At 41.8% G+C, this 255,695-nt stretch overlaps 6 protein-coding genes, 1 long non-coding RNA gene, 3 other non-coding genes and 2 pseudogenes across 17 annotated transcripts; 8 read left to right on the forward strand and 4 right to left on the reverse strand.

The window, feature by feature from the left end:
* Positions 1-9,147: 9,147 nt before the first annotated feature.
* Positions 9,148-17,615, forward strand: C10H9orf24 (chromosome 10 C9orf24 homolog). Of its 3 annotated transcripts, none has more exons than XM_045562952.1 (6): positions 9,148-9,716; positions 11,846-11,955; positions 12,894-12,969; positions 13,185-13,414; positions 14,562-14,648; positions 17,541-17,615. In XM_045562952.1, exons 1-5 carry the CDS (start codon positions 9,323-9,325, stop codon positions 14,646-14,648), a joined length of 897 nt encoding a protein of 298 aa, XP_045418908.1. In that variant the 5' UTR covers positions 9,148-9,322; the 3' UTR covers positions 17,541-17,615. The 3 variants fall into 3 exon arrangements, with proteins under 3 accessions (XP_045418908.1, XP_045418906.1, XP_045418907.1); XM_045562950.1 differs by lacking the exon at positions 17,541-17,615 and adding an exon at positions 15,140-15,317 and having other exon boundaries at positions 13,185-13,419; XM_045562951.1 differs by lacking the exon at positions 17,541-17,615 and adding an exon at positions 15,140-15,317.
* MYORG (myogenesis regulating glycosidase (putative)) lies at positions 16,797-23,847 on the forward strand. Of its 2 annotated transcripts, none has more exons than XM_045562947.1 (2): positions 16,797-16,896; positions 20,085-23,847. In XM_045562947.1, the coding sequence occupies exon 2, from the start codon at positions 20,158-20,160 to the stop codon at positions 22,306-22,308; it is 2,151 nt and encodes a 716-aa protein (XP_045418903.1). In that variant the 5' UTR covers positions 16,797-16,896; positions 20,085-20,157; the 3' UTR covers positions 22,309-23,847. The 2 variants fall into 2 exon arrangements, with proteins under 2 accessions (XP_045418903.1, XP_045418904.1); XM_045562948.1 differs by lacking the exon at positions 16,797-16,896 and adding an exon at positions 16,946-17,041.
* An 8,968-nt stretch (positions 23,848-32,815) lies between these two features.
* Positions 32,816-44,687, reverse strand: NUDT2 (nudix hydrolase 2). Of its 3 annotated transcripts, none has more exons than XM_045562957.1 (3): positions 44,581-44,687; positions 36,013-36,153; positions 32,816-33,414 (listed from the first exon to the last, which is right to left on the reverse strand). In XM_045562957.1, exons 2-3 carry the CDS (start codon positions 36,137-36,139, stop codon positions 33,098-33,100), a joined length of 444 nt encoding a protein of 147 aa, XP_045418913.1. In that variant the 5' UTR covers positions 36,140-36,153; positions 44,581-44,687; the 3' UTR covers positions 32,816-33,097. The 3 variants fall into 3 exon arrangements, with proteins under 3 accessions (XP_045418913.1, XP_045418915.1, XP_045418914.1); XM_045562959.1 differs by having other exon boundaries at positions 36,013-36,146; positions 44,581-44,675; XM_045562958.1 differs by lacking the exon at positions 44,581-44,687 and adding an exon at positions 44,383-44,534.
* Positions 44,688-44,915: 228 nt separating this feature from the next.
* KIF24 (kinesin family member 24) lies at positions 44,916-117,420 on the forward strand. The gene is made up of 13 exons (XM_045562963.1): positions 44,916-45,079; positions 68,248-68,892; positions 74,243-74,432; positions 80,539-80,636; positions 84,340-84,555; positions 90,647-90,734; positions 99,077-99,198; positions 100,031-100,136; positions 106,967-107,038; positions 109,918-110,027; positions 111,471-113,687; positions 114,312-114,405; positions 114,957-117,420. Exons 2-13 carry the CDS (start codon positions 68,273-68,275, stop codon positions 115,095-115,097), a joined length of 4,074 nt encoding a protein of 1,357 aa, XP_045418919.1. The 5' UTR covers positions 44,916-45,079; positions 68,248-68,272; the 3' UTR covers positions 115,098-117,420.
* On the reverse strand, positions 70,069-70,132 carry LOC123646763. The gene has a single exon (XR_006738017.1). It is a non-coding gene; the product is annotated as a U7 small nuclear RNA (small nuclear RNA).
* On the forward strand, positions 85,860-87,555 carry LOC123646325 (annotated as a pseudogene).
* UBAP1 (ubiquitin associated protein 1) lies at positions 116,901-172,084 on the reverse strand. 3 transcript variants are annotated; one of them, XM_045562960.1, is made up of 7 exons: positions 171,867-171,950; positions 142,377-142,417; positions 134,140-134,264; positions 126,799-127,722; positions 119,435-119,617; positions 118,636-118,737; positions 116,901-118,048 (listed from the first exon to the last, which is right to left on the reverse strand). In XM_045562960.1, exons 2-7 carry the CDS (start codon positions 142,408-142,410, stop codon positions 117,908-117,910), a joined length of 1,509 nt encoding a protein of 502 aa, XP_045418916.1. In that variant the 5' UTR covers positions 142,411-142,417; positions 171,867-171,950; the 3' UTR covers positions 116,901-117,907. The 3 variants fall into 3 exon arrangements, with proteins under 3 accessions (XP_045418916.1, XP_045418918.1, XP_045418917.1); XM_045562962.1 differs by lacking the exon at positions 134,140-134,264 and having other exon boundaries at positions 171,867-172,084; XM_045562961.1 differs by lacking the exon at positions 119,435-119,617.
* LOC123645677 lies at positions 144,402-145,990 on the forward strand (annotated as a pseudogene).
* A 101-nt stretch (positions 172,085-172,185) lies between the features above and the next one.
* LOC123646205 lies at positions 172,186-186,834 on the forward strand. The gene is made up of 4 exons (XR_006737821.1): positions 172,186-172,274; positions 181,510-181,571; positions 184,570-184,695; positions 186,647-186,834. It is a non-coding gene; the product is annotated as an uncharacterized LOC123646205 (long non-coding RNA).
* Positions 186,835-197,926: 11,092 nt separating this feature from the next.
* On the forward strand, positions 197,927-198,028 carry LOC123646811. The gene has a single exon (XR_006738059.1). It is a non-coding gene; the product is annotated as a small nucleolar RNA U13 (small nucleolar RNA).
* A 6,669-nt stretch (positions 198,029-204,697) lies between these two features.
* On the forward strand, positions 204,698-241,089 carry DCAF12 (DDB1 and CUL4 associated factor 12). The gene is made up of 9 exons (XM_045562964.1): positions 204,698-205,122; positions 206,217-206,471; positions 227,993-228,199; positions 229,158-229,218; positions 232,801-232,994; positions 233,929-233,994; positions 235,993-236,155; positions 238,315-238,493; positions 238,971-241,089. The coding sequence occupies exons 1-9, from the start codon at positions 205,045-205,047 to the stop codon at positions 239,127-239,129; spliced, it is 1,362 nt and encodes a 453-aa protein (XP_045418920.1). The 5' UTR covers positions 204,698-205,044; the 3' UTR covers positions 239,130-241,089.
* On the reverse strand, positions 231,670-231,774 carry LOC123646743. Its single transcript, XR_006738002.1, has one exon. It is a non-coding gene; the product is annotated as a U6 spliceosomal RNA (small nuclear RNA).
* Positions 241,090-255,695: the final 14,606 nt, after the last annotated feature.

The raw sequence follows: 255,695 nt of genomic DNA on the forward strand, positions 1-255,695 counted from the left end.
GCGTGGTGGCTCGCCCTGTAATCCTAGCACTCTGGGAGGCCGAGGTGGGAGGATTGCTTGAGCCCAGGGGTTCTTCAGACCAGCAAGAGTGAGACCCTATCTCTACTAAAAATAGAAAAAATTATCCAGGTGTGGTGGCGTACACCTGTAGTCCGAGCTACTCTGGAGGCTGAGGCAGGAGGATCACTTGAGCCCAGGAGTTCAATGTTGCAGTGACCTATGATGATGCCACTGCACTCTAGCCAGGGCAAGAGAGTGAAACTCTGTCTCAAATAAATAAATAAATAAATAAATAAATTGAGGTGCTGATAAGAGAGCCCAAAAAGGGAAAGGAGTCCTGGAACACAAAGGGCAGGTCTACTGAGTGATCTAGGAGGAGGAGGCTTCTAGCAAAGAGAGTGGTGAGAAAAGGCAGGCTGTGAGCAGGGACCCACCGGCATCTGAAACTGCTAGAGCAGAAAGAGGGGTTAGCCCTGTGCTAAGAGAGGAATCTGCAGACCAAGAAGAGCCTCTCAGGCTATGTCGAGAAGCAGGGACATAAGGCTCCAGGTTTTTGAACCTGGGAGTGTCACAGTTGACTAGTGAGTTAGGCCACTCTGGTCACAGTGTCAGAGAAGGGGTTAGGGCTGAGGGCAGGAAGGCCAGTGAGGGGTGAAAGATGAAGGAGGAATATGAGGGTGGGAGATTAGGAGAGACTATGGCAGTGAAAAAAGGTATTTGTTGACTAGGAGGGAATTTTTTAAATACTATATTTTGTCTAACTACAAAATAAACTTGTGCTCAATCCAGAAAATAAAGGTAATTCAGAGAAGCACAAAGGAAAAAGGTCCATAATCCCACTACCCAAAATAACCAGTTATTATTATTATATACCCTTTTAGGAAGCAAATATTAGTTTTTATAAAAATTACGTTACATTGTACTAATATTTGAATCTTGCTTTTTTCACATAGCCATGTAACAGGTACATTTTTCTGTGTCAAAAATATTCTACAATATAATTTTAATGACTTTACAGTATTCTATTTTATGAATATACCATAATGTATGTAAGGGATCTTGTGTTATTGGAAATTTAGGTTATTTATAAAATTTTGCTAGCATATTCATTCTTGCATATATATTTTTTATCTTATAGTTTCTTATTTATATATTTTAGATGTATATCTTATCTTTGTACACTAAACACATCTCCAGCTATTCCCCTAGGATAAATTCCTAGACATGACATTATTGAGAGAAAGAATATGCACATTTTTAAAACCTTTGATATATACCCCAAATTACTGTAATAAGGGTTGTAATAATTTATCCTCCCACAAGCAAAATATAAGAGTACCTACCTGCTTTTCCACAGTCAACAGGAGGGAATTTTAAGAAGTCCATCAACAGACCTTGGTCATCAGCTAGATATAAAGAGGGGAGAGATTAGGATGACTCCTGGGGTTTTGGCTCTGGCAACTGGAGGAATGGTAGTGCTACCAACTGAGATTTGGAGTAGCAGATTAGAGATTTAGAGTTCATTTTGGGACAAAAATATTTGAGGATAAATATAGGCAAGTAGTTGAATATACTTATCTGAAGCAAAGGAAAGAGGTCTGGGCTATAGATATAGATTTAAAGTCATCATGATGTAAGTGGTAGCTGAAGTCACAGGAGTGGAAGAGATTGCCAAAGAAGAAGAAGAAAATGGTCACAGACAGAACTTTGGAGAACATCAATATTTAAGAGTAGGTAAAGGAAGAAGAGCCATAAGAGGAGACAGAGAATTACAGCCAGAGAGATAGAAAGAAAATTAAAGAGAAACCAATAAAGACAGTATTATAAAAGGTCAGTGTTAAATATTGGCAACACAGAAAGGGATCTCTTGGATGTAGTAACTCTTGGTAACCTGGCCGGGCAGCTTCAATGAATGAAGAAAAGTGAAAGTCAGACAGTAGTGGGATTTAGAATGAAGGAAAGGCTTCTGCCAGTATGGTGGTCTGGAAACTCTGAAGGGCCCTCTCTCTTAAAAACAACTAAATCCTGCATAAAAATTAATTTTTATTTTGTTTTGGACTCTCAAGGGGGTGAGTGGTGTGCTTAAGACAGGACTTCCCCAAGGACAAATGCCAATATCAGCACTACAAGCAGGAGTTTAAGCCTTAAGCTAGAGAGGAACTGAATCTGTAAATTCCACACTGAACCAGAAGGTTTCGTATCTCTGGCTCCCTGCCCCTCCCCAACACACATACACACACACACACACACACACACACACACACACACAGACGCATGCATATCATCTTCGATGGTGGAAAACATCCTCAGTGTAGGTTTCCAGGTATCCTTCAGAGTAAGGCCAATTAAACATGGGCTCACAATAAGAGATATAAAAAACCAAAGCACCACATTACAGAATCAGCAGAAATAACAAACAGCAGACTTAAACCACCAAGGATTTCAGATATTGGAATTAACAGTTAAAGAATACAGAAAAATGAGGAAATTTTTTAAAAATGTGAAATCATCTAAATAAGCAAGCAGTAAGAGATTATTTTTTAAATGAGCAGACAAATGTTAAAAAGGCCAGGCATGGTGGCTCAAACCTATAATCCTAGTACTCCAGGAGGCCGAGGTGGGAAGATGACTTGAGCTCAGGCAGTCGAGACCAGCCTGAGCAAGAGTGAGACCCTCATCTCTACAAAATATACAAAAAAAAAAATTAGCCAGGTGTGGTGGCGAACGCCCGTAGTCCCAGCTACTCCAGAGGCTGAGGCAGGAGGATCGCTTGAGCCCAGGAGTTTGAGGTTGCTGTGAGCTAGGCTGATGCCACTGCGGCACTCTAGCTGGGGCGACAGAGTGAGACTCTGTCTCCGGGGGGGGGGGGGGGGCGGGGAGTAAAAAAGAACTGAGTAGAAATTTTAGAAATGAAAAATATATTTGTTAAAACCAAAAATTCAGCGGATGAATTAAAAAGCAGATTAGACACAGCTGAAGAGTTCCAATGAAATAAAAGAGAGACTAAAAAACATTTCCCAGGGACAAAGAGAAGAAAAATATGAAAGAAACATTAAACAATATTAAAGACAGAATGAGAAGATCTCGCACACATCTAATCAGAGTCCCAGAAGAAAATAGTGTACAGGAGAATAGGCATTAGCTGAAGAGGAAAGGCTCAGAATTTTTCAGAACTAACAAAAGAAATGAATCCACAGATACAGAAAGAATAGAAGAAATTCCATGGTTAGATACCTCACAGAAAAACTGCAGCACACTAGCTTAAGAGATGACCTTAAAAGCAGGCAGAGAAAAAATATTTTTGAAATAGCATCCTTTCAAGAACAACAGAAAGATAAAGACATTTACAGGCAAAAAAATTTAAATGTTTACTGTCATCAGATCTATAATAAAGGAACTTCTAAAGGATATTTATTCTTTGAGGAGAACGAAAATGATTATAGAAGGAAAGTCTGAGATGCAAGAAGGAATGGTAAAAAACTGATAAACATGAGATAAATTTAAGCAAACGTTATCTATAGAAAATAATTATTAATATAATTGTTTTTAATTTATAATATTTAAAGAAAGAACTAAAATATTAGAAATAATATCATGTAAGTGGGAACAGGACAGAGTTAAGGTGTTCCAAGATTCTCATATTGTTGTAAAGAGGGTATCAGATGTTGCAGTTTTGTACTGTCAACCAGCTGGAACTATGCTTCCCAAAATTTCCTTCCCTATGTGGTTCCCAATTGGCCACAACAGAAATTTGCATGAGATTTGGAAGTCACAAATGAAAGAATAACCATTTTTACCCTATGAAGGTTGATGTAGGGTACCAGGCACTGTGGTGGTTTGTACACAATGTCTCTGATTTAATAGTTCACCTAACTGACATAGGGCAGCATCTGGCCCTAACTCCTTCAGCTCCTGCTGGAGCTTCTCCTTCATTTTCCCTGGGTCCTGGGCCAGGTGTGTGTGCAGCTCCATGGCAAAGAGCACCAGCTTCTCCAGAGGGCCATCCATATCATCACTGTTGGAGGCAATGAGATAGATGCACGTTCTAGTTTGTCCCCTTCATGGGTTCCAGTTTGTCCTTGCTCTTCCCCACTTCATGTCCAACTCTCTTTCCTGACTTCAGGCTCAACAATAGATGCAAAGACAACAATCTTGCAGAGTTCTTAACCAGTTCCCACAACTGTGTAAAGTCTAATCCCTAAAGTAAATCACTTATGCTATATCACTAATAGTGGTTGTGCTTCTCTGATCCAAGTTTGACTGATACAGATACAATAATGAAAAGCTGAGTAAGCTAGTAAATAACAGACAAAAGAGACTTGCAGATTAAACACAAACACACTCACACACACACTTTTTAGATGGATCGCTACAAAAATAAAGTTTCAATTCACCAGGAAGATATTATAATTTTGAACTTGTGTTTACCCAATAGATTTACTGGAAGGAGAAATTGACAAAATCCATCATATTAGAATTTAACACACCACAATTACTGCTAGGTTAAGCAGACCAAAAACAAAAAAGCAAAGATCTCAAACACTTGAGAACATAATTAATATGCTTGATTTATTGAACATAAATAGAACCTTGAATCTAACAACTACAGATTTAAGCACATAAGGAACACTATAAAAATTGACAAGTACTAGGTCATAAAACAGAATTTGATGATTTATATCATACAAAACAACTGTCTTTAACCTCAATGCAATTAAATTACAGATCAACACCAAAAGATAAGCAAAATCCTTGTAAGTTGTAAAACAAAATACAACAAAACCACCATTCTAAATAATGAGCCAAATTAGAAATTGAAACAGAAATGGAAAAATACTCAGAACTGAAAAGATTGCATATCAAAACTTGTGGGGTACAATAAAAGTTATAGAGAAAAGCCAGTAGGCCTAAATGCTTGTTTAAGAAAAAAATGTGAAACATTAATGAGCCAAGCATAAACTTAACAAGATAAGAAGGGAAAACAGAATAAATGAGAAATAGAGAAGAATGGAGATAATGAAAATAAGAGTAAACATTAAACTAAATAGCAAAGATTCAACAAGATCAACAGTCAAAAGTTGGTTCTTTGATAAGATTCATAAAATAGATAAATCTCTAGCGAGTTAAAGAAAGACAAGGCACGGACAAATAAAAGAAGGGTCTAAGCATGGATAGAAGTAATAAGGAAATATTCTGAACAACTTCAGGCTAATAAAATTGAAAACAAATGGACAAATACTAGAAAAATAAACTTGCCAAACCAGTTCAAGCATAATTAGAAAAATCCAAATGCTCCTAAAACAAAGAAATTAAATCAATAATTTAAAATCTCCCTACAAAGAGAACAGCCAGCCTAGATAATTAAACTGTTATGTTCCTTCAAATGTTCAAGGAACAGTTTATGTCAATTTTGTACCAACTTTTCCGGAGAACAGGAGCAAAGAGGATGATTCCCAGCTCATTCTATGAAGCCACTGTAACTCTGATGCAAAACTAATCAAGAACAGTGTAAGAAAAGAAAATTATACAGGCCAATTCACTAATAAATACAAAAGCAAAAATTCTAAATAAAATATTAGAAAATTATATCCAGCAGTGTATAAAAAATAATTCATGATGGTTACGTTATATTTATTCCATAAATGCAAAGATGATTTAACATTAGAAAAATATTAATGAATGTTATTCATCACATTAACAAATTCAAGGAGAAAACCACAAGAGCATTTCAAAACATGCAGAAATAAAATGGTCATGAGAGATCCTACTGAAAATTCTTTTTTGTTTTGTTTTGTTTTTTATGATCTTTTGTGAATCCGGATTAATAAAAATCCTTGAATTGTACACTTAAAACAGAGTGAATTTTATGGTATGTAAATTATACCTCAATAAAGACATTTGAAAAAAGGTGCAGAAATACCCAGTTGCTAAGGCTGGGTACAGTGGCTCATGCCTGTAATCCTAGCACTTTGGGAGTCCTAGGTGGGAGGACTACTTGAGGACAGGAGTTGGAGACCAGCCTCAGCAAAAATAAGACCCTGTCTCTATAAAACAATAGGAAAAAAAAGTTAGCTGGGCATGGTGGTGCACATCTGCAGTCCCTGCTACTCTGGAGGCTGAGGCAGGAGGATCACTTGAGCCAGGAATTCAAGGCTGCAGTGTGCTATGATGATACCACTGCACTCTAGCCTGGGAAACAGAGTAAGACCCTGTCTCAAAATAAATAAATAAATAAAATAAAATAATTTGTTAAAAAAGAAAAGAAATAGCAATTGCTAAAATTCACTGCCCATTCATAATTCAAAAAGAAAAACTTAGCAAACATAAATAGAAGGAAATTTTCTTAACCTGATAAAGAATGTATATCTAAAGTATACAGCCAACATCATTCTTATTAGTTAAATGCTGGAATCATTTTTTTTAATGGTATCAAGGCAAGAATGTTCGCTACCACTATTTCTATGCAACAATGTACTGGAGGTCTAGCCAGGACACCAAGAAAAGAAAAAGTAAAAAGGTACAAGGGGGCTGAGCACAGCTGCCCATGCCTGTAATCCTAGCACTCTGGGAGGATGAGGTGGGAGGATCGCTTGAAGCCAGGAGTTCAAAACCAGCCTGAACGAGAGTGAGATCCTGTCTCTACAAAAAATAGAAAAATTAGCCAGGCATCGTGGCATGCACCAGTAGTCCTAGCTACTCAGGAGGCTGAGGCAGGAGGATCGCTTGAGCCCAGGAGTTGGAGGTTGCAGTGAACTACAATGACACCACTGCACTCTACCCAGGTAACAGAGCAAGACTCTGTCTCAAAAAAAAAAAAAGTCAATCACATTTCTTTATGCAGACAACAAATATTTAGGAAGTATAATTTTTCAAATATACATCATTTATTCTAACAACAAAAACAAAAGTAAATAGAAATGTAATGATGTGTGAAAAACTATATGAATAATATTTATAAATAATATTATAAAACTTTATTGAATACTTTTTAAAAATACTTAAATGGAAACCTACAACATGCTTATGGATAGAAAGAGTTACTATCATAAAGATTCAATGCAATTCTGATTAAAATCCCAACAGGATTTTTTTAAAGAAGTTGACAAGATGTTTCTAAAATTTATAGTGAAGAGCAAAGGCCCAAGAAATAGCTAAAGCATACCTGAAGAAGAAAAGGACTTGCCCAAACTCCTAACAGATTAAATAGGGAAAGTAAAACTGTTTAACTTTTAGAAGAAAATACAGAACATTATTTCCATTATCTGAGAGTATAGATGGATTTCTTAAACAAGTCACAAAAAGCACTGACCATACAAGCATAGATTGATAAATTTAACTATGTTAAAATTAAAATTAAATTTGTTCATCAAAAGACATAATAAAGAAAAGTAAAGACACAGCCACAAACTGAGAAAAGATATTTGCAATATGTGAAGGATTAGTATATAAAGAACTATAATTCTCTGGGTTAAAATTGAACATGTGTGTTTTGACTCTCTCCTGAAATCCATCTAAAACTACAGTAAATGGATACTTAAGACATGAATTCACAAAGATGGTGAGAAAGAAGGGACAATGGCAACAAAATTTTGGAAGTTGGAAAGTATAATAGATGAAACTGACTTACCAGAGATGAGAAAGCTGAATCTAAAGCCAGCAACAGGAAACCCAATACATAATTCAACTTAAAACTGCAGAATTTCCAAAAGGCCCAGGAATTGATAATCCTAGGCTTCTCTGGAACTGAAGATGGAACAGGACTAAGGCTAAAATAAGGATTAATTTGAAAGCTATTTAAGAAGTAGTTAAACCCACTAATCTCCTCTTCTATTCCATGCCCTAGTGTGACTTCCCACTTCCGTCTCTGCAAGTCAGAAGTCTAATTTTTTGGTGAGGATCTCAGGGTTAGAGATACCAGTCAAGGGCAGGGTACCATATTGGACACCTGTGACCCTCCATATATTGAATACTAAAACCTCCAGTAGCTCTCTACAGCACCAGGTTCTCAGAAGACTGGCAGCTAGGTCATTACCCTCCGGCCAAAGAATTAAAGGAATCTTTTCTGAAGAAGCTGATAAGCCCAAGAGGAAAAACCTACTAATATTAGAGTTTCTGAAAAATAGTCCAACTAGATCATTCTTGACAAAGCCCACCCACAGCTGAAAGTCTCCAATAAGCTCAAACAAAGAAAGCAGACATCTGAGGAAAGCCTCTAACAGAAAAATCGATGATGTCTATGAGTTCTTCTAAATGACTGTTTTTGTATTTGTGAGTGTGTATTTCTGAGTGTTGGTGTGTAAGTGGGTATGTCTGAGTGTACATGCATGCATGTACATCTGTGTGTGCATCTCTGAGTATATCTGGGTGCATGGGTGGGGTATCTGTAAAGCTCAGGGAAGTGCTGAGTCATGGTATCCCTGTACTCACATCCCCCCTATTTTGCCCTCCACCCACATGGGAGTGTGACTGTGCAGGACTGGCCCACAGAACAAAGTCAGCTGGCCATAGATGATCCCAGAACCCCCTGAGCAGAGGGGTTTTTGGGGTGGTTGGAGCCTTGGGAGCAGCAAGGTCTCAGCGCTGGCCAAGAGAAGCCTCTCTTCTTAAGATCATAGGGGCAAGTGTGGGTGATAGTGTCACCATTCCAGCATCTCACTGCCCATTATGAGGAAACTCTTTCAGATGTCTGACTTTGCTGGAGTCCCACCTCTGTAAGCCAGCTGCCTTTTCAGACAGGCTGTTTGCATAGACCCATAGGCCTACAACTAATTTGGCATTCTGCCCTCAGTTGAAGAGAAGGAGGCACCAAAGGTAGGCTTGATTTGGGCTTCCACAGAGCCAACTGAACAAATAATGATGGGATTAGATGAGGTGAACCCCCAAAAACAGAAGGGCCAGGGCCTGGACAAAGAACAGGAAAAAGGTCAAGGTCGGATGAGTAACGGGCTAAAGTAAGGGTCAGGGTCAAAGGCATCATTGGTGTCAGGGTCAGAGCCAAGCAGAACCAGGGTCAGGTGGAAGTCAGGGAATTAAATTTCAAAATAGGTGTCCTCTAGCCCCATCCTTTAACTCCTTCAAGGTGCCAGATTGCCAGAGAGTCTTCTCTGTCCAAGACACCCACATAAGGCAGCCAGCTCCCAGGGCAGCCAGTTTTTCCTAAGGCTCCAGTTTGTGCCATGGGCCTGTTGCTCTGTTGGAGGAGACCCAGTCCCTGCTCCCAGGCAGCACACAGCCTAGAAGAAAGAGGGCAGGGACACACAGCTCTGGCCTTCATGAGCTCCCAGTCAGGAAACAGCAGAAATGAGAAAGCCAGAAAACTACTATGACTGAGGGCAAGAACCTGGATCCAAGGCCAGCCTTGGATGGGAAAACAAAGGAGAAAAGGGCAATTCAAACAAGAGAACTGTGCAGAGGGACCAAGGCTGGCATGGGAATCCCTTTGGCATTGGGAGGGAGGTTGGGAGACCTACCTGGGCTGACCGTCTCAAGAGAGGTTGGATCAAGATCAAGCAAGACTCCAGGCCTGGGGTTGCCAAGCGCCCAGACAATTCTTCTCTCTCCCCTTGCCCAGGGTCTGACTCAGACGATGCAGCGCCATGTGGATCCTGAAGCCTTGCAGAGGATGGTCAAATGTGCCACACAGGACTATACCTACAAGGGTTCCATTCCAGGCCACCCCTACTTCCCTGAGAAGTACTGGCTCTCTCAAGAGGAAGGTAGGGCCTCTCCTCTCACCAAACTCCCAATGACACCCAACCTGGATCCTGACCTCCATCTTGATCCTATGTCAACCTTGTCTCCACCCACGATCTAGACTTTTTCCCTAACCAGCCCCCACTCCAGCCTCCAACCTGACTCCCAACCACCAGATCTGACCCTAGCCCTGGAGGAGATGACCCAGACCCTGCTTTTTGGGGTTCCCTGTCTGTGGAAAAATAATTGAAAGAGCCATGGGTCTCATCCTTAGAGAGATGGAGAGAGAGAGAGAGAATATTAACCTCCCCCAAACAAATCCCTTCCAAGTGTATCCTGGATACCATATCCTCCCATCTGCTCACACCCTGTTCCATGAGCTGTCTCCGTCTCCCCTGCATCCCACTGCCCCACCACACCTCTTTCCCTCAACTTGGAATCTTTTCTAGTTTCTTGCTGACTAAAAATTCTCTCTTGTTCCTCTCCTTCATGGCCCAGATTCTCAGAAACATAGTCTATACTCACTGTCTCTACTTCCTCATCCCTTCTTATACCTTCACAGAAATTATCTTTCTCGTTTGGTTAGGTATTCATGATCTGTCTCCTTGTATATTCCAAAGGAGCAGAGAATCTGGTCTCATTCACAGCTGTGCCCCCTCCATTGAGTATACACCAGGCTTCATAAGTATTTTTTGAATGAATTGATAATTCCCAATTGAAGCTGAGAGTCTGCATCTCCTACATTAAATGCTCCAATTGCCCTTGTGTGGTTCTAATCACCAAATCCATGAGACTCTTTCATCTTTACCCTGTGAGACCTACCCTGTGCATTTCACTCTTCTGACCACTCTCCACTTCTTGAAACTACATCCTTCCTCAGCTTCTCTCATGCCTCACTTTCCTGGGTCTCTTGTGCACCCTCTGTGTACACATGAGCCCCCTCAGGATGCTGTCCTGAGCCCTCTTCTCTCCTTGTTCCTACCCCGAGGCCATTTTATTCAACACTTGATTGTAATTACTGACAGCTTCAAATCTTGGTTTCCAGACTTGACGTCTCACCGGAATCCCACCCTCCTTTTTCTGATTATGGTCATCTCTACCTGGACATCCCCAAACACCTCAATCTCAGTATGTCCAATCCACCAACCCAGAACTCCAAATCCCAACACTCTATCCCTTCCCCTCACACACCTGTTCTTCCTCTAGAGCTTCTTTCATACTGTCTCTCACATGTTTTCTTTCAGACTGTTGGGGGAGTGGGTCATGGAGGGCCTTGCAGGACTGGCTTAGGTGACTGAGGGTGGCAGACTTTGAAGAGTTTTAGGTAGGAAAGTGTCTTGGTCAAATTTTCATTTGTGAAAAAGTATCCCAGCTTCTAAGTCAAGGTTGGATTATAGGATTTCAATGATGACGCAAGGAGACCAGTAGGCTAATCATAACAGGCATTGTTCTTTTTTTATGTGCCAGGCATTGTTCTAAAGGTTTTACATTTATTAACTCATTTAAACCTCACAATAACCTTTTGAGATAAATAGTACTATTACCCTCATGTTAAAGTTGGGGAAACTGAGACACAGCAAAATTAATTAACTTGGTCAAGGTCACACACAGATAATAATTGACAGAACTGAAATTTGAACCTAGGTGGTCTATCTGTAGAGATAGATATCTATGAACCGCGACATTATATTGTCTCCTGGTTAAGGCATTGCAGAGACATGGGAGTGAGATCACGGGGGACTGGAAGACGGGACAGATGCAAGTGATTTTGAGGAAGCAGAATAGGTGAACCTTGGAGCCTAGAGTGGAAGATGAGAGAGAGAGAGAGAGAGAGAGAGAGAGAGAGAGAGAGAGGAATTGGAAGGAGGCCCATTTCCAGGTTGGCTGATTCAGAGAGGGTAGTGCCAGGATGAAGAGTGATCAGCACAGTGGATCCAAAACCCACTCAGAAGGTTGCCTTAGGTGCGAAATGGGCTGCATCTCAGTGCCTAAGACAAGCGTGGAGCCCAGCTGGGCCTGGGGACTGGCCTGCAGGAGGTCAGTGAGGGTCAGCTTTGTGCTGGGGATCAAAGGAGAAACATCTAGCAGGTCCCAGATCTTAGGGTGGAATAAGGACTAATACTATTTGATGTCTGCACCCCTGGTCAAACAGACAAATGCAGTCCAAACTACCTGTGCAGTGACCGGTACACATGGAGGACTGGACCGTACAACAGCAACTGCTGGAACAAGTATCCCACCTACCTTCCCCGGCTGCCTAAGGTATCTAATGTGCCCACCTCTCAAACCACAGCAACTAATATTTCACCATTAGTTTCTCATCCCTTTCCCACCAACAATGTTCCAGGGCTCTTTGCATTTGTGAAACTAGGGTTTGTATTTCTTAGCTGCAAAGGGAGCTCAGGAGTGGGGTTGTGCTGGGCCCCTAGCTCTCGGTCTCTGGGGACTGGATTCCCTGGGTCCCAATATCTGACTGGGCTCTGTGGGGATATGTCTGGTGTGTACTCCTTGACATGATGCCTTCCTGAAGCTTGCCAACTGGTCCCTCCCCATGTGGTCCTGTGACACTGGGGCCACCCAAGGAGTCAGTGATAAGCTGAGCGTCCCTGCTCCACCTTCCCCACCTTTATGATGTGAGCCAGGACAATGGGAGGGAGAGCGAGGCTCCCCAACAGCAGTGCAGATGTAGCAAGGCTTCCAAGGAGAGAGGTGAGAGCCCAGCCCCAGCCCCAGCAGGAGGGAATGTGAGGATCCGAGGCCAGAGCAGGGGTTCTTAACCGAAGGCTGATGGCCGACCTAGGTTGGTTTGACCAAACCCTTTTGAATTAGAACTTCCTCAAGAATTAGAATTTTTCAAAATTTCACAAGTTCTTCACGTGATTCTGATGGGCAAGCCATAGTGAAAACCCCCTATTAGAGAGACACCCAGACACATCTAGACAAAGAGGGGTAAAATCAAAGGCAAACTCCAAGGCAGCGCTGTCAGACCCCTCTAGCCCTCCCTACCCCACCTCCACCCCTGTAGGCAGAGGAAAACGGGTTGCCCAGCGACAACCCCAAACACTCAGAGCCTTCCCTGGAGAGTAGGGGAGCTGTCGAGGGTGGGGGGCCTGGTGGCAGGTCAGGGTGTTCTGAGAAGATCCCCAAAAGGGAACAACTCTTCCGGTCAGAGCTTGACGTCACCTGTGTGCCACTTCTAGGAGGCTGGGATGGAGACGGCAGTTCGAGGAATGCCCTTGGAGTGCCCTCCTAAGCCGGAGCGGCTCAATGCCTACGGTAAAGGGTGATGGATGAGGAGGAACCGGTAGAGAGAGGGTAGGGGGAGGCCAGAAGGAGGGCAGGATGGGGACCTGAGGGACAAGGAGGAGACTGAGGGTCCTAGAGAGGGTGCAACCCTGTCTCTGTTTTTGTCTCCGCCTCTGTCTATGACCGTTTCTCTTCCCATCCGTGTGATTCTTTGGGTCTCCTGGACTCGGGACCGGCGAGCGCAGAGCGCGAAGTGGTGGTGAACATGCTGAACTCACTGTCACGGAACCAGCCGCGGCCGCAGATCACGCCCCGATGCGGGTGCGTGGACCCGCTGCCCGGCCGCCTGCCCTTCCAAGGTTATGAAAGCGCCTGCTCCGGCCGCCACTACTGTCTGCGCGGGATGGACCACTGCGTCACCGGAGCGCCCTGCAGCGATCGCCGCCTGCGGCCTCTGTGCGGGGACCAGCCGACTGTAAGGTTCGCAGGGCTCCGCCCCGGCCCAGCCCCAGCCCCAGAGTCCTGCCCTACGTGGCCGCGGGCGCTCCCTGCCGCCCCACTTCTAACCCAGCTCCGCCTCTCTGCCAGCCCCTGGCCAGCCCCGGCCCGGTTCTGCTCGCCTACAGGGTCCCGCTGTGTCCTCCCCTCTGGCCCCAAGGCCTGAGCGAACTAAGGCGGGACAACCAGCAAAGTTACTCCAAGTCCCCAACCCTGTCCCTTCCGAACTGGGCTCAAGGTCATTCTGACCCCAGTATGTGCTCTGGAGGTCCTCCCGGAGAGTTTCTGAGGAAAAAAGGCTCAACCTCTTCCGCTGGCCTTGCCCGCTACCCGGACACTTGGGACGCAGGTTCTAGCCTGCGGAGTGCCTCGTGTTCTCAGAAAAACGTCCTGTTTTCCTTGGGCCCCGGATCACCGTCAGTAGTGAGTAGGGTCATTGCTGGGGGCTAAGTGAGGAAGAAAATGGTGACCGCTTTACCAGAACAGCGCCGGCGTCCTCGGAGCCCCGAACCTCCGGGGGTAGACGCTCTCGCGTGTTACTGCTAAGGAAACTGAGGCCCGAGTGCACAGGTGGCGCCCAGACTGCAGCGCAGCATTCGTCCTGCACCGGGCAGCAGACGGGGCAGACCTCGCCCGGGAGAAGTCCCAGGTCTGCGGCCGTCTGGAGAGCTGTGCAGACGAGATCCATGATTCGCCGCCCCTCCCCAGGCCAGGAGTCGGATCCATTGCTCGAGACTTGGTCCTACCCCTCACAAGGGCTTGGGAGACGGGAAAGTGTTTGAGCCTCTCGAAGGCTCAGAAACATCGCCTCGTCCCTAGTGCTGGGGAGATTGCTGTCCAATGGCGGGCATGCGGGGGCTCCAGGTCCTCAACGACCGAACGGAGCCCGGTCCTCCCAAGAGTCCAACGCTCTTCCCTGGGCGGCAGAAGCGAGGCCTTTGGGAAGGGAGACTCCCGGGGCGCTTCCCGGAGGCGGTGCTGCTATGGGGTCTTGAAGGGCAAGGAAGGAGGGGAGAATCTCCAAGCCTGGAGACTGACACCTGAAGCGCGGCCCAGAAGCTTGGCCGGGATCTGGGGATACGATCAAAGGCCCAACCCCTCACTGCCCACGCTTCCTACTCCAGGGTTGTATCGCCCTACGAGCACAGGCCCGGAATGCGATGTGCTGTTACAACTCACCCGCCGTCGTACTACCCATGTCCGAACCTTAGGTAAGTCTGGCACGCACACATTCACTTGCGTAAGCCCCTGGAGTTTGTTGCCTTGGCATGGCGGGGCCGGAAGGAGGATGGCGCTAATTGGGGTGGGAACTGTACGCTGCTGTGCACTGAGAGAGTGATGCCACCAGGGGGAGCCAGTGCGATGGGGGAGTCAAAGCTGGCAGGGAAAGGGAGCAGACCTCATGAGAGGGCAAGGAGGAGGGTATCGAAGGGTTACAGGTTGGCAATGGGCTTTAGGGTGGGCTTAGAGTCAAGGCCGTTGGGTTCAGGGCTTTGAAGCAAAGGATAAGAAGTCAGTGTTAGAGAGTGGGCATAGGGTATCAGAAATTTAACACAAGAACCTGAGGCCAGGAGGTCAGTGCTGGAACCCAGGGTCGGTGTCAGCGGCAAAATGTTGGGATAAAGTTAGCATTGCGAATTGGAGTCAGATGCTCACTTAGACGTGTGAGGGTCCAAAAGGTCTGACCCATCTCTCCCTGCAGATGGGACACAAGTCACTTCAAGAAATCTGGTGGTCCCCAGAGAAACAACTATGTCGTCCATCCTGAGTTTGTGTCCGAGACCTACCCCGGCTACTGTTGCTGGTAGAACTTGAGCTAATAGAGCCTGGGCTGGCCGGGCCAAGGGGGCGAAGCAATAAATAAACTCTTCACCCCCAAAGGCTGCCTCCTGTGTCCTCACTCAGCAGGATCTCAAAGTGAGGGGCCACTCAGGCCTCTGCCAAGCCACCTCAACTGAGATGCAGTTTCTCAAACTCACCCTCCCCACCCTCATCATCTCAGTACTGAGGGCCCTCCTGACACATAACAGCCGCCCTATATCCTGCTAGTGTTCTTCTCCCCGTCATCTCAGAGCCTGAGCTAATGGGTCCACCTAGCCATGCAGGGAAGACCTAATTCCCACCCTACAAAGACCCTCCAGCTATCATTTCCCCAGTATGCCCCCAAACTTAGATGCCCTCCTATATATCAGAGGACCCAGAATCCTCTCTTCTACAGTCAAAGCCCTGTCCCTACACCCAGAGCTCTTGATCTCTGCTCCTAGAAACTCCATCACAGCCCCCCAAAAGCCTCTCTGCGCACACACATCCTTACCCTTCCCCATCCAAGTTCAATGGGCCCAAAACATAATTTTGGAGGGTCTCCTAACCAAAAAATTGCAAATTGCAAAACTAAGCCCTGTTTTTCTGCCCCTCAGGGAGCAAGGGGTTTCTGCCCCTCTAGAATCTTTGGGTTCTTCAGTATTTTCCTTTCTCCATCAAAGATATGAAACCTCAAAGTCTTGCAAACCACACACACACACACACACCCTGCCCCGAAAGGGTATGGTAGCGCACGCCCACTTTCCCGAAGAATGGGCTTTTCTAACTAAAGGCTGTCACTAGGAGGAGGGGCTGAACCCTATAAATAACTAGGCTGGGGTGCGGGGGAAGGGGGGCGTTGCAAAATACTGAGCAGAAACCGGTCTTCTCAGTCCCTGACCTCAGACACTGCTGGTTTGGGCCGGTGGGAACCAACAGCTTGGGCCTCCTGGCTGGTTGGAACTACAAGCTCCTTCCATGGGGCCCTTGAGTGGAACCACCCTGCACTGGGCGCTGATATCGTCCTGGAATTCCACTACCCCTTTTCCATATGGGAAAAGTGAGGGCTCGTGAGAGCGTTATATCGATACAGCCTCCACCTGCCCAACCTGGAGGGGAAGGAATCCCAAAAGCCAGCCCTGCTCCTTTACCCTGCGGCTCTCTCCCTCTCGTACACATCCCAAACCTAGCCTGGGGATCTAAGAACCCCAACGTTCGGCAGGGGTTCCTTCCTCCAGAACTACATTTCCCAGCAGGCCGGGGGCCGAGTCCGGCCTGCTTGTAAGGTATGGCCCGCAGGGGCGGGCCTGCAGGTGGAAAGCGGGGCCAGAAGGCACCAAGCTGAACGTGAGCCTGAGATGCCAGGGCTGGGAGGGCACAGAGCAGCGGGAGGACGCGGCTAAGGGGCGGAGCCTCAGTTATGCGTGGTAGTGTGGGAGGAGGGGTCTGGCGCCAGGGGCGCGGCGGGACTGGGAGGCCGGAGGCGCGACTGGACGGCTGGGCGTGGCCAAGTAGCCTGAGGGCGGGGCCCGAGGAGGGGCTCCGCTGCGCCCCGCCAGGCAGCGCCCCGCGCGGCGCCGTGGCAGCTCAAGTCCGACTCGAGCGGAGGGAATCTGCTGGGGGTTCCTTCACCCCGACTTCTGCCGGGCCGTCACTGCCGTGAGTGAGCCCAGCGGGAGGACCTGGGGGTAGGGGGCTGCTGAGGGAGCAAGATTCCTGAAGTTTCGCTCCCACCAATGAGCGGGTGGAGCGAGCCTGGACACCTGGGCCCTTCCTCCCGGCCGCGGTTCCCAGCGGGAGACGGGTACTTTGACCTCAGTCTGCCCCTTCGGACGGTGTAGCTCGGGCGAGGTGCTACGGGTGGGTGTGGAGTATTCCAGGTTATGTAGGCGCAGTCACCCGATCCCCGCAGATCAGGTTGCCAGGCAGGGGAGGGAGATGAGGCGGATCAAGTTGCCTTTGACATTTCCATCCCCCTGGGAATTGTGTCCAACTAAGGACTACTGCTTGGAATGGCCTCCCCTCAGTTGAGCTGGGCGGGGCCCTCCCCTCAGACCAGACTAGGGGTTGGCAGCCAGGGCTGAGGCTGAGTGGGGAGTGGGGAAAGGCTCCGCAGAGGCAGAGCCCAAGGAGGCACGGCCCGCAGACCCCACCTGCGGTCCTTAGCCTGTGGCTGGCCAGATGGCGGAGGCGGCAGATTACAGGGGTCTCTAGCGCCACTGCTAACACTGGAACCCCAGAGTTCCTCCCCCACAACCCTGGTACCAGATGCCACTAAAATTGCCCCCTTTCCCACCCCGAAGAGGCCTTCCTGGTCTGCCTGGAGCAAGCCGCAGCACGAGCCCTTGGAAAGACAGGCCTCGCCACACCCACGTCCATCTGATGGAAGCCTCTCAGCCACACAGCTTCTTTCCGCTGAATTCAGGCAGCCAGGTCAGACCATTACCTCCCATCTCTCAAAACTCATGCTGTGGAGGGTTGAGCTAGGATTTTAGATCCAGACAACCTTGCTGCCTGGCTGACTTCAGACAAGTCCCTTTTTCTGTTTGGGCCACTGTTTTCTCATCTGTCAAATGGGCACTGTTGCTATGTTTGCTGCTCCACATTGTTAGAGTTGCATGCTGTGGTGGCATTTGGGAGACCATAATGGTGCCTGAATGGAATTGGTGCCCAGGCCTGTGGGCTCCTGTCCTTTGTCAAAGAACCTCAAAATCCTAAAAAGTTAATATTCTCAGAAACTAAGTGTTGGAAAGGGCTTTTTTAAATCTACCTTGGTGATCTCTTCATGCCTCCTATCATAAGATAGGCTGACACAATGAAAGTTTTGAGGATGAGGGAGTCTCTGTCCTATTGAGATATGGACCCTCTCCCCTTATTCACTTGGTGCCCAGAATGGGGCTTTGGTTGTCTTGAATGAGTGAATATAAATGTACAGCAAGTTTGGCCTGAGCCACCAGAGGTCTTCTTTGGGTTCTGCTCAGCTTGAGGGCATCAGCTAAATCCACCGCCTGTATTTTCCAGAATAGTTTTTCTAACTTGTACCTACAGGAAGGGGGAGGAAAGCTAAGTTGTTATGGGCTGAGAGGAAGGGAATAAGAGTCTGTTCCATAACACCTGGGACTGACAAGCTTAGGCAGGTGGGGGAGGGATCTCTGAGAATGAGGCTCTGAGCTGGCACCTTAAGGGAGCAGCTATGGGTCAGGGTGCTATGTATTGATATCTAGGATCAAACTTATGATCTGTGCCTGGCATTTTTCATAGTCTCTGAATGCGGAATGTGAAGAACCTAAGTAGTTCCAACATCTCCTTGGAAGTCACTGGGGACTTAGAGACAGACACTGGCATCTGGGAGCAGACTAATTACTGTTTGCCAGTCTCCCTCTCTTCTCTCCCCAGCTGGAGCAGTTGGACAGCTGGCTGGCTGGCAGTGTATATGCCTGTGTGTGCACCTGGCTCATGCTATTTCTTTACTGGACTCTGCCCTGAAGGGTGGGATAAGAAGGGTCAGTAGCCTTGAGCAGCAGATTGCAACACGAGTCTATGTTTCCCTGCAGTCATATCTGTATATTTAGCATACAGTATGTGAGTTTATGTGTGTAGTGGTGAGTGTCTGATCCCTGGAGAGCTGGTAGGGGGAGAAGGGGCGCTGGCCCAAGCTGGGTGGGTAAAATCTCCTGAAGCAAGTGGCCCGAGGGATTTAGATTGGGGAGGAAATGAGCTTGGCAGTCACAGGATAGGCCTGGCTGGAAATGGAATCAGAATGGTAGCTGAGACCACGTCATGCCTCGAGCCTCAACTGCAAAGCAGTTTCATCGTGAGGGTCATGAACAGCTCTCAAAGCTAGGGATAGACATGGTTTGATAAGTACTTTAGAGATATCACTATGGTTTCTGTGAGTAGAAAGCACTGAAGGGAAAGAAGTTGGGGGCAAAGAGGCCTATTGGGGGAATTGTTGCAATAATACCAGAGAGACGTGATAGTGCCCAAACTAGGGCAGGGGCAGCAGGACAGTGGGTCAGTGGTAGAGACAGAACTAGAAGGTAGCTGGCCCAAAGATGTGCTGCTGGGAGCAGAGCAGGAAGGTGGGCAGGGCAATGAACTTGGTGATGGATGGCAGAGAACAGGGTGGAGTCTGAGAGCAAAGAGAGGCAGATCTGAGAAGTGACCAGCCCCCATGTTAGTCTCCTGACTCCAGCCCTAATGTCTAAACCCGACTTTTCTCCCTCCAAACCAGGCCCTGGGACAGAGTCTGGCTTTGGGTGTCTTCTTTCATGTCCAGATTTCATCTGGCTTCTGACTCAAGATAAGATCACATACCTGAGACATTCCCTCTTCCTCCCTGTTTTCTCTCTCTCTGGGGACAGGGAAGCTAACCTACTGCCATGTTAAAAGTCTCAAGGGGCTGACTGGACCATCCCCACCTCTCTCACTGTGGCCAACCATACCTCTAGGAGACCAGGCCATCTCTAGTTTCCTCCCCTTCTCGTCAGCCTGAACTGCTCCCATGTGTGATCCAGAGAGGGCTGACTTAATCTGTGATCCAGGACAGCCTCTTGATCCTCTCTGGGTTTGTTTCTCCACCAGGAAAATGGGGATGCATACCATCTCCCATTCACATGCCCCTCTTCATTCATAGAGTCCTAATTCTGTCAAGCATTGGTGCCCAAGAGGAAAGGTGGGTAAGACACAGACAGACTGTCTTTGTAAGAGTCTCATCTTGCCACTCATCAAGTCCTTAAGTTCCAGTATACACCTTCCCAAAGTATGCACCTCCTCTATCTTGCTGAAGCAAAGGGAAATACCATGGAATGAGAAAGCTTAGTTCCATCTCTCTCTCCCCCTTTTAGACTTGGGCAGGCCAGGCCCAGATGAGCTTGGTCAGGTGGCCCCACTGCCCGCTCCTTTCTTAGCTGGGGACTAATGCCCCAGAACCCTCAGGAGAAGAGCCAGGCCAGCCCCCGCCGCCGCCGCCCTGGTTGCCACGCAGACCAAAAGAGCCCCGAGGACATCGCAGTCACAGCTATGTACACGTTCCTGCCCGACAACTTCTCGCCGACTAAGCCCAAGCCGTCCAAAGAGCTGAAGCCACTGCTGGGCTCAGCGGTGCTGGGGCTGCTGCTGGTGCTGGCAGCGGTGGTGGCCTGGTGCTACTACAGCGCCTCCCTACGCAAGGCGGAACGCCTTCGCACCGAGCTGCTGGACCTCAACCGCGGCGGCTTCTCCATCCGCAACCAGAAGGGCGAGCAGGTCTTCCGCATGGCCTTCCGCTCCGGCGCGCTGGACCTCGACTCCTGCAGCCGAGAGGGCGCGCTGCTTGGCTGCTCACGCACGGCCGACGGGCGCCCGCTGCACTTCTTCATCCAGACCGTGCGGCCCAAGGACACAGTCATGTGCTACCGCGTGCGCTGGGAGGAGGCGGCGCCCGGGCGGGCCGTGGAGCACGCCATGTTCCTCGGCGACGCGGCAGCGCACTGGTATGGCGGTGCCGAGATGAGGACGCAACACTGGCCCATCCGACTGGACGGCCAGCTGGAGCCGCAGCCATTCGTCACCAGCGACGTCTACTCCTCCAACGCCGCCTTCGGAGGCATTCTCGAGCGCTACTGGCTGTCTTCACGTGCGGCCGCCATCAAAGTCAACGACTCGGTGCCCTTCCACCTGGGCTGGAACAACACGGAGCGCTCGCTGCGGCTGCAGGCGCGCTACCACAACACGCCCTACAAGCCGCCCGCCGGCCTCACAGCGGCGGCGCCGGAGCTAAGCTACCGTGTGTGCGTGGGCTCAGACGTCACCTCCATCCACAAGTACATGGTTCGGCGCTACTTCAACAAGCCCTCTAGGGTGCCAGCGCCGGAGGCCTTCCGAGACCCCATTTGGTCCACGTGGGCGCTGTACGGGCGCGCTGTGGACCAAGACAAGGTGCTGCGTTTTGCCCAAGAGATCCGCCAGCACCGGTTCAACAGCAGCCACCTGGAAATTGACGACATGTACACGCCCGCCTATGGCGACTTTGACTTCGACGAGGCCAAGTTCCCCAATGCCAGTGTTATGTTCCACCGCCTGCGCGACGCCGGCTTCCGCGTCACACTCTGGGTGCACCCCTTCGTGAACTACAACTCGTCGCGCTTCGGCGAGGGCGTGGAGCGCGAGCTGTTCGTGCGGGAGCCCACCGGCCGGCTGCCCGCGCTGGTGCGCTGGTGGAACGGCATCGGTGCGGTGCTCGACTTCACGCGCCCGGAGGCCCGCGACTGGTTCCAGGGACACTTGCGGCGGCTGCGCTCTCGCTACGCCGTGGCCTCCTTCAAGTTCGACGCGGGTGAGGTTAGCTACCTGCCGCGGGACTTCAGCACCTACAGGCCGCTGCCCGACCCCAGCGTATGGAGCCGGCGCTACACTGAGATGGCGCTGCCCTTCTTCTCGCTGGCCGAGGTCCGAGTGGGGTACCAGTCACAAAACATCTCGTGCTTCTTCCGCCTGGTGGACCGCGACTCGGTGTGGGGCTACGACCTGGGGCTGCGCTCGCTCATCCCTGCGGTGCTCACCGTCAGCATGCTGGGCTACCCGTTCATCCTACCCGATATGGTGGGCGGCAACGCGGTGCCCGAGCGCACGGCGGGCGGCAGCGATGTGCCCGAGCGCGAGCTCTACATTCGCTGGCTGGAGGTGGCCGCCTTCATGCCAGCCATGCAGTTCTCCATCCCGCCCTGGCGATACGACGCGGAAGTGGTGTCTATTGCCCACAAGTTCGCCGCACTGCGGGCCTTGCTTGTGGCGCCGCTATTGCTTGAGCTGGCCGGTGAGGTCACTGACACGGGCGACCCCATCGTACGCCCCCTTTGGTGGATCGCGCCCGGCGACGAGACAGCTCACCGCATCGATTCGCAGTTCCTTATTGGGGACACGCTGCTGGTAGCGCCGGTGCTGGAACCCGGCAAGCAGGAGCGCGACGTCTACCTGCCGGCGGGCAAGTGGCGCAGCTACAAGGGCGAGCTTTTCGACAAGACGCCCGTGCTGCTTACCGATTACCCAGTCGACCTGGACGAGGTCGCCTACTTTGTCTGGGCGTCCTGACCCTGCCCAGTACTTGGGAACCGCATAGCCCTAACCCCAGCCTTTATGCAGACCTTTAATGCTCCATCACACCTGCATTGTGTACCCCCAGGAAGTCCACACCTCTGCACTATCCATTAAGTGGGTGCTGACTTAAATGTGCTGGAGCCAGCTGATGTGGGTGGGGTCTGGGGAGGGGGCACTGAAGCAACCTCCAGCTCCAACACACAATCCTAACTGTCCCCTTTCCCCTCCACACTCACTCCAGTCTGGAGAAACCTCGTCCCTGGGATGGAGGCCAGAGAGCTCAGAAGAAAAGGGTCAGCTCTCTTCCTGTTGTTACACATGGTCAGGTTTTAAAAGCACAAAATGAAACCTTTCGCTCTATCTTGGCCTTTGTGGCCATATTTGTCCTTCTGAAGTGGGGGCTTGATCTTCTTTAAGGTCCCAAAATAGCCCCCACCACACTTAGAAAGTGTACATTCTTGATGTTGAAAATCAGGCCCTGAGTTCCCAACACTGGTTTGAACTGTGGCTGATTTGATCCCACTCCAGCTAAGGAGAAGGGATAGAGGTGTTTGGCCAACTGAGGAGGCAAGAGGTCCCCTCCCAAGGAACAGGAGGACTTGGCTCAGCACAGAGCCAGCATCAGTGTCCCCTATTTGTGAAGAAACTCCTAACACTACGCTAACCCATCTGTGTACATACATGGGCTCAGCCCTGGGCCAGATGTACCTGTTGGGTACAGACTTGCAGGGCCATGCAGGCCAGACTTGGTGCCTTTGCTTAAGAACCCTTGTGTGTGTGTGTATGTGTGTGTGTGTGTGTGTGTGTGTGTGAGAGAGAGAGAGAGAGAGGAGAGAGACAGAGAGAGAGAGGCATACATACACCCAGGTCCCTGACCTACAGAATGAACACAACATCCCTGAGACTGGATAAACCTAGAGGAAGGAGCATGGGGCAAATTTGAGGCTCTGATTGTTGAGCTGGCCTCCTCCCAGGTGGTTTCCCTGGGACTCTGCTAGGAAATAAATAGCCCTTTCTGGATTCCTCAACTGCCTTACTCCCTGCACATGTGGCAGGGTGTGTCCTAGAAGGGAGTGATGTTCTTATTCAGGTGGTGTGTGCTTCTGAACACAAGCTACATGCACACACTGACATCTGCCAATACACAGACAGGGTAAGGTCTTTCATCTCAGCCATTTGCACTTTCTAAGAAGAGCAACCTCAGCCAGAGTGAGTTTTTCCTGACTTTGCAGTTGAGTCTGTAGAAGAATGGCTTGTCAGAGGTGGGAGGTGGGAAACAGGGTGGAGCTCAGCTTCCCTCAACAGCTCTGCCAGCAGAACCAGTGACCCACCTCCTAGAGAATGTATCCCTTTGCCTACCCCTCTACCCGCTTTATTTTCTCACTATGGAAAATGACTGATGAAAGCCTTGGGGCCCTCACAGATGCGCATCTCGAATGTTGATTCTATCACTTGTCTACCAGCTGTGTGACCTTGAACAAGCTGCTTAGCCTAGATGAGCCTTGGTTTCCTCCTATGTAAAATGGTGATAATAATGCCTACCTCCCAGGTTGTTGTGAGAATTATAAGCACAGATATATGTAAAGTGCCTGGCACTAAGTAGGTGCTCAATAAAAGGTAGCTATTATTATTTCTTGTTCTCTGGCTTAAAAACGATTATTCTTCCAAACTCCAGTTCCCAGCCCAAATGGCTTCCTCTGAGCCCACCTGTGACACCCTTCCCCCAGCCCTCTGCACACAGTAACCAGTTGAGCTCTGACTTTGTAACCCAAAAGACACTGTAGTCCAGGAGAAAGGCAAAAGGAGAGATACATGAAGTTAGGATGTCAGGAGGCAGGATTTCTGGGTTTCCAGGAGATGGAGAGTGAATGTAGTTAGTTTCTCTCCTTTTTGTCAAGAATGGCTACTGTCTACCAATTGATACTCACTGATGAACATCTCCAGGCCCTGGCACCCAGCCACGTATTGTGGAATAAGTGTGGAACACTCAGGTTGGGCCCTGGAAAGTTCTCCAAATGGCTGGAGAGCATGACTCCCACTTTGAATGGCCCACCAGCTTTCTATGCAACCTGTAACCAGCTTATCTAACCTTAGTTTCATCTTCTTTATTTATTTAGAGGCAATGCTCCCTCTGTTGCCCAGGCTGGAGTACAGTGACCTGATCATAGCTCACCTTGAACTCCTGGGCTCAATCAGTCCTCCTGCCTCAGCCTCCTGAGTAGCTGAGACTATAGGTGTGTGCCACCATGCCCAGTTAATTTTTAAATTTATTGTAGAGATGGGGTTTCACTCTTGCTCAGGCTGGTCTTGAACTCCTGGCCTCAAGAGATCCTCCTGCCTCGTCCTCCTGAAGTGCTGGGATTATAGGCATGAGCCACCACACCCAGCCTCTTCATCTTTAAAATGGAATTTCTAGGCTGGTCCAAGTGCAGTAGTGTTTACAACTAATTGATCACAACCCATTACATATTCCTTTGTTCCTTCTCCACTCCCACTGTTCCACTGAACTAGCCTTAAAATAACAATAATTATAAAGTAAAATAAATAAAATAAGATGGAATTTCTAAGCCCAGCATGGTGGCACATGCCTATAGTTTCAGCTACTCAGGAGGCTAAGGTGGGAGAATTACTTTGAGCCCAGGAGTTGAGACCAGCCTGGGCAACATAGCAAGACCCTGTCTCAAAAAACAAAAAAAAAAAAAAGGAATTTCTGAGTCATTGAGATGTGTCTGTAAAGCACTTATGTAAAAATTGGCAAAGAGTAAGTGCTCAGTGAATGGTAACTGCTATTCTTATTATAAACATAAGGAACAAAGAGAAAAAAGCTCTGGCTAGAACTTGTGCTGTCCAATATGGTAGCCACCAGCCACATATGGCTTCTTAAATATTAAAATTAATTAAAATTAAAATTGCCGATATTCCTAGCTACTTGGAAGGCTGAGGTGGGAGGATGGCTTGAGTCCAGGAGTTAAAGACCAGCCTGAACAACATAGGGAGACCCTGTCTCAAAAACAAAGATGGAAAAAATTAAAACTAAAAATTCTGGCTGGATGCGGTGGCTCATGCCTATAATCCTAGCACTTTGGGAGGCCAGGGAAGGAGGATTTCTTGAGCTCAGGATTTTGAGACCAGCCTGAACAAGAGTGAGACCCCATCTCTACTAAAAATAGAAAAAAAAATTAGCTGGGCAACTAAAAATAGAAAAAAATATCTGGGTGTGGTGGTACACACCTGTAGTCCCAGCTACTCAGGAGGCTGAGGCAGGAGGATCACCAGAGCCCAGGAGTTTGAGGTTGCCGTGAGCTAGGCTGATGCCACAGCACTCTAGCCCAGGCAACAGAGCGAGACTGTCTCAAAAAAAAAAAAAGAAAATTAGTCTTTAGGCACACTAGCTAGCCACATTTCAAATGTTCAAAAGCCTTATGTGACTAGTGACTAACATATTGAACAGTGCAGATTATAGAACATTTCATAGTTGTGGAAAGTTCTATTGGACAGCCCTGGACCAAGCAGTGTGTGCTGAGATGGCATTAGGAGGAAGGAAATAATCTGTGAGGGTGCCCTGAAGGAGGAGGAGTACCCTTTAGAAGGGCACTGAAGGCAGACAGGGGTGTTTTACAGCCTGGTTGTGGAGGAAACACAGTACGCACACCCTTTCTGGCCAAATTCCAGCAAACTGGCCCTTGGCTTGGGATCTGGTTTCTAGTCTGGCTCTGCCACTGACACCATTAATTACAAAAGCACAGATGAACAAACTGAAGCTCTGAAAGAGGAGGACATTGGTCTGAGGTCACACAGAAAATTAGTAACCAAGGCTAGACTGAGCCTTGGTGTCCTATTTCCAGAGGCCTAGAATCTCAGACCCAGCATTCACCCACTCTTCAGTGGCATGGCCCAGGCCCAGCATGTATATCTCCAATGATGGGAGCTGGCTGAAATGTGTCTCTGAAGCTTCCACCAACAGACCTCATTCTAGGCCCATTGTATCTTTCCTTCCCCCATTGACACTAAAAAAGAGGGGTTCAAGAAATTGGAAGGGGGCGCTGAAATGTCAGGACCCATAAGGAAATATTGGGTCTTGGAGATAGGGAGAGGGAAGGTTACCTCTATCCCTATTCCCCAGTGTGCCAGAGCCCCCGGGCCCTTCCAGCATTGTCCAGTCCCCTATCCTCACCAGGACCTCTTGTGCATTCCAAGTTTTTCACTTTCTGTCTATGCACATGTGGATCTGGGGGGCCTGACCCTCCTCCATGGAGCTTCCAGCAGCCTCGTCATGACCAGAATTCCTCATTGGTCTCTCCTGTACCCCTGAACTGGTAGGAGAGGTGATGCACAGGAATGAGGAACTCCCTTCTCCAGGGATAATGGAGAGGGACTGAGTAGCCACTGCAGGAAGCCTAGGACTGGGGCCCAGGCTCCCATTCTGTGACCCTGTGTGCCTAAGAGTCTGCCTCAGTTTCCCTTCCAATGAATAGAGCCCTAGCCAAGCCTTCTCTCTGAGTCCAAGATGTGGATTTATGGGAGGGTTTTTGCTGTTATTCCCCAGATCTGGATTAGGTGTTTCTGACCCTGGATCTGGCTCCAGAGGAAGCCTTCTTCTGCTGCTTTCCCTCACCAGGCGCTCTGGTCCCTTCTCCCCTCCCTGAGTCCAAGACCAATGTTGACCTTTCCATCCCTTGGCCATTACCCCACAGCAGACCTTATCCATTCCAGTCTGCGCCACTGCAGTGGCCTCCTAACTCTTCCCTCTCTCGGACCTGTCATTCAATCCACACAGCAGACAAGGAAATCTTTCTGAAATTTAATCGTGTCATTTAGAAAAACTCCAAGCTCTGGTATTCAAGGCCTCTGAGATCTGGATCCTTCTCACACTTCCGTCTTAGCTCTGTAAGGGAGACACACACACACATACACAAGCATATTTTGAAAAGCATTTGAAGAAATACTACCTTCTGTTCTGCGAACAGCTGCACAACCATCCCTGCCAGCAGAGGTCTGCCCAGACTCAGACTTGAAGAAAAGTGCAGCGGCAACTGGGTGGGTTCTTTTCCTGCCATTGTTCTATTCAATGGGGCTTCTGCTGACACCCTACCCTTTCCAGTACATACCCCAGCTCCCAAGGAACAGCCAGCTTTTTAGCCTGAGGCTAGTCATTTACTTCATCATGCCCAAGGATTTTCCAGCAGCTTGAGGGGAGAGAATACTTGGCCTTATGTGGCAAGCCCTGAGTTTGGCTCAGGGCGGGATTAGGGGAGGTATGGGAAAAGACAGAAGAGGAGGCCCAGTTCCTGGGAGCTGTCAGTCTGGAGAACAGGAAGAGATTGTGCCTGTATCCTTGCGCTGTTTTTCTCTCCCGGGGGGTGGGTGGGGGGCCTTCCCCTCCCCAGGGAGTCTAGTTGAGAACTTCCTATTACACAATCCTGAGCAGGATGAGGGGCGGGAGGGGATGGGAAGCAGAGCTGGAGGGTATTGGGGGAAAGACAGAGAGCAGGTCTTGCTCGGTACCTGTAGCGCAGCCACAAGAGGGCAGCAGCGGCAGCGCTGGAGCCACCCTCCCCCCCTCCTCTAGAAAGAAAGCACAGGTTGGGCCAGAGAGGTCGGTCTCTACTGCCCAAAATGAGGCCTCACCTGGTGTCCCAGATCTGCATAGGAATTTCAATTGAAATTCTACCATTATAACGTCATTCCTTTAGTTCTTCAATTCAGCAAACAAGTGCCTTCTGTAGAGGTGTAAGTCAATGTTTTTGAAGGTCAAGAGGGTATTTTGGCTTTCTAGTGCCTCTATTAAATGCCCCTAGGAGGGGGAAACTTAAGACCACCCTGGGGGTGATGAGTTCATTAGATGCTTCTTCACCTCGGGTGGTAGAGGTGGTAGTGGGGAAAACAGCGGGAGCTCCAGGTGGAGCCTCTTTGATGGGAGTGGGGAAATAGGATGAGTGGTTATTAGGGAGAGCTTCCAGGAGGAGATGCTCTGGAGCTTGGAGGGCCCCAGATTAAAAGGGAAATTAAAGTCTCAGCCCCATATCTCTGTTTCTTCATAGTTTAAAACACATCCAAAAACAAGGAGGTAAACCACCCACTTCACTGCCTCCCACGATACTTACCCAGTTGCCTTCCCTATCACCCAGCCAGTATGATATGTGAATTATATCTCAACAAGGCTGTTATAATAATAAAAATGGAATGAAGTAGTGATATGTGCTACAACACGGGTGAATTTGAAAACATTATGCTAAGTGAAAAAAATCTAGACACAAAAGGCCATATATTATATGATTGCATTTATATGAAATGTCTAGGCTTAGACAGGAAAGTAGGCAGTGATAGGTAGGAACTAAAGGCTTTAGGAGTGGAAGGAATTGAGAATGATTGCTAATTGGCATGGAGATTTCTTTTTGGGGTGATGAGAATCTTCTAGAATTAGATAGTGGTGGTAATGATTGCACAACCTTGTAAATAAAGAACCATTACTCTTTAAAAGAGTAAATTTTGTGATATATAAGTCATATCTCAATTTTTTTAATTTTAAATACTAATTTTTTCATTTTTATCTTTTTTTCAACCTGCATTGCACAGGAATATATCTCAATTTCTTAAACTTTTTTTAGAGACAGAGATTACAGGTGTGACCCACTGTACCTGGACTGGCTTTTTTTTTTTTTTTTTTCAAAGCCTTCCAGAATAAACATAGAAACAGAATTCTAGTTCTAGCTGTAGTGCTTACTGGGTAACCTTTGTTACTTTTGATGATCTCATCCCAACAGTCAACATACTTGGCCCATTGTTTGTTTCTGCCTGGGGCTTGGAACAACCAGAAGAAGGAATACCTGTGACCTCAACGTCCTTTTCCAACTGGGAAGAGATATTACCTTTCCTTTGTCCCCTCCTTTCCTATCACTCAGTGCCTTCAAAGCATAATTCCTGTTAAAAATTACATCTGCTCATAAAGAGCTTTGCAAGCTTTTGAACATTTTCTGTTCATGCCAACCAGTTGTTTTTTGTTTTTTGTTTTTTTTTTCTGTAGAGGGACCAAAGCCTCATTTCAAACTATAACTTTTAATCGAATTTAAATAGAAATAAAACGTTTTAAAAGTCATCGTTTGTACAAAGGCAACACATTGTCACTACAGAAAACAGAAAATTCATGAAAGTAGAAAGGAGATAATATCGCCCCTTGTCTCCCCACCCAGTTCTTGCCTTTTTTCTATGCATAGTTTCATTGCCTAATTAATTACTCATTGTTTCTCAAAATTTTTTTTTTTTTTTTAGAGACAGGCTCTGTTGCCCAGGCTAGAGTGCAATGGCGCAATCATAGCTCACAGCAGCCTCCAACTCCTGGACCCAAGCAATTCTCCCCACTCAGCCTTCCCCAATTTTTCTATAAAAAGTTTCAAACATACAGAAAAATTAAAAGTCTAGTATAAGGAACACCCATATATCACCATCTTGAGTCAACAGTGATTAAAGTTTTGCTATATTTGCTTTATTTATGTGTGTGTGTGTGGCCCGGCTTATACCTGTAATCCCAGCACTTTGGGAGGCTGAGGCAGGAAGATCACTTGAGACCAAGAGTTCAAGATCAGCCTGAACAACATAGCAAGACCTCATCTCTACAAAAAATAAAATAAAATAAAATAAAATAACAATATATATATGTGTGCATTTTTTTCCCCTGAATCATTTCAAGGTAGGTTGCAGACGTTGTGAAACTTCATCCTAAATTCTTCAGCATGCATCTCCTAAAAAAAGGCCATTTTCCTATACAATCATTTTTCATACTTAAGAAAATTAATAATTCCCTAATATTATCTAATATCCAATCCATATTAAAATCACCCCAATTCTGATACATAACTGTTGAACAGTGCCGCACAACAGTTCTTCACATTGTAACTCTCTGATTCTCACCAGAGAAACTAGGCCATTTGAAAAAATATTCAACAAAGTAGAGAAGAACAATTCCCCTTCTGTCTTTGGGAATAAACAACATGGCTGACCCTGGGTAGGGGTGATGGGAGAAATGTGAAGAAGACAGTTTCAGGAGGAGAGTGTTTATGTTCCTCCCACTTTCCAACCAGGTGTACTAGTTCCACTGCAAGTGGGGATTAGGTTAAGAAGGAAGCACAACTTCATTCTCTTCCTTTAATGGCAACCAATTTCAGACAGCTATGTTGGCCTTAGCCCTCTGGCCTGACATTTGTTCTGGGAGTCATCATTGTCACCCTCAGCATCTACTCAAGTAGGCAAATGTGTGACAAGGACCAACATGGTTGGCTGCTCCATCCTCTACCTCACCCGAGCTGGTCACCCCTGGGGTCAGATCCCTGATTCCACTGGTGGCCAGGTAGCCCCTCACTTGGCATTTTGCTTTTGTTCTTACTTGAATTGAAAAAAAAATTTTGTTTTTTGTTTTGAGACAGAGTCCCACTCTGTCACCCTGGCTAGAGTGCCATGGCGTCAGCCTAGCTCACAGCAACCTCAAACTCCTGGGCTCAAGTGATCCTTCTGCCTCAGCCTCCCGAGTAGCTGGGACTACAGGCATGCGCCACCATGCCCAGCTAATTTTTTCTAGATATTTTTAGTTGTCCAGCTAATTTATTCCTATTTTTAGTAGAGACAGGGTCTCGCTCTTGCTCAGGCTGGTCTCAAACTCCTGACCTCGGGCAATCTACCTGCCTCGGCCTCCCAGAGTGCTAGCATTACAGGCATGAGCCACCACGCCCGGCCAGTAGCTATATTTTAATGGAACATTCTGTAAGACCTAGATGAATTACTCCAAAGTTACATAAGATTTTCTAGGCCAGGCGTGGTGGCTCACACCTGTAATCCTAGCACTCTGGGAGGCCAAGGCAGAAGGATTACTTGCACTCTGGAGTGTGACACCCGGTCTCTACTAAACATAGAAAAATTATCCAGGTGTTGTGGCGCATGCCTGTAGTCCCAGCTACTCAGGAGGCTGAGGCAGGAGGATCGCTTGAGCCCAGGAGTTTGAGGTTGCAGTGAGATACGACAGTGCCACTGCACTCTACCCATGGTGACAGAGTGAGACTCTGTCTCAAAAAAAAAAAAAGGAGATTCTAAAGCAGTCTTCCCTCTGGCACCCCATCCTCAAAGCACCCAACATATAGACTACTACAAAGGCCAGCTATCTTTTTAAGCCTCAATTTCCCCAGCAATAAAAATGAGCAGCAAAATCAGGTTATTTTTAAAGTCTCTTCTAACTTTGATGTATGAGGTTTTAGAGTTTTGAGATTCCACAGCCTCCCATTCTGAGAGCACAGAGCTGGCCAGCCCTTGTTAGAAGGCAGCTCGTCTGTGGTTTGGCACCACTGCCCAGCAGGCATTTATTAAATCAATGGGATGTGGTCCCTGCTGGCCTGGAAAGAGAACATTAAGCTCCAAAAACTTCCTGCAGCAGGCCTCCTTTGGAGAGTGCTGCTCAGAGGGGTGAGGAACAAAACCATTCAGGTCCCTGGCTGTGCTCCAAGATCCTGTTCACTAGTACTTTTGCCCTGTCTGCACGGAGAACCAGTGACTAAAAACATCTGGAAGCCTGCTTAAGACCTGGGCAACTTCTCTCGCCTTCCTTTGGGGGTGGCTGTTCTTGACCCTGGTAATCCAGGTTGACCTTTGCCAATGCCCCTTCCCTTCCAATCTTCTGCATTTCATTGGGCAACACCCTCTGATAAAATCCATATGAACCCAGCTGCTAACAGCTCCTGGAAGAGCTGTGGGATCTAACACTTGCCCCTGCATTCCTTGAGCCCTAGTAGCAAGGGAAAACAGGGCTGAGACCCAACTTTTGCACCTCTGGGTCTTATGGTGGAGTTGTGGAGAAAGGGAGTAGGTGGGAAGAGAGAAACGTTAATGATGAGGTTTTGCTGAAGGTGGGAAGGCAGCTGCGGGCAAGGAACGCACAGGTATAGTGACATGGCTACGGGGTAGCCTAGCAGAGCCCTGTGGGCCTGGGCTTGCCTCATTCCCAGTGACCTTAGTCACGGTGTCAAGGCTCATCACTCTGGGAGGCAGGCCTGGGCTGAGGGGACGGAGTCCGTGTGTCACTGACCTGGTGGTCCAGCACTGCCTGTCCTTCCTCTCCCTGTTGTGACCTGGGGAGCCCAAAGTTCCTGGGGTCTCTCCTTAATTATTTAAGAAAATGTTTACTGAGCACCTACAACATATATGCCTAGTGCTGGGGAGAGATACATCAGTAAGTAGAACAGACCCAATTTCTGCATTCCAGTCCCATTCACTTGGAAATCCTGACTATGGGTCACAAAGTCTTGGGGACATTGGTAGGGTGGGATGAGAGTGCTTGGAGTTCCAGAGGTAGGAACCTTGGCAGTGCTGGGTCTCTCCCATTGTGACTCTTGATCCCTTGGCTTCTCCAAGCTATAGCATATGGACTCAGGATTTCCTCTGGTTAAAGTCAGAGCTCTAAATTCACTTTAGCTTTCTTCTCGCTACCAAGGGCAAGAGTCCAAGAAATAAGCACAACAGGTTAGAAGGACAGATAAGCTGCTTGAGGTTTATTTATAAAGTACGATACACTTATTGGGCTTGGCCTTTTTTATTTTTACTCCTCCTTTGCCTTCCTTTCCACCCAGCTGAGATTTTTGCTTGCTCTCATCTGAGAGTCCTGAGCTGATTTCACTAACCTATCTGCTCTTGGCTGTGGTGAGCCAAAGACCAGTACAACCTTCCCTGGACCTGAAGGTGGGTTCATCTCAGAAGGCCCTCAAGGATCCTACCAAAGCAACTGACTCTGCTGACTCCGGTCAGCTCAGGCCTCTGTGGAGCGGAGAAACTGGTGTCCTTCCTGGAGTGCTGCCTTCATCTCCTTGAACTGAGCCAACTGGCAGGCCTCGTCCAGCCCCAGCCAGCGGTAGGCTTGGTGCTCGTGGGAGAGGCGGATCTCCACGTCGTAGTCCTTCACCTCCGCCAACCAGTAAATGACTGTTTTAGGCTTCTCCCTGGCCACATAATTGAGTTCCCTTCTGAACCCCTCAATGATGGTCAGCTGGCCTGCTTCTATTCCCGCTTCCTCCTGCGTCTCCCTCAGGGCTGTTTCCAAGTCATTCTCTCCTGGTTCCGCATGGCCTGATTAGGAGAAAAGAGGAAGAGAAGGAGGACATTTTTAACAGGCCCGAAAGCTTGATTTTCCAGGCCAGATTGGGTCTTCAGTGAATTTTCTACATGTTCCTAGGCTAAAGGAAGCCTGAGGATTGGCAATATCCTAACATGCCTACGCAGAGGGTGCAAGGCAGGTAGTATCTGCTTCTTGGGGTCTGAGCAATCCCTCCTTCCCACCTCAACTTGCCTGCATCGAGTGAAACAGACCATGTGTTTGGCAAGCCAGGTTTAGAATACAACTCTTTGATGGTGAGAAAGATGACCTCCCTCAGACTTCTGCTTTCTTGTTCTTTGGAGCTCTCCTTATCCCACGTTTTCAGGGACCACTTTTCCCTTGGAGAACTAAAAGTGATTTTTCTAAGGAGGGGCTATCCCCTGTTAGCAGGTGGGGGCTAGCTAAAGAGGGAGTACTTCATCTACAATCCAGTGAGGACTTAACACTGTCTACGGTTGGACTCTGAAGTCCCAGGACCAAAAGACAGGCTCAAAACCCTGCACTGCTGCACTAGCAGCTGTTTCCAAGTAGCTATCAAGGCTTTTTCCAAATTGTTTTCATCCTTCTAACTGAGCAAGGCCAGATTTCAGTTTCATAGGGAAAGTCCTGATGGGAACTTACACTAAGGACAAGCTGAGAGCCAGTTCTAAGAAAATGTGTTGGCAAGACCTGAACCCAAGCAGACAGCTGCCAAGAAACTGTTGCAGAAGAATCTGAAGCTCTGCAGACTGGAGCAGCCCTCAGCTTTAACTCTAGGCCCTTCCCAAAAATTCTCAGCTTTCCCAGTGGGAACAAGAAGGACTGGGGAGGGTCTGGCAGCCTCTGTTTACTCATGGCTCCAGCAAGTTGCTGGGGATAGCCTCCTGGTCCAGGAGCTGATGGGGAGTAGGAACTTTTAGCTGTTCCTTCCTTGGTTTGGAGATGGGGCTATACCTTAGCTCTCCTCCTTCCCAAGGGCCCACAGTGCCCTGAGTGAGTCACTGCTACACAAAAAACAACCAGGAACTTAGCACTTAAAACCCATCCTAGCTCATGGCTTTTGGGGAATTTTCTCTGCACAGTACCTCCTACAGTGATATACACAAAGACAGATAGGTAGTGCATTGGGGGAGGACAGAAGGAGGGATGCTGGTGATGAGAGGTGACAGTGATTTAGGATGCCCTACCTCCCCTCAGAGGTGTATGGGAATCTCTGAGCACACCCCTCCCAAAGGCATCTATTCAATATTCTGCCCATCAATGTTAACAGGGTAACTTCTCTCCAAGCCCAAGCAAGAGAGGATTAGGAGAGGTCCTTTGACATCTTGTAATGAGACGAACCATAAAGTATGACTTAGGTGATCAGGAGACAAGTGTGAATATTCCTATTCATAGTATTTGTGACACTTTTGTCTCTTTTTTTCACCATTTCTCCCCAGTACAATTCAAATGTGCAAAATTTATTTCCTGTTCCCATTTCCTTGTTATCATTCAACCCTGAATCCTTGTCCACCTCTCTCCACCATACTCCCTTTTAAAGTCCTTGTTTCCTTCTGTCTGGGGGCTATTCACTCTGGGCTCCTCATTCTAGCAGGCGCCAGAGCCAACAATCTGTCCCTGCTCACTGAGACCATCTCAATGGCCTCAACCAAGGATGGTTCCTTTTTCCCATTTCTTCTTACACAGTCTGGCTTCTCTTTCAGAACCATCTGACTGAGGCTTTCTTCCTCTTAGAGGTCGGGTAAGGAATGCTGGTGGATGAAAACCAGCCAGCTTACAAACAAATCTTGGCCTGGTCTCAGGCCTCAGGCCACTAGTCTTCACTGTTCTGCCCCCTGGACACTTGGCTAACTCCACCTTGGGTGCTCAGTGATGGACCCAGGGCATAGGTAGCTGGTCAAGCCGCAATCCCAAAATCTCTGTAATCTTCACAGCCCCCTGGTCTGAGGAGGGTTCTCTCATCCCCTCTCTCATCCACTCCTGCCAGAGTTTGCAGATGAATCTATGATCAGGGAACTCACCTTTTCCATGCTCCAGCTCAAAACACAACCATGTTCAGAAACACTCCAGAAGTCATACTCTCTGTTTGTTTAGTTCAAAAGAAAAACCTAGCAATGGGGACACTGGACTAGGAGTCAAAGGAACTTAATCAAATGAAATCAGAGGTAGCTGGGGGCTGGAAGAAAACAGGATTTTCTATTCAGCCTCTTGCTTGACAAATGAAAAACTCAAAGCCCAGAGAGGTGGGCACATATCTCAATTGTGACTCGACTCCAAAGTCCCCAATTCCCAGCCCAGTGGCTTTTCTCCTATTCAGCCATTCACTCCAAAGGCTGGAGAGCTGGTGAATGATACTCACAAAAACACCAGGTGCTGCAGCTGCTCTGGAATTCAGTCACAGAATTCTATTTCCAGCTCTGCTCTGTCCTGGCCTGGAGACCTTGTATGTAGAAAGGATCATGGACTCCTACCCACCCCAACCCCTCCTATTGCACAGTCACTGGGAAACAAGCCTTGTGGAGGGGCTAGCAGGGTGGATTTCTGAGCAACACTTGGCAATTTCCCAAGAGCCAGCCCCTCTGGCCTCGCACCTTTGGGAGGAGTCCAGTGATGAATGCCATCTGATGCCTGCAGCAGAAGAAACTCAATTGCATTGTTATCCACCTTGGGAATGAGGCGTCTTCGGAAGATGATCAAGCCACACGCTCTCACAGCCATGGTCTATCTAAGGACTTAACAAAGAAGATGTGGGACATTGGGAAGTTACACAAAATAGGAAGATCCATATTGGAAGGTACCACTCTGGTGCTAGAGAGTAGCACAGACTAGCTAATGGTGATCTCATAACCCACAGAAAAATGCAACATGCCAAGGACCAATGAGGGAATCCACAATCAGAGACTGCCCTTTGTGTGTAACTGCGGGACCCTGGCAACTACCTTCAGGCCATGCGGCCTCTATCCCAACTCCTCCAGGTCTCCCTGTAAGACACAGGGCTGGTGTGTGTTTGTTATGAGACTGGAGATCCTCAGAAGCGAACACACTGAAACGAGAGGCGCTGGGAATGGGAGAGATATAGTAAAAGTATTATCATCAAACCTACAATCCCATTCCCCTTAGCCTACATTCTGAAGATTCAGAGGGGTTACCTAGGGAGGGTAGCTTGCCGTACAAAAAAAATATTTTGTTGGTTTTTTTCGAGTCTTTATTTTATCCATGTTTTTTAATATGTTGTACATTCACTGGGTCTAAATTCAAAGCACAAAAGGGCACACATAGTAGAAAGTCTATTTTCCTCCCCATCAGAGACAAACTATTAATAGCATAGTGATCAAAAGCGTGATTCTGGAGCCGGGGTTCAGGTTCTGGCTCTGACATTTATTGGCTATGTGACCTCCTATTCCTCATCTGTGAAATGGGATAATAATAGCTCCACCTCAGAGGGTTGCTGTGAAGATTAGATCGATTCATTTTTGTAAAAGTGTTTTAGAATAGTGCCTGACACACAATAAGCACTCAAAAAATTTCCACCTGTGTAGGAAAATGTCTAGAAAGATACACATCATTAATAGTGATTTCTGGAAGGTGAGATTATGGGGAGACTTTCATTTCTGATCCATATATTTCTGTATAGTTTGAAATTTTACAGAGAACATGTATTAATTTTATAATCAGCAATACAATAAAGATTTTTCTATTTCAGAACAAAAAGTCAACCACAACAAAAAAGACAAGGAAAGGAGAAAAATAAGAATATCTGTACACCTGAAAAGAAAATTCATCGTCTGAAGGGGGACACATAATCAAGATAATAAAAAATACTAGAGATCTTTTATGTGAGACCCTGCTAAAGAAAATTTGTGTCATTCATTCATTCAACAAATAATGAACACCTACTATGGTAGTAAGCACTGCTTTAGGCCTTTGCCCTCATGCAGCTAATATTCTAATGGGAGAGGCAGACTGTAATCAAATAGTTAAACAAATTAAAAAATAACTGCCAATAAGGTACCTGCTACAAGCGAAAAATGTGTAATGGGTAACCCCATCTTGTCTGAGGGATCAAGGAAGGCTTCCTGAAAGAAAGGATGTTTAAGCAGAGAAGCAAAGGATGATTCAAAGGTAAGTCAGCAGACGGAAGGAGAGGATAGTGTACTCCAGGTGGGAACAGCATGGGCAAAGGTCTTAAGGTGGGGCAGTAGAACTGAAAGAAAACCAGGTGTCTCAAATGTAGTGAAGGCCTGGGAAAGTTGACCAAGCAGAATAAGGCCTGAGCATGTCAGCAGGACCACAGAAGGAGCTGGTGCTCAGGGACAGCAGAGCTCATGCAGAGAGGGTTCCTGGAACGGGAGCTGCTGTCCTCCATGGCCCCTTTGTTGGTGTTCAATAAAGATGAGTTTGTGGCTGTCAAAGGCATACAAATCAGGCCCAAGCAGAAACCTGTTCCAGCACAATTCTCAGGACTGCCAACAGATGATAACGTTACTCTAGGGAATAGCAGTTTCTCATCAAAACCACACACCCAACACCAGGACCTTTCCATACCTTTCTAAACCTGTATCAAATGTTTTTAAAGATTGGAAATAAATCTCAAAGGGTGTTTTTTAAATAGCCTGTGTTCTCATATACTGTTGGTGGAAGAGTCAATTAGCCCCTTAGGAGGGCAGTTTGGTAGTAACTATCAAAATATAAAATGTATATTCCCTTAGATCCAGCAATTCCATTTCTAGGCACTCTCACATACAGGGAAAACACATGTTTAAGACGCATACATGAGGCCGGGCACGGTGGCTCACGCCTGTAATCCTAGCACTCTGGGTGGCCGAGGCGGGAGGATTGCTCGAGGTCAGGAGTTCAAGACCAGCCTGAGCAAGAGCGAGACCCTGTCTCTGCTAAAAATAGAAAGAAATAATCTGGACGGCTAAAAATATATAGAAAAAAATTAGCCGGCCATGGTGGCACATGCCTGTAGTCCCAGCTACTCGGGAGGCTGAGGCAGAAGGATTGCTTGAGCCCAGCAGTTTGAGGTTGCTGTGAGCTAGGCTGACACCATGGCACTCTAGCCTGGGCAACAGAGTGAGACTCTGTCTCAAAAAAAAAAAAAACAACAAAAAACAAGATGCATACATGAGGATGTTCACTACAACCTTGTTTACAATATCTAAAAGAAAAAGATCAGAAACAAATATCCATCAATATGGAAAAGAGTAAAAAAGTATATCTATATGATGGAATATCATGAAGTCATTAAAAAAAACAAGGCAGAACTAAATGTGTTGCTTGTAAGAAGAGATTTTCAGACATATTAAGTGAAAAAAGCATGGTTCAGAATAGTATGCATAATGCAATCCTGTTTGAGTTTAAAAATTCATATATAAAGTGGTAGCAGGCTTTTAATAAATGCTGTGTTCTATTTTCCCAGACTCCCTCCCTATTTATGTCAAGAACTTTCCCCATTCTGGAAGCCAGAAGAAAGCACTTTGTCACTGCAGAACTGATGAACAAAGATTTCAAATTACTGGTTCATGGTTCAGGCAGAAACATATAACTGATCCCATGCCCTTCCTATAAAGATGCTCAAAAAGTTATTATAAAGTTATAGATGTACAGTACCTTGTTCCTGCCTCAGGGCCCATGGAGTGAATGTTAGAACCCCTAGATATGCTCAGGCATCCAAGACTAGAGGGCACAGTGCCCTGCCTAGGACAGGAAGCCCCAAAGTGTTCCTCCACACCACTGCCACCACCAATACAGCACGGGAAAGCAAAGATGCCTGCATAGGGAGTCAAGAAAGACAGGCCTGAGATGGCCATGTCGAGCCACTAGGGAAAGGAAAGTGGACCAATATTTTCCTACACGGTAGTGGAGCAGGGGTGGAATCTTAGGGTAATGACAAAGGTGCATCCTAGCAAGAATGTATTTTAGTGGGTGCCAGTATATAGGGGTGACCACATCTAAGAGCCACATCAGCTAACAGTTCATCTCAATGGGACCAGAAGAGCTAGGATCAGATGCTCACTCTCCACCTATGTTCTATACCCTTAGAGAGGACAGTTCTTCTAGAAAGCCAGAACTCCTCATTGCCCTTTCAATTGCTTGGCTTGAGCCAGCTGTTCTCCAGAATTCCTCCCACCCACTCCACACATCCAACCTTCCACTCATGCTTTCAAAAGCAGCTCGGATGTCACTCCTCTGTGAAGCTTTCTAGCTTCTAATCACATCATCAAACAAACTTCTACTACAGGGTTAGATCAAAGAAGCAAAAAAGCGATGAGCAATAGAAAACTAAGGATTTATTATAAAGATTGGACCTTGTGCAACTATGGAAGTTGGTTAAGAAATCCACACACCTCTGTTGCCTCTGTATCTGACACTGGGCCCAAAGTCTCTATAGGTCAGTGAGGCCAACAGTTGGGAAGAAATACTGGATGTGAATGGAGGAGAGCCAGGACAAACTTCAACCTGTGGGAACAAATTGGAACCTAGGAAGACAACTGAAACTCATGAGGACAAACTGAAATCTGCAACTTCCTTTCACTGTCTCTAAGCTCAGTGACTCAAGTGACCTATGGGGAAAAGTGGAGCCCTTTGCCACAGAGCTGAATGCACACCTGGCCCAGGACTCAGAGGAGTTGAAGGAGGAGATTCAGCAGGAGCTCGGAGAGCTGCAGGCCTCGGAGCTATCCTTCACCAACAAGGTGAGCCAGCAGATCAGTGTCAAAAGTATACATACTGCCACAATGCCTGGTACCTTACTCTCTCCCTCACAGTGTACTGGCTGCTACTTCACTTCAGCTTTCCAAATCTCACACAAAATTTTCTTGTGGACAACCCTAACCTGGAACCGTATAGGAAGAGAATCCTGGGAATTCTGCTTAGCTACACTGATACAATACAAAGCCACCACAAGCACGTACGTATACCTACCGTAGCATGGTACATCTCTTTCAGTACCTCTGGCAGGGGACAGCCAGACTATAAGCTCTGTTTCCTTGGGACCCAGCACAGCAGCTCTCAACAGATGTTCATTGACTCAAAAGAACTCTTTCCCCACCTCCCACTCAAACAAATGTTTGAGTATGTTCTGGGGCCCTGGGAAATAGCCCAGTGTTTTCCTGAAGAGTGCCATTTACATAAAAGTGAATGGAGCTATTGTTGGGGGTTTTCTGTTTTTCTGGAGACCATGGAGCTGAAACTGTCCAGGGGTTTGAAAGTAGCCAGCTTTCACAGGAGGACTCCAAGAGGATTCAAACCTCAGGGGGTTAAAGAACACAGCATCCAATATGCAAATATGCCTGCAGCCAGGATTGCGGAGGTGAGAACTCCAGGCTGACAGCAGGCAATTCACACTTCAGAAAAGTGGCAGAGTGCCTGAGGTGGTTAGAAAAAACCTGAACAAAAAAACCCCTCAATGTCATCAGAAGGTTCCAGAAGCTAAGGAAAAGTACTCTTGGCTTTCTCTCTATATACAATTCTCTCACAGCCTAGGAGGCTTAGGACCTAGATGCCAAAAAAGAATTTACAAATAAATGGCTATGCTGATGTGTTCCAATGTTTTTGTTAAATTAATCATAGTGCTATAAAAAGCCCTCACAAATATACCTTTAGATATAAAAGGAGCTCCCAAAATTCTCCCTCTGACCTGTTCCCCAGTCTAAAATCCCTTTAGCAGAAAGTGTTTCAGGCTACCACATTATCAATTAAGTGACTATACTATGCCAGTTACACTGTGCAAGGTTTTTGATAACTACCATTTCTAATGCTCAAGACTCTTCAAGAGAAATATTATCTCCTGTTTATGAAGAAACTGAGATATTAAAAAGGGTTAAAATACCTGTCCAAGAGCATAGCTGGCCTGTAAATGGTGGGATTTGAATCTAAGTAAGTCTAACTCCAAAGTCTATATATTTTTTCCCTTTCACAGCTCTGCTCAACATGAAAGAATAGGGTTTAGGGTACCAATGGCCCTGAGAGAACACACACAAATGATTTATAAAATCTCCTCCAGTTTCAAAATTCCCAGTCTTTAATATATATTCATATGGAGGTTAAGATGTCTAGTTCAAATCCTTTCCACTGAACAGGTTTTAGTTGGGGGGAGAGGATGGTATATGCAAGTCCTGGTGCCCAAAGAAGACAATGGAGGGGTAAAGTGGAGTGTAAGACTCCTAAGGGTGCCTATCTAATAAGGTTTTCTGCTCTTTTCTGGGAAGCAGAAAACCACATGTTCAAAACCACACCCAGTAGCCTAGGGATTCCCATGCAACAAGTATTGGGAACACTCTCCATGCTAGCCTTGGAAAAGCACACAAGAACCTAACCTAGGGCCCGAGTGTCCAGAAAATTTGGCCAGGCCACTCCACCATGAGGAGGAAGGCCAACTCTTTGCCTGCCCACAAGCAATTCTATGTGACTGCTCAGCTTTCCCTCACCTCCTGAATCATAATTGTCTTTTCTCCAATTCGCCAGTTTCCTTCTTCCATTTTGGAGCAGAGAGAAACATGGCGCCCATCCACAAGTAAAGCTCTCTCTTGTAACGACAACCAAAAGAGGAAAAGAAAAAAGAAAGGAATGAAAAAGGAAAAAGCTCCTAATTACCATGAATAAATTGAGACAAAGAAAATATTCCCTTAACTGCACCTTTCCCTGGACATCTGCCACTCCACTCTTCTCACAGAGACCAAGCTGCTGAGTCATTTTGCTATCTTTGCTATTTGGCTGAGGGAAGAAACAGATTTCACCTGTAATGGCATGAATATTGGCTTTTAGGATGAGGCCAAAGTCAGACAAGGTTGGGACAAAAATCATTCTTAGTGAAGGGGATTTTTTAAGTGGTCTGTTAGTGCCATCTGCTGTACAATTCTGGAAAGCAAACTTGGGGAATTCTAATATCAGAGTCCGAACAGATTCCTTTACTAATCTAATGTCTGTTGAGTGTGTCCTATGCAACAGGCAGTGTGAAAGGACTGAAAGGTAGATACGAAGCTGAATATTACAAAGCCCCTACTTTCTAGAGGTTCACAGCCTAGTGAAAATGGAAGACATTCAAATAGACAAGTTACAGTGTATTTTGTGCATCACAAGGGTATATGTAAGATGGAAAGGTAGCAAAAAAGGATCTTTAGGTTAAAGGGGTACCCCACAGATTTTGAAGGATGGCAGAATAAAGGTGGAGGCAAAGGGAAGGGGGTGGGCAAAGACTCTCAAGCACAAAATGACATTTCATTGGTAAACAGCTTAGTTTTATATTCTGTAAGCAATGAGGCCTTTGACTGGCTTTAGGCAGGGCGGATAACTTGGTCAGACTGACACTTTACAAAGACATTCTGGCAGTATGCAGGGTAAACGAATTATAAGGAAAGATTGGAGGCAAAGAGACCAACCAGTCACAAGCCTATTACAACAGTCTAGTTGTCAAATGATAGATTAAGGCAGAGGCTGTGAGAAAGGAAAGGAGGGGATGAATTTGAGAGATATCTCAAAGTAAAATTGATAATATTGATGTTTCATTGTCTAAGGGAAAGAGAGAGATATTTCATAGTCCAAAGGAAAGAGAGGTATATGGTTTGCGCACAGTGTGAAGGAGGAGGTAGAATGTAAGTTAATCGCTTCTGTTTGGGACAGAAGTTAAATTTGAAGTGCTACAGACTACCCACAAGGTAAATGAACAGATGGGTCTAAAGTTCAAGGATCATCTCCTCCCATCTCTTCATTTCCCACAGTGGAAATTTTCTATTAGAGAAAGATTTTGCTCCCACTTTATGTACTTCTGCAGCCCACTTCCCTCCAATTTGGGTAAGTCTACCTGTCTAACCTCTCTGGTATTCCAAGTATTTCCATCCTCTTTCAGTCAGAAATAGCACAACACAACATAGAAAAGCATGGCTGGCTTTGCAGTCAGAAAGACCTAGCTACTGAATTTAATAGTTGTTACTTAAAGCAAGATACTTAACTTCCTCATTTGTAAAATGAAGTTTGTACCTACTTTTCATGGTTGTTGTGGAGTTTAAAATAAATGATGTAAACAGAGGGTCTGCATAGGAGCTAAATTGGGTACTCAGTTACAGTAAGTACACTAGCCTACTGACTAATGTATTTGTTTGTTTTTTTAGACAGAGTCTCACTCTATCACCCAGGCTGGAGTGCAGTGACATAATCATAGCTCACTGTAACCGCAAACTCCTGGGCACTAGCAATCCTCCTGCCTCAGCCTCCCAAGGAGCTGGGATTACAGGCATGTACCACCATGCCTGATTAATTTTCTTTTTTATTTTTTGTAGTGATGGGGTCTGGCTGTGTTGCCTAGGCTGGTCTGGAACTCCTGGCCTTAAGCCATCCTCCCTCCCCAGTCTCCTAAAGTGCTAGGATTACAGACACGACCCACTGCACCTGCTAGCTCATTCTTATTATGAGGATAATAGCTACCATTTTTTGGGAAGTTACTACTTGCCAGGCATTGTGCCTACTGCTTTACCTTCATTATTTCACTTAATCTTCACAACAACCTCCTGAGGCACTACTGCCATTTTTCAGAAGAGGAAAAAGGAAACCATGGTTCAGAAATGTGTCTGGGCAGTGATTCAAACGAAGGTCTGCCTGACTCCCAATATCATTGCTCTTAACCTCGACTCTACACTAGCGTTTTACATTTGCTAATTTGATTGCATTCATTTTACTTTAAGCTGTCACATCCTTATTGCCGTTTTTTTAAGTGGTAGGACTCTCGCGTGACTCTCTTTACTTCTGCTACGATATTACCCACTCAACAGTGAAGCAATTAGAAAACAGAATCTCTTGGGTAAGCAGGTGGGGTTTAACGAGTAACAACAAAGTGAAATTGAGGCCCAGGGAGGGGAAGGTATGGCGCCCGGGCCGCTCGGCCCTAAACCCGGGCCTCGCCCGCCTCTGGGATTCTGACGACCCACCCCATTACCACTAGCATCGGGGCACGCAAGGCTCACAGGGTCACTGAACCCTCCCTTCTTCCGGTGCTGACAGGAAAACTGAGGTCCTACGAGAGGATGGGGCCTAGCCGGCCCACACCTCATTGCCAGGCGCGTCCACCTTTGACCCTGCAGTTAGTTAGCTGCAGACTGCCATCGCTCCAGCCTCGATTTTTCTACAGAGAATTAAATCCAGCGGCCTTTTAGGCTACTCACCGGTAGCGGAGGGAGGCAGGAGGCGGTCCTTGAACGAAGACTGGAAGTACGCCGACCAATCGGGTGAGCTCGGTTTCGCTGTGAGCAACCAACAGAATTGGGCAATAGGATCCTCGACCCGCCTCAAAGGTGCCGTTCTCTCACTGAGAACGTCGCGAGATCTTAACTCAAGAGGCACGATTGGTTGAAGGACGGAAATTGAGAGTTACGCCCACTGTTTCCTCGGATCTCTGATTGGTCTTCTAGGGACGAAGGCGGCGAACGTCAACCAGTTCCCTGCATGCCCATTGGTGAGCGGTGCGGGACGGCCGACGCGCGGGCTGCAGCGCGGGCGTTCGAACCGGTGCTTGGCGGCGTTGCCATGGAGATGTGGCCTGGCCGTCGCTTGGGGCTTGCGGGTTGACAGGACGCTCAGGTTGCTGGCCTTGGGGCTCTCTCCCGACGGCGCCGTCTTCTCCTCAGACAAGGCTGACCGAGGAGGAGTTTGGAAGCTCCCGAGGTGAGAAAGGGCGGGGGCAACAGAGGCAGGGCAGGCTTGGTAGGTAGTTTGGCGCCAGCCCGCGTGAGAGTGTGCGCGTGACGCCCGCCCAGTGCGAGGGGACGGGCGGTTGTGAGGGAACCGGGAGGTGGCCGCTGCCGGTTCTTCCGAATGTTCACCTACTCTCCTAACTTTCACCCCCATAACTTTGCGTTTTCTTCAGCAATTATCTCATGAATTCTTTTCTGAGCCCCCGAGTACTCTTGCCTTTGACCCCATAACCCTGACTGGAACCTCTCTTAGAGCGCTTTCATTCGGTCTTGGGTTGTTTGTGTACTTCTGGGAATCCCATTCTCCCTTATCCCATATAATTCTGAAGACTTTGAGGTAAAGCAAACTTCTTTCACAATGTCTTACGCATAATACATTTTCAGGAAATATTTGTTGAGTTGAACTTAATTCACCGCCAATAGATTGGATTCCCCTTTATGCCCTCCCCAGTTATCGCTCCCATTCAGAGATGATTTTTAATATTGGGGGGGGGCACCCTAATCTCGTATGTCAAAAGGACTTGAAAGTTTACGGTTGGCCTTTCTACCTTTTGTGAGACGTTAAACTTTTCTGGATTGGTTGCTACAACTCTTCCCGAATTATGGTTTATAGCCTTGGTCTCCCAATGCTTTTATTAGGCTCTTATTATTCTTTCCTTAAAAACAAACCATTCTGTTGCTATATGCCAAGATAGTTTATTTCCTTTTAGTTTCTTAGTGACCTGCAACTATTATCACATTTTAAATGTGCTTTGAAAAATGTTTTAAAACATTTTTCTCCTTTGTATTTGTATTCATCTATAAGTAGGGAGGTATTGTAGTCTCTCCACTTCAGTTCATATTGCAGCTGCTCAGATAACCTCCCATCCATCCATGAGATGTCCATCATAGAATTGCATTATCAAGACTTGTTTTGTTGTTAACTTATAGACTATATATTTACAGTCTCATTGTTGATGATTCTTCCTCATATCAAATTTATAGCTCAGTAGTGACTTTAATAAAAGGAGTGAAAAAAAATCAGATACACACCAGGCATGGTGGCTCATGGCTGTAATCTTAACACTTTGGGAGGCTGAGGTAGGAGGATCAGGAGTTTGAGACCAGCCTGAGCAACATAAGACCCTGTCTCTACAAAAAAATACAAAAATTAGCTGGGTGTGGTGGTGAGTGCTTACAGTCCAAGCTACTTCGGAGGCTGAGGCAGGAGTTTGAGGTTGCAGTGAGCTATGATGACACAACTGCACTCTAGCCCAGGGGACACAGTGAGACCTTGTCTCAAAAAAAAAAAAAAATCAGATACAGCAGCTATGTTCCTATTACTCTTTTTTTTTTTAAAGTAAAAGTTTGAAACACTACCTTATAGTTAAACTGCAGATCTCTGACATGTAGTGGACTAGGGATTTAGGGCTTGGCCTTGGCTCTGTCTCTCAAACTCATTCACTATTGATGGCTTTGCAAGTCATCTAGCCCCTTTAGACCTCACTTTTTCCATCTGGGAAATCAAAGCGTTGAATTAGATTATTAATAAAATTCCTGTGGCTCTACTATCAATTTAGTCAAGTTGTTGATGTCAGGTAGACATCGTGCTCTCAGCCTTCCAGAGACCATACAGAATTTTTTAGCAGCTGAAAGCAGTAGCTACCATTTATTGAGCATTTAGTGCAAAGCACTGTCTCAAAGACTTTATATAGTTATTACATTTTTCTTAGTATAGCACGTTAATGTGCTGCCCAGATAGCATTTTATTAAAAACTTTTGGTTTTATGTTAATGAAAATCTTTACTATTTATAACAAATAGTCCTTGGAGCAATGTAGGGTATGATCCTCTCATTTTCCAGTTTAGGAGAAAGAGCAATTTCTCTCTCTCTCTGCTATTTTTTTTTATTTATAAAGTGAGGCATTGAACTCTTCTCAGATTCCTTCCAGATCTAGTGTTCCATGATGATTGATCTATTAATACAGTTTCCCCATGCTGGCTTAGCAAACCTGTTCATAATTTGCACAGAGTAAATCCTCAACAAATTTTGTTAAATGAGTAATAGAGTTCTACTTCTTACACTTTGAGTGTTGTCATTGTATACTTCCTAGGTTACTGTCTCAAGGGTTTTGATGTTCATACCCTGTTGAACAAAAAAACTTTTCCAGCCCAGGTGCAGTGGCTCATGCCTGTAACCCCAGCATTTTGGGAAGCCAAGATGGGAGGATCACTTGAGGCCTGGAGTTCCAGACCAGCCTGAGCAACATATTGAGACCCTGTCTCTACAAAAAGAAAAATTAGCCAAGCATGGTGGCACTGACCTGTAGTCCCCACTACTCAGGAGACTGAGGCAGATCACTTGAGTCCAGGAGTTCAAGGCTGAAGTGAGCTATGATGACACCACTGCACTTCAGCATGGGCAACAGAGTGAGACTCTGTCTTAAAAAAAAAAAAAAAAAAGTTTCCATAGATATAAATTAATAATAATAGATACCATATACTATTGAGTGTTTATATATCAGACACTGAATTTAACACTTTATTTACATTATTTACATTATTCCTGTTAATCCTCATGAAAGGAAACATCTTTTCCAAGTCACTGTCATTTTTTTGTCAATTCAGTGCAGTAGCTTCCTAAATGATCTTCCTTCTCCCATTTTTCCCACCCCCTAAGTGAACTTTAAAGACATGTACCAGATCGTATCCTTTCCCTACTTAAAATCTTCCAGTGACCTCCTACTTTCCTTACAAATAAAATTCAGACACTTTTATATAGCCTAATAGAGCCTACATAATCTGACCCCTACCTTTCTGTCCTCATCTCTTACTGTTCTTCCTCTCACCTACTATGCTAGCCAAAATAGGCTTCTCCGTGATTGCTTGATCATGCCATGTTCATTTCCACCTTAGGGCTAATGTGCTCACTTAGAATGTTCTTCTCCTGATCTTTACGTGAATAATTCTTTCATGTTATTTTAAGTTTCACCTCAAATATTCCCTTCTGAATGAGGCCTTCTCTGATCATCCAATGTAAAGTAGGCCTTTCACCCTGCTTTATTTTTTTCTTAGCACTTATCATCATCTGAAATTACCCTGATTATTTGATTAAAACCCCACTAAAATAATAGTGCCAAAAGGGCAATCACCCTGTGTGTTTTGTTCACTGCTATATCTCCAATGCATACAACACGGCCTAGCTCATAAAAGGCTCTCGAAAAAAAATTCTTGAAGGACTGGGTAAAAGTTCTTGTTGGAACTGTGATCATGGCTGTGTTCATAACAATTAATTTGAGTAGCAGAACCTTGCTTCATTTTCTTGCCCACATGCAGTGAGTCAGGGCACTACCAACTCTGCCAGAATTGTCCTGAGTAATCAGATTACCCTGATACAAAACTTTCTAGCACCCATGACTACAGGTGATAGCAAATGCTTTTGTACAGTTTTAAATATAGTGTAGGGATATTTATTCATTAAACAATTATTGAATGTTTATTGTATCCAGACACTGTTTTAGATACTGGGGATAAAAAGACTTGTAAGAAGCTGGTTTGAAGATAGTGAGTTATCTCAGTTGATTGTTCACAGTCCATTACAGATCAATTTCCTTGTGCTACTCTTTCCCCCTTCTCACTACTGCACTTGACTAGTCTTAAAAAACAAAACAAAACAAAAACCTATAAGACACATTCCTCGACCACAAGGAGATTATATTCTATTGGGGAAATAAACATATTCATAAATAATTATTATAGGATGTAATTGAAATGATAGAGATATGCAAAAGGTATGATGCAAACACAGAAGGGACATCTGACCACATCCGGATAAGACCTCGTTTGTGTTTTAATCAGTAAAATGTAGATAGGTATAAAGTGAGGTTTGATGAGAGTGGGAGGAGTCCACTTAAGGGCACAACATGAATAAATGCATAGAGAACTAAAATAGTCTAAGAAGTTGACTAAACTGGAGAGTGAGGAAGAGTGCTAGATTATAGAAGGCTTTGTGGGACATGCTAAGGAGCTTTGTCCTGTATGTAAGTGATAACATGACATTAAAGGATTTTATTTGTTTATTTTTTATTAATTTATTTATTTTTGAGATAGAGTCTCACTCTGTTGCCCTGAGTAGAGTGCCATGGCATCAGCCTACCTCAGAGCAACCTCAAACTCCTGGACTCAAGTGATCCTCCTGCCTCAGCCTCCCACGTAGCTGGGACTACAGGCATGCGCCACCATGCCTGGCTAATTTTTTCTATTTTTAGTAGAGACGGGGTCTTGCTCTTGCTCAGGCTGGTCTTGAACTAATCCTGGAGACATTTTGTTAGTGATCCCTGCATTTTTTTGCTGTGAGACATATCCATGAGATTGTCTGTTTTATTATGAGGTGAACGAAAATTACATTGGGATTCTGAAACTAACCCACTGAATAATATTGCACAATGTCCAGGCCAAAAAGACTCTCGTTGAGATTTCACCAGCAATGAGGAGCAGTACTGTGTCTGTTACAGTCTTTTAAGTTAGATAACTGATTATGTTGAGATTTGATTGGTTAAAACTAGTAATATAGAATCATGTAGCCAATATATGGATATCTAATCACTTTCTAAAACAAATTCATATCATTGTTTCAAATAAATTATGCCTCAGTTTCTTCATTTGTAAAAAGGGAGATGATGACAATTGCCATCTATTATAAAAAGTCTTGGAAGACTAATCAGGTAGTGCAATTAATTGCATATTAATAGTTTAGATGACAGTGAATGGAATTATTGTTTTAATTGTTCTGTGCTTTCTCACTGTCACTCCTTTAGAAATAATTACTGGTGCCATAATGGCAACAGTTCCCAAAGGGATGTAGCCCTGACTAAAAGAATCTATATCATCTTGATAATTTATAAAAACTGATTATAGTAGTTATTTTTCTGATTAAATACATGCAATATATTTTGTTGAAAGTATTTTATGACTGCAACATGGCAAAAATCTGCAAATGCCAAGTTCCTGCTGTTGGATTAGACAAAGATTTTAAAAATAAAGCATTGAATTTAAACCTAACATTGGTTACCACCTGTTCCTGGGAATTCTTTCAGAATTAAACCTCTATATTTGGAGAGAGTAATACTTGCACTGTTTTAAGATAACTGGGTTCAATGATTTTGTTATGTTTATTTTTAGGTGATTGCTCATGCTTTTCACCAAACTAAAAAACTTAGTAAACTCATTGGGGGGCGCTTGAAGGGAATTGCAGTCATCGCAAAGCATTAGCTACTTATCCATAAACGAACTTGAAACTATTTTTCTCAGTTACAAACAGAAACAATCTCTTAAACTAGTTTTTAAAAAAATATATGGGTATAAGTCACATGACTGGTATCTCCAAATCCACATATTGTTTTAAGAATCCCACTAAGTATCATATATTCTAATTCCTTTGCAGCTGTTGTTTTAAGCAGTTGTCTGGTATCATTTGTCTTCTGTTGAGATCAGTACTCTATAAATAGAATCATCCCTAGAATTTGAAATAACAAATTCTCTTGTAGGGGGAAAAGTGTATATTATATTGTTCATTTTTTAAACTCTCACTAATAATACCGGATTTCTTGTGTTCTTAGTGACCTTACGCCTAACATGGGGTACAGAAACATTTTCATGAAAATTGATTGAAAATGCTGCATTTTTATCACTTTCTAACGGTACAGTGGGCCCAGTGACTTGTTAGTAACCCCTTAAAAAGTGATCATTATTAGTAATTGTCTATAGCTAGATAGGTTGAGAGGAAGTGGCGAGTTACTACTAATGGGTACAGGGCTTCTTTTTGGAGTGAAGAAAATATTCTAAAAGTGATTGTGGTGATGGTTGCACAACTCTGAGAACATACAAAAAACCATTGAATTATATACTTCAAAGGGTCAATTGTATCTTTTGTGAATTGGATATAAAGCTGTTTTATATATATATATTTTTAAAGTGATCATTGGCACAGTTTAGTGGAACTCAAATGAAGAAATATGTCTTGGCAATCAGAAGATATTTTAGTCCTTGTATTTTCATACTACTTCTACATAATGAAATTAAAATTTCGTTTCCCCTTTGGACTTCATACGTAGACCAATTTGAAAGATATAGTTTAATGCCTGCAGACCCTCCTAGGTAGTCCCTCACTTCCAGAAACAGTACATTCATTTAAAACATATATAATTGAGCAAGTAGAGAGTGGAAGACAGTACGAAGTTTGAAAAGGCCACTAAGGTTTAGCCTGCCAAAACTGTGTGACCTTGGGTGAGTCACTTGCCCATCCAGAGCAGCATAAAGAAGTATGTACTGGGGCCAGGTACAGTGGTTCATGCCTGTAATCCTAGCACTCTGGGAGGCCAAGGTGGGAGGATCGTTTGAGGTTAGGAGTTCAAGACCATCCTGAGCAAGATTGAGACCCCAGCTCTACTAAAAATATTAATAGAAAAATTAGCTGGGTGCAGTGGCATGTGCCTGTAGTCCCAGCTACATGGGAGGCTGAGGCAGGAGGATCACTTGAGCCCAGGAGTTGGAGGTTGCAGTAAGCTATGATGATGCCACTGCACTCTAGCCAGGCTGACAGTCTCACTCTTTTCTTTTTTAAACATGGTAACTCTTCTGATCCCTCTGTCTTAAAAAAAAAAAAAGTATGTTTTGGATTAAATCATGAGTCTCAAGCTCAAATGCCCACAGGGCTAACCAATTAATGTAAGTGAATAAAGTTGGTTGATATAAAGGAACCAGGAGCAAGTGGGACTATGGGGTATATAATTGCTCCTCATTTTTAAAAAATTTTTTAATACTTCAATGCAAACATTTTAAAAACTATACTGCGGTCCCCAGTCCCTCGGGTGCAGCCCAGTATTGGTCTGTGGCCTGTTAGGAACCAAGCATCACTGCCTGACCTCCGCCCCCCTCACCCTCCCACCCTTGTCCTGGAACTTAGGAACCGGGCCCTGCAGCAGGAGGAGAGCAGTGGGCAAGTGAAGCTTCATCTGTATTTATAGCCACTCCCCATCGCTCACATCACCACCTGTGCTCCACCTTCCCCCCTCAAATCCATGGAAAAAATTATCTTCCATGAAACTGGTCACTGGTGCCAAAAAGGTTGGGGACCGCTGCTATATAAGATATGGAGAAAATCCTTTATGGGCCAAATATTATAAACTAGATCAGCTTTAGATAAGATGATCTCTATTTTCCTGGCTAGCTGTAGGATTCTTTTTTTTAATCTTACAAAAATATAGTATACACCAAAGAATATGTGTGAAACATATATGTAAATTTTAAAGCATAATACAAAATGAATAAATAACCAAGGCATAGCACACAATCTCCCTATATTCTCTTCCTGTTCCCTGTTTCCCTGTAAGCTATATTTGTCAGGTTTGATCTAGAACTAGTTCCATTTAAATTATGTTTACCGCAGTGGTCCCCAGCCTTTTTGGCACCAGGGACTAGTTTCATGGAAGACAATTTTCCATGGACCAAGGTGGGGTGGGGTGGGGTGGGGAGATGGTTTGGGGATGATTCAAGCACATTACATTTACTGTGCACTTTATTTCTACTATTATTACATCATAATATATAATGAAATAATTATACAACTCACCATAATGCAGAATCAGTGGAGCCCTGAGTCTTGTTTTCCTGCAACTAGAGGGTCCCATCTGGGGGTAATGGGAGACAGTGACTGATCTGACAGGAGGCAGAGCTCAGGTGGTGATGCCAGCGATGGGGAGCAGCTATAAATACAGATGAAGTTTGGCTCACCTGCCACTCACTTCCTGCTGTGCTGCCTGGTTCCTAACAGGCCACAGACCAGTACTTGTCTGCTGTCTGGGGATTGGGGACCACAGGTTTACTGTGTGGGTATATTTCTTTTTTTTTTTTTTTTTTTCTGAAACAGAGTCTCACTCTGTTGCCCGGGCTAGAGTGAGTGCCGTGACATCAGCCTAGCTCACAGCAACCTCAAACTCCTGGGCTTAAGCGATCCTACTGCCTCAGCCTCCCGAGTAGCTGGGACTACAGGCATGCGCCACCATGCCCGGCTAATTTTTTCTATATATATTTTTAGTTGGCCAGATAATTTCTTTCTATTTTTAGTAGAGACAGGGTCTCGCTCTTGCTCAGGCTGGTCTTGAATTCCTGACGTCGAGCGATCCACCCGCCTCAGCCTCCCAGAGTGCTAGGATTATAGGCGTGAGCCACTGCGCCCGGCCTATATTTCTTAATTGCCTTACAAAAGATCTGGTTATTTCTGGTATTTGTGAACTTTCAGCTAGGAATTGCCCAGTATATATAATTGGAAATTTTATTTTTGAATGAGAGGATTTTTTTAAACTTAGGAACATGAATTATTCCATAATAACTTTGGATATTTTTCTATTTGAAAGGCTGTGAGAGAGGTATAGTATATTATCCTTGTAGTGAAAATAAATTCATTTATTGCATATGCTTCCTCAATCTCTGAAGTAAAGGTATAAGTAATACAGGGTATGAATGGTTTAATCAAGGCTTTATTTTAGAAGTAAGAAAAATGACAGTAATGACTAAATTGCTACAGTCCATAATTTGGGCTTGTTATTTGTACATTAAAGAGTTTTTTCCAAATAGTTTGCACTCTGTTACTTCCTGCTAGCCATCAGCATGAGCCCTACTGCCTAAATATTATTTCATTTATTTATGTTTGGAAAATCCATAAATATTTTTGTTTGCAAAGAAAAAAAAAAAAAGGCTATGAACATATAAATGTTTTCAGGAAGAGCTACTGTAAAAGCTACCAAAGCCACATTTTACCTTCCTCTTCACAATATTTTTTGCAATAGAAATACATACACCTTTAAAAAGGAATCATTTACTTAACGATTATCAAAATAACAAAAGATTATTCGATACAATGGAATCTATGTACAAGTGAGTCAGGCTCTTTTTCCTTTTTTTAAACAGGCAGGTTTTTATTTAAAATACGTAAGGACAGTGTTCCTAAACATCTTAATAAAATGCTATTGGCCTTGGATTATGCCTTATTAAGTTTATGTTGAATTAGTTTTTAAAAACTACGGTCATTAAACCCACCTAGAACATGTTCATTATTCCCTTCTAATTTATCCAGCCAAAGCTCTTGGGATTTTCATTCTCTGCTAAAAATACATTCTAAAAGAGTCTAAAAATGTATTCTGCTTGTGCATTCTTGACAACTCTAACCACAGCTCAGATTTCTATAGAAAATGTCAATATATTTTCTCAGTTTTTCCCATGGTTAATTTTATTTTTGATGATCATAGAGTTGGATGTTTTAGGAGAACTTTCCTTTTAGATGCATCTAAAATTTAATGGTGCGAGATTTTTTTTTTAGTAATAAAAACGTTCTAAAATTGGATTGTGGTTGATGGTTGCACAACTCTGTGAATGTACTAAAAACTATTGAATTTGTATACTTTAAATTGGTAAGTTTTATAGTGTATGAATTATATCTCAATAAAGTTGTTAAAATTTAATGATATCTTAGAGAGATTTATTTACCCTTTATTACCTATTTCCTCTTTGATAATTGAAGTATTTGGGATATTACATGAATTTGAGAAACTAAAAATAACTTGAATGCCTTAGAACTTGGCCCATTTTTCCTCCGTTTTTCTGATTGACAAGGAGTATTATATAAATCTTAGATTTAGGTTTTTAATTCCTTATAGTGGCTAAAAATTTTTATAAGAAATATTGAGTTATCTTGATACGTATATTAAATAAAAGCAGGCAACAGTAGATTCTGATATTTAAGTTTTTGAAATTATAATACTTGCTTCTGGGTTCATGTTAGTAACTGAATTGTCACCCCCTAGAGAAAAAACTCTTTTAGCAAAAATATCCTATCTACCCCTGGGACTGCTTTGAACAATTTTTTATAAAGAATATATTTTCTGGTCATTAACTCAATATACATATATAGAGAGAGATAGAGAGTTGTATCACTAACTCTTTTTTCTCAGATTGACTTAAAAATTTTTGACCGATTTAAATTTTAAGAAATTTCTTCCCTTTTACTAGCAGATCTCATGTAAGTCAGTGAAAAGAGAGATATGAGATACAGTATAATCATTTTAACTTGTTTCCGAAGTTCTAAAATAAAAATCATGCAGTGGATTTTCCACAAAATGGAAAATCTCTTTAGTCTCCATATGTTAAATGTATAAAATAATGACACGTTATGATTTTATTTTATGTGAAATTCTAGAAAATACAAACTCATCTATAGTGACAGAATGCAGGTCAGTGATTGCTTGGGACCAGGATAGAGGAGTGGATTAATTGCCAAGGGGCATTAGGAACTTTTTGGGATGACTGATGGGACTGTCTTGATTGTATTTTGTTTTTGTATTTTATTACATGGGTATATAATTGTCAAAACTCATATAACTGTACACTTAAAACGGGTATAGTTTATTGTACATAAATTATATCTCAATAAAGTTGATTAAAGAAAATTAAGACTACACATACACAAGACTTATATTTTCATCAAATGTTTACTTTTTGACATGTGGCATCATCTAATATCTCCATAAAATATATGGTAATAAGACATTGATAGCATTTATTTATGCTAATGAAGGAGAAAAAAGTACTTGTAAAATTTTTATTGATGAAATAGTTTTAAGTTAGTAGAAGCCTACACACAGTATTAATATTTAAAAGTAGTGTATTTTGCAAATGTATTTACTTAAGTATCTCTAATCCCTTACTTTTTGATTCTGTACTATATATTCAGCTTTTCCTTAATGGAATAAGAGAGATATCTTTTAATGGTGTTAAAAATCTTTCATAAGGTACATTTATTTGTTTCTAATAAGTCAGGCAACAAACTCTTCCTACATGCCAGGAACAGTTATCCAGTGCTGAATAAGACAGCATGGCCCCATCCTTGTGAAATACTTTATAGTTCTCAAATTAGTTTTACATATGTTATTTCATCTTCACAGCATCCTCTGAGAGAAGAAATGAAACTCAGAAACTAAGTGACTTTGCCCAAAGTTACACAACTGAAAGACTGAGAGTTATTTGATTCCAAATTCAGTTTCAGCCAGTTCAAGTGGGTAGAGTTACATAGTTTAAGTAGATGTGTGGAGAGTTTGAGGGAGGATATTAAACAGTTGGATCTTATCCATATCCTGGAATGTGAATAAACTTCCATAATTGTGTATAAAATTGCATGTATTCATTCTCCTTCCAGTTAATTTTTTTCTACCACCAGGATAAGAAAGTTTGAATTTCTGCCAACTGAATTTCTTTCAAGACTCTATTTCTGATTATTACTCAACAGCTGAGACCTAGCAGTCTCTGGGCTTGTCACAAAAGAGAACTCTGCATATTTATGGCATTGAATGCCAGTGGGCTTTACATGTAAAAACCTGCCCATAACTCCCCCACCCTGCACTGGATTTCACTGACTTGCAGGGCATTTTCCTGGTGGTGGCATCTGTGAGAGACTGCATGCAGCAGCATAGTCTGCAGAGCAGGGAAGCTACTGGGCCTGTCAGGGAGCTAACAGTAGGGCTGCTTTTGCAGCTACTTTTAAAGGAGGCAGAATGGAGTGGTAGAAATAACATGGGATCAGACATAGGAAGACCTAAGTTCTAATCTTGAAACTGTTAATTGAGAACTGTGTTACCTTGGGCAACCCACTGATTCATTCTGGATCTTTCTCTTCCTCAGTAAAATGAAGGGGTGATACATGCATCAAAGATAAATTTCAAAATCATTATGCTAAATGAAAGTAGCCAGATACAATAGAGAACATATTACATAATTTCATTTACATAAAATTTAGGAAATGCAAATAATATATAATGACAGAAAGCATATCTGTGGTTGCCTAGGGCCAGGGCAGAGGGAAGGATGGAATGCAAAGAGGCATGAGGAATCCTTTGAGGGTACTGGAAATGTTCTGTATCTTAATTATTGTGGTGGTTTCGCAGGTGAATACAGCTTTAAAACTCATAGAATTCATCTGTAAAGTGGGAATAGTAAACAAACAAAAACTCATGGAATTATGATATATACATACTGTCATGCACACCCCTGCCCCCTCCCAGAAGGGGGATTCTGAGGCTGTTTCGGGGCTTAATAAGGAAGAACATTGAAATAGGTTTGAATTTTTTTTACCATGGGCACAGGAGGGAAGAAGGGCAACACTAATATGTATTTTCCTTCTTTTTTCTAGTATACCCATAAAATTATAGATGTTAAAGTATGAATGTCAAACACTGAACAAAATCACTAATCTTTAGCCTTGACCTCTAACTCTTCCTTTCCCCATTTGTCATTTTATCTGAATCTTCATGAACCAGTAGTGGTAGAGGGTATCTGAGAACAGGTAAATCTCCTAAAGAATTTGAAATATTTAAGTAAATAAAAATTTTTGTCCTATATTCCACTTAACCAGTGTTCTTCTACTTAGTGATTATTGTATTCTGTCATCCTTATGTTGAGTAACTCCTTTTACATCCTTATAGCCACTATGTAACAAATGTGTCAATGGTAAATTCTTAGCTCTAATGTATAAGTAGGAACACAAAAAATAAAATGGAAATGACTGGCTCATCCCCTAAGATTCTCATCCTGTATTTGTTCTTTTTTTTCTTTCATTTTCTTTTTCATCCTGTATTTTCTTAATAGTTGTAAATATCTCAAAATCCTTCTTATTAATAATAAATCCCTCCAGAAGCTACAACTAATTGGTTTGGAGTTGACACTGAAATTGAAAATTGACCTAGAGAGAATATCCAGTAATTCAGTAACCATTCTGGATTAGCTGCTTGTGGTTATATAGAGCTATTCTTGATCTCCAAAGGAAGAGTAGGGCTGGTGTGGTTGTGCTAATTCTTTCCCCTCTTTTCCTAATGCCCAGGCCCTCTCTGCTTAAGACTTGCTGGGAATACTTAACCTTTATCTGAATTTAGGATTATGGGTTGCTACTTTCAAAACAGAGCAATGTATTCCCTGGAGGAAAGCTGATTTTAGGTTTGGCCAGGAGATATATGAGATGAAGCTATCAAAGACTAAGGAAATTGTTTGAGACACATGGAATATATATATAAAAAAAAAACCCATGAGATAATAATGAATTTGAAAAAAGGGAAAAAAAGAAAAAAAAAAAACCTCTAAAAGAACTTATCAGACACCATCCAAAATAACTAGGGCACTAGTACTTACTCTCAGAATTAGAAATTAAAAGGAAAGAATTAAGCAGTTATACTTGTCTATATGTACAAACTTTACTTTGGGTAATCAAATAGCCCTAGTTGTTGACAGAAGTTTTTCACTACAGGAAACTTCCATAAAGAATGATAGGATCAGAAAATTAACATTTTGCAACTCCTAATGAAATAATTGAGGCAGATATCGATCATCAGTCGATGAAACTATTGATTAATTTGGTTGATGAGAGAACTTTACAATGAAGGGATTAGGTTGCAGTCCTAACAGACATTTTATACTGATATGATGCATTATAAAGCACATGCTAAAACCTATGAAGTACTTTTGCCAGAAATGTAGAATTAGATTCTAATATAGGGATAGATAGATTTAGCCAAAACAAAATAGGCTACCTAGTTGAATTTGAATTTCAGATAAACACTGAGTGTTTTTTTTTTTCTGTGTGTATTAGTATGTCACATACTTGGTTTCTGCAACAAGTTAATGGAAAGGAAAGACAGACAAATAGATGTGGGAATGCCTTATGAGAAAAAAAACCTAAGAAACATAACACAAGTCAATGGAAAAGAGAGAAAGAGTGATGAATGTGAGATTGCCTTGTAAGAAAAAAGACTTAAGGAATATAACCAAATATGTGGAACTTGTTTGGATTGTGATTTGAACAAAAAGATTTTTTTTTCTTTTTTTTGAGACAGAGTCTCACTCTGTTGCCTAGGCGAGTGCCGTGGCATCACCCTAGCTCACAGCAACCTCAAACTCCTGGGCTCAAGCGATCCTCCTGCCTCAGCCTCCCAAGTAGCAGGGACTACAGGCATAAAAAGATATTTTTGAAAAAAGATATTTTCACATATATATTTAAAAATAAATATATTTTAAAATATTTTTGAGATAATTGGGGAAATTAGATTATGAATGGAGTATAAGATATCAAAGATTTATTTGTAATTTTATTAGATATAATAATGGCATTATAGTTATATAAGAAAAATGTTTATTTTAAAAAATGAATTTAGGGATGAAATGACATATCTAGGATTTACTTTTTAAAATATTTTAGTAAAGGATAAAATAGATAGAAGGATAAAAAGGATAGAAGCAAGTATGGCAGATTTTGATGATTGAAAAATCTAGGAGTAGATAACATAGGGGGTTGGTACAATTTTATTTACTTTTGTAATGTTGAAATTTTTTATAATAAAAATATTTCTTTTTTTTTTTTTTTTGAGACAGTCTCGCTCTGTTGCCCGGGCTGGAGTGCCGTGGCGTCAGCCTAGCTCACAGCAACCTCAAACTCCTGAGCTTAAGCCATCCTACTGCCTCAGCCTCCCGAGAAGCTGGGACTACAGACATGTGCCACCATGCCTGGCTAATTTTTTCTATATATATTTTAGTTGGCCAGATAATTTCTTTCTATTTTTAGTAGAGACGGGGTCTCACTCTTGCTCAGGTTGGTCTCGAACTCCTGACCTCGAGCGATCCACCCGCCTCGGCCTTCCAGAGTGCTAGGATTACAGGCATGAGCCACCGCGCCCGGCATAAAAATATTTCTAACTGTTGTAGGTAGATCACTGCCAGTTTTGTACCAGGCACTTAGAAGTTGCTTTACAGAATCTGTTTGCAGCAAACCTGTAATCAATACACTTGTAGAATACTTTAACATATCTAATTTTACCTGCAGAAATTATTATTCCAGTTTTTTGTTTGTTTGTTTTTTTGTTTTTGAGACAGTCTCACTCTGTGGCCCTAAACAGAGAGCTGTGGCATCAGCAGCAACCTCAAACTCCTGGGCTCAAGCGATCCTCCTGCCTCAGCTTTCCAAGTAGCTGGGACTAAAGGCACGCGCCACCGTGCCGGGCTAATTTTTTCTATTTTTAGTTGCCCAGTTAATTTTTTCTATTTTTAGTAGAGATGAGGGTCTCGCTCTTGCTCAGGCTGGTCTCGAACTCCCGACCTCAAGCAATCCTCCTGCCTCAGCTTCCCAGAATGCTAGGATTACAGGCATGAGCCACTGCACTCAGCCTTATTCCAGTTTTAAACAAGCTGAGACTCATAGATGTTAAATAATTTGACCATGTATCACTTCTGGTTCTTAGCAGAGCCTGAATGAATCCTGGATTTTTTTGCCTCCTAATCTAGTAATCTTCTGCTGTACTAGTTACTACTAAACAAATATTTTGGTGATCTACTGACAGATATTTAAAATAAAAATCTTATTTAACCTCATAAAATAGAAAAAAAGGAACCATGTGGGTATTTTGCTCTCTGTTCCATCCCATCTCCCTCCCTACAAAATAAGAATGTGTATAGTGGCAGTGGTAGTTTTAAGGGTTTGTGTTTATTGGATGTCTATAATGTGTTACACTGATGCTTTAGTGTCAGTTCCACTGTCATGGATATTTAATTATAGCTAACCTATTTCTAAGAAGGAGGGAGAGGCGTCTTATCCTGTCTAGAGAGATCTAGTACAAAAACCCCGGGGTACAGGTAAAATAAAGTTCATTTCAGTGAATTTTGGCAATTTGAATTCAAACATACTTAAATAAATTTGTGGAAAGAGAAAAATTTTTTTTTTTTTTTTTTTTTTTTTTTTTTTTTTTTGAGACAGAGTGTCACTTTGTTGCCCGGGCTAGAGTGAGTGCCGTGGCATCAGCCTAGCTCACAGCAACCTCAAACTCCTGGGCTTAAGCGATCCTACTGCCTCAGCCTCCCTAGTAGCTGGGACTACAGGCATGAGCCACCATGCCCGGCTAATTTTTTTGTATATATATTTTTTAGTTGGCCAGATAATTTCTTTCTATTTTTAGTGGAGACGGGGTCTCACTCTTGCTCAGGCTGGTCTCGAACTCCTGACCTCGAGCGATCCACCCGCCTCGGCCTCCCAGAGCTAGGATTACAGGCGTGAGCCACCGCGCCCGGCCGAGAAAAATTTTTTTAATTTAGTTCCTCCCTCCTCTTCCTTCCCAAGGGAGATCTGTTGCTACAATTTATAATTGGAGTTACCTACATGGTTCATTATTTATGTATTTACCTGGTTAATAAACCAGCAGCCTTGGACTTGTTTGTTCTCCTTCCTATCTAATCAGGCTTCTAGATGTTGAAGAAAGTACTCTTAAAATGATCTTTTGCTTCCATGCTCTTCTAACCACTAAAAAATAAACCAAATAATACAATTTGGATAAAACATTAAGATTTTAAGAGTACAATAATCCCCCACTTATCCAAGGGAGATATGGTCTAAGACCTCCAGTGGATCAGGGGATGCCTGAAACCTTAGATAGTACTGAACCATATATAGGCTACATTTTTTTCTTAAGAACTTTAACCTTTTCCCTTAAAGGAAACACTTAATGTTTTTCTTTGGCATATCCAAATTGTCAGCATCACTACTCTTGTGCTTTGGGGCTGATACTAAGTAAAATAAGGGTTACTTGAACACAGCACTGTGATACCCCACAGTCAACCAAAACAGCTACTAAGTGGCTAATGAGTGGATAGTATATACAGGCTGTACAACCAGATGATTCATGTCCCTCCTGGGATGGAGCAGGACTATGTGATATTTCACCACACTACTTAGAACAGTACACAATTTAAAAGTTATGAAGTGTTTATTTCTGGAATTTTCCATTTAATACTTTGGACTGTGGTTGACTAGGGGTAACCAAAACCTCAGAAAGCAAAACTGTGGATAAGGGGGGACTACTGTAATTTACATTGAAATTGTCAATCTAAAATGAAAAGCACTCTGGAAGGCCAAGGCAGGAGGATTGCTTGCGGCCAAGAGTTCGAGACCTGAGCAACACAGTAAGACCCCCATTTCTACAAAAATAAATTTTTTTAATTAGCCAGGTACAATGGCATGCACCTATAGACCCAGCTACTTGGGAGCCTGAGGTTGGAGGTTTGCTTGAGCCCAGGAGTTGGAGGCTGCATTGAGTTATGATCACTCCACTATGCTCTGTCCTGAGCAACAGAGTGAGACCCTGTGTCAAAAAAAAAAAAAAAAGACAGTAAACAAACACTAACTTTATTTTAGGAGTCTACATTTTATCTCTCTCTCTTTTTTTTTTTTTTGTAGAGACAGGCTCTCACTATGACAGGTTGGTCTCGAACTCCTGGCCTCAAGCTATCCTCCTGCCTCCACTTCCCAAAATGCTGAGATTACAGGTGTGAGCCACTGCACCCAGCCTCCAACAGGGTTTCTTAAAATGGAATTCTGGTTTAACCAGATTAAATAAAATTTTTTATATAAAGTGTAAATTTTAGTTTAAACAGATCATTAAAGTAGTATGAATGTGAACTATCTGCTCAAATAATGGAATTAGGCTTGTTATATAAAATGTTTCTGTGAACCATATGAAGCATTCAAGGTGAAACTGGTAAAACACTGTGGGTATTAGGCTTGTTAATTTTGTAAGGACCCTGAGGATGTCTCCATTACTTTGGGTGATAGGACTTGCAGAGAGTTAGGAAACTCAGAGAAAATGGCTCCATGGCCATATAAGCAGGCTTCATGGAGTCTTTTAATCACTTGGTTGCCTTGGGTAAGTAAAAAAATAGAAATCATGACATTTCTAAATATTTTCTGAATATCTATTCTAAATATCTAAGCAGATTCTATTCATTTAAAATATTTGTTGCACACCTATCTAGCACAGTGGTTGGCTGAGTGAGATCATATTGCTTTTGTCTTTAAGAATCGACACTGCAGTACAAGGCAGAGCCACCTTACATTATCTCTGGAACAAGACTGGCAATAAATAAAAAAATATATGAGTCTGTAAACAGTAAATATCCTATCAATTTTATAACTGAAACACTACAGGAGTTTGTAGAGAAGTCATATTTCCCTCGGGCAATTAATCTATTCAACAAACATTTATGATAGTGTGGATTATTTTTTATGGCTATAACTAGCATATGAAAATGTTATGTTAAATTAAAAAATAAATTGCAATATAGTTATGAGTACAGTGTTTTATATAATGTGAGAAATACATTTTAAAAAAGGCCAAAATAGGAAGAAGTAGTTATATGAGGTCAATTTAGGGAGATTGGAGGGAGGAGGGTATATTTCTAATTGGAATTAGAAATATATTTTTAAAATAAGTAATATTGTCACATAGTTTCAAAATTAAAAAAAAAACTGTTTTAGGTCCTGCTCTGGTTGATGGAAACAGCAGTGAAATAGAAATTATAATAGGGAAGGTAATAATAACTACCAGCATTTATTGATGTACAATAGTATACTCCCCATAATTGCCCTCTACCACTCAGTTCCCCACCCCACCTCACCCAAGACCATTATTATTACTCGTGTAACCTGTCAAAGATATTTTATGCCTGGTAAACAAATATATAGATCCATTGTAGATCAATTCTCTCTTGCTCTTTAACAAATGGTACCTTTTCAAACTGTTCTGTACTTTGCTTTATTCACTTAACAATATATTGGAGAGGTTTTTTTTTTTCTTCAATAATATATTGGAAAATTTACCTTTTGTAATTGCTTCATAGTATTATTCCATTTAATGGACTGCCATAATTTATTTAACCTGTCTTTGTTCCATCATTCCATTCCTTTGCTATTACAAACAGTGCTGCAGTGAATATCTTTATACTTATATCATTTTGTACTTGTACACAATATCTATAGGATAAATTCCTAGAGGTGGAATTTCTGGGTCAGTGCATTTGCATTTGTAATTTTGATAGATATAGATCAATGGAGTACAATCATAATCACCCAGGGAGCTTTTTTAAAGTACTTATATCTGTTCCCCTCAAAAAATCTGGGTGTTTTTTGTTGTTATTATTTGTTTTTCTATGGATCTAGGGTGGGGCTTAGGTATCTATATTTTTTAAAGTGTCAAGTGATTCTGATGTTTATCCCAGAAGAAGAGGAGGGACTGGACATTGTAAAATGGAATGTGGTACAAAGAAGCATATTTAATTTTAAAACAAAAGAACATAGGCTAACTGTAGCGCTCAGAAGGGTGATATGGCTGCCAATTTATGTAGAAGCGTGTCAGTGACTGCTTTATCTTCATGTCCAAATTACTGCCATCTCTGGCATCTTTCCCTCCCATGATATTAGGGGATATCCAAGCGTTGCAGGATGAATATCTTAGTCTTGTAGGTACTGACTAAGAGATGCAGTAGAGGCCATGATTATCAGAGCTGGATTGGGAAATGTTTGGTAGGTCACCAAGGGTGTGTGAAATACAGGATCTTGCATAGCCTATGGAAATTGAGAAGACTGCATAGCACTTACAACCTGTTCCCGTGGGTTATGCTGAACTAAGTAGGGAATATAGCTGCTTAGAAATAGAACAAACCAAAACACTGAAGGCTTATTCTATTATCAGTTCTGTACTGGGTGACAAAGACAATAGAAGTACAGAAATAACAATAGCAGTAGTAATAACTACTAACACTTACTGGTTACTAAGTATGTACGAGTTTCAGAGATGTTAATAAGTAACTTGCCAAAGGTCACACACTTATCTACCTCATGGGATTGTTTGGAGGTTAACAAATAAAGTGCTTATAACAGTACCTGGTATCTAATAAATGCTCAATAAATATTAGATGCTGTTATTACTGAGGCACACAGGAAATATTAGTTATCCTCAGCTAGAGCACACCTCATAGAACAAAAATATAAGTAGTGTTTTTCCTGGGAAAGATAGATAATCCAGGTAGAAGTAATAGCAAAGAGATCGGTGGCCTGGTTTAGCTACTGCATAGATGTGCTTGGTGGTAAAATGGACTGAGAGATGAAAGGCTTCATGAAGGGGAAAGCTCTTTGGCTATCCTGAAAGGATGGGAATAACTCATTTTAGCAGGCAGAAGGTATTTGGGAACATTTCAAACGAAGGTACCAGCATTTAAAAAGTACAGAAGGCAATGAGATAACACTGCATAACTACTAGAATGTCCAAAATCCAAAACACTGACTGCACCAAGTGCTGACAAAGATGTGGAGCGAAAAGAATTCTCATTCATTGCTGGTGGGAATGCAAAATGGTACAGAAGATAGTTTGGTGGTTTCCTATAAAACTAAGCATACTCTTACTATACCATCTAACAATCATGCTCCTTGGCATTTACCCAAAGGAGCTGAAACTATGTCCAAACAAAAACCTGCTCGCAGATATTTATAGTAGCTCTAATAATAATTGCCCAAACTTGGAAGCAACCAAGATGTCCTTTAGTAGGTGAATGTATAAATAAAACTGTAGTATGTCCAAACGATGGAATGTTATTCAGCACTAAAAAGAAATGAGCTATCAAGGCATGAAAAGACATGGAGGAAACGTAAATGCATATTACTAAGTATAAAAAGCCAATCTGAGAGCCTACATACTGTATGATTTCAACCATGTGACATTCTGGAAAAGGCAAAACTATGGAGGCAATAAAAAGATCAGTGGTTACTATGGGGCAGAGGAAGGAAGGGTCGAATAAGTGAACACAGGATTTTTAGGGCAGCAAAACTGCTCTGTATGATACTCTAATGATATATACATGTCATTGTACATTTGTCCAAATTCATAGAATGCACAATGGTAAAAGTGAATCCTAATGTAAACCATGGACTTTGGGTGATGATTACATATCAATATAGATTCATCAATTGTACCAGTCTAGTGGGGGATGTTGATAATGAAGGAGGCTATACATGTATGGGTCATGGAGTATATGGGAAATCTCTGCACCTTCCACTCAATTTTGTTTTGAACCTAAAACTTCTCTAAAAAATAAAATCTAGGCCGGGCACTGTGGCTCACGCCTATAATCCTAGCATTCTGGGAGGCCAACGCAGGAGGATCGCTTGAGCTCAGGAGTTCAAGACTAGCCTGAACAATGGTGAGACCCTGTCTCTACTAAAAATAGAAAAAATTACCCAGGCATGGTGTTGTGGGCCTGTAGTCCCAGCTACTTGGGAGCCTGAGGTAGGAGGATTGCTTGAGCCCAGGAGTTTGAGGTTGCTGTGAGCTAGGCTTATGCCACACCACTCTAGCCCAGGTGACAGAGCAAGACTCTGTTTCAAAAAAATAAAATAAAATAAAATCTAACAAAAAAATAATTTTAAGCTGGGCCTGGTGCCACATGCTTATAGTCTTGGGAGACTGAGGTGGGAAGATCACTTGAGTCCAGGAGTTTGAGTCCAGCATCGGCAACATACTGAGACTCCGTCTCTAAAAATAATTAATTAATTAATTAAAATTTTAAGAGCTTGTTTAAAAAAATAAGAATTTTTTTAAAAGGCACAGAAGTATTGCTATAATTATCTGCTGCTATGTAGCAAACTATCCCAAAGCTTAGTGGCATAAAGGAGTTACCATTTTATTTGCTCACAGTTCTGTGAGTTAGATATTTGGGCTGGGCTTAGCTAAGTAATTGTTCTCCTGGTCTCTTCTGGGGTCACTCCTATGGCTCCAGTCATCTAGTGGTGCCACTGGAGCTGGATAGTCTTAGATGGCTTCTCTCACATGTCTGGTTTTGATGATGGCTATTGATTGGCTGGGCTTCTTCACATGGGAGCAGAAGAATTCCAAGAAAGCAGCAGAAACTGCAAGGGCTCTTGAGGCATAGGCATAGAAGTCACATAGCAAGCATCTCTTCTACCATGTTCTGTTGGCCAAAACAAGTCACAAGGCCAGCCTAGATGCAATGGGAAGACTCCACCTCTAGATGGAAGGACCTGCAAAGAATCTGTGGCCTTTTTTTTTCTTTTCTAATCTACACACATAGAAAAGGCCAGGATGAGTGTAGGATGTGTTACTCTGCCCCGTTAGATTAAGTAGTGGTATTTCCTCCAAAGTTAATTATTCAGGGTTCTTTGATTATCCTTATTATCTTGCCTTCAACTTTTTCTGTTTCTCATGGAGAAAAAACAAAATATAAATTAAAATAAAAACAGAAAAGTTTTACCAATAATTAATTGAATTTTTGAAAACTTTGAATTATAAAACCATTTTTAAAAAGAAAATGTAGTTTACTTATATTTTAATATTCTCATGAACTTGAACTTGATTATCAGTGATTTGGAGAACTCAGGGTCCTGACTTTAATAATGGACCAGGTTTATGTGTTATTACCACATCATTTGTTAGTATTTAATTAAGTATCTTGGTGTTAAAATTTTTTTAAGTATTTTAATATACAGCTATTTAAAATCTTTTTTTTTTTTGCTATGCTGATCATGAAACAATTAAAATCTTGACGATAGTATTAATTTCCTAGGTAAGTCATTTGATTCATATTCTCTACAGGTAGAGATCAATGACCTTTGGAATGATCTGAAATTCTGAATTGATGCTGAATTAATGATGTTTTTGCTAGTACTCAGTAGATACAAGTGCTGTCTCCTCTGAGTTATACTAGTTTATAATCCTCTGTGGTCTGCTATTTAATTCTGCTTTCCATTCTGAAAGTGTTCTTAGCCCCTGTTCATTAATCATGGGAAACAGTTGTGCGACATGCCTTGACATTAAGTTGAACATCTAAAATTAGTCCTACTACAATCAGTGGTTAGGAACAAGGTTTCAGTAGTTTGTGGCATGTGTGTTAAGTAGACATTGCAAGGTTGGAAGAAACTCCCTAGAAAAAAGTAAGTGACGTGACGTGTAATGTATGTGTTCGTGCGTGTACCTATGTGTATATATAATTGAAGACCTCTTTTTATTAAGCAGATAAACAAATTATATCTGTTGCTATAAGTTGTTCATGTGCTATACAAACCATCTTTGTTCATGCACTGTGCTGTTTAATCAGTCATTTCAGAAGAAAAATATATTTATTGAAAACTAGATATAAAACATTTTTCTGCATTTGTTTTGTGGTTTTCATTTTTTAAAGGAATAATTGTATTACGTGTACTCTGTTTTATGTGAATGACTTTTTTTTCTCTCTTCAGAGTTTATAGAAACCTATTCACAAAAATGGCATCCTGGTTATATGAATGTCTTTGTGAAGCTGAACTTGCACAGTATTATCCTCATTTTACTGCCCTTGGCCTTCAGAAAATAGATGAATTAGCCAAGGTTACGATGAAGGACTACTCCAAACTGGGAGTCCATGACATGAACGACCGCAAACGTCTCTTCCAACTTATCAAAATTATTAAGATTATGCAGAAAGAAGATAAAACAGTCAGTCCAGAGCATCATCTTCAGACAAGCAGCCTGTACATCAAGCCTCAGGAATTCAGATCTGGCCCTCGCAGACAGCTGCACTTTGATTCTCCTGTGGACAATAAAGACAGAACTGCCAACAACGATCGGTTTGAAATGTGCAGTTTATCAGATTTCTCTGCAAATGAACAGAAGTCCACTTACCTAAAAGTGCTGGAACACATGCTACCAGATGATTTCCAGTACCATACAAAAACACAAATTCTGAATGCCACAGCTGCTGGTTCCGATGTGCAAACAGAAACTAACACTTCATTCTTTTCATCAAATCACTTTTCCCCGGTATTAGGAGATTGTGATATTCCCATTATTCAAAGAGTCTCTCATGTTTCAGGTTATAACTATGGAATCCCTCATTCTTATATCAGGTAATAATTTATTTTTATCTTTTATTTTTTTGGAGGGAAGGTAGCCTTAAACAAAGGCAGGTCTCTCCTTCATGACCAGAGGAGAGCAACTACTGCTTATTTACAGTAAATGAATATATGATAGAAATGATAGTGAACAGCTTTTGCATCAATAATAGAAATACCTGGATGGGGGAAATTAGTGAGTAATTGGGCCTTCCCAGATGGGAGAAAGATGATATTGTTCATATATGTCAAATGGCTGCTACTTGCCAGGATCTGCTGTTATTCCTATAGCAGACCTATTTCTATTATTTATTATAGTGTAACATGATACATCTAGTGCATCAATGAAAGTAAAATAGTTAACTGGCCTTCTTCTACAATGGAAAAAAAATTACATAATCCACAGAATTTTTTAAGGCTATCAAATTCATTTAAACTAACCAGGGGGCCGGGCACGGTGGCTCACGCCTGTAATCCTAGCACTCTGGGAGGCCGAGGTGGGTGGATCGCTCGAGGTCAGGAGTTCGAGACCAGCCTGAGCAAGAGTGAGACCCCGTCTCTACCAAAAATAGAAAGAAATGATTTGGACAGCTAAAAATCTATATAGAAAAAATTAGCCAGGCATGGTGGCGCATGCCTGTAGTCCCAGCTACTCGGGAGGCTGAGGCAGTAGGATCAGCTTAAGCCCAGGAGTTTGAGGTTGCTGTGAGCTAGGCTGACGCCACGGCACTCACTCTAGCCCGGGCAACAAAGCGAGACTCTGTCTCAAAAAAAAAAAAAAAAACTAACCAGAAGACTTAAAGCTTAGTTAAGAGCATGTAGTTGAATTAAGTAGGTCTTTGGAGCAGTTAGTTCACCTGCATGCATTGAAATATGACCCTGATATTGAGTACTTTCTACAGTTCCAGCCCTGGAAAACAGATAATTTCTGTGATTACAAAAAATAAGACACTTCTGGTAGAAACTAGAGTTTGAGAGTCAGGGTCACAATAAGTTATTTTCACCTAGTGTTTCAAGTTAAAATTTGAAATAAAGTCCCTAATTACTTGAAATATCAAGTAATCAATCCCTAATACTAACAGTGATATAATACAAAATATATTCTTATAAAAAAACTATATTGCTTATTTAAAAGTTATATATGTGAGTTATGGGAAAATAAAATTCATTCTTTTTTTGGCAGTGGGGTTGGGGGGTGTCGTCCAGTGAGGACCAGAAAACCTGCTAGATAAATTCTAAAAGAGCTGTAACACTTAAAATTCATTCTTAAGCCCTATTTTCTTTTTTAAAATGCTGTTATTCATACTTTAAGATAAAGTATTTACATGTGGTCTTATATTGGCTAAGGTTTCAAAGGATCTTATAACCAGTTCTTTTACTCCAAAAAAATAGAAGACTCAGTTTTAAAGGTAAAAGTACCTTTAGTAATTTGAAATACGTAAGTGAATTTTATAATGTTTCTGAAAACATTTTTTTTGTTTGATCCAGCAGAGCACAGAGCATATAGTACTGTTTTTTTGTTTGTTTTTGTTTGTTTTTGAGAGAGTCTCTCTCTGTCACCCAGGCTAGAGGGCTATGGCATCAGCCTAGCTCATAGCAACCTCAAACTCCTGGGTTCAAGCAATCCTCCTGCCTCAGACTCCTGAGTAGCTGGGACTACAAGCATGTGCCCGGCTAATTTTTTCTGTTTTTAGTAGAGACAGGGTCTGGCTCTTGCTCAGGCTGGTCTCAGACTCCTGAGCTCAAGCAACTTTTCCTCCTCGGCCTTCCAGAGTGCTAGGATTACAGGTATGATCCACCACGCTCAGCCTTGTTTTCTTTTTTTAATTGTGAGAGGACTATATTGTTCCGTGACTATGAAAGTCAGGATTGATACTGTCCTATTGGTCAGTTCAGTGGTGAAAGAGCAGATGTTTTCTTGAATATTATAGTCTTTTATTGAACAACACATAAATTGGAATTATTTATAAATAAAAATACACTTTGCATTACTTAACACCATCAAGGATAGAATGGATATTTTAGTTTAAATATTGCCATTTCATTTATTTGGCAGTTTTTTTTTTTAAGAGACAGGGTCTCATTATGTTCCCCAGGCTGACCTCAAATTCCTTGGTTTATGTAATCCTCCTGCCTATGCCTCCCAACTTGCTGGGGCTACAGGCACGCACCACCGCACTTCACTTATTTAGCAAATATTAAGTACCATCTCCACTAAGCCCGATTCTAGATATAAACATAATTAGGATATCTGGAGGCTCTTAGACTCTTAGGGGGCAGGGTGAGTGGGATTATAGGTATAAACAACCATATGGTGAGTTAAGTGGTCTTATAGACATTTATACATGAGAAACCCAGAGTGAAGGTTATTCAATTGAGCTTTCTTACCGTTTATATTGTTATCTCACTCTTCCCATTTTTTGTTATATTAGAGAAATGAAGACAAGAAAGTACGTTTTCTCCATTAATCCAAAATATTGTCTTCTCACCCAAACCCCAAGTAGGAGTCAAGGTTTTGGAACCCTGAGAAACCCCTTTACCAACTTAAGGTTTGCTATAAGGGAATCATCTCATCCAAAGAGTATTCTCTTTGGCTATCTCAGATCAGGTTTTTGTTTTTCAGATATTCCAAAAGTTCAAAATACATTGCTGGCCTCAGAATTTTTTTTTTTTTTTTTTTTGAGACAGAGTCTCACTTTGTTGCCCGGGCTAGAGTGAGTGCCGTAGCGTCAGCCTAGCTCACAGCAATCTCAAACTCCTGGGCTCAAGCGATCCTCCTGCCTCAGCCTCCTGAGAAGCTGGGACTACAGACATGCGCCACCATGCCCGGCTAATTTTTTCTATATATACTTTTAGTTGGCCAGATAATTTATTTCTATTTTTAGTAGAGACGGGGTCTCGCTCAGGCTGGTCTCGAACTCCTGACCTCAAGCGATCCACCCACCTCGGCCTCCCAGAGTGCTAGGATTACAGGCGTGAGCCACCGCGCCCGGCCTGGCCTCAGAATTTTAATAAAAGTCTTAGGCATTTAAAGAACTGGTTGCCCTAACTTATTCAAGATCTTAAATAGATCTAACTCTTTCTTTTTTTTTTTCACATTTAAATGTCTTTATGATACAATTTTTTTCTACTTCAAAACGCTTATTTTTATTAAAGAACCACCTTGTTAGCCTGAATTATTATTTTTTTTTTTTGTCTTTCTGTGCCTGGTTCATTTCACTTAAAATAATGTCTTCCAGATCTATCAATGTTTCTGCAAATGATGAAATTTCCTTCTTTTCATGGCTAAATAATATTCCATTGTGTACATACACCACATCTTTTTTTATCCATTTGTCCCTTGATAAACACTTAAGCTGATTCCACATTTTAGCCATTGTGAATAATGCTGTAATAAACACTGAAGTGCAAATATCTTCTGGTTACATTGTATGTCTTTGCCTCACCCAAGCAAGGTTTAGAGGCATGCCCTTCCCCTCTACAATGCTCACCATGTCTGTGACCATTAGTTGTGAGTTTGCCCCCCTCCAATCCCCTAATCCCTGGAGAATATTACTACCGTGTGAGCACCATAGTGTTGATCAGTTAGCACCAATTTGACAGCAAGTATGTGTGTAGACTATTCCGCTGATCTAAGACAATACAGGGCCAGAGCGCATCTCCCCAGCATTGTTAACTCTATCTTTCTTAACTCTCTGCATGTCAGACAAATATAGTTTACTTCTTGTAGGGAATATTGGGTATTAAAACGAGAGCCTTTTAAGAAAAGAACATTCAAGGCCAGGCGAGGTGGTTCATGCCTATAATCGTAGCACTCTGGGAGGCCAAGGTGGGAGAATTGCTTGAGGTCAGGAGTTCACCTGCAGTTCCATGCAAAACTGATGCATTTTTAAAACTCTCCTGGCCAGGCGTAGTGGCTCACGCCTGTGATCCTAGCATTTTGGGAGGCTGAGACGAGGGGATCGCTTGAGCCCAGGGATTCAAGACCAGCCTAAGCAACATAGTGAGACCCTGTCTCTGCAAAAAATAGAAAATTTTAAAAGTCTCCTATTTGTTTTTTTAAAAAAAAAAACAAAAACAAAAACATTCTGGCCGGGTACGGTGGCTCACGCCTGTAATCCTAGCACTCTGGGAGGCCGAGGCGGGAGGATCACTCAAGGTCAGGAGTTCGAGACCAGCCTGAGCAAGAGTGAGACCCCGTCTCTACTAAAAAAATCGAAAGAAATTTATATGGACAACTAAAAAATATATACAGAAAAAATTAGCTGGGCATGGTGGCACATGCCTGTACTCCCAGCTACTTGGGAGGCTGAGGCAGGAGGATTGCTTGAGCCCAGGAGTTTGAGGTTGCTGGGAGCTAGGCTGATGCCATGGCACTTTAGCCTGGGCAACAGAGTAAGACTCTGTCTCAAAAAAAAAAAAAAAAAAAATTCTTTAAAAGTAGTACTTTATGCAATAAATTAGAAATGTATTTGCTATTTATTTACCAATTTAGATCCCAGCAAAAAATAATTTTCTAGCCAGTTTGAAGGGCTCAGGAAATCAGAATTGATACGAAACAATTATACAGTATAATATTCTGTATAAAGTCTATTATAAAAGGATTTTAGGGGCTATCAATCAAATTCTAAAGTGTAAAGGGTGGGCATGAACCCACGGCATTGATCCTGGTAAAATGCCTGTTTTCCAGAACCCTATTGTTACCTAGTTTTAGAGGAGTTTCTATGTAAGTAAGTGGCCAGTTCCTATATATATATATATATATATCATCATTAGGCTCAGCAAGTAAACCTGATAAATTTTGTATTTTTAACCCAAGGAATATTGCCTCAAATGTTGGGTGTTAAGGTAGAGTAGTTCAGTGAAGTCAGAGCCAATGGAGGAATATGTCTGAGTAGAAGGTTGAATTAGTGGTAAACAGGACCAGTCATAAAATTGTGTGCTGGGAAGGGCTGGGCATAGTGGCTCACACCTATAATCCCAGCACTTTGGGAGGCCAAGGCAGTAGATTGTTTGAGGCCATGAGTTCAAGACCAGCCTGGGCAGCATAGCGAGACCCCATCTCTAAAAAAATATTAGTGAGGCACATCTATAGTCCTAGCTACTCAGAAGGTCAAGCCAGAAAGATTGCTTGAGCCCAGGAGTTGGAGGTTGCAGTGAGCTGTGATTGTACCACTGCACTCCAGTCTGGGCAACAGAGCAGCGAGATCCTGTCCAAATAAAAACTTTCTCAATGTTGACACTTTAATATGTAACTTTAAAAAATACATTATGTCCAATATACAGCAAAATGTACTGATGATACTTTGACCTCTTAAGTAGTATTGTCCTATTATTAAAAATTAAAACCTATTTATAAACATAGACAGAATACCTTAGAGAAAGAGAATCCTTGGACTGAGATGGAGAAAATCAGAGTTTGTGTTCGAAAACGTCCTCTGGGCATGAGGGAGGTACGTCGTGGAGAAATTAATATTATTACTGTAGAAGACAAAGAAACCCTACTTGTGCATGAGAAGAAAGAAGCAGTTGACCTCACACAATATATTCTTCAGGTATGATGTTTTCCTTTTGTGTCTGGAAGTAATATTATTCAGTATGTCAATTCTTTGCTTTTTGTTTGAGTAGTAGCATTCAAGCTCTAAAATCCATTTTCTGATTTGGGTATTGACATTCATTCCTGATGGGACATTTTCTTAAATCACTGATACCCTGGGCCTTAATTTTTAAAAAATATGGTGCATTGGGGGATACACAACCATAATTCTTCTACTCTTGTGCAGTGGAGCTGCATCATACATTCACTTAACACGTTTTATGTGAATTTAATTATACATATTCAGCAAAAAGGGGGGAATGAAGGGATAAAAAGAATTAAATAATGAAATGGTTGCTAACAGGACCAGTGACTGAACATATGTCCCAGAGTGACTATGAGATGGTCATACAGTTGGTCTCCATTCTTGCTTGCATCTCACAGTGTGAACTTGTCACTCTGCTGAGTTTAATGATGAACAGTGTTTCTTTGAACAACAAGGCCCCAGATTGCCAGCCATCTGCTTATTTTGATTCTCAACAGTCTTGGGCTTATATTTAACTGGTGGAAATTAGGCCCTGAGCAGGCCACGTTGCACAGGGTAGATTGCATTGGGTAAATATAATAGAGGGATATGATTTCTAAGGGTTTAAATAAAATACTAGTGGCTCAGATATGTAAAGAATGTTCACTGCCTACTAGAATGACCATGAAGAGTCCAAGGAGAAAGGATTTGGTATTAAAAGGAACTTATTCCAAGCAGATAGGAACTCTTGCAATAATTCTTCTTTAGTCTTATAGGGAAGCAGCAAATTTCACAGATGAGAGAGAATCATAATTCAGGTATTGCTAAAATTGTAAAACAATGGTAAATAATCTAAAACAGGGGATAATCTATCAGATATTAAGACAGAAATTCAGAGTTTCTCTTACTCTCAATCTGCTTCCCAAAACATTCATATTATATTCATTCTCTCTCTCTCTCTCTCTCTCTCTCTGCCTCTCTGCCTCTCTCCCTCTCTCTCTCCCTTGCCCCGCTTCCTCCCTCCTTCCCCTTCTCCCCCTCTCTTCTGCTCTCCTTCTCTCCCTCTCCCCCTCTCCCCCCTCTAAAATTTAACCCAGTGATTGGTAGAGAGAAAAAAGTGGTAAGTATATACTGGTATGCTAGCAATTCACCTTAGCTGAGATCTTTACTGGAATAAATACTTTAATGCTATCTCCTGGCAGCTCTCCTGAAAAAAAATAAAATACTTTACCACTAAAGTCAAATTGTTAACACTTTCCCCCTCTTTCAAACTTACATTGTTCTTTCGTTTTTGGGTACCAAAATTGGGTTTCACAATGACATTCAGAGTTATCCACTGAGTCTTTCTATTGGTACTGAATTATTAATACTAGACCACTGTACAGCCAAACCAATCACTTTAACAGCCTTATTGATTGGTGATCAATGCGCAGTCTATTAAGTCTCAGTGGGAGGTGTTTATTTTGAAGATGATCTAAATGACCAATTAGTTGTAAAGCTATCCAGTTCCATGGCTACTTGTAGTCATAGTAATAGCCCTGTCCAATCACCATCTGCCCAAGACTTCCTTAATGATGCTTCTGTCACAGTAATTCCCTCACGGAGGCAATACTTTATCTTTTGTATTTTTCCATTATCCCAAAACACAATAACCTTACTTTTTTGTCATTACCATTTGTCAATACTTATTGAATACCCATAGTTTCCATGGCACTTTCTCTGCCATTTGAACTTTGGACCTTTGCTCTCATAGGTCAAAGTCCTTACCTGTCAATGCTATAATATAAAAATGTTGAGAAGACTCCCCTAGTCCTTTTTCCTTCCTAAAAGAGAAAGAAGAAAAGGGAAGTTCATAGCAAATTGGCTGCTAAATAAATATTGATCTTAGATTCTTTGGGTTTTATTCTTAAATGGATTCAGGGATTAAAACAATAGATTCATAGGTCTGTTTATTAAATATCCTATCTTTTAAAATCTTGTTACTTAGTGAATATGATCTATATATGTAGTATGCTATCCTACTTGACCATTAAATTTTATAATATCAACATAATGAGTGAAAAAACAAGGAAACAACTATTTGTTTCATTCCAATTTCTTAAATAAAGAAAAAATATATATAGAGAGAAAAAAAGATTGTACTGAAATACATGAAAAAGTTAACAGTGTCTGTTTCTGGGTAGCAAGATTCACAGATAATCTGATTTTCTTCTCTATTTCCTATTGTTTCTCTATTCTCTTTTTTTTTTTTTTTTTTTTTTTTTTTTTTGAGACAGAGTCTCACTTTCTTGCCCGGGCTAGAGTGAGTGCCGTGGCATCAGCCTAGCTCACAGCAACCTCAGACTCCTGGGCTTAAGCGATCCTACTGCCTCAGCCTCCCGAGTAGCTGGGACTACAGGCATGAGCCACCATGCCCGGCTAATTTTTTTTTTGTATATATATTTTTAGTTGGCCAGATAATTTCTTTCTATTTTTAGTAGAGACGGGGTCTCACTCTTGCTCAGGCTGGTCTCGAACTCCTGACCTCGAGCGATCCACCCGCCTCGGCCTCCCAGAGCTAGGATTACAGGCGTGAGCCACCGCGCCCGGCCTGTTTCTCTATTCTCTATATTTTGTTCTCTATTATAATTCTTAAAATATTCCATATTTAAAATTTTTTCTACAATCAGCTCTGTTACTTTTATATAAAAAAGTGAAAACTTTTTTTTTTTTTGAGATAAAGTCTCACTTGGTCACCTGGGCTAGAGTGCTGTGGTATCCGCCTAGCTCACAGCAACCTCAAACTCCTGGGCTCAAGTGATTGTCCTGCCTCAGCCTCCCAAGTAGCTGGGATTATAGGCGCACGCCACCATGCCCAGCTAATTTTTCCTATTTTTAGTAGAGACAGGGTCTCACTCTTACTCAGGCTGGTCTCAAACTCCTGACCTCAAGCAATCCTCCCTCCTAGGCCTCCCAGAGTGCCAGAGTCACAGGCTTGAGCCACCTCGCCTGACCAAAAGTAAAAACTTTTGAATAGTATAGATTCACCTATTTCAAAATCAAAAGGTACAAAAGGATATACAGTAAGAAGTAAACTTCTAATCCCATTTTCTCCTTGAAGGCAACTGGTGTTACCTATTCTAAGTGTATCTTTCTAAAGATAGTCTATAAATACACATTACTTTTATAATCTGAAAAAACTTATTTAAAAAATAAACTATAGAGCTCTGATCATATCAAGGCTAACATGAGGTTCAAAGTAGGTGTTACTCCAACTTCATTGATGATGTGATCAAATGAAAGTACATGTGATGAAAGGACTTTATGCATTGTATGTATGTTAACTATAATAATAACCTTGCATGTTTACACATCTTTCATGAAAGGTATTTATAAAAGTACTGAGAAAACTAACATCCAAATCCTATTGAAAGGAAAGATAATAATTCCTTTAATCAATAAATGCTTTCTGAAGTGTTTACTCAAGAGCTAAAGTTATTCATGAGCTTTTATGGAAGGAGAGGAAGAATTACCATATGCTCAGTAAACTAAAAGAAAACTAAAAAATCATATTCCCATGTTTCCTTCTTTTTTTTTTCTTATTTTCTTGAGAAATACCATATATATTCATATCTATAAGTATCTAGAGACAGAGTTTTTGCTTTTGATCTCATACTTAACTATAAAAACTTATGGTGATATTTGAGCAATGAATTAATTATCTCCTTACTTAGAGACCAATATGAGTTAGACATAAATAATGTTCATTAAAACCAGATTTTACAAATATATTTAACTCTTTATTATTGACCTTTTTAAGTTTAATCAAAACTGTAATGAACTCCTATGTATCTGTCACTCAGCTTCAATAGTTAACATTTTAGAATTCTTAAATTCTTATCATACTTTTCAAAGCAATAAAAGTTCACAGATCTCTTTATTATTCTGCACAAATTCATTATTGTCTTACCTGCTAACTTTTGGAGACTTTTTCTAACTTGTAAATTCACTTTTGTGGGCCCAATTCTCAGATGATGTAACAAATTTCCATTCTAATGTAATGTAATGGTACACAAAACGAACTTGGGGTAGAGTGACCTACAATACTAAATTGGCCCAAGTCCAGTTTTCTGCATCTGTCCATACAATTTTTCCTTCACTAGATATTTAGAGCAGGCCCAAAAGGTAGTCAAAGATAAGGCTTTATCTCTCATTCAATTTGTGTATGGACTGTCAAGCTACGGTCAGGCTTGAAATTATTAGGATTTCTTACTCAGAGGTAGTTGGGTTGCCAACGTGGTAAGCCTATAAATTATGGAAATAATTATGGCTGCTGAATTAATGTTTTCCAGACCCAATTCAATGGGATCTCCCATCTCTCCTTTTCCAAATTACCATGATTTTTCATTTGGAAGTAATTTTGGACCTCTTTCCCTCCCCAGCTTCCCACATCCAGTCAGTTGCCAAATTTCTTGTATGTCCATGTCTTTATTTACATTGTCATCCTCTAATTCAGACCCTTTTTATCTCACCACTGAATTATTTAATACTGGTGTCTCTGTTTCCAATACATTCATAGTGTGAAGCCAGATTAATCTTCCCATAACATGGCTGAGATCTTCCTTCTTGCTTGCAAATGTCTTTACTATCTCCACACTGTTTACTGAATGAAATATTAGCATTCTGCCCCGTCCATTAAGACTGGTGTCCTAAGACCCCCTACAACATAGTCCTAACTCATTATTTTAGCATGCTGTCTCGCTTGTATACTTACCAAGCTCCTATATTTCAACCACATTGAATCCTTGCTATTCCCTAAACATTAATTAATTAAACAGTTAATTCCTCATACTTTCCTGCTTTTTGAATCTTTGTTCATGCTTCCTCTGTGCCTGGAACACCTTCCCCTCCCTCCATCTCCACCTCTCAAATTCCTCTTCTTCCCCTATGGTCCATTCTCAGTACAGTCTTTTTCATTATCTGAGAGAATATGTTTTTCCTTTGAAGTCCACATGTACTTTATCTTTTAAAGTTCTTTTTCTTACAGTCATTAACATCTTTAGGGGGTATGGTAGGGTAATGTCTGTATCTCTGAGTCCCTTCAAGTGCCTACTGCAATACAGATGCTACCAGATGACCAATAAATGATTATGGAATGAAAAGTTAAGCTATGTAAGTTGGGCACAGTGGCACACACCTGTACTAGTCCCGACTACTCTGGAGGCTGGGGCAGGAGGATCACTTGAAGCCAGGGGTTCAAGGCTACAGTGCACTATGATTGTACCTGTGAATAGCCACTGCACTCCGGCCTGGCAGCATAGCAAGACCCAGTCTATTTAAAAAAAAAAAAAAAAAAGTTAAGCTATGTAACCTATGGAATTGAGATCTTCCCCTAGAATTCCTCCAAAATGTTAAAGGTGCTGACTGTAGCTGAGATATGAGGATACTCCCCATAGAATTCAGTTACTGTCCTAGACATAAGGAGGATGGGCTCACTCTTGTACGCATTGATTTACTTCTCTTAAGAGAGAACAAAAATTGTGTGCTTTAGTTTTTACATTGTAAGAACGTGTCTACAGAGATCTCAAGTAAAAGAAGGCCCTGTCATTTAATAAATGTTGATTGCTTATGTATTTCTAAGCGTATCATTGTCAGTTACTATTATTTAAAAATGTATTTGGGCCAGGTGCTGTGGCTCATGCCTGTAATCCTAGCACTCTGGGAAGCCGAGGCGGGAGGATCGCTTGAGGTCAGGAGTTTGAGACCAGCCTGAGCAAGAGCGAAACCCCATCTCTACTAAAAATAGAAAAAATTAACTGGGCAACTAAAAATAGAAAAAATTAGCCAGGCATAGTGGCACGTGCCTATAGTCCCAGATACTGGGGAGGCTGAGGCAGGAGGATCGCTTGAGCCCAGGAATTTGAGGTTGCTGTGAGCTAAGCTGATGCCACGGCACTCTATTCCAGGGCCACAGAGTGAGACTCTGTCTCAAAAGGAAAAAAAAAAAAAGAAGAAGAAAGAAAAGAAAAAATGTATTTAGGCCTTTATCATGTGTTAACTAGGATAGTGGTGAAGGAAATCCAGAATATGTGTCTTTCTACAAATCATATTTATTTTTCAGCATGTTTTTTATTTTGATGAAGTCTTTGGTGAGGCATGTACCAATCAGGATGTATACATGAAGACTACTCACCCACTCATTCAGCATATTTTCAATGGGTAAGATAATTATTTGCTTCTCTTGCTTTTTATTTTCTATTTTCCATAAATCATATTTTTAGTAAATATCACTTATGCTTTTTAGTTCTTTTGAATTAAATATGATTTTGTGTTTTGATCTAATGAATTTAAATTAGACTTCTGAAAACATATAGTGTCTCTATAGGATTCACCAAGCATTCAGAAGTTTGCAGCAAAATTTCTTTTTACACCAATGATATTGTTTCGTTGTGTTTAGTGGAAAAATATAAGCTGTCAACAATATAATTTCATCAAAGTCCTCAGAATAAAAATGGTTTAAGCGGTTGGAATTAGTCTGAACTTTAGGAATTATGTATTCTGGCTATAATTCAGTTTTTTGTTGGAATAGGACAAATAAGTGAGTATCATTTACCAACTTTTTGTAGATGTACTTTGAAATTATTATTCACACTTAACAAACATTAAATGGGACAGCAAAGATAGAAGGGGCCTGTGTTGTATACATATTTAAAATATAGGCATGTACAATTGAAAATGCCAAACAGCCTGCTAGCATTGCTGATTGCAGAGAATGTTGACTTTTTTCAAATAACTTTCATAACTTAAAAAATTAAGATGTAATTTACATACAGTAAGATGCACAGATCTTAAATATTCAGTTTGATGAGTTTTGATAGTTTTATATATATAAGTAACCAATACCTGGAACAAGATATAAAACATTTCCATCACCCCAGAAAGTTCTCGTGTCTCTTTTTAGTTAATCCCCCAGGTTTTATGTAACCACTGACCTACTTCTGTTAGTGTAGATTAGTTTTGCCCGTTCCAGAATGCCACAGAAATAGAATCATTGCAATATATATTCTTTTATGCTTTGCATAATGTTTGGTTTCTTTTGCTTAGCATAATTTTTTTATATTGGTACATGTTGTTACATATATCCATGGTTTTTCTTGCTGAGTAGTATTCCCTTCTATAAATATGCCACAATTTGTTTTAGTCATTCTCTTATTGATAGACATTTGGGTTGTTTCCAGTTTTGGACTGTTATGAGTAAAGCTACATGAACATTCTTGTATATGTCTTTTTATGGTCATGGTTTTCATTTACTTTGGGTGAAAACCTAGAAATGGAATTGCTGGGTCATAGGACAGGTGTATATTTATAAGAAAATGTCAAACAACTTTCCAAAGTGGTGTGCCATTTTATAATTCCAATAGCAATGTATGAGAATTGCAGTTCTGCAGCACCTGGTATTGTCAGGCTTTTTTATTTTAACCAATCTAATAAGTATCAAATCATATCTCATTGTGGTTTTAATTTGAATTTCCTTAATGCCTAATGATACTGAGCATCTTTTCATGGGCATATTGGCCATTAGAATATCTTTATTTGCCCTTTTTTGTGTGTGTTATCTTTTTATTGTTGTTTTATAAAGTTATTTAATTTTTGGGCCAGGTGCAGTGGCTCACATCTGTAATCCTAGCACTCTGGGAGGCCAAGGCAGGAGCATCATTTGAGCTCAGGAGTTTGAGAACAGCCTGAGCAAGAGCGAGACCCGTCTTTACTAAAAAAAAAAAAAAAAAAAATAGAAAAATTATCCGGGCATCGTGGTGCATGCCTGTAGTCCCAGCTACTCGGGAGGCTGAAGCAGGAGGATCACTTGAGCCCGGGAGTTTGAAGTTGCTGTGAGCTAGGCTGACGCCACGGCACTCTATTCAGGGCCACAGAGTGAGACTCTGTCTCAAAAAAAAAAAAAGAAAAGTTATTTAATTTTTTATGAGCAGGGTAAAAAATGAAATAGTTTTTGGATTCAATTGCTTGTGCACTAAATCTAGGGAGTGCTTTGTGAGAAAGAAAGTTTCTAAAGTAAGTTAGATTTTGAATAAAACTTTACTAATAGCAAATACAAAAGTTGCAAGTTAAGTTCATCCATTCTTTAAATTGTAATAAGGTTTTTCATGCCCATATTTTCTTCCTTTTTAGAAAAGCTCATCCCTAAAATGTTCAGAAGATAAAATAGATATTATTCTTTACTCTCACTCTGCTGAATCTTTTTTTTTTTTTTTCTCTTAAAGATAGGGTCTTGCCCTGTCACCCAGTTTGGAGTGCAGTGGCACCCTCACGCGATAATAGCTCACTGCAGTCTCAAACTCCTGGGCTCAAGCAGTCCTTCTGCCTCAGCCTCCCAAGTCACTAGGACTACAGATGTACAGCACCATGCCCAGCTAATTGTTTCTTATTTTTTTTAGTTAGAGACAGGGTGTCGCTGTGTTGCCCAGGCTGGTTCGAACCCTGGCCTGAAGTTATCCTCCCGCCTCAGCCTCCCCAGTCACTGGGACTACAGGCGTGAGCCACTATGCCCGGCTGAATCTTCTTTAGTGTGTTCCAGTTTTTCTCCTGTAATTCTTTTCCTATCTGTGCCCCTGTCAGTGTATTTATAGTACCCACACTGCTGGGAGCAAGGATTCGAAAGGCAAGGAGTAACTGGTCTCTGCTGTAAACAGCTTAAATCTGATTAGCTCCCATCTCTTGATTCTGACACTTCCATGGTTCCTTTGCTTTTGTCGTTTACTTTTTCTTTGTTTACTATCTGGCTTCAAGTCCCTTTCTGTGTACTCATCTCTCTGCCTACCCCCAGACTCCCCCTACCCTGTCCATGCATAGACTTTTTTCTTGCTACTTTTATCATCAACCCATGTGATTCGTGTCAAGATTCTGCAACAGCTACTTACTACCTAACATTATTCTCTACTTAGCAGTGCCTAGTTGAGTCCCACAATACTCCAGTAATCTTGGCCTCCAATTCCTTCTAAAACATACTGTGATTGGCAGGCTGGCCTCCCAACTCCCTTCTCCACCTCTTATTCTGCAGTTCTTCACACTTACACAGGATGTGTGCACACACTTGTACCTACATGAAAGAATAGTGATTCTCACTTAGAATCATAGGACATTGGGACTGGAAGGCGTCTTAGAATCCAAGTAACACATTAATTTACATATGAAAGTAAAAACTAAGGCCCATAGAAAAGTGAAGTGACTTGCCTAAAGTCATATAGTTAGTTAATGGCATGGCAGAGACCAGAATCCAGGTTTTTTTCCTTCCCTCAAGATCTGTTGTGTTTGCCGCCACCTCTACTGCTATAGCCTCTGCTCACACTATTCCTACTCCACAGTGGAGGCTTAGCCCAATTCCCTACTCCAATGGGTCCTTCATCAAATACTTTGCTTACATTGATTTCACCCTTGTCTAAACGTCCTTAGTCACTACCATCCTGTTTATCATGTGATCTATTATTTATTGTATTTATTTTTATTTATTATTTCTTTTACCTAATTTATCTCTGGTGATAAATTAAGACTAAATCATCTTTGGGATCCTCTAAAGCACCTAACATGGAGTAGGAACCCAGTAAATGCTTATTGGCCAAGTAGTTTCTTAAAAGTCCTTTTTTACTTATCTTTCAGAGTTGTCTTATGTAATCTTAGCAGTTCTGTAAAAAATTCATGTAAGAAAACTCATGCACTGGTTTGAGAATATTATTTCCTCTTCCCGTGTTTTATAGTGTAAAGCTCTCCTCTCCTTAAAGGATTGTATGTTTATAGCTGAATTTTGTCAAGGATTCTGTTTCTACCTGACTTTTTGTCATTACAAATTTATGTGTGGATTAGCACTTCTCTTAGTATGCATAAGTAATACAAATTATTCTTTCCCCAGAGGCAATGCCACTTGCTTTGCATATGGACAGACAGGTGCTGGAAAGACCTACACCATGATAGGAACGCATCAGAACCCAGGACTGTATGCTCTGGCTGCCAAAGATATCTTCAAGCAACTAGAAGTATCCCAGCCAAGAAGGCACCTCTTTGTCTGGATCAGCTTCTATGAAATCTACTGTGGGCAGCTTTATGACCTCCTAAATAGAAGAAAAAGGTACTAAATATGAGTGGAAAGCGTAGATCTGTTTATTGCTGTTTCCAGCCAGAGTCCCAAAGAATCACTGCATCATGCACTTTAATGAGAAGTGTACATTAAGTACACTTTTGTGAAACGAGAGTCTCCGACATTCAATACATATTTTTTAAATGGTCAGTTCAGCTACAGAAAAATGTAAATCAGCTTTCCATTAATATTTTTTAAAGTAATCAATATCCTAATGTCTATCGAAAGACTTTCTCTTTTATTTTGGTCTATGCATAAAGTCATTTCAGGAAGTTAGGAAATCAACATGTACTTAAATCCCTTCCTATTCTTTTGACCTACTGGAAGAACTATAATGTTTCCCACTTTTCTCTTGTTTTTCCTTTTAATAATCTTAGAGTAAACTCAATGATAATTTTCTGAAAACAGTAAAAAGAAAATAAAATCTTTTTTCTTGGCCAGGCGCGGTGGCTCACGCCTGTAATCCTAGCACTCTGGGAGGCCGAGGCGGGCGGATCGTTTGAGCTCAGGAGTTCGAGACCAGCCTGAGCAAGAGCGAGACCCCGTCTCTACTAAAAAGTAGAAAGAAATTATCTGGCCAACTAAAAATATATATAGAAAAAATTAGCTGGCCATGGTGGCACATGCCTGTAGTCCCAGCTACCTGGGAGGCTGAGGCAGTAGGATCCCTTAAGCCCAGGAGTTTGAGGTTGCTGTGAGCTAGGCTGACGCCACGGCACTCACTCTAGCCCAGGCAACAAAGCGAGATTCTGTCTCAAAAGAAAAAAGAAAAAAATCTTTTTTCTTCACAGTAGACGTTTTCACTCTTATTAGGCTTAAACTATTGCCCTTACAACATAACATAGTAATTTAGAAATGTATTCAGTAACTCTGCTTTTAAACTTCCATTATATTTTTCTGGCATAAAATTTTGTTCAGGATGAAACAGATAACTTATGAAGTTATGAAGGGATAGACTAACTGGGAGAATAGGAAGGTGAGAAGCAGTAGAGGAGGTAGAAGTGTAAAAAGTTGTCATAACATTCACCAGAGCATGGGAGGCTGAGGCAGGAAGATCCCTTGAGCCCAGAAGTCAGAGGTTACAGTGAGCTACAGTGAAGCCACTGCACTCTAGCTCAGGCAACACAGCAAGACCTTGTCTCAAAAAAAAAAATTCACCAAACCTGAGACATGGGGAGGAGTGAGTTGAGGCTAAGCATAGTGAAAGGCTGGGGAATCCTAATTAACTTGAGACTGTCCCCTCAGCAAAAGTATCCAAGCCTTTATGGAGGTGTCCAAAAGGATGTACAAGTTCCATGTGCTCCAGACAAGTAATAGAATGTGGTGTGGAGGAGCAGCTCCAGTTCCACAGAGAGATCATGATAGGGTAAGCCCCCATCATAGAGGGGCACTAGGGTATTGAGTAGCATAACTGGAGAAGCGAGTGAGTAGACTTAGGCAGGCTACTCTCCTGTAGACTAGTCCAGCAAAAAATGGGCCTTCAGGTATGCCACAATTAAGAGAAGGCACAAGTGTTCAGGATTCATTTCTGACACAACAACTGTCAGATAAAGGAGGGTGCTACTCTGGGGATACTTGGGGGAAGAATTGCCTTTCTTTTTTTACGCCCTCTGTGTTGAAGTTGAAGCCTCGAGTTAGCTCAATCACAGCTTCTCATTAGGAGCCCTTTCTACCTTTATTAGGAGTCCTTTCCAGTCAGAATGCCCACAGGCTCCCCACATTGGGGAACCCAGGGCTGGGGCCCCCTGGATGATAGCAGCAGCTAGACAGACAGTGAGGAAGACAGTGAGAAGGCACTGGCAGCAGTGAGGGGGAAAGAGAAGATGGGGGGCCCAGCTGCAGAGGGTGTCTGGAGCCCAGACATTAAGCAGAGCTTCCCAGAGGCCCTGGCCATCTACTTGCCCTGCAGTCACTGGACAATCATCTTATCCAATGAAGGCAAGATGTGTGGTTGGAATGAACTGGTTGTCCACTATATCAAGTTGAGAATGGGGAAGACCCAAACTTGCAAACAGGTTTCTAGTCACATCCAGGTTTTGGCCCGAAGGAAATCAAGGGAAATCCAGTCCAAGCTAAAGGACCAAATTTCCAAGGAGACGACTTTCCAGACAATGGCTGGTCCCACCAGTCCTCAGGCCTCTGAGCTTTTCCAGTTTTGGTCTGAGGGCTCCAGACCCCCATGGAATGTTCCAGATGTGAAACCATTCTCACAGACCATTATTCTGGTTACTGACTCTCCCGTCTACTGACCTCCCAGGGTTTCAGCCTCCCCACAAGCCCTCTCACTCCTGCCTCCACCTGCCTATTGTCCCTAGCCTGGCAGGCTCATGTTGCAGCTGGTGGAGTTCTCAGCCTTTGTGAACTACCAGATGCAGTTGACTCTTTCCAGAGGCACCTGTTCATGCACCAGCCAGCACTGGCCCACCCCTGGAGTGCCCCCCTCAAGAGTGTGGACATCTGGCAGATCTACGACAAATTCCCTGAGAAAAAGGGTGGTCTGCAATAGCTATGTGATCATTGGTTACCTGCCATGCCTTATTCCTGGTCAAGTTCTGGTAGACCTAAACTGGGGCCCAAGTGGCAAGGAGGTGGGGGCCCATGGCAGCAACAGCAGCAGTGGCTTCTGTGGAATAAGCAGCCAGTACAACAGCCCGGAGCACATGACCCTCACCTGTTCCTCCAAGGTCTGCTTCTTTGGCAAGCAGTTGGTGGAGAAGGTGGAGACAGAGCGGGCCCAGCTGGAGGATGAGAGATTCACGTACTGCCTGCTGTGCTCACCCTATATGCAAGTACCTATTGAATTTCTTGTACAAGTTGTGGCAGCTGCCCAAGAGATACATGATGGACAGCATGCTTGAGAACTTCACCATCCTCTAGGTGGTAACACATAGAGACATCTAGGAACTGCTGCTCTGCACTGCCTATGTCTTCAAGATCTCCACCAGTGAGTGTAGAGCACAGCACCACATTTGCCACCTGGGCAGGGACTAACAGGAGACCCCCAAACTGGCTTGCCCTCAGAATATCCTCCTTCCAGCTCTCCTTCTGCTTCTTATTTGGGGAAGGGTCTGTGATGTAATGGGGTTGACCTCAGAGTCCTAAGCAACTGGAGCTGTGTCCCCTATTAGAGGAAACCCCAAAACTTTGTTGATGAGCTGAACAGGCTGAGACTGAGAAAAGGATGAACCTCGATATTGGGCCCTCACAGCAGGTATCTGAAAGATTAGATCACTCCAGAGCATCAGGGATTGGGGACAGGAGTGAGACAATCCCCAGGTACAGTGCTTACTTCTCTGCCTCTGACAGAACCCCCTCCCTTCCATGCTTCTGCATGTTTTGGACAGCCCTAGTTGCTCATTGGGTTGTCCCCCTTCCCGTTTTCCAGTCAAACATTTCTGACTCTCCCTACCACTCTCAATATATGATCTGTGATATCATAGATTGAAGATTAACCCTTTCTGTGTAGGAGCAGAGCCAGGTGGGCCCTGGAAATATAACAAGATATTTTAAAAAAGAATGCTCACTTCTTCCACCTTTGTTTATTTATTACTTTTTTAAAACTTTATTTTGGCCGGGCGCGGTGGCTCACGCCTGTAATCCTAGCACTCTGGGAGGCTGAGGCGGGTGGATCGCTCGAGGTCAGGAGTTCGAGACCAGCCTGAGCAAGAGCGAGACCCCATCTCTACTAAAAATAGAAACAAATTAGCTGGCCAACTAAAATCTATATAGAAAAAATTAGCCGGGCATGGTGGCGCATGCCTGTCGTCCCAGCTACTTGGGAGGCTGAGGCAGTAGGATGGCTTAAGCCCAGGAGTTTGAGGTTGCTGTGAGCTAGGCTGATGCCACGGCACTCACTCTAGCCAGGGCAATAAAGTGACACTCTGTCTCAAAAAAAAAAAAAAAACTTTATTTTTTAGAGATGGGGCTCTCCCTATGTCACCCAGGCTGGACTCGAACTTTTAGGTTCAGGTGATCGTCCCACCTCAGTCTCCCAAGTAGCTGGGACTGCAGGTATGTGCCACCACACTTCAGAATGCCTATTTCCTTTAAACAACAGGCCAGGTGCAGTAGCTCACAACTGTAGTCCCAGCTACTTAGGAGGCTGAAGCAGGAGATCACTTGAGCCCAGGAGTTCAAGGCTGCAATGAGCTATGATCGTGCCACTGAACTCCAGCCTGGATGACAGAGCAAGACCGGGTCTCTAATTGGCATAAGGATGAAAGCCACTGTTATGCTATGTGCATGTGTTTTATTTGTTTATTTGGGTGACGGGACAGTTAAGATACCCAGTTCTTTTTGAATGCAGTTCTTTAATGAAATACCCAGATTATTGCCCTATATGTTTGAATTCTTTAATTGTAGCCAGAGGGATGAGCATATACTAATTGCTGGGTTTGACACTTCTCTGAGGGTCACTAGGGAAGATTCATACTCTACAAGTATGTCGGGCTTTGGGTTTTCTGGGTTTTTTACTTAAATCTCTGGTTAGTTAGCCAATATGATCTCTTTTTTCCTTCCTTTCTTTCTAGGACTTCTGAACATTCTGGTCCACTGATGGCTGCCTTTCCATTTATGCTGTTATGCTTTATCCTGTTGTTTTTGTAATAAGATATATTTTCTGTAATAATAGTGGGCTTTGACAAGGGTGGACAGAAGTATATATATGCTCAGTCTACCTCTTAAACTGGAAAACAGAGCTTAGGGATCTTCAAATTAATTCCTAAAAATAGAGGATAAATTGTTTTTATACTCTTGCATAAAAAGTGATAGAAATATACTTCTCACAGGATTTAAAAATCTAGCAGTACATTTTGTCTGTCCATAAGGAACATTCCCTGAGCTCAGGTAATGGGGCCTGGGAAATATGTTCAAGAATAACACCAGAGCTCTGAAAGCTAGATTCTTTAGTTTTTTTATGTTTTTTGAAAGACAGGGTCTCACTATGTTGCCCAGGCTGGAGTTCAGTAGCTTATTCACAGGTGTGATCATGATGTACTATAGCCTTGAACTTCTGAGCTCAAGCAGTCCTCCCCACCTCAGCTTCCCTGGTAGCTAGAACTAGAGGCGCACGCCACTGTGTCTAGCAGCTAGATCCTTCTGTGATTCCAGAAGCCTAACTGTTCCAATAGAGTTGTTTTCTGAGAGATCATGGGCTTGGGTAAGGCTGTTTTCCTCCAATTCTTCTGTAAAAAGAAGTTTGGAAACTTGGGATTAAGCACAGACTGAGAAAAAAAATTTTTTGAGTAAATTTTTTTTTTTTTTTTGGCTATGAAGTAGAATTCTATTCTTAACCTTAATCAGTATCTTATTAAGGGAGAAAAGTAATCTTAGAGTGTTTGATAGATTCAATACATGCCCCTCAATAGATCTGGTTTAATGATGATGGTAGACCATAACCATTCATTACCTTACATGCAGGCCTGAGGCATTCACTTTATGTTGCAAATAAGAGAAAACCCCATTTATATTGGCTTAATTGTTTAGGGAAATCATTGGCTCAAACTGGAAAGCCTGGAGGACAGTCAAGCTTCAGGGTTGGTTTACTCCAGCAGCTCAGGGATGTAATAAGAACCCAGTTTCTTTGCATTTCTCTGTTTTTTACCTTCTGTGGTGTTGGCTTCATCCTGAAACTATCTCTCTTTGTAGATACAAATGTCTACCACTGCTTCCAGGGACACATGCTTTCGCTTCCAGAGAAAAAGGGACAGCACCTTACCACCAAGCACCTAACAACAGGAGACCAAGACTTTATTTTGATTGGACCAGTAGAGAACCCATGTCCACCCCTGAACCAATCACTGTAGCCAGGAACATACCATTTACTGATTGTCATAGGTCTGGGTTATGTGCTCATTCTTTTAATTGTCACCAAATCTGCTGATTTGTTTACAACAATCAGGGACCACCCCTGAATCCTGGGCCTGAGGTCAGGAGGTTAAGGTTGGGGAAAAGATGAACCTCCATCCCACTCAAATGGCAAAACTGCTACTTAATGGGGCAGTGGTAGAATGGTTTCTGGGGAGGGAAGAACAAAGTCTGTTATAGCAGCACCGCCATACCAACCTCATTCTTGCGTCTGCAGGCTCTTCCCAAGAGAAGACAGCAAGCACGTGGTACAGATAGTGGGACTGCAAGAACTTCAGGTGGATAGTGTGGAACTCCTCTTAGAGGTAATTAATTCTTCCTTCTTTATTTTACCCTACTGTAGCAGCCTAAGTATGGGAAAAGAATTCATTTTGCTTCCTAGCAAGTATAATGGACTCAGATTTAGGTAAAGGGCAATGACAAGCACCACTTCACATTTGTAAAATGTGAGGCCTCTCCTGAGAGGATAGCTTATTTCTCTACAGAGTTGATGTCACAATACCATTGTAGTGAGAGGTAGGATATTTGGGAGAACCCAGTGCATGAAAAGATACTCTTGGGCCAGTTTCAAAGGCTGCTAATATGTTTCTCTATGGCAGTGGGCTCTGGGAAAAGCTGCTAGAGACAAATATTCTTATTTTAAATAAAATTTTTAATAAGTAATGCTATCACATGGGTTCAAAATTCAAAAGCTACAAGGGAGGGACAGGGATGTAAATAAATAAATAAACAGGAAAAATAATTCAAAAGCTACAGTGAAAATACCACCTTCCAGTCTCTTTTCCTGAGGTAACTAATTTTACTAGTTTTCTGTATATCCTTCCAAAGAACTTTTAAAATATGCTTTTATTAATAACAAAAGCAATACTTGAGGCCGGGCATGGTGGCTCACGCCTGTTATCCTAGCACTCTGGGAGGCTGAGGCGGGAGGATCTCTCGAGGTCAGGAGTCAGAGACCAGCCTGAGCAAGAGTGAGACCTCGTCTCTACTGAAAAATAGAAAGAAATGATCTGAATAGCTAAAAATATATAGAAAAAATTAGCCGGGTATGGTGGCGCATGCCTGTAGTCCCAGCTATTCGGGAAGCTGAGGCAGTAGGATTGCTTGAGCCCAGGAGTTTGAGGTTGCTGTGAGCTAGCCTGACGCCACGGCACTCTAGCCCGGGCAACAGAGTGAGACTTTGTCTCAAAAAAAAAAAAAAGCAATACTTGCTAATTACTAAATCTAAACATTACAGAAATATATAAGAAGATAGAAAATAAGGCACCTCCTACTATGTACAATTTTCCCCTTCCTACTCTCCACTGAGATATTCACTGTCAACAGTTTTTAGAACATTTAATTTTTTCCCCCTGTTCTAAGCATTTATTAACATATATAAAAATATATTTCTGGTGAACCTTCCTTTGATGCAGTCAGTGGTCCTCGACTCTGGCTTTACATTAGATCGTTCAGAGAATTTTCTTCTTTACTTAATAAAATAGTTGAGCCTTTTTTATTGTGAAAAAGAGTACTATACCAAAAAAATGCATAAAACCTAAATGTATACAGTAAAAGAATCAAACATCCTTGTAATCAACTATTCAAATCAAGAAATATAACACTGTAACACTCCCCAAATCCCCTGTGTGACCTTCCAGTCATACCCCCATTATCCTGACTTTTAGGCTAATCACCTTCTTGTTCTTTCTCAGAGTTTTACCACCTATATATTCATCCCTAAACATTTAACTTAGTTTTCACCTGTTTTTGAACTTTGAATAGAACCCATACTGTGTGCTCTTTTTTTTGGAGACAAAGTCTCACTCTGTTCCTTGGGCTAGAGTGCCGTGGCGTCAGCCGAGCTCACAGCAACCTCAAACTCCTGGGCTCAAGCAATCCTACTACCTCAGCCACCCAAGTAGCTGGGACTACAGGCATGCGCCACCATGCCTGCTTAATTTTTTCTATATATTTTTAGTTGTCCAGCTAATTTCTTTCTATATTTTTTTTAGTAGAGATGGGGTCTCGCTCTTGCTCAGGCTGGTCTTGAACTCCTGAGCTCAACGATCCACCCGCCTCAGCCTCCCAGAGTGCTAGGATTACAGGCATGAGCCACTGCACCCAGCCTATATGTACTCTTTTGTCTCTTTTGTGTCTTGCTTCTTTTGCTCAATATGATGTGCTTTTTTTTTTTTTTTTTTTTTTTTGAGACAGGGTCTCACTCTGTTGCCCAGGCTGGAGTATATTGGCACAATCATAGCTCACTACAACCTGGGCTCAAGCATTCCTCCCACATCAGCCTCCCACATAGCTAGGAGTACAGGTGTGCACCACCATGCCCAGCTAATTTTTTAATATTTTTGTAGAAATGGGGTCTCTATATTGCCCAGGCTGGTCTCCAACTCCTGGTCTCAAGTGATCCTCCCACCTTGGCCTCTGAAAGTGCTGGAATTATAGGCATGAGCCACTGTGCCCAGTCAATAGCATACTTTTGAGTTCCATTTATGTTTTTATGTATGACTGTAGTTTTGTTCATTTTTATTTGCTGTACAGTATTTTCATTATAGGAACATACCACAGTTTATCCATTCTCCTGTTAATGGACATTGGGGTTGTTTCTATTTTGGAGCTATTCTGAATAATGCTGCTGTGAGTGTCCTTATCTTATACATGTATTTCAATATAAAGCACATGGGTTCTCTAGGATATATACCTAGTTGTGAAATGGTTGGGTCAGAGGACATGGATATTTTCAACTTCACTAAATGATGCCAATTGTTTTCCAAAGCAGTGTGCATTCATTCCCACAAGCAGTATATGAGCAATCCCATTGCTGTTCATCCTTGTCAACATTTTCTTTCTCTTTTTTTTTCCTTGGTCTGTCACCCAGGCTGGAGTTCAGTAGTGCAATCATAGCTCACTGCAGCTTCATTTGAAATGGGTTCAAGTGATCCTCCTGCCTCAGCCTCCCAAGTAGCTGGGACTAAAGGCACGTGCCACCATGCCCGGCTGCTTTTTTTTTTAAGAGACAGGGTCTTGCTATGTTGCCCAGGCTGGTCTCGAACTCTTGGCCTCAAGCAATCCACCCACCTCAGCCTCCCAAGTCACTGCGCCACCTTGCCCAGCTCATGTACAAAGGTTTTTGTGTGGACAAATGTTTTTGGTTTTCTTGAATGTGTATGCCTAGGAGTGGAATTGCTGGGTCATACTTTTTTGAGGAACATCCATACTGTTTTCCAAAGTGACTGCACCATTTTATATTCCCACCAGCAATATATGAGGATGGGTACTATATTAAAAGCTCCCCCAGGAGATTCTAAAGTACAGCCATCGTAGTCATTCTTCTAGTACATCCAATGAGCCTGGCTGCAGTAAATTAGGAGAGAAGACTGGGACAGGCTGGGTACTTACCAAGACTTACCTTTAGTGCAGCTTCTTAGTACACCCCTCCAGGGAGAAGTGCCTGAGCCTTCCACCAAGCTCAAGGGACTAGGGAAAGCAGTGAGATTTGGCATGGTAGAAATGCTTCCAACGAGTGCCAAAGTTAAAGCCCCTCTAGCTGATTCTGCTCTCGATCTTTCTTGCCTTCTTCTCACTATGTTCTAATAATAATTACAAATGTTTACCAAGCACTAACTATCTACCAAACATTTTACCAGAGGATTTTGCAAATATTATCCCATTTAATCATCACAAAATCATAATAAGGTAAATATTATAAGCTTCATTTCACAGATGAGAAAACTGAGGCTAAAATTAACTGACAACCAAGGATCACATAGCTAATGGCTGGCAGAGCAGAAATCCAGCTCATATTAACCTTACTCTGAAGTCCTTTTCACTATACTATACCACCTGTAATATATAGTTAGAGATCAATTTTTCTTAAGAAAATAAGAGAAAAGATACTCACTGAATGAATTAATGTGTTTATGACAATATATTCTGTGATCATTTGCTTAAAATTAAGTATTTAAAGAGCTGTGTTTGAACTTAAAATAACAACAACAAAAAAAAACCTTCAAATAACAGGATTTGTTTGAAATTTTGTTGTTGCTTTTTCAAAATTAAGAGTTGGGACTCTGCCGGGCATGGTGGCTCATGCCTATAATCCTAGCACTCTGGGAGGCTGAGGCGGGTGGATCGCCCAAGGTCAGGAGTTCGAGACCAGCCTGAGCAAGAGCAAGACCCCATCTCTACTAAAAGTAGAAAGAAATTATTTGGCCAACTAAAAATATATATGGAAAAAATTAGCTGGCCGTGGTGGCGCATGCCTGTAGTCCCAGCTACTTGGGAAGCTGAGGCAGTAGGATCACTTAAGCCCAGGAGTTTGAGGTTGCTGCGAGCTAGGCTGACACCACGGCACTCACTCTAGCCCAGGCAACAGAGCGAGACTCTGTCTCAAAAAAAAAAAAAAGAGTTGGGACTCCAGTGTATGAAATAGCATGGTGGCCCACCATTGGTGTGCGTCTTTTTCTAACAGTTTATTTTTCCTGGAACAAACACAGTAGGTAAATTTTCCTTAAGGGCTGAGACCTCATACTTGTGTGATTATCAGATTCCTGGGCCCTGGAATCCAAAACCTGAGGATAGGACCTGAGTGTGTCTATTTTAGGGGATCACCTAAGAGCCCTTTTCTAGTGATTGTAAAGACAGACACAGAACAGAAGTGTGTGGAATGTGTTAAAGGGGCTTCCCTGAAGCTGTGATCATTTTAAGCTATACAGAGCTCCCTCCACTGTGGAGTCCTAAGGAAATTGTTTCTCACATTCCTATTCCATGTTGTCCTCTTGCCCTTACTTCCTCCAGCCATTCCTTCATTTGGCCAGGAGTGTGGTCCTCGAGATTCCTTTGTCCCTGGAGATTAGACCAATTAAATGAGAAAGGAGCAAACACTAGAAGGAAGTCTTTTTTCCTTGCCTATGGACCATAACTGTGCTAATGGGCAGTCTGGTGTCAAATCAACTCCTCTATCCTAGAGGAGTTTACAACAGTGTTCTATCGTAAAGTATGGTTTCTAGAAAAAGCAGAAAGAAGTTTCTTATTAGTCAGTATATTATTGTATTATCACCATTGATATCCTCAGACTGCAATACATGTGGTATTCTACAAGCAGGAAGCCAGCTGAGATCAAGGTAGAAAGCTGATATAAATTATGAAGATCTGACAGTTACCCTCATAAAAATTCATTGACTCGAAACAACAGTACTTGCTAACTCGGGTGTCCCATTTTCACTGTCTCTCAGGTAACACTGTTGATACTTACTCAGGTATCACCCGTGTATCTGCTTAAGTGTCACCTTTGGTCATTACCCTCTCAGATCACCCTCAGGATCACTCATGCGTAGCTACTTGTCAGGCAGTTAATGAGCATTTTTCAGTTTTAGAGATTAACAGTTTCTTAAGTCTTTCCTATAGCCATTTTATGTAATTGTAGGTATCCATTCCCAGGACTTCTGATAAACCTTTTTCTTTTTTTTTTTTTTTTGATACAAGGTCTCATTCTGTTGCCCATGCTAGAGTGCAGTGGTATCATCATAGTTCACTGCAGCCTTGAAATCCTGGGCTCAAGCAATCCTCCTATCTCAGCCACCTGAGTAGCTGGAACTACAGGCACATGCCACCACACCCGGCTAAGTTTTTAATTTTTTGTAGAGATGAGGTCTTGCTATTGCCCAGGCTGGTCTTGAATTTGTAGGCTCAAGTAATCTCCCCATCTCGTCCTCCCAGAGTGCTGGGATTACAGGTGTGAGCCACCGCACCTGGCCTGATAAACTTTTTTCATGTTTTATCATTGCCTTGGTTATAATTGGTAACAGAGGCTCACACAACAAGGGCTTCTCCTAGATGGGCTTTAGTTGTATGTGGATGATAGAGACTTTATCTATACACAGTGCTATACTACTGAAGTGCTCACAGCCCTTAGATATTTGTTCAGGAAAGGTTAGTGATTAAAGCCTTATAACCAGATGGAGCTGGGTACCAGTACCATGTATCCTTGAGCATATCATTTATCTTTCTGAGCTTGAAACATGTAGATGATAATAGATGGTTGGATTGGATGATAGAAGGAAATGAGATAATATACATAAAATTCTCATCATGATTGGCTCAAAGTGTGATGTGTCACTTATTAAGTCCCTGAATGTTTACCAGGACCACAGAATTCACCAGTTGTCTTTACTTCTTATTTTATTTTATTTTATTTTATTTTATTTTATTTTATTTTATTTTATTTTTTGAGACAGAGTCTCACTCTGTTGCCCGGGCTAGAGTGCCGTGGCGTCAGCCTAGCTCACAGCAACCTCAAACTCCTGGGCTCAAGCAATCCTCCTGCCTCAGCCTCCCGAGTAGCTGAGACTACAGGCATGTACCACCATGCCCGGCTAATTTTTCTATATATATTTTTAGCTGTGCAAATCATTTCTTTCTATTTTTAGTAGAGACGGGGTCTTGCTCTTCTTGCTCAGGCTGGTCTCGAACTCCTGAACTCAAACCATCTGCCCACCTCAGCCTCCCAGAGTGCTAGGATTACAGGCGTGAGCCACCACACCCAGCCTTTTACTTCCTATTTTAGCAGGTTCCTATTTCACTATTTATATAACACGTTCTCTCTAAAGGATCTAGATTTATCTGGGTGCAGTGGCTCACACCTATAATCCTAGCACTTTGGGAGGCCGAGGCTAGGAGTTTGAGACCAGCCTGAGCAACACAGCAAGACCCTGTCTCTTCAAAATATAGAAAAATTAGCTGGGCATGGTGGTGTGCACCTGTAGTACTCACTACTCAGGAGGCTGAGGTGGGAGGATTGCTAGAGCCCAAGAATTTGAGGTTGCAGTGAGCTATGGTGACACCACTGCACTGTAGATCAGGTGACAGAGTAAGACAAATAAATAAATAAATAAATGAGGGAAGGAAGGAAGGAAGAAGGGAGGGAGGGAGGAAGGAAGGAAGGAAGGAAGGAAGGAAGGAAGGAGGAAGGGAGGAAGCAAGAAAGGAAGGAAGGATCGATCTAGATTTAGAAACTTGCCCAAAAGAGTTTAGTTAGGGAAGGAGGAGTTTGAGAAAAAGAAGGTAGTGAGAGGAAAAAGGGGGCCTGGTGATTTTTAAGGTGATTGCATTAATTTTGCCCAGGCTTACATTTCTCCTGAATAGACTGTTTCTCTCTTTTCTTTTATGTCCTTCCTTCCTTCACTCCATTTTTGGCTTATACTGGCGATCCCATGGTATCTCATGTTCATCAATAAAGCTGTATTTTTTCATAAAACTGACTGTTTTACATTTATGAAAAGAACTAATAATAGTTTACATTTTGGAAGTTTGCACAAAGATGTAAATTCTTTAGTGTTTTTTTTTTTTTTGAAGACAGAGTCTCACTCTATTGCCCGGGCTAGAGTGCCGTGGTGTCAGCTTAGCTCACAGCAACCTCAAACTCCTGGGCTCAAACAAATCAAACAATCCTACTGCCTCAGCCTCCGGAGTAGCTGGGACTACAGGCATGCGCCACCATGCCCAGCTAATTTTTTCTATATATTTTTAGTTGTCCAGCTAATTTCTTTTTATTTTTTTTAGTAGAGACAGGGCCCTTGCCCTTTCTCAGGCTGGTCTTGAACTCCTGAGCTCAAACGATCCGCCCACCTTGGCCTCCCAGAGTGCTAGGATTACAGGCGTGAAACTTTTGGATTCTTTACTTGGAAGGTGGCTATGTACAATATGATATAAATTAAAACTGTGATAGATTGATATAAAATGAGATAGGACTTCCTTACCCTTAGTGGAAACCACAAGGACTTTGGAGTCAGACATACTAGATGTGGAATTTGGCTCTTCCACACAATGGCTATTTGATTCTGAACAAATCAACCTCTGAGTTTATCCCTCAGCTGTAAACGGGGGATAATAATTGTATTCACCTTACATTAGGCTGTCGTGAGAATTCTATCAAATAATATTTTTAAAGTTCTTTGCCTTTTTGATTCTCAGTCATCAACACTCCTCCCTCTATCCAAAATCAGGGCAGCATGTTCATATATGGCTGTGTTTTCAGTGGTTAGAGGCCAATCCTGAGGGTTCACCCCCTCTCCCTGATCCCCTTGTGGCCAGAGGGACCACAGTTAGTCTTTACTCCCAGTTGGGGGTGGGGGAGGATTGGTCTCAAGTGAAATCATAGGCTCATGGTAATCACAATAACTCATCACTTCCATGTTCCTACACATCAGGCCTGGCCTCCTTTTTGACCTCACCCTGGTGGATGTGAACAGGTGGATGTGATTAGTCATTCCATGATGCACATTTCTGTCCTTTGCCTCAGTTACTAAGACAGATGGGTATTATGAGACCTTCCTTTGGAGCCAAATTATGCCGTAGGGATTTTTCGTTAGACTAAATCCATCAAAGACACTAAAAAGAGTATATGAGATCAAGAAGTAAATTAGCTCTTGAGCTATTGAATGTTCTCCTGCGAGATTAGTATTCTACATTGTTTTTCTGCCATTGGGTACTCCCTGTGTATGATTTAGTGTTTGGGCAGTTTTCCACCTGGACAGAAAAAACTGCAGTGCACTGACAAAACTATGTCTGGTCTCTCTTGCTCTTAGCCAACTCTTTGCAGCCAGAGGGCTTTGTTTTCTCCTTGGGGAAGTTATCCTATGGATTATATTTTCAGGTAATCTTAAAGGGAAGCAAGGAGCGCAGCACTGGAGCCACTGGAGTTAATGCCGACTCCTCCCGCTCCCATGCTATCATCCAAATTCAGATCAAAGATTCAGCCAAGAGGACATTTGGCAGGTGAGCTGGAAATATGCAGGCAATTGCATTGTCTGCCTTTCCTTATTGTGACTTTGAAATATGTGTTATCCACAACAGGACACCCTGCCACCATGGAGTTCTTCATTTTAGCAATACAGAGTAGAGTTGTTAGCCCTGAAATAAATCACTGTACTAAAGTACCATCGGTTGATTAACCACGAAGTAATGACCTATTGTTGGTCAACCCTAAGTTATTAAAAGGGACATTGATTGCTTCTAATGTGAAATATAGTTTCAGCAGAGAAACAGCAGGGAAGGCATCCCAGAAAGCTTATAGGCCAAAAAAAAGGGCCGGGGTGGGGGATTCATCCATTCTTCTTAAAAGAAGCCATAAGACAATTGGATACATTTATTGCTTCTCTGGTGCTATCTTAGCAAACTCTGCCACGCTGATGGATGAGCCTATCTCACCTCTGAGTAATGAGTCTTTTTTTCTTTCTTTTCTTTTTCTTTCTTTCTTTTTTTTTTTTTTGCTGGAAAGCAGCCCACAAAAGTTTCTATTTAATTATCTAAGTGGTCACCTAAGTGATTTGCATTGTGTTCATTTAGCCTTTTGGGAAATGACTCTTATTAATTTCAGTCATACTTTCTCACAAGTGATTAAAATCAACAGAAGTGCCTGAGTGAACAGTGCCAACAGCAGCTGACTGACAAATCAAAATCTTGTGATAGTTTTGGACAGCCAACAGTAATATTTTTTCTTTCCTGAGGATGGGCCAATGTTAGTTTCTTCTTGAGGTCACAAAATGCTGACGGATGTACAAATAAACAAAGCCTCAAAGAATTCATTTCTGCTGTGTCTTTTCTCTAGGATCTCTTTTATTGACTTGGCTGGCAGTGAAAGAGCAGCAGATGCCAGGGACTCCGACAGGCAGACAAAGATGGAAGGTGCAGAAATAAACCAGAGTCTTCTGGCTGTAAGTTCTTCAAAATCTTTAATCTAAAAATCCTTCTTGAGAGATTTTGCCCTTTACATGCAGCCAAAGTGGGTGAGGGTGGGGTGGAATCAGCAGAGCAGCCGGCATACTGTTATCTAGCAATGGAATTCCAGGGTTGGAGATAGAGGCTGCCCAATTAGCAATTCTGCCCAATTCTTGTCTTCTTTCCCTGCCGCCTTTTCCTCTGGTCAATCCCTGCCAGTTAGGAACAGGTGATTTCTGCAGTTGCTGAATGGTACCCTTTCAGCAACTACAGTAAGCAGAAAGTAAACTTTCTCCCTCTCTCCAAGTTCTAAAATTGTATTAATTTTTCAAACACACAAAAGTGGAAAAAATAGTAAATAATCTCCTATATACCTGTCACCCAGATTCAACAGTTAATTGACATGAAAAATTTAACCAACTCCTTCCTCCCCCGGTTGGATTATTTTAAAGAAAATTCTAGTCATCATGTCATTTCTTCCATAAGTATTTTCATTATATATCTCAAAGAGATAAGGGCTCTTATTTTTTAATGTAACCACAATACTGTATCATACTTAAATAATTATTATCTGTTATCCAATAGGAAGTATTACAATTTCTCCGATCGTCCTGTAAATGTCTTTTTACAGTTAACCTGTTCAAACCAAGATGCAAACAAGATCCTATGTCAGTTCTTAATCCCTTAATCCCTTTCATTTTTTTCTATATCAACGTATTTGTTGAAGAAAACTGGGTCACTTGTCCTGTAAGATTTCCCACACTTTGGACTTGGCTGACTGCACCCCAATGTTGATGTTTAACATGTTACTCTATCCTGTATATTTCCTGTAAAATGGTTAAAGATCTACATCTGTGCTGTTCAGTGTGGTAGCTATTAACCACGTGTGGGCCAGGCACAGTGGCTCACGCCTATAATCCTAGCACTCTGGGAGGCTGAGGCAGGAGGATTGCTTGAGCTCAGGAGTTTGAGACCAGCCTTAGCAAGAGCAAGACCCTGTCTCTACTAAAAAAAGAAAAAAATTAGCCAAACAACTGAAAATAGAAAAAATTAGCTGGGCATGGTGGCACGTGCCTGTAGGCTTAGCTACCCAGGAGGCTGAGGCAGGAGGATTGCTTGAGCCCAAGAGTTTGAGGTTGCTGTGAGCTAGGCTGACGCCACAGCACTCTAGCCCAGGCAAGAGAGTGAGACTCTGTCTCAAAAAACAAAAACAAAACAAAACAAAAAACCACATGTGTGGCTGTTGAGCCCTTAAAATGTGGCTGGTCTGAATTGAGATATGCTCTAAATATAAAATATACACTGGATTTTGAAGACTTACTACCCAAAAAAGCATGTGAAATATCTTATTAATATTTTTTCATATTTATTACATGTTGAAATAATATTTTGGATATATTGAGTTAAATAAAATGTATAATTAATGTTAATTTCAATTTCACCTGTTTTTATTTTTTTAAATGTAGCTATTAGAAATTTAAAATTACTTGTATGGTTTACATATGTGGCTCACACATTTCTATTGGGACAGCACTGAACTAGTGACTTGATCAGATTTAGGTTCTATTTTTTTTTTTTGGCAAAAATAATTCATAGGTAGTTCTTAGAGTTCCTATAGTAATATATCAGGAGGTATAGAATATCTAGATCTTACTTTTTGTGATTTTAAGATTGCTGTCAATCTAATTCCTCCATTATAAAGTTTCCCATCAGCATTTTTAACCTAATAATTTTAGCAGCCATTGATGAATCGCGTCTATATCTATTGTTTCATTAGGGGTTCCAAAATGTTGATGTTCTAATTATAATATTCTTTCTGTATGTGTTAGCTGGAAAGAACTTTCCCTCAACTATCTGGTTATCCTGAAATATAGTTTTAAGATAAATGCTTGATTCTTTAACTTTATTTACCAGTTTTCAGAATGAATTGGTGTCCTTGTTACCAAAAAATAACCCATGAATTTATTGTTGTTTATTTCTTTTTTTGTATTATTATAAGCCCATTGTAATCATTATTCTTTTTGCTGCTTAAATTGCACATCTTTGGCCAATGGGAGCCTTTGCAAGAATGTCTCTATGTCTTTTTGATACAACTTTACTAGTCCTTGATAGCTTCCTGGCTTTCTGGTATGACAAGATATTCCAGGCTCTTCTTGTACATTTCCTTCCCAGACCTTGAATAAGTCATTTCTTCAATGACCCTTGTTGTCTTTTAGAGGGAAATGGTATTTAGAGACCTCAGTCCATATGCTAGGGGTGCTTACTACTACTGGGTTAGTCCTTGCTTCTAGGCCTTTTTGATGGACAGAGCCAGGAAATAAGGTTTTATTTTTTGTTTTGAAAAAGAAAAATATGAGGGATTCATAGCAACAAATTAATTTAAAATTAAGATTTCAAGATTTTTATTTAACTTTTTAAAATTTATATTTGCCTCCCTTTTCTCTTATGCTAGAAATCTTAGTTCCTAGCATTAATGTAATTTATTTGCTCTACCTCAATGTATATATATTTTTAAATAATGCTAATATTATTTATAATATGATTAATTAATTCAGTTTTAGTTTTTGAGGTTTCTTTACAGTTAGTTTTCCTTTTACCATTAGGTTGTATCCTACAAAGAATGTATAGTCATAATATTGTGTTGTACAATCACTTGGAATAGTTCTTCTTTGTGTTTAATCCTACCAATTTCATAGTGGTAGGCTCATTTGTTTGATTTCAGTTTGGGTTTTAAGAATTGCTTTCTTTGGCAGATGTGGTGGCTCACGCCAGTAATCCTAGCACTCTGGGAGGCCGAGGCGGGTGGATTATTTGAACTCAGGAGTTCAAGACCAGCCTGAGCAAGAGCAAGACCCCGTCTCTACTAAAAAAATAGAAAGAAATTAGCTGGACAACTAAAAATATATAGAAAAAATTAGCCGGGCATGGTGGCACATGCCTATAGTCCCAGCTACTCAGGAGTCTGAGGCAGGGATTGCTTGAGCCCAGGAGTTTGAGGTTGCTGTGAGCTAGGCTGACACCATGGCACTCTACCCTGGGCAACAGAGTGAGACTCTGTCTCAAAAAATAAAAATAAATTTAAAAAAAAGAATTGCTTTCTTTATTTTGATTTAATTTTGTTTTATAATTTTGTTTTGTTAATTATTTGAAACATATACATGGTTTTAAAGTAAATATTGTAAAACAAGCCATATTTAGAGAAGTCTGGTTTTCAACCCTGTTACCTCCCTCACCTTGTATAACCATTTTTCTACCTATATATGTTTGCAGTTAAAAAAGCTAACATACTCTGAAAACTGTTTTGCACTTTGTTTTTTGTTTTTTGCTTTTTGTTTTTTTTGAGACAGAATTTCGCTGTGTTGCCTGGGCTAGAATAGAATGCAGTGGTGTCATCATAGCTCACTGCAACCTCAAACTCCTGGGCTCAAGTGATCATTCTCCTGCCTCAGCCTCCCAAGTAGCTGGTACTACAGGCGCATGCTACCACACCTGGCTAATTTTTCTGTTTTGTAGAAATGAGGTCTCGCTCTTGCTCAGGCTGGTCTGAAACTCCTGGCCTCAAACAATCCTACCATCTTGGCCTCCCAGAGTGCTAGGCTTAGCACTTTGCTTTTTTAACTTAAAGTATTCTAGAGATCACTCCATAGTTGTATATAGAGATCTTCCTCATTTCTTCTTACAGCTACATAGAGCTGCCTTGTGCCCCTCTTCATTATTTAGGTCCTTTTGATCAGAAAGGACCAGTTAGGTACATTCTTTCCAGGCCTCATGAGAGATAAATTGGGAGAATGAAAGAGGTGAGAGAGGGAACCAGCATCTTTTTTTTTTTTTAATTTGGGGATAATTTCAGATTTGCCAAAAAAGTTGCAAAAATCATACACAGCATTCCTGTATGCCCTTCACTCAGCTTCCCCTAGTGTTAACATCTTACATGACCATAGTACAATGATCTAAATCAATAAATTAACATTGGTATAACACTATTAACTAATCTACAGACCTTATTTGACTTTCATAAGTAGTCCTACTACTGTCCTTTTTTGGGTCCAGGATCCTATATACCATAGACTGAGTGGCTTAAACAACAAACATTTATTTCTTATAGTTCTGGAGACTGGGGATTCCAAGATCAGGGCAGCAGCAGATTCAGTGTCTGGTGACAGCCCAATTCCTCGTTCATAGACAGCTGTCTTCTCAGTGTCCCCACAAGGTGGAAAGGGGGGAGAAAGTTCTCTGGGTCTCTCTTATAAGGGCACTAATCCCATTCATGAGGATTCCACCCTCAAGAACTAATCACCTCCCAAAGGCCCCGCTCCTAATACCATCACATTGGGGATATGTGGATTAGGGTTTCAACATGAGAATTTGGGATGACACAAACATCCAACCCATAATAGTGCATGATGTCCGTATGTCTTATTACTAGTGATGTTAACCATAATCAGTTACGGTGGTGTGTGCAGGTTTCTCCACTGTAAAGTTACTGCTTTCCCCTTTGTAATTAATAAGCATCTTGTAGGGAGATACTTTGAAACTATGCTAATATCCTATTTTACATCACACTTTTGCTACCTAATTTTAACAATCGTTGATGATTCTTTTTTTTTTTTTTTTTTTTGAGACAGAGTCTCACTCTGTTGCCCAGGCTACAGTGAGTGCCATGGCGTCAGCCTAGCTCACAGCAACCTCAAACTCCTGGGCTTAAGCGATCCTACTGCCTCAGCCTCCCAAGTAACTGGGACTACAGGCATGCACCACCATGCCCAGCTAATTTTTTCTATATATATTTTTAGTTGGCTAGATAATTTCTTTGTATTTTTAGTAGAGACGGGGTCTTGCTCTTGCTCAGGCTGGTCTCGAACTCCTGAACTCAAACGATCCACCCGCCTCGGCCTCCCAGAGTGCTAGGATTACAGGCGTGAGCCACCGCGCCCAGCCCGTTGATGATTCTTATCTGCAGAAGTTAGTACTGTAGTATTTATCTCATGGGATTTTCTATTCCCATTCTTTCTTCATTAATTACTTGGAAATCTGCTGTGAGGAAGAGCTGCTCTTTCTCTCCCACTTGTTTATTAAATTATTGTTTAATAGATTAGTCAGTGAATATTTTTTATTCATTGGATTATAAGTGTTGCTCACATTGTACCAGATTTGATTGGGAACTCTTTCAAATTGGCTCCCATTTCCCTTTGATCTGCCCTTATCATTTGTTGAGCACCTTTTGGCACTGCTCATCTTATACTTTCCCTGCCATCAACCATTTCTCCAAAGAGCCCTTATAGGAACCAATATATTTTTAGCCTTTGCTATAAGCCTGTCAGTTTAGTTTTCCCAACAACTCTGAGGCAAGTTAAACAAGTTCTCTTATCCTCACTTTAGGATTCTTAGGCACATGTGAGTTAAGTGAATTGGTCAAGGGTCCATAGCCTCTAAGCAGAAATCTGTGATTCTGGTATTTTATATGATGGTCCAGAAATCAACTACGAAACCTGGAAAGAAGTACCTGTGAAGTCATACAACTCTCTGGGGCTTGACTATGTCTATCTCATATGAGCTATAGCATGTAAAGAGGCCTAGGAACAAACCTGTTAATAGAATAGGATCAAATGTCATGCTTTGTGAGATGTAAAAAGGTATGCCTTGGTTCTTTCCTGGGTGTTTCCCTTGGCTCTCCTTTAGTGTATAGTAAAGTCCGTTGACCATTGTATTCTGATTCAGCAGGGCTAAAAGGATCTAAGGGCTCATAGGGATTGGTGGCCACACTTGGATTTGAATATGTGAGGAGCAGGTATAACCCAAGGGGCAGGGTTCTCCTGGAGAATCTTCCCTGTGTTAAAGTTGAGGGATATTGTACTGATTTTTAATAAAGGTGGTAATTTCCTTATACCTTTTTATACCCTACAGCTTCTTGGATGGGGATGGGGAAGGCAGTTGTGGGCCTCTATAACTGCCTCTAAGAACAGCCATAGCAAACTCTCAAGGCTAATTACCAGTTCTTGGTGAACTAGAAGCACTGGCACTTCCAAGGGATTGCTTCCATCTTCTTCCCTCCTTTCCTTTTCATTTGGTTTTGGCCTCAGAAATAGAAAGTCTCTCCTCCCTTATCTTGCGCCCCTTACCCCCAGTGCTGTTTCTGATGGGTGTTTTACCCCTGGAGGTCCACATGTCCGGGTACTTGCTGTCCCTAGTGATGTCCAATGAGCACTTCTCACTGAGGAGATATGCCTAGGAGCAAGTAACATTCCTTTTCCTTTGGGCCGCAGACCCTGCTCTTTTAAAATGAAGGAGTAGACCTAGGTGATTTCTCAGTTCCATCCCAGCTCTGACTCTAGAATTTCTCCTACCCCATTCAGATAACTTATATCTGAATCTATATTTGAATCTACACCTAGAAGTGTGCATATGTGGGCAGGAAGAGGGGGAAGAGGGTATAGATATTTTCTCTACTTAAGTGCATTAATAGTTGGAAAGAGTGTGAGGAGACATAGGGAGCTAGTACACAGAATTACCGCCACATAAACTTGGATGCTAGGACTTGAGAGTAGGTCCCTGAGTTTGTCTGTCCCCTACTATCATCAACTCAGAGCTAATCCTAGGATCCTAGCCCTTTGTTGGGAGGCCTTAGCTATGCAGCACAGGATGGTGTTTCCCAGTCTATCGTGTTTTTCTTGTTGAACAGGAAACTCCAGGGCATTTTTACTTCCTTTTGGAAGATTACCTGAGTGTGGTTTATTTAAGAAAAATAAGCTTACTATGGATACAACATCTGATCTGTTATTCTCTCTTTGCATGTAATATTTGATGTGCTTATTCTCCCACTTTTCAGCTGAAGGAATGTATCCGAGCACTGGATCAGGAACACACCCATACTCCCTTCAGGCAAAGCAAATTAACTCAGGTAAAATTAAATGTGAGCCTTGAGTTTGTTCTGGTTCATTCATTTGTTCCTTCTTTCATTCATTTGTTCATTTAGTAGAGTATGCACTGTCAGCAAGACGCGATGCTAGGCATAGTGGGGGAAAGATGTAGGGGATGAGTCACATTCCTACTAGGAGCTCTCAGTCTACAAATTGATATCCCTAATTCGAAAATCCGAAATCTGAAATGCTCCAGAATCCAAAACTTTTTGAGTGCCAATATGATACTCAAAGGAAATGGTCACTGGAACATTTCAGATTTTGGATTTTTAGATTAGGGATGCACAACTGGAAGTAAAAGACAAATATTCCAGAATCCAAAATAATCAGAATCTGAACTACTTCTGTTCCCAAGCACTTCAGATAAGGGATACTCAACCTGTGCTAGGACTTGAGAGAGGCAGAGACTCAGGCAGAGATATCTGTATAGTACTAGGCAGCTGGGGTCCCATGGGCTGCACTCTTCTGGTCACCATTTTTCTGTTTATTTCCGGTGTACAGAAATCTTGATTTGTGACATCTCTGAGCCTTTCTTGGAAGAGGGCGACGTAGCTGTACTTGGTACTTTCCTGGCTCTTAGCTTTAGAATAGTGTTTCAACACAAAAAAATAATGGTTACAAGCAGTTAAAAAAAAGGAGATAGATTTTCTACATAGACTGATAGGAAAGATGACCGTGATCTATCGTGATGCAAGCTGTAGAATAATATAATAATGTAATTACCTGTGTGGTCCTAAAGCATTTTTTCTATTATATATTTAGCCCCACAGAGGAAAACATTTAAAGATACCAAAGAAACAGTTAGCATGGCTCTGTTTGGAGAGTAACAATGAACATAAAGATGGAACTGCAATTTTTCACATTTTTAAAAGAGCATGTGTGGTGTGACCACTTGTTTTTTTTTGTTGTTGTTGTTGTTTTGTTTTTTTTCTTTTTAATAGAAAGAGTTTCATTCTGTTGCCCAGGCTAGAGTACAGTGGCCTAATCATACCTCAATGCAACCTCAATCTCCTGGCTCAAGCCATCCTTCCACCTCAGCTTCCTGAGTAGCTCGGACTACAGGTGTGCACCACCATACCTGGCTAATTTTTCTATTTTTTGGTGAGACAAGGTCTCACTATGTTGCCCAGGCTAGTCTCAAACTCCCAGCCTCAAGTGATCCTCCCACTTTGGCCTCCCAAAGTGCTGGGATTACAGGTATGAGCCACCATACCCAGCCTGTTTTTATAGTTTAAAAAAATGTGCGATGAGGAAAAAAAAAATGCCACACAGAAAATTATGCAAATGTTAATTGTGATCATTCTGTGTGGTGGGACAAATAGGTACTTTTTTTCTCTTTCTCAGTCATGAAGATGTGCTTCTTTGTTAACAGAAAACACCAACAGATGTTAAGTCAGCATTCACAATGGCCACAGAAGGGTAGCATGGGGAGAGGTCTACCTAGGTATAAATAGCTGTGAAGGCAGTTATGGGTGCCCTGGTTCCTCTCTGCACTATGTCCTGGGTTCAGTAGAAGACAGATGTGGTAGAGGGAGGTCTAGGATAGGATCTTTATATGCTGCAGAATGAAGCCAGCCTAGCACATGGGAAGGGTTCTACTCTGTGCAGCTAGACTAGCAGGCCCATAGGACCTGGGGCAGAACCTATAAAAACAGCTTCTTACCAGTCACAATTGGTGATCTATGGCTTAGATTGTGTATTCTCAAATGTGATTTCAATCAGGGACCAAAGAAATGCTTCTTATAGGTGGTTAGTCCTGATTCTGACATTGGCTTTTTTTTAAATAATAAGCTCCCCATCCCCAGAAAATGTGTTCCTATTTAATTAAAGCATAATAATTCCAACTGTACGTACAAATACAAAGAAGAAGGTACGTCTTCAAAACAGTGTTGCATAAAAAAAAAGAAAAAGAAGATAAAAACCTTTAAATCCCAGCCCCTGGTGATAACTGCTATTACATTTCCAGTCATCTCTCTGCCCACATATACACACACAGATCCACTAATAGAGTTAAGGAATCATATACATCATTTTCACTCAAAGATTTCAGTTTTAGATATCTTTTCGTGTTCCTAAGTACAGATATAATCATTTTTAATGGTTGTATTGCATTCAATTTATAATTAGTTTGTTTCTTGTTTATAAATTAGTAACTATTAATAGATTGTTACTAAATTTTATTATTATAAAAAATGTAATATCGTGAGAATCTTTTTTTTTTTTGGTCAATTGAGCAATTATCTCCTTGCAATAAAGTCCTAGAAGTATAATTGCCAAGCCAATAATGTGCATATATTTTACCTTTCTTTTTTTTTGAGACAAAGTCTCATTACATGGCTGAGGCTGGTCTTGAACTCATGGGCTCAAGTGATCCTCCTGCCTCATCCTCTCTAGTAGTTGGAACTACAGGCACATGCCACTGCACCCAGCTTTTTTTACATTTTGACACATATTGCCAAACTGCCCTCTGAAAAGCTTGTATCAATTTGTGGTATGTGATACATGGCAGTGTAGAAGAGTGCCTATTTCCCTGGACCCTCACCACGCCAAGGTATCATCAGTCTTTTTTAGTCTTATTTGTAATACACATATATATATAAGGTTGTTTTTTTCTTTTAGACAAATCTCAATTAGTGGGATATATTAGGTTTTTTAATGGTTTGTTTGCTTTTTTTTTTTTTTTGCTTAGTGGTGAGATGGTGAGCTTTTTCTGTGTTTATTAGTCATTTGTATTTCTTTTTTTGTGAATTGCCTTCTTTGTGAACAGAGAGCTATGGCCCAGCATCTCGCACATAATAAGTAGCCACTATGCCCTTTGTTAGTCCATGTCATTCATTGACCCGCTTTCTGTTTTGAGTAGGTCCTGAAGGACTCTTTCATTGGCAATGCCAAAACCTGCATGATCGCCAATATCTCACCAAGTCACGTGGCCACTGAACACACTCTGAATACCTTGCGCTATGCTGACCGGTAAGTCGGCTCCCAGATGGCCGTTTGTGTGTGTTTGTGTGTATGCGCATATGCTTACAGGTCTCTCACACACAGAGATCTGACCTTGAGCTCTACAATGCTGTTCTTAGAGCAACTGGTCATTTGAAGAATGTGACCTGGTAGAACCTGTCATTTTGCAAGTGTGACAAGAGGAAGATGACACATTCCCTTGTTCAGGAGTTGACCCCATCAGTGGCTTTTAAATGGCTAGCAAAAAATCAAATATTAATGTAGGGTGGAAGCCTCAGTGAAGTTTTCTTCCTGCTGGTCTCAGCCCAAATTTTATGTAGGTCCAGAAGGGACCAACCCAAGACATTTTACAGCAGGATAAACTTAGGCCCAGAGAAGGGCAGGAACTTTCCAAAGGCTCATCTGCAGTTAGTGGCTCTCACATGTCTCTTACAGTGGGTGAGACATTTTTGATTGTCATGACTGGGGAGAAGTGCTACTGGCATCTGGTAGGTAGAGGCCAAGTATGCTGCTAAACATCCTACAGTGCATAAGACAGCCCCTACAATAAAGAACTATCTGGTGCAAAATGTCAATAGTGCTAAGGTTGAGAAATCCTGGAAATAGACAAGTCATTTTTCCTTAATGGAATTAGCACAAGCCTACTTATTTCTGGAAGTTTTGCTTCCTGAAGGGCCCAGCAGGTCTGAGGGAATTCATTTTGCCAGAGAAACCTGAAAGGGGGTGGTTTGCAGGTGAGTGGTAGACATGAACTCCTGAGTTGGCCCATCTTCAGGAAGCACAGTGTGGGCCCTGCATAAACAGTACAGTTCTGAGACTGGTTTCTCTAGCCTGTCCCTTGCATGGGACTGTGGTGATTTCCAAAACTCTCTTTTTATATTTTTGAGACAGAGTCTCACTCTGTTGCCTGGGCTAGAGTGCCATGGCATCAGCCTAGCTCACAGGAACTTCAAACTCCCGGGCTTAAACGATCCTACTGCCTCAGCCTCCCGAGTAGCTGGGACTACAGGCATGCACCACCATGCCTGGCTAATTTTTTCTATATATATTTTTGGTTGGCCAGATAATTTCTTTCTATTTTTAGTAAAGACGGGGTCTCGCTCTTGGTCAGGCTGGTCTCAAACTCCTGAGCTCAAGCGATCCTCCTGCCTCAGCCTCCCAGAGTGCTAGGATTACAGGCGTAAGCCACCATGCTCGGCCTCCAAAATTCTTCTGATCATGGAATGTTGGGTGCATACTTATATCCTCAAAGACACTGCTCTTTCTTATTCAGGTGCAGAGGGGTATCTCATGCTGAAATAGAATGTCCCCTTTTAATCTCTCCAGATAAAAAAAATAACTCCCAATCCTTCTAATACTTTTTCTTTGGTTTTTGTTTTCCCAGAAAGCTATAGAAAAGGAATTGCAGAACATGCCAAAATACACATTTAACATAAAAATGGTTATTTACAGGGTCAAGGAACTAAAGAAAGGCATAAAGTGTTGTGCTTCAGCTACCAGTCGAAATCGGACATCTGCAAGCTCCTCCCCAAAACGAATTCAGAGCTCTCCTGTGGCCCTGCCAGGGGACAAGTGTTCTCCCAAGAAAGTAAAGCTGGGGCTTCAGCAATCACTCACAGTGGCACCTGGCTCCACAAGAGGGAAGACCCATCCTCTGGCCAGCCACCCACCTAACATCCCTTTTGCTTCTATACCTAAAGTCCCTGGTAAAAGGGGTAGCTCCAGAGGGAGTTTTCCTCAAGAGTGGCTCATTCAGACTAGCCCTGTCAAAGGAACCATGAGGTTTGGACATTTGGCCAAAAAAAGGGCAGAAGAGTCAGCTCTCTTGTGCTCTGAGAAAAATCAAATTGGCAACAAAACTGCCCTTGGGTGGGGAAGCAGAGCTCCAGGCCCAGAAGAAGTGCATGGTAAGCTGCCCACCAAGTGCAAGAAAGTTCAGACTGTGCAGCCAGTACAGAAGCAGCTTGTGTCACGAATTGAGCTCTCCTTTGGCAACACCCACCACATAAAAGAGTATGGTCAGGACAGCAAAGAAGGCAGGCCTGCTGCTGGAACTTGGACAAACATCCCTCCACATCAGAAGGACAGGGAGGAACATTTACGTTTTTATCACCAGCAGTTCCAGCAGCCTCCTCTCCTCCAACAAAAGTTAAATTACCAACCACTGGAAAGGTTTTTATGCCAATACAGGACGCCAGAGGGTCAGCTTCAGAATGAGACTCCCCCTCTGTTCCACTCTTGTTCTGAGAGCCATGATGGAGCCCAGGTTGAGGACCTTGATGACAGTGATTTCAGTGAAGATTCTTTTTCACATGTCTCCAGTCAGAGGACCACAAAGCAGAGGAACACCCTGGAGAATAGCGAAGACTCATTCTTCCTTCATCAGAGGGGGGAGCAAGGTCCTGAGGAGCAGGCAGCAGAAAGGCGGGAGAGTCTGTTTTCTAGCCCCAGGACTGACGGTCATGAGAAAGGTCTAAGTGAAAGCTGGGTGTACTCCAAGGACCCCATAAGCCACATGAGAGCAGCACTCGATCATAGCAGCAGCCCAAGTAAGGTGCCCTTGGATTGGAGCAGAGAGGAGGACTCCACCTCCTCAGGGCATTCTCCCAAAGACAACCCAGCAGAGAAGCCTTACTGCTCACAGGTAGATTTTATACATGGCCAGAAAAGAGGTGGAGGCCCTGCCTTTGATCTCAGACAGGATGCATTCAGAAGTGAGGTTCCTGGGCAGACTGAGAAGAGCTTGCCATCCCCAGAGGAAGATGGTTTCACTTTCTCACTATCTCACGGTATAGTTCCTGGATCCCCTGACCAAAGAGACACAGTCACCACACCTTTGAGAGAAGTCAGTGAAGATAGCCCAATTCAAGTGACTAGAACAGTGAAAAACAGTAATGCTTTCCAAGGAGAAGACTCTAGAGGGCAATTAGGCATGTGCTCTGAATATGCTTCTGGACTGATGGCTCCCCTCACCGTGTCCCTCCTGGAGAACCCAGATGATGAGGGTTCTCCCTTGGAGCAGCTGGCCCAGGATAGAGCTATGCATAGTCCAGTGGCAGAGAGCATAGGGGGGCCAGTTTTGGGCCACACAGTGTCATCTGGTGATCAAGAGGCAGTCTTGTCAGTGTCTTCAGCAGCTGGGCACCTGTGGCTGTCCTCATCTCCCCCTGACAATAAGCCTGGGGGTGATCTTCCAGCTCTGTCTCCATCACCCATCCGTCAGCACCCACCTGACAAGCAACCCAACAGACAGGCTGACCTGGGAGAGGCCTGCCAGAGCAGAGAGACTGCCTTCTTCTCCCAGGAGCATGTGGGTGGTGAGCAGTATGATGCCGATGCCGAAGAGGTAGAGCTGGGCGGCTCCTGGGGTTTCCCAAGAAAGCCCTTCCCTACCATACATACTGGGGTGCCTCAGTCTGGACCTACACTCACTGCACAAACAGGAAGTAGTGACCAATCCTGGGCTCAGAGAAAACATCCTACAAGGTTTGGTTGGCAGGAGCTTGGTTTGTCCACAGACCCCATGAAGTTGGCCTGCTACAAAGATATCCCATGGCTCAAACGTAGGCCAGTCTCAAGGTGTAGAGGAAGGCCAGGCCCTCCCCTGGCCCACAGCTGTTCTCCCAAGACTGCAGGGACACTCCATCAGCCCACCCTGAAGCAAGCACAGTAAGTTGGACTAAGACTTGAGCCCCTTTCATACCTCCACTCCCACCCCAGTTTAATGTTTTGTCATAAATCAGGAGAAGGCCATACAGGGATACACAAGTGAGGAGCTTGCCTCTCCAGATGGACAATCTTGCTGCTCCATGGTCTCTACCTATCATTAGAGTCTGACAAAAGGCAGGTCCTCCAGCTTTTAACTCAAACCCTCTGCTTTGGTCCCTGGACCCTCCACAGGAAGTAGAAATGATAGCAGTCTAGGCAGTAGGCTCCACCTTGTACCAAGTATGCCAGTTGCAGTGGTCACAACCTTGATAGCCTTTCTGCAGGGAAGCTGTGGGAGCTCCTGTTGAAGAGAAGCAGCACCCAGCCCTGTCCCTCAGTAGCAAGGGACAGCTTAAGAAACCCCTGTCTATTATTCTGTATCTCATTGTTACTCCCCAATCCCTTGACTAGTCCTGAGGAAGAAGAAGTGAGTGGGGAGGTGGGTGGTGAGCTGGCCCTGGTCGAAGCCTTGACCACTTTGGGCAGAGGCAAATCCCAGCCTAGAAATGAGGTTCAGCTCCAGAAAGCTGCCCAGGAGAGGACAGGAGGCCAAAAGGATCACAGTGTCCCCTCTGGTATTCCAAGGCAGGTGGTCATCCAAGCACACCAGGAACAGCTGGATGAAATGGCCGAGCTAGGCTTCAAGGAGGAGACCCTGATGAGCCAGCTGGTTTCTAATGTAAGTAGCCTTGGCTAAACACTTGGGGGCTGTTGGGAATTAGCCTGCAGCTAGTTTGATGGTAATGTTTGTTTGCTATGGTTATGTGTGGGGTAAAGGTCTGTTGTCACATACTAACCATTACTGAGGCCTTGTGCCTTCCCTTGCCACTCCTCTGAGACAGCTTGAGTGGGTAGAGGTACAGGTGGGAGATGGTGCCATCTCTACTCCCCATTCCCAGGCTAAAATGTTTGAAGCCTCTAGTCCTAGCCACTCTGCCTTCCTAGTGGCATTTTGGGGCTCCTTCTGTGACTAACAGTGATCAGCCTGCAGACCAGAGTTATTTCTACCAAAACACCCTGCTGCTGCAAAAAATACCTCTACCTAGAGTGTCTCGAATGCAGAGAAGTAGGCCCTGACCCTGTGCCATAGCAACTATCCTACCCATTTTCCAGCTAGAGGAGTGGCCTAGGTTCTGAAATTTTCCTGCAAGAGGAGGGACTAGAAAAGCAGATCTGGCAGAGGGCCAGCAAGAGCAAACGCTCCGTTTGTCCTTTTGTTTCCTTTCTCAGGATTTTGAAGATTTTGTGACCCAGTTGGATGAGATCATGGTTCTGAAATCCAAGTGCATCCAGAATCTCAGGTGCCAGCTACAACTGTACCTTACCCACCGCAGGCTAGCTGCTGCCCCTGAGAGGACAGTGGTGTCTTAGAGTAAGATCCTGTATGGGATGGTGTGGGCAGTGCAGGAGCCTGTGCTGGGCTCTCAGGGGCTGGGGGAGGCCTCTGCCAGGTCCTACTTGCACATTACCAGAACCCACTCTCTGGTCCTGCCCGTGCTAGCCTGGCCCCAGCTTCTTTCCCTCAGGGCCACACTGAAGAACTTAATGCCCCTTCCTTTTCTTTGTGGCTGGAGAATTTGCTTTACTGACCCATTGTCCATGGGAACACATTTGGATCTAATGACCTTAAAGATGTTTCTAACTTTGGGGACCAGAGGATGGGGTCATCAGTGGTAACCTAAAAGTCAGAGGTCACAAGCTAGGAAAGACAATATGCTGAGCCCCAGTGGCTTTATCAGCTGAATTCTGTGCCTTTGTATTTTCAAAGACTAAAACACTGGCTAAAACCTAAAACATTGGTGCTAGTGGGGCAGGGATCAGGGTAAGCTGTGCCCTGATTTAGGGATATAGATTAGTTTTTTAAAATATAAAATGGATAAACCTTGACTTGATGGGTCTTTCACAGCAGCAGATGTGAGACAAGCTTTGGAGAGTTCCCCTCCTTTCCTGCAATCCAGTTTTCAGAGAGAAGGTGCCCATGTCACTGCATTATTCTTTTCCCATCTCTGATTTTTGCTGGGGCGATGAGCCTCTATACAATGCTCACTAGCCCTCATGCTTCTGTGGCAGTTCCTGGCTCCTGTCTGAGAGTCCTCACTTCCCCTATCCCTCCTAGAAGAGTTGAAAGTTAGAAGATCTCAGACAAGTCTGTCTCCTAGCCTTGCTATCATCTAGGACACCCTGGCCAGCCACTATTGCCTTCTTAAGGACCTATGTTCGACCCTTGGCACAGAGTACTATAGTCAACAGTCTGAGGCCTCCGAAACAGAATTCTCTCTCACACACACACACACACACACACACACACACACACACGCCCGCCTTCTTCTGAGTTGTTTGCTGGGTATCTAAAAAGATACAGGAAGCAGCCTCCAGATGCCAATCAATCACTTTCTGAGGCCACCATGGGTCAAACTGAGATTCTTATATCACAGCCTTGGCCCTAATGCCAATTACCCTGTGAACTTTAGCTTCCTTCAGGTAAAGGATAACTTTTTAAGGTTTAAAAAGAGAGAGCTTAAATGGCTCTCTTGAGACTAGCAACCTGGCCTGGCCACCCTTTGTCAGCCTCTGGCAGTGCCTAGTCTGACCACCAGAGGGCGGCCTCATTCCAGCTTGGTGCTTCTGGGCCCTAAGGCTCTGAAACCCCTCCTTATATGATCACCGAAAAAACTTAAGAGACCCACGCCAGCCATAAGCCCAAGTGAGACAGTGGTGTGGTATTAAGTCTAAGGACAAGAACCGTTAGGAATGAATCCAGTTCTATCAGATACAACAGTGCCACTGAGAGCTGGTGAAACACTTTAAATCCAGGGCTGCCTGTGGACAGAGCACATACACGTCAGCTGCTCAGAGGAAAAGGGACTTCTTCCTCACTTCCTGAGTGATTCCCCTGAAGGAAGGCCCAGCCTGTCCCACCTCCAGAATCAGTCTTGCAGGAAGGCATGTCCTTGGCCCAGAGACAGCTAGGTCAGGTTCAAACAGACAAAAACCAGGGCAGACTAGAGGGCCAGCTCGTGGGTCCTGCAGGCCTAGAGTGGGAAGAAAGTTCTGACACAGAAAATAGTTAGGTCCTGTTTCATGCCCAGCAAATCTAAGCAGGAAATCCCTTCACCACCCACCTACCCACCCCCCTTAGTAAAACAACCCTTGGCAATAAAGCACAGCAGGACATACCTTTTGGATTTTTATTATTAGTTCTCTCTGAAGAATCAAAATAGTTAGCAAATTATTTTAGATTCATCAAGACTGTATATCCTTTGTATTTAGATCTTTAATGTTGTACAACTTAATATAAAACAAACCAAAGAGACTGATTTCTATGACTAGGTGTTACTCATTGTGTCATCCTAAAGCAGTGGGCTGGAGGGAGAGGCTGTTCAAGGAGAACAGAGGTGGAGTTAGTGCTGGCCAACTAAATCATGGCCTGTTTTCTAACCCATTTCATGTGCTGGGAAGGGACCAATCAATGATTTCTTAAACTGACAACTGTTTCCTAGAGCAGGGGCTCTAAAACCCTGGGTAGCAGAGGGCTGTGGTCCAAACCAAGCTAAAAGAAACAGGCTGGGGCAGGGAAGCATGGTGAATGCCTGGCAGAAGAGGCAAACTCTGGGTCCCATGGTGAAAAGCACATTTCTTTGCACCTCAGAGACTTTGCAGAACCAGTGTAACACTAAGACTTTGTTAAAAGGGGGAAAAAATAAACAAAGCCCTGGAAGAATCTTTCACTTGCACTCAACTTGGACTAGAGTTCAGTCCACTAGTGTAGGGAGTTGGGGGAGAAGCATCTACCCCAAAGCAGCACTGAGCCTAGTCCTCCCACCTCCTCCTCCCCGACAACTCTTAGCCAGGTTTCAGCTGAGGACATGAAGACCCCGGAAAAACCACGGTATTTTCTCTGAAGGGCCAAGGTGGGAAGGACACTTCTCAAAATACAAATACATTTAATATGGAAGGAGCCAGGACTGTTCTGGAGGCATCTGCATGCCCAAATCTTCCCCCACTTTCTCCCCAGCTCAGGGCCTAGGCTCATAGAGACTGGCAAGCACAGTCTCCACACCTGACCTTCTAACCTCCAAAAGAAAATCCAGAAGTGTTCCCCTTCTCCTGCCCCACAGGTGAGCTCTGCAGGGCCTCCTGGGGGTGGTGTTTCCTTGGCAGGGCCTAGGCAGGGCCTGGTCTCAGCTAGCTCCTGCCCGAGCCATGAGGTCTTCCAAAGCGTTGTCCTGGTCATTGTTGTGTAATAGCAAAACTTCCTTAATGTCTTTCAGTTCAAAGCCCATTTCCTTAAATTTGCTCATTAACTGAAGAAACTCCATCATCTAAGGGATAGAAGAGAATACAGATTAAAGAAAAGGGTCCAGCCACACAGCACAGCTGACTGAAGAAGTATAGAGAAAGGTATTGGGGCAGTGGAGGGGTCTACATACTTCAACTGGAGCCCACTAGCAAGCAGAGGTGGGTTGTGGAGGAAGCCAAGGCAGACGGGTTTAATGCCACAGCTCATCATCTTTCAGGTGTCACACCCAGTCCAAACTCACCCTTGCTGACCTCTGTCTGGGTCCCACCACCCACATCCACACTCCCACCATGACAGGATACTAAACCCAGAAATGGCTGCTCTCCAGGGAGTAGGCTAGGCAAAGAGAACAGCAATCTCCCCAGTCGTCCAGAAGTTTGGCTTTTAGCCCAGGTCAATTTCCCCTTCCCTTCACTGGGATTCTAGATAGTCTTCACTCAACCTAAATATAGGCCTCAGCCTGTCTGGACACCAGAGATTCTGCCCTTCGACTGCTTCTGCCTGTAGTCACTGGCATGGAAAGGGGGTTGAGGAGCAGGGAAGAAAACCAGGACAGACTACTTTGTCCTTCCTTTCCAGAGGGTTTTCATGAAGCATCAAGATTCCCACCTTTTCTTCTGAACACTGGTGCATTTCCAGGGCCTCTTCCACTAAAAGAGGGTCGAAGCCCTTCTCACAAAGCTGTCCATGTGCAAAAAGATAGTCGAGAATCTAAGAAAAAAAACAAGAGGTTTAGCACCTATTGCCACTCTTCTCTGTGCTTCCCAAGAGTCTTACACATACTGGCTAGTGTGAAGTCTGCTCCCTGCCCCACTGGGCTATCAGATGCTGGATAGGTCTTGATTTTCTGCCTTGAACTGTATCCAACACAGTTAAGATCTCAGTGACTATTTGCTACGTAGACAGGCACACCCTTCTAAACATGAGTAGTCATTTTCCAAAGGAGTTGCTGCCACAGCTGACTCACATCTACCAGAATGTCAACTCCAAAGCCTGGGCAGGAAATTCCTCTAAGAAATAGCCCAAGTCAGAAAATATCCTCAAGGTGTAGGACTCGAGTACCCTATTTGGAACTCCCTGGACAGCTATGACATGATAAAAATTCCTGGAAGGAGGTATTTGACCATACCCCAAGTGTAGTTTTGCCCTCTGGAAGGGCAGAGAGAAGGGGTAAGAGCTCCAGTACTCCCAAGGCTTTGGCTCAGCCTAGGTCCCAATGCAGTACTGCTACTGAACCTGCTCGCTGCCCCAAAAAACAGCCTGAGTCCCCACAAACCCACGGGAAAGGAGGTTGGTGCTATGAGTCTGAGAGCCTCCAGAATAGAGGCAGGACACTACTCCAGCTCCAAAGGTCTGAGACTTCTCTCCTGGCTGACCACCTACTCCCCACTGCTGACCAACTGCTCACCTGCTCAATGTTCTCTCCTTTCTTCTTCATGGCTCTCAGGACACACTCATACGAGTAGCCCATGTTGACCACTGTCTCCACACACTGCCGCTCACTGGGGGACAGTATCTGTAGTTCAGAATAGGCCTGGGGACAGCTGGGCATGTTGGGCACTTGTGACATTGAGAAATTAGGAGGGGTGACCTGGTGACGGAGAAACAAGAGGATCAAGGCTAGAAGAAAGAAGACCAAGGCCCCAGAAGACATGTCACTTAAGTGGTCTGGTGCAGGGGCTTGCCATTTCTGACTCTAATCGTGTTCCCAAGTCAAGAAGTCTACTAAGAATAAAGGGCCAGGCTGCTGGTCAAACATCCTGAAAAGGAATGAAGAGGGGTAGGAGAATCTCAGCCAAGGGAGAGAAAAGCTCAGGATACCTGCAATTGTGACTGTCCTACTCTGCACTCATCCCACCTTGCAGAGTGAGAAAGCACCACAACAACCACATGCCCTTTTATGCCCAAATCCCCTGGGCTTGAGGTAGAGAAAGTAGTTAAGACTGCCCATGGGGCCGGGCACGGTGGCTCACGCCTGTAATCCTAGCACTCTGGGAGGCCGAGGCGGGTGGATGGCTTGAGGTCAGGAGTTCGAGACCAGCCTGAGCAACAGCGAGACCCTGTCTCTACTAAAAATAGAAAGAAATTATCTGGCCAACTAAAGTATATATAGAAAAAAATTAGCTGGGCATGGTTGCGCATGGCTGTAGTCCCAGCTACTCGGGAGGCTGAGGCAGTAGGATCACTTAAGCCCAGGAGTGTGAGGTTGCTGTGAGCTAGGCTGATGCCATGGCACTCACTCTAGCCTGGGCAACAAAGCGAGACTCTGTCTCAAAAAAAAAAAAAAAAAAAAAAGACTGCCCATGGGACTGATATCCAAGCTGGCTGAGATGATCTCTCTCCAGAGTTCCATTATCCCTTTCCAAGGTTGCTGTATCTCAAAGTCCTGAGGGATCATTCACTTCAAATACCCCTGGCTTTGGAGCTGACTCTGTCCCAAAGTCTCTATCCTTAGGCAGAGATTGCAAGTGCTGTTCCCATGCATGGACAGCTCAGGGCCCCAGGGTTTTGAGGGGATTCCACCTTTGCACCACACCATGTACTATGTTTCATTTCCTGCTAAAGCTGCCATCTATAGAGCCTGGACTGAAGGACTATCACCCATACCAGGCTGGGTCCCAAGGACTAGAATGTGGAGTCTAGGGCCCTATACTGGCTACAGGCAGCCTACTCCTTGCCACTGGACCTTACTAACCCTGACCTGATTGGTGTACACCCTCTCATGATTAACTCCTCCCACCACTTCTGATAATGAATCAGGCCCAAGGCAAGAAGGCAGATCACTCCCAGGCCAAAGGACCCATCTGCCATGGGAACAAGGTCACAAGCTCTTCTACAGCTTGACCCAACTCCCAAGAATCGGAAAATGTTTCAGAGAATATTTCCGTTTTTTATGGGGAGTGAGAGGCTATTAGGCAGTAGAGTGCTCTCTGTCCTAGAGGTCAGTCCAAAATTATATATACATAACCAGAGGTGGCTGGGGAAAGCCAGGAAAACCACAAGCCTTAAAGCCCACTCTGTGCATAGCCATCTCACCCATAACATGCTCTCAGCAGCCCAGTCACAGGGCTGTCATTAGGTTACAGGAGTCATTACAGGGTACAGGGATTGGATCACACCAATCAAACCACTTTGCAGGTCTAACACTGTGTCTTACTCTTTCTTCAAGGACAGGCTCTACCTGAGCATAATAACAGCCAAAGAGCAATGCCAGCTCTCACGTGACATGCCCCAGCAAGGAAGGAGTCAGGCCTATTCCTCACATTGGCTACCTTTCTCATAAAGCCTCCTGAATGCCTGGTGGGATGTGGGAAAACACTTCTAAAATATTACATGTTTAAAAATTCACTGAAATTGGCCAGGCAAAGTGGCTCATGCCTGTAATCCTAGCATTCTGGGAGGCCAAGGAGGAAGGATTGCTTGAGGCCAGGAGTTCAAGAGCAGCCTGAGCAAGACCCCATTTCTACAAAAGATAGAAAAAATTAGCTGGGCATGGTGGTGCATGCCTGTAGTCCACGCTACTCAGGAGGCTGAGGCAGGAGGATCACTTGAGCCCAGGAGTTTGAGGTTGCCACTGCACTCTAACCCCAGCAACACAGTGAGACTCTGTTTCCAAAAAAATAAAATAAAATAAAATTATATGTATTTTAAAAATACATGCAGTACTCTCACATGCCCTACTGGTGGAAATGTTATTTAGTATTCTTTAGGTACATTTGGCATATGTAAATCCTAAAAAATGTTCACAGATTCTTTGATCCAGTTGCCTACTTCTAGAGAACTATTCTAAGGAAATAAAAAAATGCAAACTAATATTTATATATATGAATATTCATCTCAACATCATTTCTAATAAATATAGAGACAATCTACTAAATATCCAACATAGGGTATTAGCTTAGTAAATAATAAACAGCCATATGACTGTTAGGTAGTCATTTAAAATGACATTTAGAAAGCATTTATATTAAGTGAAAAATATAGGATGTATATACTAATTGTGTATACTCTATAACTATTCTTTAAAAATATGCATGGGATTTTAAATGTTAGGATGGATAATACCTTCCTTGAACTAGGACAAACTAAATAAAGTGTCACCTTCAAATAAATGTTATGATTCAAACAGGCACTAAGCTAATCCAGCAGACCCCAAATGAACATTTAAAAGGATCCCTTATCAAAATTACAGTAGCATTTCATTTCTTGAGTCACTCACCAAAGCTATTCAATCCAGGGCACTATTGTCAAATATATATAATGCCAATGATAAATACAGATACAACTTTTTAAACATTATTACTGAATTCATGGTAGCCCTTTGTCACTAAGAATTTTTTTAATAAAAGTATAATAAAATTTAGTTCTTGGAGGTGGCAAGGGTTGACTCTGGCATAATAAGATTTTCATAGTCAATGAATAAAATGCTCTATACTTGTAACAAACAAAGAAAAGTAGAAACTAGAGAAAAATAAGAATTAAGATATTGTTCCAAATTAAATATTAGTGTTTGTGGGAAAGTAAGTTTGTGAGAAAGCACAAATATTAGCATTCAAGTGTCTATAGTGTCTGGGGTACACTCTTGGACTTCAGAAAGTAGCTAGCAGTCCTTTCTGTATCTATGCAGCCTTCAAGTCTTATCTCAATTGAGACAGCTCTTCGGCCAAGTCTTCCCATACACCTTCTTTTCACCCCACTGCTAATGCATGCACTCACAGCATGCACACTCCCACCCATGGTTCCACAAAGTTTCGATCACACTGCTGGCACACAGTACTTAATCATCATAGGTTATTGTGAGCTCCTAGGGATTAGTTACCATTTCACATGTATTTCTGAATCTACAGGGCCTGGCTTTGGGCTTGACACTTACTGGTCCTCATCCACAGTTGTGGAATAAATGAAAGTCCATTATAAGGAATTTCAAAGGAGTAATTTCATTTAACACAGTAAATTGACCAAATGTCTCTACTGTCTTTCCCTCCCAAAAGCCCACTAAAATGAAAATAAAACAGTTAAGGCTCTGGTGCACAGTGGCTCACATTTGTAATCCTAGCACTTTGGGAGGCCAAGGTGGGAGGATCACTTGAAGCCAGGAGTTCGAGACCAGCCTGAGCTACGTAGTGAGACCTCCATCTCTACAAAACAGTAATAATAATAATAATTAGCCAAGCATGGTGGTGTGCACATATAGTCCCAGCTACTTGGAAGGCTGAGGCAGGAGGATTACTTAAGCACAGAAGTTTGAGGCTGCAGTGAGATATAATGACACCATTTATAGCCTGGACAACAGAGTAAGACCCTGTCTCCAAAAACAAAGAAAATTAAAACTGTATTTACCTTCCACATCAAAGAAAGAACAGGGGCAGCAGTGGAGAATATATTTCAATGAAATTTTAGAATGTGGAAAGCTAATGAAGGGATGGTAACTGGCAGTCATGAAGTTATACACTAAGTAGGAAAGAGGAGAGTCAGTCTACTAGCCCCTCAGGAGCCCTAAGAGGGGCTCAGGCTTTGGAAGCACCACGTACTACTGAGACAAAGCAAAGGTACATAGTAATCAGAGCAGTAAAACTCTCAGGCAAAACTTTCCTTACCCGACTCCCACCCTCTGTAGGAGGCAGAAGGGTTAGTCTCTAGAAAATGTGACCCAGAGATCAAAAAAGACTAAGGACACCCGGCACAGTGCAGGGCAGAGTGAGGTGAAAGAACTTAAACAAGGATTGAATAAATATATACACCAGCCTTACCCAACCTTCCTTAGCCCTCAAACAGAATTCTCTGGAGAAACTAACTCCCAAGACCTTCACATGTTTACATTTTGTAGAGTTACCCTCAAAGCCAAATAACCTTCAACCTATAGTGAAGCTTAATGATCAGCAAGTACACCCCCAACACACAAACCTTTTGATTTTTTAGTGACCCACTCTTAAATGTGAATAGAAAGCCAAAGCCACCAACATGAAATACACTAAATCAAAAGAGGGAACAAAGCACTTCAAAATTTAAAATATGATAAAGTATAAATTTTATTTAAAAGGTTATAAGATGGTCAAGGATATATCCCAGAAAGTAAAATATAAACACGAAGAGATGGGAAATAGAAAAGGATATAAAAGTGGAGCATCAGTTAAGGAGATCGATCCAAAATCCAGCTCATAGGAATTCCAGAAAAAGAACAAAGAAAACAGAAAAATCTCAAAAATTTTTTCCCGTTTTCTAGGATTTTAAAACTGAGTTGAACCCCGGTTTGAAAGGATCCACAAGGGCCTAGCATAATGACCAAACAAGGCACATCACTGGTAAATTTCTAATCTCCAGAGATGAACAATAGATCCCATACTGACATTTGGCTCTGAATAAAAAAAATAAAAAAATAAAAAAAGAATAGATCCCCAAAGCTTCCAAAGGTGGAGGGAACAAATTGGAACTTAGAATGACACTGGAATGCTAGAAATCAGTGGAGCTTATAATTCAATAAAAAAGTTAAATAAAGGGGGGGGGGAGCGATGTCTTGAAAATTCTAAAGGAAAATGACCTTTTAATTAAGAAAACTAAATCCAGCCAAACTGTTATTCAAACTTCAGGGTAAAATTAAGATATTTTTAGAATGAAAGGACTTAAAACTGATGGGTTAATCAATATGTAAATTACCATTAGGTTTTTGATAGCTCCCTTGGACAGAATGAGAATGAGACTCTCTCTGAAGAAAAAAAAAGAGTAAGGAATATATCCATACCTGGAGAAACAGAACACAATGACAGAATTACCCTTACTCCTGAGCAAAGCAAGGCCCCTGAAGGGCTGAAAGGCAGTGGGAATATACACTGGCTACGCCAGGCAGTGGAGGCTGGACTCAGAATAAGGGCACATGATAAGATTACTCTCAAAATGATCCCATGGATTTCTCAACTTCTAAGATTAGTTTAAATAAATAGTAAAACACAGAATCAAAATCTGAAAAAATGAGACCCAAACACTGGGCCTAAAACAGTCAATAAAAATCAAATTCCAGGAATGCTTCCCTGTGAGTTCCTATATGAAGTGTGTATACAGCCCAGAGGACCACCACCACCACCCCTGCCTCGGTCACTAGCTATCCTGGACAGAAATGCTTCTCACTGGGAAAGGTTCTCATTATGGGCCTCAAAGACTCACACAAAGATAGAGGACCAAGATGGAAACCAGGATTTGCTCCCTGCGGATAGGATCATGACTTCCTTAGAAAAATAACAGAGCTTCAGCTCTGTTTATATCTGCCCATTGAAAGTAGCAAATTCTCAAGCCAGCAAAAAATAGGGCCCTTCCTATTCTGAGATGAATGGGCCAGAAAGAATCTCCAGAATCGGTTAGTCAAAGAACGACAAATGTTCTGGTTTGAGAAAGATGTCTGCTGTAAGTTTATTGGCTTTGGTCTCTAAATGGTTAAATTCAACCAAACCTTAAATGCGGGGTGAGGAGTGTTGGCTGAGGATCTCCTATCTTTTCCAGGGTGCTTTTTAATTTCTCTAAAGCACACAATGAATCACAAAGAGGAGTACAGTGCTGACCCAAGCCCAACAAATGACCAGGAAAAATTAAGAAGCCCGCTCCAAGGAGATAATACTGCTGTGCTGCACTCTATCACGTTTATCTAGGCCAAGGACCATGGAAGCTTACAAGAAGCTGTGAGCTCTCCAACAATGGAAATAGTCACACAATCTTTTAGCAAGAATGCTATTGCTGGGACCTTGCACTTGTAAAGCTGGGCAAGATTTCATCTTTTACCAGCTAATAACAGCAGACTTGTATGGTCTCTGATAGATATCCCACCAATACAATTAGGCTCCTTTCTGGCTCTAAATAGTCTCTTGATGTACTTTGTCATTTAAAAGATATATAAGCTGGTGTAGCAAAAGGTTCTTGGACTTTTCTATGATTTCTATTCTAGAATGCAATGATGTGTTGTTCTGTGCTGCTGAAACAACCACATCAAGAGCTAAGCCTACACTCTGTAACAAATAAAAGAACCTTACTACAACATTTTTTGTATGACAAATCAGATTTTCTACAGCATACAAACTGCAATTTTTTTAACAATCCATCCTCTACATTAAACCTGAGTTCCCAAGTACTACTTTCTCTCCTCTCTTCCTTTGAAAAAAGCAGCACAATTCTAAACAGTGAAAAAACAACGACCACATGATTAAAACCTGCAGATTTAAAAACAACAAATCTCCACCTTATGCTTCAAGATCCAATACAAATTATCTCCCAGTTACTAAGGCACCAGCCAGTATGAAGAAATGTAACCCTACCTTAGCCAAACTATAATAAAAAAGAACCATACTTCAGGGCAGAATAAGATGGGGACAGGGAAGCTGGGAAGAGGATATAATAAGGAGCACCAAGCAAGCTAAAAAGAAAATGAAGAAAGGTAATAGAAAAAAGTAAAAAGGTACAAAGAAAGCCATTAATAAAACAAACACAAGACATGGCAGCACAGAAAAAAATAAGCAAAACACCAGGAAACACCATCCACATGACATGTATCATATCTTTGCAAAGGAAAAGACCAAAAAAGATGCAGGAATAAGCAAACATTAACCAGGATTGGTTCAAAACTCATAATCCTTGTCCTCAGGACAAGCAGAATTACATATACTTACATAACCATCAATCTGCCATGCCCCATCTTGCCCTAAACCTTGAAAAGAATGTGAGGGAGGCAACTGCTAGGTAGAATTTAGAAATCTTTGGAACTCTAATTTAGGGGGGATTTAGAAGACTTACTGTGGGACCTGTATTTGGAGGTGATGATTCTTCTGTGCACATAGACAAAACAGAGAGGGAAGGCATCTGGGAGGATGTCAGGGTTGGCATCTCTGTGCCACTGTCCAAGTTCAGAGCTGAAAGCCCAAGAGTATGATGCCCATTGAGCTCACTGGCACTGCTTTGGGTGGAAGGCTTTAGGGAATTCTGGAACGTGCCATTGCGGAGGCAGGATGTGCTATGGAAAGTGCTTGCCAGCTTGGCTGTCTTCTGATTGCTGTCATCAGAGTCAAGTTTGGGGAAGGACAGGGATTTGATATTGCTTACTGCAGGGATAGGGGGAAGGGACACTTTGGAAGACAGCGACATCTTTTCACAGTTGCCCAACTGTGGTAAGGTTATAAAGCCATTGGGTTTATGAAGAGGCTTGAAATCTAGGGTCACCCGCTCCAAGGATGCCAGGACCTCCTCATCCTGTAACACAGACCCAGAGCCTCCTCTGGGCAAGTTATTGTCCAATAACTGAGCCATAATGGGTCCAGTGGTTCCTACCAGAATGTTTCTCAGCTCTTCCTTCTCGTCAATAGTTTTTAACTCCAGATTATCAAATGGGTCTTCTTCACACTCAAAGTCAGCAGGATTGAAATCTGCCTTTGTGTGGGGTGGGCTGAGAACTTTCTGTTTCATGGCACTACTGCTGACCCGAGTTGGGGTGAGGATGCTGTTGTGCTGTAAGCTGGCAAGGATGGGGTTAATCGGAGGCGGCATTGTGGCTGTACTGTGAGTCTTGGAAAAGCTCATTTTGCTATCACCCTCTGGGCCACTCTTAGAATTCACTTTAGCTTCTGCTTCCTCAGCCTTGCGCTCTGTTTCCCGCTGGGCTTCTTGGATTGTCTTAATATCTTCAGCCCACTCGATGGTCTTCTTTTCCAAGGAGAAGTCATACTGGAAAGACATAGCAGAGAAAGGAGGTGTGAACCCAGGTGGCTACCCTTCCCTCACCCAATTCACTGCTTCCTCACTCTTGTACAAGAGGAGAACTGGGCAAAGCATATGGGAATGATCCCTACTCAGGGAGAGTGAGGTTTCCAATGTCCTTGTGAGATTTAACCAAACTGTGCTTCCAGATTACTTCTAAAACTTAACTAGAAAGAGCTCCCACCATCTCTAATCCTACGTACCAGGCCAAATGTACCTACCAGTTCCCTTGCTGCTCTCCCCTCATGCCATTTCCCTTCCTAGAATTCTTCACTGGTGGCTCAGTCAGAGTTCAGCCACCACTTCTCTGAAGCTTTCTTGATGGCCTATTCCCTCTTCTAAACTCCTACAACATTCGTCTCTGTCAGTCATCTGATACTGAGCACATGTAATCACATGTAGCTTTCATCTTTAACACTACCCACCAATATCAGAAGCCTCTTGTAGGCAGCTAACCCTCTTTGGGTCTCTTACTATCTAGTACACTGTCCTAAACAGATCCCAAGTTCAGTAATAACAGACCTTTATACTTAAGAAACACAATATGAGAGTGTTGTGAGAGCCTAGATTTGAACCCAGGTAGTTTGACTACAGAAGTTATGCTCTTAAACCACTATCTATTAGATTACAATAAATAGGTTGTACTGAAAATGCAGGAAAACTTCATAAGAAATCTAGACACATTCAGATTAAAATTTTACAGAGCAAATTGCACAAAAATTCACTTCATGGTTCCTTAAAATACCTTAAACTATAGCACAATTTATAAAAATTTCATTTGCACACTTAAATAAATCTATTGTATAAAGTGAAATTCACATAGGACAGGAAAAAACAAAATCTTTGGCTTTCACTCTAAAGCACCAGAGCTAAACAATGTGTGCATGTCCAAGGCTGAAGACACACTAAAGGTTTAAAAAAAGGGGGGGAGGGGAGAAAACAGAAAATAGGTCTAATATTCTGAGACAAGCATAAGCCTTTCAGCTTCAAACAACACAACAGAAGCCTAGAAATGCACATGTCAAGAAGTTAATTTAAATCCCTGAGCCAGCTGCTGTGCCCCAGCAAGACACATGGCAGATCACTGTGCTTCCCTTCTACCACTGAACAGTGAGAAAGACTGCTGCTTCTAACTGTGGAGGACATCCAATTTTGCAACTGGTTTCCCCCAATAAAAACTGAGGCTATAACCAACTTCCTACAGCCTATAAACACAGCTGTCTGAAGTTTTACTCAAAGGACAATTGGAAATTTCTTTCCTTTTCTAGCAAAGCTTTACTGAGCTTTTGTTTTTTAATTACCAAAGTAATGTAGAATACTTGGAACACAGAGAAAAACATACAGGGTGGGGGGAAAACCAGAAATATTAAAGTAAAAAAATAAGAATGTGGTTTAAGGGTACAATAATAAATATTAGCATCATTTAGCGTTTATGGAGTACCCAGGAACCAAAGTAAGTATTATAAAGATGTTATTTTATTTAATCCTTCTAACAACCTTAAAAGCTAATTGGCCCGGCCGGGCGTGGTGGCTCATGCCTATAATCGCAGCACAGTGGGAGGCTGAGGCAGGAGGACTGCTTAGAGCCCAGGAGTTAGAAGTTGCAGTGAGCTACAATGATGCCACTCTCCCTGCACTCTACCCAAGGCAACAGAGTAAGCCTCTGTCTCAACAAAAAGAAAAACAAGGCAACTGAACACCCCTCCTCACAACCCATCACCCCACCCCTTCAAAAAATAAAAAAATAAAATAATAATTTTTTTTAAAAAAAGCTAATTGGCCCTATTTTACAGATGAGGAAATGGAAGTTTAGAGAGTTTAAGAAATCTAAGATTACAAAACTACTACATGGCAATTCCAGCCCACGTATGAGTGATAACCAGAGGCTGTTTTAAACCATGACACTAAGAGCTACCCAACACCATTGTGGCTATCACCGCCACGTTCAATGGAAGCTTTCTGGATCCTAGATACAAGGGATAGGCATGTTTTACTGGCTTGCTATAAAGGAATTTTAGCTGAAAAATCGAGTTTGTATTGTCATGTAAGGGGCAAATATGACAGTTATATATAGGAAGCTTCAAGCCATCTGTCTAGGGCTCTAAGTCTAACTGTTCTCTGGGTAAAGAGGGGACCAGCAACAATACCACAGCCTAATACCCCATGGAGGCCCCAAGGTAGTCAAAGTTTAAGGGTGCTTTGCGTAATTAGAGAACGAAAATATTTCAAATGGCCCACACAGAAATTGACCCCATAGTCTGATCTTTTTGTTATCAGTGGGTGCTATAAGCACAAGTGAGACTGATCAAATAGGAAATTCCCAGCAAAGCCTAAATCAGCAATATCTGGGATTCCAAACAAGTTTTCTGAATGCATCAACAAAGCAGTCAATGATATAAGAAACAAGATAGGGATGTTTCTGAATCATACTGCTAACAGCATCATGCACAGAGAGAGGTATTTAATGACTATTAGTTATTGCCAATAAAAAAATTCTCAAGCAAACAGGACAAGAAAGAACTTTATAAGGTAAATCTGTCTCTCTTCTGGCTCAATGAAGTCTCCATACACAAGAAGAATATCAACTCAGTATTCAAAAACCCTTAAGATGCTTGACATCATTAGTCCTTAGGGAAATGCAAATCAAAACCACAACCAGAGACAACTTCATACCCACAAGCATGTATATAATCAAAAAGAGTTAATAACAAGAGTTGGCAAGATGTGGATAAACTGGAAACTTTGTGCAGTGCTGCTGGGATTGTAAAATGGTGTGGCCATTTTGGAAAACAGTCTGGCAGTTACTCAAAATGTTAAACATCGAGTTACCGTATGACCCAGCATATGTACTCCTATGCATATACCCAAGAAAACTGAAAACATACGTCCACACAAAGCTCTATATACAGATGTACGTAGCAGCATTATGCACAATAGCCAAAAAGTGGAAACTACCAAAATGTCCATCAACTGATGAATGAATAAACAAAATGTGGTATATCCGTACAACAGAATATTATTTGGCCCATTAAAATGAATGAAGTACTAACACCTCATTCATACAATGTGAAAACATTATGATAAGTGAAATAAGCCAGTCACAAAGGCTATATACATACTGTACGATTCTAATTACATGGTATGGCCAGAATAGGCAAACCCATAGAGACAGCAGACTAGTAGTTGCTGAAGGCTGGCAGGGAGAGGAGAATGGAGAGTGACTTTTAATGGGTCCTGGGTTTCTTTTGGGGTGATGAAAATGTTCAGGAATTAGACAGTAATATTGGGTACACAACTCTGTGAACATACTAAAAACCACTGAACTGTATACCTCAAAAGAGTGAATTTCATGGCATGTGAACTATATCTCAATAGAGCTGTTATTAAAAAAAAGTTACTGGGCCAGGCGCGGTGGCTCACGTCTATAATCCTAGCACTCTGGGAGGCCAAGGTGGGAGGATCACTCGAGGTCAGGAGTTCAAGACCAGCCTGAGCAAGAGCGAGACCCCGTCTCTACTAAAAAATAGAAAGAAATTAGCTGGACAACTAAAAATATATAGAAAAAATTAGCTGGGCATGGTGGCATATGCCTGTAGTCCCAGCTACTCGGGAGGCTGAGGCAGAAGGATTACTTAAGCCCAGGAGTTTGAGGTTGCTGTGAGCTAGGCTGATGCCATGGCACTCTAGCCTGGGCAAAAGAGCGAGACTCTGTCTCCAAAAAAAAAAAAAGTTACTGAAGTTCTCTCACTATGATTACTCACTGTATATAGACTGAAAATAAAACATATTATAGGGTAATATGGTGATGCCTTAGTGAATCCCACAGAAACAAAACTTTTCCTGATCTTAAGTCACACAAAGAAGGGTCAGAGTTAGTACCGTACTTTCCTGTTTTTCTAGACTCCTCTAAAAAAAGTAAGCACCCTTAAGGACAGTGATTAAGGCATTTATCTCTATCCTCAGTACCCAGCAGAGCACCTCTCAAAACCAGGCACTCAGTGAATGTGTACTGCAGAAAGGAAGTAACTATTTGCTGCTTTCAAGAAGCATTTTTATATAATTGCACTTTAAAGATGTGAGGATTGAGAAAGAAGACCTCAAGGACATAGCATTTAAGCAAAATCTAGAAGAATAAATAGATTTTACCAGAGAGCTTTCAGTACGGTGAGAAAGAGAAGAATACTGGGGATAATAGTTCATGAGAAAATTCAGGATACGGGCAGGTAATGTACAAGGTATGCCCAACAGACTACTAGTAGCCTGGTTTGGAGGGAACATGAAGGAGGTGATGAGCTAAGGTGCTCTGCCATAACCTTACGTCTACACTTGACTCAGTAAGGATTAGTGAATCACTAAACACCTTCAAACAGTTTTGAACAGGGATGTGACAATTTAGAAGTTAAGAGTATTATTCCAGAAACAATGTGAAGAAGGAAAATGCTGCAAGCAGACAGGCCAATTAAAGAGGCTACTGCAGGTGAAAAATGAGGTAGGGCTGAACTGCAGTATGAGACAAAACAAAGCAAAAACATTACCTAACTTGAGTGACTGAGAAGAAGGTGAGGACATTAACAGAGAAAGAGAAAAGAGGTGAATAAGCACGTCAGATGGTCAATGGGGATTTGTTTTGTGCAAGGCACAGAGCCCCAGGAATATACACTCTAACAGAGTACACAAAATCTGTGTGTAAAACATAAAAATGTGCATGTGTGTGTGTGTGTGTGTGTGTGTATAGCTGGAGCTATAAGAAATACAAATAAAAGATACAAGAAGGCCGTGCGCGGTGGCTCACGCCTGTAATCCTAGCACTCTGGGAGGCCGAGGCAGGTGGATCGCTCGAGGTCAGGAGTTCGAGACCAGCCTGAGCAAGAGCGAGACCCCGTCTCTACTAAAAATAGAAAGAAATTATATGGACAACTAAAAATATATAGAGAAAAAATTAGCCGGGCATGGCGGCGCATGCCTGTAGTCCCAGCTACTTGGGAGGCTGAGGCAGGAGGATCGCTTAAGCCCAGGAGTCTGAGGTTGCTGTGAGCTAGGCTGATGCCACGGCACTCACTCTAGCCGGGCAACAGAGCGAGACTCTGTCTCAAAAAAAAAAAAAAAAGATACAAGAATATATTCATGCATCAGTTAATGATGGGAATACATTGTGAGAAATGTGTTGTTGGGCAATCTCGTCATTGTGTGAACATCATAGAGTATACTTACACAAAGCTAGATGGTACAGCCTACTACATAGCTAGGCTATACGGTACAGCTTCTTGCTCCTAGGCTACAAACCTGTATAGCATGTTACTATACTGAATATTGTAGGTGACTATAACACAATGATAAGTTATTTGTGTATATAAATATATCTAAACATAGAAAAGGTACAGTAAAAATATGGTATAGAAGATAAAAAATGGTACACCTGACTAGGGCACTTACCACAAATGGAGCTTGCAGGACTGGAAGTTGTTCTGGGTGAATCAGTAAGTGAGGGGCGAGCGAATGTGAAAGCCTAGGGCATTACTGTACACTACTGTTGGCTTTATACACATTGTATACTTAGGCTACACTAAATTTATAAAAAATAATTTTTTTCTTTCATAATAAATTAACCTTAACTTACTGTAACTTTTTTACTTTAAAAACTTTTAAAGTTTTTTAACTTTTTGACTCTCTTGTAATATCATTTAGCTTAAAACACAAACACATTGTATAAAAATATTTTTATTTATATCTTTATAAGCTTTTTCTATTTTTAAAATATTTAATTGTTTTACTTTATAAACTTTTTTGTTAAAACCTAAGACATAAACACACACATTAGCCTCAGCCTGCACAGGATCAGGATCGTCAGTATCACTGTCTTCCACCTCCACGTATTAGCCCACTGGAAGGTCTTCAAGGGCAATAACACACATGGATCTGTCACCTCCTATGGTAACAATGTCTCCTTCTGGAATACCTCCTAAAGGACCTACCTAAGGCTGTTTTATAGTTAACTTTTTTTTATATCTAAAATAATGATAAAAAGTGTAGTATAGTAATACGTAAACCAATAACATAGTTGTATATTATCAAGTATTATGTACTGTACATAATTGTATGTGCTACACTTTTATACAACTGGCAGTGTGGGTTTGTCTACACCAGCACCCCCACAAACACAGTGATGTGTTGTGCAACAGTATTATGATGGTTACTACACCACTAAGGCGATAGGAATTTTTTAGCTCCATTACGATCTTACAAGCCCACTGGCATATATGGTCTGTCGCTGACTGAAATGTCATTATGCGGCTCATGATTAGTTTTTTCTATTTCACTATACATCAAATTCTTACTCTTTAAGTTTTTAAATGCACTAAACTTTAACTAAAAATTACCACTTACCTGTACTTCTCTGACAACCTGCAAACAATCAGGCAAGGAGAAGCCAATAGGTAGACCAACTTTAGCTGGTGTTTTGAATTTGTCTCCTATCTTAAATGGGACATCATCAAGGTAACTGAAAGTCCCTATAATCAAAAATAAAGTAGAAAATATCAGCAAAGAACTTTATTATTTGTTTTGCCATAATCTTATGTCTAGTGGATATGCATTAATTTCTGTTATCCTAAGACTAGAAGTTACAAAGAGTTCCTTCTCTGACTGCTTACCTGCTCCTGACCCTAGAACTCTGAGAAAGAAATGCTACTAAGTCTACTTGATCTTATTAGGATTTATTTTCAATTGTACATAGTGTGAAAGCCATAGTACTCACAGTGGCCCAAAATCCCCTCCCACCACCCACCACCTCTCTGCCCTCATCTCCTAGCAGTTGCCTTCTGGCTCACTGAACTAAGTCCTGGCGACCTCTGTTCTCAACAATGACAAGCTCAATGCACCTCAAAAATTCTGCACTGGCTGTTCTGCCTGGAATGTTCCCTCAGAAATTCACATGACCCACTCCTTCAAGTCTTCGCTCAAATGTTACCTTCTCAGTGAGGCTTACCCTAACCATCCAATTTAAAATTACTACCCCATCTTGACTGCAGTACTCCCATTATCACCATCTATCTTTTCCCCATAGAACCCATTGCCTTCTAACATATAATTGCTTTTAATTAAATTTATTGTCTGTCTTGCCCAATGGAATGTAAGCTCCTTGCAGCAAGTATTTAAGTCTATCTAATTCAATGATGTATTCTCAAAGCCCACAGCACTGCCTGGCACAAAAGGCATTTAATAACTACCACAGATTTGATTATAAAACTCCCCACAAAAGAATCTCCTTGATTAGAATTTCTCTACTTTACAAAGAATTATTTTTAATTATTACAATAGAAAGAATTACTCTAGATTTAAAAAAAAACTACATTCTAAAATAATGTGGAAATATTTAAGCAGCATAGCACTTACATATAAAAAAGAGAAAAACAGGGCCAGGCATGGTGGCTCGTGCCTATAATCCCAGCACTCTAGCAGGCTGTGGTGGGAGGATCACTTGAGCTCAGGAGTTCAAGACCAGCCAGAGCTACAGTGAGACTCCGTCTCTACTAAAAATAGAAACATTAGCCAGGCATCTTGGCACACACCTGTAGTCCCAGCTGCTTGGGAGGCTGAGGCAGGAGGACTGCATGATCCCAGGAGTTTGAGGTTACAGTGAGCTATGATGATGCCACTGCACTCTACCCAGGGTGACAGAGTAAGACTCTGTCTCCAAAACAAAGAAAAAAAATTAATTAAAAAAAAGAAAAAAAATGAAGAAAAGAAAAAAAGATATAAAAAAGAAATTAAAAATTTTTTTTAATTTTTTAAAAAAGAGAAAACCAGACAAGATCATGGGAATCTGAATAGGATAATCAGAACACAAGCCACACACAATTGAACTGCTTTAATCCCCCCTAAAGGTTCTTTGCCTATCATAAATGAACAATCCAGAAAGACCAGGACAAGATCATTACCTTAGAGAATAAACTAAAAGAATGCCCCTTGTATATCACTCACTAGCTATATACTCCAAACTGGGCCATTCTGGACCATTCCTGGGGGGCTCACTTACTGGCAAGAACCATCATAGACAATGAAACATACTTGATAAATCATATTTTTCTTTTTCAATATTAGAAGCTAGTAAAATAAGGTTTACTTCTTCCTGAGACTCACACTAGTGTATTTTCTTAGGTGTTCATGGACACAGAGAAAGACAATTACAACTCTTCCATGAGGATGATTTCTTTCCTTATAAGAACTGTGTAGATCTTAAGACTTAATCAAGGTCAGAATATATTTGTAATCTTGTCATCATTTCCATTTCCTGAGGTAGGTATTCTTCTGATATACCTGAAACTCTTCATCAGGAAGAAGACTCCTACTCTCACCCTTGGAAGAAGGGGTCTCTCTTCCCCAATTAACTTCTAGCTAGAATTAAAGCATCTGAACTATCATCTCTCACTCAGCTAACAAATTAAATTCACAACTGTGTTCAATTTAATAATTTAACACTCTAGGAAATAACTATAATTATTAACACTCTAGGAAATGTTCCAGGAGTGGTCATACTTTCATATGTGCCATTTCATAGCTGGCAATGCCTATCACAGTCCTACCCTTATTACTTGAGTAATTATTTGTAGTCCTTTAAGAATTACCTCAAGAACAACTCCCTTCTCAATCTCAGAAAACCTATTTATACCACCACCTCAGGACTTACTATTCTCTATCACTCACTAATTGCTTGTTTCCTTAACCTCCCCCTAGAGACCTTGAGCAAGAATTTGAGCATCCCTTAATAGGGGAGAAATGTATCATATCAATATCCCCCATACTCAACATAATGTCTAACTAATGAGATTTGTTCAATGAATGAAGAACAAAGAAGAAATGGTTTTACACTTATTTTGTATTCAACTCTATCCCCCATCCCAACTTATATTTAATGTTTATTAAAATTCAAAATGATTTACTAAAAATGACAAAGTTAGTCATGAAAATGTTTTTAACAGAGTATTCATACAAAATACAAGCATATGTCTAAGATCTGAACAAAGTCACAAAAATGCACCAGGTGCTCCCCCTACCACCAAAAAAAAAGTGCCAAGTGCCATCACAGCTTGCCAACAAAACTTAAGTGTTGGTTACAACAATTAAACCCTCTAGCACTTATAAAAGGCTTTATATTAAAAAGATTAAAAGTAAAGCTATTTTTAATTTTAAGAATTATATGTTTTCTATGAAAATAGGTGCTCAAATGTTATTTGAAAGATTCTAACTTTGGCTAGCACCTTGATTAACTGGAAACAAAGCTGGAATTCAGACTGTCTAAGCATCACTGGAAAGATTTTATAGTCAAGTTAACGACCACAAAATTAAGTACTGTTTAACACTAATAAGCATATTTAATACACAAATATGATAAAACCTATCCACATTAATATTAAATGTTCTTAAATAAGCAGTTCTATTGTAGGTTGGAGGTGGGGAGTTGAGGGAGGGAAACTACAAAAAAAGTACTATGCTAAAGATATCTGAGCCAGGAGCTGAGTGCAGTGGCCCATGCATGTAGTCCCAGCTATTGGGTAGGTTGCCGCAAGAGGATGGCCTGAGGCCAGTATTTTTTTTTTTTTTTTTGAGGCAGAGTCTCACTCTGTTGCCCAGGCTAGAGTGCTGTGGCATCAGCCTAGCTCACAGCAACCTCCAACTCCTGGGCTCAAGCGATCCTTCTGCCTCAGCCTCCTGAGTAGCTGCGACTACAGGCATGTGCCACCATGCCCAGCTAATTTTTTCTATATATTTTTAGTTGTCCAGCTAATTTCTTTCTATTTTTTTAATAGAGACAGGGTCTCGCTCTTGCTCAGGCTGGTCCTGAACTCCTGAGCTCAAATGATCCACCCGCCTCGGCCTTACAGAGTGCTGGGATTACAGCGCCTGGCTGAAGCCAGTATTTTGAAGCTAGCCTGGGCAATACAGGAAGACCCTTTCTCTACAAAAAATAAATAATTAGGTAGGCACAGTGGTACAAGCTTGTAGTCTCAGCTACTGAGGAGGCTGAAGTGGGAGGATTGCTTAAGTCCAAGAGTTCAAAGTTACAGTGAGCTATGATTGTGACACTTGTACTCCAGCCTTGGTAACAGAACAAGACCCTGTCTTAATTAATTAATTAAATTGTGGTTAACTGAATGAGCAAACAGTTATGTGACTTACTGGAGGGAGGGGACAAAGGGCAAAAAGGCATTGAAAGAGATGGGAACAAAAAAAACCAACCTTTTAAATAATGAATAGGGACCACCATAAGTACTATTTATAATGGTATATAATGATTACAAAAGATATTTCTTCCAAATATAACCAACTATGATCTTATGAACTATCCATTTTCATCCAACATATCAGAATATCCATTTAAAAACCAGGTGCAATGGCTCACACCTGTAATCATAGCATTTCAGGAGGCCAAGGAGGGAGGATCGCTTGAGCCCAGGAGTTCAACACCAGCCTGGGCAATCATGAGACCCTGTCTTTACTAAAAATAAAAACAATTAGCCAGTCATGGTGGTATATGCATGTAGTCCCAGCTACTCGGGAGGCTGAGGCAGGAGGATTGCTTGAGCCCAGGGGTTGGAGGCTGTAGTGAGCTATGAGAACATCACTGCACTCTAGCCCAAGCAACAGAGCAAGACCATGTCTCAAAAATAACCCAGAATATATAGTTAAAGAGAGCAATTTCTCATTTGTCAATAGATTTTATTTCTTGTAATCAATAAAAACTTAACCATAATGGCCCAGAGAATTAAGTACTGTAGTTAACAATTTTCTGGCTCATCCCCAATACCTTTTAGTTTCAGTCATTATTACTGAAAATCTTCCCAAAATGTCTGAGCCTATTTTCCTAAGTTCACTTTAGAAAAAGAAAGTGCATCTCTGATTATTGTGGTGGTGGCAGTTCCTGAAGTCAGGTTCTATACATCACTTTGGTGGAACAGACTGGCTGAATGTGTTATGACTCAGGTTAAATTCTAGGAAGGCTTCATTCTGTTTTGTTTCTTTCCAAAGTGCTGATACAATCCTGTGACCTGTTTGTTTCTCAAAAAAAAGGTACAATTCTAGGTGGGGGAAGAAATTCCCAATAAAGGTTATCAATTGGATTATGCTTAAATTCAGGTTTCACTGTGAGGAAATTCAAACTGAGGTTTTTGAAAAATAAGAATAGGACAGATCAAACTTAAGTGAAAAATTACAATTTCATGATTGGTTAGCACTATCTTAAAGCCAAAAGCCAGGTAACACTTGCAAAACTATAAATATACAAAATTATAAATATATAAATATTTGTTTTAAGATGTGACATCACAAGAAAATGTTACACTCTAACTACGAAGCAAGCCAGATAACCTACAAAATCAGCTTTTTAATAGGCAATGTCTGGCGTTCAATAAAAAATTACAAGACACACAAAGCAGCAAGAAAATGTGATCCATCATTAAGAGAGGAACCAGTCATCAGACCCAAACTCAGGGAGAGCCAAGATATTGTAATTATCAGACAAGGAGCTTTAAACAACAATAATAGATATATTAAACAATCTAACGGAAAAAATAAACAAGAGCAGATGGGAAATTTCAGCAGAGAGATGGAAATATAAAGAGACAAATGGAAATGCTAGAAGTGAAAAATGCATCATTAGAAAAGAGAAATTTTGATGGCTCATAAGCCAGGCTACGCTAATCAAAAGACAAGGCTCAGCAGAGGAAATACTCAGAAAAATTGAAGTTAGGTCAGGTCAAAAGAAATTAACCAAATTGAAACATAAAGAGAAAAAAGTTGGAAAAAAAATGGAACAGCATTAAGAGGTACCTTCTTAATGTACATGTGATTGGAGTTTCAAAAGAAGAAGAAAGGAAAATGGGGCAGAAGAAATATGAGAAAAGATAATGGCTGAGAATTTTCCAAAAGTGATAAAAGACATCAACCCACAAAATCCAAGAAGTTTAGCCAAGTCCAAGCACGATAAATATATAGATTTAAAGTAAAAGATAAAGAGAAAATCTTGAAAGTAGCACGGGTTGGGGGGCAGGTCACATTACATACAGAAAATAATGATTAGAATTACATGAAATTATAAAGCAATTACAGATCAACTTTTTAAAATAATCTAAAATAAAATGCCTTTTTAAAAAGCATTTCAATCTCTTAATAGAAATTAAACCAAGGGAAAAATGAACCTCTCTGCAAATTAGCTAACTGGACATAAGTGGGACAGCTTGTCCATTTTCCAGGTGTTTTGAGGAGATGATGATTAAAGGATATAAAATTTTAGTTATGCAAGATAATTATGTTCTGGGGAATCTACTATACATCACAGTGTCTGTAACTAACAATACTATATTGTATATTTAAAACTGCTAAGAAGGTAGATCTTATGGTAAGTGTTCTTAGTCCCTCAAAAAAACAAAAACCCACACAAAAAAATAATAAAAGAAGCAGGAGGAAACTTTGGGAGGTAATGGAAATGCTTTTGTTTTAATGGTAGTGATAGTTTCATGAGTGTATACTTACCCTCAAACTCATCAAGATGTGTACGTTAAATATATACAGGTTTTTATATGTCAATCATACCCCCAATAACCTCAATAAGTGGTTTAAAAAGAGAGAGAGCTTACTTTTATTGTCTTATTATAGAGGCTTACTTTTTCCTAAATTAGAATCTTCAAAGGCATTTTTCCAGATATAAAAAGAGTTAATTTATTTGCCAAAACATTTTTTTTAAATCCTTTAAAAGTCACTTTTGAACAATAACTTTTTTCCTAAATGAAACAAGTGAAGAATCACTTAAGAATTAAACAGGATTGACATTTTAAAGCACCAGGCTCCGAGAAAGTCCTGATCTAAACCGAGCCACGGGTTTGCAGTTTACATAATATATGGATAATATTTCTAAAAGTCTTCAAGAAATAACTATATCCCTTATTGTGTTATTTAGGGATATGTGGTTATTAATAACAGTGGAAGAAGCTCAACTTTAGTTGAACAAAATGAACTTGTAGGTAAATCAAATGCTAGTCATAAGACAGCGTGTCACAAGACCTAGTCATCCCCAAATGTTTAAATAGAAAAAAAAGCATTTTAATATCCAGTAATGAGAGAAAGCAGTTATCTCCTTGTCCACACCTAGAAAAAGTGACCTAGAAAAATTATACCCACAGTCATTAACCCCTCAATGGACCAGTCAGATAATACCTAACTTTGGGAGAGCCAACTCATAGGCTCATAAACTAAGTTAGGCTATGCCATCAGATTCCCTTGACTAAAACACACAAAAACTCTAGCTCTATGATACTAGCCACTTACACTGAAAGGTTAAGTAGCAAGCAGCACCATAACTGGGGTAGCCATTTTTGGCCCTGTGTACTCTACACTAGTAGGCCAAGAAAGCGACTCTATAAACAGAAGAATAAAAATGGAACACAGTTACAGTGAAAAGCAGTGAGGAAAAGCTAAGCAGCTTTCATGAGAAATGAAAGGAATAGTAGCCTTAGTTTCCTGGCTTTCTAATTTTAGCCTTGTTAAGACCAGACTAAACTTGATTCTTTTTGTACTCAGATACCTATGAGATCTCCTATTAAATATTCTCCCTTGAATTTCTATTTCTTAAACTATATGATATCTAAAAATAGGGTTTCTTTACTCTAAAAACTGAACTAAAACGACTAAAATTCAACCAGGAGCTCAATAAATAGAGCCCTGTTAAAAGAATAGAAGCCTAAGAGAGAAAGAGAAAAATCTTTCTCTTAAACTTACTTAGGTAGAAAATTTCATTTAAACAATAACATTTTGGTTAGGAATTTAAGAAGATGTGGGAAGCTCTAAAAAAAAAAAAAAACCAAGTCTTTATTGATCAGACACCTTCAGACAACACATGTTGTCAGGCAGTCTACTAAATCATTCTTACAATGATGTGATAGGAGATCAGCTTTAAAATCTCTTTTAAAATAATTGTGTTGTTTGGCTATTTCTGGTGTTTAATTCTATCCTCTACTGTATAAAAAGAGAGTCTAACTTTAATTTTAACTTCTTAGGTACCTACATTCTCCCCAAATGCAGATAATAAAGTATATTTCATTTTGGAAGGTTTTATCTTAGAAGAAGAAAATAGAGAAACTACTAGTTTCAAATGCAAAATTGTAATTGCTATTATTGATACCTGTGTAATATAGTGATTGATTTGTAGTAAATTACCACTTTTTATGGGGCAGAGGAGGTAGAGGGAACTAAAACAAAACATTATAAAGTATTAACTAAAGGGTTAAAATCTGTCACACACACAGATGGAAAAGAGCTATGATCAAGGAACAGGAAAGGGAATGGTAACTACCTCAAAATAATGCTGAAGAGCAACCAAAATAGGAAGGCTCCTTATCCATCTCTAGCAGTTTCCAGTACAAAACCAGAAACGATACATTTGAAGAAATACTTGAAAATTAAAGTTACATGAAGACCTTTAGGATGTATATGCTACGTTGTTGTATAACTTTATTTTTCTCAAGCTAGTCATTGAAAGAGAAAAAAAAGAACACATAAACTAGGCTAAGTGATCTTAAAATCTCTGATCAAATCAGAACTTAAACCATGGTAACCAACAGTCCACTTACCATGAAAATCTGCACCCAACTTCTTAGAAGCCATTTAGAACCTGAAAAACAAGGAAATATTTGTTAGGTACATGATGCCTTAAAGGGATATAAACAAATAATTATAAGAAAATTGAGACTTAAAGAAAGAAACCAGAAGACCAAAGGTTCCCGGACTGAGAGAGTCCTCACTTCTCACTCCCAAAATCACAAAAAAGAAGGGAGAATGGGGGGGAAATGAGTTTTTTTGTTTTGTTTTGTTAGAGATAGGGTCTTGCTATGTTGCCCAGGCTGGCTTTGAACTCCTGGGCTCAAGGAATCCTCCCACCTGAGGATCCCTAGTAGCTAGGACTATAGGCACATCACCACGCCCAGTCCTTTAAAAAGTATATATACTCCCCCAAAAAGTATATATAATCACACTAAAATTAGATAAAATAGAATTGTTTAATGATATTTTAATCTATCCCAGTAGAATAAAATTTCACTGTGGAAAGGCCAAAATTCCAAATAACAAATTATACAGCTGTACCAAAGTATATTAATATGCTTTCTGCCTGATGACAAGGGGTTTTTACCATGATGTATGATCTCCAACAAAATTTCTTCCCAATATAAAAGAAAAAAAATTTAGGTCAAGGTAAATTGGTTTATATACCATAAGTTACTTTAAAAAGAAAAAAAATTTGAAACATTACTTGAAAAATGCAAATTCAAAATATTATTTTAATTCTACGTTTAAATGGTAAAATACCTTCTAAACTTAGCAGACACAGAGCAAGCCTATAACAGTTTTAAAATGCAGTCACCATGGTTTGCAAGTACAAATTTCTTTTTGGGGTGATAAAAATGTTCTAAAATTAATTGTGGTGATAGTTCCAAAACTCTGTGACTAAACTAAACACACTAGTGAATTGAACACTTAAATGGGTAAACTTTATTTATGTAAATTATATCAATAAAGCTGTTTCCAAAAAAAGTAGCTCTGAATTGAATAAGCTATGCAAACTAAAGAATGATTATTTAAGTGAAGAAGAGAGGAAAGGGATGAGTGACAGCTTTTCACTTTCATAAGGCTAATAATGAGTGAAATAAGTTTGTAATAAGTTTACTCATTGGTAAAAGAGAAATTTAATCATTATTTTTTACAATCTGCAGGGTAATAAATTAACTCTTTAGTGGGGAAAAAATATATACTTGCCTAATAAAAAATAATAAACCTCCTCCAACAGCCCATCCTGATTCTAACTTAGACAAGGCCATTTCATAGAGGCATTCCCCTACCTCATTTATATGATACTATCTGTCTGTTCTACATGGGCAAAACATCATACCATATTAGCAGAAGGCATACACTTATCCTGATGGCCAGTTACCCCAGAAGGATAGGTCTCCCAACATTAAGACCTACTAGCCAGGAAGTGTTACTCAAGGATAAAGTGTCAACAGCAAACAATTATCTTCCATTACTCCAGGAAAGTCACTCCTTAGTTAACTACCGTGGACCTGACCACAACATTAAGTAGAAAATAATGGCCGTGCCCAACCCCTTTAAGGATAGAAAGTATTATGTAAAAAGTATTTTCAAATTTCAAAAGAAATAAACTAGGCCGGGCACCTGTAATCCTAGCACTCTGGGAGGCCAAGATGGAAGGAGTTTGAGACCAGCCTGAGAAAGAGCGAGACCCCTTCTCTACTAAAAACAGAAAAATTAGCCGGCCCACAAGGCCGGTAGTCCCAGCTACTTAGGAGGCTGAGGCAAGAGGATTGCTCGAGCCCGGGAGTTTGAGGTTGCAGTGAGCTACAACGATGCCACCACAGCTGAGTCTGGGAGACAGAGCAAGACTCTATCTCAAAAAAAAAAAAAAAAAAGAACCGATATTTTAAAATTTTCGAAAAGAAAAAAATCAGAAGGAAATACAGGTTGAGGATCTCTAATCTGAAAATTTGAAATGCTACAAAATCTGAAACTTTTCTGAGCATTGACATGACACTCAAAGGAAATTCTCACTGGGGCAGTAAAGATTCCAGAGTTTCAGATTACGGATGCTGAACTGGTAAGTACAATGCAAATATTCCAAAATCCAAAACACTTCTGGTTCCAAGCATTTCAAATACAGGAAACTACATAAAAAATTTATAATGGGCTGGACGTGGTGGCTCATGCCAGTAATCTTAGCACGCTGGGAGGCCGAGGCGGGAGGATCATTTGAGCTCAGGAGTTCAAGACCAGCCTGAGCAAGAGCGAGATCCCATCTCTACTAAAAAAAACAGAAAGAAATTAGCTGGACAACTAAAAATATATATACAAAAAAAATTAGCCGGGCATGGTGGCACATGCCTGTAATCCCAGCTACTCGGGAGGCTGAGGCAGAAGGATTGCTTGAGCCTAGGAGTTTGAGGTTGCTGTGAGCTAAGCTGATGCCACGGCACTCTAGTCCGGGCAACAGAGTGAGACTCTGTCTCCAAAAAAAAAAAAAAAGAATTCATAATGGTTGCTTCTAGGTGGTAGGACTAGAAATAACTCATAAGATTTTTCTGTTTCTGAACATTCTATAACAAAATATATTAATTTTATTATTTCTTTTAAAGCTTTACTTTAAAAGCTTCAGTTTTCCAGCATGATGTGGAGATGGAATATTCTGGTTGATATGCTAGTTAATGGAGAGTTAAAATCATAAAGTGTATGGATCATCAATTTACAAAGAACCAACAACCCATACTGAAAAATGATTTAACCTTTTTATATGTGCAAAAGACATTTTATAGGTTCGTACAGGGCTTCGGGGTCATTGTAAGGTACATAATACACCACAGCACCACCATGAGACTTTAAAAACCCAGAAGTAAGATTCTTGGCAGCTTCAACCCTCCCACTTAAGCACATACCAGAAATCTGTTTTCCTAAATCTCTGTTGGGAAAGAAGCAGTATCTAACCATCCAGCAAGGAGAGCTGTGAATATGCTGAGAGATAGGTGCAGAAAATTAGTGCTTTCATCTCCATAATGCTAATAAAAATTGTGGGATATGAGTTATTTGAAGCAGCAGCTGTTTTTGAGGTAAAAGGGCTTGAGAGAGAATGAGTCTCTGATTTATTAAATAATTTCCCAAACAACACCCAGAATAAGCTGATTTCAAGAATGTTATCAAGAAGTTCCATCTAAATTTAAATGGATTCTTGGCTTTTAAAAAAAGGCTGAAACTATTCAGCCATAAAAAAGAATGAAATTCTGTCATTTGAGACAACATGGATGAACCTGCAGGACATTATTCTAAATGGAATTAAACAGAAAGACAAATACCACATGATCTCACTCTTATGTGGAATCTAAAAAAGTTGATCTCATAAAAGTAGAGGCCTGCATCCTGGTGGCAGCAGACTCGGCTTCAACACGTAAAACATCACTAGCAAGTTTGTGGACCTATATGTCCCAAGGGAATGCTCTAACAACAACATCATTGGTGCTAAGGACCACACATCCATCCAGATGAACGTGGCTGAAGCTGACAAGGTCACAGGCAGGTTTAACTGCCAGTTTAAAACCTGTGTTATCTGTGGGGCCATCTGCAGGATGGGCGAGTCAGATGACTCTGATTGACCAAGGCTGACAGCATCATCTCAAAGAAGTTTTGACTGGAGAGAATCATGGATGTGGAATATGTGTCATAAATAAATAGTAACACACCCTCCCCCAAAAAGTAGAAGGTAGAATAGTGGTTACCAGAGGCTGGGGAGAGGAGGGCAGTGGTTAGGGAGAAGTTAGTCAACAGGTATAAAGTTACAGTTATAGAGAAGAATAAATTCTGGTATTCTATTGTACAATAGGGTGTCATATAATTAACTATAATAGGCAGTGGCTCACGTCTGTAATCCTAGCACTCTGGGAGGCCGAGGCAGGTGGATCACTCGAGGTCAGGAGTTTGAGACCAGCCTCAGCAAGAGCGAGATCCCGTCTCTACTAAAAATAGAAAGAAATTATCTGGCCAACTAAAAATATATATAGAAAAAGTTAGCCAGGCACATGCCTGTAGTCCCAGCTACTTGGGAGGCTGAGGCAGTAGGATCGCTTAAGCCCAGGAGTCTGAGGTTGCTGTGAGCTAGGCTGACGCCACGGCACTCACTCTAGCCCGGGCAACACAGAGACTCTGTCTCAAAAAAAAAATAAAAAATAAAAAAAAAACAATAATATACTGTATATTTGAAAACAGCCAGGCATGGTGCCTTACTCCTGTGATCCTGGCACTTTGGGAGGCGGGAGGATTGCTTGAGGCCAGGAATTTCAAGACCAGCCTAGGCAACATAGTGAGACCCCATCTCTACAAAATTTTTTTTTTTTTTTTTTGAGACAGAGTGTCTCTTTGTTTCCCTGGCTAGAGTGAGTGCCATGGCGAGTCAGCCTAGCTCACAGCAACCTCAAACTCCTGGGCTTAAGCAATCCTACTGCCTCAGCCTCCCGAGTAGCTGGGACTACGGCTAATTTTTTCTGTATATATTTTAGTTGGCCAGATAATTTCTTTCTATTTTTAGTAGAGACGGGGTCTCGCTGTTGCTCAGGCTGGTCTCGAACTCCTGACCTCAAGCCATCCACCCGCCTCGGCCTCCCAGAGTGCTAGGATTACAGGCGTGAGCCACCGTGCCTGGCCTAAAAAATTATTTTTTTTAAAAATTAGCCAGGCGTGGTGGTGCATGCCTATAGTCCAAGCTACTTGGGAGTCTGAGGTGTGAGCACTGCTTGAGCCCAAGAATTTGAGGTTACAGTGAGCTATCATCAGGCCACTGCACTCCAGCCTGGCCAACACAGCATGACCCTGTCTTTAAAAATAAAATAAAATAAAACAAAATAAATAGAAGACTCTGAATGTTCTCACGACAAGGAAATAATAAATGTTTAAGGTGATGGATTTGCTAATTACCCTGATTTGATCATTACACTATGTACACTTGTACTGAAACATCACATTGTATGTATAATTATTCTATGCCAATTAAAAATAAAATGTTTTTTAAAAAGCTCAACCAAAAGAATTCACACAATGGGAGAAAATATCTGCAAACCATATATCTGATTCAGGGACTTGTATCTGGAATATATAAAAAACTCTACAACTCAATAATAAAAAAGACAAATAACTCAATTAGAAATGGCCAAAAAGGCCGGGCATGGTGGCTCACGCCTCTAATCCTAGCACTCTGGGAGGCCGAGGTGTGTGGATCATTTGAGCTCAGGAGTTCGAAACCAGCCTGAGCAAGAGCAAGACCCCTTCTCTACTAAAAATGCAAAGAAAATAAGCTGGACAACTAAAAAATACATAGAAAAAATTAGCCGGGCATGGTGGCGCATGCCTGTAGTCCCAGCTACTCAGGAGGCTGAGGCAGTAGGATCGCTTAAGTCCAGGAGTTTGAGGTTGCTGTGAGCGAGGCTGACGCCACAGCACTCACTCTAGCCCGGGCAAAGAGCGAGACTCTGTCTCAAAAAAAAAAAAAAAAGAAAGCAAAATGGCCACAGGATTTGAATAGTCATTTCTCCAAAGATATACAAATGGCCAAAAAGTACATGAAAAGATGCTCCATATTATTAGTCATCAGAGAAATGCAAATCAAAACCACCAAGAGAGTTCTGGATATAGACAGAAGCAGCACATTTTGAATGTGCTAAATGCCATTGAATTGTTCACTTTTAAATGGTTTGTTTTAAGTTATGTTAATCTTATCTTAAATTTTTAAAAAACACAATGAGATGGCATTCACACCAAGAATGGCTATAATCAAAAAAAGAGACAATAACAGGGTTTGACAAGGACATGGAGAAATTAGAACCCTATACACTGCCAGTGGGAATGTAACATAAAGTAACCACTTTGGAAAATAATCCGGGAGTTTCCCAAAATGTTAAACATAGTTATCATATGACCCAGCAATTCCTCTTCTAGATATATGTCCAAGAGAAATAAAAACATATGTCCACACAAAAAACTGTACGTGAATGTTCACAGGAGCATTAGTCATAATAGTAAAAATGTGGAAACAACCCAAATGTCCAACTGATGAATGAAATAAACAAAATGTGATACATCCATTCAATGCAACATTATTCAGCAGTAATATCTATCAGTCAGATATACCCATAAAAAGGAATCAAGTACTGACACATGCTACAATATGAACTTCCAAAATATTGTGCTAAGTGAAAGAGGACAAAACAGGTCATATATATTGTATGATTCAGAAAGGGAAAATCTATAGAGACAGAAAACATATTGGTGGTTGTCAGGAGCAGGGGGCATGGAGATGCTTACTCAACAAATTACTTTTTAAAAAATGAAATAGCAAAAAAAAAAAAAAAAAAGAATTTAAAAAAGAGGCAGCAGTGAGGAACTCAGGTGAAAAGTCCCAGGGAGATGGGCGTCAACAACTTCTGAGTCTGAAAATCAAAATAGCAATGAACAAACTAGACAGAAGACGGATGGGGAGTGTGAAGGGGGAGGTACTACTTTAAAGTATGCATATAATCTTCAATAAAGGGAATTCTCTATTACAAAAGGAACAGTAAATGAAAATTAAAATATAGTTCCCCTTATTGAGATGAGCAGGTACCCCCCTTAGGGGCCTCACAAGCAAGGAAATAAAGGAAAATCTTGAGTTCCTTCAGGGGAAGTTCCAGGAACCTAGCCAGCCTTGAAAAGTGAATAGAAGTATCAATGGCCGTCCAAGACAGCCAGAGTCATGAAGTGTTTTAGTTCCCCAAAAGATGGCATCTTACCATATGTTCTTGAGTTGTTTTCCTGAAACCCCCACAAGATGGAAAATGCAGATAAAGGGGAACTGAGGAATTGAACTCTGACCACCATTTTTTGTTCTAAATTTCTCCCTGAAGGGAGTCACACCCAATTTAACATTCCTCCCCACTAATCCAAGAATCCCTGAATCTACATATGATCCATAGGCCCCCCACTTCAGGATATCCCGCCTTTTTGGGCCAGGGCAATGTATAATCTCCATGTATTGACTCATAATTTTGCCTGCCTGAAATGTACCCCTGCCTTTAAACACCCTGCCTTTAAAACCATCAGGGGGTTCAGGTCTTAGCATTAGCTGCTCATTCTCTTTGCATGGTGTCATTTATCCTGCTTCAACTCTTGGCTTCAGTGTGTGGCTTTGCTGTGCCAGGTGAACCGACCCCAGTTTGGTTTGGTAACATTATTACTAAATAAAAGAATGTAAAATTTTTAAAATTATGCTCTAATGGAGCTGATAATATGTAGATTTTCCAAGGGTTTTCTTTAAATATTAAAATAGTTCACTAAATGTTAACTCCTATTATATCTTTTACAAACCTTAATATGAGAAATCCATATTTGGGAACTTACAGTAAAGATTTTTCTTAATGTCCACTATGTAGCAAAACTTCAGTGTCTCAAGGATCAAAGGTGTTTTAATAACTACTTAGGTTCAATTCTTCCCCTGGAACATCTGAGCAAAATCAACAACTTCATTTTTCCAAACTTTTCTTGCTTTGGGAAAAACAACCAAAACACTTCATTTTACTTAATTAAACCCATTTACTTTATAATACCCTCCTATAATCTAAATGTTCAATTATGGAAAATGAGTAAATAATGGAAATTCGGAAGATGTGATGGCATTAAGAGTGTTTATTAAAAGCATATAATAAATAGGAAATAATTATAAGTTTTAAAATGTTTTTACAAATTGGATTAAATTATAACTATGTAAAAAGAAATGTACACAAAACAAGACTGAAAGAAATACATTTGGCCCTAATGTAAAATTATAAGTACTCACAGGGAAAAATGAGTTCATAAGCAATCATAAATTTCCACTAAAATAAATGTAAATGTGTCTATTAAAGGGAAAGTATAAAGCAGAAAGAGCAATAACAGATACTCTTAATCCATAAGCTTTTACACTAATAAAACTTAGAAATCCCTGAACAACCAAGAATTTAACAGCAATGTTCTATTTTTCCAGCTCAGTGCCACTTCAGTTCAAATGCTATAGGAAGAAAACTGGTAACTTGAAATTTGAATTACTGACTATAGACATCTAAGAATAAAAAGAGATGGAGAAATAGGTAACAAGAAGATAACTGCCAGGAGAGGAGGAGGTGCCAGAGGGAAAGAGGAAAGAGGAAGAAGAGATGAGCTAAAGAAAGGAAAAAGGAGGTAGGGGAAGGAAGGTAGGTATAGGAGACCAGAATAAAAACAAACATCTTGTGAAAGGGCCCAGGCCCTTTCATAAGGGGAAGAGAAAGCTCAAGAGCAATTATATTAATGTTCTCATTTTCAATTTCTTCCCTTTCACATATCTATCAATTACTACTACATGAAATGAAACTACACTCTACAAACAGCTTCCCAAAACAAAACAGCAATTCAATATTTCAGTAAGCTATCACAGTCACTCTTCTACAATAACATCTACAATCACGAATTTCCCAAATACAGATTAATCCAGGAAATTCTGATTTACAGAAAAAGATGGCTGTAGAAAGGATCACATTTCAAGTCTGAAGACAAAATTAACAGCCATACAGCTCATTCCAACATATACATGTGTGACTGTTATTAATATGTCAATACTAGGCTATACTATACTCATGAGAAAAAAGTTTTCTTTCTTCTCCCTGAGGTTTCAGAGACATTCTGGAGCCTCAGCAGTTCCTTCATCAGTAAAATAAAGATAGTAGACTGAATAAATAGCCAACTCTCAACAGACTATAAATCTATAATGGGAGAATAAAATGAAGGAAAATATTCATGTTCCCAAACTAAATATTGAGTATTAAAAATAAGTGATACCATCATTTACTATATACACAGCAACTTTCTAAAAATGTCTTTACTGACAAAATAAAAGCTGGCAATCATATGTTAATCCCCCCTCCCCTTTTTTCCCTTAATGTTACTGATCCATGAAACCCACAGGTCTAGAAATCATTTCCTATACCACTTATAAAATAACCTCAAATGATTCTCATTACAAAAAAAAAAAAAATACTTTTGTATACTGCCTGACATGCAGCAAGAGGTCAGCAAATGTTCATGAATTAAATATAACTTTCAAGAAAATAAACCATTTTCCAAGCACTCTTGACTACTAGTAAGTCAATTGGTATACCTATAGACAAAAAGTAAATTTTTTTTTTTTTTTTTTTGAGACAGAGTCTCACTCTGTCACCCGGGATAGAGTGCCATGGCATCAGCCTAGCTCACAGCAATCTCAAACTCTTGGGCTCGAGCAATCCTCCTGCCTCAGCCTCCCGAGTAGCTGGGACTACAGGCATGTGCCACCATGCCCGGCTAATTTTTTCTCTATATATTTTTTTAGCTGTCCATATAATTGCTTTCTATTTTTAGTAAAGACGGGGTCTTGCTCTTGCTCAGGCTGGTCTCGAACTCCTGAGCTCAAACAATCCGCCCGCCTCGGCCTCCCAGAGTGCTAGGATTACAGACATGAGCCACCGCGCCCAGCCAAAAAGTAAATTTTTATTTGAACATGACAGGATTAGAATCTTAATTTTTTATGAGTTAAGAAAGTGGCTGTGAAGACTGAACTGAGTTTATGAGACCTGACTTTCAGTCTGTTCAAGTCTGAGAATTAGCCAGAGACATTACTTTCATGATCTACCACTTTTCACAAGCTCTGTGTTTATAAAACTAAGCCCCCTTATTACTGGGTGCTGCACATCAGCATATTTGGCTGAAAATGGAAAGCCAACAAAAGAGGTCAACAGTACACTGATTCATAAGGACAAGCATTTCAATAGTCCCAGTAAGCTTTTTTTTAAAGCATTAATTTCTTCTTTCAATTCAGCTATAATACTGCTTGTTCTGATTTTTCCTGAGCACCACTGTTTTATGGAAAACTAAAAAAGGAAAATTTGAGTCACTAACCTACAGAAACAAAATCTAATGCGCTCTGATATTTTGGAAAAGAGGAATATATGTTTACATAGAAATGGAAACAAATAAGGATGAGACATATTCTTATAATAGTAGTTGTTTTGGGGTAGTGGGATTACACGTTAGCCTTTTGGTTTTTCTTTTTGTGCCATTTGTTTTTTGGGTTTTCTGTACTGAGCAAAAATGGAGACATCTATCTATGGATACACACAGGTACTTTGTAATTACGGGGAACAAACAACTAGGTACCTATAAGAGAACTAAAAAGAAATACAATTTGTAACTAATGACAGATGACTTCAGAGAGGAAAAAAAAAGAACAAAGAATAAATCAGTGGTTTCCAGACCAGTAAGACCTGCAAACACACAGATGGATTTAGGTTACAGATTTCATGGAGATGTAATAGGTATTTTGCTTTATTAACAATAAAGGGTACAATGCATGATGAAGAGCTAACAGATATGAATTGTCCGAATAACATAACATCGCCACTCATAAAGCAAAGAGTATAGGAAATAAAAAAAATCAGGGAGGAATACATAATTATTCTAATTTAGATCTAATGTAGATCTAATTTATATTGTGTCAAAAGCACTCTGAAAGCAGAATATACCTTTTATTTTTATTTATTTTTTTGAGACAGAGTCTCACTCTGTTGCCCGGGCTAGAGTGCCATGGCATCAGCCTACCTCACAGCAACCTTAAACTCCTAGGCTCAAGCAATCCTCCTGCCTCAGCCTCCCAGAGGTAGCTGGGACTACAGGCATGCGCCACTATGCCCAGCTAATTTTTTCCATATATATATTTTAGTTGTCCATATAATTTCTTTCTATTTTTAGTAGAGACGGGGTCTTGCTCTTGCTCAGGCTGATCTCGAACTCCTGAGCTCAAATGATCCTCCCGCCTCGGCCTCCCAGAGTGCTAGGATTACAGGCGTGAGCCACCACGCCCAGCCAGAATATACCTTTTAAAATACCCACAGAACACTTTACAAACCTTGAATAAGTATTAGGCCACAAAGAAAACCATAATAAATTTCCAAAATCAGAAGTAACACAGTCAATAGTCAAAAGGCCAAAAAATTAGAAACCAATTACATCAGAAAACAAAAAGTCCTTCTACCTGAATTTTTAAGTTGTCTCTTAAAGAACTCATGGATCAAAAAGGGAACCAAAAATAAAATTACAGAAGATAATGACAATGAAAATACTGCATTTGACAACCTACAAGACACAAAGTATTACAATACTCAGGAAAATTCACCACACAAGGCACAGGGTCTTAAAATAAAAATAACCACCTAAACCAGGCACAGTGCCTCAAGCCTGTAATCCAGAGCTTTTGGAGGCCAAGGCAGGAGGATCACTTGAGCTCAAGAGCTCAAGACCACCCTGGGCAACACAGTGAGACACTGTCTCTATAAAAAAAAATAATAATAATAAGCCAGGCATGATAGTGCACACCTGCAGGCCTAGCTACTTGCAGGAGACTGAGACAGGAAGATCACTTAGGCCCAAGAGTTCAAGGTTACAATGAGCTATGATCGTGCCATTGCACTCCAGCCAGGGCGACAAAGCAAGACCTTGTAACTAAAAGAAAAAAAAAAAAAACCACCTAAGGAAAACACAAGAGTGAAAACAGTAGTAAAGATATAGGCCGGGCACAGTGGTTCATGCCTGTAATCCTAGCCCTCCGGGAGACCGAGGCAGGTGGATCGCTCGAGGTCAGGAGTTCGAGACTAGCCTGAGCGAGACCCCGTCTTTACTAAAAAAAATAGAAATAAATTATCTGGACAACTAAAAATATATATAGAAAAAATTAGCCGGGCATGGTGGCGCATGCCTGTAGTCCCAGCTACTCGGGAGGCTGAGGCAGGAGGATCGCTTAAGCCCAGGAGTTTGAGGTTGCTGTGAGCTAGGCTGACGCCACGGCACTCACTCTAGCCCGGGCAAGAAAGTGAGACTCTGTCTCAAAAAAAAAAAAAAAAAAAAAAAACATATAAACAGAAAATAATCAATTAAAAAGCAGAAAAATAAGTCAAGAGCTAGTTATTTAGAAAATAAACTGTCTAGCTAACAATAAAAAAGGAGAAAAATTAAACATTCAAAATAGAGAAAATTAAAATAACTCTAAGGATGCTGCTTTGTTAACCACTTGCAAGTATATTTGAGAACTGGTCAAAATGTTTGCTCTCCTAGGAAAACATTAATTATTAAAACTGAACCCAGAAGAGGCAGAAATCACACTCAGATCTATAACCACAGAGGAAACAGAAAGAGTTGCCAAAGAATTCTTATCACCCAAAAGAAACGTAACTCCACTGAGATTTTAATGGTTCCAAAATACATGAAAAGATGGAAAATGTCTTAATTTTTTTTTTACAAAGTAAGCACAATATTGATGCCAAAAAAGAGAAAATTTCTCAAAAATCTCATGTATGAATATAGATATGAAAATCCTCAAAAAGTGCCAACCAAATGTAGTAGTACATGCAGGAATATACCATGTCCAGTGGGATTTTTTTTCCCCCACATACATGGGATAGTTCAACATTAGGAAATCTGTTTTCTAGCTGGAGACCTAGCAAAAAAAAAAAAAAAGGAAATCTATTGATATAATTCACCATATATTAACAGACTGAAGAAGAAAAATCATATGGAAATCTCCTTAACATGAGTTTAAAAAACAAACCAAAAAACCCTACCTCTCTCAATACCAAATACCAGAGCATACTGACTAGTGGGGAAACTATAGGATTCCCACTCAGGACAGGAACAAGACAAAGATGTCCATTATTATCACAATTGTTTAACATTGTTATTTAATATTAGATGGAAGAAATAAAAAGTCAGAAAAGAACTGTTTCCCAAGAAAACCCAAAAACTGAAAAACTATTACAAATATAAGAGAATACAAAAAAGTATTTCTGGACACAAAATTAATATTCTGAAATAAACAGCTTTCATGTATATAATGACCACATAAGAAATATAATAGAAACATACAATATACCACATGGTGTAAGAACCAAGAATACACTTAAGACACAAGGAGAAAACTAAAGCTCTACTGAAATACACAAAAGACAACTTATAAGATTAGAAAAACAGATGATAATCATGGATTATATACTCAACATCATTAAGATCAATTCTAAGTTGCTATATAAATTTGGCGTGACCCAAATAAAAACTGGAGTCTTCTGCTTTTATTTTTTAACTAGATGAGCTAATTCTAAAGTCCACATGGAAATAAGAATTAAGTAAAAACAGCAAAAAAAAAAAAAAAAAAAGAAAAATCTCTGAAGAAAACAATGAAGGGAGACTAGACTATCAAATATTAAAATATTTATTAAAAGACACAACACTTAAAGCTGTATTGTATTGGTGCATAAGCAGATTAGTGGAACACAATAGAGATCATTAAAAATACCCAAAATATCAACATTTGAAAGATAATAAAGCTGCCATTTAAAATCTGTTAAGTGAGGCTGGGCACGGTGGCTCATACCTATAATCCTAGCACTCTGGGAGGCCGAGGCAGGAGGACTGCTTGAGCTCAAGAATTTGAGAAAAGCCTGAGCAAGAGCGAGACCCCATCTCTACCAAAAATAGAAAAATTAACCTGGCATCAAGGTATGCATCTATAGTCCCAGCTATTCAGTAGGCTGAGACAGGAGGATCGGGTAAACCCAGGAGTTTGAGGTTGCAGTGAACTATGACGACATCGCTCCACCCAGGGTGACAGAGCAAGACTTTGTTTCAAAAAAAAATAATGGGGGGGTAAAAAAATAATAATAATAATAATAGGCCGGGCACAGTGGCTCACACCTGTAATCCTAGCACTCTGGGAGGCCGAGGCAGGAGGATCGCTTGAGGTCAGGAGTTCAAGACCAGCCTGAGCAAGAGCGAGACCCCATTTCTACTAAAAATATAAAGAAATTAGCTGTACAACTAAAAATATATAGAAAAAATTAGCCAGGCATGGTGGCGCATGCCTGTAGTCCCAGCTACTCAGGAGGCTGAGGCAAAAGGATTGCTTGAGCCCAGGAGTCTGAGGTTGCTGTGAGCTAGGATGGCGCCACGGCACTCTAGCCCAGGCAACAGAGTGAGACTCTGTCTCAAAAATAAATAAATAAATAAATAAAAATAAATAAAAAGCAAATCAAGTAGTGACATCAGCATGATATTAGCACAACGGCACAGTAGGCAGGTCTAAGCTCTCATCCTTGCACAGAAACATCAAAAAACAAGTAGAAACTTTCAGGACCAACTTTGTCAGAACTCTGGAAACCAGTAAAAAGTTTACAGTACCAAGCAAATGTTGAATTTAGAAAAAAAGAAAAAAAAAAGGCAACCTCAAAACAAAGTTTTGTGGCATTTTTACTTGACCTTGCCTACCCCTTGCTTGGCACAGCGGTCTTGGTCTTGAAGAGGCAGCAGTATTCTTTCTCAATGTGGGACCCTTGGTTTTGGAGGGAGTAGAGCAGAACTTATTCACAAATAAGTCTATTCTAAAAAATGTCTGTTCGAATCCGTCTAGGGTCCACCTGATAGACTGGCACAAGGCTCTCATCTGTTTGGCCTAACTCAAAAGACAGGTTGGACAAGTGGTGAGCATTAACTGAAAACAGTACAACAGGAACAAACAACCCTCAGATACCTGGGGAACTGTCTAAGACTAGGATATTGAAAAGCCACCCTATATAAGGTAGAATTTAGAAAGCCACAACATGATAGGGCAAGACCCTATGCTTTCACTTTGCGGTAATCCAAAAGGCTCAGTGCAAGCCTGGCTAAATGTAGAAGTAATGACCCTGCACAGAGCAAAACTGCAAAGACTGAGAGATGTGTTCTTTGTGGGTGGCTGAATTTTTAGCACCTGGAATTCAAGGCAATCTATATCATAATCCTAGTTGAATAAAAGCTAATGAACAGAAACTTCAAGGAATACAATTTTTGCAAAAATGGTTTAGAAAAGTCATTAAACAAATAGACAACTATAGCCTTCAATAATCAAAAAACAGCAAACCCTGGGGAAGGGGAAGAATATAATTGTAATATTCAAATGTCCAGTTATCAACAAAAAAAAACCACAAGGCAAAGAAACAGAAAATATGGCGCCCTCAAAGGAACAAAATATCTTTTTTGGGGGGGAGGGGGGGAGACAGAGTCTTGCTCTGTTGTTCGGGCTAGAGTGCCATGGCGTTAGCCTAGCTCACAGCAACCTCAAACTCCTGGGCTTAAGTAATCCTTCTGACTCAACCTCCTGAGTAGCTGAGACTACAGGCATGCACCACCATACCCAGCTAATTTTTTCTATATATTTTTAGTTGTCCAGCTAATTTCTTTCTATTTTTAGTAGAGATGGGGTCTCGCTCTTGCTCAGGTTGGTCTCGAACTCCTGACCTCAAGCGATCCTCCTACCTCGGCCTCCCAGAGTGCTAGGATTACAGGCGTGAGCCACCACACCCGGCTGGAACAAAATAAAATAACAGAAACTGTCCTTGAGGAAGTCTGTACATCTGTATTACAAGACAGAGACTTTAAAACAACCGTTTTAAGTATGCTCAAAGAGCTAAATGAAAACACAAACAACTAAAGGAAATCAGGAAAATAATGCATAACCAAAATGAGAATATTAATAAGGAGACAGAAATTATAAAAAGGAGTCAAATAGAAATTCTGGAGCAAAAGAGTATGATAACTGAAGTGAAAAATTCACAAGAGGAGTTCAACAACAAATTTGAGCAGGCAGAAGCAAGCAGCAGTAAACTTGAAGACAGGACAACTAAAATTATTGAGTCTCTTCATAAAAAGAATGAAGAAAAGAGAATGAAGCCTAAGGAACCTGTGGGACCATTAAGCAGATCAACATACACATTATAGGAGTCCCAGAAGAAGATAGAAAAAATCAGAAAGAATATTTTAAAAAAGAATGACCAAAAACCTCCCAAATTTGATAAAAGATATGAATCTACAAATACAAGCAGCTTAGTAAACTCCAAGTAGGATAACCCCAAGAGACTCACACTAAAGCACATTATAATCAAACTATCAAAAGACATAGAAAGAATCTTTAAAAAAAGCAACAGAAGCAACTTACCATGTACAAAAGATCCTCAATAATATTAACAGCTGATTTCTTATCAGAAACTATGAAGGACAAAAGATAGTAGGATGACATATTTAAAATGACGACAGAAAAAAAACTGACAAACACGAATTCTATCTGACAAACTCGTCCTTCAAAATGAGGGAGAAATTAAGACATTCCTAGATAAACAAAAGCTGAAGGAGTTTATTACCAGCAGTCCTGCCTGACAAGAATTGCTGAAGGGAATGCTTCAGGCTGAAATTACAGAAAACTAGAAAGTAACTCAATGCCATATGAAAATATAGAGATCTCCAATAAGAATAAATGTTCAGATGTAAATGCCAGTATTGTATTTTTGGATTGTAATTACACTTTTTATTTCATACAAGATCTAACAGACAAATGTGTAAAAATAATTATAAATCTATGTTACTGGACATACAGTGCATAAACATACAGTTTCTGACAACAAATGTTAAAAAGGAAGAGGAAAGAACTGTACAGAAGCAGAGTTTCTGTATAACACTGAAGTCAAGTCAGTATCAGTTCAAACTAGATTGTTACAAATGTAAGATGTTAAATGCAATCCCTAAAAAGCTATTCAAGAGAATACTCAAGAGAAATAAAAACACATGTCCACACAAAACCTTGTACACAAAGTGGAGACAACCCAAATGTCCATCAACTGATGAAAGAATAAACAAAATATGGCATTATCCATAAAATGAAACATTATTTGGCAATAAAAAGCAATGGTGTGGTTGAACCTTGAAAACATTACATTAACTCAAAGAAGCCAGTCACAAAATACTACATACATCTCCATTTATGTGAAATGGCTAGAATAGGCAAATTCAGAAACAAAAAGTAGATTAGTATTTGCCAGGGGCTAAGGGAAGGGGAAGATAGGGAATGAATGCTAGTGGGCATGGGTTTCTTTTTGGAGTACTGAAAAGATCCTAAAATTAGATTGCGGTGGTGGCTGCAGAACTGTGAGAAAATATTAAAAACCACTAAATTGTATGCTTTAAATACATAAATTTTATGGCATATGAAATTTTAATGGAACTATTTTGAAAAATTCAGGCCTAAACACAGAGAGGACAGAAGGCGGCGAAAGTGTACTATGGTGAAAGTGTTTCAAGCTCAGGGTCAACGGTTTTAAGCAGTTCCTAAATCTGTTTTAACATGAGTTTCAAGACAGAACTGAGGGAATAGAAGGGAAGAAATAAAACCTCTAAGAGCTAAATAAATAACACACTCTTGAAACTGAAAGTCCTGAGTACCAAGCAGAATACACTAGTAAACTCTGAAATCTAGACACATCATGAAAATTTAGATCATCACTAAATTTTAAAGACCCAGAAAAACAAAGAGGTTCCAGGTAGAAAGTGGCTGTCTACAAAAGAAAGAGAGTAAGACTAGCTTCAAGACCTCCCACTATCAACAACTGATGCTATAAAACTATGGTGGATTCTCACCTTGCACCCTGTAATAAAAAAAAAAAAAAAGAAAGAAAAAAAACTATGGTGGAAATCTTAAAAATCTAAGGAATAATAATTCTTAACCTACAGTCGTACTATTCAAATAAAGGACCAAAATAAAAGCATTTCAACATTCCATTGATGTTCCTTATTCAGTGATTCCCTCCCTGAACAAATACTTTAAAGATATGGTCTAGCAAAGCATTATATTAATCTAAAACAGGCGATATGTGGTAGGTAAGAAGCAGCAATGATCAAATAAACCAGTAAAATATACCTAGTTCAAGGGAACTGCTGAAGTATGATGTAAAGGTAAATAAACAATATGGAACTAAAATCCAAGATGGCCTGAATATGGAAGAAGGTAGGAAAAGAGGAGGTAAAATAAACTTGTTTTATTATAGAGAATGGAGAATGTAGAGAACTAAAAATCATATATAGCACAGAAAGATTTAAGTTTATGTATTAAAATTTTAAGGGTAACCACCAGACAAAAAAGGAATATAATGAGCAAATTCCAAATTACTAGAGCAAAGAATGCAAATAAAGAAAACCAAATCAAAAGGAAGGGAGGCCGGCGCGGTGGCTCACGCCTATAATCCTAGCACTCTGGGAGGCTGAGGCGGGCGGATTGTTTGAGCTCAGGAGTTCGAGACCAGCCTGAGCAAGAGCAAGACCTCGTCTCTACTAAAAATAGAAAGAAATTATATGGACAGCTAAAAATATATAGAGAAAAAATTAGCCGGGCATGGTGGCGCATGCCTGTAGTCCCAGCTACTCGGGAGGCTGAGGCAGAAGGATTGCTTGAGCCCAGGAGTTTGAGGTTGCTGTGAGCTAGGATGATGCCACGGCACTCACTCTAGCCCGGGCAACACAGTGAGACTCTGTCTCAAAAAAAAAAAAAAAGGAAGAGAGACTTAAATATCAAGCAAAAAAGGATAAACAGGCCAGGCATGGTGGCTCACTCCTGTAATTCTAACACTCTGGAAGGCCAAGGTGGGAGGATCGCTTGAGGTCAGGAGTTCTTTGAGGACAGGAGTTCGAGACCGGCCTCGGCAGAGTGCTAGGATTACAGGCATGAGCCACTGCACCCAGCCTGTATATTTCTCATTAATCCTCTCTCTCTCTTTCTTTAGATTCTCAGGCCAGTGGGGCTTGATGACCTTTCTCAGTTGTTTCCCAGAGAGGATGGAATTTCTGGAAGATAAAGTAGTAGAGATTCTGAAGGTCCCTGGGCTGACTTCCTGATGCCAAGACTCACCATCCCCCACAATATGTCCCCAGTGCACATAGCCGCTCAATAGTTACACCACAACCTACCCCAATGCATGTGACCTCCTCCTTAAAAAGCCCATGATCTCTGTTAGCTGGGGAGATGGATTTGAAATCCTACTGATTCCCTGTTCTCCTGACAGATATCTTTCATACTAAAGAATTCCTTTCTTCCTTGGCAATCCTCATTGTCTCAATAATTGGATCTTTGCGCAATGAGCAAATGGACCTGGGCCAAAACCCTCTTTCGGTTTCAATAACACCTATTGCACAATAAAGTCCTAGGTGGCCAGCCTCCATGTTAAAAATCAGAGTACCGACTGACTACAAATAAAAAAGCATCAATTCTTTTCTAAATCATAACTAAGAAAAACAATAAAGAAAAATTAGTAAGACCAAAAGCTGACTCTTTTCAAAGGTCAATAAAATTGATAAACTCAAAGCTCTTAAGGACCTTAAAAAAAGAGGCAAATTATTACTGATATCAGGAATTCAAGATCATTACAGATCTTACAGAGATTTTAAAAGGAATGCTATATATAAATAAACTCATGCCAAAAGTTTGGCATCATAGATGAAATGAATCAATTCCTTGAAAAACACAAACTAGCAAAGCTCACTGAAGAAGAAATAGCCTCAACGGCCCTGTATCTACTACAGGAATTGAATTTATAGTGAAAAACCTTATTACAAAAAAACTCTAGGCCCAGATGGTTTCACTGATGAAATCCACCATCTAAGGCAGAAAAAATACCAATTCTGTAACTGGTTCCATAAATCCCTATATGATTTTTATAATCCTCTCCCTTAACTCTATGACCCTTTGAGTTGTTTCCCAGAAATGATGGACTTAAACTCCTGGCCTCAAGTTCAAGTGATCCTCCTGCCACAGCCTCCCAAAGTGTTGGAATTATAGGTGTGAGCCACCACATCCAGCCTATAAGAACAGTTTAATAGTGGATATTTTTAATGGTTGCTTACAAGAAATTTTTACTTTTTCTTTTTACATATCTTTGTATTCTAAATTTTCAAAATAGCTATATATGACATATTCTTAATATAACTTTTTAAATTTTTCAAACATATACAAACTGAAACAAATAAACCTAACTGTACATAAAATTAGTAAAATGACCAGAGAAAAATAATTATTTGAGGTGACTTCAGAACTCAGTATTCTAACTGTACATATTAATAGAATATATTCTAAGAATATAAAGAACTATAAAGATTTTAGATTTACTTTTTGTTGGCAGTAATATCAGTATTACTATTTTAAAGCCATTTTTGTATGTCAAATATAGCAAATAATAATGTTTATATTGTAAAGAGCCAAGATTTTCTACGTAAAAGGGAAAAAAAGTAAAATATTGAAGAACTGAAGTAAAAACTCTATAACTCTAAAATCTAAATTGTAGGCCAGGCACAGTGGCTCACGCCTGTAATCCTAGCACTCTGGGAGGCCGAGGCGGGAGGATCGCTCAAGGTCAGGAGTTCGAGACCAGCCTGAGCAAGAGCGAGACCCTGTCTCTACTAAAAAATAGAAAGAAATTAACCGGACAACTAAAAATATATAGAAAAAATTAGCCGGGCATAATGGCACATGCCTATAGTCCCAGCTACTTGGAATGCTGAGCCAGAAGGATTGCTTGAGCCCAGGAGTTTGAGGTTGCTGTGAGCTAGGCTGACGCCACAGCACTCTAGCCTGGGCAACAGAGTGAGACTGTGTCTCAAAAATAAGCAAGAGATCTTTCAAAGATTTATGGATCATGTTAAAAAGATACCAGCTAAAAATGGCTCCCACTGATCAAAAATGAAACAATTTGTGTATCAAAAAGAATGACTGCAATTGTTTCAAATACATGGTATAAACCCACAAGTCTATGATGATACTCAAAGACAAGACCCTCAGAAAATACTCCAAAAAGAAACTCCAGCAATAATCTGGGAATCATTAGAGATGACTGTTACACTAGCTCTTTAAGCTGAAAATTGATAATTAAAAGAAAAGAACTGGGAGGGAGAAGGAGGGGATGGGTAAATTCACAGCTAATCTGGGGGATGGGCAGGCTTGTAGCTTTGACTCAGGCAGTACAAAGGCAATTTATGTGACCAAAGCGTGTGTACCCCTATAATACTCTGAAATTAAAAAAAGAGACAAAAAAATTTTTAAAAAAAATCTGTCTTAAAACATATCAAGACAGACAAAAATAAAAAATAAAAAAAGAAATTAAGTAGCCAGGCATGGTGGCTCACATTTGTACTCCTACCACTTTGGGAGGCCAAGGCAAGACTGCTTGAGCACAGGACTTTGAGACCAATCTGAGCAAGAGATCTCTTTTGTAGAGATCTCACCTCTACAAAAAATTTAAAAAATTAGCTGGGCATGGTGGCATGCACCTGTAGTCTCAGCTACTCAGAAGGCTGAAGCAGGAGGATCCCTCGATCCCAGAGTGTGAGGTTGCACTAGGCTATGATGACACCACGGCACTCCAGCCCAGACACTAGAGAGAGACTCTAACTCAAAAAAAAAAAAAAAAAGATAGGAATTAAGCCTTCATTTTGCCTTTCCAGTAGGAATGACATTTCAGGGCAAGCAGACAGATGAGTGAAAGCTCTTCTTTACCGAAGAGACACTTCACAAACATAAATATGACAGAAATAGCATGACACCATTTCACAACCTCAATTTAAATAATTGATTCAAGTAAAGATCACCAATGGATTCTAAACAACGAGGTCAAAGGTTAACAGGGAACTTTATAATGGAAAGATCAGCTGATACCATCTGAACACAATGATTTTAGAATCACTAAAAGTGGAACTATGATGTTAGCTGTGGGCTTGTGAAAAAAACTAAGTGGGACAACCATTCATTATGTACCTCCTGATGTGATGCAAAAGTAGTACAGAGCACCACCTATGTGGTGCTTCTCCCCTCCACCCTGCCCCAACAAAAAGTACATGAATTAAATCAAGCTCCAACCATTAGTTTATAAAAAAAAAATAGAGGGACAAGTGAAAAAACACCACAAGAAAGCATACACAGAAAAAAAAAAGAAGGGAAGTATGGACAAATCATGAATGCTGGACACCCATAGGACAAATGGCCTGGTTTCTCCAATGAATCAACATGAAAAGGGGATGATTATTACAGAGTAAAAGAGACTTAAGACACATGAAAACCAAATCAGTGGTAAGTGTGGATCTTATTTGAATACTGAATGTAAGGAACCAACTATAAAGTAACATTTTGAAGATAATAAGAGAAATTTTAATATGGATAGTGTTAGATAATATTAAGGAATTACTAATAATTTTGTTAGATGTCATTAATAATAGCAAGGTGGTTTTATTTTTTAAAAGAAAGTCTTATCAATTAAAGATGCATAATAATGTATTTAATATTTCAGGAATAATGTTTGAAATTTACCTTAGAAAACTCTAGGCACCTCACCACAGTCCCCCAAAAATAGAGGAAAAGAATTGAAAGAGAGATCAGCCAAATATTGATCTTTGTGAAAGCTAGGTAATAGGTACATGGGAGTTCATCACACAATTCTCTTCACTCTTTTAAATGTTTTAAAATTCCGATAATAGGCCAGGCATGGTATGGTGGCTCACGCCTATAATCCCAGCACTTTGGGAGGCCAAGGTAGGAGGATCACCTGAGGCCAGGAGCTCAAGACCAACCTGGGCAACACAGCAAGAACCCATCTCTAGAAAAAATTTAAAAATTAGCCCAGTGTGGTGGTGTGTGCTGTAATCCTAGCTACCCAGTAGGCTGAGCCAGGAGGATCATTTGAGGTCAGAAGTTGGAGGTCACAGTGAACTGTGATTGCACCACTGCACTCCAGTCTAGGCAACAGAGAAAGATCCTGTCTCTAAAAAAATAATGAAATAAAATAAAATTTTTATTAAAAAAATACATAAAAACGGAAGCCTAAAAGATAAATCAACCAAAAACAGTAAGTGGTCTTAACTGGATCCAGGACTGAACAAACCATCTTATATAATAAAGAATTTGGCCAGCCTTTGTCGCTGGAAGATACCCTCTAAATTTCCCCAGTGAAAATGGTGATTGAATTCAACTTTGTAGCCTTGTGATTCAATCAATCATGTCTGTATAATGCAAGTCCAAAAAAAACAAAACTCTTAACACCAAACCTCAGGTGCACTTCCCTGGTTAACAATATTCTGTGTACATTGTCACACATCAATGTGCTGAGGGACACGACACATAAGCTTTGTGTTTGGGACCCTCCCAGACCTTGCTCTATGCATCTCTTCTTTTGGTTGGTCCTAATTTATATCCTTTTTCCATTAAAAAAAAACAAACTATAATCCTAAGTATAACACTTTCCTGAGTTCCGTGAGGTATTCTAGCAACTTGAGGGAGTAATGGGAACCCCCAAATTTATAGCCAGTTGTTTCAGTAGCCTGGTACCCATCATGCTTGTGGCTGGTGTCTAAATTGAAGGCAATCTTCTGAATGACTGTGCCCGTAACCTGTGTAGTTTGGCCTAATTCTGGGTAGTTAGTACAGAATTGCATTGTGAATCTGTAAAGACATTTAGTGGACTAGAGGGGAATCTGAGTAAGTACTGGTATAATATAATACTAGGAAATTACTGTTAATGGTTGGGAGTAACAGAATTGTGCTTATAAAGTAAAATATCCTCATTTTTTAAAAAGGTATATAATTATTTGTGGGTAAAGCATCTATAATTTACTTAAAAATATTTCAGAAAAAAATTGGATAGCAACTGTTAATTGTTACCCTTGTCAAAAAGATACCCAAGAGAATGTACACAATTACTAATTCCATTGTCAAAAAGAGTACATGGCCGGGCGAAGTGGCTCACACCTGTAATCCTAGCACTCTAGGAGGCCAAGGCAGGTGGATCGTTTGAGCTCAGGAGTTCGAGACCAGCCTGAGCAAGAGCGAGACCCCGTCTCTACTAAAAAACAAAAAGAAATTAGCTGGACAACTAAAAATATATAGAAAAAATTAGCCAGGCATGGTGGCGCATGGCTGTAGTCCCAGCTACTTGGAAGGCTGAGGCAGAACGATTGATTGCTTGAGCCCAGGAGTTTGAGGTTGCTGTGAGCTGGGCTGATGCCACGGCACTCTAGCCAGGGTGACAGAGTGGGACTCTGCCTCAAAAAAAAAAAAAAAAAAAAGAGTACAGTAAGAAGACGCATGCAATTACAATGTGTCAATTAAAATAACAATAATAATAAATCCCTAGTAAACTGGTAAATGTGGGAGCAGACATATTTGCCCTGTTGCTGACCTTTGGAGAAAGCATTCTGTTTTTCACCATTAGGTATCATTTAACTATAGGTTTTTCATAAATATCCTTTATTAAACTGTAGCATTTGCTTCAACTTTCAGTTTACTGAGAGCTATTATAGTGAATGGGTATTGAATTTTGTCAGATGAGTTTTCTGCATCTATTGTGATTACCAGATAGTTTTCCTTTTTAAGTATGTTAATATGGTTAATTACGTGAATAATTTTTTTTCTGTTTTACATCTCAAAGGAGCTTCAGGAAATAATTTTAAAATGCTAAAAAAAAAAAAAGAAATTAGCCGGGCATGGTGGCACATGCCTGTAGTCCCAGCTACTCGGGAGGCTGAGGCAGTAGGATCGCTTAAGCCCAGGAGTTTGAGGTTGCTGTGAGCTAGGCTGATGCCACAGCACTCACTCTAGCCTGAGCAACAGAGACTCTGCCTCAAAAAAAAAAAAAAAAAAAAAAAAAAGACACAGAAATACATAAATAGAATTCTATAGTGAAGAGACATGTTACCTGGCTTCCATTTTTCTCCCTAGTGGAACTTGATAAATTATTATATCTTTGTTTCCCCCTTAAAGCTATTTCTCGGAATTTTGCCATTCATATGAAAAATTATCTCTGCCTGGTCACAGCAAAAGACAATTTCTCAGGATTCATACCTCACTCATTCATTTAATGTGCACAACTATTGCCTGGTACTGATCTAAGTGCTGGGAATACAACAACAACAGGAAAAAAAATCTCTCATTAAAATTAATTTTAATGGAGATGGACAGACATTAAGTATAAAAGAAGAAATAAAAATTACTGAGAATTTCTAGATAAAGTGTAGCATATTAGCTTTTGAAAATAATTTTTTTTTTTTGAGACAGGGTCTCACTCTGTTGCCCAGGCTAGAGTGCAGTGGCATCGTCATAGCTCACTGCAGCCTCCAACCCCTAGGCTCAGGCAAACCTCCTGCCTCAGCCTCCTGAGTAGCTGGGACTACAGGCATGCACCACCAAGTCCAGCTAATTTTTGTATTTTTTGTAGAGACGGGGGTCTCAATACTGCCCAGGCTGGTCTCAAACTCCCGACCTCAAGCAATTTACCCTCCTCGGCCTCTCAGAGCATTAGGATTACAGGCATAAGCCACCACGCCCATCCTCAAACTGCTTTTAAAACCCTCTGAAAAGGACAGTGGCCATGGCAGTTGGAATCTGCTAAGGAGTATATAAAAACTCACGTGCTGGAGGGGAAAAAAAAGAAAAAGAAAGGAAAAAAAACCCTATTGCCCTATAGCTCCAATGATAACAGAAAAGCAATTCCTGAGAAGTTTGCCTTTCTAATTAAGCAGATATTAGAACTAAATGTCAGATTAGATACCACCTTATAGATATACTACTGTTTTTATTAAAATAGCATGCCTGGGAACAAAGAAGTATTTCCTAAATATGATACAAAAAGCACAAACCATTGAAGAAAAAAACTGAAAAATTCAGTTCATTAAAATTATAACTTTTTTCACCAGAAGACTATGAAGAGATGAAAACACAAGTCAAATTGGGAGAGGATATTTGCAACATATAAATTAACAAATAATTAGTATACAGAACATATAAAGAACTCTTTTTTAGAACTCTATCAGAAAAAGAGAACCAGGCCGGGCGCGGTGGCTCACGCCTGTAATCCTAGCACTCTGGGAGGCTGAGGCAGGAGGATTGGTTGAGGTCAGGAGTTCGAAACCCTGTCCCTACTAAAAATAGAAAGAAATTAGCCAGACAACTAAAAATCTATATAGAAAAAATTAGCCAGGCATGGTGGTGCATGCCTGTAACCCCAGCTATTTGGGAGGCTGAGGCAGAAGGATTGCTTGAGCCCAGGAGTTTGAGGTTGCTGTGAGCTGGGCTGATGCCAGGGCACTCTAGCCCAGACAACGTGAGACTCTGTCTCAAAAAAAGAAAAAAAGAAAAGAAAAGAAAGAAAAGAAAAAAAAAAAGAGAAACAAACCAAAATAAAAATAGGCAAAGAACTTGAATACACACTTCACAGAAGCACAATGGCCAATAAACACAGGAAAAGGTGCCTAACTTCAGGAAATGCTAATAAAAACACCATAAATTCCATTTCAAACCCACCAGATTAGAAAAATAATTTAAAAGTCTGACAATATCAAGTGTTAGGGAGGAAGTGGAGCAACCAAAACATACACTGCTGGCTCCTGTCTCAGTAACCACAAGAGTTACAATTACCATGAGTCAATTCAGTGACTCAAACACTGAAGTATTTGGTAAGCATCAACTGATGATGACCAATCAAGCATTCTGAGAACACATGCAGATTACTGCCGAATACAAATTTTGGGCCTTGATGAACTGGGTCCCATTTGACTCAGCAATATGAAAAAGAAAACTTTTAATCCCTTAACCAGTTTATCAGGTTTATTTTGTGAAGTATAAAATATTCAGGTATTCACTTCCTTCTAGAATACTAATGACATCATAAGTGACTAAAATTTTAATAAACTATTTATCATTCCAGTAATACTACTATTTCAATAAGAACAAGTAGTTTAAAATGGTATTAATTGAAAACCAGTGCTTATACTTCATAGGAGTTAGAATGGCCCTGTGACCACCTAAGGGGGAAAGTGGTATAACAGATACAACGTGGGCATTGAGGTTGGACAGAAATGACTTCAAACTCAGACTCTACCCTTTTATAGCTGTAACCTTAGTCAAGTTATTCAACCTCTCTGATTCTCAGTTTCCTCAATATATAAAAAGCATGCATATCGCAACCTATCTACCTAATCAAACTGAGGATTACGTGAGATTATATAAAGTGCTTAACAACCCTGGCTCATTAGTATGTACTCAGTGTTAGCACCTTTCCCTTTGTAAATCTTGCTAGCCTCACCTAAAATTTTAAAGCCTGAAATTATAACTCCATTCATAGGAAAATATTACTCTTACATTCAAATTATTTTCCAATACTACAGAAAACTATACACAACAGGTTGGAAGAGCAATATTCTCCTTGTTCTTTTTCTAACTGAAAGGACTTTTCCTGTAAGAAATTCTGAAAAATCCTATTTTTTCCTATAAGAAATCTGGAAAAGAGGATGAATTTTCATTTGTCTTTGTGGTACAGAAGCAGGGATTCCCATACTGTGTGGGAAACTAAACCCAGGTGATTTCTAAGCTGCTTTTCAGCTCAAGGTTTTCTTAATTCTAAAAAAAAGCTTATTTAATGTTTTAAGGTACTGCATACTACTTTTTGCATTTCTTGAGAAAGACTGTCTAAAGAAAACTACCAGATTAATGATGAATGAATGGTTTTTTGGGTTTTTTTTTCCGCTAGTCTGTGGAAAATGATCTACATTTGAAAAAACCCCAATACATTCAACAATTAGAGAACAGGAAAAATTTGTAATCCTAGCATCTACACTCAGGGCTAATGATAATACAACTATGATGCTGAAAATATTCAGGACAAATTTTAGTCACCCAATTAAACTTCAGGGATTTTTTTTTTTTTTTTTGAGGCAGAGTCTCAGTCCCTCACCCCAGCTAGAGCATCACCCCAGCTACAACACCTAGAACACTGTGGCGTCAGCCTAGCTCACAGCAACCTCAAACTCCTGGGCTCAAGTGAGCCTCCTGTCTCAGCCTCCTGAGTAGCTGGGACTACAGGCATGCGCCACCAAGCCTGGCTAATTTTTCGTATTTTTAGTAGAGACAGGGTCTTGCTCTTGCTCAGGCTGGTCTCCAACTCCTGACCTGAAGGGTTCCTCCCACCTTGGCCTCCCAGAGTGCTAGATTACATGCGTGATCCACCATGCCCAGCCAGGGATCCTTATTTTAAATACATAGTCAAGGGCATAAAAGATGCACAAGATAAAGTGACATTTGCCAGTCAAAACAATGTGCACTAACAACCACTGATGAGAAATGTCTACAGACCTAATATTATCTTTTCAGGATAGTATTACTGTCTTCTTCAAAATCAAAATGAAAAATAAAATCTTTCAGATATACATATGTCATGATGAGGTAAAGAGTCTTAAATACTAAACAAAAGAGAAACTAAGGGAAGCTTTTATATTCATATACTTTTTCTTCCTTTGCCTTCATTTTTAAAATAATTTTTTCCCAATGAGGCCATAACAGGTTAATAAATAATTTGCTGTGCAGTGATAGAGATGCTCACCAGAGAAACATGAATTTTCCCATTTCCATAACTGTAATGATTCTTATTAATGCAACACACAGTAGGCATTCAACAAATAACAAAATGAATGAACAGAACAGACTAGAAACAAAAACTTAATTTATAAAATGCCACTTAAAATAAGTTAACACTGACAATGTACTTCTTTTAGACTTTGGACGTTTCACATTCTTTGTTATAACACAGAAACTTTCACTTTAAGTAGGTCATGACATTAACTAGAAAGAGCTAATCTATCACTAAAGACTAAAGTGCCTGTTTTTCCCACGATCATATCTGACAAAATTCAAAAGGTAATCTATCATATCTATCCAAATCCTCAAATAATAATTATAACTGAGAAAAGAGACAAAGCACTAATAAGTGGGGTTAGAACAATATATTTAATAGCTCACTAAATCACCAAATCTGGTTTTGCAACACTTCATGGTGTCTAAAATGTCTCAATGTTTTATTTCAGTTTAACATTAAAATGTATTTTTATGTCCAGCCATACTTTTAAGATGCCAGTCTGGAAATAATTACATGTGGCAACAACACAAAGGTCTCAAACACAAAGGTCAGAGATCACTGATATAGCTCAAATAAACTATAAACTTCACGTTCCACAAGAGAGATTTGGAGCTGTCTCTGAGGCCCAGGTAGGCTGTATAAGTAAGCCTCCACCCAAGAAATAAACAAAAAAGCCAAGATAAACATACCTGAAGAAAACGAGAAAAGATATCCCCAAAGAGCGTTCACCCTGGTCTGGTCTCCCCCCCTTTATTCCTTTATCCCTAATCTCATCGCCACAGGGGGAACTAAATCTACACCTCACGTCCCCACCTCACCCTCAACTCCCCATCATTCACCTTCTTTACTATAACCCGGGTCCCCCTCCCCGACATCCTCTAGTCCCACTAAGCTCTCCAGCCAGCCCGATAGGAGTGTCCTGCGCCTACCTTCCAGTAGGGTATCAGTCCCCTTAATCCGAACTCATTTTCCGCATCCCATCTGCCCTCCGCCACTTCGACTCTGGTCCCCTCACTCTGACCCTTCTCCCAGAATCCTCCCCAGTCGCGGATCTCCGGCCCCCTTCTCCTCCCCACCCCCAAGCTCTGGCTCCTTTCCTCGAGCTCGGCTCCCAGCCCTTCGCCTGGTTCACTCCTCTACAGTCTCCCGCTACGACCCCCTCCCCCAACTCCGCCCCTCTTCCCCCATCCCACAGGGAGGCCCCCTTACCTGAACACCGCTGCTGCCGCCGTCCCCGAAGCCGAAAGGTGCTGGCGCTGGCCGGCCTCCCAGGCTCGGTCCCCGCTGAGCTCCTGACGGCCCCTAGGGAGAGCGAACGCCACCCCCTCCAACTCTGCCTGCCCCGGGCCAAGCCGTCACTGTAGCCACCGCCAGTACCGCAGCCGCCATGTTGTAGTCCTACTTCCCTCCTCTTTGCCTTTGCCGCTCCGCCCCTTTGGGCGTCTTACGCCATGGCGCTGCGCCCCACCCGCCCGGACCGACGGGCGGAGCCGATGGTGACGTAACTAGCCTCTCCTTCCGGCGCTGAACTACTCCTGCAACCTGCAGCATTGCAAGTGGAATGGATGAACTCTGCTGACCTAAGGGGAAGGCGGAAAGGAGGGGGTCACTAAGAGGGTAAGACTCCGGGTTGGAGAGCCCAAGAGCCCTGAATCGCGAAGGGACACACAAAGATTTAGTAGCAAGTCCTACTTGGGAATTAGGACGTCTAGTTTATGTTCAGGGTCAGCGAACTGGGACGAGTCATACCCTCTTTGGGCCTCACTTTCCCAATGTATAAATAAATAGGTTGAAAGGTGACCTCTAGAGCTCCTTCCATTTCTGACATCCAACGGGTTTAAACCAGGTAATCCAATCCCAAGCTTTCACTGCCTTTTGTGTTTATTGCATATCCGCTGCAATTAGGTGCATGGAGGATTCATAACTGAATATGATGAATCTTTGTTCCTAGAAGTTCCTAATCGATGGTAGAAAAGGAAGCATAAACAGTTAACTCTAGTAGAACTCAGAGAGTGATAATGGTGCATCTGTTGCTTTGGGAAAATTTACTTCTGGCTAAGGATTTAGGAAAGATCTACATCTCTACATTTTATGGGTACATAAAGTGTGTGTACACTCCCACGTCCTCGTCTCTAGCCCTGTTTTTTCTCCAGAACTTAAGTGGCAAAGAATATAATATTCATACTTTGAAGGGTGCAGCAGTTTTAATTCACAATGAGAAAGTGGATATTACAGAAAAGGGAATCAAAGTGAGCAGAGAATAGCAAGTCACCAATTCTGGATCATTTGCCTACTTAGTTCGGTAGGTAATAGGCAGCCACAGGTCTATTGAGAGAGCAGTGAACTGAGGAAAGCTCATCATGAGAATTAAAATGGTAGCAGTGAATAAAATGAGTTGGAGACTACGTGGTAGATTTCTACATTGAGTAAAACACTCATACCTGAACTAAAGCAGAAGTAGTGGCTGATGAAGACTAGGGGAGCAAGATTTTGGAGACAGACTCAACTAGAGACCTACTATATAGGAGGAAAAAATAGTGAAGAAGAAAAAGCCAACTTTCGGGGGGGTCTCCCATTAACAGAAACAAGAAAGACCTAAGGTTTAGTGAAATGCTAAGAGAAATAATGAGTTCAGCTAGCCAAGCTGAGATTAAAATGATGGCAAAATTTTCCAGAGAGACAACAAAGAGGGAATGTGGGCTTGGAAATCATGAAAGATGTAAGGAATACGCGTGTGTAATATATTGGTACTCCTTGAACAAATAGACCATTGATTTATTCAATAAATATTTATTGAACTCTGGAAGGCCGAGGCGGGCGGATCGTTTGAGCTCAGGAGTTCGAGACCAGCCTGAGCAAGAGCGAGACCCCATCTCTACTAAAAATAGAAAGAAATGATCTGGACAGCTAAAAATATATATAGAAAAAAATTAGCCGGGCATCGTGGCACAAACCTGTAGTCCCAGCTACTCGGGAGGCTGAGGCAGGAGGATCGCTTGAGCCCAGGAGTTTGAAGTTGCTATGAGCTAGGCTGACACCACGGACTCTAGCCCGGGCAACAGAGGAAGACTCTGTCTCAAAAAAAAAAAAAAAATATATATATATATATATATATATATATTTATTGAGTACCTACAGTACACAGGCACTATTCTAAGCAGATACAGGGATACAGCAGTATATAAAACAGACCCCAGAAAATCCCTGCTTTCATGGAGCTTACATTCTAGAATAGGATAACTAATAGGTAATGGTGATACATGCTAAGAAGAAGAATAAAGCAAGTAAAAGAAAACAGAAAGTCTTCAAGGTTGAAATTTAGAAAGAGTGGTCAGAGAAGGTCTCACTGAAAAGGTGACATGTAAGTAAAGACCTGAAGGCAGTGAAGAAAATGAGCCTATCTAGGAGAAGAAAATTTCAGGCCAAGGGAAAAGCAAGTACAAGGGCCCTGAGGTAGAAACCTCCTATGTCCTAGGAAAAGTAAGCAGCCTAGTATGGCTCGAATGGAGTGAGCAAATAGAAGGGTAATAGGAAATAAAGTCAGAAAGAGAAAAGGGGGCTAAATCACATAGGGTCTCATAGATCATTTTAAAGATTTTGGCTTTTACTCTGAATAAGCTGAAAGCCATGGGAGAGTTTTGAGCAGAGAAGGGATATGATCTAACTTTCTAACAGGATCCTTCTAGGTACCACACTGAGCATAAGCTAAAGAGGGAAAAGCATGGAAGAAGAAAGACCACTTAGAAGTTATTTCAGTAATCCAGGCAAAAGTTGATAGTAAATCATCTTTTGATGTAGTAGCAGTGAAGGTAATTAGAAATGGTCAGGTTCTGGGGCCAGGTGCTGTAGCTTATGCCTGTAATCCTAACACTTTGGGAGGCCAAAGTTGGCAAATTACTTGTGGTCAGGTTTGAGACCAGCCTGAGTAAGAGCGATACCTGTCTCTATTAAAAATAGAAAAAATTAGTTCAGCATGGTGGTACACACTTGTAGTTGCACCTACTTGGGAGGCTGAGGCAGGAGGATCACTTGAGCCCAGGAGTTTGAGGTTATAGTGAGCTATGATGACACCAATGCACTCAAACCAGGACAACAGAGTAAAATTCTGTCTCAAAAAAAAAAAAAGAAAGAAAAAGAAAAGAAATGTTCAGGTACTAGGTACATTTTTAAGGTAGACCTGTAAGAATTTGCTTACAAGAATAAGTAAATAATTTGCTCAGCCAGGCATGGTAGCTCATGCCTGTAATCCTAGCACTCTGGGAGGCCGAGGCAGGAGGATTGCTTGAGCTCAGGAGTTTGAGACCAGCCTGAGCAAGAGCAAGATCCATCTCTACTAAAATTAAAAGAAATTAGCCAGACAACTGAAAATAGAAAAAATTAGCCAGCTATGGTGCACGCCTGTAGTCCCAGCTACTCGGGAGGCTGAGGCAGGAGGATTGCTTGAGCCCAGGAGTGTCAAGTTGCTGTGAGCTATGATAACACCACTACACTCTAGCCCAGGCAACAGAGCAAGATTCTGTCTCAAAAAAAAAATTGGCAAAAGCAAAAAGATCAAGTACATCCAATGCTGCATGAATGGAGAAATAAGCATTCTTATACACTGTTCACAGCAGTATAAATTGGTAGAACCATTTCGTGGCGCAATTTTGGCAGTGACTATCATAATATATTGTGAAGTAAAAAGCAAGTTGCAGAATAATGCATGTTTTTTGCAAAATAAAGCAACATGTGTACAGATATTATATATATATAGACATATATGTTTAAGCATAGACAAAAGACTGAAAGGATATACACCAAATTATCATTTGTGGCTTTGGAGGGAATAGGACTTGGCTAGAACCAGGTGGGCAGCAGAACTTGGGACTAAGGAAGGAGGAGAAGTGGAAACCACATAGGAGAGATGCACCCACTGCTGTGAAATGCTCCACAGCCAAAATAGGGGAAGTGCTCCCCTGGCTTCTCCCTTTCTCCCACCACCAATCTCCTGCCGGTGCCTCCCATCTGCTGAATCTAGCTATTTGGCAAAGGAACTGGGCAATGAAGTTTTCAGAAGAAGAACAGGGAATGGGTCTGAAAACAAAGATGCAATGACCAATCTCTAAAAAGTTACTGGGTAAGTCATAGAATCAATGAGAGAGATGGAAAACCAGGTATGAAAAAAAGGAAAAAACTTAGTAAGAAACACAGCAGGAAGCAAGGCAAGTCATCCTGTAAAGTAGTAAAAAATAATTACAAATGTAACTAGATTTTTTTAAATGGGGTAAGTAGACTGTCCTGGAAATGGGCCAAAGACTCCTGTTCATAGTAATCCATTCAGTTAACGTACTGAGGATTACTATAAACCATGCGCTGTGCTGCAGTGGGAACGGAGATTAAACAAGACCAGGCTTCAGCCATCAAGAATCTCAGGGGGCCGGGCGCGGTGGCTCACGCCTGTAATCCTAGCCCTGGGAGGCCGAGGTGGGTGGATCGCTCGAGGTCAGGAGTTCGAGACCAGCCTGAGCAAGAGTGAGACCCCGTCTCTACTAAAAATAGAAAGAAATTATCTGGCCAACTAAAAATATATATACAAAAAAATTAGCCGGGCATGGTGGCTCATGCCTGTAGTCCCAGCTACTCGGGAGGCTGAGGCAGTAGGATCGCTTAAGCCCAGGAGTCTGAGGTTGCTGTGAGCTAGGCTGACGCCACAGCACTCACTCTAGCCCGGGCAATAAAGTGAGACTCTGTCTCAAAAAAAAAAAAAAAAAAAAAAAGAATCTCAGGAGGAAGACAAATGAGTAAACACACAATTACAATAGACTTAAATAATCTCAGTGAGCTCGGGGACAAGGCCTGACATTAGGCTAAACTGTGCCTTTGTGTATGATAGAAAAAAGCACCCTCTCTGAAAGGATGCAGTGCCAGGGTATACAACTTGGCAAGCTAAATGCAACTGGATTTCAGCCCTCTCTGGACCCCTCAGCCAAGTACTTTTGGGCAAAGCGCAAAGTGCACATCCATACATGGCTTTCTTGCCAGAGGAGGAGACTGGCACCTATGGGAGGAGGAAAAAGCCAGCTGATGAGGATAGGCACCTGTGCAGCAGGACGCCCTAGGAGCCCAGCCTCCTAGCCCAGAACATCATGAGAGACCTCAATGGTTTCACTTGCATCTGGTGCTGCTGTGGCAAAGAAAACTCCCAGAAATTTGGAAGAGCTCCTTTGGAAGGAAAAATTGACAGATGGTGTTTACAGCTTTGCTTTGGTTCTCATATCAGAGTGAATGCTAGATGTTTCCTTCTGGTTTCCAAGATAGTGTTTTAGATCTAAAAGCTTCCTTTGCCCAAAAATAATGAAATGTCAGTACACATAGTTAAGTGTGGGCACATGGGAAGACGAATCCTGTGCCAGGTCAGCAAAGTTTGATTTGCAGCTGTGAAGATTTGGAGTTCCATTCTAGCCTTCTCTTTAAGTCATGTAACTTTGTATGCAACAGTATTCAATAAGAAAGGATTAACTGGATAATCCACATGAGACAGTGTTATGCAGCCATTAAAAACAATATTACAAAGGCAAAATTAAAGCTGGGCACAGTGGCCCATGCCTGTAGTCCCAGCTACTGTGGCGGCTAAGGTGGAAGGATCACTTGTGCCCGGGATTTCAAGACCAGCCTGGGCAACAAAGCAAGACCCTGTCTCTAAAATATATAAGTAAAAGGCAAAATTATAGATACGTAAGAATATCAGGGATTGAGGAAAGGGGATGAGTAGTAGGTGAAGTAAAGGGCATTTTTAGGGCAGTTAAACTATTCTGCATGACACTGTAATGGTATAACACAAAGAATGAACCTTAATGTAAACTATGGACTTCAGCTAGTAATTATGGATCAGTCCTGGTTCATTAATTGTAACAAATGTACCACACTAAGGAAAGATGTTATTACTAGAGGAAACTAGGGGAAGAGCAGTATGGGAAGTCTATATTATCTGCTCAATTTTTATTGTAAATCTAAAACTGTTTAAGAGTCTAATAAAAGGATGTTTTAGAAGTAAGTAAATGTGGAAAGATCCTTATAAAACATTGCTAACTGTTGGGAGCTACTAACAATATATGCAATGTAGTCTTGTTTTTGTAAAATTATATGTGTGTGTATATATAATTGTGTGTATATCTATAAAGTTAGAATTTGAAATTCCAAAAAAAAAAATCAAAATATTAACAGTGGTTAACTCTTGGTGGAAAGATTGATCCTGAAAGCACTCTTCCTAGATCCAAATCTCTGCTTCCTGGGAAATCCAATTTATAACAGTTAGTGATAGAAGTGGTCCAAGAAAGCAAACTCTAAAATGGGATTTGGGAGTCAGATCACTCACCAGCCTGTTGGCATTGAGGCCATCATCACTAGTGGTAGGTGGAGCACTGTTAACCCCTAGCGTGTAATAGTAATGCAATTAAGAAAATTTTCACCAGCGATAAATTGGGATATTCTGCCCAGGGAAAGGAATGTATAGGGGTAGGGGAACATGATATGTCAGGCATTTGGGAAGTAATAGGATGTTTGTTGTTACAGATAATAGGTCCTCTGAAGAAAGACAATTAAAGACTAAGGATAAATGTCAAAGGCCCACCTTGGCAATATATAAAGAGACTATCATCCTACTGTGAGCAAGGACTGAGGAAAATAGAAAAGAAATTTTAAAAAATATATATTTAAAAAAAAAAGAGAGAGAGACTATCAATTCCTGCCAGCCAGAGGGCAGAAAAATCTGAGGATCAGACCTAGGATATGAGATTTGCAGAGCTCCAGGTATTTGTAAATTTCCCATTCCTCCTTGTTAAAGATTAGCTCTCCCCTTTGCTTGAAGATGATGCAGAAATCTCTGCTTTATAAAATGTGTGCTTCCCCACCTGGATCTACCCCAAGCTCTGAACCTGGCCATTAGACCAATAACTAGGATTAAATGACAATATGGTTGGCCAGGACCTGACAAGGGAGGAAAGAGACTATAGCTAAAGGAGCTTTAGAACATAACCAACATGTACTGACAGCAGCCAGGAGAAATTAATGGGGTGGATTCTGAGGATTCTGATTCTCTATCAAAGTAGGGAGAGGTTATCAACCTGGAACACAGGATTTAACACTTTAAGAGGTTGAACCTAATTAGATGAGGGAGAGGTTATCAACCTAGAACACAGGATTTAGCACTCTGACAAGGTTACTGACAGATGGTGCTAACATATAGCTAGGATGGTTCTTAAGAGCTTAGAGGGGCCGGGCGTGGTGGCTCACGCCTATAATCCCAGTACCCTGAGAGGCCAAGGAGGGAGGATTTTTTGAGCTCAGGAGTTCAAGACCAGCCTGAGCAAGAGTGAGACCTACCCCCGCCCCCCATCTCTACTAAAAAATAGAAATAAATTTGACCAGGCAACTAAAAATATATAAAAAAAAATTAGCTGGGCATAGTGGCATATGCCTATAGTCCCAGCTACTTGGGAGGCTGAGGCAGGAGGATCACTTGAGCCCAGGAGTTTGAGTTTGCTGTGAGCTAAGCTGATGCCACAGCACTCTACCAAGCAACAGAGCAAAACTCTGTCTCAAAAAAAAAAAAAAAAAAAAAAAAGAGCTTAGAAGAAGTGATGGGCCAAAGCAAGTGAAGTGGTGTGTCAGAACTGCTGTAGAAGATGGTAAAAGAAGGAATCAAAAGGCTCACGCCTATAATCCTAGCAATATGGGAGGCCCAGGCAGGAGGATTGCTTGAGGCCAGGAGCTTAAGACCAGCCTGGGCAATAGCAAGACCTCATCTCTACAAAATTTTTTTTTTAAAAATTAGCTGGGCATGGTGGTATGTGCCTATAGTCCCAGCTGCTTGGGAGGCTTGGGAGGCTGAGGCAGGAGGATCTCCTGAGTCCAGGAGTTGGAGGCTGCAGTGAGCTATGATGACACCACTGCACTCCAGCCTGGGTGACAAAGACCTTGTCTCAAAAAAAAAAGAAAAAAAACACACTCAGAGATGAGGAAAGTTAGAATGGACATACCATGTAAAACCAGAAAACTCACTGAATGACTTTTTCACAGGGGAACTCCAAGGATGCTCTAATGAAAGTGGCACTGGCATCACTGAGAAGCTCAGTGATGGCTGCCCCTGCACTTTCAGAACAGGGCTCCTTGATAGCAGTGGGAATAATAGGATCCCAAAATAATAGAGATGAGATGGCAGCACTTAACCATCAGAAGCAATGTAGACACAGTATTATATAATGATTTATGAAGTTGGAATGGCAGCCAGAAGGGCCTGACCTGCAGAGAGCTATGGAGATGACTTAATAGTACATGATGTTCCTAAGTTGAGATGGCCAACAAGGATATTACTCAACTTAGACAATTAAAAGAAATCCAGGCTAGGTGATCAAGAAGCTGAGTCATGATTCATTGACCAGTTTCTGGACCAGAACCAGTCTTCAGACCTGGAACCCACTGACAGAAGGAGAGGCCAAGTCTCCAGAAGGAAGGACCCTGTGACACCATGGTAAATGTATGTGGCAATGATACCCCGAGTCTTTCCTCAAAGAGGTCTGCTAGCATTTGTTTGGGCAGCCACGTCTGAGATGAAACTGATACTAGCAGGGTACTCAAAATATCATCAGGATCCCCCAGTTAGTGTGGGGACATATGGAGACCATGTCATCATTGAAGTCCTAGTCCAGGTTCAGTTCATAGTGAATCCACTGTGTGCACAGACACACCCGATGGTAGTATCCTCCATTCCCAAGTATATAAATGCAATTAACGTACGTGGTAGTTAACAGAACTACCATGTTGGTCCCATGACCCGTGTGGTAAGAGCTATCAATGGGAAAGGCCAAATAGAAGCCTCTGAAACTTCCCCCTGCCCCTCAGCCAGGACAGCAATCAAAAACATGATCACATCTTATCGGTAATAGCAGAGATCAGTGATACTCTTAGAGATTTAAAAGATGCAAAATTAGTGATTCCTATCTTTTGATTTAGCAGACTCCTAGACAGATTCTGGAGGATGACAGTAGACTATGGCAAACTCAAAAAAGTGGTAGCTCCAATTGCAGCTGCTGTACCAGATGTAGTATCTTTGCTAAAGCAGATTAATGTTACCTCAAACACATGATATGTGTGCTATGTGACCACGGAGCTGGTGAATGCATTCTTTTCCATCCCTATGAAAAAGGAGTATCAGAAACAGTTAACTGTCACTTGGAATGGACAATAGCATACATTTATAGTCTTACCCCAGAACTATATTAATTTTCATGCCCACTATAATAATGTATTCCAAAGGGACTTTGACCATCTGAATATACTGCAGAACATCACATTGGTCCTTATATTGGGGACACATTATTCACCAGATTGGATGTGTAAAAAATGGCAAATTCATTGGAAGTCCTTTTAAAATATATGTTCTTTCAAAGGTGGGAGATAAACCCTGTAAAGTTTCAAGGGCCCACCTCAACAGTTAAGTTTTGGGAAGTCTAGTAGTTTGAGGAATGCTGGGATATCTCCTTCAACGTAAAACACAAATTACAGTATTGCACATCTCATCCCCTCCCCTTCAACTAAGGTGTCTTCGTTCTGGAGGCAAAATATTAGTCCTCACCTGGGAATACCACTCCAGCCCATATACTGGGTTACACAAAAGGCTGCCAGCTTTGAGTGGGTCCCAGATCAGGAAAGTGCTCAGCAGCAGGTCCAGACTGGGATGCAAATGGCCCTGCTGTTTGGGCCATAGAATGTAGTAGAAACTGTGCTGGCTGCTATGTTTGGATGTTTGTGTCCCCCCAAAATTCGTGTTGAAATTTACCTTTTCTTATTTTTTTCTTCTTTTTTTGTTTGTCAGAATAAAATGTGCATGTCAGAGTCCATGTTGAAATTTAATCTCCAATGCAATAGTATTAAAAGGTAGGTCAGGAGGGCTCCTCTCTTGTGAATGGAATTAAGGACCTTATAAAAGAGGCTTCACAAAACATTCAGCCTTTTTTGCCCTTCCACCTCTTGCCATGTGAGGATGCAGCAAGAGGCACCATCTTGGAAGCAGAGAGCAACCCTCACCAGACACCGAACCTGCAAGCACCATGGTCTCAGACTTCCCAGCCTCCAGAACTATGAGAGAGAAATTTCTGTTCTTTATAAATCATCCAGTCTCAGATATTTTGTTATTGCAGAACAAACAGACTAAGACAGTGGCAAAAGACATCATATGGAGTTTCTCCAAAGAGAGAATCACAATCTAGACCTCTAGGGTTCCAGAGAAAGGCTATGGCATCTATAGCAGAGAATTACAAATTTTTTAAAAAACAGCATCTGGCCATAGTAGAGATGGAGAGTGCCTGATTACAGAACATCAGCCACATGGACAGTACAATCCATCATCAGTTTGGTTTGTCAGACCCACCAAGTCGTAAGGTAGGTGGCCCTGCAGCAATCTCTCACAAGACAAAAGTGGTACATTCAGGATCAGACACAGATATGGCTAAAGGTCATAAGCTATGGGTGGCACAGACCCTCAGATCATCCACTGGTATTACCTTGACACCTCTCACTCAGCTTGTATCTGTTGCCACCTCTGCCCTTATGACCAGCTAACAGAGGAGGTTGATTTGGCAGATGACAAAATACAAGCATAAAATACCACATAGTGATGACCCTGAAAGAGAATGATGAGGAGAAATCCTCGCAACTGGGGAGCTTTGGCAGGTGGACCATCCAATTTTGATAAACAGAGAAGTGAAAAAAAAAAAAAGAGAAGTGGCCTGAGGTTAGATACAGTCAGAACCATGGATAGTAGTGAGTGACTTGGTTCGTTGGTTAGAGGCCTTGAATGAGAAAGACTGGAAAATCAGAAATAAGGACTTCTAAGGAAGAAAAATTTGTGTGAACATAGAGGAAGGGGCATGAAGACCTTTAAATCACATGCATATTAGTTTGCTAGGGCTGCAAAAACAAAATACTATGGACTGGGTAGATTAAACAACTGAAATTTATTTTCTCACAGTTCTAGAGGACAGGGTCCAAGGTCAGTGTGTTGAGAGGCTTGGTTTCTTCTCAGGCCTCTCTCCTTGGCTTCCACCTTCTGCCTCCTCCACCATATGCCTTTCCTCTGTGCACTCACATCCCTGGTGTCTCTTTGTGTGTCCAAATTTCCTCTTCTAGAAGGATATCAGACAGATTGTATTAGGGTCTACCCTAACAGCCTCATTTTAACTTAATCACCCCTTTAAAGACTCTGTCCCCAAATATAGTCACATTTTGAGGTACTTCAACATATGAATTTGGGAGGGACACAGTTCAGTTCATAACAACATGTTAATGCATACCGGAGAGATTCCAGCACAGAAGAGGCACTAACAGCCAAGTAAACAAACTAACTCAGCGGTTGATAGTAACCTCTGTCATTAACCACCCCAAAACAGGCACAATGGACACATAACAAACTAGCCATAGTGGCAGAAATCCAACACCATGGATTCCCACTCACCATGGCTTCCCCATTTCCCCAAATTGCCTATCAAAGAGATTTTGTCAATTTACACTAGAACCAAAGCCCATAAAGTTACCTGTTTTGCTGTATTCTTGCCAACACTTTAACTTATCAATCTTTTTCATTTTGCTAGAGGAGTGATAAACGATTTTTAACTGCATTTTAATTTGATTTCTTTGTGATATATATTTCTTGTGTTTACTGACCATTTGTAATTGGTTGTTTTTATTCTTTACCCATTTTACAACTGGCTTATTTCCTTTTCTCTTATGGGTTTGTAGGAGTTGTCATGTATTCTATACATTAATCTTCTGTGAAATGTTTTTAAAATGTTATTTTGTTGTCATTTGCCTTTTAGGTTTTATGATGTCTGCCTTCATTTTTTTTCCTTTCTTTACTCCAACCCAATTAAATTAAATGTATTAAAATATACCAAAAAGGAAATTTTAACCTCCTCTATTTTTTTTTTTTTTTGAGACAGAGTCTCGCTTTGTTGCCCAGGCTAGAGTGAGTGCCGTGGCGTCAGCCTCACTCACAGCAACCTCAAACTCCTGGGCTCAAGCAATCCTACTGCCTCAGCCTCCCAACTAGCTGGGACTACAGGCATGTGCCACCATGCCCGGCTAATTTTTTCTATATATATTTTTAGTTGTCCAGATAATTTTTATTTCTATTTTTAGTAGAGACAGGGTCTCACTCAGGCTGGTCTCGAACTCCTGACCTCGAGCGATCCACCCGCCTCGGCCTCCCAGAGGCCTAGGATTACAGGCATGAGCCACCGCACCCGGCCTATTTTTTTTTCTTTAAAATAATTTTTTTCTTTAATTGTTTTTTTGTCTTCTTTTTTTTTTTTTTTTTTGTCTCTGGGAATCTAACTTCCTCTAAAAGGAATAATTGATACTGGACTTGCCCTCTGGTGATAAAGAGCCAGAAAACTGGACAGAATATGTGAAACAACTGTTTGCAGACACGAGACAAGAGGAATACAGGACTGTGATCCCTGAGAGGAGGACAGCAAATAAGATGAGCCCAACAACACCTTGGCTTTCTGCCTAGAGGAACTTTCCAAACTTCAGCTCAGGGAGGGGGATCCCAAGTAGAATACAGCAATCTTGGGGTGAGGAAGCAGAGATCAAGTTTTAGGGAACTGAGGCAGCTGGAATTTGCAAGGCAATTTTGCCAGAGAGCTACATGGAAAAAAAAGAACCAGAAATGCATAATGGTCCTGTTGATTCTAATGCTGAATACTACGCCACACGTGAATAGAGTGAAACTCCATAATGCTGGTCAAAACACTTGTCACAGATAAACAGAGCTAGACACTAGTTAGAGTAGTAAAGGCAGGTATTAATCAGTACTGTGCTATTGCAGTAGGAAAGAGGATCCAGCATGAACTGAATTCAGCTTTGATTTTTACAGAGGTGACTGGACCTTTTAAAGGGAGAACATTCGGCCGGGCGTGGTGGTGTGCATCTGTGGGCCCAGCTGCTCGGGAGGCTGAGGCGGGAGGATCACTAGAGCCCAGGAATTCCAGGTTACGGTGAGGTATGATCACTCCAGTGCACTCTAGCCTGGTTGACAAAGCAAGACTGTGTCTCTAAAAAGAATAAATAAATAAAGGAAGAAGGAGGGAGTCATTGGGGAGAACAGAGGGAGCTTTGAACAGAGTCAGGGAAGAGAGGGAGAGTGGGAGACAGAGGCCTTATCCTTCCCAATGATTACATTTCAAAGGAATGGTTTTCAAGTCCTCAGGAAAGACAGTCCTGAATTGTAGGAGATACACATATACTTCAAAGGGACAGAGAAAGGGGGTATAATTGTAAGCCTTTTTTAGTAAATAGTAGTCAGGGGCCTATCCTCAGGTATTGCCTAGAACAAACCGTAAATTCTTTTAGCGGCCTGAGCTTTCTCAGGTAGGCACTTTAAGGGGAGTATAGGCTCACATCATCCTAGGGATGCAGGCTGGAGCTGTTAGAAATTGTTAGTGTTTGTCTTTAAAAATTTTTTTTATTGTGGTAAATACACATAACAAAATTTACTATCTGAATGATTTTTTTAAAAAACTTTTAATATGAAGGGGGTGGAGTGGAGGAAAGGTGAGACCACATCTCTACAAAAATAAAAAAATTAGCTGGGTATGGTGGCATGCTCCTGTAGTCCCAGCTATTCGGGAGTCTGAGAACAGAGGATTGCTTGAGCCCAGGAGTTCGAGGCTGAGGTGAGCTACGATGACGCCACTGCACTCCAGCCTGGGCAACAGAGTGAGACCAAATCTTGAAAAGAAAAAAGTGAAAAGCAAAAAAAAAAAAAAAGAGAGAGACAAGAAAAGAAAAATGTACTTTAAAGTGGTAAATTTTATATTATGCATACTATAGAAAATCACACTGGTGGGACATATTGATAATGGAGGAGGCAATGTGTGTGAAGGGGCAGAGGGTATATGGGAACTCTCTCTATGTCTGCTCAATTTTGCTGTGAACCTAAAACTGCTCTAAAAAAAAATAAAGTCTATTTAAAACAAAAACCTCTTTCAGATTAAAAGAGGCTTAAGGAACACAGCAACCAGCTTGTAGGATTTGAAGTGTGATTTGTGATTGGATCCTAGTTTGGACAGAATACATGTATAAGTCATTTTGGGTACAACTGGAGAAGTTTGAATAGGAACTGTGAATTAGATCACTCTAGCTATGTAAGAAAAGAGATTTAAGAATGTCTACAATTGGCCGGGTGCGGTGGCTCACGCCTGTAATCCTAGCCCTCTGGGAGGCCGAGGCAGGTGGATCGCTGGAGGTCAGGAGTTCGAGACCAGCCTGAGCGAGACCCCGTCTCTACTAAAAATAGAAATACATTATCTAGACAACTAAAAATATATATAGAAAAAATTAGACGGGCATGGTGGCACATGCCTGTAGTCCCAGCTACTTGGGAGGCTGAGGCAGGAGGATCACTTAAGCCAGGAGTTCGAGGTTGCTGTGAGCTAGGCTGATGCCACCACACTCTAGCCCGGGGAACAGAGTGAGACTCTGTCTCAAAAAAAAAAAAAAAAAAAGAAGTAATGACTTGCTGTAGGTCTCCTGAGTAGCTTGGATATCACAGCTAACTAACTTAGGTTTGAGGAGCAGCCAGAGCTCCCATGGGTTCTTCCTGTTTCCTTTATTTCTTCTGTCATAGACCAGAAGGGGGAAAAAGGGATGGTGCGATGAAACACATAATAATAACTATTTTTCAAATACTTCCAAGCATAGTGTTTTATGTCCAGCTTTGATTCAATTCTCTTAATGTAACAGAGTAGTCACCTCTCCTCCCATAGATATGGAAGAGTAATATTGACAGGGGGGAATATGTAACAGAAGAAATGGCTTGAAAAAAACAACAAAAATATTTTATGTCTCTTTAAAACATCCCCTGCTCCTTTTAGAGAACTAGGAGCTTCGTCCCTGCCTCATGCCAATGGTCAGGAGGGACAGGGGAATGTCTTTTGTTCTCTGTGCCACAGGAGATGGCTCAAGGAAATTGTCTGGGCAGAGGTCAAGACATCATCTTAGCTGAAGAAGGGATTAATCTGGGAAGAAGTCAAAAGGTTGTCTTAACTGAAGATGGATGAACCCAGCAGAAGTCATGAGATTGTCTTAGCCAAAGATGGGATTGATTAGAACCTTTAAAAGCTCTGTACTTCTGCTCAAAAGGAGGATTCTGGTACTTTGAGACAGGAGTCTGGCAGCCTCCTCATTTGCCAGCAAATTAATAAGTTCCTCTTTCCTTCTCCTCCAACCACTTGTCCTCATTCTTCTGATGCATCCTCGGGGACAGGGGACAAATGCCAAACTTTCAGTAACATTGATAGTCACACAAGGTGGACAATATTACTATCCCCATTTTGCAGTAAAGGAAACAGGTTTAGAGAGTGGAAGTGGCTTTCAAATCCACCAAAACTGGGTGCTCCAAACAACTACACCCCACTACCCACTCTCCTGCCTTTTTCCCAGTGAGACCCAAGGACGGTCATCTTGCCCTCCTCTTTTGGTGAGAGGAGTGGTCTCAGTCTGCTCATCTACTTAATTAGGGAGTTAGATTTGCTTATCTTGGAAGACCCCTCTACCTCTGATTTTTGCTTCTGTTGGCAAGACAAAGAGCTGAGCTCTGTGCTAATCAAAGAGAAGAACAAGGCCCCACTAAGTGGACTTTGTGTGCCAACTGTCTGAGAGCTCTGAACTGAGGTGCATGACTTATTCCAGCAAAGAATGGGGCATTCTGGTTATCTAGGTGGGGAGGTGGGCTGCAGATTAGTTAGAGAAATGGCTGGGTAGAATCAACGGTGATATACATGCAAAAGAAGTTAATGAGAAAAGTGGACCACCTTGAAGGCAATCTTCTTCCTTTTCTCCTCTTAGCTCAATTTCCTTTCTTCCTCAGATTCTTGGGAGAGTGAGGAGTAGGTAAAATTGAAGGGAAATTGCTGCTCAATGGCAAGAAAAATTAAAAGATGCAGTAACTTAAATCAGCTTTCTCCTCTCCCCAAACAGCCTACAATAAGTCTGTCTCATTCTATACAGTAAACAGGAATCTGAACAATCCATTTTTGCTCGTGATTTTTCATTATAGAGAGTAAATTTTAACTGGATCAACATGCCATCTTTACTAGAATTCTGCTGTAAAGTTATTATCCTGTATTTAAACATAATAAAAATATTTCCATGCTCACCCACATGACTCAGCCTTGAACTTAGGCCTGCCAAAGGAAGATAAAACTGCAAAAGTCTCCATGGTGGGGGATGGGAAAACACGTCACTCACTCAGCCACAGTAGGTTTCTACCCAGATGCAGCTCTTGGATGTTTGTTGGTGGCCAGGGGTGGCTAATGTCAAATGGTCCTCTGATGATTGCCTGTCCCCAGGGTATCAGGGGCACAGCTGGGTGGGGAAGATTTCAGTCTAGAGCTCCATCTCTCAGTCCTACCCTCTGACAAAAATGATCCCATAGCCAGATGGTAGGGGATGGGGAATAGGAAAGGCTGGAGAAAGAAAGCCCTGGCAGATCAGCACATGGTTCCTGGCCAGAGCAGGGGCTCATGCGTCAAAGCAAGGCACAGATGGTCTTCCAAGTAATTAGAGAAATTAAATCCTCAGCATATTTTAATCCCTGTACAGCCAGACTGCTAAGAAAGAAAGAAGGAAAAAGGAAGGAAGGAAGGAAGGAAGGAAGGGAGGGAGGGAGGGAGGGAAAGGAGAGAGAGAAAAAGAAAGAAAGAAAAGAAAGAAAGAGAGAGGAGGAGGGAGGGAGAGAGAGAAAGAAAGAAAAGAAGGAAGGAAGGAAGGAAAGGAGGGAAGGAAGGAGGAAGGGGAAGGGAAGGGAAAAGAAAAGAAAGGGAGAGAAAGAAAGAGGAAAAGGAAGAAAAAAATAAACACATGGAAGATATGAAAGACCCTTTCAATCTCAAAGTCTGGCTTGCTTGGGCAAAGTACTACAGCTTGACATTTTTCCCAGAAATACTAGGGTTTCCCATCTCCCTCTTTCACGGTTTCCTGAATCACGTTTCATCTTTTGCCTCTTCCTGTGGGCCCCCCCCCCCACCCTTTTCCAGCCAGCTCAGATATTAAGGAGAAATAGCTGAATTAAGATATCTTGGCTGGGACCAGAAATTTCTCTCTTATGGACTCTTGCTGATTACTTCAGCTGAATTACCATTAGTAGTAGAAAAACTCCATTGTCAACCTATTCGGTAATGTTAAGACATGACCTGGGTTGGCACAAGCTACTCAGGAGGCTGAGGCAGTAGGATCACTTTAGCCCAGGAGTTTGAGTCCAGCCTTAAAAAAAAAAACAAAAAAACAAACGACTTGGGAACCTGAGATAGTGATTAATGCCTGATTCTGAAGGGTGAGGGTCCCCTTTGGTCACTAACTCTAACGGTACATTCGTGGTAACAGGTTTGGAGGATCTAGTGTCAGAGATAACCCTTACCCCTGATGAAGAGAGTGTTACAAAGGACCAGAGGGATAAATGGCCTTGATAGAGCTACCTGTGCTTAGGATGAACTGCCTACCACAACACAGGGTGCACTGCATCCCTAATGGGGGGATGTAGAGGAAAGACCACTGGATTGGGTAATTATTTGGTTTCAGTCCTGCCTCTGCCACTGATTAGTTGTGTGGCTTTTGCAAGTTGCCTTACCTTTCTGAGCCTCAAATTTCTCCTCGGTAGAATGGGGGTGCTACTATTTATTTCTCAGGGTTTTTGAAAGGTTCAAGCAGAATAATGCTGTGATAATGTTTTTAAAAGCATTAAAGATTATAAAATAGAATAGAGTATGATTTTATCCACCTTGTCCTCTAATCATTATTTTATAATTTGAATGTATGGATGGGTCCCTCACCCTAGATTCTTACTCCCAGGAGAAGGAAGTTGAACAGAAGCATGCAATGATTTCAGAAGGCACCAAAAGGAACATGGACTGAAATGGATTTGAAGAGATACAGATCACTGGACAATGATTTCACCGGTTCAACAAGGGCATGCGTTCCTTCATTCATAAAGAAAATTAGGCAGAAGGGCAGTGTCCTTTTCTTTCTTTTTTTATTTATTTATTTTTATTTTTTTATTTTTTTTGAGACAGAGTCTTGCTCTGTTGCCTGGGCTAGAGTGCCGTGGCATCAGCCTAGCTCACAGTAACCTCAAACTCATGGGCTCAAGCAATCCTTCTGCCTCAGCCTCCCGAGTAGCTGAGACTACAGGCATGTGCCACCATCCCCGGCTAATTTTTTCTATATATATTTTTAGTTGGCCAGATAATTTCTTTCTATTTTTAGAGGGAACAGGGTCTCGCTCTTGTTCAGGCTGGTCTCGAACTCCTGAGCTCAAACGATCCACCCGCCTCAGCCTCCCAGAGTGCTAAGATTACAGGCGTGAGCTACCACGCCCGGCCGGCAGTGTCCTTTTCTGTGTCCACACCTGCTTGTAAATTTTCTCTGGCCAACTGCTTCATCTAATTGACATGCTGAGTAATCAGCTGGTGCCGGAGTAGGAGAGAAGTAGTTGCTGATCTCTCCTTTGTGCAGGTTGGTTTGGAAAACTTTAAAACCATCTCTACCTGCCACCCTGGAAGCATGATTCACAAAGTTAAAATGAAGCAATTAGCTGCTTTTTTTTCAGACTAGCAAATTAAAAAAAAAAAATTTTTTTTTGCTGGGTACAGTAGCTGACCCCTTTAATCTTAGCACTCTGGGAGGCCAAGGTGGGAGGATCACTTCAGCTCAGGAGTTCAAGACCAGCCTGAACAAGAGCAAGACCCCACCTTTAATTAAAAAATATAAAAAATTAGCCAGGCGTCATGGTGGGAGCCTGTAGTCTCAGCTACTCGGGAGGCTGAGGCAGGACGATTGCTTGAGCCCAGGAGTTTGAGGTTGCTGTGAGCTAGGCTGATGCCATCGCAGTCTAACCTGGGCAACGGAACGAGATTCTGTCTCAAAAAAGAAAAAAAAAATTTTTTTGTTTTTGAAACAGAGTCTTGGTTTGTCACCCAGGCTGGAGTGCAGTGGCCCAATTATAGCTCACCAGAGCCTCAAACTCATGGGCTTAAGTGATCTCCTGCCTCAGCCCCCCAAGTAGCTGGGACTATAAGCGTGCACCACTGTGCCCAGCTAATTTTTTCTATTTTTTTTCTTTTTTTTTTTTTTGAGACAGAGTCTCACTCTGTTGCCCAGGCTAGAGTGCCGTGGCGTCAGCCTAGCTCACAGCAACCTCAAACTCCTGGGTTCAAGCGATCCTCTTGCCTCAGCCTCCCAACTAGCTGGGACTACAGGCATACGCCACCATGCCCGGCTAATTTTTTCTATATATATTTTTAGTTGTCCATATAATTTCTTTCTATTTTTAGTAGAGATGGGTTCTTGCTCTTGCTCAGGCTGGTCTTGAACTCCTGAGCTCAAACGATCCACCCTCCTCGGCCTCCCAGAGTGCTAGGATTACAGGCGTGAGCCACCGTGCCTGGCCAATTCTTTACATGCTCAAAGCATTTTATAATTTATGTATGTTATCTTGTTTGGTCTTTAGTACAATTCAATAGTGTGTTTAAACCATATATCCATTTCTAAGGTAAGGAAAACGAGGTTCAGATTTATTCCCCTGATTTGTTGAGCGTCTCACTGTTAGTAAGTGGTGAAAGCAGGATTAAGAACCCTAAATCCCAATTGATGACTTTTTTCCTATATAGCAAAATAGAACACAAAAGAGGGACACCTTCTTGCTAGAAGGGCCCATCAGTACTTTCTGGAATAAGGTAAAGCATAAGTAAATTTTTATAAAAGAAACATCTGGGTAGGCACAACATCAGCCAAAAAGTCACTTAAAGAGCTGACAAATGGTTTTGATATCCCCTGTGGAATAGTCAAAATTTGTTTGCTTGCAAGTGACAGAAACTCTACTCAAACTGAAGGAGGTTCCCAGACAGTGTTATCAGGATTGGCTTCTATCTGTGGGTTCCGTTTTCCTCAGTGTCGACTTCATGTTTAGATAGGCTCCCCCCACGGGATGGCAACCTGATCCCAGCAGCTCCAGCCTTACATGCTTCTAGTGTAGCAACCCCAGCATTATGAGAGCCTTTTTCCCAATAGTTCTAGATTATATATCCAATCCTAGAGTAATGGACAGGTCAGCCCCAGTCAAATCACCTGGACTGAAATTAAAAGTATATTCAGGATTCTGTTACCCAAAAAGGGTGCATGGATACCATGGATACTGGGAAAACCAAAACAACAACTGTCTACTATACCCTGTAAGGGAATGTAAAAAAGTTAGAAATGTAGACAGAAATGGGAACATATGCCATTTGTGATACCTACATTGAAGAATTCCTCAAAAATACCCTTTTATGGAAAGACAGAAAGCCTCCCAGGAATAATATAGCTCCTCTATTCCCAACAAATCCAATTGTACAAAGAAAGCAATACCCTTCTGCCCACTGTGGTTGGAGAGATGTGCCCATTCACTGCTGCCTACTGCCTCACTGTGCTCAGGAGAGAGCTTCTGAGGGAGGAAGTGGTTTCCATTCTTAGGGCTGTTTCATTGGAGATTGGATGAGCAGGAAAAACAGAGAAGGCCTAAATTTGTTTATGTATCTGGAGCTAAAAATCTGGAACCTGTGGAATACAGAGAAGCAAATTTCTGCGCACGCAAGCGTGTGTGTGTGTGTGTGTGTGTGTGTGTGTGTGTGTGTGTGTCTATTTAGATAGACTACAAGAAAAAGAGTTAGAAGACAGGAAAGGAAGAAAAAAAAGACAAGGAGAGTGGCCGGGCGCGGTGGCTCACGCCTGTAATCCTAGCACTCTGGGAGGCCGAGGTGAGTGGATTGCTCGAGGTCAGGAGTTCAAGACCACCCTGAGCAAGAGCGAGACCCCGTCTCTACTAAAAATACAAAGAAATTATCTGGTCAACTAAAATATATATATAGAAAAAATTAGCCGGGCATGGTGGCGCATGCCTGTAGTCCCAACTACTCAGGAGGCTGAGGCAGTAGGATCGCTTAAGCCCAGGAGTTTGAGGTTGCTGTGAGCTAGGCTGACGCCACGGCACTCACTCTAGCCCGGGCAACACAGCGAGACTCTGTCTCAAAAAAAAAAAAAGACAAGGAGAGATATTGGCTTGCTAAGCAGATTTCATATTCTCATTGCCTTTCTTCTTTTTTTATTTTTTTCTGATAGAGTCTCGCTCTGTTCCCTGTGCCAGAGTGCTGTGGCATCAGCCTACCTCACTGCAAGCTCAAACTCCTGGGCTCAAGTGATCCTCCTGCCTCAGCCTCCCAAGGAGCTGGGACTATATACGCACCCACCACTGTGCCCGGGCATTTTTTTCTACTTTTTGTAGAGATGGAGTCTTTTTTTTTTTCTTCTGTCCTGAAATGATGTAAGCATAGAGATGGAGTCTTGCTCTTGCTAAGGCTGTTCTTGAATTCCTGACCTCAAGTGATCCTCCTACCTCGGCCTCCCAGGGGGCTAGGATTACAGGCATGAGCCACTGCACCTGGCCTTAGACTTTTTCTTTCAATGTACTGTAACTAAAAAAACCTAGCACATGTTGACTGCAAGATATTTGATTTACTTCCTCAGCAGGAAGCCTTTCTGAGAAAAGTTTATTCAAAAGTAGCTGACAATGATAACACACCGTAGCAGTATTGATAACAGTATGTTGAAATAGACAATGTTCATGTTGCTAAAGAAGGTTGTAAACAAAACATTGACACAAACTTTCTGGAGGGCAATTGAGCATAATCTATCAAGAGTTTTAAAAATGATTATACCCATTGACTTCTTACTCTTACTTCCATGAAATAAGAGATATATACAAAGATTTCTCCAGGAAGCTATGTATGCTCTAAATCAGCAACCAATATATCGTGCTGTTTCTCCAATAGCCAGGATTTCACAGGTCCAGGAACCTAGGGGTGGAAATGAGAGTGGCACCACTTAACTATTATGCCTCCTGACCCACTAGCAAAATTTTTGCTTTCTGTTCCCATGACCTTCTGCTCTGCCTATCTAGAAGTCTTAGTTCCAAAAGGAGGAATGCTTTCACCAGAGACACAACAATGATTCCATTGAACTGGAAGTTAAGACTGCTACTTGGCTACTTTGGGCTCCTCGTGCCTCTGAGTCAATAGGAAAAGAAGAGAGCTACTGTACTGTCTGGGTGATTGATCCTGACTACCCAGGGGAAACTGTGCTGCTACTACATGATGGAGATAAGAAAGAGTATGTCTAGAATACAGGATATCCCGTAGGGCTTCTCTTAGTGTTACCATGCCCGGTGATTTTTATTTATTTATTTATTTTTATTATTTTTATTTTTATTGAGACAGAGTCTTGCTCTGTTGCCTGCTAGAGTGCTATGGCATCAGCTTAACTCACAGCAACCTCAAACTCCTGGGCTCAAGCGATCTTCCTGCCTCAGCCTCCCAAGTAGTTGGGACTACAGATGTACACCACTACACCTGGCTAATTTTTTACATTTTTAGTTGCCTGGCCAGATTTCTTTCTATTTTTTAGTAGAGACTGGAGGCGGGGTGGGCATCGCACTCTTGCTCAGGCTGGTCTCGAACTCCTGAGCTCAAGCAATCCTCCTACCTCGGCCTCCCAGAGTGGTAGGATTACAGGCGTGAGCCACCACGCCCAGCCCATGCCCTGTGATTAAAGTTAATGGAAAACTACAACAACCCAGGCAGGACTACTTATGGCCCAGACTCTTGAGGAAGAAAGGTATAGCTCACCCTACCAGGCAAAGAACCACAACCAACTGAGGTGTTTGCTGACAGAAAGGGGAACATGAAATGGGTAGTGAAAGAAACTACAGCTATGATCACATGACTATTGCAGAAACGAAGACTGCTATTATTACATTTCTTCTTTATTTTGTTATGAATATATGGGTATAATAAAATATCTCTGTTTTCTTTCCACTCTTAGCCCCTTATCACATAACATAGGATGTATTAATAATATTTAACTTTACATCACAGTATTTAAGTTACAGGATATGGAAGAGGAGAGTGAACATCACAGAAGGACTTTGTGTCCTCTTCTGTGGGAATGAATTCGTGCATTTTTGGCTGTACACAGGATCCTTATATCATGTTGGGTGGAATTATGACTTTCTCATTGTTCTTATTTATTCTTAAGTATATTTTAAGGTATATTCTTAACCCAAATACCAAAAAGAAAAAAAGAAATTAAAATGAGTAAAAAAAGTGTAGTTTAAGGAGATGTGCATAGGTGCCAAGTTGACAAGGGGTGGAATTATTAGTTTTATGTATAGTGCCAGTTATATAATCAAATACTAATCCAGATGTTGATGTGAAGGTAGATACAGTTAATATTCTATAACCAGTTGACTTTAAGTAAAGGGAATTACCCTTGATCCTGTGAATGGGCTTCATCCAACCAGCTGAAAGGTCTTAAGAGCAGAACTGAGGTTTCCCTGAGAACAAGAAAATTCTGCCTCAAGACTTCAGTATCAGCTTTAGCCAGAGAATTTCCAGCCTGCCCTAAGTACAGATCTTGGACTTGCCAGCCTCCAAAATCACATATATCCTTTTATCCTTGGAGTAAATCTCACTTTATGTGTGTGTGTATGTGTGTGTTTTACTGTTCTGTTTCTCTATAGAACCTGAACTGGGCCGCATGTGGTGGCTCACGCCTGTAATCCTAGCACTCTGGGAGGCCGAGGTAGGTGGATCGTTTGAGCTCAGGAGTTCAAGACCAGCTTGAGTAAGAGTGAGACCCCGTCTCTGCTAAAAATACAAAGAAATTAGCTGGACAACTAAAAATATATGGAAAAAATTAGCCGGGCATGGTGGCGCATGCCTGTAGTCCCAGCTACCCGGGAGGCTGAGGCAGAAGGATCGCTTGAGCCCAGGAGTCTGATGTTGCTGTGAGCTAGGCTGATGCCATGGCACTGTAGCCCAATCAACAGAGTCAGAGTGAGACTCTGTCTCAAATAAAAAAATGAACCTGAACTGATACACAGCCTAAAAGTACAATAGTTAGTTAAATTATGGTGCACTTGTTTATCGAATTATTTTTCAGCATTAAAAGTTATATTTTTAAGAGAGACATAAATATCAATAACTGTTTTGGAGCTATAAAAAAAGAGACACATAAATAATATGGGGAAGTTCTCATAATATTATGTTATGTTTAAACAATAGGGAAAATTTCTGCTCCCAATTTACTTCAAAAAATAAAGACACACACAGAGGACAGGAACACACACACACACACACACACACACAGACATGGAAGAAAAATCACAACGGTATTGCATTTATTTCTTGGTAATTGTTTTTAAAAGTATTTCTGGATATTTGTTGTTTGTGCTATCAGACCAAAAATGTTATTGTCTACTTGACTAATGATAAGAAAACCTTTGTTCAGGAGAGAGGGAAGCGGAAAAACAAAGAAAGCCTTTGTTCGACTTGGTAAGCCATATATATATACACACATATATATATATTTTTTTTCTTGTTGTTGTTATTGTTGTTTTTTGAGACAGAGTCTCACTCTGTTGCCTGGGCTAGAGTGCCATGGCATCAGCCTAGCTCACAGCAACCTCAAACTCCTGGGCTCAAGCGATCCTCCTGCTTCAGCCTCCCGAGTAACTGGGACTACAGGCATGTGCCACCATGCCCGGCTAATTTATATATATATATATATATATATATATTTCTTTTTTTAGTTGTCCAGCTAATTTCTTTCTATTTTTTTAGTAGAGATGGGGTCTCGCTCTTGCTCAGGCCGGTCTTGAACTTCTGACCTGAAATGATCCTCCCGCCTCGGCCTCCCAGAGTGCTAGGATTACAGGCGTGAGCCACCATGCCCAGCCTAGAATTCTTATTTTTATATTTAGTGCCCAATTAATCATTTCGGAAAAGTATGAAGGAGGTAGAATGATTCCATGAGATACTTTCTTTTTCCAGTTGGCTGCTTTTCTCTTATCTTTTTCCAAATAAATTACTTGAGCTTATAAGTAGAAAAGTTTCATCTCTTCCTTTGCTTTCAGGTTCTGAATAAAGAGAAAACATGAGAGTACAAGGAAAATGCTAAAATAAATACCACTTGTAACTTGAACAGGACCCAGATATTTAAGGTGGCAATGTTGAGAATCATGTAGACCAAAGTTCCTGGGTTCTAGTTCTGACTCATCTGCTGTTTGGCTGCATGACCTGCCTATTTTGGCCTTAGTTTTCTTTGAAACTATGAGTTTAAGATAAGAGCTATCTCTATAATGTCTTCCATATTTATTATTTTTTTATTTGTTTTTATTTTTTAGAGACAGGGTCTTGCTCTGTACTCAGGCTGCAGCACAGTGACACTATCACAGCTCTCTGTAACCTTGAATTCCCAGGCTCAAGCAATCCTCCTGCCTCAGCTTTTCCAGTAGCTAGGACCACAGTCACATGCCACTACACCCAGCTAATTTAAAAAAAAATTTTTTTGTAGAGATGGGGTCTTGCTATGTTGCCCAGGCTGTTCTCAAACTCCTGGCCTCAAGCAATCCTCCCACCTTGACTTCCCAAGGTGCTGGGATTACAGGCGTGAGCCAATGCATGCGGCCCATCTTCTACCTTTAATAACTTACACCCCAGGATCTGAAAAATATTTCCACAGTGGGTGAAGTAATTACCATTCATATGCCTCAGAGACCTCTAATATCTCTACATCATCAGAGAGCAGCTATTAAGTACTTACCATCTGTGCCAGTTCATGCTCCTTATGGCCTCCAAGTCTCTTTCCTTGCTATGTTTTTATTATGTGTGCATGAATTAAAATCCCAAATCATTTTTCCTAACAAAAGTGCTTTCCTCCTGAGCTCTCACTTGCCCTTCTGCTAGCAAGGATAGTTAATTAGCTCCAATGCATGAAGAGTAGAGTCATACAGGGAATTGTGGCAACATCTGCTTTGTTTGTTCCCAGAAATCTATGCAAACAAACAAGAGGAATTACTGTTGCTAAGCAAGCACAATACAATTCAATTTGTCCAAAGCATTTTATAGTATTTCTTATTGTTTATACTTCCTGGCAAGACTAAGGCAAACAGAAGGTAATAAACAGGTGCAGATCCTGGTCCCCAGCCCACTGATGGGCCTCCAATATCACATTACGTTGTGATAAAATGGACACAAGGACCGAATAGGAGGGGTGAGCTTGGAGAGGATTGGAACTGTTAGGGTTTTTATAGAAAGCTACAAAATAGTATAGTTTGAAATCATCTTTAAAAAGCACTAGATATGATCCTTTTGTAGTTCATAAGTGTGATGATTGAGTTTCCTGCCTATGTGTGAAATGTCCTCCTTCAAACCTTGTTACTATGTTGGCACATTGGCCATCTGATGTGAAAAAAAAAGGACTAGATATGGATATAGAGACACAGATATAGATACATACAAAAAAGAACTGGAAGATCCCATATCAAGATTTTTTTTTTTTTTTTGAGACAGTCTCACTCAGTTGCCCCGAGTAGAGTGCTGTGAGGTCAGCCTAGCTCACAGCAACCTTCAGCTCCTGGGTTCGAGCAATCTTCCTGCCTCGGCCTCCCAAGTAACTGGGACTACAGGCATGCACCACCATGCCTGGCTAATTTTTTACTTTTGTAGAAATGGGATCTCACTGTGTTGCTCAAGTTGGTCTCAAACTCCTAACCTCAAGCAATCATCCTACCTCAGCCTTCCAAAGTGTTAGGATTACAGGCATGAGCCACCGTGCCAGGCCAATAGGTGATTTTTTTAATGTCTTTCTTTTTTTTTTTCCTTGCTTTCCAATTTTCTACTTTGAGCATATATTTATTTTGTAATTAGGAAAAGAAAAGCTATCTTAAGCAAATAGACCTACCAAAGATCCTGGAAGCAAGTTATTGCAGCATTATTCTCATCACACAGTCTCTTCCCTATAGTTTATTGTTAACATGCCTAGAGGACTTTGTAAAATGTACATTTGACTTACTCTTCATTCAGTCATTCAACATTTGGGGAGGGTGTAAAATATGCTAGGTGCCCTCCCAGGCACTAGGGATTTGAAGATGAATAACGGGTGTCCTCTGCCTTCAAGCAGCTCCCAACCTAGCGGGAGAGACAGACATGAAAAGAGACCATTTTAATACAGTATGATAAATTATCCATGAAAAGCTCCTGTGGGAGCACAGAGGAAAGGCATCTTAGCCAGGCTGAAAGATGGGCGATGGTAGGAGGGAACCAGGTCACAGAAAAGTTGATGTTTGCGTCTAAGAAATTACTTACTACTAATAAATGATTCTTATTATATGCTAGAAAGAGTGAACAAATAAGGAATATTTCTCAATCTCGGAAGAAAATTTCAAAATTCATTCATTCATTCATTTATCCATTCATTCAACACATTTTTGTCGAATACAAACATGTGGTAGGCACTAGAGATACAATGGTAGCAAAAATAGCCATAGTCCCTGTTTTCTCTCAAGAAGTTTATATTCTAGTGGCGGAAACAGGTATTAATCAAATAATCATACAAATAAACGTAAAATTCTACTTGTGATAGGTGCTGCAAAGGAGAAACATACAGTGCTATGCAACCTAATAAAGAATTATAATTAGTCAAGGAGGCCAGGGGACACTTTAAAAATAATGTTTTAACTGAGATTAGAGGGATAACTAGGTATTACAACAGCAAAGAGGAGGGGAAAGAGTATATCAAGTAAAGGTAAAGCTGTGCCCAGGCCCTGCAGCAGGAGGGAGCATTTTGGTTAGGAAGGACTGAAAGAGGGCCAGTACAACTGGAGCTGAGAAAGAAGAGGAGGAGGAGGAGGCTGGGCATGGTGGCTCACTCCTGGATCACTTGAGGTCAGGAGTTCGAGACCAGCCTGAGCAAGAGTGAGACCCCCACCCACCGCCCTCCCGTCTCTACTAAAAATAGAAAAAAAAAAATTACCCAGTCAACTAAAATTTAAATAAAGAGAAATTTAAAAAAAAAAGAAAGAGGAGGAGGAGTATTATGTAAGATGTAGCTGGTATCAAGTTAGTAGCTAGATAATGAAGGCTCATGTAGGCCAGATTAAGGATTTTGTCTTTATCCAAACAGCATGAGGAAGATGTTGGAGAGTGTTAACCTGGAGCTGGAATTGAGGATGACTTGATGAAATTTGCATTTAAAAAGATAATTTTCTGCAGAGTGAGGAACAGAATAACAAAAGAGGACAGAGTGATCCCTCTAGAGAGATGGATACAATGGTCCATATTGGAGACCTTCACAAATGGTCCAGGCAATAGACGACACGAACTTGGACTGGAGGAGGGGGTTGGAGATGTGAATAGATTCAAGATATTTAGAAGGTAAAATAAACAGAACTTGGTAATGGAAAATATGTGTTGAGTGTATGTGAGGAGAGGCTGTGAGAATAGGAAGAGACAAAGATGAATTCCCAGGCTTTCATATCTCTAGAGAGTAGTATGCTTGTTTTGTTTTGTTTGTAATGCTGAGGGCAAAAATGATGAATTCAATGTCCTCTCCAGGTTCATTTCAGCCTAGGGCTAAGGTTTTTAAATTTTCTTCCTTCCTTGCCAGATTATCTCTTTAAAAGTACAAAGGAGATAGCACAGTGGTGATGTCTGCCTGTAATCCCAGCTACTCAAGAGGCTGAGGGGGGAGGATTGCTTAAGCCTAGGAGTTCAAGGCCAGCCTGGGCAACATAGGGAGACTCCATCTCTAAAAAAGAAAAAAAGAAAAGAAAAGGAAAGCACAGAGGAAGAGCAGAAGAGTCCAGGAGAAAGAATGAATGTTGAATGTTTTATTTCTTTTTCTTGAAGTATACTTACATAAACTGCACAAATCTTAAACGTACAGTTTTGATGAATTTTTACGTATGTACACATCAGTATAACTACCACCCAGAACAAGATATAGAAATTTTCAGGCCGGGCGCGGTGGCTCACGCCTGTAATCCTAGCTCTGGGAGGCCGAGGCGGGTGGATCGCTCGAGGTCAGGAGTTCGAGACCAGCCTGAGCAAGAGTGAGACCCCGTCTCTACTAAAACTAGAAAGAAATTATCTGGCCAACTAAAAATATATATAAAAAAAAAAAAAAATTAGCCGGGCATGGTGGCTCATGCCTGTAGTCCCAGCTACTCGGGAGGCTGAGGCAGTAGGATCGCTTAAGCCCAGGAGTCTGAGGTTGCTGTGAGCTAGGCTGATGCCACGGCACTCACTCTAGCCTGGGCAACAGAGTGAGACTCTGTCTCAAAAAAAAAAAAAAAAAAGAAATTTTCAGAACACCAGAAGGCTCCCCAAAGTCCCCTCCCAGTTAGTAAACACCCCCAAGAGTAATGACTACTCTGACTTCTGTTACCATTCATCAGTTGTGTCTATTTTTGTGCTTCCTAAAAACGAAATTGGGCATTTACTAATCACATTTAGGAATTACTGCTTTGTGTTTGACTTCTTTCACTCAACATTGTAAAATGCATCCATATAGTTTTGTCTACATCAAGTAAAATGTAGAGATTAATCTCTGAAATTAAAATATTTTAGGCTAGATGCAATGTAGTCCCAGCACTTTGAAAGGCTGAGGGGGAAAGACTGTTTGAGTCCAGGAGTTTGAGGCTGCAGTGGGCTATGATGATGCCACTGCATACTCCAGCCTAGATGAGAGAGTGAGACCTGGTATTTACCAAAAAAAATAAAAATAAAAAATAAAAAAGGTTTTATTTGTGAAGAAAGGATTGCAATTGCAATATGGGGCATGCACACAGACTGGGTGGTCTTCCACAAAGAGAAGGTTGGTGGTTTTGTAAAAAGGAGAAATGTCACATGTTGATCTTCAAGAAAGTTCAGTGACACTGGTAAGGTTTTGAGGAATTGGCAAGCTCTGATTGGTAAGTGATGGCAATGGGTAAAATTATTCTTAGAGTCACAACAGGTTGTTTCAGCAGCTATTAAGTAAAACTGATCTCAGGTTACAGAAGGCAGATTCAAGCAGCCAGGCTCGCAGAGAATTACATTTATGGAGCAATGTTATGTGCCCTGAGCGCTTTCCACTCCCGCCACCCCCACCTCCTCCCACCCCCACCCTCTGGACTCTGTTTTACTTGGGATGACTAAATTCCCAAGAATGACCCGATTCATGTGATCAACTTTCATGGTATCCACGTGTAGCACTGCTGTGTAATATTCCATTGTGTGACTAAAACACAATTTATCTTTTCTACTGTTGATTGACATCTGACCATTTCCAGTTTGGGACTATTATGAATAATTCATGTACATGCCTTTTTTTTTTTTTTGGAGATAGAGTCTCGTTCTGTCACCCTGGCTAGAGTGTAATGGCATCATCACAGCTCACTGCAACCTCAAACTCCAGGGCTCAAGCAACCCTCCTGCCTCAGCCTCTCAAAATAGCTGGGACTACATGCAGCCACCACCATGCTTGGCTAATTTTTTCTATTTTTAGTAGAGATGGGGTCTTGCTCTTGCTCAGACTGGTCTTGAACTCGTGACCTCAAGCAATCCTCCCACCTTGGCCTCCCAGAGTTCTGGGATTATAGGCTTGAGGCATCACGTCTGGCCCCGTACATGCTTTTTGGTGGAAATAAACACTTATTTCTGTTGGGTTTATAACTCAGAAGTAGAACTGCTGGATCATAGCGTATATATGTTTAGCTTTAGCAGGTGTTAATGAACCTGTAAGGGGGGTTCAATGTTACTCGCCGCACAGAAAGCCAATTACTGAGACAATGAGGATTGTCAAAGAAGAAAGGCTTTATTTCAGTGGACATGTCTATTGCAAGGAAGGAAGTATGGACTGCCTCACATCTGCCACCAATCAACAGGGACAGGGGTTTTTCTGGAGGTGAAATGAATAAGGGGGAGTGAGCATCATTACGTGTTTCGGGTGGAGTGCAGGGCATGCAAGCGCAGTGAGAAATCATGTTACTACATACATCCCATGATCAAAAAATGGCGAATAAGTCCCTCCCAGGGCAAGGATTTTAGTATTATAATGAGCTAGGGGTTAATACTGGTCATTCTGTCAGCCTTGTGTGCAGGCTCAGTGGGTCCTTGGGCACAATGTATGGTGGGGTATCACTTATCTTGTCTTCTCTGGACAAACAGGTGGTGTAAGACTTTGTAGTTATCTGGTGACTGCAAGAAGGCACCATTGTTTCTGGGAAAGAAACTCAAAAGGGAATGCATCAGTGCAACAGAAAGTTACAAAGTTCTGGTCAGCAAATCTTACTGCCTGGGAACTTGAAACATAAGAGAACTACCAAAAAACAAAAAGACTGTAAAAAATGTTTTCTTACTTATAGAGCCAGTTATAGTGTATATATGTTTAGCTTTAGTAGGTACTGCCAAAAATTTTTCCAAATTGGTTGTGCCAAATTACATGCTCACTAGCAATGTATGAGAGTTCCATTCATTCATTTTACCTTCTCACCAATACTTGGTATTATCAGTCTTTTAGAAGCAATTGTGAACTTTTAAACTTCCAAATAGGCCTTCATTCTATTTCCACAGAAATAGTGAGCTCTGCTGTGAAATTGTGGATGGTTCCTGGGATGTCAAGAAGAAGTACACCAACTTTAAGAATTAGCCTGCAGCAGTGCCCTGTGTTCCCCTCTAACACTGGCAGAGAAGACCAGGATCCAAGCCCAGCCCAGCCTGAGCCTAGAGATTTTCAAAGGATTCCAGACTCTTGCCCAATGGGCTCCTGCGTCATCCAGAGCATTGTGAGGCAAAACAGAACTAGAATAACAGACTTAAGAAAGGAAGCTGACCCACCCCTGACCCATTCACTATATGCTTGTCTATACAGGGACAGGCCTGACCAAGTAAGATGGAGCTGCCTTTCCCAAGGTGGCATTAGGGATTAGCGGCAGTGGCAACTTGGGATGGTGGAGGACCCTGCCTCAATCTGGCCTTTGGTTTGGCTTGGAAAACAAATCCATATCTCATTCTAGGCACAACTTCAGATGGGCCAACAGAGCTCCCTGGAGGTATGAGGCCTGAAGCCTGAAGGGACCAGCAGGTAACTGGGCACCACAGCCTGAGACCAGTCTGCCCCAAGCAAGGGCATTCTGCTTTTCGGAAGGTTTCTTTGCCTGAGGAAAGTGGAGGCTGGCAGTCGTATTCCTTCAGGATCTTCTGAAAATGGAGGCAAGGGTGATCCTGAGGGAGCCCCTTTGTTAGGTGGCCAATGCCAGCCTAAATGGACTGACAAGCCAAAAATGGCCACTCTTTCTTGTGGTTCAGAATTCCCACCCTGCCCTAATGGAGACACAACCAGAGCTCCAAGAGTGGGGCAGGCAATGACAGATAAATTACAGCATGAGGCCTATTTCATAAGGCACAAAAGACAGTGTGCTTCGATGGCAGCTCATGGGAATCTACTACAGGGGAGGCACAGTCACACTGTAAGGAGAAGGTGACTGAGGGGTTGTGGTTCCCACAGAACAAAGGGTCAGGAGGAGGAGGAGGACAGCAACACTGGGAGGAAAGAGATGGAGCAGATAATGGAGCCTGAGGGCTCCCCAAGGGTGGGAAGAGGGCAGCCAGAGCAGGGCGGCCTGGGCGGGATGTGCTGGCCAGATTCTTTGCGATGGGAAAGTTTGGCCATGATGCCCTGACTTCCGAGCCACACTTCCCCTTTGAGGGGTCGGAGTGGCTTCTGCCTCCTCCCTCGCCCCCCTACCTCGACCCCGTACCCAGCCCTAGGCTCCAGGGCACGCTTTGTGGTACGTTCGGGAAACATTTGGTGCTAGATAATAGGTAACCAGCAGCAGCTGCCGCATAGACGCGAGTGCCGGGAGGGATTCCTTCCCTCAATAGTGCTGGGAGTCCTCACTTCCGGGTGCAAGCGGATGGGGGGGCTGGGGTCCGAGGTCAGCGGCCAGAAACTAGATTCCCGTGGCCCCAGCTCGTCTACCCCAAGGGGCCGCCAAATGACCGTTGGAAAAGGTCGAGCTACGGCTAGGCAACAGCCGCGAACTCTCCCCAAAGCCCTAAGTCCCGCCCGGCTCGTTCCGGCGGTGTCTCCTTGGCGACGCGCTGCGAAGTGCGGCTGCGCGAAGGTGACGGCGCGCGGGCGAGGGGGAGGGGGTGTTTTGGTTCTAGCCGCTCGCCGTCCTTTCCACACTCGGTCGTCGGAAAGCTTTTCGTTCCTGCTGTTGCTGCCCCTTCCCCTTCCCTTTCCCAGCCCCAATCCTACCCCCGTCTTTCCCATCTGTCTGCCTCCCATTTTTCTACTGCCGCCCCGGGTCCGGGCCATTTTCCGGGCCAGGCGCACTTAGTGCGCGGCCCCGGGGCCCAGTGTATGACCGGCTGTCCTGCTACCCCTCGCTTCCCGCGCCCCATGTGGCTGCGGGGCCGCGGCGGCGCTGCCCACTATGGCCCGGAAAGCAGTTAGCAGGAAGCGGAAAGCGCCGGCCTCGCCGGGAGCTGGGAGCGACGCTCAGGACCCGCAGGTGAGGGCTGAGAGGCCAGGACCTGGGTAATGAGGCCCAGGCACCAGAGGGGGTTTGGGTCCGAGATGCGGGTACACGATACGGGGTCCAAGATCTGTGGTCATAGGCGGGACTAGAATGGGCCCTGGGCCTATAGAGTCAGGGCCGGGGCCTTTAGAGCACGTAGGCCAGGGCGGTGAGGAGCCAAAGGGGAGCTCAGAAATGGGGCATATTCCTCGGGAGGCGTGCAGTCCGGAATAGGGCTTGAGGAGAAACCAGAATCTTGGCTTTAGAGAAAGGGGAAAGCGAATTTTGGGGAATTGGTAGCAAAACCAACCTCCCAAGAGATACTAGAAGGGAGAGTCTTTCAGGGCCCCCCCGGGAAGCTGGGATGATGGCGTCCCTCATCGAGGAAGGAGTCTTCCTATGGATATTAAGCCATGGGCTGGGCCTCTTGGCACTTGAAACCCTGTAGAAGAAACAGCAATTCCCAGTTATCATCTCTATACCGCCCTCTTTGGAGAGGAGGGCCTTCTTGGACTTGGATTCGGAGTCTGGTTTCCCCGTGCCCACCACCCCGTTGGTGTTTGATTTTTCGAATTCTGCAACTGCCTTCAGCGCGTGCGTGATGACAGAGGAGCGGCCATTGATAGTTCATCCCTGGGACCCCAGTCTGGCTCCTTGGGCTGCACCCCCCATGCCCCGTGGGGAATACAGGCTGAGAGGGAGAAGGGGGCTGGGTAGAGTTGCAGCCCCGTCGGTATGGCAATCACTTGGGCCTTCATTCCCTTACCTATCAAGAATAGCTATAGGAGATCTGAATCCTTTACTCTTAAAAGGTCTAGTAAACATTTTGGCCTGTTCTTTTCTGCTTCCATTCCCTTGTTTTTCAGTCCTTGTAATTCACATAGGTAAGTTTGACTATCAGCAACGTCTTTTCATGTTGGAAGAGTTAAACTGGACTTTCTGGATCGCAAGACTCGTTCTGTTATGTTTGTATTTACGTTGTATGTAAATCCTGCTAGATGAGTTCTTGGTGATTTCTCTAATACAATGGATCTCTTATTCTGAATAAAAGTAGCTGAAGCCCTGATTTCCAATGTTGCTTTCCACAGTTTGGCTGGGATCACTCGCTTCACAAAAGGAAAAGACTCCCTCCAGTGAAGAGATCTTTAGTTTACTACGTAAAGAACCGGGAAGTCAAGCTACAGAATGAAACCAACTACTCTCGAGTGTTGCATGGTTATGCAGCACAGCAACTCCCAAGTCTCTTGAAGGAGAGAGAATTTCACCTTGGGACCCTTAATAAAGTGTTTGCATCTCAGTGGTTGAATCATAGGCAAGTGGTGTGTGGCACAAAATGCAACACGGTAAGTGTAAGTGTCTGGGAGGACATGAGCTTTGCACTAGGTCCTGAATATATGGCTCTGGAATTTCTCCCTGCTCATTTTCCCCATCAGTTTCTTTCAGAAGGGAATTGCATTACTCTCTATTTTCTTCTGTTGTTGATTTCTTCCTCTATTTTTCTATGCCTCTTCTCACTTCTACATTTCTTTTCTGATAAGTCTTCAAAGAAATGTATATCTTTAGGCCTCTTGCCCACTGGATATGCTGCTTCTAATTTTTTTTTTCTGCCTCATCTTTTTATGTTGCTTTTTAAGTCAAGAGGCCTCAAAGGAAATACTTAGGAAATGATGTTGAGAGCATCATTCAGGATACATAACAGTGAAAACCAAGTTGTTATCTGTCAGCCTAAGGACATATGTACATATGTAGAAGTATTTAAAATAGCACTTGGCTGAAGATAGGAATAAGGCAAACATTGTTTTTCAGGGAATAGAATCTAAAGATGTTTAAACTGAAATATGAGAAAGCCATGACCCATTTCCTATAAGGAAGGCAGAGAATGTGTGTCTGGTGGTATATTTCAGGGTATAAGCATTTTTTTTTCTTTTTTTTTGTTTTTGTATCTTATTCTTACTCTAGAGAGGGTATAAGCATTTGCTTTTTGGAAAGTAGCCTTTTAAAGAGAGTGATTTAAAAGATAGTTATAAATGAGTAAAGGGAAAAATTTATCAGTAAGTTATGTAACCAATATAATTATAGGCAAGGATATAATAATTCAAATAGATACCACTGGGAATGGTGGCTCATGCCTGTAATCCTTGTGCTCCGGGAGGCCAAGGCAGGAGGATCACTTGAGGCTAGAAGTTTGACACCAGCCTGGACAACACAGTGAGACCCCTGTCTATACAAAAAACAAATATATTAGCTGTGTGTGGTGGCATGCGCCTGTAGTCCTACCTACTTGGGAAGCTGAGGCAGGGGATGGGAAATGATTAGGCCCAGCTGCTGCTGTCATTTTCATCTCACTTTGTGTGAATAGACAAGTAATGTCATAATGGCTGATTAAATTGGCCGTGAACAGAAACACATCTTGGATCAATTGTAAAAGGGAAGGCTGCTCTAGATCAAGAAAATCTTAAGTGCTAGGAGAAGTGTCTGTTTATAAAGGACATAGGCATAAGTTTAAATAATTTTAAGGAAGGAAATAATACCATGGTGGTTGGGACCAAGCTTTCACTTCCTCTTCCGTTGAAGGTTGCTTGCCTTATACAGAAGCTTTCAAAACTAAGTAGTGGTAACAAGCCTCCATAAAACTTTGTTTTCCTAGTCTCTCAAGCTGCCCACTCGTGGTTTGAGAACTGTCATCATCACTTGGAGCGAAAAAAGAGTGTTTTGCTTAGATGAGTTTATTGTACTCCCCACACGTGTATCATAGTGTTTAGCCCAGCAAATATTGTTGAATTGTAAACTGAATTATTCATCATGGTCTGTCTTCTGCTTCTTGAATTTATTGACACTATTTTGAAGATGAGCATGTTAAATAATAATTTAACCTACTCATAATATTAATAGCTGCCTCTGTCTTCCTACATCCTCATGACCTATAGTGTTTTGTCTGGGGTGGGGTTTCATATTATAGTTAGTGTTTGTTTTTATTTAGCTTCCGGAATCAAAGCAAGAAACTGGGAACACTGCTCTTCTCTGAATTTTATGACATTTGGCAAATGATTTCCTTATTTCTGCCTTTGTTTTTACATCTGTAAAATGGAAATACTAATACCAAGTACTTAGAAGGTAGCTGTGTGCACCTGGGAAATACTTAAGTTAGCAATATCTTAACTTATTTCGAAATACTAGTAGTGATAAAAATGAACCTAAAACCTTTTACAGTGCTCTTTGCACTTCCCTCGGTTTGAAGAATGGAAAGTTATTTAAGTAGAACCATCTTTGGATAATATGTGAAGATTTCAGAGGAAGGGAGATCATATTGTAGTCTCAATAGCAAATTAAGTTTTGATGTATTGAAATTTTACCATCAGTGAAATGATTTAAATATAGTCAGTAGGAAAAGTATACCCACAGTCATTCATATTCTATAATAACCTGTTAATATGTATCTGCAGGTTAGAAGCTGTTTCTCTCTTTCTTGGCTGGCCATGGCCATCAGCATTTGACTGAATGCACACAAATACTAAAAAGCTAGGTCACTTTCCAAGATAACTGGCTTAGGGCTGTAGTATTGAAACTTCTGATGAAACAGTAGGTTGTCATGTGTAAATAAGAGCAGAGGAGATATTTTGGAAGACTTTACTGTAGCTTGATTCAGGGAGTGGGAACTTCCCTGTGCTGTGGACTAACGTTCAAACTTGGGGCAGTCATTCAACCCCATATTCTTTGGCCCCCGTGAGCACAGCAATAATAGCAAGGATAGCCAACTTTTGTTTTTATCATTAATAACAAATAATGTCATATTTCTACTAAACTACTTGAAGAAGAGGTAATGTATCCTTAATTAGGACATGGGCCTGGCAGCCAGGATGGGTGGTATATTTTCCTGCTTTAGAGTTAAAAACTCAAATTCCCTACACAGCCAGACAGAAAAGCTAAGTGAAGGGAAATTTGCTAGGCACGAGACAGTAAGGAGTAGCAGGGACTGCGAAGAACTAGAGAAGGCATTCTTGGCTTTAGCCAGTTGTTGCCATGTAGGAATTTGGGCCTACGGGTAGAGATTTTCTTTCTTTTCTTTTTCTTTCTTTCTTTTTTTTTTTTTAAAGAAGCTGGAAATCTGGACTTTTATGGGGAAAAGTATTGACTATTTATGAGGAATATTGAGAATCCAGTATGACATGAGCTTTAGATATCTAGAAGAGAGTTGTGAGATTTAGGTTGGAAAGGTTGATTAGGATCAAATTGTGGAAGTCTTTGAATGTCAAGCTAAGATTTTATTCAGTGGGAAATGTGGAGACAGTGGCCCAAGGATTTTCAGCAGAAAGTGACATGGTTGGAGTAATGGTTTAGGGAGGGCAATTATAGGAAGTTAGTGCCATGGTATAGATGAGAGGTAGTGAGGGGCTAAGTCAGGACAGTGGCAGGGAGAGGGCAAGGAGGGGAGAAATATAAGACATCTTAGAAGTAGAATCTGTAGATGATGACATATTCAGGTTTAATCTGTTGGAGAGGAATAAGTTAAAATTAATACTCATGTCTTGAATGTGGATAACTGGAAAGATGGCAGAGTGAATGTTAAGGGGCAGATTTGAAGAGAAAATAAGTGTAGTTTTGTGCTTTTTATCAATTAGTTGAAGTTTGGGAGAGGGTAAGAATTGAAGTTGGTGGTTTGGAAGTCATTTATGTAGACAGGATTATTGAAATTATTATATTACCATGGGGGAGAGGGTAGAAAAGGCATTCTTGACTTGAGTTTTATAAACCTTTCCTAAAATTGCAAAGTTTTGATTGTATGTGAATTTTCTGGGCAGGGTTGTAGGGAGTGGTATGGGAAGTAGTTCTTAGTTTTCATTCTTAGATTTTTCAAAGGGAGTCTATGAGCCAAAAATGGTTAAGAACCATTGATGTTGAAAGAGGAGCTTAGGACAGAATCTTGGGGAACATCTAGATTTACGAGGCAAGAAAAACTGCTATGGGGGAGCCGGAACTCAGAGGAAAACCGGAAGAGTACAGAAAACAATTCAAGAAAGAGGGACATTTGGGGAGGGGCACAGTTTGAGGAGTAGGATAGTGATAGGCAGAGTGATGATGTATGTGGTTCGAAGTACTTAATTTTAGGCATGAACTCCTATTTCCCGTTGTCAGTGCCTTCTAGCTGAGGACTATCTGGGACGCGTCTGTGGTAGAACAAGTTAGATACAATTGCTCATTACACGTAGGGAGAACCTGCACCATAGGGAAGCGAGGGCCTCTCAGGAGGAGTGTTAGAAAGGACTTATAGGAATGGGGATTGTGTCAGGTGATTTGGGATAAGCCTTAAGGAACTAGGACTTTGCTTCAGATCAAATACTGTCAGGATGGGGGGAAATTCTGTTTGGGTATCTTAATCTTGTCTAGGAGGAGGTTAAAGCTGTCATTGGTAAAGATGAAGTACTCATTTGTATTAGATTAAGGGGATGTTTAATCTTTTTGTGGTTTATTTTTTATTTGTATAAATTTGTGGGATACAAGTGTAATTTTGTTTTACATGCATAGAGCCTCATAGATTGCATAGTGGTGAAGTCAGGGCTTTTAGGGTATCTATCAAGTGAGGACATGTGGTATTTATCTTTCTGTATCTGACTTGTTTCAGTTAAGATAATGGTCTACAGTTCCATTCATGTTGCTGCAAAAGACATGATTTTGTATTTTTATGGCTGAATAGTATTCTTTTTTTGTGGTTTAGACAGTGTTCATGTTTTGGTCTGTGTTCCAATATGATAACTCAGTGGCCTTGTCTGATGTTGATGTTCTGTGAAATTATCTTCCTGAGAATACCAAGCCAAGCTAACTTCGGATGTTAGGGTTGCTTTTTTCTTTTTTACCATCTCCAAAGTAATGGTCAGAGATATACTGCTGACTTCACAGATGGACTTGGTGGATCGTAGTGAAGCAGACGGGTGAGTTTTGGCTGCTATTTTCTGGCAGAAGAAAGGGAGAACTTTGAGACAGCCTAATTTCACAGGTGGAATGGAATAGTAGGCACCAGGGTTGAGAAAATGGCTATAATATTATATCCCTGAGTTTACATATTCAGATTCCTGAAATCATAAAAGAAGAATATAGGCCGGGCGCAGTGGCTCACGCCTATAATCCTAGCACTCTGGGAGGCCGAGGCAGGCGGATCGTTTGAGCTCAGAAGTTCGAGACCAGCCTGAGCAAGAGCGAGACCCCGTCTCTACTAAAAATAGAAAGAAATTATCTGGCCAACTAAAATATATATAGAAAAAATTAGCCGGGCATTGTGGCACATGCCTGTAGTCCCAGCTACTTGGGAGGCTGAGGCAGGAGGATCGCTTAAGCCCAGGAGTTTGAGGTTGCTGTGAGCTAGGCTGATGCCACAGCACTCACTCTAGCCTGGGCAACAAAGCGAGAGTCTGTCTCAAAAAAAAAAAAGAAGAAGAATATAAAACTCAATTTGAGACACAGGGAGGCAAAATATGATTAAATGTGGGAGTTTTGGTCTGGCCAGATTTTTATTCAGTTCCCTTTGTCTTACTATTTTATTTTCTCAAAGGGATACGACCTTTTACAAAATGCTTTAAAATGCTTGCAGAATTGCTTGGGCCCCGCCCCGTGTATGTCTCTTCATTTTTCCACCTGCATTGACAGGTTAATGGTATTCTTACCTGAATGGTCCACTATATTTTGTAGTTAGGCTAGTAACCTGCTGATTAGCCTCTTTTTTTTCCTTTTTCTTTTTTGGTAGTATGATCATTTTCACAATAGTAATTCTTCCAATCCACAAACATGGGATGTCTTTCCATTTTTTGTGTGAACTCTTCAATTTCTTTCATCAGTGTTTTATAGTTTTCCTTGTAGAGATCTTTTACTTCTTTGGTTAAATTTATTCCTAGGGGGATTTTTGTTGTGTTTTGTTTTTTAGGTATTGTAAATGGTATTGCTTCCTTGATTTCTTTTTCCACTAGTTTGTTGTTGGTGTATAGAAACGCTACTGATTTTTCTGTTAATTTTGTATCTTGCAACTTTAGTGAATTCATTTATCAGTTCTAAGAGTTTTTTGGTGGAGCTTTTAGAGTTTTCTATATATCAGATCATGTCAGTCTGGCAAGGTAATCCCAGCAGTTTGGGAGCCAGAGGCAAGAGGATCATGTGAGGCCAGGAGTTCTAGGTTGCAGTGAGATGTGATTTTGCTGCTGCACTCTAGCCTGGGTGACACAGCAAGACCTTGTCTCTAAAACAAACCAAAAAAAGACTATGTCATCTGCATGCAGGGATGATTTGACTTCCTCTTTTACAGTTTGGATGCCCTTTATTTTTCTCTTGTCTAATTGCTCTGGCTTGGTCTTCCTGTACTGTGTTAAATAAGAGTGATGAAAGTGGGCATCCTTGTCTTGTTCTTAGAGGAAAAGCTTTCAGTGTAATGTTAGCTACCTGTGGGTTTATCATATATGGCCTTTGAGGTATGCTCCTTCTACACCTAGTTTGTTGAGGGTTTTTATCACATACTTTTTCTGCATTTATTGAGATGATCATATGGTATTTGTCCTTCATTCTGTTGATGTGATGTATCACGTTTATTGATTTGCTAGCTATTTTCTTTAAAATGGCATATGATTAATCTTTGGTAAAAGATGTTCAGATTTATCCCAAAATATAGGTGATGGTACTAGAATTGTTTTTTTAATCCTTTTTTTTTTTTTTAGCCTAGAACTGATAAACAAACTGAGGGCTGGGCACAGTGGCTCATGCCTATAATGCCAGCACTTTGGGAGACTGAGATGGAAGGATCACTTGAGCCCAGGAGTTTGAGACTAGCCTGGGCAATATAGTAAGACCCTATCCCTATAAAAATAAAAACTTAGCCAGGTGTGGTGGTTTGCACTTGTAGCCCTAGCTACTTGGAAGGGTGAGGCAGGAGAATTGCTTGAACCCAGGAGTTTGAGGCTGTAGTGAGCTATGATCATGCCACTGCACTCCAGCCTGGGCGATAGAGCTAGACCCAGTCTCTAAAAAAATAAGAAAGAAAGAAATTGAAAATAAAAATTAGTTTTTGACTTATTTTCAGAATATTTGACTCTGTTGGGAAGAAGATTTTAGATGTGGAAGTGCTAGAATTGCCATGTTGTTAGATTTATTCTGTTGGGGCAAATGGGCAGAAGTGTTTCTAGATTGGAAGTAATTGTTGCAGAGGTTCTGTGCAATGTTAATTCCTACTATAAGGCATTAGGAAGAGCACGAATAAGAATCAGTTCATACCTCCTATAGGTGATGGTACTAGAGTTGTTTTTTCTTTCTCTGCCCCTTTCTTGTCTATATCTTTGGGAAGGCCTTGTTAGGATTGGCACAGGTATGGGCCCCAGAAATCCTGTTTAGTGTAATGCTTTGCAGACTTTGGGTTACCCTCTGTATGTGAGGAAATTAATGGTGAAGATTCTTAGGGCCGGAGCAGCAGTCGTATAAAGGAATTCAAGAAGACTGTTTAGGGCATCTTTTTTTTTTTTTTTTTTGAGACAAGAGTCTCACTTTGTTGCCCGGGCTAGAGTGAGTGCCGTGGTGTCAGCCTAGCTCACAGCAACCTCAAACTCCTGGGCTCAAGCGATCCTCCTGCCTCAGCCTCCCGAGTAGCTGGGACTACAGGCATGTGCCACCATGCCCGGCTAATTTTTTTCTATATATATTTTTTAGTTGGCCATATAATTTCTTTCTATTTTTAGTAGAGACGGGGTCTCGCTCTTGCTCAGGCTGGTCTCGAACTCCTGACCTCGAGCGATCCACCCGCCTCGGCCTCCCAGAGTGCTAGGATTACAGGCGTGAGCCACTGCGCCTGGCCTAGGGCATCTTTTCTCAATAAGGATGTTAATGGTGTTTAGGGTGGGATTTTGCCTCATATTGTAGGATTTTCACATTCCTGGCCTCTGCTTCATAGATGCCAGAAATGAGCACCCTCCACCTCCCTCATCCCCACATCTGACAATTAGACACATGCATACAAACACACAGATACACAACCATGCATTTTCAAACATCTGTGCCCCCAGGTAACAACTATTGCAGAGCTTGAAGTGGGTATTTTTCTCTTAAGTTATCTGAGCCCTTTATTTCACATGTAGCCTGTTTAAGGCTTGGGACATTGGAAGGTGAACTAAGGAGGAACATATGACCCTATGCTTGAAACTTCTTTCCCTAGCTGGATCTTTGATAGGCATTACTGTCAGAGAAAAAGATTTTTATTCTCAAGCTGATATATGGATATTTTTCTGTTGGAATGGGATCAGTACCTAGATCTAGTTCAAGATGAGAGGTTAGGCAAATATGAGTTTTTCCTGGTGACATCTAGGAGTATTGCTTTCCTGCCTGAACCTTAAGTGTGAGACTGTTCACTGTTCGTATTTTGTTTGTTTCCTGGTCTAGGAGATCAAAGGAAGAAACTGGTGCAAAATTGGCAACTGGGTTGAATCTGGGATTATGATTGGGCTACAACATTTGGCTTCTTAAGCTGTTGGTTCCACTTCAGTGGGGGCCTTATTTGCCTTTGGATCTGTGGATGCCACCAGTCCCAATTCACATGTTAAGTGGAGGTGTTCCCATCAGGATAGTTTTCTAATGTGAGATGAATTGGAAAGTATTTCTACATCTCATTGGCTAGAATATAGTGGGACAATTTTGTGGTTTGTGTCTACTTTATTAAATCCATATACATCTGTTGCCTTTCTCCTCTGTATAGCAAGACACTGCCTAGTGTGAGTTTGCTGTGATATAGAAACAAATGCCAGACAGAGGTGGAAGGGACTGTAATGACAATGGAGTTCATGTAGTGAGTTCTAGCCAGGCTCGAGGATGCGCGCTGGTAGGTCCAGCTACTCAGGAAGCTAAAGCAGGAGGATTGCTTGAGCCCAAGAGTTCAAGGCTGTAATGTGTGATGATTGCACCTGTGAATAGCCACTGCATCCCAGCCTGGGCAACTTAGTGAGATCCTCATCTCTTTAAAAAAAAAAAAAAAAAGACAATGGAGTTTCAACCACTGACCTCCATTTCTCCTTGTATAGTTACAGAAACAGACCAAAAGGAGGAAAGTGTTGTGCCGGAGATTCCATAATGAGATAGAAGTAAAGTCTGGACCCAGTTCTCGTGTTTTTTGTCAGAATTCTTTATATTATACCTAGTACCTCTCAAACTTTTTCACTGAAATACCCCTAATGGCAAAGGACTACTCAGTGGGTATCCGGACAGTACTGAGCCAGTGTGAAATTTCTTTGAAGTTCCAAGAATATTTTATTATAGATATTCTTGTGGATTTTGCATTTTATACTGTAATATATTCACAGTTCTCTTTATATAAAAATACTATGCTGAGAGGTAGAAATCTTCCTTCATCTCCTGATTAAATTAATGCTCTAGGAAGGTGGGTGCCATTTTTTTCCTGTGAAAAACACAACACTATATCATGTATAATACATGGATTCTGATTCCAGTCTCTGCCTAGGTTACCTGGGATATGATACATAGCCACATGCAAAGTTAATTACAACATAAATGCCTCATTAGTAGTGCCAACCATGAGTGCTCCTAGGAGGAAGTTGTTATTCATAGCTAGGGTATTCAGAGAGGACTTCCTAGGGAGAAAAGGGTTCTATTGATGGGAAGGAAACAAGGATGTCTATCCTATAGCAGAGTCAGAAAAGTACAAGGAATATTAAGGTACTCTGAATGAACCCATTTGGCTTATCCAAGGCAGAAACTATATGGAAAGAGAGACTGTGACTCAGTCACTGGGAGTTGGATGGCAAGGGCTAACTGAATCTTTCTTGGATGATTTTTTTTCCTTTCCTTTTGGTTTATGTTTAACCTTTAATAATGAATAACCCCGTTAATTACCTTTCTCATCTTGAGAATTAGTCTCATGCTTTTCAACATGGCCCCTGGTGAATTTAGGGTCTGTTTCTGTAGCCCTGTATTCTTGAGGATAGGGAAATCTGGGTTGTTGAGAGCAGAGCTGGGAAGTGCCTGACAGGCCAGATACCTGGGGGAAGTGCTAGTTACTTAAGTTGCTTCCTGTTCTCTGTGAGCCCTTCTTTAGCAGCCTGTTCTCCTGCCCCCAGGCCTAATTACTTAAATGGCTGCCTTATTGCCAAAGGAATAAAGCAGTTCCATGAGCTAAGCATGGCTTCTTTTACCAATCTACCAATCTATCTTTTAAATTGATAGATATTTGATTTCTCTTATTTTTTTTATTTTTTATTTTTCTGGAGACAGGGTCTCCCTCTGTTGCCTGGGCTAGATAGAGTGTAGTGGCATCATCATAGCTCACCGCAACCTCAAACTCTTGGGCTCAAGCGATCTTCCTACCTCAGCCTCCTAAGTAGCTGGGAGTATAGGCACGTGCCACCACCGTGCCAAACTAATTTTTCTATATTTTGTAGAGATGGGGTCTTGCTATGTTGCTCAGGTAGTCTCAAATGCCTGGCCTCAAGTGATCCTCCCACCTCAGCCTCCCAAAGTGCTAGGATTATAGGTATGTACCGTTGTGCCTGGCTGGTGGATGTTTGATTTCTGAGGGCTTAGGCCTTTGTTTCCCAAGCATAACCTGTGAACCACCTGCATTATCGTCACTTGAGGCATGTATTAAAAATGATGATTCCTGGTCCCTACCCCAGTAATGATTCAGGATTGACTTCATCGAGGCCTAGGAATTGACATTTTAAACGAGGTCTTAGGCAATTTTTATATGCTCTAACATTTATGAATCACTGGCTTGGACTTTATACTATAACACCAGTTATTTTTTTGCCAGCTTGTTAAATGTAGACCAGTTGTTTGGATCCTCATATTTTCTAAACCATACTCTGGGCAGAGGTAAGGCATCAGGTTTAATCTTAAACGGTTTCTTTGTAGGCATCTTGGTTAATATCTGTTCAGTAGCCTATCGGGTATAAATTAAATCTTATTTCTGGGCTGGGTACAGTGACTCATGCCTGTAATTCTACCACTTTGGGAGGCTGAGGCAGGAAGATCGCTTGAGGCCAGGAGTTTGACGTTACAATAAGCTATGATTGTGCTACTGTTCTCTAGCCTGGGCAACAGATTGAGACCCTATCTCTAAAAAAGTAAAAATAAATCTTATTTCTGTACTTTGGGGAAGCCCTTGACAAATGGTTATTTTCCTCATTTCCCTATTCCTGGTCTCATTTAACAGACATGAAACTTAAGGGAAGAGATTTCTTTTTTTTTTAGGTCAGATCTTAGCTTAGGCCCTTAGTTTCCGAGCCTTTTGTTCTCTTTTTAGGGGAACAATATGTAAAAACATGTCAAAAATATCTACATTTATACCAACAAATTTGATTAAGTCATTTTGGGTTTGTATACTTGGGTTCAGAAATATGTGGGTTGAGTCTCAGTTCTATTTCTTATTAACTTTGTGCCTTTCAGCAAGCCAAATATCTTCTCCGAGGTCTGTCTTCTCTTATCTTTAAAATAGAGTTAGTACCTGCCCAGCAGAGTCATGAAGAGGATTAAATAAGATGTTGATTAGCACAGTGCCTGGAAATATGTAAGTGCTTAGTACATTACTGATGTAATTAATGGTAGTGGTTTCTGGTGGAGGAAATGGTAGGGATAGTGTGATGGTTCTAGGCTTTAGGTAAGTTGCTGGTCAAAATCAGGTACACTTAAGAAGTGAGCAGTTCTCTGTCCTGCACATGGCTGCTTTCTATATGTCATTCACATCCCAAATAGCTTAAACATTTAAAAATAATTCCTTTAGGCTGGGTGTGGTGGCTTATACCTATAATCCTAGCACTATTGGAGGCCAAGGTGGGAGGATTACTTGAGGTCAGAAGTTTGAGACTAGCCTAAGCAAGAGTGAGACCTCGTCTCTACTAAAACTAGAAAAATTATCTAGGCATGGTGGCATATGCCTGTAGTCCCAGCTACTTGGCAGGCTGAGGCACCAGGATTACTTGAGCCCAGGAGTTTGAGGTTGCTGTGAGCTACGATGATGCCACTGTACTCTACCGGGGGTGACAGAGCATATGTATTATTATTAATTTAGATATAATTTATATGAAGAAATATAATTAGTAAGTTATGTGACATTATATTTAACTTGATTATAGAGAGAATATAGATAAAAGCGAAAGAATTTTGAATTATGTTTCAAAAGTATATATTATTTTTTGAATGAAAAGACTAAAAATGTTATACCCTTTGACCTAGTATTTTCATACCTGAGAATTTATCCACAGGAAAATCTTTTTAACAAGATAATCATTGGAAGCTGTTTTATCTCAATATTAATAATAGAATGCTTAAGTAAAATGTGATGAATCAAATCTGCATGATAGGATGCTGACATTAACATAATTATGACAACTGCAGTATGCAAAGCATTTGATACATTAAATGAAATACAAAATGCTGTCTCTGCTGATTATAGCTATGCACAATTACAACATGTATGTGGTTGAGGACTAAACAAGAACCTGACAAATGAAAAAAAAAAAAATATATATATATATACACATATATATGTATTTTTTTTTTTTTTTTTTTTTGAGACAGAGTGTCACTTTGTTGCCCTGGCTAGAGTGAGTGCCGTGGCGTCAGCCTAGCTCACAGCAACCTCAAACTCCTGGGCTTAAGCGATCCTCCTGCCTCAGCCTCCCGAGTAGCTGGGACTACAGGCATGCACCACCATGCCCGGCTAATTTTTTCTATATATATTTTAGTTGGCCAGATAATTTCTTTCCATTTTTGCTCTTGCTCAGGCTGGTCTCGAACTCCTGACCTCGAGCGATCTACCCGCCTTGGCCTCCCAGAGTGCTAGGATTACAGGTGTGAGCCACCGCGCCCGGCCTGCTTTTTTGTTTGTTTGTTTGTTTTTTGAGACACAGTCTCGCTCTGTTGCCCTGGCTAGAGTGCCATGGTCTCAGCCTAGCTCACAGCAACCTCAAACCCCTGGGCTTAAGGGATCCTCTTGCCTCAGTCCCCACTACCAGTAGCTGGTACTACAGGTGTGCACCACCACACCTGGCTAATTTTTTCTATTTTTAGTAGAGATGGGGTCTAACTCTTGCTCAGGTTGGTCTCAAACTTTTCCCGCCTCAGCCTCCCAGAGTGCTAGGATTACAGTCATGAACCACCTTACCTGGCCCTTGAAAAACATTTTAAAAGAGAGGATTCTGTGTGATCTTTCTTGAATTTTTAGTTATGGTTGATAAAGTATTGTTTGTGCAATAAACATTCATCTTCTAAAAATGTTATTTTTGGCTAGATGAACCTTGCTTTTTCTTAGCCTAAAACAATGGTGAAAAGAAGAGAAAGGAGTAGGCTGGGCACAGTGGTTCACGCCTGTAATCTTAGCACTCTGGGAGGCCGAGGCAGGAGGATTGCTTGAGCTCAGGAGTTTGAGACCAGCTTAAGCAAAAGAGAGTCCCCATCCCTACAAAAACTAGAAAAATTAGCTGGCATCGTGGCTTGCACCTGTAGTCCCAGCTACTTAGGAGACCGAGGCAAGAGGATCCCTTGAGCCCAGGAGTTCAAGGCTGCAGTGAGCTACAATTTTGCCACTGCACTGCAACAGAGTGAGAACCCTGCCTCTAAAAAGATAAAGAATTTGTATGAAATGAGACTAATGGACCAATCCTTTTATTTATCCTTACATTTTTCTGATTGGATGATATTGCTTGGGATGTGATGGGATATGTAGTCATGTAAAAGCAATACTAAATTGTTTTCTGATTTTACAGCCTAAGAGTAATTTCTTTTTAACAAATACCTGTTTAGTTAGGTGCTTACAGTAGCTAAACCTCTGTTGTATGTTGTTAAAGGCTCTTTATTTGGTGACTTTGGTGGATACTATGCAAAATTTTAGGGGTCTTGCCAAGGCTGCCTCTCTAGGCTTAGTTCATTTTTAACAGAGACCTCCAAAATCAGGGATTAGAAATCAATTTACTGCTAGATATAAAGCTTATAAGAATTATGTCACTTAAATCCAGGATAATTATAAATCCTAATATGGTCCTCCTTCCACAAAATCACAATTCCTGGTGTGAAGTATCGTTACTAATCTCAGCTAGCCAGCCCTGCAGCCCATCTTTTGTAGGGGCATCTTAGAATCAGAATTCAGAGTGTAAGAGATCTTGGCATAGCACAGGCATCTGGATTTAGATACAAGGATATTCATTGCAACGTGTTTTGTGTTACTAAACATTTGAACGTGGCGTAAATGTTCAATAAGGAATTGTTGGCTGGGTGTGGTGGCTCATGCCTCTAATCCTAGCACTCTAGGAGGCCGAGGAGACTGAGGCGGGAGGATCACTCGAGGTCAGGAGTTTGAGACCAGCCTGAGCAAGAGCGAGACCCCGTTTCTATTTAAAAATACAGAGAAATTTGCCGGGCATGGTGGCGCATGCCTGTAGTCCCAGCTACTCTGGAGGCTGAGGCAGAAAGATTGCTCGAGCCCAGGAGTTTGAGGTTGCTGTGAGCTAGGCTGACGCCACAGCACTCTAGCCAGGGTGACAGAGCGAGACTCTGCCTCAAAAAAAAAAAGGAGTTTATTCTTGTAACACCATACTCTGAACAGCTTTCCATGTTAGTAAATATCCTCCTACTCCATCATTCTTAAAGGCTGTACATACTCATTGTGTGACTATACCCAATACTTTGTGATGTTTCACTAATTTATAAGTGCTGCACAGTAGTTAAAACTGTTCACTCATTATTATTTCCTTAGCTTAAATTCCTAAAATTGGAATTGTAGGCTATGTATATTTTTATTTTTTTTTTCTGTTTATTTTTAAAAAATTTTTTCTTTTTAAAAATATTATTTATTTTCACTTTTTTTGTCTGTATTTTATTTTTTGATACTTATTATCTGACCATTTCCTGTTGTGTTTCTTGGTCTTGACTCTCTCCTTTGCTCCTCCCCACTTTCTCAGTTTGGGATAGGGAATGGATTCCTCTGCTTTGATTTCACTTGTCTTTCCTTTCCCCAACTTTCAACAGACTTGGGCTGTCCACCTGCCTTATACTGACAGACTGCGATATAGTTTATCATGAAGTCTGTGTGACCTGCATGGATTTGCTTTCCTTTTTCCATTGGGCTCCAGTCTTAAGCACCCTTGAGTTTTAGAAACTTTGTGGGGCTCCCCACTCCTTTTTTTAAAGCCACCTTGATCTTTGTGTAGACTTATTTACATGTGTCTGCATGCACATACATGCATGCAGAGATGTACTCACTAGTCTTGCATCTTCCTGAGCAACAGCATTTGCTTTCTTTGTTCCCCTCTCTCCTAGAAGCTTACCTTGCCATGCTGCTAGTTTCTGGCAGGGATCCCAATAGGTTCATGTGGAGAAGCCCCATTGTGGGAAATGTTAACAGGAGCTGCATGAAGCCTTGGCCCCTTGTCAGAGAGCTTAGGAAGAGATCGCATGGTAGCTCATCCACATCCCTGTCCCTTACCATGAAGAAGCAGGAAGGCTCTATCCTTCGTGTGGTACTTTGCCATTCTTCTGCAAGAATGAGGGTGAGACTAGGGATAAACTCTTAATTTCCTGAGCCCTCTACAAACCCAGCTGTTTTCAATTTTTCTATTTCCTTTGTATCAAATGTTTTTCATCCAGTGTAGAAATCTTTCTTACACCCTGCAAAACTAAATAAACGTTAGAATAATAATGTACTACTATTAAGTGTCATTTGTTAAAGTACCTGTTCTGTGCCAAGCCATATGTTGGACACTATATTTGATTAGATCTCTCAGCAATCCTATGGGATAGATTATATTATCCAAATTTTACAGATAAGAAACGAGATTGAGAAAGGTTAAGAGACTTGCCCAAGTTCACACAGCTAATAGGTAACCAATTTGGAAGCTTAGATCTCTCCTAACTGCAGAACTGGAGTAGTTGGACTTAGGACTTTCTTGGACATGAATAGATGAAACTTTTTCTCCTCACCTATTCTGTATAGCAAAAATGGAGCCCTGTCTTAAGACAAAGAGATAGACTAAAATAATTCTTAGTTTTAGCCAGCCATCAGATTCCATGCTCACATCTCTCCAGGTTGCAGGTCACGGTTTATACTTGAGTCTTATCAAACTCACTGCCCTCTCTCTTACGGAGCAGATCCTCTCTAGACCAGTGCTCAAACTTCAGTGTACCTGGGGATCTTGGCAAACTACAGATTTTGATTTAGGTCTGGTGCAGGCCTGAGATTCCGCATTGTGTTCCTTTGAGTATCCAGGGTCTGGATCAGTGGCAGTTAAACTTGGGAAGTTACTAGATTCTCCTGGAGATCCTTGAAAAAAATTCAATTTTGGTGGCTGCAAACTCAGAAATTTCTTTTTTTTTTTTCTTTTAATTTGGTTTTTGTTTTGTTTTATTTTATTTATTTGGTTTTTTGAGACAGTGTCTTGCTGTGTTGCCCGGGCTAGAGTGCAGCGGCGTCATCATAGCTCACTGCAGCCGGAAACTCCTAGGCTCAAATGGGCCTCCTGCCTCAGCTTCCTGAGTATCTGGGACTACAGGCGTGTGCCACCATGCCTAGCTAGTTTTTCTATTTTTTGTAGAGACAGGGTCATGCTATGTTGCTCTGGCTGGTCTCGAACTCCTGGCCTCAAACCATCCTCCTGCCTCAGCCCCCCACAGTGCTAGGATTACAGGTGTGAGCCACCATTAAAGCCTGGCTTTAATTTGGTTTTTAATAGACACATAATAATTACATATATTTATGGAGTATAGTGTGATCTTTTGGTACATATATACATTGTGTAATGATCAAATTAGAGTAATGAGCATATCTGTCACCTCAAACATTTCTTTGTGGTGAGAACATTCAAAACTCTTCTAGCTATTTTGAAGTATGTGATACTTTATATTGACTATAATCACTGTTCTGTGCAATAGAATACCAGAACTTATTTCTCCTATCTAACTTTAACTTGGTACTCATTGACCAACCTCTCCCTACCCCAGCCTCTAGTAACCACTATTCTGAGATCAACATTTTTTTTTTTTTTTTTTTTTTGGAGGCAGAGTCTCACTCTGCTGCCCGGGCTAGAGTGCCATGGCATTAGCCTAGCTCACAGCAACCTCAAACTCCTGGGCTCAAGCAATCCTACTGCCTCAGCCTCCCAAGTAGCTGGGACTACAGGTATGTGCCACCATGCCGGCTAATTTTTTTCTATATATTTTTAGTTGTCCAGATAATTTCTTTCTATTTTTCTTAGTAGAGATGAGGTCTCGCTCTTGCTCAGGCTAGTCTCGAACTCCTGACCTCGAGCGATCCTCCCACCTCGGCCTCCCAGAGTGCTGGGATTACAAGTGAGCCACCACGCCTGGCCCGACATCAACTTTTTTTTTTTTTTTTTGAGACAGAGTCTCGCTCTGTTGCCTGGGCTAGAGTGAGTGCCATGGCATCAGCCTAGCTCACAGCAACCTCAGACTCCTGGGCTTAAGCGATCCTCCTGCCTCAGCCTCCCGAGTAGCTGGGACTACAGGCATGAGCCACCATGCCCGGCTAATTTTTTCTATATAGATTTTTAGTTGGCCAGATAATTTCTTTCTATTTTTAGTAGAGACGGGGTCTCACTCTTGCTCAGGCTGGTCTCGAACTCCTGACCTCGAGCGATCCACCCGCCTCGGCCTCCCAGAGCTAGGATTACAGGCGTGAGCCACCACGCCCGGCCTTGACATCAACTTTTTTAGATTCCATGTATGGGTAAGATCATGTGATATTTGTCATTCTATACTTTGCTTATGTCATTTAAACTTAATGACCTCTAGGTTCATGCATATTGAAAATGTCATGATTTTATTTTTTGTGGCTGAATAGTATTCCTTTGTGTATCTATACCACATTTTGTTTAACTGTTCATCCACTGATGAACACTTAAGTTGATTCTATATCTTGGCTATTGTGAATAGTGCTGTAATAAATATGAAAACTCAGAAATTTCTAATGGAGGAACTCCAGGGTAAGGCCTGGAAATTTTGTTCTGTAAGGATTTTTTTTTTTTAAAGATAATTTCCCAGGTTAGTTTGATAATAGTTTGGGAATCACTGGTCTATAAGCTAAGATGTTAAGGATGCATTGTCCCACACAACACAAACATGTGAGTGAGCAGTTAATTTTGCTTCAGTAAATGTTTTGAGGGCTATCTGGTTAGAGATCATTTGTTTAAAAGGGTAAGACACCCCCTCACATTTATTGGAAGGACTAATTCACAAACCCCAAGAGCAGGAGGTATTCCTGGATCTCAGAAGGAAACAGAACCAGGAGTTGGAAAGCCACTGGGAACCAAGGATGTCTGTGCTTCTTCTCTTATGTTTTCTCTGAGGAATGACTTTAGTAGAAAATGCCACCCAGACATTTGGTTTAGTGCCACCCACAGTTCTACATTCCTGAGAAAATTTGAACAGCCTAGTCTAATCTAGCCTTTGGATAGGTTCTCCCTGAGCCAGGAGCTCCCCCTAGACTGTGCTGTGATGTGGGCGTCTCAGTTTATATCAAATAAACAGCTATAGGGCCTCAACCTCACAGGGGTGTGGAAACCTCCTAAAGTAGTTGGGTAGGCCCCCCTTGAAAAGTGGCTATTACAAGTACTTACTAAGTAGCTTGGCATTTCTGGGGCAAGATTATAAAACCAATTAAGATAAATGCTCTGCTCTTGAAATTGGGAGGGAGTTATTAGCTTAATGGGGAAGCCAGAGAAGTAAATATTTTAAATCAGTGTGATATGTTGTACTATTGTGGGTAGAAGGGTATCTTGGGAACCTATAAAAGGAGTACTTAATCAGCCTGGATGTTTAGAGAATATTCCAGAAGGATGTGTCAGAATTGAATCATAAAAGATAAGCTCATGTTGGCCAGGTAAAGGAAAGAGTAGAGAAAGCATTTTTAGCATTGTGAACAGCATGAGCATGAAACAAAAGAATTGTATTTCGGGGCCAGGTGTGGTGGCTCACGCCTGTAATCCTAGCCCTCTGGGAGGCCGAGGCAGGTGGATCGCTCAAGGTCAGGAGCTGAGACCATCCTGAGCGAGACTCCGTTTCTACTAAAAATAGAAATAAATTATCTGGACAACTAAAAATATATATAGAAAAAATTAGCCGGGCGTGGTGGCGCATGCCTGTAGTCCCAGCTACTCGGGAGGCTGAGGCAGAAGGATCGCTTAAGCCCAGGAGTTTGAGGTTGCTGCGAGCTACGCCGATGCCACGGCACTCTAGCCCGGGCAACAGAGTGACACTCTGTCTCAAAAAAAAAAAAAAAAAAAAGAATTGTATTTCATTGAAGAATCTTGCATATGTAATAATTAGAAGCAGTTATTTCTAGAGCTTAGGTCCATGGCAAAATGGGACAATAGGCAGAGGCTGGATTGAGGAGAGTTTTTATTTTTTTTGAGACAGAGTCTCGCTTTGTTGCCCGGGCTAGAGTGAGGGCTAGAGTGAGTGCCGTGGCGTCAGCCTAGCTCACAGCAACCTCAAACTCCTGGGCTTAAGGGATCCTACTGCCTCAGCCTCCCGAGTAGCTGGGACTACAGGCATGTGCCACCATGCCTGGATAATTTTTTGTATATATATATATATTTTAGTTGGCCAGATAATTTCTTTCTATTTTTAGTAGAGACAGGGTCTCGCTCTTGCTCAGGCTGGTCTCGAACTCCTGACCTCGAGCAATCCACCTGCCTCAGCCTCCCAGAGTGCTAGGATTACAGGCGTGAGCCACCACGCCCGGCCTTTTTTTTTTTTTTTTTTTTTTTTAAGTGAGACAGCGTGGCCTCACTCCGTTGCCCAGACTGGAATACAATGACACAATCACAGCTCACTGCAGCCTGGAACTTCCAGGCTCAAGTGATCCTCCTGTCTCAACCTCCCAAGTAGCTAGGACTATAGGTGCATGCCACTGCGCCCAGCTGATTTTAAAAAACTATTTTGGTAGGGACAGGCTCTTACTGTGTTACCCAGGCTGGTCCCAAACTCCTGGGCTCAAGTGATCCTCCCACCCTAGCTTCCCAAAGTGCTGGGATTATAGACATGAGCCACTGCCCAGCCCTGACGGTAGTCTTAATGCTATGCTAAGGAGCTTGGCTTTAGGTGAAAGAGAGCCACTAGATATTTTTCAGTTGGAGACTGGCATGGGAGGATTTCTATTTTTAGGAAGATGACCTTTCTTCTAATATAGAGAATAATTTTGATGGTGGCCTTGCCTGAAGGCACAAAGACAAATTGTGGTTGTCCAAGGGAGAGGTGATGCGAGTGAGGATGTAAAGGAAGGAGCAGCTGTAAGAATATTTAGACGGACTAGCTGATTGATTGGGTGTTGGAATTGAGGCAGGAGTAATCTGGGATAAAACCCAGGCTTAGGTGACAGGGCAGATAATGGTGACATTAGGGAAATGAGCAATTTGAGGAGCAAGATAATTTGTTTTGGACACCTTGAGTTTAAAATGCCTGTGGGATGTAACAACAATGATGCCAGTCAGGCAGGAAGTCTGCTGCTCTTAAGTAGTTGTGGAGCTGACATTAAAGATTTGGGAATAGTCCCCCTCCACCCTGTCTGGCACTTTGTTCTAGCTACTCCTCCTTTCCTTTTTATATTTTACACTTAAGACTCATCTAGTTTCTCCTTTCTCATGGATCTCCTCCTGTGTAAACAGTAGGTTTATTTATATAGGCGCGGTGGCTCACGCCTGTAATCCTAGCACTCTGGGAGGCCGAGGCGGGTGGATCGCTCAAGGTCAGGAGTTCGAGACCAGCCTGAGCAAGAGCGAGACCCTGTCTCTACTAAAAAAATAGAAAGAAATTATCTGGCCAACTAAAATATATATAGCAAAAATTAGTCGGGCATGGTGGCACATGCCTGTAGTCCCAGCTACTCGGGAGGCTGAGGCAGTAGGATCACTTAAGCCCAGGAGTTTGAGGTTGCTGTGAGCTAGGCTGATGCCACGGCACTCACTCTAGCCCAGGCAAAAAAGTGAAACACTGTCTAAAAAAAAAAAATATATTTATATAAAGGTTTGACAAGGTTAGCCTTCACCACGAGAATTGCTGATGGGATTTTAATTCAACTTCCCAGGCTACAAGGTATATGAGGGCAGAGATTATTTCTCTCTTGTTCATAGTTGTGTTTGTAGCACTTATTAATAGAACAGTACTGGCAAATGAATGAGTGAATGAAGGGATGAATCATGAAATCACATGAAGAGGAAAGTCTATTGGGAATGCCCTTTCTCTAAGACTGATCCTTTCCATGAAGCATTTCTGAATTGATTCTTGGAGAATAAAGAGTTGGAGGCGCGCGCTTCAGGCAGAGGCAGCAGCAAGAGCAGAGGCAGGGATGTGTAGGGCAGAATGGGGGTGTGTGATGGAGTGGCAGTGAAGTATAATAACTCTTACCGTGTGTCTCCAGTCATTGCAGAAAACCTAATAACATTAACAGGTATGTTTTAATAGTGTCTGTGATGTGTTCTCGGTATTGTGTTTTGCTTACAAGTTTCTGTGCATGGATAGATGAGGCTTAGATATATAAATTATGCCCAATCTGAGACAAAACTGTTTTGATCTGGCTCTTTGTGTCCATAGCCTAATGCTAGGCCTCCTTGAAGCCTTCTGTGAATCCCAGGCAGAATTTACTACTTCCTAGTCTGTATTCGTGTGGCATACTATATGATATCTGTCTCTAACATTATATTTGCTTATTTTCATGTTTTATTTGTTTAATAACCCTGGCCATGTCTTTAATAATTCCTAGGGTCTAGCATGTAGTAGACATTAATTAAATGTTTGGTAGATAATTGAGCAAATGGAGGTTTGCGCCCAGTATCAGCCACATTAAATAAGAACTGTGTTCTGCTTCTGTGTGCTTTTTCTCTTGTAGCTCTTTGTAGTGGATGTCCAGACAAGCCAGATCACCAAGATCCCCATTCTGAAAGACCGGGAGCCTGGCGGTGTGACCCAGCAGGGCTGTGGTATCCATGCCATCGAGCTGAATCCCTCTAGAACACTGTTAGCCACTGGAGGAGACAACCCCAACAGTCTTGCCATCTATCGACTGCCTACACTAGATCCTGTGTGTGTGGGAGATGTAAGTTTTTCCAATAGATTGTGGTTAAAGGTAGCCTTGTTTTTAAATAGGGCCCAGTAGTTAGACCCTCCTCCCACCAGCTCACCTGGAAAGGGGTGGTTTCCTCTAGATTTCTGCTGACTCCAGAGACATGGGGGTGCAGTGTGGAGGTGGAGCTGTCAGAGTGAGGACTGGACTCCTCATAAGGCCTAGTGTATGTTTGATAAAGGGGCAAGCAGCACACCTCAGGGGCCGACAGCAGTGGGCTGCTGTTTGAATCCACAGTGTCCGCATATCTCCCACTACCCATAGTCAGAGAGCAAAGTTTACTAAATCATTCATTCAGCAACCATTTATTGAGTCTTCTGTGGGTCGGCATTGTTTTAGACACTGGGGGCACAGCAGTGAATGAAACAGACAAAGCTCCTATCCCCTGGAAGGCTGCATTCTAGAGGAGAGTGACATAGAAACCAAAATATTAATATAAACCAATAAATATTTACCAGTAATATATCAGTTTGATAAGTGCCATGGAGAAGAGTAAAGGCAGGTTAAAGGGATAGTGAGTGAGGCAGAAGATGCTGTTTAAGAGGATAGAGAAAGCTTCATTGATAAGATGGTATTTCAGCAGAGAGACTTAAAGGAAATGAAGGTACAAGCCATATAGATATCTAGAGGAAGAAAGTTCCAGACAGAAGATAGGACCCAGAGGTAGAAGGCCAGAGCTGTGTGTTCACTGGACACGTTTATTACCCATAGTAATGCTAGTTTCATTTCAGCTTTGAGCTCTTCAAGATAGAAGCTAAAGATTGTGGGATCATGCCCTGTAGGTTAAGGTCACCAGCGATTGGAGTTGTAATTTTTACAAAGATATTTTTAGTCACACTTGTATACTTTTCAGGAGAGTTCATTACAATCCTTATTTCACTAATTTGTTTTTTGTTTTCCTCCCTGTACCTGTCACTCTCTTCTCTCCAAGGATGGACACAAAGACTGGATCTTTTCCATTGCATGGATCAGCGACACTATGGCAGTGTCTGGTAAAGTTGCCCTTTTATAGGGAGCTTTTGGTGTGGTAGGGAGGGAGGGATAGAGACTGAAAATGGATAGTAGTGGGATGGGAAATAGCCCAGTAAACAGAAAGACCACTGGCCAGGGGCCAGGAAATCTTGTTTCCAATATTGGCTTTCTCTGACTTACCATGTGTCTTTGGATAAGTCATTGCCCCTGTAGCTGAATTCCTGGCCTCAAAGCAATCCTCCCACCTCACTCAGTCTCCCCAAGTGCTGGAATTACAGGCCTGGGCCATTGTGCCCAGCTTGTGTCTACATCTTAACTTCAAGGTGTGTGAAGTGGAAATACTAGCATACTTCCTCTATTGTTCATACTTTCTCTGCCTTGCTCCAAAAAGCATATATGGTAGCATGTTAGCTGAAACATTTTTGTGGGGCTTCATTGAGATAATGGTTGTGAAAGGGTTTTAGAAAAGTTAATGTGCTCTCCAAAGTATTAGGAGCAATTATCATTTACTGTACTACTGTGTGGCATTAAATTTCTTGTTGATAAATGGAGGAATTTCCTTTCCAGTGGTTAAAACAGCCAGAAAAAAAAATATGGATAAATGAGTGTAGAGAAATTAACCTAGAGATACACAAATGCTTTGTTTTGTTGGGGTTTTTTTTGAGACAGAGTCTGCCTTTGTCAACCTGGGTACAGTGTAGTGGCGTCAGCCTAGCTCACAACAACCTCAAACTCTCAAACTCAAACTAGCTCACAACCTCAAACTCCTGAGCTTAAGCGAACCTCCTGCCTCATCCTCCTGAGTACCTGGGACTATACAGGTGCACACCATGCCGCCCAGCTAGTTTTTCTATTTTAAGTTGAGACAGGATCTCACTCTCACTCAGGCTGATCTCGAATTCCTGAGCTCAAGCAATCCTCCTGCCTTGGCCTCCCAGAGTGCTAGGATTACAGGTGTGAGCCATCATGCCATCCTATAAATGCCTTCTGAGTACCCACAGCAGCCTAGAAAGTTGGCTCAGAATGCTAACCAGCTTTGCTAAGTACCCATAGATAATAATACAATCCTCCTCCTTCTAGATTCCCAAGAAAAATAGTATAATGGTCATTAAACTAAGTACTTCACATATGTTATCTAGACAGTACTAGTAAGTTTGCATTATTAACCTCATTTCACAGATGAGAACATTTAGATTCAGAGAGGTTATTATAACTTACCAGTGACTACACAAGTGGTGACAGATGGAGCCAGGATTTGAATCCAGATCTATCTGCTCTCTCCTGTTTCACCAATGTTGCCCAGACTGATCTTGAATTCCTGGCCTCAAGTGATCCTCCCACCTTAGCCTCCCAAAGCACTGGGGTTACAGGCGTGAGCCAACCTCTTTTGGATTCTTAGCATAGCAGTATTCTTCTGGTGTGAATATTTAAAATTTTTTTAAAAAGCAAGCAATAGAAAGCAGCCAGAAAGGAAAACAAATCTAATAAAGAAGCATAGTCAGGCTGGGCGCAGTGGCTCATGCCTGTAACCCTAGCACTCTGGGAGGCCAAGGCAGGCGGATCACTTGGGGTCAGGAGTTCGAGACCAGCCTGAACAAGAGCGAGACCCCGTCTCTACTAAAAATAGAAAGAAATTATATGGACAGCTAAAAATATATATATAGAAAAATTAGCCGGGCATGGTGGCACATGCCTGTAGTCCCAGCTACTCGGGAGGCTGAGGCAGAAGGATCGCTTAAGCCCAGGAGTTTGAGGTTGCTGTGAGCTAGGCTGATGCCACGACACTCTAACCCAGGCAACAGAGTGAGATTCTGTCTCAAAAAAAAAAAAAAAAGGCAGCATAGTCAGAAGTCAAAATTAGGCCAGGCATGGTAGGTCACGTCTGTAATCCCAGCGCTCTGGGAGGCGAAGGTGAGAGGATCACTTGAGGCCTGGAGTTCGAGACAAGCCTGGGCAATGTAGCAAGACCCCATCTCTACAAAAAAATTTTTAAAAATTAGCTGAGTGGGCTGGGCAAGATGGTTCACACCTATGATCCTAGCACTGTGAAGGCCGAGGGGGGAGGATAGTTTGAGCTCAGAAGTTAGAGACCAGCCTGAGCAAGAGTGAGACCCTATCTCTACTAAAAATAGAAAAAATTAGCCAGGCATGGTGGTGCGCACCTGTGGTCCCTGCTACTCAGGAGGCTGAGGCAGGAGGATCACTTGAGCCCAGGAGTTTGAGGTTGCTATGAGCTAGGCTGACACCATTCCACTCACCTGGGCAACAGAGTAAGACTCTGTCTCAAAAAAATAAAAATAAAAACACTAAAAAAGATAAAAATTAGCTGGGTGTGGTGGCATGTACCTGTAGTTCCAGATGCTCAGGAGGCTGAGGCAGGGTGATTGTTTCAGCCCTGGAGTTTCAAGAGATTTGCAGTGTTAGGAGGGCACCTTCTGGTCTCAAAGAGTTGGCAAATAACTTTACTGGAAAAGAAATTTTATCTTTTTATAAATTAAAAAAATAAATTTGCAGGGGCCATGCTAATTTTCTCTGTATCGTTCCAATTTTAGTATATGTGCTGCCAAAGTGAGCACTGGAAAAGGAATTTTAAAATAATTTTTGTTTTTTAGTGGTTCTTTTTTTTTTTTTTTTTTTTTTTTTTTAGAGATAGGGGTCTCGCTCTTGCACAAGCTGGTCTCAAACTCCTGACCTCAAGTGATCCTCTCACCTTGGCCTTCCAGAGCACTTGGAATTACATAGTGGTTCTTGATATTCTGTTTTATGGCTATAACGTAGCCCTGTTGTTGAACATACAGATTGTTCTGAATAAACATCTTTATATATGGATCTTATGATAGTGGATTATTCCTAGATGGGAATATATACTTTCAGCGTTTTGTTGCATATTGTTCAGTTGTACTCCAAAAAGATGATACCATTTTTAGTTTGCCACCAACAGTGTATTCAGGGCTCAATCCAAAGAAGTGTTCTTGGTTTTTTAAGTGCTTTGTTATTGTTCAATAAGGAAAATGACTTACTTTTTTAAGCATTCATTTTATGTAGAACAGTCATTCTTAATAAAGGGATTGTGGTCCCTGTGGGTCCATGAAAAGCCTAAGGAGGCCCATGGACCTCCCCTGAAATTGAATGTAAAATGTGGTATTTTTGTGTAATTTTCTAGACAAAGGAACTGTAACATTCCTAAGTCTCTCAAAGGGGTCCAAGGCTCAAAAAAGGTTAAACACCACTAATCTAGAGTGAGGGTTCCCAAACACTACTGCCCACTAGAAGTCGGTGGATGTATGCAAAGTGACCTAAGCATTTAGCTTGGAAAGTTACTGAGCTTTATCAAACTATATAAAGTTCTCTTTTTAAAAAATTGCAACTATGTTAAGCTTAAAGATTATATTTTAGCTCATAGGCCTTAGTTGAAGAGTTCTCTTAGGATAGCTATTAAAATGCCTACTGCTCTGTGTTTAGGGTGGGCCACTTGACCAAGCTTCAGCACATATGAGGATGATGCACAAACAGTTAGACTATGAAAGCCCACCTTGGCCTCTCTGGGATTGTTCCATGGAGGATTGAGTATATCTGACTTCTGTGGTCTCCCTGCCTTGCAGGCTCACGCGATGGTTCTATGGGACTCTGGGAGGTGACAGATGATGTGTTGACCAAAAGTGATGCGAGACACAATGTGTCACGAGTCCCTGTGTATGCTCACATCACTCACAAGGCCTTAAAGGATATCCCCAAGGAGGACACAAACCCTGACAACTGCAAGGTCCGGGCTCTGGCCTTCAACAACAAGAACAAGGTATGAACTCATCAAGGGATCCCTGAAGCTATTCCTCTTGCTTATGTATTGGGAGATGGACTCCCCTTTCCACTCCCCAAGTCACTGCTTGCTATATAGTTTGGTTCTGTGCCCACAGAGTACTTCTTAAAGGCCAAGGGATGCTGGTGAGAAATTATAACTGAGGCTGTGAAACCCACTCCTTAGATTGATCTCGGCAGTATTTCTCTGAGTGGCTGTATTTGCGGGTCAGCCTCCCACTTTCCCCAGGGCCACTCTGATTTGACTGTCTCATTTACACATGCTTTTGCAGGTGCTCTATTTTGGGCTTGATTTTCATACTTTCCTCTGCAAGTAATCACTTTTTTTCTCTTTGGTATTCAGTTTCTTTTCATTCTTCATTGCCTTTCCCTTCACACTGCCACCAAGTCTTGCCTAACCATTAAGTCAAATCTCCTGACACTGAGGTTTTAATAAAAGTAGAGTGTTTGGATATAGACCCAGAGCCAGAGAAAGCCTTCTCCAAAATCTGAATCAGGCCACAATTTGAAGGGTAGCTGCATTAACTCCTATCTGCCATCCGTATTTATGGCCTAAGGGTACATTCATCTCTCCTAGATTGGAACCTCCACTCATAGCTCTCATCTGAGACTTATGAAACTGTCCTTCATGTGTGTGCTCTGCTCTGACTCTCCAACAGGATGTCATGGGGGTGATTGCACAGTAAGGACTTTCTGAACATGGGTGCCTGTGTTCTTGCCAGCAGCCTCAATTTAATATGCTGTCCAGCTGCATTCCACAGGGTGAGGCAGTAGACTGATGATTACTGGCACCCCTGCTGGAATCATCGTGGGATAGGAATAAAGGACCCTGACCTTCACAGTCTTCCTCTGCTTACTATTGTACATTACTTGCTACAGATTGGAATATAACCTTTCTTTCATTACTCTTGCAGGAATTGGGAGCAGTATCTCTGGATGGCTACTTTCATCTCTGGAAGGCTGAAAGTACACTGGCTAAGGTGTGATGAACATGACTTGGTGATTTTACATAGTAATTTACCACATAGTTACAGCACATTAATTCTTCGTACCTGTAATCCCAGCTATTGAGTAGGCTGAGGTAGGAAGATACCTCGAGCCCAGAAGTTTGTGAGCAACCTGGGTGATAAAGTGAGACCCTGTCTCCAAAAAAAAAACAACTTGAATTCTCCCTGAACCTTTTCATTCTTGTTCAGAACACACCAATACTCCAACGGGCTGAGCATGTTCTTACATAATACATGAAATTTTGAATCTGGCATGCCTCTCTTGAAAGGAAAGTCTTTGAAAAAGATCAGAGCAGGTGATTCTTTCAGATTACAAGGGCTTCCTGAGAGACTCCTTTAACTAGCAGTTCTCCAGTCCACCATGCTTAAGTATTTGCAATAATTAGTTTAGAGTCATCTATAATTATTGACTACTTGGCATGTTGTACGGGCAGGAAGACCTAAATGTTAGACACCACTGGAAACTGAAGGTCAATCAAATTAAGATAAACCATCCATGAAACAATCATGTAAGGTAATGAGAAATGGATTTATTAATAATTTATAGTACAGGTTGAGCATTCCTAATCTGAAATCTGAAATGCTCTCAAAATCTGAAACTTTTTGAGTGCCAACATGAAGCCACAAATGGAAAATTCCATACCTAACACCTTTGCTTGCCTATGGTTCAATGCACATCAACTTTGTTTCATGCACAAAATTTATAAAAATATTGTATAAAATTACCTTCAGGTTATGTGTATTAAGGTTTATATGAAACAAATGAATTTTGTATTTAGACTTGGGTTCCATCCCCAAGGTATCTCATATATATGCAAATATTCAAAGATGTTAAAAAATCCAAAAGTCAAAACACTTCTGGTCCCAACCATTTCAGATAAGGGAGATTCAACCTGTTTTTACAAGTGTTAAACCTACATGTGCATCCATTTACCTCCTTTTTCTCCTAGAGGGTTTAGCTGCTTTTTAGTTCTGCGATAGGCATTTTCTCAAGAGGAAGCCGGGCACTTGGAATTATTTATTCCTTCGTGTCACAGCAGCCTGGAGCTCCACTGACTTCGCGTGGTATCTTACATACAGTAGACACCACTGAGGATTTGCTAAGTGACAGGGATCCAGTGTTGCAGCTGATTTGGGTTGCCTGGGATGAAGCCAGTCCTATGAATGTGCTTTCTGTGGTACACAGTTCCCACTCACTCGAGGAGTTGGGCTGAGAGTAGCCAGAAATCAGCACCTTTATATGAAGAGCAGTGAGGAGGGTAGTGGCCTTTCTGGGCAGACAGAATAGTGTGGGACCTTGGCTTTAGTGCCCCAGGGTTATTCCTAGAAATAACCTGTCTTTTCCCGGTAGTTCTTTTTTTTTTTTTTTTTTTTGGAGACAAAGTCTCACTCTGTTGCCCTGGCTAGAGTGCCGTGGCGTCAGCCTAGCTCACAGGAACCTCAAACTCCTGGGCTCAAGCGATCCTACTGCCTCAGCCTCCCGAGTAGCTGGGACTACAGGCATGTGCCACCATGCCAGGCTAATTTTTTTCTATATATTTTTAGTTGTCCAGATAATTTCTTTCTATTTTTTAGTAGAGACAGGGTCTCGCTCTTGCTCAGGCTGGTCTCAAACTCCTGACCTCGAGCGATCCTCCCACCTCGGCCTCCCAGAGTGCTAGGATTACAGGCGTGAGCCACCGCACCCGGCCTCTTTCCCAGTATTTCTGATTACTTCTTCTGGATTTTCCTTTTTCCCTAACCTATGCTCTTCAGTACCTCGATCTTATTGGTTATTACAGTTACCTTCTCTTTCTCCTGCTTACAAAGGGGTGGAGTAAGGTGTTATTTCCTTAGTTAGAGCTTATCTTTGTCTCTAACTCTATGTGGCTTGTGTATGAGGGAAGCCTACAGAGGTGGGAGTCTCAGACTAGTGCCCTTGCCTTACTCTCTGGTGATGGCCACGGGTCCACCTCTCCTTTCTGTTTTTAGCTCCTCTCCACCAAACTACCATATTGCCGTGAGAATGTGTGTCTGGCCTATGGCAGTGAATGGTCAGTGTATGCAGTGGGCTCCCAGGCTCACGTCTCCTTCCTGGATCCACGGCAGCCATCCTACAACGTCAAGTCCGTGTGCTCCCGGGAGCGAGGCAGCGGTAAGAGTCCCAGTGTGCTACAGTTACATCGCATGTGGGTTTTGACATTCATTTTCCAAACAAGTATAGTGATCTGCATGGAACACATGGAAGTGTTTGATGACACAAGAGGGGAACTTAAATACCTGCCTCTGGCCGCAGAGTTTCAAGCACCACAGAAAAATGTGTGGCCACAGAAGCCTTTGGTATAAACCACCGGTTAGGATATTAGTGGTTTCCATGTTCTTTCAGGGAGCCCTACCTTCTGTCCTGTGGTAACTTTTTGCTGGGGCCCTGCCTGAACTAAAATTCAGTTCATGCTAAGGACTGGCATGGTATGGTAAGGAGGAGTTTACACAGGGGCATGAGAAAACATTTGGGGTGATGAATATGTTCATTATTTTGATTGTGGTGATAGTGTCTTTGATGTATACATATGTGAAAACTTCAAATTGTATACTTTAAATATGTACAGTGTATTGTACAATGGTTATACCTCAGTAAAGCTGAAGAAAATAATGAGTTTAGTTCTGACCACTGGGTGAATTTAGGCTTCAGCCTCCAGTCTTTTATAGCATATTCTCTTTAAGAGCACTCTCATTCTTTATTGGTGGGGGAAAAAAGATACGTTTATACTTACTTTTAAGGTTTCAGAATACCTTTTACTGACATCTCATTTTATCCTACCAAGAACCCTGTGGAAAGCAGGTAGGAAAAGATAGTGTTAACCCCATTTTACAGCTGAGACTGAGACCCAGAGCAGTTATAATAAATAATTTGCCCAGTATTATATAGCTTGATGGGGGAACAGCTAGGGACCAGAATCCAGATTATCCAGCTTAACAGAGTGTATTTTCTTCTTTTATCTCACTTTGTCACCTTTCTTGGACAAAAATGTGGCTATGTTATCCTGAGAATCCTAAAAGATACAGTATGGATTACAATTTATCTTTTTTCAAGTAGTATTTATTACCATGCAGATATTGCAAAATGGCTTTTGGTTTTGGTTTCTTTTTAATTATAGTTAACACATTCACATTTTAGAACAGAGAATAATGCATATAATGAGAGTAGTAGAGAAAGGAATAAATAGGTTTGGCTGGAATGGTATGTGCAATGCAAAGTTTTAAGGGATTTTGGGTTACTAATGGAGGCAGCTTTCATATCTAATAAGGAAATTCTGGTACCATAGATATTATCAAGTTCTTACGTGCCAAAAGACACCTTCATAGCCCATGCACTTATTTATTAACAGGTGCGGCAGATGTATTTTCTTTATGACCCAGAGTGATGAGGTGATTTGTCTTTTTTTTTTTTTTTTTGAGACAGAGTCTCACTCTGTTACCCGGGCTAGAGTGCAGTGGCATCACCCTAGCTCACAGCAACCTCAAACTCCTGGGCTCAAGCAATTCTCCTGCCTCAGCCTCCCAAGTAGCTGGGACTACAGACATGCGCCACCATGCCCGGCTAATTTTTCTATATATATTTTTAGCTGTCCATATAATTTCCTTGTATTTTTAGTAGAGACGGGGTCTTGCTCTTGCTCAGGCTGGTCTTGAACTCCTGAGCTCAAATAATCCACCTGCCTGGGCCTCCCAGAGTGCTAGGATTATAGGCGTGAGCCACCGCTCCCGGCCTAGGTGATTTGTCTTAAATTCACTGTGAGTGAGAGACAGTACTCCTTTGGGCACTTAAGTTCTGGGCTTTTTGCCACCCTCATAACACACTTAATACCAGATAAAGACTTCTTGCAGTGGCACAGTAGTGGTTTTAGGAAATAGAGGGAATCCTTATTGATACAATGATTTATAAATGTGCAGACTGCCCTGAATTGCAGTATATGTTGGAAACATATAATGGAGAAGAGCTTAGAGTTATGAAAAATGACTCCAGAGTGAGCTGAGAGGCAGCAAGGAGGTTCCAGACATACTTACGGTTTTTGGCCAAAAGCATCTTGGGCATCATCAGGAATCTGGCACTTCTCCATGACTTATTCGAGGCTTCCTGTTAGTGTATGGATGGGCAGTGTGGCATCAGAGTTCTCTTTGCTTTTGCATGAGCTATACTTGCCATTGAAAAAGCACTGTCTGCTGTTTGGGGATGTAATACAAATGCAACATTAGCAAAATTCAGGCTAGCAGACAGTCAAGCTCATTACACTTCACTTTGCTCTCTTGCAGGGATCCGGTCAGTGAGTTTCTATGAGCACATCATCACTGTGGGCACAGGGCAGGGCTCCCTGCTGTTCTATGACATCCGAGCTCAGAGATTTCTGGAAGAGAGACTCTCAGCTTGTTATGGGTCCAAGCCCAGACTAGCAGGGGAGAATCTGAAACTAACCACTGGCCAAGGCTGGCTGGTGAGTAAGCCCCTGCCTAAGATGATTGCTGGACAGTGGCAGAAAAATTGTCTTCCCTCTACCCACCCCCAGTAATACACCACTTTCCCCTAATTTTGCTTTTGTGTCTTCTTACTCCCCCTGGGAAAACTGAGGCCTAGTAAAACACACTGGTTGACCTAGGATTCCACCCAAGTGGTAAAAGAGCAGGAAGTATAAGGAACCTCCTACCATGGCTGCCAGTGAATCATTAACGAGTTTGGTTCCAACTGTCCTGAAAAGACCGGAGCTTGTGTAGCAATTCTTCAGCCTGCTCAGTTCCACTCTAATGTTTAGTTGGAAAAATGAGGTCCCAATTCCCGTAAGAACCAATCTCCTGACATCAGGTTTTAGGTACAGGACGCCTCTCAGGAGACCAGAAAGCATTCCTGTCCCTTCCTCCCGTTTCCTGCTCCGTGGCCTAGAAGTGCTAACATAATCTCTTTTCTTTTCTCATAGAATCATGATGAAACCTGGAGGAATTACTTTTCAGACATCGATTTCTTCCCCAATGCTGTTTACACCCACTGCTACGACTCGTCCGGAACGAAGCTGTTTGTGGCAGGAGGTCCCCTCCCTTCAGGGCTCCATGGAAACTATGCTGGGCTCTGGAGTTAATGATAACTTAACTCTCTCCCAAAATGCAGAGATTTACACTAACTTCCATCCTCAGTTTCCTTGTTTGTTTTGATTTTTTGTTTTTGAATTGTGTGAAGCTCTCATATTTTAGTGGGAACACCAGAGTTTGCCTATGGTTTAGGCACTTAATAGGAGGAAGCTCCGTACAGAAATCTGAAGGTTGTTTTTTTTTCTTTTTTCTCTTTTGGTAATCAGAATTTTACTATCTTTTTTTCTTTCTGGCTTTTCAACCAAATATTATTGCTAATCCCTATTTGTATTTTTCCTTTAAGTGACACACACTTTCCCCTCTCTGGCTTCTTTAGGCTGAAATGACATAGTCTTTCTCAACCTTACTTCACTCTTGAGAGGTAGGGCTCCTTTATAATTACGTGGTTGCTGTCAGACTTTCTGTGAAAGTTTGGGAGCCGTGTGTGCGCGCGAGCGCGTGTGTGAACTTGTATGCCTGTAGGTACTGTGTGTCCCTGAAATGACCTGGAGTGAGGATTACTTGTAATTAAAATATTTATAAAAGAAACAACCTTATTCACAGAGTCCATCGCTGGGATTAGTCTGTATCTTGTTTTTTAAAGTCTAACAACACTGATAATAGGAAGTAAAAACAGAAAGGAAAACAAATCACCACTGAGAAAACAAACACTTTGAGTCAGATTGCAGGCTTCCTGCATTGCCACCCATTGCCAGGACTTTGAAGTGATCCAGCCCTACCTGTATTCCTACCTGTGTGTCCCCCAGGTGAGAAGTACGTGTCACTTGTACTTCCCAAGCTCCCATCTGCTTAGGCAGTGGCCACTCCCCTAAAACATCAGTCTCCATCCAGAGGCAGCTCTGGAGGCTGCAAAAGGCTTCATAGAACTTGGTAAAGAGCATCCCCATCTCAACCTCTCTCTCACCCTCAAACAAGACCTGATCTGGTATTTCAGGGGCCTGGAGTTGGGGTGTCTCAAGTCTGCTAAGATTCACATATAGTCCCCTTGGCTTTGAGGAGAAACTTCTCCTTTGCCATTTTTCTAAACTCCCCAGTAGATTTTGCTGTTATTTTCTAAATTCAGTTCAGTCCAAGAGGGTGGGGGTGAGCAGGGTTTTATCTGTGTGTAGTGAGTGCTTCATGTGTGGAATGTTTGTTTGCTCAGTGCAGTGGGACTTGGGGTCGAAGCCACCCCTCCTATTCTGTTGGCTCAGCCCTGTGACGGTGATGGGGTGGCCTGCAGCCAGCATCGTCGTGCATGTAACAGCATCGATGTGATTAGTAACGTGTCTGTTCCTCCCTTGAACTGTCTAGTCTGAGGTTTTTAAACTCCCAGGCTTAACTGTGATGTCTACTTGTTCCCTGCTTTTTATGCATCATGTCGAAGATAACAGCTATTCTTACCCACAAATTCCTCCTCTAAGCACATACTCTGCTTCTCTGTCAACATCCCATTCTGGGGAAAGGAAAAGTATTTATTCCTATACCCCAGTTTCTTAGTTGCTCTCCCAGTTATCCCCCTCTTCTCTGAGTGTCAGTGGGGAAACTGGGAAAGAGTGTCCTCTTCAGGTGGGGGCTGCTGGGGAGGGGAGACAGCCAAGTCCACCCTAGTTGGTGGTACACAGCATACACCACAGGTTCTGGAATTCTCATCTTTGAACCTAGAGAAATAGGTGCTATAAACAGGGAATTAAGCAAAATGCTGGATGCTACAGATCTTTTAATTGTCTTAATTTTTTTTCTATTATTAAACTACAAGCTGTAGATTTCTTAGTTCTCACAGAACTTCTATCATTTTAAACTGATTTGTATATTTAAAAATAAAAATCTTAAGTAGGATGTTTTGTACTGTTGCCAGACCCTCTTCTGTGATGGGTAATACCTTTGATTGTTTGAGATTTTCTGTTTTTAAAAATGTAGCACTTGACTTTTTGCCAAGGAAAAATAAATAAATATTATTCCACTGCAAAATGGTTTGAGTATTGTATAGCCAAGAAAGAGCCTGTAGGAAAAAGTTCCCAAATTACTGGTTGGAGGGTTGTCTTGAGGGCTGGGATTGTTTGGGGCAGTAGGGGAACACAGGGTTCCCTCAAGGTTAGAGGCAGGTCAAGGGCGGAGACACAAATACTAAGGCCTGCTTGCTCCTGGTTCCCAGTTCTGGCCGAAGATCAGCTACTCTGAGGTCCAGCTGAGGGTGGAAATGCCCAGGAGAACTAGCATGGTACCTGAAAAAAACAAATAAAACCAATGGATGAAAATGAGGAGAGAGGATGCTAGTCCTTACACTGACTGGTTTTGAGCAAGGTGACCAGCTCAGGGTTGGTGATGGTTCCCTGAGAATAACTATGAAAGCGGCTACACAGTGCTCTGGAAATAGGTATCATTTTTTTTGTAGTTGGAACCATAAATCCTCTCTGCCCTTTTTAAGGAGAGGACACAGTGACCATAGTGAGTGATGCTCTTCCCAGAGCTTGTTTGGGGCTGTAGCTGAGAGAAAGGCGGACTGCTGAATCACACCACCCTCCTTGCACAGGGCCACTGAGCCTGGCAAGGCAGAGCCTGTTCCTCTGCCACATGGTATTTGTTCTTTCCAGGGCAAGCTATATCCAGCTGCTCTTTGCACCTGCCTTAGAGATTGACTGGTTCAGAGCATGACTCACATAGGGACCTATATGATCAAAGGCTGCAAGACAGGAAAGAGGGAAGTGATTGAGCTGAAACAATTTGAGAGGGCTTCCTAGAGGAGAAGAGTTAACATTTGGAAAGAGACTGGAGGTAACCTTTCCCAAAATGAGTTCAGAATACCAGATCCTAGAAGGAAAAAGGAGAGGGAAAAAAATACTGGATCCTTAATTAACAGCATTGGTGTTTGCAAAATGTTCCATCATCAAATCATTTTTTGGGAAATGCAGATTAAAACAAAGGCATTTCACCCTTTACTGTCAGTTTTTTGGTATGTTACTATGGGACTCATTCCATGGAACATGCTCAAAGAAAGGTGACTTAGGGGATGGTGGGGTAGGCCTAGCTGGGCCTCTAGACTCTGGAATCTTGGCCCTGCTCCCATTTTCCAACCAGACTTTCCAGTGAAATGTGTATCACAGAAGGGCTTTGTGGACTTTATGGGGTCCCTTTCCTGCCAGCAGTCCTTACTGCCTTCCATGAAAGAACTTCTTGTTCTCTCTCAGCCCACATGCCACATGCCACATGCCTCATTCCAAATGGTCTACTGGCTCCTCCCCTCATCCTTTGGGTCCTTTTGCAGAAGGCTTTGGAACTGAACTAAATTCCTGGGCCTTCAAGCTTCGTTTATGCTTGAGATATCTGGTCCCCTGCCACTCTAGGAGCTGATTATTGATCTGGCCCTTAGTGTTCCTAATAAAGCTAAAGCTACTCCCAGTCCAGGCTTCTCTGATCCAGCTGCCACCCAGACAATTCCTAGCACAGGTACCCAGAGAGCAAGTCAAGATGTCACGACCCTTGGCTTAGTGTCGGGTCAATCTTGTAAGGAGTCGGCCTATGTATGATCCAGGTGTTTTTTTTTCCCTCCATTTCAGTTGGCTGGTGTCTGGAAAACAACAGTGTGGGGAGAGGGTGATGAAGAGGAGGAATCACTCACTAAATGCTATTTGCTTCATGCTAGTTCATCCACATCTCTCTTCATGCTAGTGTGTTGAAATGACTGGAAGCTTTGGGAGGGTAGAAACATGGGCTTTTAATTCTGGAACCACTGATGAAGACAGTGGAAAGCTCAGATTTCTTAGCTAGGTTCTTCTGCCTTACCTCAGCTCCTCCAAAGAATAATCTGGTGGAAAAAACACAGGAACACTACCATTGGACAGGAAGGTAAAAACTGAACTCAGGAGGGGTTGTGGGGTCTTTTATGATTCAGCTCTCCCAGACAGAGGTGTGAGCTATCTTCTCAGAATCCCCTTGGGTCGGGCCTCACATCGAGACACTTCCCCTTGATTAGTGTATAATTGCTGAAGTCAGAATTTTTAAAGGATAATAATATTAATTGCGCTCAGAGTCATGTTTACTGTGCTGCTTTTAAGCTGTATTCAGAGCTGTAATTAACATCCCTAGTGCTATGGACAGGAAGAAAACAAATGATCAACTCATGTCTTAAAGAAAAACTTCCGCTCATGCCTGTAATCCTAGCACTCTGGGAGGCCGAGGCGGGAGGATCGCTCGAGGTCAGGAGTTCAAAACCAGCCTGAGCAAGAGCGAGACCCTGTCTCTACTAAAAATAGAAAGAAATGATCTGGACAGCTAAAAATATATATAGAAAAAAAATTAGCCGGGCATGGTGGCACATGCCTGTAGTCCCAGCTACTCGGGAGGCTGAGGCAGGAGGATCGCTTGAGCCCAGGAGTTTGAGGTTGCTATGAGCTAGGCTGACGCCACGACACTCTAGCAGGGGCAACAGAGTGAGACTCTGTCTCAAAAAAAAAAAAAAAGAAAGAAAAGAAAATAAACTTCCCTCATGAGTGATTATTTTTTTCTTAGCTGGTGGCAACCTGGACAGAGGACTGGAGGTAATGAGGAGGCTTCTTTGTTCTCCAGGGTCAAGGCCATTTGCCAACAGCAGGGAAGACCACTGAGCTGGGTACCCTGGTGTAAGGTGTGGAGGTTTGGGCCCTACACTGTGTTGCTCATCTGAGAAACATCCCTCAGCTTTACTACCACCACCAACCCCCCCTGCCTGCCTATGCCTTTAGCTAAAAATACAAAATTATTGCCCAACTACCATGCCTAAGTTCCCACCATTAGATCTTTTTTTTGTTTTCAGGTGGGAGGGGTGGTGTTTAAAGATACTGAAGCTATTCCCTGAAAGGGATACATGCCACTCCCAAGTGCTAACTGTGCAGGGGAAGTATGGACTAAAAGTGGAAGATTACAGGTTTGGCTCTAGTTCTGTGGCTGCTTATGGCCATATGGCTTTGAATAAGTTTTTTCCTCTCTCTGGACATAACATTACATGGTTTCCAGGATCCTTAACATTCACTATTTTTGTGGTGTAGGGAAGTCTAAGAAGAACAGGAAGTCATCTCTGTCCTAAAGCAGTTAAACATTATAATAGGGTTTGCTAAATTTTTATTTTGTGAGTCTTATTTTCTAATGGCTTCCAATAAGTAAAACATTGGAAATTGTAGTAAGGTGAATATCCCCCGCCAAATTTGTGTCCATCTGGGACCTCAGAATGTGACCTTATCTGGCAATCGGGTCTTCGCAGATGTAATAAAGGTAAGGATTGAGATGAGATCGTATTGGATTAGGGTGGGCCCAAAAGTCGTTATAAGAGACAGAAAAGTGCCTACAGGGACACACAGAGAAGACACTGTGAAGACAGAGATTAGAGCATAGCATCTACATGCTAACTAATGCCAGCAGCCACCAGAAGCTGGAAGAGGAAAGTTTCTCCTCTAGAGCATGGGGAGGAGCGTGGTCATACTTACATCTTGATTTCAGACGTCTGGACTCCAAAACTGAGAGAGAATAAATTTCTGTTGTTTTAAAACCACCAAGTTTGTAGTAATTTGTTCCAGCAGCCCTAGCAAACTAACATAGTAGTATTCTGAGAGAATTTTAGATAACAATTTTTACATTAATAAAATTACACTTCAGTGGCTCATGCCTGTAATCCTAGCACTCTGGGAGGCCGAGGCAGGCGGATTGTTTGAGCTCAGGAGTTTGAGACCAGCCTGAGCAAGAGCGAGACCCCATCTCTACTAAAAATAGAAAGAAGTTAGCTGGACAACTAAAAATATACATAGAAAAATTAGTCAGGCATGGTGGCGCATGCCTGTAGTCCCAGCTACTCGGGAGGCTGAGGCAGAAGGATTGCTTGAGCCCAGGAGTTTGAGGTTGCTGTGAGCTAGGCTGATGCCACGGCACTCTAGCCCAGGCAACAGAGTGAGACTCTGTCTCAAAAAAAAAAAAAAAAAAAATTACATTTGAGATTTAAGGAAAATATTTTTCTCTTATGATAATACAATAACTGTATTCACATAGTTGTGCTAAGACTTACAAAAACAAAAAGTAGGCTGGTCTGAGTGCAGTGGTGTTTACAACTAATTGATCACAACCAGTTACAGATTCCTTTGTTCCTTCTCCACTCCCACTGCTTCACTTGACTAGCCTTAAAAACAACAACATAATCTCAGAACCATACATGAATTGATTCTGCCTGGGAAAACCTGTCCCTCCAGGATAAAGGCAGTAATCCCGAAAGCCGGCCGCCTCTGGTTGCTTTTTCCTACCTATCTCAAACTGTCTCAACATTTTAAACCTTTACTCAAGTCATCTTTTCATGGTGCAGCTTGTGGGGTTTTAGGGTGCTTTCCCATCCTGAATTTATTAGACATGACTTGTACAGCTATCTGGAGTCTCCTTTGATGGCAGAAGATGATCTAGTAAGGCCTGAGATACATAAACTTGCCTTACTATGGAATCTGCCTTGTGCCCCGCTGTGCAGACCTGGAGTTGCTAGCCAGGATATAATAAGGATTCCCAAGCTTGATGGAGGACACATGAGTCTTCAGATATTATCAGCATTGACTTTATCATTCCTAGGCTACTAGTTTATTTAACTGGTGCTTATGGTCTTTGTTAGGAACTTTTAGCCCATCAAAGTGGTACTACTTATGTTGAAAAATTATTAATTATATCCATTAACCCAGTAACCTCACTTCTTGGGAATTAAAAAAAAATACTCTAGGCCGGGCGCGGTGGCTCACGCCTGTAATCCTAGCACTCTGGGAGGCCGAGGCGGGTGGATCGCTCAAGGTCAGGAGTTCGAGACCAGCCTGAGCGAGACCCCGTCTCTACTAAAAATAGAAATAAACTATCTGGACAACTAAAAATATATATAGAAAAAATTAGCCGGGCATGGTGGCACATGCCTGTAGTCCCAGCTACTCGGGAGGCTGAGGCAGTAGGATCGCTTAAGCCCAGGAGTTTGAGGTTGCTGTGAGCGAGGCTGACGCCACGGCACTCACTCTAGCCCGGGCAACAAAGTGACACTCTGTCTCAAAAAAAAAAAAAAAAAAAACTCTAGGCAAGCATGGAAAGATAGATGTCTAAGGATGGCTGTTGTAGCATTAATTAGCAAAATAACAAACAAAAACACTGTAAGGAAATAGTTAAATAAAAATTAAATTAAAAATACTAACAGATCAATCATACCACAAAAAAACAGGGTACCAGATATTGTTAATATATGCCTCCTCATGGCTTGCAATAGGAAGTTAACAGCATCACCTAAGAAGCATTCTTCCCACAAAATCAAACTTGATCTAAACAAGCTTTTGGATGTATCAGTTCTCAGACAATGCAATGGATGGAGAAACATACCAATGATACAGCAGGGATGCAAAGAACCTAACCCAGAATGTAGGAAAAATAACCTGATTTTTCCAACAATTAAATACCAAAAGAGGGGAAGCAAACTCTTAAAGATTAAAAGAGACTTGAGATGGCTACATCAAGCAAATGTAATGCATAGATGTTATTTAGATCCTAATTCAAAACAGTGCAACTTCAGGATCTGGAAGAATTTGAGAAAAAAATAAAAATTAAAAAAGGGGAAAAAAACCAATGCAACTGTAAAAGATAATCAGGGAAAACTTAATACTGATTTGATATTAGATAATAGTAAGGAATTATGGTTAATTTTTCTAGGTATAATAATGGTATTGTGGGCCAGGCATGGTAGATCACACCTGTAATCCCAGCACTTTGGGAAGCTGAGGCAGGAGGATCACTTGAGAGCAGGAGCTCGAGACCACCCTGGGCAATATAGCAAGACTTTATCTCTACAAAAAAAAAAAAAGAATTAGCTGGGTGTAGTGGTGTGTCCTTATAGTCCCAGCTATTCAGGAGGCTGAGCAGGGAGGATTGCTTGAACCTGGGAGTTGGAGGTTGCAATGAGCTATGATCACACTAGTCTGGGCAACAGAGAGAGACCCTATCTCTAAATAAATAAATAAATAGTGGTATTGTGGTTATGTTTTTTGAAAGTCCTTATCAGAGATACATCTTACAATATTTACAGATAACATGTCAGGGATTTATTTCAAAATAATCCAGACAGTTGGATTTGTTTGTTTGTTTGTTTGACATTGTCTTCCTCTACATGTTCTAAGAGAGTTAGATTATTTTAAATTATGTTAATAATTGTTGAAGCTGGTGGATGGGTATGTGGGGGCTCATTATACTAGTCTTTCTAATTTTGTACTGTTAGAAATTTTCCATAATAAAAATTTTTTTATTTTAGTTTTTTTAATTTTTTTTGCTGCTCCTACCCTATATAAAAAGTTTTTTAAATGTACATACCTATTTCCACCTTTGAAAGAATGAAGCAAGTCTACATGTACTAATATAGCATGATTGTTAAATGACAAAATGGTTACAAACCAGCTTATAGAGCTGGATCCTTTTTTGTAAAATTCACACATATCTGTATTTTAGGTGTAAGAAAAATCTAATATATGTTATCCCTAGGTTTCTCAATAGTGGGTTCCTTAGCAGCAGAGTTTCAATAATACTTTTTTATTCTTTTTGCTTATGTATTTTCTACTAGTACCACTTAAAATGCCCCCCTCCCAATTTTTCTTCAACATGTGCTGGTTGTTAAGAAATTAATCATAAAGGAGGAGAATGAAGAGAGAGTATTTATTGATTGCTCCTTTGCTCAAAAAGCCTACAACAAAAATTCCTCATGTCCCTTTCTTTCAGCATGAACTTTCTGCTTAGGACAGCCAGCCAGGTCACCAATCCCCTCACTCACACAGTGCTTTCCTTGTCAAAATGGTTCTCAACCAGAAAAAAAATTTTGCTCTCAACCAACTTCTCCTGTCAAAAATCTTTCAAGGTGTAGCTCAGGTTCCAACTCTTCTAGAAAGTCTTCCATGGTCACACCTTTCCTCAGGGAGCATTGCCTTTCGGGGGCCTTCCAAGCACAGGCAGGTGTAGGATTGTCTGGAGAGCTGGAGTCTTATGGGGAGACTGAGTAAATTCCTTAAGCCAATGAATCCATCCTACGCCCAGTAGGGGGAGCCAGAGCTTAGTTCTCAGTCACCACTCCTGCGTAAACAAACTCCATATGGTGTGTGAGAAAACAAAGATATGCGCAAAACATCTTTTTTTGTTGTTGTTGTTGAGACAGAGTCTCTCTCTGTTGCCCGGGCTAGAGTGAGTGCCGTGGCGTCAGCCTAGCTCACAGCAACCTCAAAGCTTAAGCGATCCTCCTGCCTCAGCCTCCCGAGTAACTGGGACTACAGGCATGCGCCACCATGCCCGGCTAATTTTTTTTTTCTATATATATTTTTAGTTGGCCAGATAATTTCTTTCTATTTTTAGTAGAGATGGGGTCTCGCTCTTGCTCAGGCTGGTCTTGAACTCCTGACCTTGAGCGATCCACCAGCCTCGGCCTCCCAGAGTGCTAGGATTACAGGTGTGCGCAAAACATCTTTTATATTTCATTTTTTAGAGACAAGGTCTCACTCTGTTGCCCAGGCTGGTCTCAAACTCCTGGCCTGAAGAGATCCTCCTGCCTCAGCCTCCTGAGTAGCTAGGACTAGAGGCATGTGCCACCATGCCTGCCTTGTTGTGCTTTAATGAAGTTTTCAGAGTAGCAATCCTTGAACTGAGTTATGTGTGGATTTGATTTACAAAGATCTATGCCCACAACTTCTCAAAAGAGTGTGTTGTGTATGTTGTTTAAAGACAGATAGATCTTACTATGCAAAGGCTGGGATGTTGCCATTGGATCTCCAAATTCAATCACTTGAGCATTGGTTGGCAGAGTTGGCCGAGTTAGATGGGAGGCAGCTTGGAGAAAGAGCACTGACTCTGAGGTTGATGCTACCAGTTAAATTCTGCCTTAATCATTAACCAGCTGTTTGTGGGCAGATCACTAAAGCTCTCTGGGTTGATTGTGAACTTCTGCGATAAGAGATGTGAAGGGGCTTTGCAAACAGAGCACAGCTGTAAGGCATTCTTGGGGTTCCCAACAGCCTGAGTCATCTGTTAAGAAGATTTCACAGTCCCAGAAAGATGGCAGATCTTCCTAACTTAAACTCAGGCCAAATAACTGTGACTTGAAGCAGCCAGGAGCAGGTGGAGTGGTTGGAGACAACTATTACAAAAAGCTCCAAGCCCTCAAACCTCCGGCTAGGCCTTTAGCCAAGCTCAAGCCAGGAGCCTCTTTACTCGTCCTGGTTGTAGCCTACCGTATATAACCACAGTGAGGCAAGAGGCCAGGCCAGCTTGCCCACACTGGAGGAAGAAGCCACGTGTGGCCTTTTTCCCTAGGACTCAGGGGACCTGAGCAACCTGGAGGGAGAAGCTGAAAGCTGGGCTCCCTGAGACTTTGCTGGGAAGCAGATTCTCAGAGAACACTGGAAACTCCACTAGGACCTGAGCTGGCACAATTGGATCAAGGCCCCAAGAAACAGGCATTGGTGCTCGGCAGAAGTGGACATTCTACTGACCAGGGAAAGGGGTGACTTGTGTGTTAACTTTGCCCTGCAAGCACAGTCCCAGCTTCTGAAGGTCCAGTTTGGCTCCATCTGTGTTTGGAGGTATGTGCTGATTTGTCTTTTCTCTGAGACCTCGCCCCTCTCCAGGTCTCCTTCTTACCATCTGTAGCTGGCTGTGGCTACAGTTGAGGACAGGAGTTTTCAGCAGGGGCTGTTCCTCAGCAGGGCATGTCCGGGCCTGCAAGGACTGGTTTAACTTGCTTTCAAGAGTCTTGACTCCACCCCAGACTCCTTTGGCTTCAGAGGAGGGAGGTGGAGGGGTTGGGGGAGGAGGAGATAGGATTCCACAGCGCAGAAGGGATCTGTCAAGTCCAGGAGGTCCCTGGAGAGGTGACTTTACCCTGAGGAGGGAGGAGAGGGTCTCCCAGGCTTCCATGAGCTCCCACCAAACTGTTTCCTTTCAGGTCCCGGGACAGATCTCTGTCTCCAGCTCCTCTCTGCCTTTTTATAGTTAGTATCACCTTTGACTCTCCAGAAAGTCACCCCGCTGGAGAACCTTTCCCTGCCTCCTCTACCCGGCACCATCATGAAGGTCTCCAGGAGCAAGTCTCAGGACCAGTCACAGAGGGTCAGGCCTTCCCCCACACCCTGGAAGATTCAGGTCCCTTGAGGGCAGGGCCTAAGTCACCTGCATGTCCGCCAGGTCTGACTGGAGTCATTGTTGGGCTGAGGAGCAAAGCAGCCCCTGGAAACCTCCATCCATCTGCTTCAGTCAGTACTCGACAGCTTGGTGCCCTAACTTGCAGCTTAACTCCTATTGTATCTTATGTTCCTGGAGCCTTGCTGTGTTGTACACTTCAAAGCCCAATTATGGGACATAAATAGCATTGTTTGAAATTCCTCAAAGTGATCATAGGTGTGCTCCCATGTACCCTTCCAGATCTGCCCTCTCCCCTGCTCAGTACCTCTGTTTGGTCTCTGTGACTAGGCTTTCTTGTCCTCTGCCTTCTGGTTAGTTTCACCCAGTGGAGATTAGGAGAGAGGAGAGGGACATGAGGTTATTTGTTCCCTATTGCACACCCCACCTCCCTAAAAGCGAGGTCACTGCAGACCCCGATTGGGTAGCCCTTTCCATTTGTTCTCTGCTCCCTGTTGTCCCCTCAAGCCCAGTAGTGATCAGGTATCCCCACTGTCACTGGCCCTGGGGCACTGCACCATTTCTGGTTGCCTTTCCTTTATCAAACTCTAGTCAATTATCCCTCTGTTTCTTGCTAGGGTGCAGATAGATAGGACATGTATCATACCACTGAGATCTATGGACTGCTACCTACCCTAGCTCTGTCATTGTGGGACCTTGGCAAATTACCCAACCTCTCTGAGCCTCAGTTTCCTCATTTGTAAAATATTGTAGGGAGAGGAGGGACGTGCTAAGGTCACTTTTAGCTCTTAGAATCTTTAGTTCTAAGATGATAAAAGATGATAATTCTAGCTCCTTCAGAATTCAACTAGGAAAGGTTGGTCTAGTGCAGTGGTGTTTACAACTAATTGATCGCAACCAGTTACAGATTCCTTTGTTCCTTCTCCACTCCCACTGCTTCACTTGACCAGCCTTAAAAAAACAAAAAAAAAAAAACCAGGAGAATATGAGGCTGAATGGAAAAATATGTAAGATTATTCCATTGGGCATTTGGGTTGGGGGAGGTTGCATGTTCAAAATACCCTACAATTAGAAGCAAAGGAAAAGGCAAGAAATACCTCCATCTGTACTGGATGTATATTTATTTTAAACAAGATCTTTTCCAAGAAATCCTCCAGAGCTGTGGTAGGAATCAGCTGTTATTTTATCTTCAGCTGTTTGTATTTGTCTTCTCGTTTTAACAAAAAAAGTCAGAGAAATCTTTCTCCTAGTTTTCTCAGTCTCTCTCTTTCTATTAATGATACCTCTGGGTCTCTCTCTGTATTTCTGTTTCTTTCTTTCTATTTCTGTTTCTCTCCATTAAGACAGAGAAAAGAAAAGAAAAAGGCATTCCTCCTAGAGCCTTACTCAGCAGGGGAGAATCAGGAAGTTCCTAAACAAAGGCTGCTGGCAGGCGTACAAATGAAGGAGCCAGAACTGACCAGCACCTGGAGCTGCCAGTTAGAGGAAAAGAGTCCCAGATGCTGGCAAGTTTTGGCCCCACAGAGTTTTCCCAGACTAAGTGAGGCCAAAGCTGACAATTAATTTTAACTTTACACTTTGGACTGAATCCACCTGGCTAACTCTGGCACCACCCTTGTACCTGTGATTTCAGGAAAAGTGCTTATAAACTAGAGAGGGAGGCGGAGATTTCCCTTTAGTCCTAGATGGCCCTAGGATTTTTAGAGCTGGAAGGACTTTGACAAATTTTTATAATAAAACCTCTTTGGGCCAGGCGCGGTGGCTCACGCCTGTAATCCTAGCATTTGGGAGGCTGAGGCGGGTGGATCGTTTGAGCTCAGGAGTTCGAGACCAGCCTGAGCAAGAGCGAGACCCTGTCTCTACTAAAAAAATAGAAAGAAATTAGCTGGACAACTAAAAATATATAGAAAAAATTAGCCGGGCATGGTGGTGCATGCCTGTGGTCCCAGCTACTCGGGAGGCTGAGGCAGAAGGATTGCTTGAGCCCAGGAGTTGGAGGTTGCTGTGAGCTAGGCTGAAGCCAAGACACTCTAGCCTGGGCAACAGAGTGAGACTCTGTCTCAAAAACAAACAAACAAACAAAAAAACTTCTTTGTTTTACAAAATGAAGGAACTAAGATCCAGAGAGAGGAAGGGTCTTGCCCAAGGTTACACAATAAAGGAATAGAGCTAATAATAGCTGAACAGTACATAATGCTGGGCTCTACTCTAAGTGCTTTTCATATATTAACTTGTATAATCCACATAACAACCTCATAGAAGAAGCATTAGTATTATCTCATTTTACACATGAAACTTGGCTGCCCCAGAGTCTGTGGGCTCCACTACTTCACTCTTTCACTTCCAGGATTATATTGTAGACTGATGTAGCTCAATATATCCCATAGCTTGAAATAGGCTATGACGGGGACATTTACACAACAGAAATCAGCAAGTGCTACAAGTCAGGGCTTGTTTCTCTTTGGTTGTTGAGATTTAAGAAAGTGATAGAGATGCAGATGCACAGGGAGCCCCAGGATAAAGCTGGAGGAATCACTCCCCAGACAGCCTTGGAGCTCAACAACTTCCAGATGGGTCCTATTCCCACTCTTGGGTATCCCTAAGGTAAACCCCTTTTTTCTTGGGTATTTCCCGTATTAATAAATGGTAGTTTTTTTCTCTCTGTGTGCGTGTGTGTGTGTGTGTGTGTGTGTGTGTGTTTCGGTGTAACTTATATAAAATGCATATGTATTAAGGTGAATGTGCTTTCTTCAATGGGTGGTCAGGAAAGTTTTCTTTGATAAGACAACTGAGTAGAGACCTGAATGAACTGAGGGACTGAGCCATGTGCAGTGTCCAGCAAGGACAAAGTCTCTATGGTGGGAACATGCTTGGACAGATGGTTTTTGGACAGATGGTTTTTTTTTTTTTTTTTTGAGACAGAGTCTCACTCTGTTGCCCGAATTAGAGTGCCGTGGCATCAGCCTCGCTCACAGCAACCTCAACTCAAACTCCTGGGCACAAGCGATCCTTTTGCCTTAGCCTCCTGAGTATCTGGGACAACAGGCATGTGCCACCATGCCCAGCTAATTTTTTCTGTATATATTTTTAGTTGTTCATATAATTTCTTTTTTTTTTTTGAGACAGAGTGTCACTTTGTTGCCCTGGCTAGAGTGAGTGCCATGGCGTCAGCCTAGCTCACAGCAACCTCAAACTCCTGGGCTCCAGCGATCCTACTGCCTCAGCCTCCCGAGTAGCTGGGACTACAGGCATGCGCCACCATGCCCGGCTAATTTTTTCTATATATATTTTAGTTGGCCAGATAATTTCTTTCTATTTTTAGTAGAGATGGGGGTCTCACTCTTGCTCAGGCTGGTCTTGAACTCCTGACCTTGAGCGATCCACCCGCCTCGGCCTCCCAGAGTGCTAGGATTACAGGCGTGAGCCACCGCGCCCAGCCTTAGAAATTGTTTTTAAAGTGCTAGTTTGTAATAAGGGTAAAGAAGGAGGGTGGGGGAGGTAGCGTAGTGCCGGAAGTGCTCACGACAGAAAATGTGGGGGCAGACAACCCTTTGGGGATTCTGTCTTGGTTTCTTCTTGCCCATCTCCTCGTTCTCCCTGTCTCTCACCTTTTATCCCAGGTTTTGCTTCTCCAAGTGATCCCCAGAGAAATGAGGATAGTTATAATATTACTTGATCTTCATTGAGTCTGAAGGCCATAAAGCCCTAAAAAAAAGTTCAGTGATGACATTATGAGTAGAATCAGACTTGGTCCTCTGAGCTTCTCTTTTTTTTTTTTTTTTTTTTTAAGACAGAGTCTCACTCTGTTGCCCAGGCTAGAATGAGTGACGTGGCATCAGCCTAGCTCACAGCAACCTCAAACTCCTGGGCTCAAGCAATCCTTCTGCCTCAGCCTCCCGAGTAGCTGGGACTACAGGCATGCGCCCGGCTAATTTTTTTCTATATATATTTTTAGCTGTCCATATAATTTCTTTCTATTTTTAGTAGAGACGGGGTCTCGTTCTTGCTCAGGCTGGTCTCGAACTCCTGAGCTCCAATGATCCACCCGCCTCGGCCTCCCAGAGTGCTAGGATTACAGGCGTGAGCCACCGCACCCGGCCTTTGAGCTTCTCTTTTTAAGGCCCAGCCACCTGTTGGAAGTGCATCCCATCAAAGCCTGGGGACCTTGGCTGAAGGTGTCTCTAAACTGTTTAGGAACTCACTCCTTTATATTCATACTTCAGAAACCAGGAAAACCTTCCCCTAATACCTGCCATGGCCACTGATGGTCCCTACTGAAGGGGCAGCCCTGGGCATGTCACATGACCTACTACCACCCACAGCCTCAGCTGACTGGACCAGGCCTGGACATCTCCATGTCCTATAATGACCAGGGATCTAGAGCATTATCTGGCTTGAAAAATTGAGTGAGGCTCTTTTTTTTTTTTTAAGAGACAGGGTTTTGCTCTGTCACACAGAGCTGGAGTACAGTGGAATTTCTTTCAGGAATTTGTACCTTGTTAACAGGCAACCTGACCTAACCTAACGGGAGAAATTTCACTCTTCTCCTTCCTAACATAGGAAACCTCAGTCTTTGCATATCCTGTGCACTTAGTTTCTCCTCTCCGGAGCCTTAGCTGGTGCCCCATCTTCTGGCACAATTAATTCTCTATTTCCATACACTTGAAGAATTTGTGTCATCTGTTTATCTGCTAGATTATGACAACCTTGAAGACAAACTCGATTTGTCTCCCCATTGCCTTAAACAGTCTCAGGCATTTATTTAGTAGACCACAATAATCGTTTGTCAACGGGGCAACCTAAGGAAAGGAAAGAATAACAGCTAATCTCTCTGGGCCTCAGATCCTCCTCCTTGCTTGTCAGGAAGCTGAAGGAGATGAGCTCAGGAGTCATTTTCCAGATCTATGACCTACTTCACAATTTTCCCTATAGCAGAGCTTGGTGTCCGAAATGTCCAAGTATTCTGGTTTACCCTTCAACCAAAAGGCATTTGATCTTACTTTAAGAAGCCAACAGGTGTAGCCATTCTGTTCCTGCAAAAGGCCATACTGAACTATCTTTGGCCTGAAAGGAGGCCCGAGCTGCTAGGAGATTATTGTTTGTCTGGGGGAATGTCAGGGAAGGTCTGGGTTAAACAGGTTGTCAAGCCCCTCCTTCTCTCCCTAGGGTGCTGTGGGTGTGTTTTCTTTCCGTGCTAGGCTGGGAATTATACTTACTCTCATCAGAGCAGATTTCTCTAGGGCACTACCCTGTGTACATTGTTGGAAGCTCAACAGAAAAATTTTGCTCAAGTTTACTAATGTAAAGTTGACAGGCAAGTGAGAGCTCAACGAAAATATGCCTTCATTAGCAACCACAGCTGGCCCACCCTCAAGTCGGCAGAACTGGTGCCATATCAGCAGAGGATCTGAGGGGGTGGCCTCCTCATCTAAAAT

Source organism: Lemur catta, chromosome 10, assembly GCF_020740605.2.
Source record: "Lemur catta isolate mLemCat1 chromosome 10, mLemCat1.pri, whole genome shotgun sequence".
NCBI classification, from domain to species: Eukaryota; Metazoa; Chordata; class Mammalia; order Primates; family Lemuridae; genus Lemur; species Lemur catta.

What these genes read in the sequence shown, in the direction of transcription:
- C10H9orf24 (XM_045562950.1), top strand. Translation starts at nt 9,323, where the DNA reads ATGACTGAGGGCAAGAACCTGGATCCAAGGCCAGCCTTGGATGGGAAA. An exon ending in ACCTTCCCCGGCTGCCTAAG is followed by an intron (nt 11,956 to 12,893) that starts GTATCTAATGTG and finishes TGCCACTTCTAG; the next exon opens with GAGGCTGGGATGGAGACGGC. An exon ending in GGAGCGGCTCAATGCCTACG is followed by an intron (nt 12,970 to 13,184) that starts GTAAAGGGTGAT and finishes CGGCGAGCGCAG; the next exon opens with AGCGCGAAGTGGTGGTGAAC.
- MYORG (XM_045562947.1), top strand. Translation starts at nt 20,158, where the DNA reads ATGCCCCAGAACCCTCAGGAGAAGAGCCAGGCCAGCCCCCGCCGCCGC.
- NUDT2 (XM_045562957.1), bottom strand. Translation starts at nt 36,139, where the DNA reads ATGGCTGTGAGAGCGTGTGGCTTGATCATCTTCCGAAGACGCCTCATT. An exon ending in TCACTGGACTCCTCCCAAAG is followed by an intron (nt 33,415 to 36,012) that starts GTGCGAGGCCAG and finishes TCTCCTAATCAG; the next exon opens with GCCATGCGGAACCAGGAGAG.
- KIF24 (XM_045562963.1), top strand. Translation starts at nt 68,273, where the DNA reads ATGGCATCCTGGTTATATGAATGTCTTTGTGAAGCTGAACTTGCACAG. An exon ending in CTCCTAAATAGAAGAAAAAG is followed by an intron (nt 84,556 to 90,646) that starts GTACTAAATATG and finishes TTGCGTCTGCAG; the next exon opens with GCTCTTCCCAAGAGAAGACA. An exon ending in GGCAAAGCAAATTAACTCAG is followed by an intron (nt 107,039 to 109,917) that starts GTAAAATTAAAT and finishes TGTTTTGAGTAG; the next exon opens with GTCCTGAAGGACTCTTTCAT.
- UBAP1 (XM_045562960.1), bottom strand. Translation starts at nt 142,410, where the DNA reads ATGGCTTCTAAGAAGTTGGGTGCAGATTTTCATG. An exon ending in GTTGGGTGCAGATTTTCATG is followed by an intron (nt 134,265 to 142,376) that starts GTAAGTGGACTG and finishes TTTTGATTATAG; the next exon opens with GGACTTTCAGTTACCTTGAT. An exon ending in AGGTTGTCAGAGAAGTACAG is followed by an intron (nt 127,723 to 134,139) that starts GTAAGTGGTAAT and finishes ATGTCTTTCCAG; the next exon opens with TATGACTTCTCCTTGGAAAA.
- DCAF12 (XM_045562964.1), top strand. Translation starts at nt 205,045, where the DNA reads ATGGCCCGGAAAGCAGTTAGCAGGAAGCGGAAAGCGCCGGCCTCGCCG. An exon ending in ATCCTGTGTGTGTGGGAGAT is followed by an intron (nt 228,200 to 229,157) that starts GTAAGTTTTTCC and finishes CTTCTCTCCAAG; the next exon opens with GATGGACACAAAGACTGGAT. An exon ending in CCTTCAACAACAAGAACAAG is followed by an intron (nt 232,995 to 233,928) that starts GTATGAACTCAT and finishes TTACTCTTGCAG; the next exon opens with GAATTGGGAGCAGTATCTCT.